At 45.4% G+C, this 264,517-nt stretch overlaps 5 protein-coding genes across 12 annotated transcripts; 2 read left to right on the forward strand and 3 right to left on the reverse strand.

Moving 5' to 3' along the window:
- Window positions 1-7,823: 7,823 nt before the first annotated feature.
- LOC141191541 (posterior protein-like) lies at window positions 7,824-11,251 on the reverse strand. Its single transcript, XM_073661438.1, has one exon. The coding sequence runs from the start codon at window positions 10,198-10,200 to the stop codon at window positions 8,557-8,559; it is 1,644 nt and encodes a 547-aa protein (XP_073517539.1). The 5' UTR covers window positions 10,201-11,251; the 3' UTR covers window positions 7,824-8,556.
- A 10,382-nt stretch (window positions 11,252-21,633) lies between these two features.
- Window positions 21,634-47,366, reverse strand: LOC141191538 (uncharacterized). Its single transcript, XM_073661433.1, has 7 exons — window positions 47,282-47,366; window positions 32,074-32,196; window positions 31,765-31,944; window positions 31,562-31,682; window positions 31,381-31,478; window positions 31,114-31,204; window positions 21,634-25,204 (listed from the first exon to the last, which is right to left on the reverse strand). Exons 2-7 carry the CDS (start codon window positions 32,149-32,151, stop codon window positions 23,970-23,972), a joined length of 1,803 nt encoding a protein of 600 aa, XP_073517534.1. The 5' UTR covers window positions 32,152-32,196; window positions 47,282-47,366; the 3' UTR covers window positions 21,634-23,969.
- Window positions 47,367-107,792: 60,426 nt separating this feature from the next.
- On the forward strand, window positions 107,793-149,205 carry LOC141191547 (uncharacterized). 4 transcript variants are annotated; one of them, XM_073661443.1, is made up of 8 exons: window positions 107,823-107,881; window positions 134,264-134,410; window positions 139,347-139,557; window positions 139,687-139,866; window positions 139,950-140,073; window positions 140,152-140,249; window positions 140,431-140,521; window positions 145,615-149,205. In XM_073661443.1, the coding sequence occupies exons 1-8, from the start codon at window positions 107,856-107,858 to the stop codon at window positions 146,970-146,972; spliced, it is 2,235 nt and encodes a 744-aa protein (XP_073517544.1). In that variant the 5' UTR covers window positions 107,823-107,855; the 3' UTR covers window positions 146,973-149,205. The 4 variants fall into 4 exon arrangements, with proteins under 4 accessions (XP_073517547.1, XP_073517546.1, XP_073517545.1 ...); XM_073661446.1 differs by lacking the exon at window positions 134,264-134,410 and having other exon boundaries at window positions 107,793-107,881; window positions 139,366-139,557; window positions 145,615-149,204; XM_073661445.1 differs by lacking the exon at window positions 134,264-134,410 and having other exon boundaries at window positions 107,809-107,881; window positions 139,434-139,557; window positions 145,615-149,204.
- Window positions 149,206-157,185: 7,980 nt separating this feature from the next.
- LOC141191549 (gastrula zinc finger protein XlCGF66.1-like) lies at window positions 157,186-196,711 on the reverse strand. 5 transcript variants are annotated; one of them, XM_073661449.1, is made up of 7 exons: window positions 194,962-196,711; window positions 193,286-193,462; window positions 169,733-170,190; window positions 169,526-169,649; window positions 169,345-169,442; window positions 162,929-163,019; window positions 157,186-160,852 (listed from the first exon to the last, which is right to left on the reverse strand). In XM_073661449.1, exons 3-7 carry the CDS (start codon window positions 169,997-169,999, stop codon window positions 160,164-160,166), a joined length of 1,269 nt encoding a protein of 422 aa, XP_073517550.1. In that variant the 5' UTR covers window positions 170,000-170,190; window positions 193,286-193,462; window positions 194,962-196,711; the 3' UTR covers window positions 157,186-160,163. The 5 variants fall into 5 exon arrangements, with proteins under 5 accessions (XP_073517550.1, XP_073517553.1, XP_073517551.1 ...); XM_073661452.1 differs by lacking the exons at window positions 193,286-193,462; window positions 194,962-196,711 and adding an exon at window positions 183,624-183,690 and having other exon boundaries at window positions 169,733-169,905; window positions 170,041-170,190; XM_073661450.1 differs by lacking the exon at window positions 193,286-193,462.
- LOC141191593 (uncharacterized) lies at window positions 188,213-228,542 on the forward strand. The gene is made up of 5 exons (XM_073661523.1): window positions 188,213-188,407; window positions 188,840-188,903; window positions 189,592-189,661; window positions 215,995-216,215; window positions 226,190-228,542. The coding sequence occupies exons 1-5, from the start codon at window positions 188,213-188,215 to the stop codon at window positions 227,797-227,799; spliced, it is 2,160 nt and encodes a 719-aa protein (XP_073517624.1). The 3' UTR covers window positions 227,800-228,542.
- Window positions 228,543-264,517: the final 35,975 nt, after the last annotated feature.

The following is a 264,517-nucleotide window of genomic DNA, read 5'->3' on the forward strand; positions in this document are numbered from 1 at the left end:
GGGGTCTCGGTCCTCCACATGCCACACAGATGTCTACTGTCAAGGGGTTCTGCTGTCCACATCTGGGGCAAACCCAACATTTAGGTTCCTGGGAATTCTGATACTGGGGTGGGGGTGACGTCGGGAGCGGACAGGGAGGAAAATCTGTCATTCCGGTTTTTGTCAGTCTGTAACGTCCGTCTCCTAATTCTTCAATCTTTCCTTCAAAATAAGCGCATGCATTCATCCATACATCCACTGTTCCTAACAGACCCTTATCTTTCAGCCATCCATGATAGGAGTTAAAGAAGGATTTCCATTACTCTCCATTCATCTCTCCATTCTCATTCATTCCCGCTTTACACAATATTTTGTCAATTCCAATCAGTGCCTGTTTCCCTTCTCTGCGTACCACTAAGTCTTTGGCTATAATGCCTTCCTTGGCATTTTGGTTCCCCATTTTTTTCGGTTCTCCTCACCTAGAAGAGACTCCTCAGTCACTTAGACAATGGTCACTTAGACAATGGGCCACAAAGGTTTCTGAACCATTCCACTACTAGCCTCTCTAGGACTTATACGCCAGCCAGAAAAACAGACCAAAAACATCAATCCCGGGACACATCCACAACACAATCATTGGATCCATACTTTCATTCTTAAATTCTCCAAAGGATAGAAGGCAGGACTGTCAATTTATCTGAGGGATTTTACTGGTTCAAAGGGACCTGAGCCAGACAACAATCTGTTTAATTTAGCTGGGGAGCCGACTGCTCGGGGGTGAGGGAGTCTCTTCTATGCAGTGATATAATTAGGTAGAATATAACAGTTATTCTTACCTCAGCACTGTATATATCACCAACAGAGAGCTTCACTCGTCCCACGTCTCGGACCGGTCGAGCACCCCTGGGTAGATTAACTCAAGGTCCCTGTTCGAAGCGCCAGCTGTCGTCACTGCATTCTTGGTCTTCTATCCTTTGGATTACGATATCGGAGAGAAGAAGACACAGGACAGGATGTTTGTGTCTAAACATACTCTAAACTTTATTACAAAACACAGGGCTAATATACACCCTTAAGGCAGGAAACGGATTTGCCATATATGGTTCGATTATACAGTTTAGCTGAACAAGCGAAAAAAGCTAGTTTCTGTATGCTTTAAAATATTTAATTAGACTTATCTGGTTAGCAAGGCCATTTTATCTTCTTGCAAGAACACATTATTGCTACAAGATGAAATATCTGGCCAGGGAGTACACTTTATCTTCTTAGCAAGGACACGCTATTGATACAAGAAGGAACATTTCAGCTTGCTGTTGTTTTTACCTAAAATAACTGTCAGACTTATATAGCATAGATGGGGCCTTTAAACTTGAGAGACTCCATCTTCTGCTATAACACCACCATAGTTGATTCTTCTTCTTAGGGCAAGGAGTCTTCTAACACATTCACTCATCATTTGCCAACATTTACTCCAAAAAAAAAAAATATTAACTTTTCAATAGCTTGATTTCTAATAGGACATTGAAGGAGGCATATAAAGAAAATACACATCAAATTATACATATGATCGTCACATCACACAAAAAATCATTTAGATCAACCAACAAACAATAACATAATTTGTGATAGAATATCCATGTTTACTAGGCTTTTTCTATAGGTTTCGCTTTGGAATCAAACAATCTTTCTTACTGTGCCCTCTTCTGCCGCAGTTCTCACATATTACAATTTCTTCTAATTCAATGGGAATTTGTACATTTGTGTCACATGATGCAATTTTGACACTGGCTAGTTCTTTTATAGTTAAACTCTGTACCTTTTTATATAGGTAACGGGTTACACAGCACATGTATACTTGAAAAAGCGATAAAATTACAGAAACAACAAGTAATATGACAATTGGGTGGATTAAATAATTCAGTATGCCATTTGCCGCATTTGAATGACCAAATATTACCTCCCACCAATAACCCTTGGCATTATTTTCTAACAGATGGGTAACTTCCTTTAGTTCATTTTGGTCATGATGCAATAGAATTGTGGCATTTGCCTTTTCTTGATTAAGCTTCATCAATAAATATTCATCCTTATTGAATTTTACCAACCATTCTCCAAGTTCTTTTCCCATTCCTAGGCTTAAGGCTTGCAAATTAACTGGAGTGTGATATTTCAGATCAACTGACAGATTAGCAATAGTAGGAATTGCGTAAACCCAGTTGGGTGTCTTGATTTCTGTAACCCCACTAAGAGTGCACCATGCTCCCCTGGTTACAGATGTCATTACAGAACAATGTTGTGTTGTTATAGATACATTGGTGGTATTTAGGAGGAAGAAACAAACTCTTTTATGCCCTAGATAGAAGATTGGTGCTTTGTCTTTTGAGATTGATTCCTCATCTAGAATACACGTGGATGAATTACTCCAGCATTTGTCTTCAACCAACCTAAACTGTCCTGGCGTACATAGAATATTATGATTCCTTTGTATGCAAAGTGAAATGTCAACCTGTTTCCATCTTCCATTTTTCCTAATCACTTGAGGATGTTCTAATCTCGGGTGTAGTAATGTAGAATCTCCAGTTAAAATACCAATTGAACTAACTCTATGCATGAGCTCTAAAGGTGACTTAGTATATGGAATAAATTAAGCATAGCATTTCTCAAAGTCATAGTTGCTGCACCCAACCCACGTGTTCACCCACCATTTAGAATGTGTAAAGCTCATGAGTTCAGGTAACACAGTAATGGCTTGAGACAACTATTTAAATGGCTATTGTCCATCATAAATGGACTGTACCGCTAACTTGATGTTAGTTGATAAGCCATTTGTCCTTGTGAACAGACTAGAGCCCAAGACATATTTCTACCTCTAGTCAGTGTATCTTCCATTAATTCTTTAAAGTGTTGGATAAAATCTTTCGCTAACCTGATATAAGTGTTTACATGATCTTGTTGTAAATTGTTAATTATATCATTGATTTTTCTTTGTACTTCAAAACCTTTCTTGCTATTGGTTGCTATATCTACAAGTTTTGTCCTTAAACTACTGATATCAGCTTCGTTAATTACACCCATACCTGTTCCTAATCCTCCCAACAGTGTGCTGAAAGTATCCCTTTGCCCTCTGTCATTCCTCGAATTAAATAGTTTATGATGGTGTTTTATCCGATTTTCTGCATTTTTAGTAGTAAACCACCGATATAGTGCACATACATGATTTAGCGTACATCCTGCACAAATTGGATAGTAGGTCTTTATCAACCATAGAGAGATATTAACTCGCCAAGTAACAAATGCATATTGAACGTCACTAGCAATGGTTTTAGTAGAATCTAGGTTGACCTGTAAAGGGTGGCCTTCTTCTAAGTACATTGTCCGTTGATTGCTGTCAGATTCATTGGACACGCATGGTTTGATATGATCTGGAGCGGCATCAATAATGTGCATCTCACCTATTTCTATTTCTGGTGTTCCACATGCCCAATAACCAACCATTTCCCTATAGGATTTATATGGTTTAGATAGGGAACCAATTATATAATTTTGCCCTTGCTGAACTGACATCTCAACCTCTGTGGAATCTCCAATGCACGCCTTACGATATGTTAAGGTGATCCTTTTTGGCCTGAACATTGGGTGTATATTATTATGCCAATATATTCCACATACAAACAAATATTCTCCTTCTTTTAAGTTGTCACTAAAGGACCCATAATCTATCCCCTTTTGCTCATTTTTGTTGGGTAACTTAGACTCCTCCCCCAACCAGTACCCAGTTTCATTTACATATACTGTAGCCATCATAAATGGTTGCAGTGATCTTGGATCTATATTTTGTACACCTTCCATATATGTTAACCTCTGGGTACTAGAACTGTAATTGACTCTCCCAAATGAAAAGACAACACTATACTGATTGCTGGGACCCTGATAATATCTCCCAGTTACCCTTTTACCCTCTGGTATCAGTCTCACTGTCCTACTTTTAACACCATTATTTTTATAGTTAGAATCTGCATCAATGTTTATGTCTGGGTGTGTAAATATTACGTTCCCATATTTCTCGTTAGGTAATATACCCTGATCGATATCTCCAGAGTGATCAATGTGAGTTGATTCCATAGCATTGATGATCCCAATTGACAACAAAACTGCTGCAATTCTAATATCCAGAATCCAGAAATTTCCATTTTTTAATTCACGCTTCATTTAGGATCCTGGAAAACAAGAACAAGAGCGGCATCAAATTCTTATCAGTTATATCCGTTTACACTGATCTGCATGAACCCACTTTTCTATATCCCTTCTCTTCATGCATTTGACGCTTTTCTTCTCTACTCGTTTAACTTTTACCACTTGTTCACTCAGCGTCACAGTTACCACATAAGGTCCTGTCCAATTTGCATCCCATGAAGATTTGGGTACAAAATTCTTTACCATCACCCTGTCACCTAGTTGTAATTTTATTGGTGGCTTGCCTGGTTCTTCCTTTGCCTTTGGAGCCATATTGGCAGCTGCAAAATTTAAATATTTTTGCACTTGGTCCTGTAACTGAATCAGGAATTTTTCCTTCTCTGCACTTTCTCTCATGGGAGTACTAAGTTTGGGATCCGCAGGATGGCAAAGGTTCATTACTCTACCAGTCATTAATTGATATGGGGTGATTGCAGTGCTCTTTGCATCCGTGCCCCGTATTGCCAGTAGAATTGCAGGCAGGTGACTGTCACGCTGTCTCTGTGTACTGGAGGTAGGGGGCCTAAGCTGACCCTAAGCTGGGGCCCTGACTAATCCCTCTACCTGGAGGTACTGTTAAAGGTACAGAGGTCCAGGCCCCCAGCGTAACCCCTACCTCCTGAGGATCCCTGCACCTAAGTAATCTAGTCCTGAGAAGGACCCCGATCACAACAAAAGGGGGCAGGTAATAATATGCCAACACTCAGTACTTAGACGAACGAGACAGTACAAGGGTAAAACCAAAACCACCTTGCATACAAAAACTACACAACAACAACAGAGGGAACACCAACGGGAAAGGAGATAAATGATAAAGCGAGGAAGGGAAAAATCACTCCAAATACACTTAGCTCTGAAACTCCAAATACCACGATAAGCTCTGTTAGTCTGCATGAAATGCTTTCACCGACAACTTCCCTAACAGATCAGCAGACATATGAAGGAATCTCACTACTGCAGCATTGATTGCAGCTGGGCGAGGCTGGACCTTGTCTAGCACAGAGAGAGAGAGTTAACTCCCTCACTGCCGAAAAGCACAAAACACCAAAAACTCAGCTGCGAGAAGTCAGGCTGTGCAATCGTGACGATCTTCGTGGCGACACAACCATGACAGTGACACAGCCAACTATTTCCGGATTGCAACACCATTTTCTTTAATCTCTCTTTTAAAGTCCGATTCATTCTTTCTACCATCCCAGATGATTGCGGATGATATGAGACATGAAACTTCTGTTCTACATTCAACATTTCACACATATTAGTCATGATTTTGCCGGTGAAATGTGTACCTCTGTCTAATTCAATGACTTTTGGGAATCCCCATCTTGAGAAAACTTCCCTCCATAATGCAGTTGCTGTTGCGGTACCAGTGTCCTTCCTTATGGGCAAAGCTTCCACCCATTTGGAAAAAACATCAACTATCACTAGCAGGTACCGATAACCTCCTGGAGCACTTGGCAAGGGACCAACAAAGTCAATTTGTAATCTCTCCCATGGCCCCTCAGCCAAAGGCATCCTGGAAAGCACAGGTTTTTGTCCCCTTGGCCTACGGTTCATTTGGGCACAGATTAAACATTCTTGGATAATTTCTGTAATACTAGTTTTCATGTTCTCCCACCAGTACTTGGTTTGAATAAACTTTAAAGTGTTGTCAACCCCCATGTGTCCTGTCAATCTATGGTTTTCTTTAGCAATATCCTTTTGGTACTGAGATGGCACTACAAATTTAGGGCCTTCTGAAGTCTCTCTCAGCAATAGCTCATCTTGCAGGATATATTTTTGGGGCTTATCTGATGATTTTTCCTTAATTTTGCATTTTATTTGATTTAAAACTGGGTCTTTATCCTGCTCTGCTGCCAAACAAGGTGTAGGTGTTTTAACAACAGGTAAACACTCTAATTCAACCTCATCTTTGTCCTTGTCCTCAAAATCTTGTTCTTCCCAGGCTTGCTTTCCCTCTACATCATAGGAAGTCCACTTTTCTCCTATCATTGCTGCCTCTTTGGCTAATTCATCTACCTTGTTATTACCAACTGTAATTTCGTCACTGCCCTTTTGATGTGCCTTCACCTTTATTATTGCCACTCTTCGTGGTTCTGCACTAGTCCTTTCCCAAATGTTTTTCAAAACTGAACCATGTACTAGTGTCTTACCTGATGCATCACTGAATCCTCTTGTGTGCCATAAAGGCATGTACTCAGTAAGTGATCTTGTGACATATGCACTATCAGAGAAAATTGTGATAGGCCCTGTACTGAAATGCAAAATTGCTTCCCTCACAGCTTCCAGTTCAGCTCTTTGCGCTGAGAATTTCCTTGGGCATTTAATGAGAATTTGTTCATTTGCTTGAGGACACCACAGGGCATAACCTGTGTAAAATTGTCCCTCTTCCCAATACCTTGTTCCATCCACCCAAATTTTTAGATGTTCTTTTCCTGTCATTAACCTAAACACTTCCTGTGTCTTGGTCATGTGTAACTCCCCGCAGTCATGTTTTTCCCCTTTGTATTGCATCAACTGTGGCAGGATGTAGTTAGTATCGTGAGTCACTGTGATGTTCCTAGGTGTTAAATGTACAAGCCATCTTGCTACCCTTTGAGAAGATACACCACTGAGTGTTCGCTCCAAGAGCATTTTGATAGGAGTGTGGGGTGTTTGGAGTATGATTTTAGAAAATCCTACTATGTACTCTGTGGATAGTATTGCCCAATGCACTGCCAACAGATTCCTAACACAATCATCAAATCCTATTTCCACAGGACTTAACAACCTTGATAGGTATCCGACTGGAACCCATTTTCCTTGCCTCTCCTGCAGCAATACAGCCGTAATTGCTATTACAGAGGCATGAACCTGTAATGCAAAAGGTAGATCTGGGTTTGGATTGCTCAGAGCAGGTGCTTGAGTGAGGCTGATTTTCAACCTGACAAAAGCTCCTTCATGCTCTTCCATCCATTCCAGTGGGTCAGCTTCTCCCTGATCACCTTTTAGGAGTTCATAGAGGGGTTTTGCTTTCTCAGCAAATCCCTCTATGAAATCTCTGGAAAATCTGACAAGTCCCAAGAACTGTCTCATTCCTGTTTTTGTGTTTGGCCTAGGCAACTTCCTAATAGTTTCACATTTGTTGGGGTCAGGAATTCTCCCCCCTTTTGAAACTATTACTCCCAAAAATAACACAGAATCTCTCATCAGCTGGGCTTTGTTAGGATTAAGTTTGAGGCCTGCCTTCTCAAGGAGTGTTAACAGCTCATTCAACAATGTGTAGTGCTGATCTTTTGTGTCAGTTTGGAGCAGAACGTCATCTACATACTGTACAATGCAATCAGGTTCTGAGAAAGATGACAAAATTTCAACCATGCACTTATGAAAGTAAGTAGAACTGGACCTGAATCCTTGTGGTAACCGACAAAATGTTAACTGTTTCCCTTGAAATGTGAATGCAAATTTGTATTGACAGTCAGGGTGTAAAGGAATGGAGAAATATCCATTTGAGATGTCTATTGATTAATACACCGTGGAGGAGGGTTTGAGTGCTGTCATCATGTCAGGCATTTTGGCAACCACATTAGTGACAGGAGGGGTACACTTATTTAAAGCTCTGTAGTCCAATGTTGGACGCCAACCATTTGGTTTCTTAACTGGCCATAGGGGTGCATTATTAGTGGATTGGCATTCCCTGATGACATTTTGAATCAGCAAATCATCCAGTATTCTCTTAATGTAGGGGACTGACTCTGGTGGTATTTTATACTGTCTTTGGGGTGGGGGATCAGGACCCTCTACCATTACTACCATGTTGGACACCTTGCCACATTGGGTTTTTGAATTTGCCCACACATTGTTATGTTGCCACAAGATGTCGGCCAATATTTCATCATCTGTTCTCAATATCATGGCTGGATCTAAAGATTGAGCACCTTTGATGGAATCAATACCATAATTGTCAGTTACCATTTTTAAACAGCCTTTATACCGTGATCCTCTCCACAACATCCAGTTGCATAAATCAAGAATAAGTCCATATTCCTTCATAATATCTGACCCAATAATGGTACCTTCATGTGTTGGTGAAAGATATAAGCCATACTCAACACATAGATTTCCCAGGTTTATTGTCACTGGTAAAGATTGTTCTGAAGATACTAACTGTCCTCCAAATCCTCTCAGAAAAATGTGTTTACCACCAGGGTCTTTAATCAAATCCAGATTAGTCAAACTGACAGCAGCCCCTGTATCCAGTAAAATGTTTGTACGATGGCCCCCTACCGTACCCTGAATAAGGGGTCTCCCGCCCTTGTCCCTGCTAAGCTGACTCACTAGGGACAACACTGGGGCGTGACATCCCTATTGTTTTACATAAGGATTTGTTGAAGGTGGGGTCTTTAATTCCTCTGGCTTTTCTGCCATTGCCTTCCCAATCTTCCTCAGTTCATCCAGAAGTGGGCCATATAATGTAACTTCAGGAAGACTATGCTCTCCATTCCTTGCAGTATTTGGTTCTTGTCTTTGCTTCCTATTATTAAAAGGTCTATTATTGATAACTCTTTTACTACTTCTACATTCTTTCATAGTGTGACCTGTGTAACCACATTTATAACATTTTCCAATAAACCTTACTTTGCCTTCATTTTTGACTACCTCTGATATCCTCTTTTGGGGCTTGTTGTCATGACTTGTATCCTGAATCCAATCCTTTAATATATTTACAAAGGCTTGATAGGAATTTGCGTTCCTCAAGGCAACCTTTGTTGGATAATCAACAAAGGTGCAGTTGTTAGCCATTGAATATAGAAAACTGCTATCATCAGGAGACATGTCAGGGCAGTTATAGGTAGAACGATATAATGTCAAACATTCACTGCAAAAAATAATAGGATCATCTCCTCTATTTAATTTTGCATTTTCTAAGGCATTAGTACCTCTCATATCTCGTCCCCCCATAACTCTCTTTAATTCCTCCACTCTGTCACTAGCATTTCCCCAATTACATTCAAGATCTGCAGATAATCCTTTGTGAGCTCCTACAGGGGGCTGCAGTTTTTCACAAAGTTGAGATGGGAGCCATACCCGAAGTAAGGCACATGCAGCTCTATTACCCAGACTGTATTGTGTCACTACTGCCTCTAACTTATTGGAAAGACTAATGGCTGAGGCACTTGTATCAAACTTCCCTAATATCTGGCATAGATTTGTCTTATCCTGTATGGAGAGTGTTGTGGATTGGACTAAATTACTGCTGTTACTAAGCAAATTGTCTCTCCTTTGTCTGCTCCCTCCTGACTCAGGAGTAAAGAGAGAGGAACTATGATCTGGGTTATACTCAGGGTTATCAGCCGTGCACACAGGCTGCTCCTCCCCTCTTTTCCAATCTCTTTCCTCCTGATCAGCAGACTTGCACATTTGATTACAATAACTATGGTTATTCACTCTAGTACATTCTTGTGATTTCAAGGACATAATGCAATGTTCTTTTAGCTCCAATTTTACATTAGCATCATACAACTGGTTCCTAAGTATTGTCATATCATTATACTTCGCTTCTTTTCCTTCTAGCAAAGCAATACGCTGTTCCCTAAGTTTACATCTCTCCTTATACTCCTCCAGCTTATCTTCTAATTCACAATTTTGGTAATTCATATTGTCTACCTCATCCCTTAGATCTTCACACTCACAATTATGATCTTCAGCACTAGCAATAGCCAGACTGACTTCCTGTTCAATTTTGTCCACTTCACCTCTTAATTGAGCTTTCTCTGAATACCAGTGCAATTCCTTTTGTTCTGCAATTCCTTTCATTTTCAACAACATACACAAAACATTTGCTAACTTCTCTTTCTTTGCTTTCTTTTTCGACAATTTACTTTTGTTATCATTCTGCCCTTCACATTGTTTCATAAGGTCATTAAACTGATGTGTCAATGCATCATCTGCACAAGTACTGAACTGAGCAGAGGCATATTTTTCAATAAATTTACTGACTATTTCCATGTTAATTACTTCCAACTATTTTCACAGAAGACAACAAAAATAAACAAATCAGCTTTCCAAACAAAAATTACAAATTAACGAAACACAATACAGAAACCAGTGAATATCACTTCACTAAAACAGGGACACAGATTAAATATAATCTTTTCCCTCAGGAAATCACTGCCACAGTCTTGTGACTTTACCTATATCTGACTGACAGTGTCTCATGCACTTGATCAACTACAGATCCAAGATCCAGGCCAAGAGTGATCTCCTATTGAAGCATAAGGCTACTTCCCCTTAACATGAGATTTAGACTTTTAACCTCTACCTCACTTTCTTCTCAGAGATGTCTGGTTTTACCCTTTAGATCTTATGAGAACTTCAATCAACAGGGTGCTACCCTAACTTTACCGGCAACAATTCAACAAACAATCCACTAAACAAATAAGACAAACAGGCCTGAACCTAGGAGACATTAAAATACATAAGCAGTTACATAAAATAAACAGGATAAAAAAAGATAACTTACTATACGATCGCTGAAACGATTCAATATAGGTGGAGGAGTGGCTCCTCAGTTTGATTTGAGCGTTATCGAACGCGACCCGTTGCTTATAATCCTTATACCCCCCTGGAAATGATTGGTTATGTATTTTCCATGGGTTCTCTTATACCTAAGTGGAGATCTGTCTACACACCCCTTGTGGTGACATTATGTGGGCTGGTCTCCAGCCTGCACATTTTTATTAAAAATGCTAACGTCTGCGATAACTCATTGCTCGTTGATCGCAGAAGCTTGCAAACTATGCCATTTTTTCTGTTATGATTTTACCTGCATTTAGAGACCACACATTGCATAGCTGCAGTCTGTTATTCTGGTGTTTTTGCGCTACAGCTCCATGATCTTGCTTACAACAATGAAAAATTATGTATACGTTCCTCGGCTGTCCCTGCCACTAAAAATATAGGTCCCATTATTGTCGGAAGTATGAAACTTACAATATTTCATACTTCATTTTGGAAGTCGAAGTGTCTATAGATTTCTGTTTGAAGCTCGGGAAACAAGCTTTCCCAGTTACACGCAAATTATGGCAATCCTGCGTTTTAATCACCCCCTGCGTCATCCAGGTACAAGAGGCTCGCATTTAAGTAGCTTGTAACACTTCTTGGCTGACAGCAGTTGGTTTAAGGCCTTACTCATGACTGTGTTAATTGGGGCTTTGCGCTAAGATTTTTATGGAGGCAGCTTGGTACTGACAAAAGGGAGAAATGGTCAATATCCATGTCAGGGAAATATGGAAGAATATTTTCCTGATACCAATATCTCCCTGACAAATAGCAATTGAACTTCTTGTGGCAATAATTAGTAAAACCTCTGAGATTTAAATATGGGACCAAGGAAGAGAAGGCGGCATTGTATGCTTATGATTTACTTTTATTCTTAGGTGATGCTCTGGGGTTTCTAGAGAGCACGATGGTGACTATCAATAGCTGACTTATTCCATCCATAGACCATACTAAGGACTAGGGGGCACTTATTACTGGTGGAAGAATGGCCATTCCGGCAAACAGGAAAGGGTTCTTTACAGTTAGAGCAGTCAGACTGTGGAACGCTCTACCACAAGAGGTAGTAATGGCAAACACTAACAAATTTTAAAAAAGGGCTGGATAATTTCCTCAGTACATATAACATTGTGGGTTATAGATAATTTAGTGACAAAAAATGTATAATTGGTGGAGAAGGGTTGAACTTGATGGACCTAGGTTTTTTTTATCAACCCATGTAACACCCCCATGTTTCTCTTTGGCGTCCTCCACCTCAGTACATTCAGAACTTATCTTAGAAAATTCACCAAAATGGGGATGGAAACCATAATGAAGAAAAAACTTTTCAAGGATCCATCTTAAACCCTTCAGCTGATAAAATGAACCCCATTGTAGCATTGGCGTCTCTGCCTCCTGCCGGGCAGAGACGGCGCTCCCCTCACTGTTGCGGTCCCGGTCCGGCGCCTTCCTGCTGCTGCTGTGGCGCGCACCGCGCGCAGCTTCCCGGGCACAGTGCTTAGGGTGCGCGCGCGCTTCCTTCCTCTTAAAGGGGCCGGGCGCCGTCCTAAAGAGTCCCCGGCCAATGGCCGGAGGACTTCCCCTTTATAAGGCACCTCCTACAAAATGAAGGTGCCTGTGCAAGGTTGTTGTTTTGTGTGCTAACTAGTGTTGAGCGATACCTTCCGATATCGGGAAATATCGGATCGGATTGGATCGGACCGATACCGAAAAAGTATCGGATATCGCCGATTCCGATACCGGAAACCAATGCAAGTCAATGGGACATAAATATCGGAATTAAAATAAACCCTTTCTTTCCTTGTAGGTTATTTCTACATGAAGGAAAACAACTAAGAATAATGTAGAATGTATTGGGGGAGGTGGGGGAGACAATAAAGGCATAGAGGTTTAGCCCAGTCAAATGGAATAGCAGGAATTAATATTTTTTTATTATGTTCTGAGTTACGGAAATATTAACTATGTTAAGTATTTTTATATTTTGTCAGATATTTATGTTTCACTACTTCCATGCTCTTCACCTTCTTTTTTACTTCTCCCACACTTTCTCCTTCATCATCCTCAGCATCTTTTTCATCCACTTCTTCTTCACCTTCTTCTTCTTCACCTTCTTCGTATTATTCTTTTTTTTACATTCTTCATATTCTACTTCTTCATCTTCTTCATATTCTTCTTCTTCATCATATTCTTATTTGTGACAGGCATTCCTGTAGTTGTTATCTATAAAAGGTTGGACATTACACCTTTCGTTCTGCCCGTCACAAAAGATTTACAACAGGATTTGTCCGCGTTCAGTTTGGCCTGCAGCAGCAGGTCTTTTCCAGGGGCACCACGAGGAGGAACGGACTCACCCCCATACACTGCTTAGTCATCTTCTGCTTATAATTTAGATATTATCTTTTGCTCTGATTTTTAGTCTTATGCTTAATGTTCTTCCGCTTTTTGTTCTGCAGCTTCTTGTATTTCTGCTTCTTGGTTTTCTGTCTCTTGTTTTTCTGTATCTTGGTGCTTGTCTTCTCTTCTTTGTCTTCTTGGTCAACTTCTTCAGGGTCATCTTCTTGGTCTTCTTCGGGGTGGTCTTCAGGGTCGTCGTCTTCGGGGGTCCTCGTCTTCGGGGTCCTCGTCTTCTTCGGGTTGGTCTTCTGGGTCCTCGTCTTCGGGGTCCTCGTCTTCTTCGGGGTGGTCTTCAGGGTCCTCGTCTTCTTCGGGGTGGTCTTCAGGGTCCTCGTCTTCTTCGGGGTGGTCTTCAGGGTCCTCGTCTTCAGGGTCATTGTCTTCGGGGTCCTCGTCTTCTTAGGGTTGGTCTTCAGGGTCCTCGTCTTCAGGGTCCTCGTCAGGGAGATCCAGAGTGATTACCAAGAACCATTTCAAAAAGCTTGAACTTGGAAATGTAGCAGAAGGTACAAGAAAGCTGAGGAACTACCGAGGACCAGCTGACGGTACTGGAACCCGGATGGATAGCAGAAGGTACAAGAGCCAATGGAACTACCGAGGACCAGCTGATGTTACTGGAACTCGGTTACTAAGCAGGAGGTACCTGTGCCAGAAAGCACTACCAAGGACCAGCAGACGTTGGTGGAACTTGGATACCGAGAAGGAGGCACCTAATCCAAAGGCACTGCCGAGAACCAGCTGACGGTACTGGAACCCGGATGGGTAGCAGAAGGTACAAGAGCCAATGGAACTACCGAGGACCAGCTGATGTTACTGGAACCCGGATGGGTAGCAGAAGGTACAAGAGCCAATGGAACTACCGAGGACCAGCTGATGTTACTGGAACTCGGTTACTAAGCAGGAGGTACCTGTGCCAGAAAGCACTACCAAGGACCAGCAGACGTTGGTGGAACTTGGATACCGAGAAGGAGGCACCTAATCCAAAGGCACTGCCGAGAACCAGCTGACGGTACTGGAACCCGGATGGGTAGCAGAAGGTACCCATGTAAAAAAAAAGTTCAAGGCCGCGAGCCGGCCGCAGTTACCAAAACCCACAGTCCTACAGAGGGTGCTTGTCCTATTGGCACTATGGAACCAGCCTTCATTGCCAGATCCCGCAGCCCACATAGGAGTCACCTAAACTGCAGGCACCATAGAGTCGGCTAACCCGACCGCAACACGACAGGACAACGCATTGGAGGCAAAGTGACGTTGACACTACCCGGAAACAGCTGGCGTGCTGGAACCAGGCTGGGCAGGAGGGAGTACCCGTGCCAAAGACACTGCCGAGAACCAGCTGACGGTACTGGAACCCGGATGGGTAGCAGAAGGTACAAGAGCCAATGGAACTGCCGAGAACCAGCTGGCGGTGCTGGAGCCCAGGGTAAATACTAAAAACAGAAGAGCCAGAGGTGTATTTGGAGGAGGTTTTAAATCCGTACTACAGTGGATGTGGACAAAGCAGGAGAATTTGCCGGACACACAGCTGGGGATCAGCTGACGTTACTGAATCCCAATAACACTGGAGCAAGCGTTGACTGTGCAGACGGCACTTCTGAGCAGCAACTAGCGGTATTGGAGCCCAGGGTAAATACTAAAAACGGAGGAGCCAGAGGTGTAATTGGAGCAAGTTTTAAATAAGTAGCACAGTGAATATGGACAGAGCAGGAGAAATTGCCGTGAACACAGCAGGGGAACAGCTGACGTTACCGAACCCCAATAACACCGCAGCAAGTGTTGACTGTGCAGACGGCACTTCCGAGCGCCAACTGGCGGTGCTGGAGCCCAGGGATAAGAATGAAAACAGAGGAGCCAGAGGTGTAATTCGAGCATCTTTAAAATGTGTAGTACAGTGGATGTGGACAAAGCAGGAGAAATTGCCGTCCGCACAGCAGGAGAACAGCTGACGTTACTGAACCCCAATAACACGGCAGCAAGTGTTGACTGTGCAGACAGCACTTCCGAGCGCCAACTGGCGGTGTTGGAGCCCAGGGTAAATACTAAAAACGGAGGAGCCAGAGGTGTAATTGGAGCAAGTTTTAAATAAGTAGCACAGTGAATATGGACAGAGCAGGAGAAATTGCCGTGAACACAGCAGGGGAACAGCTGACGTTACCGAACCCCAATAACACCGCAGCAAGTGTTGACTGTGCAGACGGCACTTCCGAGCGCCAACTGGCGGTGCTGGAGCCCAGGGATAAGAATGAAAACAGAGGAGCCAGAGGTGTAATTGGAGCAACTTTAAAATCTGTAGTAGTGAGAATGTGGACAGAGCAGGAGAAATTGCCGTCCGCACAGCAGGGGAACAGCTGACGTTACTGAACCCCAATAACATGGTAGCAAGTGTTGACTGTGCAGACAGCACTTCCGAGCGCCAACTGGCGGTGCTGGAGCCCAGGGATAAGAATGAAAACAGAGGAGCCAGAGGTGTAATTCGAGCAACTTTAAAATCTGTAGTAGTGAGAATGTGGACAGAGCAGGAGAAATTGCCGTCCGCACAGCAGGGGAACAGCTGACGTTACTGAACCCCAATAACACGGCAGCAAGTGTTGACTGTGCAGACAGCACTTCCGAGCGCCAACTGGCGGTGTTGGAGCCCAGGGTAAATACTAAAAACGGAGGAGCCAGAGGTGTAATTGGAGCAAGTTTTAAATAAGTAGCACAGTGAATATGGACAGAGCAGGAGAAATTGCCGTGAACACAGCAGGGGAACAGCTGACGTTACTGAACCCCAATAACATGGTAGCAAGTGTTGACTGTGCAGACGGCACTTCCGAGCGCCAACTGGCGGTGCTGGAGCCCAGGGATAAGAATGAAAACAGAGGAGCCAGAGGTGTAATTCGAGCAACTTTAAAATGTGTAGTACAGTGGATGTGGACAAAGCAGGAGAAATTGCCGTCCGCACAGCAGGAGAACAGCTGACGTTACTGAACCCCAATAACACGGCAGCAAGTGTTGACTGTGCAGACGGCACTTCCGAGCGCCAACTGGCGGTGTTGGAGCTCAGGGATTACAGTTCAGGTGGTAGAAACATGAACAGAACAGGAGACCTGGATACTGTTGCCAACCAATTATTTATTCTGGAAGAGGACTGGCAAATTCATGAGAGATCCAGGCCTTGTTCATTTTGAGAAAAGTAAGCCGGTCAACGTTATCGGAGGATAGTCGCATGCGACGGTCTGTTAGTACACCACCTGCGGCACTAAAGACGCGTTCCGATAATACACTAGCAGCAGGGCAAGCTAGCACCTCCAGTGCATACTGACTAAGCTCTGGCCATGTATCCAGCTTACAGACCCAAAACTTGAAGGGAGAAGAGCCGTCTGGGAGTACACTAAGAGGGCAAGACACGTAGTCTGTCACCATCTGACGGAAACGTTGCCTCCTGCTGACTGGAGCTGTCTGTGATGGTGTAGACATTTGTGGCGGCGGGGACACAAAACTTTGCCACATTTCGGCCATACTGGTCTTGCCTTGTGCTGAGGCGCTGCTTCTGCTCCCTCTTTGTGCAGAGCTTCCTCCACTGCCTCGACGCACTGAGCTGCTTTGTAAAGCACTAGCAGCACTGCTCTCGGTTGGAATGGAGAACATGATGGAATGCACCAGTGCGTCTTGGTACTCCCGCATTTTACGCTCCCGGTTCAATGGTGTTATGAGGCTTTGTAAGTTGTCCCGGTAGCGAGGATCTAGGAGGGTGGACACCCAATAATCAGCCGTGTTGAGAATGTGGGCGATGCGGCGGTCGTTTCTGAGGCACTGCAGCATGAAATCAACCATGTGCTGCAGACTGCCAACTGGCCAAGAAACGCTGTCCCCTGCTTGAGGCGTGATCTCTGCCTGCTCTGCATCACCCCACCCTCGCTCTAGATACTGACTACTAGAGCATTGTGTACCTCCCTCCTCTGGACAGATGTCTTCCTCATCCATTGACTCCTCCTCATCCTCCTCACAAAGTGTCCCCTGCCTAGGCCTTTGTGAGGAACCACGTTGCGCAGACTGTAGAGAAGCAGATGGCATTTGTGACTCCTCATCCTCCACCTCTTCCAAAACCTCGTCCCTTAGTGCTTGCAGTGTTTTTTCAAGCAGGCAGATAAGGGGGATAGTCATGCTGACTAGTGCATCATCTGCACTCGCCATCCGCGTGGAATAATCGAAGGCACGCAAAACGTGGCAAATGTCCTTCATAGAGGCCCACTCAGTGGTGGTGAAGTGTGAACGGCGCGCACTGCGACTTGTTTGCGCCTGCTGCAGCTGGTACTCCATTACTGCTGCCTGCTGCTCACACAACCTCTCCAACATATGTAACGTTGAATTCCACCTGGTGGGTAGGTCACATATGATGCGATGTTCCGGAAGACATAATCGGCGCTGCAGAGCTGCAATGCGTGATCTTGCATTGCTGGAACGCCGCAAGTGAGCGCACTCTATGCGGACCTTGTGAAGCAGTGCATCAAGATCCGGATAGTCCCTCAAAAAACTCTGCACGACCAAGTTGAGCACATGTGCCAGACATGGGATGTGAGTGAGGTTGCCTAGGCCCAGAGCTGCCACCAGATTTCGGCCATTGTCACACACTACCATGCCTGGCTGGAGATTCGCTGGCACAAACCACACGTCACTCTGCTGCTTGATGGCATTCCAGAGCTCCTGCGCTGTGTGGCTTCGATTCCCCAAAGAAATTAATTTTAATACGGCCTGTTGACGTTTGGCCACGGCTGTGCTCATATCGGTCATCATAACAGGTAACCGTTCACGGGTCGATGTGGAGGTAGACCGTGACGGCTCCTGCAGCGCTGATTCAGAGGAACTGGAGTATGAGGAGGAGTCAATGTGTACAGACTGGATTCCTGCAATCCTTGGAGTTGGCAGAACACGTACAGCGCCACTCTCAAGATCTGTACCCGGCTCCACAACATTTACCCAATGGGCAGTGAGGGAAAGGTATCGTCCCTGTCCATGCTTACTGGTCCACGCATCAGTGGTCAGGTGGACCTTGCTACTGACGGCGTTTTGTAGCGCATGTTTAATTTTTCCCTCCACATGATGTTGCAGGGCAGGGACGGCTTGCCTGCTGAAATAAAAGCGGCTGGGCACGTTGTATTGTGGGACTGCCAATGCCATAAAGTTACGGAATGTGTCAGTCTCCACCAGCCTGAATGATAGCATTTCAAGGGCCAGTAGTTTAGCAATGCCAGCATTCAGAGCCTGTGCTCGGGGGTGGTTTGCCGAGTATGGGCGCCTTTTCTCCCATGCCTGTGCTAACGATGGCTGTAGACTGGCCTGGGAGTGTGAGGATGACTGGGAAAGTGGTGCTGTGGGTGGAATTACACTGTGTCTCTGTACAACAGTGCCAGAGATTCTTCCATGGCGATCCTGTGAGGAAGCCGAACCAGCTGTGTGTGAGCTGGAGGAAGAGGCTACAACACGAGCTGAAGAGGTGGTAGGTGGCGCTGTAGGTTGGCCTAGGTCTTCAGTGTGTTTGTGTAACTCCACCACGTGCTTGGTCCGCACATGTTTCCACATATTTGTGGTATTGAGGTTGCTGACACTTTTCCCTCTTTTCACCTTCTGATTACACAGCTTGCATTTGACAAAGCAAATGTCATCTGCAACTGTGTCAAAAAAGGACCAGGCACTGCAAGTCTTGGGAGCGCCCGCTTTGGATTTTGGAAGAGCCATGCTCCTAATGGGTGCCGAAGTGGAGGCTACAGGCAACCAAGTCTGCCCCCTCCCTCTCCCTCCTTTTTGGGCCGTTCGGGGAATCTCTTCCTCAGAGCTGCTCCCACCACCTTCCTGTCCCTCACGCCATGATGGGTCAAGGACCTCATCATCTACACCACCCTCTTCAAACAACTGCTTCTCCTGGGTAGTCTCGACAGCACAGTACGCACCAGAAAGTGGCACCTGAGTCTCATCATCAGATGCGTACTGAGGTGTGCTGCTGACCATAGGCACTGGCCCACCCGCCTCTTCAGATTCAGAGAGACAAAACGGTTGCGCATCACTGCATACTACCTCTTCTTCAAATTCTCGAATTCTGCTTGGCTGGCCCCCTCTTTCCAAGCCAAGAGATTCAGAGAACAGAAGTAGAGATGGCTCCTGTCCAGGGCTCTCTGACTGCCTGGGCAATTTGGCAGGTGGTGAAGAGACAGATGGGTGCTCTTCAGTGCTCAGGACCTGAGAGGATCTGGAACTAATTGAAGTCGATGCGTTAGCTGCCATCCATCCGACAACGGCTTCAATTTGGTCCTCGCGCAGCAGTGGGGTACGGCTAGCTCCTACAAAGCTGCGCATAAAGGACTGTTCCCTGGTAAAACTGGGGGATGCTGAGTCACTGGTGCCCGCAGCAGGCACAGAATCCCCACGTCCTCTCCCTGCAGGCACAGAATCCTCACGTCCTCTCCCTGCAGAAACTCCACGCCCACGCCCACGACCACGACCACATGCCTTACTCCCTGCCTTCTTCATCTTGGTAGACTGATAAAGATAGGCAGAAAAGTACTAAGGGCTTAGTGTGCTTATTCCTGAACAGCTGCTAACAGGTATAAGAAACACTAATTTTATAAAGTGTGGACTAGACTTTAATATGAGCTAATGTGGCCTACACAACTGTAAAGTGGAGTGTTTGGTGAACTTTATTTAGGTTTTTTTTGTCACAAAAAGACACTGGATGTGCCTAAAGATGTAATAACGATAGTATCACAAACTTTTTGTAGCTATTACAATGTAGGAAGGTAACCTACAATGCAATAGATGAGGCTGCAAAAAATAGGCTAATACTAATCTGGCTGGGGCTGCAGGGCCCAATGCTGCAGAAAGGCTCCTCTATCTACTCCTATATAGTGTGTTTGGAATCAATTTAGCTGAATATGGATGGAACCACCACACTAATAGGAGATATCAGGAAAAATTATGAATTGGCAATAAAGGACAATGTATGAGGCAGTGACACACACTGAGTGCACTACAACCAGACGGGGTTGAAGCACACACTACAGGGTGAGCTGCACTCACACACCAGACCTTGCAGACAGCGGTGAACAGTACAGATGCAGAGCACTGTGCACTAGTGCTGCAAGACGGAAAAAAAATTCTCTATCTACTCCTATATAGTGTGTTTGGAACCAATTTAGCTGAATACAGATGGAACCACCACACTAATAGGAGATATCAGGAAAAATTATGAATTGGCAAAAAAGGACAATGTATGAGGCAGTGACACACACTGAGTGCACTACAACCAGACTTGGCTGAAGCACACACTACAGGGTGAGCTGCACTCACACACACAGACCTTGCAGATAGCGGTGAACAGCACAGGGAACTGTGCACTAGCACTGCAAGGCACAGTGATTTAGAAAGTAGCTTGGGTAAAGCAGTATAGAGCAAATAGGTAGCTAAAACTGTCCCTCAGAACAACAGCGTCCTATCCCTAACTGAATTCACAGCAGAGTGAGCTCAAAATGGCGGCGGTGGCTTTTATAGTGCATCATGACATCATTTCAGCAGCCAATCACAGCCATGCCATTAGTTAAGATGCCTACATGCCTAACAGGATGTGCCCACACTTCTTAGGATCCTCATTGGCTGAATAAAATGAAAATGTCTCATTGCATTATGGGAACTTCCGATTCCGGTATACGATATTGCAATAGTATCGGAATTAAGTATCGGAATTCCGATACCGCGAATATCGGCCGATACCCGATATTTCAGTATCGGAATGCTCAACACTAGTGCTAACACTTTCTTCAGCCCTCAGGTCCCGCTGCGTCAGCCTTGCCCGCCAGTCTGTATAACAATCCTGCCTGCCAGTCTATCAGCCGTGCCAGCCAGTCTGCTTATCTGGAGCACCTGCCAGTTACCTGCTGTGCCCGCCAGCCTGCCTACCTGGAGCACCTGCCAGTTACCTGACATGCCCTCCAATCTATCTACCTGGAGCACCTGCCAGTTACCTGCGTTGCCCGCCAGCTTGCCTGCCCCGAGCACCTGTCTGGCTATCTGCTGCACCCGCCTGCTTGCCTACCCGGAGCACCTGTCTGGCTATCAGCCATACCTGCCTGCTTATCTACCCGGATCACCCGCCAGCCTTCCTGCCGTGCTCATCCGCTGTACCGGTCATCTGACCCATGGGAGTCACCTGCTATCACACAAGGTCGGTCCTAGAGTGGCACCTGGTTCACCTGCCCGGTCCCTCCCTGGTTCACGGAGTCGACTAAGCCGCCGTGTGACTTGGGTCGGTCCGAGTAGGCACTTAGTTACGCCCCTCTGGTCCCTCCTTGCACCAAAGCACAGAGGTTCCACCACCCGGACCCGTAACACCCATGAATGAAAGTTCCTGAACAGAAAAAAAAACACATTTCTCAAGTTTAGCAAAAATTTCGCAAAAAATATATATCATAGTATCGTGTTAGCCAGTAGATAGAAAAATATTAAGGTTTGAGAGTCCTCAGGGGTTGATACCCTTTAATGGCTAACTGAAAAGATGGTAACAAATTTCAAGCTTTCGAGACTACTCAGATCTCTTCATCAGGCATACTATAACACAATCTAAAGAGTCACATATTTATACGCAGCAGGGCACAGGAATAATGCAATAGATAAGACAAGTGACGTGAAGAAGAACTATCAGTATGGGAGAGGGAGAAGTCGTTGTGGCTGTAAATATTGGAACAGTTCATAGATAAGGAGTGTGAAAGTTTTACTGTCCTGTGATTGAGGTCTGGTCCATGATTGTAAAACTCCCAAAACGGTCTGAGGAGCACATTCCTTAGTTGATGTAGAAAGACATAAATCCATACGATACATTCATTGCTGCTCTGTGAGTGTGTCAAAGATTGTCATAAGCTTGTACTCGCAAATTTTTTTGGTCTCTCTGAGATTTGAAGTTACATTTTAATACAAGTAATTTCATGTCCATGATGCGGTTATCAAGGATACAAAAATGTTTGGCCATAGGTAGATCTGTTCTTTTTTCTTTTATTGTGTGGCGATGAGAATTCATCCTTGTTCTAAGTTTTTGCCCTGTTTTCCCTACATGCAGACCCCCAATTGAACATTTGGAACATATAATTAAGTACACTACATTAGATATGATGCAGCTGAAAGTACCTGGGATCTTGTGGTTGTCTCCTGATGTGAGTTGTGGATCTTCATCTTGTCTGTGGTTATTATAAATGGACAGGTTTTACATTTTTTCTGGCTGCAGGGAAAGGTACCTGAAGCTGTTGGAGAGGACAGGGAGCTTCTGACAATGAAGCTTCTTAGATTTGGTGGCTACCTAAATCACAGAAGTAGGAGGTCTCAAAATATAGATTGTAATCAGGCATCTTTTTGTAATAATAGTTGTAATTTCCGTGCAGCTCCCATTAACACCTCCAGATTTGGATTGTAAGTGACTACGAGAGGCACCCGGTTGCTCTCTTGTTTAGTTTTGAAATGTAGGACATGATTGATAGTCTGATGGCTTTTGCAATCTGGTTTTCAATTGTTGTTTGATGGTAGCCCTGCTTCAAAAAGGTGTTTCAGAGGCCACCAAGGTATTTGTCTCTGTCCATAGTATTGGAACATATCCGATTTTTTCTAATGGCTTGGCTGTAGACAGTGGAGATTGTGTGTTTTGGATGGAAACTGACCCATTTAAGGTATGTTGGAAGGTCAATTGGCTTCTGGTACACGGACGTCTCTATTTCATTGTTCTGCAACTTAATGATGGTGTCCAAAAAGTTAATTTCAGTACAGGAGTAGTTGAGTGTTAAGTTGACGGTGGGATGAAATTGATTAAATCAGATCAAGGAACATCTTTAGCTGTTGCTCAGACTCTGTCCAGATGATTAAACTATCGTCAATGTAACGGTAGTAGGCCAGAGGCCTGATGTGATGTGAGGACATGAAGTCACTTTCAAGCTTGACCATGAAAATTTGCATACTGTTAAGCCATTTTACTTCCTATATCTGTACCAGTCTCATGTAGATATGTGTGGTTATCAAATTCACAGTAATTGTGGGTGAGGATGAATTTTGTAAGTTTCATCAAAGGTGAAACTATCCTCCCCATCTGTTTGCTTTCCCTCCCAGCAGCTTTTCCTTCTACCAGTTAGGCTTCTGGGAGGTTATACTTGTTCCTTTTATTTTTGATTCTCCTTAGCTTGCCTTCTTTGCCCTATATGAATGTATCTTAGTTTCTCACCCATGGTTTTTGTATCTTACTTCTCACTTTCCTTTCCCCTTGTTGACAATGTGTTGCGACCTCTCCTCTGATTCCTCAGAAGGTACAAGAAACCCCTCAGCGGCCTATTACAGAGTTAGATCCGAGGTGGTGTTTTAAGTTGTGCAGCTAGGGCCTTTTTAGTCTATACAGAGACCAGTTGGGTGTAGTTGCGACGTTTTCCCGTGTGGGTTCTCTGGTGGCTATCAAGATGAACTTTCTGGTTAAAACATTTCCCACATTCTGAACATGAAGAAGGCTTATCCCCTATGTGAGTTCTCTGATGTCTGATAAAATTTGATTTCTCTGTAAAACATTTCCCACATTTTAAACAAGAAAATGGCTTCTCCCCTTTGTGGCTTCTTTAGTGTATAACAACATCTGATTCATGGTAAAAACATTTTCCACATTCTGAACATGAAAAAGGCTTCTCCCTGATGTGAGTTTTCTGATGTCTGATAAGATTTGATTTCTTTGCAAAACATTTCCCACATTCTAAACATGAAAATGGCTTCTCCCTTGTGTAAGTTTTCTGATGTGCGATAAGACTCGTTTTCCTTGTATAAGATTTCCCACATTCTTAACAGGAAAAAGGCTTCTCCCCTGTGTGGGTTCTCTGGTGACTGAGAAGAGATATTTTCTTCACAAAACATTTTCCACATTCTGAACATGAAAATGGCTTCTCCCCAGTGTGAGTTCTCTGGTGACTAACAAGAGTTGATTTATCTACAAAACATTTCCCACATTCTGAACATGAAAAAGGCTTTTCCCCTGTGTGAGTTCTCTGATGTTTGATAAGATTTGACTTCTTTGCAAAATATTTCCCACATTCTGAACATGAAAAAGGCTTCTCCCCTGTGTGAGTTCTCTGATGTCTGATAAGATTTGACTTCTTTGCAAAATATTTCCCACATTCTGAACATGAAAAAGGCTTCTCCCCTGTGTGAGTTATCTGATGTTTGGTAAGACTTGATTTCTCTGTAAAATATTTCCCACATTCTGAACATGAAAAAGGCTTCTCCCCTGTGTGAGTTCTCTGATGTTTGATAAGATTTGACTTTTCAAAATATTTCCCACATTCTGAACATGAAAAAGGCTTCTCCCCTGTATGAGTTCTCTGATGTTTGGTAAGACTTGATTTCTCTGTAAAACATTTTCTACATTCTGAACATGAAAATGGCTTCTCCCCTGTGTGAGTTCTCTGATGTGCTATAAGATTTGATTTCCTTGCAAAACATTTTCCACATTCTGAACAGGAATAAGGCTTCTCCCCTGTGTGAGTCCTCTGATGTTTGGTAAGGCTTGATTTCTCTGTAAAACATTTCCCACATTCTGAACATGAAAATGGCTTCTCCCCTGTGTGAATTCGCTGATGTGAAATAAGAGTGGATTTCTCTGTAAAACATTTCTGACACTCTGAACATGAAAATGGTTTCTCTGCTATGTGACTTCTCTGGTGACTAACAAGATTGGATTTCTGGTTAAAACATTTCCCATGCTTGAAACAAAAAAATCTATTCCCTGCTGTATACATTTTTTGATGACTATTTCCATATTCTGATAATGGCTTCTTTGCTTTAGGAGCAGTTTGGTTCTTAATGCCTCTTTTGTGGCTATGATTTTCCTTAGTAGTCAGTAATAAATCAGAAGACAGGACCTGTTTTAAAGAATCAAATGACAAATCTTTTGTGTGAAAGGATGATGGTATATCTGGAGTAATGGCATTCACTTCAGTTGTATTACGTGGGATCTCAAGATCTTCCGATTTAAAAATTGAAGATGTCAGCTGTCCCTCTGATCTCTGGGTACAGTCATCTGCGAAAAATAAAACAAATTACTATTTTTGAATAAAATATCCTTGAATTTTTGAACATATCTACTTAAAGTGTCTGTAGGAATGGCAAGTTATGTAAAAACATTGAATGATTCACCAAGACAATGACAGTTCACAGTCTAATAGAAAACCTCATAGGATGAACCAGTAGACCGTGGTGTTCAACTGTCTGTTAATTCTGCCTCCCAAATATGGAATATAAAGCCACCAAACAATGTTATGTAGGTGAAAATAATACCAATAGAAACTTCTACTCATCTCACAAAAAACAAGTCCCTACTCAGATCCATCATCTGTCAAAGGAAAAAAAGAAGTTTCCACATTATTAGGGTCTCAGACAGGGCCGTAACTACAGCCGGGGCACTGCCCCGGGGCCCCAACCACCCAAGGGGCCCCAAACTGATGGTAAAAAATTGTATTTTAAAACTTTAATTTCTCATAAAATACCCAGCTCCTATATTCCTGTCAGACAATGTCACCCGGAGGACAGGAGAGACTATCATTTCAATAATTTCCAGGAGCTCTGCCAGCTGTCAATGAATGGAAACCTGCACTGGCCTGGAGAGTCTCATAGCACAAGATTTGTAACAATATGTTAGTCTGGAGATCACAGAGAGTTGGCAAGGCACAGTGCACACTGACTGTAACAAACTCTCAGCATCATTGAGAGGAGACAGTCTCAGCAGACACATATCTCTGTGACAAACTGTGAGAAGCCCTGCTATTTAATAAACATATACAGTTATTTTAAAATTGTGCAATATTTGGAATTATTCACCTTATTAATTTTCCAAACATATTCACTGAATATTTAACTTCTAAAACTTGCATCATAAACAAGAAAATCTATTAAAGGTCTTGCGGAACGTGGTGAAGCCTGTGTGTTGTATACAACAATGCGTAGCAGGCTTCACCACGTTACGCACAACCTCTAGTGATTGAAATATTGAGGGGCCCCACAATGAAGTTTTGCCCCGGGGCCCCGAAGTTTATAGTTACGGCACTGGTCTGAGAGGCTCTTGAAAAGCAACATGGCTTCCATAAACCAATCCAGCAATATCCACTCTCCCAAAGTCAGATCTCCCCCTCGCTTCTGAGCCTTGCAGTGTGTCCAAACCACATTTATCATCCATGTATTTGGCATTACTATAGTGAGAAGAACCCACTTCATTTATGATGTCTGTGTCTCCTGGAGCACAATCTGGTATGTGTTGGGCAATAAAATAGTATATTTTCAATTTTCACGTTCCAACATCCACTGTGTGCTAATTTCCGGAAAGTGGCTGTGGAGTCAAAATAGTCACTACTACTATAGATTATTTCACTGAGGGTTATAAAATCCAAAATGGAGTCACCTTATGGGAATTTCTACTACTCTGGTTTTCTGCCATTTTGTCATATTAGGGCGTGTGTCCCATTTCCTCTGAGATCTACTCCTGCGATGTCTACTTCTTTCACCATGCCTGTCCTCATTCATTCTGCAGAGAATCTAACGTGGTGGTATATGTAATCAAATGTTGTCTACTATACGTAGGGGAAACTACTTAACACATCAGGGACCACATTGCCAGCCATAATTCCACGATTCGTTGCGGCAAAACTTGGTTACCACTACCCTATCATTTCTCCAGCGCCAGGCATACAGTATCACAACTCAGGTTCCAGGTGATTGAAAAAGAACCCAGACGAGATGGTAACCATATCAAACTCCTTAAACAACAGGAGTGGTTCTGGATACACACCCTCCAGACACTGACACAGGGACTCAACTGTGAAATAGATTGGCTAACCTGATTAATCTTTTTTCAAAACACACTAGATCAGCTCTACAACCTACTCCTATTCCTTCTCGCCAGGTGAGTTCCTCAAACCCCCTTCCCCTCTCACCCCCCCCCCCCACTGATTTCCTTCTCCACCCCTTCCCTTCCTCACCCTCTTACACACAACTCCCATGTATTATTCTTGCAAACCTAATTACATACAAAAAAAACATGGCCTCACACTCTATAGTTTAATACAGGACTCCATACATTCCTTACACCCCCCTCCATTACTGCTTTAATCCCGGGCACCATTTGATCCAACCAGCACAAGTCGTTTTATTCTCCCACCCAGATCAACCTCACTTTTGCCCCTCATCGATGCACCGTGATGACAACATAAAATAACTATTGCATATAACCTAGAGCTCATGCGCGGGTTTCATCTGTCGCCATGGTTACGCTACACATGTGACATGGCCCTATGGGGGACGGGCCCGCCCCAAAAGACCCACTCTCCCTGCCACATCACCCGCCCTTGACGCAACTTCTGGGGGGCGGGTTTGAGCACACGCACTTCCGGTCCGGTGGTAATGGCGGAAACATACATAAACCCTTCATTCTCAACCAGAGACAGATGCACGAGCTGTTCACAGCTCCATTAAAGGTACCCACCCAGCATACTTTGTGCAGTCAAGCAAGCCACCAGGCAAGATCATACAACATGCCTCTATACTGATCTGTTTGGGCACCTGTACTCCCTATATGTCTCTAACTGTTACTTAAAAAGCTTTATTACTTATCTAAGTGGGGACCTATATTCCTCATTAGTGTTAAGCGAATTTGTTCGGCATTTCAAATTCGTGTTCGGGGTTGCGAATTATTCTCGCCAAAAAATCGGCTCCGCCCATGAACATCCCTAATTTGCCACGCTGTCACGCAGCTGTCATCTGCGTGACAGCGTGGAAAATCAGGGATGTTCATGGGTGGAGCCGATTTTTTGGCGAGAACAATTCGGAACCCCGCACACGAACACAAATTTGAAATGTCAAACAGATTCTCTCAACACTATTCCTCATATGTCTCTGTCCTATACCTAACATGCCTTTATACTCATCTATTTGGTGACCCATTTTCCTTATGTCACTGCCCTGATACCTAACTTCTTTACCATCTAAGCTCTATCATTCTACTCCTTGGTCCTCCTCCGGCTCCATTGCTCCTCCACTTAATCATTAATCTTTTTGCTTCCATTGTCCCATTTTTTACCAATGACTAACCATGCGCCCAGAATATCAGCAATACTTACCTGCAGGACGGATGTCCTAGAAGCCGCTGAAGATTGTACTTGTAACTGTCGCACATTGATGATGAACATGTGAAAGCCTTATGTATATAACTTCGGTATATAAGTAAATATGTATGCGTGTTTTGACATTTATAGATTTTTTCTCTTTTTTCACAGCGACATTATAAATAAGATTCTGGCAGGGTCAAAACATTAAAAATTATTTGTGTCACATGTCCCTGCACCTTTTTAGGTCAGTGCTTATGTCTGAATCAAGGAAGGAGGGGGGAGGAACGTAATTCAGCATCACCATCCAGGTAAAAATTGATTCTTTATTAGTGCATCATTAAAACCGAGTTAAAATCAAACTTCCTTATGTGTTTCTGGCACCGAGATGGGCCCTTAGTTATAGGATATCCTATGACTAAGGGCACATCTCGCTCCGTGCTTCAGCCAACTGGAAAGCACCACACCCTACTAAAGTTCGGAGTATATTGCCGGAAGCTGCCAGATACAGCCTTGTTCTCCTCTGGTTCTGTCCCCTGTGCTCATCTCCCATCTTGTGTATTTGTTTCCGGTTGTGACCTCGGCCCATTTACTGAATACTCGTGTTTTCTGATTTTTCTCTGCCCTCATGGTTCTGACCCGGCAACCTGACTATTCTTCTTGCCATCTCACAACACAGAATAGCAGGTAATACCGTGGCCCAAGCCTAGGGGTCTCTTTGTAAGTCCAGATCCATGTAAGGGGGTTAAAGAATGTTGAGCCAAGCAATCCCTGGGATCTGAAAAACGGGAGTAGATAGCACCAACCCTGTTCGTGGTAGCCATTTTCTGAGCTGTCAGGTGACCATGAACAGTGTCCCCAATACATTATGTCTGCAATCTATTCCAGCAAGATCTGCATTCAAGCAGCTAAATGGCTCTCCTCCACTTCTTAACCTGCCATGTGCCCAGACAGTAGTGTACGACCGTATATAGGGTATTGTCGGTTTCAAGAGAAGTTGGAAAATAATTTTTAAGGTCCATTTGTTTCCTATTATCCTTTGTAAAGAATTCCAAAGTTATCACCACAAAGTGACACACGTCAGATTTGAAAAATGGAGCCTGATTAGCAACATAAAACTGTCTGCGGGAAGTGGTTAAATCAAATTATTTTGGACACTAACTACTGTAGTCAAAAAATGTGACCATAGATAATGACTAGTGTTGAGCGAGCATCCTCATTTACCCCTTTAAACAAGCACGTGCTCAGATGCTCACCCGTGCTCAGGTGCTCTCTGAGTATTTGCAGCATGCTCGGCATCTATGTTTGAGCTGCATGTGTCACGGCTGTTAGGCAATCCCTGTGTGTGTCACAGCTGTCTAACAAACAGGAAATCCCTGCAAGTGTCACAGCTGTCTAACAGCCTCAAGACATGCAGCCGTGGCGATTCAAACATAGACGCCGAGCACGACGAAAATACTCACCGAGCACCCAAGCGTGCTCGTTTAAAGGGTTAAACAAGCATGCTCGCTTAACACTAATAATGACACGTCAACTGAAATGATCAAACTCAACAGTCTTCATCAGTAAAAATGAGTAACTAGTGGTGAAACCTCTCTGGTAATTAGAGTATGGGGCTCGGCGGCTCTTAGGAATCTAAACTATCGTAAGAGACAATATTTTCTGTCACATGGAGTTTCAAGAAGAAATGTTAGACATTTAAAGAGAACTTGTTATGATAGTGCAGAGATGAGGTGTCTTAAATTCAGAACTCGGGCATTTGGAAGAGGCAATGGAGATCTTTTATGAAAGACTACCAGGGAGTTAAACATTAAGTGAGGCCGGCCGATCCCACTTTAAACTATGAAACAAAAGGAACCAGGGATAAAAAAGACATGAATAAAAAAATGTTACATCCTATGTATGAGGGGAGAACTCCAACACTAAACCGGAGTTGGATTCATTTATGGTGGACCATTGGCGTTACTGGGAGTCCTGACCAGAAGAGTAGAGAAAGTATTAGCGCCCCCATTTCAGGAGAGATTGTGCAGTAATCTGAATTCCTTAGGATGAAAACATAATGTAATTTATGATGTGGAGTGAATCCATGACACCAGGGCTGGAGCCAACACATCTCCTGCAGGCGTGAATAAATGTATATTACAGCCATCAGCCACGCACAGCTTAGAGATATATCATGGCACAGGTGTAATGTTTTTTGTATAGTTTATCACAATCCTGTTTGAAGTTAGTTGGTTTGCAATAGAAATTGTAAACTCAGGATAAAGGGAAACTCTGTTGTTATTGTACAGAAATTCACACTTGGCCCTCACTGCACATTTAATGTTGTCGATCATAAAAGTGAAGTTTGGCCAGAAAGACTGGACCTGGTCTTGTAGGGACCATATGAGCACATTCAGCAGCACAGAAGGGAGAGAAGGTAGATTCATCCAATAAGATATCAGGGTTCTAGGAAGCCAACAGCATCATTACCCTCCGCTTTCTCTTACAGGCCCATCATAATATTTTTCTTCAAGTGATTTTCTCACTTGTCCGCACATTCTACGTACGCTGTCATTTGGCTTTGTAGTTCACAGATCTGGGCAGGTAACGGTCAGCGTCTTCTAAACCCAGGGGGTAGGTGGATCCTTCAGGTTGTAAGATCTATAGAAAAGGGCTTTCACAATTTCACCAAGTAATTAGAACAATTTTTCATTTGGAGGCGAATGTTGTAGTCTAGCGGCAAAATGGTGATCACACGATTGAGATATGATTGGACTATCCGACTGATAAAGCAGCCACAGCCAGTGACTGAGAAGAATCTGTGATTTTTCTGTATTTAGTGGTTACTACTCACCTGGGTAGTCATATGTAGGAATCTCCTCTTTACACTGCTCATCATCCCTCACATATGTCTCTGTAGTATTAATATGGGTCAGATCTTCACCCTGAAACAAATAATGTAAAAGTCACAGACAGATGGAGAAGTCACATCTATGATCAGCTCTAATCCTGCCATCTCCACCGATCTCATTACACAAATATAAAAGATATAATACTGGTGGATAAAACAAGACTGAGCACAAGCATAGGGGAGATCTCATGACACCTTCTCTCCATCTACCTGATGATCCTGTGGAACATTGGGATCTTCTTGCTTACAGTCCTGTGGAAGAAGAGGACGGGGACATCTTTCTGATGTTGTCCTCTTACTGGATAGATCTGGAGGAAACACATACAGGGACTGAATTCATTCTTTACATACAGATAATTATAGGCAGTGTGTATTTAGTCCTGTCTATTACCTGGTGATGTGAGGGGCTGGGGAACCTCCATGATGTCCTTGTACAGATCTTTGTGTCCTTCTAAATGCTCCCACTCCTCCATGGAGAAATAGACAGCAACATCCTGACACCTTATAGGAACCTGACACATACAATGATATCGTCATCCCCCCGATCCCTTCATATAATTACTAATAATGTCCCAGCATTCCCAGAAGTGTCACCTCTCCAGTCAGCAGCTCAATCATCTTGTAGGTGAGATCTAGGATCTTCTGGTCATTGATGTCCTCATGTATCAGGGGGTGAGGTGGAGGTCCCGTGATTGGGCTCAGGGGTCTTCCCCATCCCTCAGACACAGGGGCCTGGCAGCGCTCACTAGAGGTCTTCTTCACTACTGTGTAATCCTGGTTATGGAGAGACACAATAATAAATATCACTACAGACATTTCCAGAGTCCTCACCTCTCCAGTTCTGTCCATATGTTATTCCCATAGATAAGAATGATGTAATGTGACGTCATCAGAATCTCTCACCTCTCCAGTAAGCCGGAAGAGGATCTCTAGGGTGAGGTGTAATATCCTCTCCGCCATCTTGTCTCTGTCAATATCCATCCTTGATAGGTGATTCAGAAAAATTCTCTTAATATAGAAGATGTCCTAAATAGGAAAGTGATGGAACATCATAAAGAATTCTGTGTAATAATACAATTACTGGAGACAATAAGGGGAAATATATCAGGAGATAGAACGTGTAGATGTTATATTCTCTAGTCTTGTATGGATTGGAACATAAGTTGAATTGCAGAAAAGGACATCTCCTCCATGCTCCCAATCATTGGCTAAGTTGGCCACTGCTTTGGCAACTGATTAGCTGTAGGAATCACAAGTACGTTGGGATTGACCAGGAAATGAAGAGACTGGAGGAGGACCCAAGCAACCATGGTATTTTTATTAGTTTACAACATTCTACTTTTTTCCCTGTCATCTACTAATAAAACCTATATATTTTAGGCCACAGACAACAAGCAGTTTCTTCCTTGGAGTCTGCAGCTGAACACTTTTCTCATAGACTCATCTTCCATAACGCTAATTCTTGTCTCATTTACTGGCACTGGAATCGGCATTAGCAATACTTAAGGAGATATTCATTACACGTAGCTACTACCTAATTACCCAAAGGTAAATGATTCAGGGATGTGTTAAAACATGACTTTTATTTTTTCTTCTTAAAATAACTGATCAAAATTTGATAAAAACACATCAGTGTGCCAGTGCCAGTCCTATACAATGTATGATCCACTGAACTATTCAGTAAGCAATGTGCTCAGACCCTACCCTAATGAGTACTGTTTGTCACTCATTAAGTGCATGCCTCAGAGACTGCAAGCTGTTATTAAAGCCAGAGGTGGTGCAACAAAATACTAGTGATGTATTGGAGTGTTCTTTTAGTGTTTCTTAAAGCCCTAAAGTTGCCATTTGAAATGACTTTAGTTTTGTGCCATGTCTGTGATCTGCTTTTTTTTCAACAACATTAGACAACTGAATGAACATCCTCCGAGCCCAGTGATTCCATAATTTTTGCCAGGGGTTGTATATTAATGGAAAGTTGAGTGGAAGAAAAAAGTGTGATAGAAAAAGGTGCACAAGCAACCGGGATAACCGGTTGAAAGAATTGTTAAGAAAAGGCCATTCAAAAATTTGGGGGAGATTCACAAGGAGTGGACTGCTGCTGGATTCATTGCTTCAAGAGCCACCACACAGACGTATCCAGGACATGGGCTACAAGTGTCGCATTTCTTGTCTCAAGCCACTCAAGACCAATAGACAACGCCTGAAGCGTCTTACCTGGGCCAAGGAGAAAAAGACCTGGACTGATGCTCAGTGGTCCAAGGTGTTGTTTTCAGATGAAAGTAAATTTTGCATTTCATTTGCAAATCAAGGCCCCAGAATCTGGAGGAAGAATGGAGAGGCACACAATCCAAGCTGCTTGAGGTCTAGTGTGAAGTTTCCACAATCAGTGATGTTTTGGGAAGCCATGTCATCTGCTGGTGTAGGTCCTTTGTTTTATCAAGACCAAAGTCAGCACGAAATGTTGGCCTACTGAAATGCATGTTCAGTAAATGTACTCAATACTTGGTTGGGGCTCCTTTTGCATCAATTACTGCATCAATGCGGCGTGGCATGGAGGCGATCAGACTGTGGCACTGCTGAGGTGTTATGGAAGCCCAAGTTGCTTTGATAGCAGCGTTCAGCGCATCTGCATTGTTGGGTCTGGTGTCTCTCATCTTTCTCTTCCCAATACCCCATAGATTCTCTATGGGGTTAAGGTCAGGTGAGTTTGCTGGCCAATCAAGCACAGTGATGATGTTGTTTTTAAACCAGGTATTGGTACTTTTGGCAGTGTGGACAGGTGCCAGGTCCTGCTGGAGAATGAAATTTCTTTCTCCAAAAAGCTTCTCGGCAGAGGGAAGCATGAAGTGCTTGAAGTCCACTTGACAGAGAGCGCGAGTACATATCTTGACGAAATTTTAACACCATTTCTTCATGCATTACCCTCATTTATAAGTGACACAAAAGATCTAGTCTCTAAACTAAGTGATATTACTGTATCTGATACCATCATTCTGACTAGTCTGGACGTGGAGGCCCTCTACAGTAATACCAACCATGAGCTGGGCATTGGGACAATTGCGTATTTTTTTAAATATGAAGAGTAGACAATTCTTATCACATAACTCTTGTTTTGTCACTCTTAGGATTCGTACTTACGCATTATTTTTTCACCTTTGATGATATATTTTACTACTATCAAAAGAAAGGGACCGCAATGGGAACATGTGTCCCAACCTTTGCAAATTTATTTTTGGGGTGGTGGGAGGACCAACACGTTTTCAATGAGGATTTCAGTTTTCATACTAGTCACATTTTATTTTGGGGTAAGTTCATTGACGTTTTGATTTTGTGGGATGGTGACAGATTTTTTTGGGATTTTGTATCTATTTTGAATAAGAATCGGATTGGAATGTTCTTTACCCATGAAATCGGTTTTAAGAGGATCAATTTCCTTGACCTGACAAACCAAATTGATGGGATCTGTAATATTCATATGGACATATTTCGTAAGCCGACCCCCACCAACAATCTCCTTCATTGGGATAGCTGGCACCCCAGGGTGTTGAGAGCAGGTATACCGGTAGGTCAATACCTGCGTGCGAGACATAATTGTTTGGATGAGGATACTTTTATCCAAGAGAGTAGGAATCTATTCTCAAGATTTACAGCAAGGGGATATCCGAAACAGGTGCTATACAAAGTCTTTAATAGGGCTAAGACAACTAATAGGGATTCGCTGCTATGCCCCAAGAGGAATGCACCAGAGAATAATAGAGTCTGACATATAGGAAACTATGATGATCAGACAAGCACAGTGTATAACATCATGCGGAAGTAATGGCCTATATTCTCAGCTGATGCCGATTTGAGGGCGATTGTTGGTGGACATCCGGAAATTACCTTCCATATAGGGAAAAATTTGAGGGATTTCCTCAATTACAGAAATTTTAGGAGGAGCAGGCAGTATTCTGAGTTGGCAATCGAAACATCATGGAGGCTCCGATCCTTGTAGGGGCTGCTCCTTTAGTAAATATATGACTCGGGTTACGACTTTTACGAATCCAACTGATGGACATGAGTATTTCGTTAGGGACCAAATTAATTGCAGATCTAAGGGGATAATTTATGTAGTGAAATGTCCCTGCCCTAAATGGTATGTAGGGAAGACCATCCAGGAGGTTAGGAGGAGAATATCTAACCATCTTAGCTCTATTAATACTGGTGCAGATACGGTTCTCTCAAAGCATATGAGAGGTTTACATGCAGAAAAACCCCTGGAACTGCTATTTTGGGGCATTTGTAAAATGACCCTTGGCCCTAGGAAAGGTAACCTTGACCAATTATGTTTGAGGGAAAAAGCTAGATGGATCTATAAGCTTAATTCACGTAGTCCTATGGGGCTTAATGAAGGATTTATTTAGCTATAGTGCTTTCCTATAGGAGCATTTATATGAGTGACATGAATGAATTATGCCTATTTACACTATGAATGTTGAATAACAACATACTAGTAGATGATTAATTTATTGAGTTAATTATATATAAGTTTTTGTGATAACAAGACTTATTAGGATATATGGAAATATGTCTGATGGTTAGTGTTACAACCTTTTGAGAGTAAACCAGCAATTAATTTTTTTATGTAAATAGTAGGATTTAGACAATTTCAACTGATTAATTTATGGCTTATATGAAATTGATCTGAGTAATTAATGAGATTAGCATAGAGAATTTATTCATATTTATATAAATATTGTGTCCCTGCAACTATTCTATATAGTTCACAGACATTCGATTTGAGTAATGAATAACGCTGATAGGGAGAGATGATGATTATTTGTCTATCTCTCCTTTTCTGCATATGTGGATCATGTCTCTTTAAGAGATTTGAGGACATGCGCAGTTTGTTATTGAAACACAATGTGTCCTGAGTTTGGAATTTTGGTGAGTGCGCATGTCTGGTGATGTCACCGCATGGAGAGTGATGTCATCTGACGCGCACCTATCAGGTAGCGAGACGTGGCATGCGATGAGTGGCCGGCTCCATTACCCATGGAGAGCGATGTCATTTGACACTCACCTATCAGAGGGCGAGACATGGCATGCGATGAGTGGCTGGCTCTGTTATCCAATAGGGAAAAAGGTAAATAACCTGACATCAGCGTACACGGGCTATCGACGCTGCAAGTGGACACGGGAACACCTATCAGGTCCTAGGATATAGGTTGGTCCCCCCTTGGCATCTGATGCGGTGGTGAATCATAGGCTCTCTGAGATGAGGCATCTTGGGAAAGTAATACATAACTGTCACGATTGGTCATTGTATCAGTTATGAGATTTGCTAAGCATATGCGATATATACCGTATTTTTAGGACCATAAGACGCACCTAGGTTTTAGAGGAGGAAAATAAAAAAAAATTTATAAGCAAAAAATGTGATCATGATCCACTGTTAAGGGGGAGGGGGTCTGCTGCTGACACTGTTATAGGAGTAATGTCCCCCAATTCTGTTAATATCCCCCATCCTGGTATACATGGCCCCCATCTGCATCCTGATATGCATGGCACCCCAATCCACCATCCTGGTATGCATGGCACCCCTCATCCCTCTTCCTGGTATGTATGTCACCCTTCATCCTGGTATGTATGGTCCCCCTCACACCCATCCTAGTATGTATGGCACCTTCATTCCTCTTCCTGGTATGTATGGCCCCCCTCACACCCATCCTGGTATGTATGGCACCTTCATCCCTCTTCCTGGTATGTATGGCACCCTTCATCCCTGTATGTGTGGCCCCCCTCATCCTGGTCCCTGTATGTATGGCCCCCTTCATCCCTGTATGTATGGCCCCCCTCATCCCTGTATGTATGGCCCCCTTTATCCCGGTATGTATGGCCCCCTTCATCCCGGTATGTATGGCCCCCCTCATTCCGGTATGTACGGCCCCCTTCATCCCGCTTTGTCACGCTACACAAAAAAAACAAAAAAACAATCATACTCACCTCCTCTCTCCTCCAGCACTGCGTCCAGCTCTGTTGCCGACAGGGATCTCACTGTGTGAGCCGCGCATGGCGTAACTGCCATGCGCCCTCAAGCAGCGAGATGCTCTGCCGGAATAGTCACTGCTCCCCACACCAGGACTGTGTGCGTGGGGAGCAGTGATCATTCACTCACCTTAATAGCGCGCACACTGTAGCCGCAGCGCGGCTCCTGATGCGCTCGGTGGTCAGCGTGCCCACTATTAAAGCCCATGGATATTCATGGACTTTAATAGCAGGCACGGTGACCGCCGAGCCCAGCAGGAGCCGCGTTGTGCATACAGTGTACGCGCTATTAGGGAGAATGAATGGTCACTGCTTCCCACGCACACAGTCCCGGCATGGGGAGCAGTGACTATTCCAGCAAAGAGCGGGACACAGCTCTGGACGAGAGAGGAGGGGAGTTTAATTGTTATTTTTTTTCTGTGCAGCGTGAGGGGGATCAGGGGGTGCCAAACATACCAGGATGAGGGGGGCCACACATACAGGGATGAAGGGTGCCATACATACCAGGAAGAGGGATGAAGGTGCCATACATACCAGGAGCCGCACTGCAGGCACAGTGTGACGGCTATGAAGGAAAATGAAATTCACTACTCCCCACTCCGATGAATATTCATTTCCTGTGCCCCGCTCCTCCGCCGCTGTCGCTTCCCCCACCACCCACATCCACAGTATTTATGTATATCGGACTATAACACACACCCCCCACTTTCCTACAAAATTTTGGAGGAAAAGTGCGTCTTATAGTCCGAAAAATACAGAATGTGATTGGCTGATTTGTGCTGGAAAGTCTATTGGTTCTTTGTGGACCTATGGTGCATATCCAAAGGCTTTAAAAAGGTCACAGCATATTTCTGTATTCATTATAGCTCCAGCCACCTGAGGAAGCCCTTGGGGTGGCTATGTGATTGTCTCTTAAACAGCATTGGTGGTGTCAGTGCATTAGCAACATAGGTTCAGTTCAGTTCAATAATAAGCCATGAACTGCAGTCATGATGAACAGATATATATAGCTAGGTATGATCTAAACACGTTGCTTACTGAATAGATCAGTGGATCATACATTGTATAGGACTGGCACTGGCACACCAATGTGTTTTTAAAAAATTTTGATCACAGTTATTTTAAGAAGAAAAACTAAAAGTCATGTTTCAACACATCCCTGAATTAGGGTTCATTTACCTTCGGGGAATTAGGTAGTAGCTATATGTTTTCCCTATAGGGGTGTGAACACCTTTTGTTTTTATTCATTACACATGACCCAAGAAATAACTACTTCATGATTAGGATAACATCTTCATCTTCTACTATGGCTCTAGAAACATATTTGGCCAGAGTCCTTCACTGATTACATCATCACTGGTAATCTATATGAAAGTTTTCTGTCTTACCCAGGCTGTAACCTTTTTATCACATTAGATCTCATTTATAAAAGCTTGTTAATAAGAACACCAATAAAGGAGTGACTTGATGCTAATGTCTCCAGTTACAGTGTTTGTTTTTTTTCTGGATATGTCATAGAAAATAAAAATCTCTGAAGTCAATTGTCCCCCTCCCTCCTTCCCTCTGTCATTTGCAATCTGAGTTGACACTCTTAGATGTAGGATTGAACAAATTACCTATAGTGTGAAGTGAACCAGCCTCATCAACATGCAGGCCGCCCCTTGTGAAGTAAGAGGATTAAAGCAGGCACAAGGTTTTCTAGTAAGACAAACAGCTGACAGTCTCTAAGACTTAGACAAGAAACTAATACCAGTAAAAAATTGAATGTTGCGGAACAGTGAATCAGATTAATTAACATGCAAGAGCTTCTTCTTGTAGGGGAAAGACTATGAGGGTGTGTATTGTGCATAGACAAAGAGTGCAGATTAAACTATTTGTTCAGACAGGAAAAGGTATTTTAAGGATAAAAGGGAATATCTCACACTCTTTAGAAATAGCCAAGGTCACCCAGCATACACATTCCTTTCATCAGCACAGGTTCAGCAGTCAGGATGTCTCCGAAAGAAAATATAGAATATTGGAATTTATATGAATCCAATATTAATGAGACATAATGTGAAGAAGTGGCAACGGGGTGACCCCGCAGAACCTCGCTGTTGCCGCCTCTTGTGATGGATTCACACCCCGCCTCCCACCTGACGTCACAGTTATGTCAGATGGAGCACGTGGTAAGGACCTGCCCTCTGCACCTACGTGACATTCCGCACCCCCCCGAAGGACGCGTAAGGTCAGGTTGGTACATTTTGCGCAGACACTCCCTGTCCACACGGGACAGGAAGGAACCAGGGAGTGGGTAGAGGTGGTCCACTCAGTCACTGATGTGGCACCACACTCGCCCACAACCCTGATAGGCTGAGAGGCTCCGCTCACTAGCTCCAGTGAAGCAGAGCCTAGTCAGCCTGGGAGAGCTACCATCAGTTTCTATTTGATATAATAGACTATATCGGGCTAGAAACCAGTCCAGTAGCTTGTTCGTTGGACCGAACAACAGGCGTAAGTTTCGTGGGTCGAGATAAAAGAACAGCCCAAGATTAAGTTATATATTTAATCGCCATAAGGGCACACTAAACAATACACTATATACATAAGGGTTATACATATACAGTGGTCAGAGTTACAAGCAAAAAAGCATCGGTGCAAAAGGTATAAGGCAGTTATTACAAGTCAGTTACTGGTTTAGATGGATGACCTGTCTTTCTGGGGAAGGGCTGCCACAGGAGAGGTTTGTGGGCCTTCACTTGGTTGATGGACTTGTCCCACATGTCTTGATGGCACGACCTCCCCAGGAACAAAGACGATGATGTCAGGGTTCCAGGAGTACTTAACCCCTCTGGATCACTCCCAATCCGGCCTTGTGGCTGCGCCCAAATTTCCTCCCCTGGTCTCTCTTAGTTAAGAGACTCCCAAAACTAAAATGGGCTATACCTCCTTACTGGATAGTCCCAGGGAACCGGTTCTGGTGTCAATGGACCCAGCTAGGCCTCTGCTATACGTGGAGACCAAACACAGTGGCCCTGGGGGCTTCCGAAAGGCTGTGCTGCATATCTCTCTATCCTTGCTAGCTGGGCGGTGGAGAAAGGGCTGGTGAGATTCTCCCTTCCTTCCAGTTTCCAAAAATCTGGTTTGTTTATCACTGGGACATATCGTTCTCCCATAACTCAACATTAAATTATAGTATCTTACACAAAGAGCCTGCCTCATGGCTTGGGGGATGGGATATCCTGTGTAGCTGTCAGCTGCTGTGGGAGATCTCACTCCTCGCTTCTCAGCCCCCTCCTTTTCAAGCTGCAGTGTATTCAAAAGAGTCAGATTATACTGTGTATGGAGATCTCTGTAATCACCGTCACGTAGTACACAGTGATTGACAGGGGATTACCTTGAATATCTTCACACATACATGCTCAGCACTGGAGATAGCCAGAGAAATGATACATATTTTCTCATTACTGTAGCCCCTGCCAATGAGCCATAAATGCACACTGGCCACATAACTGACAACAGCTATGCCATGTTTGGTCTCTAAGTAAAGATAAAATCCAGATGGAAAATATGGCATCAATCTACAACTTCTGCGATCATCCGGAGTGGAATTATCACATAAGTTGGGGGTTGCATAAAATCATGAAGGACTGAGACAAGCGCACAACCTGGCCCATGTGAGGTCATCACGGGGGAGTGTATGTGTGGGATATGTTCATGTAGAGAGATACATATCGTTCACGCAGGAACCCCCGTTCACGAAACGGCCAAATTAAGTGCTCTCCTTCGGCTAAACTGAATTGTCTCTGTGATTTGGTGTAGTAAGTTTTCTTGTTTTTTTTGTAACTGTATATGCTGTAGGTACTGTGGGAGCATTATATTTAGAAGCTTAATGACCGCAGTCACAGCTACGACTGGGCCTAGACAACGCCAGCCGTTTCAGCTAAATGTGTGTCTTCAGACTCACATTCATAGCAACATAGTAACACAGTAATGTAGGCTGACTAAAGACCTAGGTTCACCAAGTTCAACCTTCCTCCCCCAATTGTACATTTTGTCTAATTTAACTGTAACCCACAATGTTATGTGTATCGAGCAAATCATCCAGCCCTTTTTTTGAAGCTGTTATAGTGTCTGTCATTACTACCTCTTGTGGTAGGGCATTCCACAGTCTGACTGCAAAGAATCCTTTCCTGTTTAGGTGCCAAAATTGCCTTTCTTCCACCCGTAATGAGTGCCCCCTGGTCCTTAGTATGGTCTTTAGAAGGAATAGGTGATGTGGTAGTCCTTTGTACTGACCACACATATATTTATACATGTACATAAGATCCCATCTGAGGCGTTGTTTTTCTGAGCTAAACAAGCTCAACTTTTTCAACCTCTCATCATATGAGAGGCCTCCATCCCTTGTAATCTAGTTGCCCGCCTATTAACTGACTCTAACTTCTGAATATCCTTTTTAAAATGTGGAGCCCAAAACTGAATCCCATACATTGGGATCACGCAATTTTAGTTATATCTTTTATACATCCTAAAATTTTGTTTGCTTTTGCGGCTGCTTCTCGACATTGAGTATTGCTGCTCAGCTTATTTGTAGCCAGAATACCCAAGTCCTTCTCCTGTTCTGTAGTCGTGAGCATACTCCCATTTAGTGTACAGTATATGCAGCAACGGGGTTACTCCGTCCTAGGTGCATTACTCTACATTTATCTACATTAAACCTCATCTGCCAAGTGTTTGCCCTTTTAGTCACCTTATCCGTTTTGCAATATTGTAATGTCAAGATCAGATTTTAATATCCTACATAGCTTGTTGTCGTCAGCAAAGACTGACACTTTACTTACAATCCCATTCCCAAGGTCAATAATAAAGAGGTAAAAAGAATCGGTCCTAGCACAGATCCCTGCATCACACCATTGCTGACTATGTCCCAAAATGTAGTATATTCCTCTATGTTTGTCACCCAGTCATGGCTTTCATCCAGCCAGGTTTCCGTAATGCCCACCACATTGTATTCTGTGACTGATATAAGAGTTTCCAGTTCATTCATTTTGTTTGCAAGACTTCTTGCATTTGCCAGCAGACATTTAATACTATTAGCACATTTATTACTCCTACTCAGCTCCCTACTTTCTTTGCATATCCCAGCCCCCCCAGATCCTCATTAATCCCTAGTATTTCACTCACATCGGGTCCGTGTGCCACAATACACGCTGCTGACCAATCAACACTGACTTTGGCGGGCACTTGACTAGGGGCGAATGGAAGTGACATCATGCGCTCCTGTTGCATGCATGCTGAAGTCAGCTGCCAGCTCTAGAAAAATACGCTGCGCGGCGGAGTGAAGGTAATATAATGTGTTGTTTTTCAAATCAGTGAGTACATGGTACCCTAGGCCATAATACTATATGTATGACTATGGGCTGTGCATTATACTACATGTATGACTATGGGCTGTGCATTATACTACATGGATGACTATGGGCTGTGCATTATACTACATGGATGACTATGGGCTGTGCATTATACTACATGTACGGACTATGGGTTGTGCATTATACTACATGTACGGACTATGGGTTGTGCATTATACTACATGGATGACTATGGGCTGTGCATTATACTATATGTATGATTATGGGATGTGTATTATGTGCATTATAATACATGTATGACTATGGGCTGTGCATTATACTATACGTATGACTATGGGCTGTGCATTATATTACATGCATGACAATGGGCTGTACATTATACTACAGGTATGACAATGGGTTTTGAATTATACATTATGGAGGACTATGGGCTGTGCATTATACTATATGTATGACTATGGGCTGTGAATTATACTATATGGAGGACTATGGGGAGTGCCTTATACTATACGGAGGACTATGGGGAGAAACTTCTACTATATGTAGGAATTTGGGGAGTGCATTATACAACCCCTGGCAAAAATTATGGAATCACCGGGCTCGGAGGATATTCATTCGGTTGTTTAATGTTGTTGAAAAAAAGCAGATCACAGACATGGCACAAAACTAAAGTCATTTCAAATAGCAACTTTAGGGCTTTACGAAACACTAAAAGAAAACAAGATTAAAAATGTGGTACTCAGTAAGGGTAATTTTATGCAAACCAAGCAGAGGGAAAAAAATATAGAATCACTCAATTCTGAGGAAAAAATTATGGAATCACCCTGTAAATTTTCATTTCCAAAACTAACACCTGCATCAAATTAGATCTGCTCGTTAGTCTGCATCTAAAAAGGAGTGATCACACCTTGGAGAGCTGTTGCACCACGTGGACTGACATGAATCATGGCTCCAACACGAGAGATGTCAATTGAAACAAAGGAGAGGATTATCAAACTCTTACAAGAAAGTAAATCATCATTCAATGTTGCAAAAGATGTTGGTTGTTCACAGTCAGCTGTGTCTAAAATCTGGACCAAATACAAACAACATGGGAAGGTTGTTAAAGGCAAACATACTGGTAGACCAAGGAAGACATCAAAGCGTCAAGACCGGAAACTTAAAGCAATATGTCTCCAAAACAGGAAATGCACAACAAAACAAATAAGGAAATGAGTCAATGTCTGTGACCGAACTGTAAGAAACCGCCTAAAGGAAATGGGATTTATATATAGAAAAGCTAAACATAAGCCACCATTAACACCTAAACAGTAAAAAACAAGGTTACAATGGGCTAAGGAAAAGCAATCATGGACTGTGGATGACTGGATGAAAGTCATATTCAGTGATGAATCGCGAATCTGCATTGGGCAAGGTGGTGATGCTGGAACTTTTGTTTGGTGCCGTTCCAATGAGATTTATAAAGATGACTGCATGAAGAGAACATGCAAATTTCCACAGTCATTGATGATATGGGGCTGCATGTCAGGTAAAGGCACAGGGGAGATGGCTGTCATTACATCTTCAATAAATGCCCAAGTTTACATTGATATTTTGGACAGTTTTCTTATCCCATCAATTGAAAGGATGTTTGGGGATGATGACATCATTTTTCAAGATGAAAATGCATCCTGCCATAGAGCAAAAACTGTGAAAACATTCCTTGAAAGAAGACACATAAGGTCAATGTCATGGCCTGCAAATAGTCCGGATCTCAATCCAATTGAAAATCTTTGGTGGAAGTTGAAGAAAATGGTCCATGAGAAGGCTCCAACCTGCAAAGCTGATCTGGCAACAGCAATTAGAGAAAGTTGGAGCCAGATTGATAAAGAGTACTGTTTGTCACTCATTAAGTCCATGCCTCAGAGACTGCAAGCTGTTATTAAAGCCAGAGGTGCTGCAACAAAATACTAGTGATGTATTGGCGTGTTCTTTTGTGTGTTTGTTTTTCATGATTCCATCATTTTTTCCTCAGAATTGAGTGATTCCATCATTTTTTCCCTTTGCTTGGTCTGCAAAAAATTACCCTTACTGAGTACCACATTTTTTATCTTGATTTCTTTTAGTGTTTCTTAAAGCCCTAAAGTTGCCATTTGAAATGACTTTAGTTTTGTGCCATGTCTGTGATCTACTTTTTTTCAACAACATTAAACAACTGAATGAATATCCTCCGGGGTTGTACTATACGGAGGACTATGGGGAGTTCCTTGTACTATATGGAGGACTATGGGGAGTGCCCTATACTATACGGATGACTATGGGGAGTGCCTTACACTATACGGAGGACTATGGGGAGTGCCTTATACTATACGGAGGACTATGGGGAGTGCCTTATACTATACGGAGGACTATGGGGAGTGCCTTATACCACATGGAGGACTATGGGGAGTGCCTTATACCACATGGAGGACTATGGGGAGTGCCTTATACCACATGGAGGACTATGGGGAGTGCCTTATACTATATGGAGGACTATGGGCTGTGCAGTATACTATATGGACTATGGGCTGTGCAGTATACTATATGGACTATGGGCTGTGCAGTATACTATATGGAGGACTATGAGGAGTGCATTATACTATACGGAGGACTATGGGGAGCGCCTTATACTATACGGAGGACTATGGGGAGTTCCTTATACTATCTGGAGGACTATGAGGAGTGCCTTATACCATATGGAGGTCTATGGGGATATGGGGAGTGCCATATACTGTATGGAGGACTATGGGGAGTGCCTTATACTATATGGAGGAATATGGGCTGTGCAGTATACTATATGGAGGACTGTGAGGAGTGCATTATACTATATGGAGGACTATGGGGAGTGCAGTATACCATATGGAGGACTATGGATGGTATAGTATACTACATGGAGGACTATGGACGGTGAGGTATACTATATGGATGACTATAGGTTGTGCATTATACTGTATGGAGGACCTGGAGAGTGCATTATACTTCTGCTATGGGGCCCCATGACTTCTAAGTTCGCATCTGGTGAGTATAATAGTTATTTTTTTTCTATACATTAAAGAACAGCGACAGAATAAGGGGGGCATATACCTGGATAGGGCCCAGGAAAAGGGGCATACATATTTTCAACCAGATAGGGGGCGTCAGTCGAAATTTGCACAGGCGCCCATCAGATCCTAGTTTCGCAACTGATTATACTGTGTGTGGGGGGATGGTGGTACTGTGGGAACATTATACTGTGTGGGAGCATCAAACATACTGCATAAGGGGCATAATGGGGGCATTACACTGTGTGGGGGCATCATACATACTGCATAAGGGGCATAATGGGGCCATTACACTGTGTGGGGGCATCATACATCCTGCATAAGGGGCATAATGGGGGCATTACACTGTGTGGGGCATCATACATACTGCATAAGGGGCATAATGGGGGCATTACACTGTGTGGGGGCATCATACATCCTGCATAAGGGGCATAATGGAGGCATTTCACTGTGTGGGAGCATCAAACATACTGCATAAGGGGCATAATGGGGGCATTACACTGTGTGGGGGCATCATACATCCTGCATAAGGGGCATAATGGGGCCATTACACTGTGTGGGGGCATCATACATCCTGCATAAGGGGCATAATGGGGGCATTACACTGTGTGGGGCATCATACATACTGCATAAGGGGCATAATGGGGGCATTACACTGTGTGGGGGCATCATACATCCTGCATAAGGGGCATAATGGAGGCATTTCACTGTGTGGGGGCATCATACATCCTACATAAGGGGCATAATGGGGGCATTACACTGTGTGGGGGCATCATACATCCTGCATAAGGGGAATAACACTGTGTGGGGGGCATCATACATCCTGCATAAGGGGCATAATGGGGGCATTACACTGTGTGGGGGCATCATACATCCTACATAAGGGGCATAATGGGGGTGTTACACTGTGGGGGGCATCATACATCCTGCATAAGGGGCATAATGGGGCCATTACACTGTGGGGGCATCATACATACTGCATAAGGGGCATAATGGGGGCATTACACTGTGTGAGGCATCATACATACAGCATAAGGGGCATAATGGGGGCATTACACTGTGTGGGGTATCATACATCCTGCATAAGGGGCATAATGGGGGCATTACACTGTATGGGGCATCATACATACTGCATAAGAGGCATAATGGGGGCATTACACTGTGGGGGCATCATACATCCTGCATAAGGGGCATAATGGGGGCATTACACTGTGGGGGCATCATACATCCTGCATAAGGGGCATAATGGGGGCATTACACTGTGTGGGGGCATCATACATCCTGCATAAGGGGCATAATGGGGGCATTACACTGTGTGGGGGCATCATACATCCTGCATAAGGGGCATAATGGGGGCATTACACTGTGTGGGGGCATCATACATACTGCATAAGGGGCATAATGGGGGCATTACACTGTGTGGGGGCATCATACATACTGCATAAGGGGCATAATGGGAGCATTACACTGTGGGGCAGTAAAGGGGTCCTGTACTATGAGAACAATACGTTTCCTCCCTTCCTGTCTCCATAGTTGGGTCGTATGTATCTATTACAGGAAACAGAACATAAACCTTATGATTTTTATAAAGGGGCAACACAAGACCCCAAAAGAGTCTCCGTGCTGAAGGGGTTAATGCCCCCTGCGCCCAGTAATGGGGTCTCCACTTACCTCCACCTGCAGAGCCGCCACCACATATATGGCTGCTCTGTGCGCACATGAGCTGTGATGAGGTCACAGGAGGGGAGGAGTCAGGGGTCACATGATCAGGGGCCTCAGTGGATGCAGGACTCTGCTGTGCTGGTTGTCATGGTGCTGGATGAGCTGAAGTTTATGTGTGGGGTCAGGAGGGGTTTACAGTGTGGATGTAGCAGAGCCATGTGTGTACGAGGTGTACGGAGCGGAGCCGCGTGTGTACGAGGTGTACGGAGCAGAGCCGCGTGTGTACGAGGTGTACGGAGCAGAGCCGCGCGTGTACGAGGTGTACGGAGCGGAGCCGCGCGTGTACGAGGCGTACGGAGCAGAGCCGTGTGTGTACGAGGCGTACGGAGCGGAGCCGTGTGTGTACGAGGTGTACGGAGCGGAGCCGTGTGTGTACGAGGTGTACGGAGCAGAGCCGCGTGTGTACGAGGTGTACGGAGCAGAGTCGCGTGTGTACGAGGTGTACGGAGCAGAGCCGCGTGTGTACGAGGCGTACGGAGCAGAGCCGCGTGTGTACGAGGCGTACGGAGCAGAGCCGCGTGTGTACGAGGCGTACGGAGCAGAGCCGCGTGTGTACAAGGGTACGGAGCAGAGCCGCGCGTGTACGAGGCGTACGGAGCGGAGCCGCGCGTGTACGAGGCGTACGGAGCGGAGCCGCGCGTGTACGAGGCGTACGGAGCGGAGCCGCGCGTGTACGAGGCGTACGGAGCGGAGCCGCGCGTGTACGAGGCGTACGGAGCGGAGCCGCGCGTGTACGAGGTGTAAGGAGCGGAGCCGCGCGTGTACGAGGTGTACGGAGCAGAGCCGCGCGTGTACGAGGTGTACGGAGCAGAGCCGCGCGTGTACGAGGTGTACGGAGCAGAGCCGCGCGTGTACGAGGTGTACGGAGCAGAGCCGCGCGTGTACGAGGTGTACGGAGCAGAGCCGCGCGTGTACGAGGTGTACGGAGCAGAGCCGCGCGTGTACGAGGTGTACGGAGCAGAGCCGCGCGTGTACGAGGTGTACGGAGCAGAGCCGTGCGTGTACGAGGCAGAGCCGCGCGTGTACGAGGTGTACGGAGCGGAGTCGCGCGTGTACGAGGTGTACAGAGCGGAGCCGCGCGTGTACGAGGTGTACGGAGCGGAGCCGCGCGTGTACGAGGTGTACGGAGCGGAGCCGCGCGTGTACGAGGTGTACGGAGCGGAGCTGTGTGTACGAGGTGTACGGAGCAGAGACGCGTGTGTACGAGGCGTATGGAGCGGAGCCGCGCGTGTACGAGGCGTACGGAGCGGAGCCGCGCGTGTACGAGGTGTACGGAGCGGAGCCGCTCGTGTACGAGGTGTACGGAGCGGAGCCGCGCGTGTACGAGGTGTACGGAGCGGAGCCGCGCGTGTACGAGGTGTACGGAGCGGAGCCGTGTGTGTACGAGGTGTACGGAGCAGAGCCGCGCGTGTACGAGGTGTACGGAGCGGAGCCGCGTGTGTAAGAGGTGTACGGAGAGGAGCCGTGTGTGTACGCTGTTTATAGCTGTATACTCCCAGGTTCAGTCGCAGACACCGCGGCTCTTTATCAGACTGTAGAAGAACTGACACTGGACACTCGGTAAAGCTGCGCTCGGACGTCTCCTGTTTCTCGCACAGGTATTGATAACAAGATGGAGTCAGACGAACCCTCCTACAAAACCTGATAACAAAGTCATTACTACAGGACTGGATGAGAAAGGGATTTATTCTACAAGAAACGCTGGGGCCACAAATGAGAGAATCCGGGCCCCGTGGCTGGATACTCCGGGCCCCCGGCGTGTTAGGAGCAGACGGGGTCTTTGTCCCTGGAGCTTCTCTGCTCGGTATAATGAGACTCTGATCTTGTTCTTATAAAGAGGGTTGGAGTAAAATAGAAGCTGCCTGAATATGAGGACCTTGTCTGATCTCTATGTCCTTGTGTACAGAGCTATGGAGATAGTGCTATTCTCTGTATAATAGATGTGATGTCGCTGGAGCCCTAATATTCCTGTACAGGGGTCTCTGTAGAGATAATCTTACCCCAGCATTATGGATTGGGGGAAGGGAAAAGGGATTGGGGACATTTTATTGTAATTTCCCTGTAGTAAAAACTGTAATAAAATATAACGGATTAATAAAAAGTGTTTTGTTTTCCCACCATTTCGTCTGTAGGAGGTAAAGAGCCGAGGCTGAAGATGCTTTGTCTACAAAAGGTCACGGCCCCACTATCGGTATTTGGTCAGTATTCGGTCAGTATCTTTTCTCAAGAGTGGGAGCCAAAACCAGGAGTGGGTGATAAATGTAGAATTGGTGACTTGTTTCTATTATACCTTTTCTCTGATTGTTCCTCACCTGGTTTTGGCTCCCACTCCTGAGAAAAAATACTGACCGATTACTGACCAAACACTGATAGTGGGGCGGTGGCCAAAGAGGGAGGATTGGAAACTCCGAATGTCCTTGTCTATTTGGGGATTGGGAGTTAGGAAAAGGGGAAGGAGAACATTTTGGGTTTTGTTTTGGGGGCAAGAGATGCAATATTTGTCCATATAGTGTAAATATATGAATACAGTTCGGTCCAGAAATATTTGGACAGTGAATCTTCGTGATTTCAGCTCTGCAGGCCGCTAATCTGGATTTAAAATGAAACAACTGAGATGTAATTGAAGTGGAGACTTTCAGGTTTAATTAAAAGGATTAAACAAAAATCTCCTGTGAAACGTTTAGGAATTACAACCATTTTTCTACGAAGCCTCCTCATTCCAGGGGCTGAAAAGTAATTGGAGAAATTAACTTTACCATAAATAAAATGCTCATTAATACTTTGTAGAGAATCCGTTGCAGCAATGACGGCCTGAAGTCTGGAAGCCATTGACATCACCAAACGCCGGGTTTCCTCCTTTGTGAGGCTTTGCCGCCTTTACTGCAGTGACTTCAGTTGTTGGTTGTTTGTGGGTCTTTCTCCCTTATGTTTTGTCTTCAGCCTGTGAAATGCAGCTCGATGGGGTCGAGATCTGGTGACTGACGCGGCCATTGCGCCATTGCAGAATATTTCACTACTTTACAGTAAAAAACTCCAGGGTTGCTTTCGCACTATGTTTTGGGTCATTGTCCATCTGTATTGTGAAGAACTGATCATGTGACTGCCGTCCATGTGATCTTCTCCGCCCAGCCACATGACCGTGACTATAATGATGTGATCGTACATCACTTCCCATTCTGCCACCACATTATTCATTATCATGTGATTTTTTTTATGTGCCGAATCCGTCAGCACCTCCAGTATTGGCGCGTCACCGGTGAGATGACTGCTTCCTCTCACGTGTTGGTCGCATCACATGAAAACAGCACCATCAATCATGCGCACAGGCACCTTGTTTTCAGTGGGCGTGCCATCTGAAGATAGCGTCTGAAGTCACTACCGCTTATTGGATGATGTTCCATTGATTTTGTATGTGCAGGAATCCACATGCGTTACAACTTTTTTGATTGGGTCCTACATTTGATTGGGTTGTTCAGTCCACCATCTCCCCATGACGAAGCCAGGTGCAAAACGTGCGTCGGGTGTGTTTTTCCCTTTTGACTGGTGAGGTTACTTTATGCCACTGTGCATTTCTTACACTTTAATATTAATATAATATAATGATAGTCTGTTTTACTTCCATGAGAGCTCTTTTCCGCGTTATGGGTTCACAGCAACAGTTTCCAAATACAAATGCCACACCTGGAATCAGCTCCAGACCTTTTACCTGCTTAATTGATGATGGATTAATGAGGGAAGAGCCCATGCAGTCAATGAAAGAGCTTTTGAGATAATTGTCCAATTACTTTGGTCCCATGAAAAAGATACTGCTCCATATTAAAGAGCTGTAATTTTAAACCCTTCAATTAGGATGTGAATACCCTCAAATTAAGGCTATGGCCCCACTATCAGTTTTTGTTCAGTATTTTTTCTCAAGAATGGGAGCCAAAACCAGTTCACATGACCGTGAATCGCCAATGGGTTGGCATGACAACCTGGGGTCTGCAGGAGACCCCTGCGGTTGTCATTGCCAAGATGCTATGAACGCCGCCTAGCGGTCAGCGCTCATAGCCAGTGAGCATTTCTGCTACACACAGGTGATCTGATGATCGCAGCTTCTACTCTCCCATAGAGACTATTGAAGGAAGTGAAAAGTAAAAAAAAAATGTTTTTAAAAATATTAAAAAAATATAAAAGTTTAAATCCCCCCCTTTCACCACATTCAAAATAAAACAATAACAAAAAAAATAAAATATACAGATATTTGGTGTCGCTGCATTTAGAATCATCCAATCTATCAATATATGGGCAGCTGACCAGCGCTCAACGGCCAGTGGCGGCTGCCCCATAGTTAGCCCGGCTCCCGAAGTAACAAAGAGGGGTGGAAAGGTAGGGTAGCACGGTGGCTCAGTGGTTAGCACAGCAGCCTTGCAGCGCTGGGGTCCTGGGTTCAAATCCCACCAAGGATAACATCTGCAAGGAGTTTGTATGTTCTCCCCGTGTTTGTGTGGGTTTCTTCCTGGTTCTCCAGTTTCCTCCCACACTCCAAAAACATACTATAAAATAAGTAGAGGGGAGAGAGCGCAGATTGTAAGTGCAGTATCAAGATTCAAATATATATTAAATAAGTGCTGGTTGCACTCACCTTTATGATGTCATAATAAACTTGTCAATAATTCCAAGATAACCATAAGAAAGAAAAATGAGCTGCACTCACCAGTCCTTAAAAGCAGTATCTTTATTCCATGAGGATAAAAAGTCCGGCGAGCAGGGAGAGCAGGGAAGAAAAAAGCCGACAACAGCTGATTCACGTGAAGACGCTTCTACAGGTCTGTGTTACACACAAAACACAACATCACATCCTTTATATGCAAATACGCCGTACGCACCACACACACTGTATACGCCGTACGCACCACACACACTCCATACGCACCACACACACTCTATACGCACCATACGCACCATACGCACCACACACACTCTATACGCACCACACACACTCTATACGCACCACACACACTCTATACGCACCATACGCACCACACACACTCTATACGCACCACACACACACTATACGCACCATACGCACCACACACACTCTATACGCACCACACACACTCTATACGCACCACACACACTCTATACGCACCACACACTCTATACGCACCACACACACACACACACATACTGTATACACCGTACGCATCACACACACACTGAATACACCGTACGCACTTCACACACACACACTAAACGCACCACACACACTCTATACGCACCACACACACTCTATACGCACCACACACACTCTATACGCACCACACACACACACACATACTGTATACACCGTACGCATCACACACACACTGAATACACCGTACGCACCACACACACACTATATACGCCGTATGCCACACACACACTGTATACGCTGTACGCACCACACACACACACTGTATACACTGTAGTTTTACCCCTTAAGGACCCTGGGATTTTCCGTTTTTCATTTTCATTTTTTTGCTCCCCTTGTTCCCAGAGCCATAGCGTTTTTATTTTTTGGTCAATATGGTCGTGTGAGGGCTTATTTTTTGCGGGATGAGTTGTACTTTTGAACAACATTACTGGTTTTACCATATTGTGTACGGAAAACGGGAAAAAAAATCCAAGTACGGTGAAATTGCAAAAAAAGTGCAATACCACAGATGTTTTTTTTTTATTTTTTTTACCACGTTCACTGAAAGCTAAAACTGACCTGCCATTATTATTCTCCAGGTCATTACGAGGTTGTAGATACCAAACATGTATAGGTTCTTTTTTATTTAAGCAGTGAAAAAAAAATCTAAAAGTTTGCTAAAAAAAATAAATAAAATGGCGCCATTTTACAAGACCCGTAGCGTTTCCATTTTTCGGGATCTGGGGCCGGGTTTATTTTTTGCACGCCGAGCTGAAGTTTTCATTGATACCATTTTGGGGTAGATCCGATGTTTTGATCACCCGTTATTGCATTTTATTTCAATGTTGCGGCGACCAAAAAACATAATTCTGGCGTTTAGAATTTTTTTCTCATTACGCTGTTTACCGATCGGTTTAATTCTTTTTTTTATATTGATAGATCGGGCGATTCTGAACATGGCAATACCAAATATGTGTATGTGGGTGGTATTTTTAGAATTTTATTTTGAATGGGGCGAAAGGGGGGTGATTTAACTTTTATATATATATTTTTTCTTTTTTTATATTTTTAAAAACATTTTTTTTTTTACACTTTTTGCTTGCTTCTATAGTCTCATTAGGAGGCTAGAAGCAGCAACTGTCCAATCACCTCTGCTACATAGAGGGAATGAGCAGATCAACTCTATGTATCAGAAATGCTCCTGTGCTATGAGCGCCGACCACTAGGTGGCGCTCATAGCGTCAGTACATGACAATCACTGGGGTCTGCTGCAGACCCAGGGTTTTCATGCCCACCCATCAGTGACCCGCGATTACATGACGGGGTCACCGATGGGCGGGGAAAGTGAAGCGCTTCCGGCGCGGTGCTGTTAAATGCCGCTGTCAGAGATTGACAGCGGCATTTAACATGTTAACAGCCGCGGGTATATTGCGATTCCACCCGCAGCTGTTGGGGGCACATGTCAGCTGTATAAATCAGCTGACATGTGCCCGGTTCAGTGCGGGCTCAGCGCCGGAGCCCTCACTGAACCAGAGGTGATAGCCTAGTGCGTACTATTACGCCCCATGCTTTAAAGGGGTTAAATGGAGTATAATATTTGACAGCTCCCAAAAATTTCAGGATTTTTACGGCAGTGATATGGGATCACATCTGATGACCACGGTTTTAGGCACTGGCCTTGTAGTGTGGTATTGGTCTGCGACCAAGTGTGAATAGGTTCAACAAAACACAGCTGGCAGACTTTAAATGGAGGGGAATATTTCGCACGCTCCACAAAATGTCACGATTATTAGGTAAGGTGTGTATAGGAAAATGTTATTTAAGGAAATAAAATGTACATTTTATTGGGGATTCCACCGCAGTCAGTGATTTTAGTCCAGTGTTTTCCTGTAACTCACATAGCAGTAGAAGACAAAGACAGAAACACAATACACAAATCCCCTGCAGTAAATAAACCGCAATAGTGCATGAAAATAACAAAGGGGACTTAGTTAACAGAATTTTGATCAAAATAATGCGAAAGTCATCCCGCATCATCACGACGACCCTTATGGGACAGTCCTAACTGTAATATTTAAAACCATACCGTTTGTCAAGTGGACAGAGAGACAAGGGGCGCAAGATGCTTTCTGTGAGCTGGAAAGCTTATTCATCTTGCGCCCCATGTCTCCATTTCCACTGTTTTGGTTCAGTCTCTCTTACCTTATCCACATGTACGTCACTTGACAAACGGTAAAGTTTTAAATATTAGAGTTAGGACTGTCCCATAAGGGTCGCCGTGACGTGGCAGGATGGCTTTCGCATTATTTAGATCAAAATTCTGTTAACTAAGTACGCTTTATTATTTTCATGCACTATTGCGATTTATTTATTTACTGCAGGGTGTTTGTGTATTGTATTTCTGTCTTAGTTTTTTTTTCTGGTTAGTGGCCATGTGTGAACATGCTCTTACATGCTGCATGCACGACAATTTAAATTCCAGTTCAGGTCTCAAGGTTTTTTTCATATAGCAGCAGGTTATATGGATTAAAATAAAGGTTCATTTAAATAGCTGTCATGAATTATAACATGGGGCTGGGGGATATTTGCAGTCTGTGACTTTTTTGTTTAGTAATTTATTTCCTGAAGTGTAAACTTGATACATAAAACAGCAGTGTCCGTTATGATGACATCACAAAGCACATGACAGCACTGAGAACATGACATCATAGACCTCACATGAAATCATAACTGCTACAGAATGTACAAAGTTCTATTCCTGAGCCATCTTGTGTCACAGCTTGAAGAGGACCAGTCCAGGTAAGTAGCTCATCACTTAAAGGGGTCACATCGGAAAGGGAGAAGGACTGGCTGCACAGCATTGTGTCACAGCACAAACAGCAGAGCAGGATCAGGAAGAGATCTGCAGTGTGCGCTGTATGGACTGTGTCCTCATCCCCATGATATTTCCACATGATTATTAGCTGCATTGTTTTCTTTCTTCCTGACCTTCCTCAAGGCAGTTCTGAGATCTGTGGAGTAACTATCATACTTCCGGCAATTATCAAGTGAGTAGACTTTTTGGGATTCAGCAAGAAGGTAGGTGTGCGTGCATGTGACTGTGTGTGTAGGCACAGCATTGAAGGTTTATGTGACCCCAGATCTAAAGGGAAGTGTGTCTGTGACCCCAGCACTAAAAAGATGTGTGTGTTAGAACCCTCCTGTTAGGTTTTTTTCTATTTTGCTGGTCACATGACCTTTTTTGCCTATTTAATCCTGCTCTGCCCTTCTGGCCTTGCTGGACTTCATTGTAATTTCTACTCTTTAGCTAGCCAGGTGCTTTGTTACCTTTCTCAGTCAGTTTAGCTTGGTCTTTTGACCTCTATGTTCTATGTTGTTTGTTTGTCTTTTTACTGCTACAATTTCTGCTAGGAGGTGTCCATCTTTCTCCCAGTCCCTAGTTCTTGAAGGGATCCCTCCCTCACATCTATAGGTCTTCGTTCAGACTAGCTGAGGACTTTAGCGGGTCTGATCGCAGGATCAGGTTCCCCGTTACATCGTAGGGATCTAGCGTAGTTCTATTGTAGGGACAGATCTCCTGTCTTTCCGTAGTGCTTGTAGCAGATCATAACAGTAAGTCCAGCCCAAAAATATCTCTAAGGAAAGACCTCTAGTTTCCATCATGGTGTCGGTTCAGGATTTGGCTCAACGCCTGCAGGGACTCTCTCTGGAGGTGGCCGAGCTCCAACAACACGTGAGTAGCTGATCTGGAGCTCATTTTGTGGAGCCAAAGGTACGATTGCCTGATTTATTTTTTGGTGAACAACAAGATTTTTTTTCCTTTAAAAATGCTTGTTTATTGTATTTTCGTTTGAGACCCAGATCCTCTGGTGATGAATCACAGCGCATAGGGTTCATAATGTCACTTTTGCGCAAAGAACCTCAGGGATGGGCCTTTTCTCTCCAACCTAGTGATCTGTGCTTTAGATTAGTGGATAGTTTTTTTTCTGCTTTGGGGATGTTGTATGATGATCCTGATCGTGTCTCATCAGCTGAGACGGAATTGAGACTTTTGAGGCAGGGATCAGGTAATGTGGAAAATTATTGTACTCACTTCCGTCGGTGGTCTGCTCAGGTGGGGTGGAACGATTCAGCTCTGAAAAGTTTGTTTCTTGCTGGGCTAGGTGAAAGGGTTAAGGATCTGCTGATTGCTTATCCTACACCTGGAAACTTGCAGGAGGCAATGCAATTAGCTATACGGGTGGACAGGAGACTGCGTGCAAGGGTTAATGAGAGTAAATCCTTTGCCATGTCAGCTCCGAGTCTTGAGAGGGTCTGTACTGACATTGGAGAGCCGATGGAGATTGGAGCGATGTCACCCCGCTCTCAGGAAAAAGACCGCAGGTTTTCTGAAGGTTTGTGCTTTTATTGCAGAAAATCTGACCATTTCATTAAGAACTGTGTGCTTCGTATGAACAAAGAAAAAAAAAAGGTCAGTTACGCCCGTATAGCCTGTTTAAACACTAAGGGGGTATTTCTTTCTGCTACTACTGCAGCTCAGGAAGAATTAATTGAATTTCGGGTATTTGTGGATTGTGGTTCTACTCTGAATGTGATTGATGGGGGATTCTTGGAAAAACCTAAATTAATACCCAAACCTTTGTCATCCCCTATTGCTGTGGTTTCTGTCGATGGCTCTCCCTTGAAATGTGTTACTCACAAGGTTTATGAATTTCCCCTCACTATTAATGGTATTCACCAAGAAAATTTAGATTTGGTGGTATTAAATAATTTGCCTTCTCTAGTAGTTTTGGGGTTACACTGGTTAAAATTGCACAATCCTGTACTGGATTGGTCAACTAATGAAATTAAGTCCTGGAGCCCTAAGTGTTATGACAAGTGTTGTAACGGGCGCATTGCTGCTGTGGATAAAGGGGAATTACCTGTACCTATTCAGGATTTTTGGAAAGTTTTTTCTGAGGAGGAGTCGCAAATTTTGCCTCCCCATAGAGACTATGATTGTACCATTGAATTTGTCCCTGGAGCGACTCTTCCTAAAAGTCGTTTATTTAATCTTACTATTCCTGAGAGAAAGGCTTTGGAGGAATACATACAGACGAGCTTGGCCGCCGGTCATATCAGACCCTCTAAGTCACCTGTGGCTGTTGGATTTTTTTTTTGTTAAAAAAAAGGACGGCGGTTTACGTCCTTGTCTGGACTTTCGCGAGATTAATAAAATTACTGTACGCAATCCCTACCCACTGCCATTGATTCCTGATTTGTTTAACTAGTTAGTGGGGGCCAAGTGGTTCTCTAAAATTGATCTCCGGGGGGCATACAATTTGTTGCGCATGAAGGAGGGTGATGAATGGAAGACTGCTTTTAACACTCCTGTGGGTCATTTTGAGAATCTGGTTATGCCTTTTGGTCTTACCAATGCACCAGCATTTTTTCAGAATCTTATAAATGACATCCTTAGACCTTTGATCGGCAAAAATGTGGGTGTGTATTTGGATGACATTTTGATTTATTCGCCTGATCTGGAGTCTCATTGGCGGAGCGTGCGTGAGGTATTACAGTTATTAATTGACAATTCGCTTTTTCCTAAGCTAGAGAAATGTGAGTTCGCTGTACAGAGAATTAGTTTTTGGGCTACATTATCTCCAGCGAGGGTTTTGAGATGGACCCGGTTAAAGTTCAAGCTGTGCAGGAATGGCCTAGGCCTATTGGTTTGAAATCGATACAGAGGTTTTTGAGTTTCGCCAATTATTACAGAAAATTCATTAAAAATTTTTCTATTATTGTTAAACCACTGACCGATCTCACCAGGAAAGGTGCTAATACGGTTCAGTGGACTACTGAGGCCATTGAAGCTTTTGTGTTTCTAAAGGAGATGTTCAGCTCTGCCCCCATCCTTATGCAGCCTGATGTGACTAAGCCGTTTTTGATTGAGGTTGATGCTTCTTCTGTGGGGGTCGGTGCGGTGTTGTCTCAGGAAATCAAGGATGGAGTACATCCCTGTGCCTTTTTTTAAAAAAAAATTTCTGAGACTGAACTTAATTACGATATTGGTAATCGGGAATTGCTGGCTATTTAACTCGCATTTGAACACTGGCGTCATCTCTTGGAAGGTGCTGAATTTCCCATTCAGGTTTTCACTGATCATAAAAATCTGATCTATCTTGATGCTGCCAAGCGCTTGAATGCCCGTCAGGCTAGGTGGGCACTTTTTTTTTCGCGGTTTAATTTTTCTGTTATTTACATCCCGGGTACCAAGAATGTTAAAGCTGATGCTTTGTCTCGCAGCTTTTCTCCCATGGTCGGTGCTGAGGAGGAGAGCATTTTACAAGAAGGTGTTGTGATTGCTGCATTGGACTCCGTTTTGGAAGATGAGATTCTTAAAGTACAGGAGAATGCCCCATCTAACACTCCCCATGGGAGGTTGTTTGTGCCTAGGACCTTTAGGAGAGATTTGTTTGTTGAGTGTCATGAGTCTCGGTTGGCAGGTCATCCAGGAGTTTCTGAGACCAAGAGACTTGTGGGTCGCAGTTTTTGGTGGCCTGGATGGCAGAAGGAAGTCATTAAGTGGGTTCGTCAATGTACTGTGTGTGCTAGATCTAAGTCTTCTCATACTCCTGCTGTGGGGTTGCTTTGCCCTCTGGAGGTTCCTAGTGCACCTTGGACACATCTGGCTATGGACTTTATTACTGACCTTCCCTCCTCTGAGGGTTTCACGGTCATCTGGGTGGTCGTGAACCATTTTAGCAAGATGTGTCACTTGGTTCCCTTCATCAAACTGCCCTGCGCTAAGACACTCGCTAAGGCCTTTGTTAAGGAAATTGTCAGACTCCATGGTGTTCCTACTGACATTGTTTCTGATAGGGGACCTCAGTTGGTGGCTCGTTTTTGGCGTGCCTTTCGTGACAGGTTGGGAGTTCATTTGTCGTTTTCTTCTGGATATCATCCTGAGTCTAATGGCCAGACAGAAAGGAAGAATCAGGATGTTGAGCAGTTCTTGCGTTGTTTTGTGGCAGACAATCAAGAGGGGTGGTCTGAGTTTCTGCCGCTTGCTGAATTTGCTCTTAACAACCATACATCCTCTTCTGCTGGGTGTTCGCCTTTTTTGTTGTTCTGGGAGACATCCGTCTTTTGGGTCATTCTCCAAATTGGTATCGGCTGTGCCTGAGGAGGAGAGTTTTTCCGGTGATATGGAGAGAGTTTGGACGGATGTGCGTGTAATCTTCAGGAGGCTAACAAAAAATCTAAAAGGTACAGGAAACGTCAAGAGGTTTTGTTTACGGTTGGTGACATGGTTTGGTTGTACTCTAAGAATCTGTGGTTGAGGATTCCTTCTAAAAAATTGGGTCCCAAGTTTGTAGGGCCCTTTAAGGTGCTTCAGGTAGTTAACCAATCTGCTGTTAGGTTGGAGATTCCCACCTCCTGGAAGATTAATCCGGTGTTTCATGTTTCTCTTTTGAAAAAAGCTGATGTATCAGATAGAGACGCCACTGCCACTGTTCCTCCGGTGGTGGAGCACGGGGAATATGAGATTTCCCGCATCCTTAATTCTAGACGGTATAGGGGGAGTTTGCAGTATCTCGTCGCTTGGAAGGGTTTCGGTCCCGAGGATAACTCATAGGTGAGGGCGGATGATGTTTCTGCTTCCAGACTTGTCAGAGAATTTCACAAGAGGTTTCCTGATAACCCTGGGCCTAGGGGATCTGGAGGATCCTCATAGAAGAGGGGGTACTGTTAGAACCCTCCTGTTAGTTTTTTTTCTATTTTGCTGGTCACATGACCTTTTTTGCCTATTTAATCCTGCTCCGCCCTTCTGGCCTTGCTGGCCTTCATTGTAATTTCTACTCTTTAGCTAGCCAGGTGCTTTGTTACCTTTCTCAGTCAGTTTAGCTTGGTCTTTTGACCTCTATGTTCTATGTTGTTTGTTTGTCTTTTTACTGCTACAATTTCTGCTAGGAGGTGTCCATCTTTCTCCCAGTCCCTAGTTCTTGTAGGGATCCCTCCCTCACATCTATAGGTCTTCGTTCAGACAAGCTGAGGACTTTAGCGGGTCTGATCGCAGGATCAGGTTCCCCGTTACATCGTAGGGATCTAGCATAGTTCTATTGTAGGGACAGATCTCCTTAGTGCTTGTAGCAGATCATAACAGTGTGTCTGTGACCCCACCAATAAAGATGTGTGTCTATATGGCCCCATCAATAACAGGGAGGCTGTGTGATGGTTTGCGTGTCCCTGCACTAATGGGGTGTGGGCTTGTTTCCTCAACACTGCAATACTGATGGGGTGTGTGCACGTGTGTTTGGCACACGTGTACATGTCCCCTGAAATGCAGCACTGAAGGGCTGTGTGTGTGGTTCCAACACTGAAGGTGTGTGTCTGTGTCTGTTTGTGTGACCTCAGCACCAAAGGGATGTGTGTCTGTGACCCCAGCAATAAAGATGTGTGTCTCTATGGCCCCATCAATAAAGGGGTGGCTGTGTGGTGGTTTGTGTGTCCCTGCACTAATGGGGTGTGTGTTTGTGTCCTCAACACTGCAGCACTGAAGGGGTGTGTGCATGTGTGTTTGGCACACATGTACATGTCTCCAGAAATGCAGCACTGAAGGGCTGTGTGTGTGGTCCCAGCACTGAAAGTGTGTGTCTGTGTCTGTTTGTGTGACCTCGGCACCAAAGGGATATGTGTCTGTGACCTCAGAAATGAAGGTGTGTCTCTGTGACCCCATTAATAACGGGGTGGCAGTGTGATGGTTTGCGTGTCCCTGCACTAATGGGGTGTGTGCTTGTTTCCTCAAAACTGCAGCACTGAAGGGATGTGTGCACGTGTTTTTGGCACATGTGTACATGTCTCCAGAAATGCAGCACTGAAGGGCTGTGTGAGTGGCCCCAGCACTGAAAGTGTGTGTCTGTGTCTGTTTGTGTGACCTCAGCACCAAAGGGATGTGTGTCTGTGACCCCAGAAATGAAGGGGTGTCTCTGTGACCCCATCAATAAAGGGGTGGATGTGTGATGGTTTGTGTGTCCCTGCACTAATGGTGTGTGTGTTTGTGTCCTCAACACAGCAGCACTGAAGGGGTGTGTGCACGTGTGTTTGGCACACGTGTACATGTCCCCTGAAATGCAGCACTGAAGGGCTGTGTGTGTGGCCCCAGCACTGAAGGTGTGTGTCTTTCTCTGTTTGTGTGACCTCAGCAACAAAGGGATGTGTGTCTGTGACCCCAGCAATAAAGATGTGTGTCTCTATGGCCCCATCAATAACGGGGAAGCTGTGTGATGGTTTGCGTGTCCCTGCACTAATGGGGTGTGTGCTTGTTTCCTTAACACTGCAACACTGAAGGGGTGTGTGCACGTGTGTTTGGCACACGTGTACATGTCCCCTGAAATGGAGCACTGAAGGGCTGTGTGTGTGGCTCCAGCACTGAAGGTGTGTGTCTGTGTCTGTTTGTGTGACCTCAGCACCAAAGGGATGTGTGTCTGTGACCCCAGCACCAAAGGGCTGTGTCTCTATGGCCCCATCAGTAAAGGGGTGGCTGTGTGATGGTTTGTGTGTCCCTGCACTAATGGGGTGTGTGTTTGTGTCCTCAACACTGCAGCACTGAAGGGGTGTATGCACGTGTGTTTGGCACACGTGTACATGTCCCCTGAAATGCAGCACTGAAGGGCTGTGTGTGTGGTTCCAGCACTGAAGGTGTGTGTCTGTGTCTGTTTGTGTGACCTCAGCACCAAAGGGATGTGTGTCTGTGACCCCAGCACCAAAGGGCTGTGTCTCTATGGCCCCATCAATAAAGGGGTGGCTGTGTGATGGTTTGTGTGTCCCTGCACTAATGGGGTGTGTGTTTGTGTCCTCAACACTGCAGCACTGAAGGGGTGTGTGCACGTGTTTTTGTCACAGGTGTACATGTCCCCTGAAATGCAGCACTGAAGGCTGTGTGTGTGGCCCCAGCACTGAAGGTGTGTGTCTGTGTCTGTTTGTGTGACCTCAGCACCAAAGGGATTTGTGCCTGTGACCCCAGCACTGAAGATGTGTGTTGATATGGCCCCATCAATAATGGGGTTGCTGTGTGATTGTTTGCGTGTCCCTGCACTAATCGGGTGTGTGTTTGTGTCCTCAACATTGTAGCACTGAAGGGGTGTGTGCACATGTGTTTGGCACACGTGTACATGTCCCCTGAAATGCAGCACTGAAGGGCTGTGTGTGTGGCCCCAGCACTGAAGGTGTGTGTCTGTGTCTGTTTGTGTGACCTCAGCACCAAAGGGATGTGTGTCTGTGACCCCAGCAATGAAGGGCAGTGTCTCTATGGCCCCATCAATAAAGGGGTGGCTGTGTGGTTTGTGTGTCCCTGCACTAATGGGGTGTGTGTTTGTGTCCTCAACACTGCAGCACTGATGGGGTGTGTGCACGTGTGTTTGGCACACGTGTACATGTCCCCTGAAGTGCAGCACTGAAGGGCTCTGTGTGTGGCCCCAGCACTGAAGGTGTGTGTCTGTGTCTGTTTGTGTGACCCCAGCACCAAAGGGATGTGTGTCTATGACCCTAGCAATGAAGGGGCGTGTCTCTATGGCCCCATCAATAAAGGGGTGGCTGTGTGATGGTTTGTGTGTCCCTGCTCTAATGGGGTGTGTGTTTGTGTCTTCAACACTGCAGCACTGGAGGGGTGTGTGCACGCGTGTTTGGCACACGTGTACATGTCCCCTGAGATGCAGCACTGAAGGGCTGTGTGTGGCCTCAGCACTGAAGGTGTGTGTCTGTGTCTGTGTGACCTCAGCACCAAAGGGATGTGTGTCTGTGACCCCAGCAATGAAGGGGTGTGTCTCTATGGCCCCATCAATAAATGGGTGGCTGTGTGACGGTTTGCGTGTCCCTGCACTAATGGTGTGTGTGCTTGCTTACTCAACACTGCAGCACTGAAGGGGTGTGTGCACGTGTGTTTGGCACACGTGTACATGTCCCCTGAAATGCAGCACTGAAGCGTTCTGTGTGTGGCCCCAGCACTGAAGGTGTGTGTCGGTGTCTGTTTGTGTGACCCCAGCACCAAAGGGATGTGTGTCTATGACCCCAGCAATGAAGGGGTGTGTCTCTATGGCCCCATCAATAAAGGGGTGGTTGTGTGATGGTTTGTGTGTCCCTGCACTAATGGGGTGTGTGTTTGTGTCTTCAACACTGCAGCACTGAAGGGGTGTGTGCACGTGTGTTTGGCACAAGTGTACAAGTCCCCTGAAATGCAGCACTGAAGGGCTGTGTGTGTAGCCCCATCACTGAAGGTGTGTGTCTGTGTCTGTTTGTGTGACCCCAGCACCAAAGGGTTGTGTGTCTGTGACCCCAGAAATAAAGGGGTGTGTCTCTGTGACCCCTTCAATAAAGGGTGGCTGTGTTATGGTTTGTGTGTCCCTGGACTAACGGTCTGTGTGTTTTTGTACCGAGCACTGCAGCACTGAAGGGGTGTGTGCACGTGTGTTTATTGTGTGTGTATAGAGGTGAGTATTTGAGTCTGTGTGTGTATGTATGTGTGTGTTGAAGTGAGTGTGTATGTGTGTGAATGTTCATGTATGTATTAAAGGTAACCCATCACTTCATTTCAGGCCCCTAAACCACCACCATTGTGAAATACCACTGTGTAATGAGTTTATAAAGATGCCCCTGTATAAATCATTCATTTCTGCATTGTGTAGAAAATGAGCTTATAATGAACCAACAGTTTATACAAGGACATATTTATTATTCTGTTGGTGCCTTGGTGGTGATTTCATTCCCAGTCCCCTTAAAGGGTTATTTGGGACTTAAGAATTGATGACCTATCTGTAAGATCGCTGATCAGTATGAGATCGGAGGGTCTGACACCTGGCACCCCCACGATCAGCTGAAATCTGCTCCGGCAGGTGCCAGACACATGAAAAGCATACTTGATAGGACTCTGCTTCTGGTCTATAGGACGCACCCAATACTGAGCAAGATTTTTTGTTGTTAAAAAGTGCGTCGTATAGTCTAGAAAATACAGTTAATGACGGTCACTCTTTAACTAAGAAATGCATCTTAACTTATGAAGGACTATATCCGTCATAATTCTGCTCTCCGCATTTCTTGCAGGCTCACACGCCGAGTCTGCATCTTTCTCGGCAGATGATGGCTGTGTTATTCAGCAATCATATGCCTCTAACAGTTGCAGGTTGGGCGGAGCTCTGCCCACGACAGTTAGCCTATTAAATCTTGCTATCAGTGTGTGACAGCGGCATTTAATGTGCGCCAGCAGGGGGTGCACCATTCCATCTCTTCATTGGCGCACCCGTGACTTGATCACTGAAGATCCCTGTGTCTGTCATCACTGGATTCCTGTGACAGCCAGCCTGTTGCTAGTGTTCATAGGAGACCGTGATTTCTGCTATATATAGCAATGCTGTATATAGCACAAGCAATCAGATGATTGCAGGTTCAAGCACCCTAAAGAGACGAACAAATACAGTGAAAAGTAAAAAAAAATGAAAAAAGTATAAAAGTTCAAATCATCCCAGTTTTCCCCCCATTAAAAATTAAGAAATATAAAACATTTAAAAAATACACATATTTGGTATCGCTGCGTTTGTAAAAGTCAGATCCATCAAAATATAAAATAAATTAATCCATTTAGTAAACGGCGTAACTAGAACATTAAATAAAATGCCAGAATTACAGATTTTCAGTCGTTGCAACAAGAAAAAAATATATAATAACAGGCAATCAAAACATTGTATATACCCCAAAATGATATCAATATAACCATCAGTTTGTGGTGCAAAAAACTAGCCCTCACGCAGCCCCATTCCCGAAACATGAAAACGCCGCGGCTTTCAGATCTCGGAAAGTGGCGACACAAGCAAATCATTTTTATTATTTTTTTTTACCAATTTCTGAATTTTTTTTCATCACTTAAGTGACGATTTATAGGATTTATATTTAAGTAGAAGAGATGAAGCTTTACTACCTCCTGCTCCAGCTCCAGCACTTCACCGCTGCCGCTGATCTTTAGTCACTGGCTTCAAGGGTGACATCATGACTGCAGCTCTGCAGCCAATCACTTGGCTCAGCGGCCCATGCTGACAGAGCTTCTAAGCTCAGTGATTGGCTGCAGCAGTGATGTGTGCTGAAGTTGAGCCATCACCCCTGCAGCCTGTCACAATAGACCACAGGAAGCGCTGAAGATCCAGAGCTGGAGCAGCAGGAGAAAGTAAAGCTCTGTGTGTTTTCTCTACCACTGGGAACCTCCTATATATTACATAAAAACATTCCTGAAAACCCCTTTAATCTGACTTTATAGAAAAAGTCTATATCCGGCTGCTGTCCTCCCCTCATGAATCACAAAATATGCCAAGTGTGAACAACTCCTGTCCCCAAATGAGGACTTGCAGGCGATCAGTTGATAGTCGGGGGTCCGGCAGTGAACACCCTCTGCAATCAGCTGTGTTTTGCTGGACGTAGTGGCCTCTCCAGGACACATGGGGTATTACATGGTGCTCTTTCAGAATAATATGTAATATGTAATACATGATATCTTGACGTCTTCCAGAAGAAGATATTGGCAGACAGGTAATGACTTATTACCTACCAGCCATTGTCTCCTTTATCACTCGCTAGTTCTTATACACATTTGGATGATGTCACATCTTCGTTGGAAGCCGTATTAGGAACTTCCATCGCAGATTTTATCATACAGGACGAGTTCTCAGCCAACAGCTATTTGGCCATTGTTCACATGACGTAAGCCTATGTTATATACAGCGATATGCAGCAGGATACAAGAGATCCAGGGAAATATCCGATCGCCAGAAATTGGGTCAGGAAGGAATTTTTTTCCCCCCTGAATCAGAATTCTTTTGGGGGGGTTTCTTTGCCTTCTTCTGGATCTTTGGGTCCCAATGACTCTCAGGTGGTCCCCAATGACCGCAGCTCGTTTTGTGGTCTCCACCGGGGCCAATCTGAGAGTGACTGTGACCATAGTTTAATTTCTTAAAGGACCAGTAATATTTTCATTACAATGTTGCTTATTGCTATTTCAATAAAAAAATTAATTATATATATATATATATATATTGTTTTGTGTGTTTTTCTCCTGGATTTCACCTTACTCAGTGAGAATGATAAGAGTAATCACAAAATATGGGGGCTCCAGACACAGAGAGAACTCTGGTACCAAATTCCATGACAATTGTTCTGGGGTTCAGTCTGTGATGGAGCAGTAACATTGTATCCAGGACGTCGTACACACCATGCTACAGAAAGAAGACTGAAGAACGGGACGCAGCCGCAGAATACAGGAGACACAGGGTCTTGTGTAACAGTAAAAAACAGGAAAGATGTTCAACAAGTGGCCGGGGGGCTCCAGGACCAAACCAGGAGGGAGGCCTCAGTCATCAGTGGCCAATATTCCCATGAAGTGGCCACATTTACCAACCGTTCTGCAGCCACTCGTTTACCTTTGTCCAACACCTCCGTCGCTCCTTGCAGTTATTAGGCCACCACTGAAATTCTTTTCTGATTACACACAGACACGTACATAGAAACCGTGCATGCCGCCATCACCGTCCACAACCAGAGTCCTGGTCCAGACCAGTGGCCTTTCCAATTCAAGTCTACTTGGGTTTAAACAAGGGTCCTGTCTCTAAGAGAACCATGTGCTTGCCACTTGGAACAGCAGTAATACAGTAACACCTGGTTAATATTCTTCGGGCACAGAGATGCACAGACAGTGAACCCTCTTAAAAAGAAGAATTGGACTGACATTCCCTAAGCAATAAGTACCCACACAATTGGAGGGACAGATTGCTAGCCCTTGCTGCACCATGGTGTATGCCCAGTGGTGGCCACTCTTAGTCCAAGTTGGCTCTTCAGATTGTATGGTGAAAGAACCTGAGGGCCATATACCTTCAAGAAAAAGATCTCATAAGGACACGTCGCCTTGAATTGTGAAGAACACAATAATGTTTTCCATATAATTATATTGTGTTCTATTCAGGATATATTAAAAAAAAGTCTGGTCCTTAGAAGTTATAAAATGAGGTCAATACAACCTCAGGTGACGAACAACACATCACAAATTACACCAGGTCATCGAATATTTACCAAAAAATAGACTTAAATGCAGAAACAGTGTGTGAAAAATTACAGGGGTTGTCCAATAAAAACAAGCTCCATTCTACAGGAACCTTCACCCCCGTTAGATTGGAACGGTGGTCCGCATGCTAAAATGCTGCTCCATTCATTCTATATGAGGCGGCCATGAAGTGCGCCCGACTTTTTTGGACCGATGAGACAGAGTGGCCTTACAGAGAAGGGTCCTTGGATTGGACGCCAAGTTACGGACCCCAAAGCAGCACTGAATATGATGTACTAGTGGGAGTAACGAGTGCAAGGGTTCAAGGGCGCCAGTAGTGGAAGACATAGTGCGCGAAACCGAAGAACAAGTAAGCAGACCTGCTGATCAGCACTGCAGTGCTGAGGCCGAGTTATGGAGAAATAGGGAGCGACAGTGCGCCTCACCAGTCCTGGAGTATATTACACAGGAAGGATACTGTGTGGAAAATGCTTCATACTGTAAAGGAAACGGCCAGAACACTTTGTGCCCGATATCCCTTGTATGCCGGGACGTTGCTAGGGTCCTAAAAGATCAGGGGCCAAAGCCCCAAAGTAGGTGTTTCCCCATACAACCTCCCCGCCACTTAAAAAAGGACCTATACATATATAATTACAGTACACCATTGTTGCTAACCTAAAATACACAACTGAAAGACCAATATTCCCAAAATTACTTCTATACAAGGCAATAATAATCCCGCTACACAATGCCCTCTACCATCAACACTACACAGTGAGTACATAGTATTATATGACCATTGCCTCTACATAAAAAACACACTGTACAAAGACCATCTGACTTCTCACATTCCCAGCACCGTCCCCATCTATTCCCACCCTGCACAACCTCCCCATGCTGCCTGCTCTTCCGACGTGGAATAGGAACCTCAATACTTCAAAAATTATGTCATTACTATGATTACCCTCCACCAATTAATGCTACAAAGACTGTGTGCCAGATAAAGGAGACCTATAAAAATAATAGCGTCCCATAGAAAGTAGTAAAGACCCCACTGTGCTACCTAGCAAGTAATAATGCCAGATATGAACTTATGAAAGTTTCAATATCTGAAGTGTTCCCTCCAAGCAACAAATACCGTTGAGTATCCCCTTTAACTAATAATGCCCCCTTAAAGCTACAATCAAACTACACCCAACTACAAAGTTCTTCTTCAAGTCTATGGACGATGATTTCGGGGTGGTGAAAGAAGAAATTTCTGATGATGCACCCATTTAAAAGAAATAATGTCCTGAGTGCCCCCATAGCACCCTGTATATTGTATGATAGTCCCACAGCTCACTACACACTGTATGATGGTCCCCACAGCTCCCTATGCACTGTATGATGGTCCCCACTGATCCTTATACACTACATGATGGTCCCCACAGTGCCCTATGCATTGTATGATGATCTCCACAACTCCCTATGCATTGTATGATGGACCTTATAGCTCTCTACGCACTGTATGATGGTCCCCACAGCTCCCTACGCACTATATGATGGTCCCCACAGATCCCTATACACTGTATGATAATCCCCATAGCTCCCTATACCCTGTATGATGGTCCCCACAGCTCCGTATGCACTGCATAATGGTTCCCACAGCTCCCTATGCCCTGTATGATGGTACCCACAGTTCCATATGCACTGTATCATGGTCCCCACAGCTACCTATGCACTGTATGATGGTCCCCACAGCTCCCTATGCAATGTATGATGGTCCCCACAGTTCCATATGCACTGTATCATGGTCCCCACAGCTACCTATGCACTGTATGATGGTCCCCACAGCTATCTACGCTCTGCATGATGGAACCCACAGCTCCCTATGCACTGTATGATGGTCCCCACAGCTATCTACGCTCTGTATAATGGTCCCCACAGCTCACTATGCACTGTATGATGGTCCCCACAGTTCCTTAGATACTGTATGATGGTCCTCATACTTCCCTATACACTGTATGATGGTCCCCACAGCTCCCTACACACTGTATGATGGTCCCCACAGCTCCTTAGATTTTGTATGAGGTCCCCACAGCTCCCTAGACACTGTATGATGGTCCCCACAGCTCCCTAGACACTGTATGATGGTCCCCACAGCTCCCTAGACACTGTATGATGGTCCCCACAGCTCCCTAGACACTCTATGATGGTCCCCACAGCTCCCTATGCTCTGTATGATGGTCCCCACAGCTCCCTATGCACTGTATGATGGTCTTCACAGCTCCCTAAGCATTGTATGATGGTCTCCACAGCTCCCTATGCATTGTATGATGGTCCTCATAGCTCTCTACGCACTGTATGATGGTCCCCGCAGCTCCTTAAGCACTGTATGATGGTACCCACGGCTCCTTATACACTGTATGATGGCACCCACGGCTCCTTATACACTGTATGATGGTCCCCACGGCTCTTTATGTACTGTATGATGGTCCCTGCAGCTCCCTACACTCGGTATGATGGTCCCCACACCTCCCTATGCACTGCATAATGGTCCCCACACCTCCCTATGCCCTGTATGATGGTCCCCACATCTCCCTATGCACTGTATGATGGTCCCCACAGCTCCTTAGGCACTGTATGATGGTCCCCACAGCTATCTATGCACTGCATAATGGTCCCCACAGCTCCCTATGCACTGCATAATGGTCCCCACAGCTCCCTATGCACTGCATAATGGTCCCCACAGCTCCCTATGCCCTGTATGATGGTCCCCACATCTCCCTATGCACTGTATGATGGTCCGCACAGCTCCTTAGGCACTGTATGATGGTCTCCACAGCTCCCTATGCATTGTCTGATGGTCCCCACAGCTCCCTATGCCCAGTATGATGGTCTCCACAGCTCCCTATGCATTGTCTGACGGTCCCCACAGCTCCCTATGCCCTGTATGATGGTCCCCACAGCTCCCTATGCCCTGTATGATGGTCCCCGCAGCTCCTTAAGCACTGTATGATGGTACCCACGGCTCCTTATACACTGTATGATGGCACCCACGGCTCCTTATACACTGTATGATGGTCCCCACGGCTCTTTATGTACTGTATGATGGTCCCTGCAGCTCCCTACACTCGGTATGATGGTCCCCACACCTCCCTATGCACTGCATAATGGTCCCCACACCTCCCTATGCCCTGTATGATGGTCCCCACATCTCCCTATGCACTGTATGATGGTCCCCACAGCTCCTTAGGCACTGTATGATGGTCCCCACAGCTATCTATGCACTGCATAATGGTCCCCACAGCTCCCTATGCACTGCATAATGGTCCCCACAGCTCCCTATGCACTGCATAATGGTCCCCACAGCTCCCTATGCCCTGTATGATGGTCCCCACATCTCCCTATGCACTGTATGATGGTCCGCACAGCTCCTTAGGCACTGTATGATGGTCTCCACAGCTCCCTATGCATTGTCTGATGGTCCCCACAGCTCCCTATGCCCAGTATGATGGTCTCCACAGCTCCCTATGCATTGTCTGACGGTCCCCACAGCTCCCTATGCCCTGTATGATGGTCCCCACAGCTCCCTATGCCCTGTATGATGGTCCCCACAGATCCCTATGCACTGTATGATGGTCCCCACAGCTCCCTATGCATTGTCTGATGGTCCCCACAGCTCCCTATGCACTGTATGGTGGTCTCTACAACTCCTTATAACTGGCATGATGGTCCCTACAACTTCCTATATCCTGTATAATGGCCCTCACAGCCCCATATATACAGTAATGTATAATGGCCCCCGCAGCTCAATATATATTGTATGATGGCCCCCACACCCACTTGTACACTATATTATGACCCCTACAGCTCCCTTTATACTGTATGATGGCCCCACAGCCCCTTATAAACTGTATTCTGGCACCCACTCCCCATTTTATATAATATGATGGTCCCACTGCCCCTCATATATAGCATGATGACTCCCATAGCCCCTTATAGTATGATAGCACTCACACCCCTTATATATACAGGTGCATCTCACTAAATTAGAATATCATCAAAAAGTTTATTTATTTTAGTTCTTCAATGCTGAAAATGAAACTCATATATTATATAAAGTCATTACAATCAAAGTGATCTATTTCAAGTGTTTATTTCTATTAATGTTGATCATTATGGCCAGGGGCGCACATAGAAATCATGAGGCCCCACCAAAAAAATAAAGAAATATTTGTCTGTGTCACAGAAGAGCCGATCTCACAACTTTCCAGCCTTTACTTCGCTTTTCTAATGTTCCTCCTACTGAAGTCCTAGATCCCTCTTTCATTGCCCCCATGAAGTATGATGCCAATAAAAGTGCCCCCCAAACACAGTATGATACCCCCATGGTGCATTCCTCCACATTAGCCTCTACATGAACAGTATAATGACCTTATTGTACCCCACTTCAACTCCCAAGGCAAAGTATGGTGCCCCTAACACAGTATGATTCCCCCAACTGTGACTCCCACACAGCCCTCCATACAGTATAATGGGCCTACATACAGTATAATGGCCCACACTAGCCCTCCAAACAGTATAATGACCCCACACAGCCCTCCAAACAGTATGATGGACCCCACACAAACCTTCACACCGTATAATTGCTTTCATACAGTATAACGGCCCCCCACATAGCCCTCAAAATATCATAATGGCCCCACATAGACTTCCATATAGTATAATATGCCACCCATAATCCTCCATATAGTAAAATGCACCCTCCAAAATCCTCCATATAGTATAATGCACCCCCCATAATCCTCCATATAGTATAATGAACTTCCCATGGTCCTCGATAGAATATAATGCACTCCCCATAGTCCTCCATACAGTATATTTCACACCCCAAAGGGTAAAATGCAGCCCCCATATAGTATAATGCACCACACAGTCCTGCAGTATTATGGGCACCACGTACTCACTGATTTTAAAATACTGTATGTTTTAAATAAGACGACCTGAGTATAAGCCGAGGTCCCTAATTTTACCACAAAAAAAATGGGAAAAAGTATTGAGTTGAGTATAAGCCTAGGGTAGGAAAGGCAGCAGCTACTGGAAAATTTCACCATCCTGGTATGTATGGCACCCCTCATCACCAATCCTGGTATGTATGGCACCCCTCATCCCCCAATCCTGGTACATATGGCACCCCTTATCCCCCAATCCTGGTATGTATGGCCTCCTCATCCCCCAATACTGGTACATATGGCACCCCTCATCCCCCAATCCTGGTATGCGTGGCCCCCTCATCCCCCAATCCTGGTATGTGTGGCCTCCTCATCCCCCAATCCTGGTATGTGTGGCCTCCTCACCCCCCAATCTTGGTATGTGTGGCCTCCTCACCCCCCAATCCCGGTATGTGTGGCCTCCTCATCCCCCAATCCTGAAATGTGTGGCCTCCTCATCCCCCAATCCTGGTATGTGTGGCCTTCTCATCCCCCAATCCCCTGGTGTGTGTGGACCCCTCAACCCCCAATCCTGGTTTGCATGGCCCCCTCATCCCCCAATCCTGGTATGTGTGGCCCCATCACTGCATACTGTCTGTCATCACTGGATTCCTGTGACAGCCAGCCTGTTGCTAGTGTTCATAGGAGACCGTGATCTCTGCTATATATAGCAATGCTGTATATAGCACAAGCAATCAGATGATTGCAGGTTCAAGCCCCCTAAAGAGACTAACAAATACAGTGAAAAGTAAAACAAAAAATCAAAAAAGTATAAAAGTTCAAATCATCCCAGTTTTCCCCCCATTAAAAATTAAGAATTATAAAACATTTTAAAAAATACACATATTTGGTATCGCTGCGTTTGTAAAAGTCAGATCCATCAAAATATAAAATAAATTAATCCATTTAGTAAACGGCGTAACTAGAACATTACATAAAATGCCAGAATTACAGATTTTCAGTCGTTGCAACAAGAAAAAAATAAATAATAACAGACAATCAAAACATTGTATATACCCCAAAATGATATCAATATAACCATCAGTTTGTGGTGCAAAAAAACAGCCCTCACGCAGCCCCATTCCCGAAACATGGAAACGCCGCGGCTTTCGGTTCTCGGAAAGTGGCGACAAAAGCAAATTATTTTTATTTTTTTTTTTACAAATTTCAGAATTTTTTTTCATCACTTAAATATAAATGATATAAATCGTCACTTAAGTAGAACAGATGAAGCTTTACTACCTCCTGCTCCAGTTCCAGCACTTCACCGCTGCCGCTGATCTTTAGTCACTGGCTTCAAGGGTGACATCATGACTGCAGCTCTGCAGCCAATCACTTGGCTCAGTGGGCCATGCTGACAGAGCTTCTAAGCTCAGTGATTGGCTGCAGCAATGATGTGTGCTGAAGTTGAGCCATCACCCCTGCAGCCAGTCACAATAGAGCACAGGAAGCGCTGAAGATCCGGAGCTGGAGCAGCAGGAGAAAGTAAAGCTCTGGGTGTTTTCTCTACCACTGGGAACCTCCTATATATTACATAAAAACATTCCTGAAAACCCCTTTAATCTGACTTTATAGAAAAAGTCTATATCCGGCTACTGTCCTCCCCTCATGAATCACAAAATATGCCAAGTGTGAACAACTCCTGTCCCCAAATGAGGACTTGCAGGCGATCAGTTGATAGTCGGGGGTCCGGCAGTGAACACCCTCAGCAATCAGCTGTGTTTTGCTGGACGTAGCGGCCTCTCCAGGACACATGTGGTATTACATGGTGCTCTTTCAGAATAATATGTAATATGTAATACATGATATCTTGAAGTCTTCCAGAAGAAGATATTGGCAGACAGGTAATGACTTATTACCTACCAGCCATTGTCTCCTTTATCACTCGCTAGTTCTTATACACATTTAGATGATTTCACATCTTCGTTGGAAGCCGTATTAGGAACCTCCATCGCAAATTTTATCATATAGGTTCTCAACCAACAGCTATTTGGCCATTGTTCACATAAAGTAAACCTATGTTATATACAGCAATATGCAGCAGGATACACGAGATCCAGGGAAATATCCAATCGCCAGAAATGGGGTCAGGAATGGTATGTGTGGCCTCCTCATCCCCCCAATCCTGGTATGTGTGGCCCCCTCATCCCCCAATCCTGGTATGCATAGCCCCCTCATCCCCCAATCTTGGTATGTATGGCCTCCTCACTCCCCAATCCTGGTATGTGTGGCCCCATCACTGCACACACAAAAAATAAACACTTATACTCACCTTCCTTCCTCACCTCTGCTCCAGAGCTGCTGTGTTCTGTCTGCCAGCAGCTCATGTTGGTATCTGAGCAGCGCGCGCTCTCAGTTGCCGAGGTGAGCTGCTGCTGCCAGCATATTCACTCCTCTCCACGCCGGGACTATGAGCGTTGACAAGTGTGAATATGCATTCTCTTTAGTAGAGGGCACTGTAAGCAGGAGCCACGGCTCAGCGCTCCTCCGTGCCTGCTACTAAAGAGAATGAATATTCCTTCTTCTCCACGCCCATGGAAGTGGAGAAGAGGGAATATTCATGTCCCTTTAGCAGCGGGCACACGTGGTAGCTACAGCAGCCGCTACTGCGTGTGCCCGCTCCTCCGCCGCCGCAACCTCCCACCCCCCCAATACTCACCTATCCTCCTCGCTCCCCCGAGGCTCACAGGCCCCATAGCAGTGGTGTGGCCTGCCACCATTGGCGGTACGCCACTGATTATGGCTTACAGCCAATGAAATCACAAAAGTCATTATCTCAGTAAATTAGAATACTTTATAACATCAGCTTGAAAAATGTTTTTAAAATCCGAAATGTTGGCCTACTGAAATGTATGTTCAGTAAATGCACTCAATACTTGGTCAGGCTCCTTTTGCATCAATTACTGCATAGTGCGGCGTGGCATGGAGGCGATCAGCCTGTGGCACTGCTGAGGGGTTATGGAAGCCCAGGTGGCTTTGATAGCAGCCTTCAGCTCAACAGCATTGTTGGGTCTGGTGTCTCATCTTCCTCTTGACAATACCCCATAGTTTCTCTATGGGGTTAAGTTCAGGTGAATTTGCTGGCCAATTAAGCAGAGTGATGCTGTTGTCTTTAAACCAGGTATTGGTACTTTTGGCAGTGTGGACAGGGGCCAAGTCCTGCTGGAGAATGAAATTTCCATCTCCAAAAAGCTTGCCGGCAGAGGGAAGCATGAAGTGCTGTAAAATTTCCTGCTAGACGGCTGCGCTGACTTTGGTCTTGATAAAACACAGTGGACCTACACCAGCAGATTACATGGCTCCCCAAACCATCACTGATTGTGGAGACTTCACACTACACCTCAAGCAGCTTGGATTGTGGCCTCTTCACTCTTCCTCCAGACTCTGGGACCTTGATTTCCAAAGGAAAATTGGAACTCTGGGACCTTGTGGATGGTGTCAATGACTGCCTTCTTGGCATTTGTAAAGTCAGCAGTCTTCCCCATGATTGTGGAGCCTACTGAAACAGACTATGGGATATTTTTAAACACTTAGGAAGCCGTTGCAGGTGTTTTTTGTTAATTATTCTAATTTACTGAGATAATGACTTTTGTGTTTTCATTGGCTGTAAGCCATAATCGTCAACATTAACAGAAATAGACACTTGAAATAGATCTCTCTGTGTGTAACGTCTATTTTGGGATATTTTAGTATACCCATGATGATACTATAGACAGCCATTATACCTGGAATGGCCCCTTCCTTGCGTGCCTGGCTTTTTTTTGCTTACACGTCTAACAATCACATATGTGTTGTGTCCCTTCCCCCATCATCCTATTCTTCTATTGCTGAATAAATATGATAGATTTTATACTCCCTGGACTCCTTTGATGGTCTTTTACCCTGCGGGGTTTTCTTTCATATATGGACTCACTGTGTGGTGGTGATGGTAGAGGACATTGTGTAGCAGGATCATTTTGGCCTTGTATAGTAGTAATTTTGGGAATATTGGTCTTTGTATAGTGTATTTTAGATTAGTAACAGTGGTATACTGTAATTATATATGTATAAATCCTCTTTTAAGTGACAGGGAGGTTATATGGGGAAACATGTACTTTGGGGCTGGGGTCCCTGATCTCTTAGGACCCCAGCAACGCTCCTGCACTGGGGAAAAGCAGGGTCTGGAGGCCACTTTAATATCATCATTTTACGGATATGACGCCAAAGAAACTAATGAAGTGCTTTGCAAAGTTCCATAATTAAAAAATAAAATGGAACCATTTTACAAGACCCGTAGCGTCTCCATTTTTCGGGATCTGGGGCCGGTTTTATTTTTTGCACACCGAGCTGAAGTTTTTATTGATACCATTTTGGGGTAGATCCGATGTTTTGATCGCCAGTTATTGCATTTTATTGCAATGTTGCGGCGACCAAAAAACGTAATTCTGGCGTTTAGAATTTTTTTCTCGTTACGCCGTTTACCGATTGGATTAATTATTTTTTTATATTGATAGATCGGGCGATTCTGAGCACGGCAATAGCAAATATGTGTATCTGGGTGGTATTTTTAGAATTTTATTCTGAATGGGGCGAAAGGGGGGTGATTTAAACTTTTATATATTTTTAATTTTTTTTTATATTTTTAAAAACATTTTTTTTTTTTTACACTTTTTGCTTGCTTCTATAGTCTCATTAGGAGGCTAGAAGCAGCAACTGTCCAATCACCTCTGCTACATACAGGGGATGAGCAGATCAGCTCTATGTAGCAGAAATGCTCCTGTGCTATGAGCGCCGACCACTAGATGGCGCTCATAGAGTCAGTACATGACAATCACTGGGGTCTGCTGCAGACCCAGGGTTGTCATGCCCACCCATCAGTGACCCGCGATTACGTGACGGGGTCACAGATGGGTGGGGTAAGTGACGCGCTTCCGGCGCGGCGCTGTTAAATGCCGCTGTCAGAGATTGACAGTGTAACGGGTCTGGGAGGTGGAACCTCAGAGCAACTATACAAAGGGGCAGTCCTTGTAAGGAAGCGGGTGGCTCCCAGGGAAGGCGGGCAGGTAGTCACGGCAAGTGACAGGGACAGTCTCTGGGTAGAAGGGCAGGAGGTCATGGCAAGTGACGGGGACAGTCTCTTGACAGGCGGATGGTCACGGCAAGTGGCAGCAGGGTAAGAGTCTCTAGACAGGCAGGTGGTCACGGCAAGTGACAGCAGGATAAGAGTCTCTAGATAGGCTAGCAGGCAGGTAGCAGGTGAGCGCTCCCAGGTGAGCGGGCAAGAGTCTCTGGACAGGCAGGTGGTCACGGCAAGTGACGGCAGAGCCTCCAGGTTCGCTAGCAGGCAGGTAGCAGGTGAACGCACCCAGGTGAGCGGGCAAGAGTCTCTGGACAGGCAGGTGGTCACGGCAAGTGACGGCAGAGCCTCCAGATAGGCTAGCAGGCAGGTAGCAGGTGAGCGCTCCCAGGTGAGCGGGCAAGAGTCTCTGGACAGGCAGGTGGTCACGGCAAGTGACGGCAGAGCCTCCAGATAGGCTAGCAGGCAGGTAGCAGGTGAGTGCTCCCAGGTGAGCGGGCAGGAGTCTCTGGACAGGCAGGTGGTCACGGCAAGTGAAGGCAGAGCCTCCAGATACGCTAGCAGGCAGGTGGCAGGTGAGCGCTCCCAGGTGAGCGGGCGAGAGTCTCTGGACAGGCAGGTGGTCACGGCAAGTGACGGCAGAGCCTCCAGGTAAGCTAGCAGGCAGGTAGCAGGTGAGCGTTCCCAGGTGAGCGGGCAGGAGTCTCTGGACAGGCAGGTGGTCATGGAAAGTGACGGCAGAGCCTCCAGGTAGGCTAGCAGGCAGGTAGCAGGTGAGCGCTCCCAGGTGAGCGGGAAGGAATCTCTGGACAGGCAGGTGGTCACGGCAAGTGACGGCAGAGCCTCCAGGTAGGCTAGCAGGCAGGTAGCAGGTGAGCGCTCCCAGGTGAGCGGGCGGGCAGATCCATAGACAGACTGACAGGTGTTGGAAGGCAGACTGTCGGACCGCAGGAATGCAAGCAGATAGACAGGAATCAGGTAGGTATCAAGCAGAGATCTGGCAGGTAACTGGCAGGTATCTGGCAACGGGACCTGAGGGTTGAGTTGAAAGGCTTTACAACAACATTGCTCGGGCACCTCCATTTTGGAGGAGGTGCCTTATATATGGTGAGGTCCTCCGGCCATTGGCCGGGGACTCCTTAGGACGGTGCACGCGGCCCCTTTAAGAGAGGGAGAGCTCGCGCGCGCGCGTGCCCTAAGCACAGAGGCCGAGAAGCAGCGCGCGCTGCCAGCAGAGTGGGAGGAAGCTGCCGGGCACGGAGCGGAGAGGTGAGGGGAACGGCGTCCCTGCCTAGCAGGAGGCAGGGACGCCGACGCTACAGACAGCAGCATTTAACATGTTAACAGCCGCAAGTGGATCGCGATTCCACCCGCGGCTGTTGGGGGCACATGTCAGCTGTATAAATCACGGTTTTAGGCATTGGTCTTGTAGTGTGGTATTGGTCTGCGACCAAGTGTGAATAGGTTCAACAAAACACAGCTGGCAGACTTTAAATGGAGGGTAATATTTGGCACGCTCCACAAAATGTCACGATTATTAGGTAAGGTGTATATAGGAAAATGTTATTTAAGGAAATAAAATGTACATTTTATTGGGGAATCCACCGCAGTCAGTGATTTTAGTCCAGTGTTTTCCTGTAACTCACATAGCAGTAGAAGACAAAGACAGAAACACAATACACAAATAACGGTAAAGTTTTAAATATTAGAGTTAGGACTGTCCCATAAGGGTCACCGTTACGAGGCGGGATGGCTTTCGCATTATTTAGACAAAAATTATGTTAACTAAGTACGCTTTATTATTTTCATGCACTATCGCGATTAATTTATTTACTGCAGGGTGTTTGAGTATTGTATTTCTGTCTTAGTTTTTTTCTGGTTAGTGGCCATGTGTGAACATGCTCTTACATTCTGCATGCACGACAATTTAAATTCCAGTTCATGTCTCGAGGTTTTTTTCATATAGCAGAAGGTTATATGGATTAAAATAAAGGTTCATTTAAATAGCTGTCATGAATTATAACATGGGGCTGTGGGATATTTGCAGTCTGTGACTTTTTTGTTTAGTAATTTATTTCCTGAAGTGTAAACTTGATACATAAAACAGCAGTGTCCGTTATGATGACATCACAAAGCACATGACAGCACCGAGAACATGACATCATAGACCTCACATGACATCATAACTGCTACAGAATGTATAAAGTTCTATTCCTGAGCCATCTTGTGTCACAGCTTGAAGAGGACCAGTCCAGGTAAGTAGCTCATCACTGAACGCTGGGGGTCGGGTCACATCGGAAAGGGAGGAGGACTGGCTGCACAGCATTGTGTCACAGCACAAACAGCAGAGCAAGATCAGGAAGAGATCTGCAGTGTGTGCTGTATGGACTGTGTCCTCATCCCCATGATATTTCCAGATGATTATTAGCTGCATTGTTTTCTTTCTTCCTGACCTTCCTCAAGGCTGTTCTGAGATCTGTGGAGTAACTATCATACGTCCGGCAATTATCAACTGAGAAGACTTTTTGGGATTCAGCAAGAAGGTAGGTGTGCGTGCATGTGAGTGTGTGTGTAGGCACAGCATTGAAGGTTTGTGTGACCCCAGATCTAAAGGGAAGTGTGTCTGTGACCCCAGCACTACAAGGATGTGTGTCTGTGACCCCACCAATAAAGGGATGTGTGTCTGTGACCCCACCAATAAAGGGATGTGTGTCTGTGACCCCACCAATAAAGGGATGTGTGCCTGTGACCCCACCAATAAAGGGGTGGCTGTGTGATGGTTTGTGTGTCCCTGCACTAATGGGGTGTGTGTTTGTGTCCTCAACACTGCAGCACTGAAGGGGTGTGTGCACGTGTGTTTGGCACACATGTACATGTCTCCAGAAATGTAGCACTGAAGGGCTGTGTGTGTGGCCCCAGCACTGAAAGTGTGTGTCTGTGTCTATTTGTGTGACCTCAGTACCAAAGGGATGTCTGTCTGTGATCCCAGAAATGAAGGGGTGTCTCTGTGACCCCATCAATAACGGGGTGGCTGTGTAATGGTTTGCGTGTCCCTGCACTAATGGGGTGTGTGCTTGTTTCCTAAACACTGCAGCACTAAAGGGGTGTGTGCACGTGTGTTTGGCACACGTGTACATATCCTCTGAAATGCAGCACTGAAGGGCTGTGTGTGTGGCTCTAGCACTGAAGGTGTGTGTCTGTGTCTGTTTGTGTGACCTCAGCACAAAAGGGATGTGTGTCTGTGACCCCAGCAATAAAGATGTGTGTCTATATGGCCCCATCAATAACGGGGAAGCTGTGTGATGGTTTGCGTGTCCCTGCACTAATGGGGTGTGTGCTTGTTTCCTCATCACTGCAACACTGAAGGGGTGTGTGCACGTGTGTTTGGCACACGTGTACATGTCCCCTGAAATGCAGCACTGAAGGGCTGTGTGTGTGGTTCCAGCACTGAAGGTGTGTGTCTGTGTCTGTTTGTGTGACCTCAGCACCAAAGGGATGTGTGTCTGTGACCCCAGCAATGAAGGGGTGTGTCTCTATGGCCCCATCAATAAAAGGGGTGGTTGTGTGATGGTTTGTGTGTCCCTGCACTAATGGGGTGTGTGTTTCTGTCCTCATCACTGCAACACTGAAGGGGTGTGTGCACGTGTGTTTGGCACACGTCTACATGTCCCCTGAAATGCAGCACTGAAGGGCTGTGTGTGTGGCTCCAGCACTGAAGGTGTGTGTCTGAGTCTGTTTGTGTGACCTCAGCACCAAAGGGATGTATGTCTGTGATCCCAGAAATGAAGGGCTGTGTCTCTATGGCCCCATCAATAAAGGGGTGGCTGTGTGATGGTTTGTGTGTCCCTGCACTAATGGGGTGTGTGTTTGTGTCCTCAACACTGCAGCACTGAAGGGGTGTGTACACGTGTGTTTGGCACACATGTACATGACTCCAGAAATGCAACACTGAAGGGCTGTGTGTGTGGCCCCAGCACTGAAGGTGTGTGTCTGTGTCTGTTTGTGTGACCTCAGCACCAAAGGGATGTGTGTCTGTGACCCCAGCAATGAAGGGGTGTGTCTCTATGGCCCCATCAATAAAACGGATGGTTGTGTGATGGTTTGTGTGTCCCTGCACTAATGGGGTGGGTGTTTGTGTCCTCAACACTGCAGCACTGAAGGGGTGTGTGCACGTGTGTTTGGCACAAGTGTACATGTCTCATGAAATGCAGCGCTGAAGGGCTGTGTGTGTGGCCCCAGCACTGAAGGTGTGTGTCTGTGTCTGTTTGTGTGACCTCAGCACCAAAGGGATGTGTGTCTGTGATCCCAGAAATGAGGGGGTGTCTGTGTGACCCCATCAATAAAGGGGTGGATGTGTGATGGTTTGCGAGTCCCTGCACTAATGGGGTGTGTGCTTGTTTCCTCAACACTGCAGCACAGAAGGGGTGTGTGAACGTGTGTTTGGCACACGTGTACATGTCCCATGAAATGCAGCACTGAAGGGCTGTGTGTGTGGCCCCAGCACTGAAGGTGTGTGTCTGTGTCTGTTTGTGTGACCTCAGCACCAAAGGGATGTGTGTCTGTGACCCCAGCAATGAAGGGGTGTGTCTCTATGGCCCCATCAATAAAAGGGATGGTTGTGTGATGGTTTGTGTGTCCCTGCACTAATGGGGTGGGTGTTTGTGTCCTCAACACTGCAGCACTGAAGGGGTGTGTGCACGTGTGTTTGGCACAAGTGTACATGTCTCATAAAATGCAGCGCTGAAGGGCTGTGTGTGTGGCCCCAGCACTGAAGGTGTGTGTCTGTGTCTGTTTGTGTGACCTCAGCACCAAAGGGATGTGTGTCTGTGACCCCAGCAATAAAGATGTGTGTCTCTATGGCCCCATCAATTACGGGGAGGCTGTGTGATGGTTTGCGTGTCCCTGCACTAATGGGGTGTGTGCTTGTTTCCTCATCACTGCAACACTGAAGGGGTGTGTGCAAGTGTGTTTGGCACACGTCTACATGTCCCCTGAAATGCAGCACTGAAGGGCTGTGTGTGTGGCCCCAGCACTGAAGGTGTGTGTCTGTGTCTGTTTGTGTGACCTCAGCACCAAAGGGATGTGTGTCTGTGACCCCAGCAATGAAGGGGTGTGTCTCTATGGCCCCATCAATAAAAGGGATGGTTGTGTGATGGTTTGTGTGTCCCTGCACTAATGGGGTGGGTGTTTGTGTCCTCAACACTGCAGCAATGAAGGGGTGTGTGCACGTGTGTTTGGCACAAGTGTACATGTCTCATGAAATGCAGCGCTGAAGGGCTGTGTGTGTGGCCCCAGCACTGAAGGTGTGTGTCTGTCTCTGTTTGTGTGACCTCAGCACCAAAGGGATGTGTGTCTGTGATCCCAGAAATGAAGGGGTGTCTCTGTGACCCCATCAATCAAGGGGTGGATGTGTGATGGTTTGCGTGTCCCTGCACTAATGGGGTGTGTGCTTGTTTCCTCAACACTGCACCACAGAAGGGGTGTGTGAACGTGTGTTTGGCACACGTGTACATGTCCCATGAAATGCAGCACTGAAGGGCTGTGTGTGTGGCCCCAGCACTGAAGGTGTGTGTCTGTTTGTGTGACCTCAGCACCAAAGGGATGTGTGTCTGTGACCCCAGCAATGAAGGGGTATGTCTCTATGGCCCCATCAATAAAAGGGATGGTTGTGTGATGGTTTGTGTGTCCCTGCACTAATGGGGTGGGTGTTTGTGTCCTCAACACTGCAGCACTGAAGGGGTGTGTGCACGTGTGTTTGGCACAAGTGTACATGTCTCATGAAATGCAGCGCTGAAGGGCTGTGTGTGTGGCCCCAGCACTGAAGGTGTGTGTCTGTGTGACCTCAGCACCAAAGGGATGTGTGTCTGTGACCCCAGCAATAAAGATGTGTGTCTCTATGGCCCCATTAATTACGGGGAGGCTGTGTGATGGTTTGCGTGTCCCTGCACTAATGGGGTGTGTGCTTGTTTCCTCATCACTGCAACACTGAAGGGGTGTGTGCACGTGTGTTTGGCACACGTCTACATGTCCCCTGAAATGCAGCACTGAAGGGCTGTTTGTGTGGCTCCAGCACTGAAGGTGTGTGTCTGTGTCTGTTTGTGTGACCTCAGCACCAAAGGGATGTGTGTCTGTGACCCCAGCAATGAAGGGGTGTGTCTCTATGGCCCCATCAATAAAAGGGATGGTTGTGTGATGGTTTGTGTGTCCCTGCACTAATGGGGTGGGTGTTTGTGTCCTCAACACTGCAGCACTGAAGGGGTGTGTGCACGTGTGTTTGGCACACATGTACATGTCTCCAGAAATGTAGCACTGAAGGGCTGTGTGTGTGGCCCCAGCACTGAAAGTGTGTGTCTGTGTCTATTTGTGTGACCTCAGTACCAAAGGGATGTCTGTCTGTGATCCCAGAAATGAAGGGGTGTCTCTGTGACCCCATCAATAACGGGGTGGCTGTGTAATGGTTTGCGTGTCCCTGCACTAATGGGGTGTGTGCTTGTTTCCTAAACACTGCAGCACTAAAGGGGTGTGTGCACGTGTGTTTGGCACACGTGTACATATCCTCTGAAATGCAGCACTGAAGGGCTGTGTGTGTGGCTCTAGCACTGAAGGTGTGTGTCTGTGTCTGTTTGTGTGACCTCAGCACAAAAGGGATGTGTGTCTGTGACCCCAGCAATAAAGATGTGTGTCTATATGGCCCCATCAATAACGGGGAAGCTGTGTGATGGTTTGCGTGTCCCTGCACTAATGGGGTGTGTGCTTGTTTCCTCATCACTGCAACACTGAAGGGGTGTGTGCACGTGTGTTTGGCACACGTGTACATGTCCCCTGAAATGCAGCACTGAAGGGCTGTGTGTGTGGTTCCAGCACTGAAGGTGTGTGTCTGTGTCTGTTTGTGTGACCTCAGCACCAAAGGGATGTGTGTCTGTGACCCCAGCAATGAAGGGGTGTGTCTCTATGGCCCCATCAATAAAAGGGGTGGTTGTGTGATGGTTTGTGTGTCCCTGCACTAATGGGGTGTGTGTTTCTGTCCTCATCACTGCAACACTGAAGGGGTGTGTGCACGTGTGTTTGGCACACGTCTACATGTCCCCTGAAATGCAGCACTGAAGGGCTGTGTGTGTGGCTCCAGCACTGAAGGTGTGTGTCTGAGTCTGTTTGTGTGACCTCAGCACCAAAGGGATGTATGTCTGTGATCCCAGAAATGAAGGGCTGTGTCTCTATGGCCCCATCAATAAAGGGGTGGCTGTGTGATGGTTTGTGTGTCCCTGCACTAATGGGGTGTGTGATTGTGTCCTCAACACTGCAGCACTGAAGGGGTGTGTGCACGTGTGTTTGGCACACATGTACATGACTCCAGAAATGCAACACTGAAGGGCTGTGTGTGTGGCCCCAGCACTGAAGGTGTGTGTCTGTGTCTGTTTGTGTGACCTCAGCACCAAAGGGATGTGTGTCTGTGACCCCAGCAATGAAGGGGTGTGTCTCTATGGCCCCATCAATAAAACGGATGGTTGTGTGATGGTTTGTGTGTCCCTGCACTAATGGGGTGGGTGTTTGTGTCCTCAACACTGCAGCACTGAAGGGGTGTGTGCACGTGTGTTTGGCACAAGTGTACATGTCTCATGAAATGCAGCGCTGAAGGGCTGTGTGTGTGGCCCCAGCACTGAAGGTGTGTGTCTGTGTCTGTTTGTGTGACCTCAGCACCAAAGGGATGTGTGTCTGTGATCCCAGAAATGAGGGGGTGTCTGTGTGACCCCATCAATAAAGGGGTGGATGTGTGATGGTTTGCGAGTCCCTGCACTAATGGGGTGTGTGCTTGTTTCCTCAACACTGCAGCACAGAAGGGGTGTGTGAACGTGTGTTTGGCACACGTGTACATGTCCCATGAAATGCAGCACTGAATGGCTGTGTGTGTGGCCCCAGCACTGAAGGTGTGTGTCTGTGTCTGTTTGTGTGACCTCAGCACCAAAGGGATGTGTGTCTGTGACCCCAGCAATGAAGGGGTGTGTCTCTATGGCCCCATCAATAAAAGGGATGGTTGTGTGATGGTTTGTGTGTCCCTGCACTAATGGGGTGTGTGTTTGTGTCCTCAACACTGCAGCACTGAAGTGGTGTGTGCACGTGTGTTTGGCACACATGTACATGACTCCAGAAATGCAACACTGAAGGGCTGTGTGTGTGGCCCCAGCACTGAAGGTGTGTGTCTGTGTCTGTTTGTGTGACCTCTGCACCAAAGGGATGTGTGTCTGTGACCCCAGCAATGAAGGGGTGTGTCTCTATGGCCCCATCAATAAAACGGATGGTTGTGTGATGGTTTGTGTGTCCCTGCACTAATGGGGTGGGTGTTTGTGTCCTCAACACTGCAGCACTGAAGGGGTGTGTGCACGTGTGTTTGGCACAAGTGTACATGTCTCATAAAATGCAGCGCTGAAGGGCTGTGTGTGTGGCCCCAGCACTGAAGGTGTGTGTCTGTGTCTGTTTGTGTGACCTCAGCACCAAAGGGATGTGTGTCTGTGACCCCAGCAATAAAGATGTGTGTCTCTATGGCCCCATCAATTACGGGGAGGCTGTGTGATGGTTTGCGTGTCCCTGCACTAATGGGGTGTGTGCTTGTTTCCTCATCACTGCAACACTGAAGGGGTGTGTGCAAGTGTGTTTGGCACACGTCTACATGTCCCCTGAAATGCAGCACTGAAGGGCTGTGTGTGTGGCCCCAGCACTGAAGGTGTGTGTCTGTGTCTGTTTGTGTGACCTCAGCACCAAAGGGATGTGTGTCTGTGACCCCAGCAATGAAGGGGTGTGTCTCTATGGCCCCATCAATAAAAGGGATGGTTGTGTGATGGTTTGTGTGTCCCTGCACTAATGGGGTGGGTGTTTGTGTCCTCAACACTGCAGCACTGAAGGGGTGTGTGCACGTGTGTTTGGCACAAGTGTACATGTCTCATGAAATGCAGCGCTGAAGGGCTGTGTGTGTGGCCCCAGCACTGAAGGTGTGTGTCTGTGTGACCTCAGCACCAAAGGGATGTGTGTCTGTGACCCCAGCAATAAAGATGTGTGTCTCTATGGCCCCATTAATTACGGGGAGGCTGTGTGATGGTTTGCGTGTCCCTGCACTAATGGGGTGTGTGCTTGTTTCCTCATCACTGCAACACTGAAGGGGTGTGTGCACGTGTGTTTGGCACACGTCTACATGTCCCCTGAAATGCAGCACTGAAGGGCTGTTTGTGTGGCTCCAGCACTGAAGGTGTGTGTCTGTGTCTGTTTGTGTGACCTCAGCACCAAAGGGATGTGTGTCTGTGACCCCAGCAATGAAGGGGTGTGTCTCTATGGCCCCATCAATAAAAGGGATGGTTGTGTGATGGTTTGTGTGTCCCTGCACTAATGGGGTGGGTGTTTGTGTCCTCAACACTGCAGCACTGAAGGGGTGTGTGCACGTGTGTTTGGCACAAGTGTACATGTCTCATGAAATGCAGCGCTGAAGGGCTGTGTGTGTGGCCCCAGCACTGAAGGTGTGTGTCTGTCTCTGTTTGTGTGACCTCAGCACCAAAGGGATGTGTGTCTGTGATCCCAGAAATGAAGGGGTGTCTCTGTGACCCCATCAATAAAGGGGTGGATGTGTGATGGTTTGCGTGTCCCTGCACTAATGGGGTGTGTGCTTGTTTCCTCAACACTGCAGCACAGAAGGGGTGTGTGAACGTGTGTTTGGCACAAGTGTACATGTCTCATGAAATGCAGCGCTGAAGGGCTGTGTGTGTGGCCCCAGCACTGAAGGTGTGTGTATGTGTCTGTTTGTGTGACCTCAGCACCAAAGGGATGTGTGTCTGTGACCCCAGCAATAAAGATGTGTGTCTCTATGGCCCCATCAATTACGGGGAGGCTGTGTGATGGTTTGCGTGTCCCTGCACTAATGGGGTGTGTGCTTGTTTCCTCATCACTGCAACACTGAAGGGGTGTGTGCAAGTGTGTTTGGCACACGTCTACATGTCCCCTGAAATGCAGCACTGAAGGGCTGTGTGTGTGGCCCCAGCACTGAAGGTGTGTGTCTGTGTCTGTTTGTGTGACCTCAGCACCAAAGGGATGTGTGTCTGTGACCCCAGCAATGAAGGGGTGTGTCTCTATGGCCCCATCAATAAAAGGGATGGTTGTGTGATGGTTTGTGTGTCCCTGCACTAATGGGGTGGGTGTTTGTGTCCTCAACACTGCAGCACTAAAGGGGTGTGTGCACGTGTGTTTGGCACAAGTGTACATGTCTCATGAAATGCAGCGCTGAAGGGCTGTGTGTGTGGCCCCAGCACTGAAGGTGTGTGTCTGTGTCTGTTTGTGTGACCTCAGCACCAAAGGGATGTGTGTCTGTGATCCCAGAAATGAAGGAGTGTCTCTGTGACCCCATCAATAAAGGGGTGGATGTGTGATGGTTTGCGTATCCCTGCACTAATGGGGTGTGTGCTTGTTTCCTCAACACTGCAGCACAGAAGGGGTGTGTGAACGTGTGTTTGGCACACGTGTACATGTCCCATGAAATGCAGCACTGAAGGGCTGTGTGTGTGGCCCCAGCACTGAAGGTGTGTGTCTGTGTCTGTTTGTGTGACCTCAGCACCAAAGGGATGTGTGTCTGTGACCCCAGCAATGAAGGGGTGTGTCTCTATGGCCCCATCAATAAAAGGGATGGTTGTGTGATGGTTTGTGTGTCCCTGCACTAATGGGGTGGGTGTTTGTGTCCTCAACACTGCAGCACTGAAGGGGTGTGTGCACGTGTGTTTGGCACAAGTGTACATGTCTCATGAAATGCAGCGCTGAAGGGCTGTGTGTGTGGACCCAGCACTGAAGGTGTGCGTCTGTGTCTGTTTGTGTGACCTCAGCACCAAAGGGATGTGTGTCTGTGACCCCAGCAATAAAGATGTGTGTCTCTATGGCCCCATCAATTACGGGGAGGCTGTGTGATGGTTTGCGTGTCCCTGCACTAATGGGGTGTGTGCTTGTTTCCTCATCACTGCAACACTGAAGGGGTGTGTGCAAGTGTGTTTGGCACACGTCTACATGTCCCCTGAAATGCAGCACTGAAGGGCTGTGTGTGTGGCCCCAGCACTGAAGGTGTGTGTCTGTGTCTGTTTGTGTGACCTCAGCACCAAAGGGATGTGTGTCTGTGACCCCAGCAATAAAGATGTGTGTCTCTATGGCCCCATCAATTACGGGGAGGCTGTGTGATGGTTTGCGTGTCCCTGCACTAATGGGGTGTGTGCTTGTTTCCTCATCACTGCAACACTGAAGAGGTGTGTACCCGTGTGTTTGGTACACATGTACATGTCCCCTGAAATGCAACACTGAAGGGCTGTGTGTGTGGCCTCAGCACTGAAGGTGTGTGTCTGTGTCTGTTTGTGTGACCTCAGCACCAAAGGGATGCGTGTCTGTGACCCCAGCAATGAAGGGCTGTGTCTCTATGGCCCCATCAATAAAGGGGTGGCTGTGTGATGGATGGGGGGCCCTGCACTAATGGGGTGTGTGTTTGTGTCCTCAACACTGCAGCTCTGAAGGGGTGTGTTCACGTGTGTTTGGCACACATGTACATGTCTCCAGAAATGCAGCACTGAAGGGCTGTGTGTGTGGCCCCAGCACTGAAAGTGTGTGTCTGTGTCTGTTTGTGTGACCTCAGCACCAAAGGGATGTGTGTCTGTGACCCCAGAAATGAAAGGGTGTCTCTGTGACCACATCAATAAAGGGGTGGTTGTGTGATGGTTTGTGTGTCCCTGCACTAATGGGGTGTGTGTTTGTGTCCTCAACACTGCAGCACTGAAGGGGTGTGTGCACGTGTGTTTGGCACACGTGTACATTTCCCCTGAAATGCAGCACTGAAGGGCTGTGTGTGTGGCCCCAGCACTGAAGGTGTGTGTCTGTGTCTGTTCATGTGACCTCAGCACCAAAGGGATGTGTGTCTGTGACCCCAGCAGTAAAGATGTGTGTCTCTATGGCCCCATCAATATCGGGGAGGCTGTGTGATGGTTTGCGTGTCCCTGCACTAATGGGGTGTGTGTTTGTGTCCTCAACACTGCAGCACTGAAGGTGTTTGTGCTCTTGTGTTTGGCACACGTGTACATGTCCCCTGAAATGCAGCACTGAAGGGCTGTGTGTGTGGCTCCAGCACTGAAGGTGAGTGTCTGTGTCTGTTTGTGTGACCTCAGCACCAAAGGGATGTGTGTCTGTGACCCCAGCAATGAAGGGCTGTGTCTCTATGGCCCCATCAATAAAGGGGTGGTTGTGTGATGGTTTGTGTGTCCCTGCACTAATGGGGTGTGTGTTTGTGTCCTGAACACTGCAGCACTGAAGGGGTGTGTGCACGTGTGTTTGGCACACGTGTACATGTCCCCTGAAATGCAGCACTGAAGGGCTGTGTGTGTGGCCCCAGCACTGAAAGTGTGTGTCTGTGTCAGTTTGTGTGACCTCAGCACCAAAGGGATGTGTGTCTGTGACCCCAGCAATAAAGATGTGTGTCTCTATGGCCCCATCAATAACGGGGAGGCTGTGTGATGGTTTGCGTGTCCCTGCACTAATGGGGTGTGTGCTTGTTTCCTCATCACTGCAACACTGAAGGGGTGTGTGCACGTGTGTTTGGCACACGTGTACTTGTTCCCTGAAATGCAGCAATGAAAGGCTGTGTGTGTGGCTCCAGCACTGAAGGTGTGTGTCTGTGTCTGTTTGTGTGACCTCAGCACCAAAGGGATGTGTGTCTGTGACCCCAGCAATAAAGATGTGTGTCTCTATGGCCCCATCAATAACGGGGAGGCTGTGTGATGGTTTGCATGTCCCTGCACTAATGGGGTGTGTGCTTGTTTCCTCATCACTGCAACACTGAAGGGGTGTGTGCACGTGTGTTTGGCACACGTGTACATGTCCCCTGAAATGCAGCACTGAAGGGCTGTGTGTGTGGCCCCAGCACTGAAGGTATGTGTCTGTGTCTGTTTGTGTGACCTCAGCACCAAAGGGATGTGTGTCTGTGACCCCAGCAATGAAGATGTGTGTGTCTGTGACCCCATCAATAACGGGGTGGCTGTGTGATGGTTTGTGTGTCCCTGGTCTGTGTGTTTGTGTACCGAGCACTGCAGCACTGAAGGGGTGTGTGCACGTGTGTTTATTGTATGTGTATAGAGGTGAGTGTGTATTTGTGTCTGTGTGTGTATGTATGTGTGTGTTGAAGTGAGTGTGTATGTGTGTGAATGTTCATGCATGTATTAAAGGTAACCCATCACTTCATTTCAGGCCCCTAAACCACCACCATTGTGAAATACCACTGTGTAATGAGTTTATAAAGATGCCCCTGTATAAATCATTCATTTCTGCATTGTGTAGAAAATGAGCTTATAATGAACCAACAGTTTATACAAGGACATATTTATTATTCTGTTGGTGCCTTGGTGGTGATTTCATTCCCAGTCCCCTTAAAGAGTTATTTGGGACTTAAGAATTGATGACCTATCTGTAAGATAGCTGATCAGTATGAGATCGGAGGGTCTGACACCTGGCACCCCCACGATCAGCTGAAATCTGCTCCGGCAGGTGCCAGACACATGATAAGCATACTTGATAGGACGCTGCTTCTGGTCTATAGGACGCACACAATACTGAGGAAGATTTTTTGTTGTTAAAAAGTGCGTCATATAGTCTAGAAAATACAGTTAATGACGGTCACTCTTTAACTAAGAAATGCATCTTAACTTATGAAGGACTATATCCGTCATAATTCTGCTCTCCGCATTTCTTGCAGGCTCACACGCCGAGTCTGCATCTTTCTCGGCAGATGATGGCTGTGTTATTCAGCAATCATATGCCTCTAACAGTCGCAGGTTGAGCGGAGCTCTGCCCACGACAGTTAGCCTATTAAATCTTGCTATCAGTGTGTGACAGCGGCATTTAATGTGCGCCAGCAGGGGGTGCACCATTCCATCTCTTCATTGGCGCACCCGTGACTTGATCACTGAAGATCCCTGTGTCTGTCATCACTGGATTCCTGTGACAGCCAGCCTGTTGCTAGTGTTCATAGGAGACCGTGATTTCTGCTATATATAGCACTGCTGTATATAGCACAAGCAATCAGATGATCGCAGGTTCAAGCCCCCTAAAGAGACGAACAAATACAGTGAAAAGTAAAAAAAAATGAAAAAAGTCTAAAAGTTCAAATCATCCCAGTTTTCCCCCCATTAAAAAATAAGAAATATAAAACATTTAAAAAATACACATATTTGGTATCGCTGCATCTGTAAAAGTCAGATCCATCAAAATATAAAATAAATTAATCCATTTAGTAAACGGCGTAACTAGAACATTAAATAAAATGCCAGAATTACAAATTTACATTTGTTGCAACAAGAAAAAATATATAATAACAGACAATCAAAACATTGTATATACCCCAAAATGATATCAATATAACCATCAGTTTGTGGTGCAAAAAACTATCCCTCACGCAGCCCCATTCCCGAAACATGAAAACGCCGCGGCTTTCGGATCTCGGAAAGTGGCGACACAAGCAAATCATTTTTCATCACTTAAATATAAATCCTATAAATCGTCACTTAAGTAGAACAGATGAAGCTTTACTACCTCCTGCTCCAGCTCCAGCACTTCACCGCTGCCGCTGATCTTTAGTCACTGGCTTCAAGGGTGACATCATGACTGCAGCCCTGCAGCCAATCACTTGGCTCAGTGGGCCACCCTGACAGAGCTTCTAAACTCAGTGATTGGCTGCAGCATTGATGTGTGCTGAAGTTGAGCCATCACCCCTGCAGCCAGTCACAATAGAGCACAGGAAGCGCTGAAGATCCAGATCTGGAGCAGCAGGAGAAAGTAAAGCTCTGTGTGTTTTCTCTACCACTGGGAACCTCCTATATATTACATAAAAACATTCCTGAAAACCCCTTTAATCTGACTTTATAGAAAAAGTCTATATCCGGCTACTGTCCTCCCCTCATGAATCACAAAATATGCCAAGTGTGAACAACTCCTGTCCCCAAATGAGGACTTGCAGGCGATCAGTTGATAGTCGGGGGTCTGGCAGTGACCACCCTCAGCAATCAGCTGTGTTTTGCTGGACGTAGCGGCCTCTCCAGGACACATGTGGTATTACATGGTGCTCTTTCAGAATAATATGTAATATGTAATACATGATATCTTGAAGTCTTCCAGAAGAAGATATTGGCAGACAGGTAATGACTTATTACCTACCAGCCATTGTCTCCTTTATCACTCGCTAGTTCTTATACACATTTGGATGATGTCACATCTTCGTTGGAAGCCGTATTAGGAACCTCCATCGCAGATTTTATCATACAGGACGAGTTCTCAGCCAACAGCTATTTGGCCATTGTTCACATGACGTAAGCCTATGTTATATACAGCGATATGCAGCAGGATACACCAGATCCAGGGAAATATCCGATCGCCAGAAATGGGGTCAGGAAGGAATTTTTTTCCCCCCTGAATCAGAATTCTTTTGGGGGGGTTTCTTTGCCTTCTTCTGGATCTTTGGGTCCCAATGACTCTCAGGTGGTCCCCAATGACCGCAGCTCGTTTTGTGGTCTCCACCGGGGCCAATCTGAGAGTGACTGTGACCATAGTTTAATTTCTTAAAGGACCAGTAATATTTTCATTACAATGTTGCTTATTGCTATTTCAATAAAAAAAATAATTATATATATATATATTGTTTTGTGTGTTTTTCTCCTGGATTTCACCTTACACAGTGAGAATGATAAGAGTAATCACAAAATATGGGGGCTCCATACACAGAGAGAACTCTGGTACCAAATTCCATGACAATTGTTCTGGGGTTCAGTCTGTGATGGAGCAGTAACATTGTATCCAGGACGTCGTACACACCATGCTACAGAAAGAAGACTGAAGAACGGGACGCAGCCGCAGAATACAGGAGACACAGGGTCTTGTGTAACAGTAAAAAACAGGAAAGATGTTCAACAAGTGGCCGGGGGGCTCCAGGACCAAACCAGGAGGAAGGCCTCAGTCATCAGTGGCCCATATTCCCATGAAGTGGCCACATTTACCAACCGTTCTGCAGCCACTCGTTCACCTTTGTCCAACACCTCCGTCGCTCCTTGCAGTTATTAGGCCACCACTGAAATTCTTTTCTGACTACACACAGACACGTCCATAGAAACCGTGCATGCCGCCATCACCGTCCACAACCAGAGTCCTGGTCCAGACCAGTGGCCTTTCCAATTCAAGTCTACTTGGGTTTAAACAAGGGTCCTGTCTCTAAGAGAACCATGTGCTTGCCACTTGGAACAGCAGTAATACAGTAACACCAGGTTAATATTCTTCAGGCACAGAGATGCACAGACAGTGAACCCTCTTAAAAAGAAGAATTGGACTGACATTCCCTAAGCAATAAGTACCCACACAATTGGAGGGACAGATTGCTAGCCCTTGCTGCACCATGGTGTATGCCCAGTGGTGGCCACTCTTAGTCCAAGTTGGCTCTTCAGATTGTATGGTGAAAGAACCTGAGGGCCATATACCTTCAAGAAAAAGATCTCATAAGGACACGTTGCCTTGAATTGTGAAGAACACAATAATGTTTTCCATACAATTCTATTGTGTTCTATTCAGGATATATTAAAAAAAAGTCTGGTCCTTAGAAGTTATAAAATGAAGTCAATACAACCTCAGGTGAAGAACAACACATCACAAATTACACCAGGTCATCGAATATTTACCAAAAAATAGACTTAAATGCAGAAACAGTTTTTGAAAAATTAAAGGGGTTGTCCAATGAAAACAAGCTCCAATCTACAGGAACCGTCATCCCCTTTAGATTGGAACGGTGGTCCGCATGCTAAAATGCTGCTCCATTCATTCTATATGAGGCGGCCATGAAGTGCGCCCGACTTTTTTGGACCGATGAGACAGAGTGTCCTTACAGAGAAGGGTCCTTGGATTGGACGCCGAGTTAATGACCCCAAAGCAGCACTGAATATGATGTACTAGTGGGAGTCACGAGTGCAAGGGTTCAAGGGCGCCAGTAGTGGAAGACATAGTGCGCGAAACCGAAGAACAAGTAAGCAGACCTGCTGATCAGCACTGCAGTGCCGAGGCCGAGTTATGGAGAAATAGGGAGCGACAGTGCGCCTCACCAGTCCTGGAGTATATTACAGAGGAAGGATACTGTGTGGAAAATGCTTTATACTGTAAAGGAAACCTCCAGAACACTTTGTGCCCCCCGATATCCCTTGTATGCCGGGACGTTGCTAGGGTCCTAAAAGATCAGGGGCCAAAGCCCCAAAGTAGGTGTTTCCCCATACAACCTCCCCGCCACTTAAAAGAGGACCTATACATATATAATTACAGTACACCATTGTTGCTAACCTAAAATACACAACTGAAATACCAATATTCCCAAAATTACTTCTATACAAGGCAATAATAATGCCCTCTACCATCAACACTACACAGTGAGTACATAGTATTATGATATGACCATTGCCTCTACATAAAAAAACACCCTGTACAAAGACCATCTGACTTCTCACATTTCCAGCACCGTCCCCATCTATTCCCACCCTGCACAACCTCCCCATGCTGCCTGCTCTTCCGACGTGGAATAGGAACCTCAATACTTCAAAAATTATGTCATTACTATGATTACCCTCCACCAATTAATGCTACAAAGACTGTGTGCCAGATAGAGGGGACCTATCAAAATAATAGCGTCCCATAGAAAGTAGTAAAGACCCCACTGTGCTACCTAGCAAGTAATAATGCCAGATATGCTCTTATGAAAGTTTCAATATCTGAAGTGTTCCCTCCAAGCAACAAATACCGTTGAGAATCCCCTTTAAGTAATAATGCCCCCTTAAAGCCACAATCAAACTACACCCAACTACAAAGTTCTTCTTCACGTCTATGGAAGATGATTTCGGGGTAGTGAAAGAAGAAATTACTGATGATGCACCCATTTAAAAGAAATAATGTCCTGATTGCCCCCATAGCACCCTGTATATGGTATGATAGTCCCACAGCTCACTACACACTGTATGATGGTCCCCACAGCTCCCTATACACTGCATGATGGTCCCCACAGCTCCCTAGACACTGTATGATGGTCCCCACAGCTCCCTACGCACTGTATGATGATCCCCATAGCTCCGTATACCCTGTATGATGGTCCCCACAGCTCCGTATGCACTGCATAATGGTCCCCACAGCTCCCTATGCCCTGTATGATGGTCCCCACAGCTCCCTACGCACTGTATGATGATCCCCATAGCTCCCTATACCCTGTATGATGGTCCCCACAGCTCCCTATGCACTGTATGATGGTCTCCACAGCTCCCTATGCACTGTATCATGGTCCCCACATCTCCCTACGCTCTGTGTGATGGTCCCCACAGCTCCCTATGCACTGTATGATGGTCCCCACAGCTCCCTATGCACTGTATGATGGTACCCACAGCTCCATATACACTGGTAACATGGTCCCCACAGCTCCCTACGCTCTGCATGATGGTCCCCACAGCTCCCTATACACTGTATGATGGTCCCCACAGCTCCCTACACACTGTATGATGGTCCCCACAGCTCCTTAGATACTGTACGATGGTCCCCACAGCTCCCTAGACACTATATGATGGTCCCCACAGCTTCATACACACTGTATGATTGTCCCCACAGCTCCTTAGATACTGGATGAGGGTCCCCACAGCTCCCTAGACACTGTATGATGATCCCCACAGCTCCCCCATGCACTGTATGATGGTCCCCACAGCTCACTATGCATTGCATAATGGTCCCCACAGCTCTCTATGCTCTGTATGATGGTCCCCACAGCTCCCTATGCCATGTATGATGGAACCCACAGCTCCCTATGCACTGTATGATGGTCCCCACAGCTATCTACGCTCTGTATGATGGAACCCACAGCTCTCTACGCTCCGTATGATGGAACCCACAGCTCACTATGCACTGTATGATGGTCCCCACAGCTCCCTACACACTGTATGATGGTCCCCACAGCTCCCTACACACTGTATGAGGGTCCCCACAGCTCCCTAGACACTGTATGATGGTCCCCACAGCTCCCTATGCTCTGTATGATGGTCCCCACAGCTCCCTATGCTCTGTATGATGGTCCCCACAGCTCCCTACGCTCTGTATGATGGTCCCCACAGCTCCCTACGCTCTGTATGATGGTCCCCACAGTGCCCTATGCACTGTATGATGGTCTTCACAGCTCCCTATGCATTGTATGATGGTCTCCACAGCTCCCTATGCATTGTATGATGGTCCTCATAGCTCTCTACGCACTGTATGAAGGTCCCCGCAGCTCCTTATGCACTGAATGATGGTCCCCACGGCTCCTTATACACTGTATGACGGTCCCCACGGCTCCTTATGTACTGTATGATGGTCCCCGCAGCTCCCTACGCTCGGTATGATGGTCTCCACAGCTCCCTATACACTGCATAATGGTCCCCACAGCTCCCTATGCCCTGTATGATGGTCCCCACATCTCCCTATGCACTGTATGATGGTCCCCACAGCTCTCTACGCTCTGTGTGATAGTCCCCACGGCTCCTTATACACTATATGATGGTCCCCTCAGCTCCTTATACATGGTATGATGGTCCCCACAGCTCCTTATGTACTGTATGATAGTCCCCACAACTCCCTATGCACTGTATGATGGTCCCCACAACTCCCTATGCACTGCATAATGGTCCCCACAGCTCCCTACGCACTGCATAATGGTCCCCACAGCTCCCTACGCACTGCATAATGGTCCCCACAGCTCCCTATGAATTGTCTGATGGTCCCCACATATCCCTATGCACTGTATGATGGTCCCCACAACTACCTATGCACGGCATAATGGTCCCCACAGCTCCCTATGCATTGCATAATGGTCCCCACAGCTCCCTATGAACTGTATGATGGTCTCCACAGCTCCCTATGCATTGTCTGATGGTCCCCACAGCTCCTTATGCACTGTATGATGGTCTCTACAACTCCTTATAACTGGCATGATGGTCCCTACAACTCCCTATATCCCGTATAATGGCCCTCACAGCCCCATATATACAGTACTGTATGATGGCCCCCGCAGCCCAATATATACTGCATGTTGGCCCCCACACCCACTTGTACACTATATTATGGCCCCTACAGCTCCCTTTATACTGTATGATGGCCCCACAGCCCCTTATAAACTGTATTCTGGCACCCACTCCCCATTTTATATAATATGATGGCCCCACTGCCCCTTATATATAGCATGATGAATCCCATAGCCCCTTATAGTATGATGGCACCCACACCCCTTATATATACAGGTGCATCTCACTAAATTAGAATATCATCAAAAAGTTTATTTATTTTAGTTCTTCAATGCTGAAAATGAAACTCATATATTATATAAAGTCATTACAATCAAAGTGATCTATTTCAAGTGTTTATTTCTGTTAATGTTGATGATTATGGCCAGGGGCGCACATAGAAATCATGAGGCCCCATAGCAGAAGCTCTAATTGGACCCCCCCACCAAAAAAATAAAGAAATATTTGTCTGTGTCACAGAAGAGCCGATCTCACAACTTTCCAGCCTTTACTTCATTTTTCTACTTTTCCTCCTACTGAAGTCCTAGATCCCTCTTTCATTGCCCCCATGAAGTATGATGCCAATAAAAGTGCCCCCCAAACACAGTACGATACCCCCATGGTGCATTCCTCCACATTAGCCTCTACATGAACAGTATAATGACCTCATTGTACCCCACTTCAACTCCCAAGGCAAAGTATGGTGACCTTAACACAGTATGATTCCCCCAACTGTGACTCCCACACAGCCCTCCATACAGTATAATGGGCCTACATACAGTATAATGGCCCACACTAGCCCTCCAAACAGTATAATGGCCCCACACAGCCCTCCAAACAGTATGATGGACCCCACACAAACCTTCACACCGTATAATTGCTTTCATACAGTATAACGGCCCCCCACATAGCCCTCAAAATATCATAATGGCCCCACATAGACTTTCATATAGTATAATATGCCACCCATAATCCTCCATATAGTATAATGCACCCTCCAAAATCCTCCATATAGTATAATGCACCCCCCATAATCCTCCATATAGTATAATGAACTTCCCATGGTCCTCAATAGAATATAATGCACTCCCCATAGTCCTCCATACAGTATATTTCACACCCCAAAGGGTAAAATGCAGCCCCCATATAGTATAATGCACCACACAGTCCGGCAGTATTATGGGCACCACGTACTCACTGATTTTAAAATACCGTATGTTTTAAATAAGACGACCCGAGTATAAGCCGAGGCCCCTAATTTTACCACAAAAAAACTGAGAAAACGTATTGAGTTGAGTATAAGTCTATGGTGGGAAATGCAGCAGCTACTGGAAAATTTCACCATCCTGGTGTGTATGGCTCCCTCATCACCAATCCTGGTATGTATAGCACCCATCATCCCCCAATCCTGGTATGCATGGCCCCCTCATCCCCCAATCCTGGTACGTGGGTCCTCCTCACCCCCCAATCCTGGTATGTGTGGCCTCCTCATCCCCCAATCCTGGTATGCATGGCCCCCTCATCCCCCAATCCTGGTACGTGGGGCCTCCTCACCCCCCAATCCTGGTATATGTGGCCCCATCACTGCACACTGTCTGTCATTACTGTATTCCTGCGACAGCCAGCCTGGTGCTAGTGTTCATAGGAGACCGTGATTTCTGCTATATATAGCAATGCTGTATATAGCACAAGCAATCAGATGATTGCAGGTTCAAGCCCCCTAAAGAGACGAACAAATACAGTGAAAAGTAAAAAAAAAATGAAAAAAGTATAAAAGTTCAAATCATCCCAGTTTTCCCATTAAAAATTAAGAAATATAAAACATTTAAACAATACACATATTTGGTATCGCTGCGTTTGTAAAAGTCAGATCCATCAAAATATAAAATAAATGAATCCATTTAGTAAACGGCGTAACTAGAACATTACATAAAATGCCAGAATTACAGATTTTCAGTCGTTGCAACAAGAAAAAAAATAATAATAACAGGCAATCAAAACATTGTATATACCCCAAAATGATATCAATATAACCATCAGTTTGTGGTGCAAAAAAACAGCCCTCACGCAGCCCCATTCCCGAAACATGAAAACGCCACGGCTTTCGGAAAGTGGCGACACAAGCAAATTATTTTTACAAATTTCTGATTTTATTTTCATCACTTAAATATAAATCCTATAAATCGTCACTTAAGTAGAACAGATGAAGCTTTACTACCTCCTGCTCCAGCTCCAGCACTTCACCGCTGCCGCTGATCTTTAGTCACTGGCTTCAAGGGTGACATCATGACTGCAGCTCTGCATATGCATGACCCCCCCCCTCATCCCCCAATCCTGGTATGCATGGCCACCCCTCATCCACCAATCCTGGTATGCATAGCACCCCTCATCCCCCAATCCTGGCATGCATGGCCCCCCCTCATCCCACAATCCTGGTATGCATGGTCTCCTCATCCCCCAATCCTAATATTTATGGCCTCTTCATCCCCCAATCCTGGTATGCATGGCCTCTTCATCCCCCATTCCTGGTATATATGGCCCCCCTCCTCCCCAATCCTGTTATGCATGGCACCCCTCATCCCTCAATCCTGGTATGCGTTCCCCCCCTCATCCCCCAATCCAGATATGCGTGGCCCCCTCATCCCCCAATCTTGGTATGCGTAGCCCCCTCATGCCCCAATCCTGGTATGTGTGGCCTCCTCATCCCCCAATCCTGATATGTGTGGCCTCCTCATCCCCCTATCCTGGTATGTATGGCCTCCTCATCCCCCAATCTTGGTATCTGTGGCCTCCTCATCCCCAAATCTTGGTATGTGTGGCCTCCTCATCCCCCAATCCTGGTATGTGTGGCCTCCTCATCCCCCAATCCTGGTATGTGTGGCCTCCTCATCCCCCAATCCTGGTATGTGTGGCCTCCTCATCCCCCAATCCTGGTATGTGTGGCCTCCTCATCCCCCAATCCTGGTAAGTGTGGCCTTCTCATCCCCCAATCGTGGTATGTGTGGCCTTCTCATCCCCCAATCCTAGTATGTGTGGCCCCCTCAACCCCCAATCCTGGTATGCATGGCCCCCTCATCCCCCAATCCTGGTATGTGGGGCCTCCTCACCCCCCAATCTTGGTATGTGTGGCCTCCTCATCCCCCTATCCTGGTATGTATGGCCTCCTCATCCCCCAATCGTGGTATCTGTGGCATCCTCAAACCCTAATCTTGGTATGTGTGGCCTCCTCATCCCCCAATCCTGGTATGTGTGGCCTCCTCATCCCCCAATCCTGGTATGTGTGGCCTCCTCATCCCCCAATCCTGGTATGTGTGCCCTCCTCATCCCCCAATCCTGGTATGTGTGGCCTTCTCATCCCCCAATCCTGGTATGTGTGGCCTCCTCATCCCCCAATCCTGGTATGTGTGGCCCCCTCAACCCCCAATCCTGGTATGCATGGCCCCCTCATCCCGCAATCCTGGTATGTGGGGCCTCATCACCCCCCAATCCTGGTATGTGTGGCCCCATCACTGCACACTGTCTGTCATCACTGTATTCCTGTGACAGCCAGCCTGTTGCTAGTGTTCATAGGAGACCGTGATTTCTGCTATATATAGCAATGCTGTATATAGCACAAGCAATCAGATGATTGCAGGTTCAAGCCCCCTAAAGAGACGAACAAATACAGTGAAAAGTAAAAAAAAAAATGAAAAAAGTATAAAAGTTCAAATCATCCCAGTTTTCACCCCATTAAAAATTAAGAAATATAAAACATTTAAAAAATACACATATTTGGTATCGCTGCATTTGTAAAAGTCAGATCCATCAAAATATAAAATAAATTAATCTATTTAGTAAACGGCGTAACTAGAACATTAAATAAAGTGCCAGAATTACAGATTTTCATTTGTTGCAACAAGAAAAAAATATATAATAACAGACAATCAAAACATTGTATATACCCCAAAATGATATCAATAAAACCATCAGTCTGTGGTGCAAAAAAACAGCCCTCACGCAGCCCCATTCCCGAAACATGAAAGCGCCGCGGCTTTCGGTTCTCGGAAAGTGGTGACACAAGCAAATTATTTTTATTATTTTTTTTACAAATTTCTGAATTTTTTTCATCACTTAAATATAAATCCTATAAATCGTCACTTAAGTAGAAGAGATGAAGCTTTACTACCTCCTGCTCCAGCTCCAGCACTTCACCGCTGCCGCTGATCTTTAGTCACTGGCTTCAAGGGTGACATCATGACTGCAGCTCTGCAGCCAATCACTTGGCTCAGTGGGCCACGCTGACAGAGCTTCTAAGCTCAGTGATTGGCTGCAGCAGTGATGTGTGCTGAAGTTGAGCCATCACCCCTGCAGCCGGTCACAATAGACCACAGGAAGCGCTGAAGATCCAGAGCTGGAGCAGCAGGAGAAAGTAAAGCTCTGTGTGTTTTCTCTACCACTGGGAACCTCCTATATATTACATAAAAACATTCCTGAAAACCCCTTTAATCTGACTTTATAGAAAAAGTATATATCCGGCTACTGTCCTCCCCTCATGAATCACAAAATATGCCAAGTGTGAACAACTCCTGTTCCCAAATGAGGACTTGCAGGCGATCAGTTGATAGTCGGGGGTCTGGCAGTGAACACCCTCAGCAATCAGCTGTGTTTTGCTGGATGTAGTGGCCTCTCCAGGACACATGTGGTATTACATGGTTCGCTTTCAGAATAATATGTAATATGTAATATATGATATCTTGAAGTCTTCCAGAAGAAGATATTGGCAGACAGGTAATGACTTATTACCTACCAGCCATTGTCTCCTTTATCACTCGCTAGTTCTTATACACATTTGGATGATGTCACATCTTCGTTGAAAGCCGTATTAGGAACCTCCATCGCAGATTTTATCATACAGGACGAGTTCTCAGCCAACAGCTATTTGGCCATTGTTCACATGACGTAAGCCTATGTTATATACAGCAAAATGCAGCAGGATACACGGGATCCAGGGAAATATCCGATCGCCAGAAATGGGGTCAGGAATGGTATGTGTGGCCTTCTCATCCCCCAATCCTGGTATGCATAGCCCCCTCATCCCCCAATCCTGGTATGTGTAGCCCCATCATCTCCCAATCCTGTAAAGTGCTGCGGAATATGTTGGCGCTATATAAATAAAAATTATTATTATTATTATTATCCTGGTATGCATGGCCACCTCATGCCCCAATCCTGGTATGTATGGCCTCCTCACCCCCCAATCCTGGTATGTGTGGCCCCCTCATCTCCCAATCCTGGTATGCATGGCCCCCTCATCCCTCAATCCTGGTATGTATGGCCTCCTCACCCCCCAATCCTGGTATGTGTGGCCCCATCACTGCGCACACAAAATATAAACACTTATACTCACCTTCCTTCCTCACCTCTGTTCCAGAGCTGCTGTGTTCTGTCTGCCAGCAGCTCATGTTGGTATCTGAGCAGCGCGCGCTCTCAGTTGCTGAGGTGAGCTTCTGCCGGCATATTCACTCCTCTCCACGCCGTGACTATGAGCGTTGACAAGCGTCAATATGCATTCTCTTTAGTAGCGGGCACTGTAAGCAGGAGCCACGGCTCAGCGCTCCTCCGTGCCCGCTACTAAAGAGAATGAATATTCCCTCTTCTCCACGCCCATGGAAGTTGAGAAGAGGGAATATTCATGTCCCTTTAGCAGCGGGCACACGTGGTAGCTACAGCAGCCGCTACTGCATGTGCCGGCTCCTCCCCAGCCGCAACCTCCCACCCCCCAATACTCACCTATCCTCCTCGCTCCCCTGAGGCTCACGGGCCCCATAGCAGTGGTGTGGCCTGCCACTATTGGCAGTACGCCACTGATTATGGCTTACAGACAATGAAATCACAAAAGTCATTATCTCAGTAAATTAAAATACTTTATAACATCAGCTTGAAAAATGTTTTTAAAATCCGAAATGTTGTCCTACTGAAATGTATGTTTAGTAAATGCCCTCAGTACTTGGTCAGGGCTCCTTTTGCATCAATTACTACATCAATGCGGCGTGGCATGGAGGCGATCAGCCTGTGGCACTGCTGAGGTATTATGGAAGCCCAGGTGGCTTTGATAGCAGCCTTCAGCTCGTCTGCTTTGTTGGGTTTGGTGTCTCTTATCTTCCACTTGACAATACCCCATAGATTCTCTATAATAGATTCTCTATGGGGTTAAGGTCATGTGAGATTGTTGCCAATCAAGCACAGTTATACTGTTGTCTTTAAACCAGGTACTGGTACTTTTGGCAGTGTGGACAGGTGCCAAGTCCTGCTGGAGAATGAAATTTCCATCTCCAAAAACTTGTCGGCAGAGGGAAGCATGAAGTGCTGTAAAATTTCTGGGTAGACGGCGGCGCTGACTTTGGTGTTGATAAAACACAGTGGACCTCCACCAGCAGATGACATGGCTCCCCAAACCATCACTGATTGTGGAGACTTCACACTAGACCTCAAGCAGCTTGGATTGTGGCCTCTCCACTCTTCCTCCAGACTCTGGGACCTTGATTTCCAAAGGAAAATTGGAACTCTGGGACCTTGTGGATGGTGTCAATGACTGCCTTCTTGGCATTTGTCAAGTCAGCAGTCTTCCCCATGATTGTGGAGCCTACTGAAACAGACTATGGGACATTTTTAAACACTTAGGAAGCCGTTGCAGGTGTTTTTTGTTAATTATTCTAATTTACTGTGATAATGACCTTTAGTGTTTTCATTGGCTGTAAGCCATAATCGTCAACATTAACAGAAATAAACACTTGAAATAGATCACTCTGTCTGTAATGACTCTATATAATAAAGGAGTTTCACTTTGAAGAACTCAAATAAATTAACTTTTTGAGGATATTCTAATTTAGTGAGATGCACCTGCATATGATGACTGTTGCCCCCAGTGGAATATATGCGGTGTCTATTTTGGGATATTTTAGTATACCCATGATGATACTATAGACAGCCATTATACCTGGAATGGCCTCTTCCTTGCGTGCCGTGCTTTTTTTCGCTTACATGTCTAACAATCACTTATGTGTTGTGTCCCTTCCCCCATCATCCTATTTTTCTATTGCTGAATAAATATGATAGATTTTAAACTCCTGGACTCCTTTGATGGTCTTTTACCCTGCGGGGTTTTCTCTCATATATGGACTCACTGTGTGGTGGTGATGGTAGAGGACATTGTGTAGCAGGATCATTTTGGCCTTGTATAGTAGTAATTTTGGGAATATTGGTCTTTGTATAGTGTATTTTAGATTAGTAACAGTGGTATACTGTAATTATATATGTATAAATCCTCTTTTAAGTGGCAGGGAGGTTATATGGGGAAATATGTACTTTGGGGCTGGGGTCCCTGATCTCTTAGGACCCCAGCAACGCTCCTGCACTGGGGAAAAGCAGGGTCTGGAGGCCACTTTAATATCATCATTTTATGGCTATGACGTCAAAGAAACTAATGAAGTGCTTTGCAAAGTGCCATAATTTTCACAATTCTGAAAAAAAATTGTAAGTTTAGTTCCACTATAAGTGATGTTAATTCTGTTATGAGAGCTAACCTTCTGAGACAGTTTATCAATGCGGTGTGTGAATTGTCACATGAAGCTTTGCTACATCTATACATAGTGAAGCTCAGGATCAAAATGCTGCAGGTCCCATCTCTTCTACAGAACAATCCCATGGAAATAAAGCTGATCATTTTATCAGATGGGATCATTAGAACTTACCTGGTTGGATCCTTTGTTTCTGGTGGTTTCTTTCCCAGGTCGTCATTAAGGCCCTTTACAATAAGCTCCAAAAACTCATCGGACTTTCAGAATCTTTCAAGCGTTTTCTCCATCACAGAAAGGACAGAAAGGAGGCGCTTATCCTGGTAGAAGAGAATCAGAGATATATTGTTCTACATCTTCCAGATGTTTGGATTTATCTACAGACTAATGATTAATCTCGCATGAAGAATGATAATATTATAACAGATCACAATTTTGGGCTAAAATTATCAATTTAAAAAAAATATATATAGCAATTACATTATTCTGACAAGACCAATTTTTTGTTTTTTTCCTCCCCTTTTTCCCCAAAAATATAACTTTGTTTTTTCATTCACATAGACGGAGGGCTTGTGTTTTGTGGGACTAGTTGTTGTTTGGAATGACAATATTCAATTTAGCACATAAAGTATTGAAAAATGGGGAAAAATCAAAGTAAGGTTATTATTTTTGTTTGGGTTTTTTTTATGAACATTTAAAAAAAATGTGGTTTGTGAGACCATTTTCATCTTGTGAAGACCTAATTTTATAAAATGATTCCATTGATGGAGTTGTCGGCTTTTTCTTGTGGAGAGATCAGTAGTTACAAGTTTCTGATTGCATTTTTGGGAGGGAAGTAGAGAGACCCAAAAACCACAACCACAACCCTGGCACTTTACTGTCCTTTACAGCATTGACCCGACGTGTAATAGATTTATATATAATGAAAGATTGTACTTATGTCAATGCAGCAGAAACAAATATTGTTTTCCGCTTTTTCTTTTTTATAGTTGGCCAGAAAACCGCAGAACCTTAAGCAGAAAATGACAGGAATGAGAACATCTGCCCGGCTTGTACCGGATCCGGGGGTGTTACGTACAAGGCGAAGGTCCCAGAATAAGGATTTGTTTCATTTTGGTGCAGAGTTTCTAGTAGTTTCTGGTTACTACTGTTACAGGCAGATGCCGTCTGCATAATACAGCCAGCACCGCCTCAACCCCCTCCATGCATGTGGACCCCGGCACAAACACTCAGGTACATCCTTTTATGCTGAGACATTAATAATTCTACAATTATCACACACAACTTATATACAGAAACCTCCCAACCGTCCCCGATCCAATGGGACTGTCCGGCTGTCGCTGGAGGTCGGGGCTATGTCCTGACGAGCTGTGTTCTGTCAGGACAGTCAGTGTAGTACAAGAACGTCTCATGCCGTGCATGCTGCTGTGATCGCTCCTGGAGAGGGGCAGCATCCGCTCCGTACACACCGTACACGTCCGGCTCCGCTCCGTAAGCCTCGTACACACACGGCTCCGCTCCCTACGCCTCGCACACACGCGGCTCCGCTCCCTACACCTCGTACACGCGCGGCTCTGCTCCGCACGCCTAGTACACGCCCGGCTCCGCTCCGTAAGCCTCGTACACACACGGCTCCGCTCCCTACGCCTCGCACACACGCGGCTCCGCTCCCTACACCTCGTACACGCGCGGCTCTGCTCCGCACGCCTAGTACACGCGCGGCTCCGCTCCGCACGCCTCGTACACGCCCGGCTCCGCTCCGCACGCCTCGTACACGCCCGGCTCCGCTCCGTACACCTCGTACACGCCCGGCTTCGCTCCATACACACACGGCTCCGCTCCGTAACCTCGTACACGCGCAGCTCCGCTCCGTACACCTCGTACACGCGCGGCTCCGCTCCGTACACCTCGTACACGCGCGGCTCCGCTCCGTACACCTCGTACACGCGCGGCTCCGCTCCGTACACCTCGTACACACGCGGCTCCGCTCCGTACACCTCGTACACACGCGGCTCCGCTCCGTACGCCTCGTACACACGCGGCTCCGCTCCGTACGCCTCGTACACACGCGGCTCCGCTCCGCACGCCTCGTACACACGCGGCTCGGCTCCGTACACCTCGTACACACGCGGCTCGGCTCCGTACACCTCGTACACACGCGGCTCTGCTCCGTACACCTTGTACACACGCGGCTCTGCTCCGTACACCTCGTACACACGCGGCTCTGCTCCGTACACCTCGTACACGTGCGGCTCCGCTCCGTACACCTCGTACACACACGGCTCCGCTCCGTACACCTCGTACACACGCGGCTCTGCTCCGTACACCTCGTACACACACGGCTCTGCTCCGTACACCTCGTACACACGCGGCTCCGCTCCGCACGCCTCGTACACACGCGGCTCTGCTCCGTACACCTCGTACACACGCGGCTCCGCTCCGTACACCTCGTACACACGCGGCTCTGCTACATCCACACTGTAAACCCCTCCTGACCCCACACATAAACTTCAGCTCATCCAGCACCATGACAACCAGCACAGCAGAGTCCTGCATCCACTGAGGCCCCTGATCATGTGACCCCTGACTCCTCCCCTCCTGTGACCTCATCACAGCTCCTGTGCGCACAGAGCAGCCATATATGTGGTGGCGGCTCTGCAGGTGGAGGTATGTGGAGACCCCATTACTGGGCACAGGGGGCATTAACCCCTTCAGCATGGAGACTCTTTTGGGGTCTTGTGTTGCCCCTTTATAAGAATCATAAGGTTTTTGTTCTGTTTCCTGTAATAGATACATACGACCCAACTATGGAGACAGGAAGGGAGGAAACGTATTGTTCTCATAGTACAGGACCCCTTTACTGCCCCCACAGTGTAATGCCCCCATTATGCCCCTTATGCAGGATGTATGATGCCCCCACACAGTGTAATGCCCCCATTATGCCCCTTATGCAGTATGTATGATGCCCCCACACAGTGTAATGGCCCCATTATGCCCCTTATGCAGTATGTATGATGCCCCCCACAGTGTAATGCCCCCATTATGCCCCTTATACAGTATGTATGATGCCCCCACACAGTGTAATGCCTCCATTATGCCCCTTATACAGGATGTATGATGCCCCCACACAGTGTAATGCCCCCATTATGCCCCTTATGCAAGATGTATGATGCCCCCACACAGTGTAATGCCCCCATTATGCCCCTTATGCAGGATGTATGATGCCCCACACAGTGTAATGCCCCCATTATGCCCCTTATGCAGTATGTATGATGCCCCCACACAGTGTAATGCATCCATTATGCCCCTTATGCAGGATGCATGATGTCCCACACAGTGTAATGCCCCTTATGCAGGATGTATGATGCCCCCACACAGTGTAATGCCTCCATTATGCCCCTTATGCAGTATGTATGATGCCCCACACAGTGTAATGCCCCCATTATGCCCCTTATGCAGGATGTATGATGCCCCCACACAGTGTAATGCTCCCATTTTCCCCCTATGCAGGATGTATGATGCCCCCACACAGTGTAATGCCCCCATAATTCCCCTTATGCAGGATGTATGATGCCCCCACACAGTGTAATGCCCCCATTATGCCCCTTATGCAGTATGTATGATGCCCCCACACAGTGTAATGCATCCATTATGCCCCTTATGCAGGATGTATGATGCCCCCACACAGTGTAATGCCCCCATTATGCCCCTTATGCAGGATGTATGATGTCCCACACAGTGTAATGCCCCCATTATGCCCCTTATGCAGTATGTATGATGCCTCCACACAGTGTAATGCCCCCATTATGCCGCTTATGCAGTATGTATGATGCCCCCACACAGTGTAATGCCCCCATTATGCCCCCACACAGTGTAATGCCGCCCTTATGCAGGATGTATGATGCCCCCATTATGCTTCTTATGCAGTATAAAAAAAAATGTAAAAAAACGTGACGTGGCGGGATGACTTTTACATTATTTTGATCAAAATTATGTTAACTAAATACCCTTTATTATTTATCATTATTTTTATGCACTTGCGATTTATCCATTTACTTCCAGTTATTTGGGTATTTTTCTTGTCTTTGGTTTTTCTCTGTCTAGTGGCCTTATGTGAACATGCATTTACATTTTGCATGCACATCAATTTATGTTTTAGTTCAGACTCCCAGGTTTTTTCTTTGTAGTTTAGTGTGCTTCAGTGCATATAAGGGTGTGGCCGCCCTTTGTCTGAGCTGAAAGGTTCATTCTGCCTCTCAGGTCTATGCTTCTACTAGGGTTCAGTCTCTCTGCCCTTATCCATATGTATATCACTTGACAAATGGTAAGATTTTAATATTAGAGTTAGGACTGTCCCATATGGGTTGCCGTGACGTGGCAGGATGGCTTTTACATTATTTTGATCAAAATTATGTTAGCTAAATATCCTTTATTATTTATCCTTATTTTTATGCACTTGCGATTTATCCATTTACTTCCAGTTATTTGGGTATTTTACTTGTCTTAGGTTTTTCCCTTATGCAGTATGTATGATGCCCCCACACAGTGTAATGCCCCCCATTATGTCCCTTATGCAGTATGTATGATGCCCCCACACAGTGTAATGCCCCCATTATGCCCCTTATGCAGGATGTATGATGCCCCCACACAGTGTAATGCCCCCATTATGCCCCTTATGCAGTATGTATGATGCCCCCACACAGTGTAATGCCCCCATTATGCCCCTTATGCAGTATGTATGATGCCCCCACACAGTGCAATGCCCCCATTATGCCCTTTATGCAGGATGTATGATGTGTAATGTTCCCGTAGTATCGCCTGAGGTCTTGCAGTTGGAATAATTCCTCTGGAAATGGTTTTCCTTTCCCTGCTCCCTTACATGTGGACCCTCGAGCATGTATACATGCATGTAGGGGAGCAGGCCTTACTAGATATCAAGGCTTTGTACAGTAATATTCTGCATGAGGATGGTATCAGAGGAGTAAGACCTTTCTTGAAATCGAGATCAATAGAGTGTAGCAGACATAATGACTTCATGGAGGATCTTCTAAAATTCACGCTTACTCAAAACTTCTTTATTTTTGACAGGAAGTACTTCCATCAGGTCAGGGGTACTGCGATGGGGAGCCTCTGTGCCCCCTCGTCTGCTAACCTATCCCTGGACTGGTGGGAGGAAAACATAATATTCATAGATTATCATAAGTGGTGGCAACCATATATTGGGGTATGGTACAAATATATTAATGACATTTTTATCATCTGGTCAGGGACGAGTGAACAATTTCTTGAATTTGTCAGGGAACTCAATATCCATAGAGTGGGCCTTAGATTTACATCGGAGTTTAATTATAACCAGTTGCCTTTCTTGGATGTACCAATCAAGAAAGTACGGCATGTGACTCTAGGGACACTCATCTACCATAAACCTACCAGCACTAATAAACTATTGAAGTGGGATAGTCACTACCCCATCCTTAAAAAAAAAAAAAAAAAAAGCAATATCTAAGGGCCAATTTTTACAGTTGAGAAGAAACTGCTCTAATGTCACAGATATTAATATACAGTTTATAAACATGAACACCAGATTCAAGGAAAAAGGGTACCCACAGTACATTTTGGATTCCACACAATTGTTTGCAGAAAAACGGGAGAGACAGATGACGCGCCCCCTGGGCCTGTGTTGTGCAGGGGAACCCGGAACCGGGCCTGTTGTAGAATGCTGGGGGTTGTAGTCTCCGTGTGGCGGTGACCCGGTCCGTGCCCAGGGTGGTCAAACCAGTGGCAGTCTTAATGTATAGCAAATGTCCGACTACGCCACCCGTGGATTGCGGTCAGTGGGGACCGCCGCTGCGCTGCCGACCGCTGAGGCTGATGTTGTTTGCGCAGCCGAGTATGGGATAACTCCCCACGGGAGAAGTATTGCCTCAGGGCAGCTAATGGGAGAGATGATGGGAGTGATGGTGTGAGGGTCCCAGTGCTAATGGTGCTGGTGCAGCAAGGAATCACAGAGACGTGAGGTGCAGTTCAGGGTCTTTACTGATGGTACAAGGCAGACCCTCCCGGGAGTACTGGCTAGTATAAGGGGCCTGGTCAGTCTGCGAGCAAGCAGGAGTTCCCCTGGCCAGGTGGAGTTGTAGGCCTCCCCGTTTATCTGCAATCTTCCTGGCTACTTTGCTGTCAGCGGTTACAAGTAGCCCACGTCCCTGAGTATACCGTGTGGTGCTCACCCGTATGGCTGGTGACTTGGGGCCTTCTGTTAGCCTCCGCTCCTGGATGGCGGCGCTGGTCCCTTCTTTGTGACTGAGCCTCCGGGCTTCTATGGCCAGAGGACCTGGAATCCCCTGCCGGTTGGTTTCTGCTGCTGGGTATATATCAGTCCCCACAGCCTCGGACTCCTGTGTCCGGTTTTAGTAACTTCAGCCAGGGCGAGCTATATCTCTGCTCATAGCCCCTGGCCTTCTGCCTCTGCTCCTACATAGCTCCTAGTTCTTCCTTTCCCTGTGTCTGGAACTTCACTCCAGGCTCTGACTGCTCTGCTTGTTCTGCAGGCTCTGTCTCTGTCTGCAGCTTCACTCACTAATCCCGCCCCAGACCCAGTTTATAAGGGCAGATTCCTCCCCTCCCAGGTCTGGGTGGGCCGTGTTGCATGCTTAGGGCTCCTGACCAGAGAAACCTCCCACTTGCTCTCAGACATAATATCTCTATTACTGTGGCAACCAGACCCCTGGGGTGTCACACAGACACTCCTCCATACCTAACCAAGAGACCAAGAAAAGATGGGATAACACGAGTAATAGGAACTTACGATAATCAGAGTGACCATATCTTTAATATCCTCAGAAAACCCTGGCCAACTGGGACCTGAGAGTGCTGTGGCATCTACTCCCACAATAACTTTCAGAAAGGGTTAGTCAATTAGGGACCGTTTATTGCATAGAGTCTATACAAACCTGCACCGAAAGGGTCTTGGCTAGATAGAAGAGTCTGCGGTTTCTTTAGATGTGGAGAAAGTTGTACATGTAATTGGATGAGACCATGTAAATCTTTCCCGAGTTCCTCTATAGGTAAAATCTTTTTCCAGAGGGATTATTCCAACTGTAAAACCTCAGGATTTGTGTATATATGGCCACATGCACCCGCCCCCTAGATTATGTAGCCATGACCAAGAGGCAGTCTAGGAGGAGGGTGGGGGAGCATTTGGGTGATATACGCCATGGTCGGGACACCTCATTATTGAGACACATGAACAGTGTACACTGAGGTGAAACTGGAGACATCTCCTTTTGCATCATTGAGGTGGTTAATCCCAATGTGAGAGGAGGTGATCACAATAGATGTATCCTCAAAAAGGAAAGTGAGTAGATTTTTAGATTGGATTCACGAGCCCCTAAGGGACTCAATGAGCAAAATTCATGTGCCTGTTTTGTGTGAATAGAGCCCCATCCTGGATTACATTTTGGATTTTATACTCTACCCCATTGCTACTCAGTTCCCTGTGAATGGGGTTCACATATTGTTTTACTTCATTGAGAGATCTGAGCTTCTTTATCAGAATTATTTCTTATCAGTTATATCCCATATGTACTATTTAGTAGCTAACAAGTGTGGTGTTCCTTGTGTATCTCTAATTGTGCAATAGGGGTCAAATTTGACCATTTAGGAATATAATGTGCGCCATCATCCCATATTTTATGTAGTGATAAATTAGATCTTCATGCCTGTTGCATGATGGGAGGATGTGCAATACTTGCTTTAGTCTCCCATGACTCTGATCTCAGAGACAGGACTTTTCTATATTGGTGGATTAGATTCAGTATGCGCTCCGGCGTGGAACGTATGCTTCCGGACATGCGCAGTCTCAGACAATGATCCTAGATGTGCTGCGACATGGAACACATATCTACGGGCATGCGCAGTCACGGGTACGAGTGGCGCGGTGGAAATCAGTTTATCTGGTGTTTAAGTTTAAAGCACGTCACTTCCGGAGATGCACAGTAGGGGATGGACATTATCGGACCTCTAGCTCATGAGAAGTAGCGTAGGCGCAGTACATTATTGTAGACAGACTCCATTCTATATGTCTTATGACAATTCACCTTTAGGAATCGGAATGGGTTTCCTAGTTTGGGGAGGGGTTTTGGATGAAGTGGGATATTTATACATGGACATCTGGCTATTAGGCACACTATGCTGAACATCATGAATTATCGCTGTATCAAGCCTCCTGATGAAGCTGTTGGGGAAACTCGTTGAGGTGGATTATTGAAACATTCTCTGATGAGTACCATACCCTTTCCTTTACATATACCTTGAGACATATCTGGTCCTATTTAATGTATCAGGCTAGGCAGTGTCCGCTTTGTTTAGGTACAAGATAGGGTAAGGTAGTGACTATATTAATTATTCAGCAACATCATTGTTTATATACATTTAGAACAAGCCATTCAGCTTGTAATTTTTCTACCATTAAGTATATATATGTTGTTAGTCCTGTTTTTAATGCATATATTTAATAAAGGTGTAACATTTTACTTTAGGGGTGTTTTCCCACAGTATTGCCCCCTACACACACAATTTGGTATCATCTACCCCACCCACTACCCCACCGCTAATTAATAAATATTCACTTACCCCATTCTTGGTGCAGATATTTATGAACCCAGGACCTATGAGATATTTACCACACAATAGTTGGATAGGCAGAAGCTTATCATCCATAACAGCAGCCCACATGGCCACTATTTAATTGAGACAGCTCGGAATGGCTTGGCAGCGGTCACCCACTCCATCCCCATCATCACAATTTCAGTGATATCCATATTCCCATGACAGTGAAATCATTGAATAGAATAGAGAATCAAAGAGTCGAAAGCTCCCTGATCCACCATTCAGCCTTCGCCTGTGAGTCTGAGTGCCACAGGATATATCAATGAAGAAGAAAGAGAATCCAGCGTGCGGATCATCAATAAAAAATATTCCATTTATTGAAATTCAATTGTTATCCACACAAAAAGTCTCAACCCCTACAGTGGGATTATAGGCGTGGGCAAACACATTTTGGATTAGAATCCTTAATCATTGTGTGCTTGTTTTTTTAAAATATCAGGAATTGTGGTGGCATCATATTAAGTGAAGGGCTGGTGGGTGCCTTTATACTGAGTGGTGGACTGTGGTGGACTGCAAGGGCCTCCATACTGAGTGGGGGTCCTTACTTTGTGTAGCAGGCTGTTGTAGCCATAATACTGTGTGAGGGGCTGTGAGGGCCATCATACTCTGAGGGAGCCCTCATTCTGAGTTACATGGGCACACATGAGTACAATTTCCTGGTGATGGGTTAGAAAGGGACAAGTAAGTGAGAAATACAGACATTTAGTCCATCTGGTTGCAGACTTGAATTGATATGGTGTTGTGTGCCAGGAGGGAGACATTAGTACAATGGGAAGGAAAGTAAAGATATAATTGCTGTGGAAATCTGTATTCCAGGCAGGGAGCAGAGTGGAGACAAAAAGCAGCGTGAGGTCCTTAGCTCAGGCCAGGAGGCCTAGTTAAACGGTACAGATCTTTATCCAGGGGCCGAAGAAGGTCTGAAGACCTAATTAAAGGGATAAAACTTTGCAAAGGTGAGCAGCAGGATAAGGTACTTGGTTCAGACCAGGAGGCCTACTTAACCCCTTTCTGACGTGGGGCGTAATAATACATACCTGCCCCCTAGACTTTAATGACGTACTATTACGCCTCGGCGATCACGCCCGCACAGAAGTTGTGCAGGCTTGATCACCGCTGGGTGTCAGCGGATTCCGCTCCCGGCACCGATCCCGGCACATTAACCCCCGGAATTCTGCGATCGAAGTCGATCTCAGCATTTCCGGGGCAGGCAGAGGTAAGAGCGCCCCTCTTACCTTGGATCGGAGACCCCGCACTGTGTGCGGGTGGTCCCGATTGTTGCTGTGGTGACCTCATGTCGTCATGGTCACCATGCATCAGGAAGTTAGATAGATCGTGCGCAGTGCACAATCTATCTAACTTGTGCCAGTGCAGAGCTGACAGCCTGCATAGCACAGGGATGCTGCTGTATCCCTATGCTTGGCAAGCGATCAGCCTGCAAAAAAATGAAAGTCCCATAGTGAGACAAAGTGTAAAAGTGAAAGAAATTGTCAGAAAGTTAAAAAAAATTGTAAAAATATTTTTTAAAAAAATGAAAAAATAACCCCCCAAAAAATAAAAATATACTGTACCCTTTGTGACAAAGTCACTGGTAAAGTGCTGGAGGGGAGATATGTTTCCCTGAGGCTGTTGGTGTCAGTGAACTAAAACCATTAAATTTTCTCCAGCATGTTATTTGTTGAAAGGGATTAAGTATATAGTAAAAGGGAGTGTTTTTTGTGAATGGCCATTGTGAAGGGTGGGAGGCCATTCACCATATCTCTCCACCTCAAGGTGTGGTCTGGGGGAGTTTAAATACTCGGCCAGCTGAGGCATTCAGAGTTCAATGTCTGGGGAAGTAAGCTCCAGAAGGGAGCTTGTGTTTGTTCCTGAACCATGGGAAGTTGCTGAACTCCCAGCAGGCGAAGCCATGCTACTACAAGGACTGTGTTCTTTCTGTTACCATTTTAGATATTGTTTTCCTGTTTTGTCCAGCGGGCTGTGTTTATTTTCATGGACTAAAGTTTGTTTTATGCTGTTATAATAAGCCAACCAAAGATTTAAAGAGATGGTGTATCTGTATCTACCTCCATTTGCAGCCGAGTGAGCGATCTACCACAGGTAGTGGAGAATGCGGGCAAGATCCCCAGGAGGCACCTGTAACGGCTGAGGACAAACCGCATGCCCTGTGTAAAGGCGGCCATAAGCCAGGAAACGAAGACTGACAGTATGGAGGACCTGGTCAAGCATCTTTTGTGTTACGCACACGCCCGGACTGACTGGCGTGAGCGTGATTAGTGATCCCACTAGACCATGAACCGAGGAGTGCTTGGAGGGGCGTGACTAAGTATCAACTCGGACCGACCAAGGTCGCACGGCGGCTCAATTGACTCAGTGAACCAGGGAGCAACCGAGCAGAGGGACCAGGTGCTACTCCAGGTCAGACTCAGGTCACAGCTGTTGACCGACACCGGGGAATGCAGGAACAGGCAGGTTAGGCTGGCGTACGGACAGGTGGGTACTGGCAGGCACGGCTGGTATGCAGACAGGTGGGTACTGGCAGGCACGGCTGGTATGCAGACAGGTAGGTACTGGCAGGCACTGCTGGTATGCAGACAGGTGGATACTGGCAGACACGGCTGGTATACAGACAGGTGGGTACTGGCAGGTAGGAACGCAGGCAGAATAGGGACCAGTACAGACTGGGATACAGGAACAGAGCCACAAGTGCGTCAGACAAGCAGAGGAGAGCAAAACCCGCAGGTGCGGTAGACAAGCAGAGGAGAGCAAAACCCGTAGGTTCGGTAGACAAGCAGAGCAGAGCAAAACCTACAGATGCGGTAGACGAGCAGAGCAGATACACACAAGGTACTTACAGTAAAGCAGCGAGTGGACACTAAACTCACAAACAGAAGTGCAGAGACAACGAGTTGGAATTAGGTGCAGGCTCAGACACTGCAGGAAAAGGAAAGATACGAACATAGAGACAAACAAGTAACAGGCTAGGACACTGTTCAGACAGGAACTGAACCAGGAACAAGATACAGGAACGAGCCTGGGAACTCAGCCCCCAGGGTGGCGGAACAGACTAGAAGTCACAGATACAGGTAACAGGCCTGGGTACTCGGCCCCCAGGGTGGCGGAAACAGACAAGATACAGAACAGGACCTGGCAACTCAGTTGCACAGAACACACTGAAAGAAAGAGTTGCTCAGGCACCTCCCACTGGGTGGAGGGGGTCTAAGTATCCAGTGACTCACAACAATAGGCTGGGGACGCATTAGAAGTGTGCACACAGCAACTACAAGAATCAGGCAGTAACCACGCCACTGCCCTAAGCAATCAGACAAGAGACATGCACACAGAAGGTACTGGAGCAAAGTGTGCAGCCTGGACTGATAGGTAAGATGGCGGTCTTGCATGGTGGGAGGTGGTAAACCATGCCAGCACGCCGCCAGGGATGTTACATTTTGCTAGCACAGCAGGAGCCAAGCAAGCTACTAGTCCAGCAGATCCACCAACAGCAGCAGCACCAACAGGACCAGCTCTGACAGCAGCAGCAGTAGATGGAATTGCTCGCAGAGGCGGTTCGTGGAAGGCCGACAGCCCCTCCCCCAACTCCAGGTGATTACTCGAGTGTCCCGAAAGCGGTAAGGCGAGCCATGCAAAAAATGATCCCAGGCGATGATGTGGAGGCATTTTTGACTGTGTTTGAACGGGTTTCAGAGCGGGAGAAGCTCTAGCTGGAGCAGTGGTCGGAGGTGCTGGCCCCCTATCTGACTGGTAAGCCCCAAAAGGCTTATTACGACCTGGCCTTGCAGGATGCTCAGGAGTATATTAAACTTAAAACTGAGATACTGGGATGTGCTGGAGTGACTGTCATTGAGAGCCCAAAGGGTCTACCACTGGGCATATTGCAGTGATAAACCCCCTCGCTCCCAAATGTTCGATCTCCTCCATCTTGTACAAAAGTGGTTGCAACCAGAGTCCTCCATCCCAGCCCAGATGGTAGAACAGGTCATGATGGATAGGATTATTCACTCCCTGCCTAGGCCGGTGCAGACCTGGGTTGCCCAGGGAGACCCCCGGAATGCGGAGGACCTGGTCGACCTCATAGAAAGATACCAGGTGGTCGAGATGTCCCTAATGAAACGAGGTGATACTGCATCTCCATACTGAGGTACTCAGGGGGAGCCAGAGTCCCAAAAGAGGGGAGTAGAGCCACGACTGGGGGGAGGCCAAGGTCCCAAGGGGTTGCTGAGTGGCTGCCAAAGGCCACTGGGAAAGGCATGATCTGCTGGAGGTGTCGCGGTTCTGGCTGCCAGGTGTCCTATGAGCAGATGGACTGCAGCGTAGGAAGACGCTGCTCATACTATGCTTATACCACCTGCAGTGTGGACTATCAGCCTGGTGAGGGACCACAGTCATGTCCCGTGACCGTAAATGGGGTACTGGTGTCGGGACTTTTGGAGTTTGGTGAGTCTGGTAAGGGCCACACTTCCCCACCAGTTGGTCCCTGGGAAACACATGGGCGTCCGCTGTATCCACGGAGACGCCAAGAACTACCCCGTCGCCCAAGAGTCTATAAAAACGAGCCGTGGTACTGAGGCCCTTGAGGTCGGAGTAGTCAGAGACTTGTTACACCCGGTTATAATCGGGCGGGACTTCCGGCTGTTCTGGGACTTGTGGGGAAAGGCGGCATTGCCCGCTTGCTCAGACCAGAGCTGGTTCGTCCACGAAGAATCCCCATTACAGCCAGAGGCGGTTGAGTTCCCCCTGTGTGTCCTTGCTGGAGACGAGGACGAGACAGGGACCCAAGAGGCTGAGATTTCTGAGTTGGGAGTTTCTGGGGGAAATTTTGGGGCTGCTCAAATGGAGGACCTTACGCTAAAAGGGGCATGGAACAATGTGACTGTGATAAATGGAGTTGTCCAAGAGCCGGCAGCTGACACCAGGTTTCCTTATTTTTCAGTGAATGAGGATTTGCTATATCGGGTCACTAAACAGAGAGGGGAAATGTTAGAACAGCTGGTGGTACCTGGTCCTTATAGGCGTAGGGTACTAGACCTAGCCCATTCTCATGTCTTGGGGGGGCATCTGGGCATAGACAAAACCCAGGAGCGGTCCTTCAAAGATTTTGCTGGCCTGGATGTCACCGGGAGGTTGTCAGCTATTGTCCGTCCTGTCCGACGTGTCAGTTAACTGCTCCCGTGTCCCACTTCCGTAGTTCCCTGGTCCCCTTACCCATTATAGAGGTCTGATTTGACCAAATTGCTATGGACCTTGTAGGGCCCTTAGTTAAGTCTGCCAGGGGACACCAATACATCCTAGTGGTGCTGGACTATGCGACACAGTACCCCAAGGCAGTACCACTGGGAAACTCCTCTGCCCGGAGTATTGTGCGAGAACTGGTCCATATCTTCTCTCAGACGGGCTTGCCAAAGGAGATCCTGACAGACCAGGGAACTCCGTTCATGTCGAAGGTGATGAGCGAGTTGTGGAGATGAGGTTCAATAAGACCCTAAAGTCCATGCTTAAAAAGGTCGTGGAGAAGGAGGCCAAGACTGGGATTGCCTACTCTCCTACCTGCTATTCTCCATTAGAGAAGTCCCACAGACCTCTACGGGGTTCTCACCCTTCGAGTTCCTTCACGGACGGCATCCTCAGGGACTTTTGGACATTGCGAAAGAGACCTGGGAAGCCGATGCAACACCTCACTGGAGCGTCATCGAGCATGTGGTCCAAATGCAAGGCCGGATCACGAGGGTGATGCCAATTGTAAGGGAAAGCCTCTTACAATCACAAGAGGCCCAGGCAAGGGTCTACAATCGATCGGCGAGACTGAGACAGTTCAGCCCTGAAGACCGGGTGTTGGTGTTGATCCCAACGGTGGAGAGTAAATTCCTGGCCAAATGGCAAGAGACATATGAGGTGGGGGGTAAAGTCGAATGATGTCAATAAGGTCCACCAACCAGGAAGAAGGAAGCCGTATCAGGTATATCACGTTAACCTGCTCAAACCTTGGCGAGACAGGGAGCTGGTGGAAGCTACGTGTCTGGGGGCCCATCCTGAAGCCCGAGTCGAGGATGTCACAGTGGCGGAGACACTGTCACCGTCCCAGAAGCAACAGTGCCGAGAGCTGTTTCACTGTTTTCAGAGCTGCCAGGTTGTATGCAGGTGGTCGAACATGAAATCCTGACAGAGCCACATGTGAGGGTGAATCAAAGGCCATAACGGACTCCTGAAGCCCGCCGCGAGGTAATCTCCAAACAGGTGAGGATAATGTTGAGCCTGGGCGTCATCGAGGAGTCAAAGAGCGGTTGATCCAGCCCCATTGTCCTGGTGCTGAAGCCAGACAGAGAATAGCGGTTCTATAATGACTACAGGAATCTGAATAAGGTGTCAAAGTTCGACGCATATCCAATGCCCCGCGTCGATGAGCTTATTGAGAGGCTAGGGACAGCCAGATGTATCACCACCCTGGACCTAACGAAAGGGTACTGGCAGATTCTCTCGTCCCCAAGTGCCAAGGAGAAAACGGCCTTCTCTACTCATTACGGGTGCTTTCAGTACACCAGGATGCCGTTTGGTCTGCAGGGAGCCCCAGCTACCTTCTAGAGGGCCATGGACCTCATCCTAGTCTCTCATAAGAAGTACGCTGCAGCTTACCTGGATGACATCGTAATCTTCAGCCTGGATTGGGGAAGTTAATTAGAGAAGGTCCAGACGGTACTGGATGCGCTAAGGAAAGCAGGGTTTACGATAAACCCAAAGAAGTGCGCCATCGGGAAGAAGCGAAATACTTGGGCTACGTTGTCGGAAGGGACGAAATAAAGCCGCAAGTAAAGAAGGTGGAGGCTATCCAAAACTGCCCGCAACTGAACTCCAAGAAGCACGTTTGTGCGTTTCTGGGAATTGTGGGATATTATCGGTGATTTATCCCAAATTTCACCATGATAGCCGCCCCCATGACTGATCTTCTTAAGGGCATGAAGACATCAATGGCCAAGTGGTCCCCTTAAGCGGAGATGGCTCCTATGTAAGCAGCCTGTCTTAGTAGCACCTGACTTCAATAAGGAGTTTGTCGTTCAGACTGTCTTCTCCGAGGTCAGTTTGGGAGCCATGTTTTCCCAGGAAATAGATGGGGATGAACATCCAGTCATATTCCTGAGTAGGAAACTCTCCTCCTGTAAAAAGAACTATGCCATTGTAGAGAAGGAATGCCTGGCCATCAAATGGGCCATTGAGACCCTAAGATACTATCTGTTAGGCCTAAAATTCAGGCTAGTTTCAGACCATGCACCCCTGAGATGGATGAGGGAAAGGAAGAAGACCAATGCCTGGGTAACTAGGTGGTTCCTAGCACTCCCAAGATTTTAATTTTCATGTAGAGCACAGGCCTGGGAAACTACATGGAAACGCAGATGCCCTGTCCAGATTTCCCTGTTTAGCAAATGAAGGTGCCAAAACCCCTGGCTTTGGGCAGGGGAAGGGGATATGTGAAAAAGTCACTGGTAAAAAAAAAAAATAAAAACGAAGCAAAAAACGATGCTTTATCATCATATCGCCAAACAAAAAATGGAATAAAACGTGATCAAAAAGACGAATGTAAATAAAAATAGTACTGCTGAAAACGTCATCTTGTCCCCCAAAAAACAAGCCACCATACAACTCCATCAGCCAAAAAATAAAAAAGTTTTAGCTATCAGAATAAAACTATGCAAAAAAATGATTTTTTCTATAAAATAGTTTTTATTGTGTAAAAGCGCCAAACCATAAAAAATATATAAATATGGTACCATTGTAAACGTACTGACCCAAAGAATAATGCTGCCTTATCAATTTTACGACATTTAAAAAAAAAAAAAATTCCTGAATTGTTGGTTTTTGTTTATTCTGTCTTCCACAATTCGGAATAGAAAGCGACCAAAAAATGTCACGTGTCCGAAAATGGTACCAATAAAAACGTCAACTTGTCCCGCAAACAACAAGTCCTTACATGACCGTTGACCGAAATATGTAAAAATGATTGCAAAAAATAGTCTTTGCAAAAAAAACGTCTTTTAGTGTGTGACAGCTGCCAAACATAAAAACCCGATCTGAATCTGGTATCGCTGTAATCGCACCGACCCAAAGAATAAAGTCGTATAATCACTTATACGTCACAGCTTAAAAAATAAACTCTAGGATTAGATTTAGGCAGGGCCGGCGTCAGCACCTGGGCAAGTGCCGGGGCCCTGAGCAGGCGGAGGGGCCCACTCACCGTCAGTTACCACGCCGCGCTATGGGACCCGTGAGCGGAGGAGAGCAGTGTCAGCGCCCGCTCCCCCCGCTTGCTCAGGGCCCGGCAGCCGGCACAATACTCACCTCTCCCTGTGTCTCCGTAGCATCTTCCATGTCCTCTGACTGTGACGTCTTTCCACCACGCTCTCTCCTGAGCAGTTACAGCGCAGAGCGGGAAGACGCCGGCGACGCTGGAGTCCGTAGCAGAAGCAGGCAGGTGAGACCTGAGGTGAGTATTTTTTTTTTTTTAATGAATGGGGGCAGGGGGCATTATATGGGGGGGCTGACATCCTGCATGGGGCATTATAAGGGAGGGGGGGGGAGTGACATCCCTCATGGCACATTACAAGGGAGGGGGGGGAGTGACATCCCGCCTGGGGCATTATAAGGGAGGGCATTAAAAGGGGGGGGTGTGACATCCTGCATGGGGCATTATAAGGAGGGGGTGTGTGTGACATCCTGCATGGGGCATTATAAGAGGGGGTGGTCTGACCTTATGCATGGGGCATTGAAAGGGGGGGGGAAGTGACATCCTGCAAGGGGCATTATATAGGGGGGGAGAGGTGACATCCTCCATGGGGCATTATATGGGGGGGAGAGGTGACATCCTGCATGGGGCATTATAAGGGGGGTGACATCCTGCATGGGGCATTATAAGGGGGGAACAGCCTTCATGGAGCGTTTTATGGGGGCCAGTATTCTGTATGGAGCGTTATATGGGAGCTAGTATCCTGTATGGAGCATTTTATGGGGGCCAGTATTCTGTATGGAGCGTTATAAGGGGGTCAGTATCCTGTATGGAACGTTATATGGGGGCCAGTATCCTGTATGGAGCATTTTATGGGGGCCAGTATTCTGTATGGAGCGATTCGCTGGTTTCTGAGCTATTGTAGAATTTACAATAGATATCGCTCATGTAATGTAAGAAGTGAAATCTTTGGCCTTGTACTATATATATATTTCTCTGTGGTATCTGTGCATCATGAATCGTGGTATGTGTCAAAGGGGCCCACTGAGACTCTTTCGCCCGGGGCCCACAAAAACCTGGAGCCAGCCCTGGATTTAGGGGTAGGGTTAGGATTGGGTTAGTGTTATGTTACGGTTAGGGTTGTGTTAGTGTTAGGGTTGTGGTTAGGGTTGTGTTAGGGTTGTGTTGGGGTTGGGATTTTTTAAAAAGTAAAGATAAAAAATAATGACGAAATGGCGACTAGTGTTGAGCACAAGTGCTCTCTATTTCAGTTTGCATCGGGTGCTCGAGTATGCACCAAGTATCGCGGGTGCCCGGGTGAAATGTTCGAGTCTCCGCCCCATATGTTTCGCAGCTGTTATACAGCTAAAAAAACCACGCGGGGATTGCCTGCCATGCACGGGCCATCCCCGCATGGTTTTTTTGGGTGTCTAACAACCATGAAACATGCGGGTTGGGGAATCGAGCATGTCACTTGAGCACCTGTGATGCTTGGTGCATACCCGAATACCCGATGCAAACTCAAGTAGTGAGCACTTGCCCTCAAGACTAATGACAAGTTATTCAATATGATGACCTAATGTTATCAAATTCTGTGTCGTACCTCTGGGTTCAAAATTTTCACCCCTTGATAAAATCCTTGAGGAGTCTAGTTTTCAAAATGGTGTCACTTGTGGGGGGTTTCCACTGTTTAGGCGCATCAGGGGTTCTCCAAACGTGACATGGCATTCATTCTTGGTTCTAGTTTTACCCCACATATGGGATATCTGCGTAATCAAAAGAAATTGCACAACAAATTTGGGGGTTTATTTTTCCTGTTACCCTTGTAAAAATAAAAAAAATAATAAAAATAAAATTTTAGTGACAAAAAGTAAAATGTTAATTTTTTCCAGAAGCACCAGAAGGGTTAATACACTTCTTGAATGTGACTTTGAGGGGTGCAGTTTTAAGAATGGTGTCACTTTTGGGTATTTTCTGTCATACAGGCCCCTCAAAGTCAATTCAAATGTGATGTGGTGCCTAAAAAATTATTTTGTAAATTTTGTTGGAGAAATTAAAAATCGCTGGTCAACTTTTATCCTTTATAACTTCCTAACAAAAAAAAAAGTTTTAAAAATGATGCAGATGTAAAGTAGACATGTAGGAAATATTATTTATTAAAGGAGTTGTCCACTACTTTTTAAGAGACCCCCAATGTATTAATCCAGTGATTTTAAGATGTTTTGGAAATACCTTGCTGTGTCCTTCTTGCCTGTGAGCAGCGCTATCACTAGCCGCTCACAGGCATCACGTGACCCCCCCCCACCTGCAGCCGACTTTGACATCCGCTGATGTCACGTCAAGTGCCGGCTGCAGCTGGGGGTTACTCACTTCTGCGATCCACGGTGAGTGATGGGCTGTGGGCGGGGTTACCCCGCACGTCACACTGGGCATCCACCACGCACCTCTCCTCATTCATTGGGAAAGCGCGCCCACAGCCCAGCATCCACCTTGGGGACCGCGTCACTGATGTCACGCCTCACTTGATGTGACATCAGTGGGGGGTCACATGAAGCCTGTGAGCGTCCAGCGATAGCGCCGCTCCCAAGCAAGAAGGACACAGCAAGGTATTTACAAAACGTCTTATAATCACTGGGTTAATACATTGGGGGTCTCTTAAAAAGTAGTGGACAACTTCTTTAACTATTTTGTGTGACATAACTCTCTGGTTTATAGGCATATGAATTAAAAGTTTGAAAGATATTTTCAAAAATAAACGCAAGTGATATCGAAGAAATTTTACCACTATTATGAGGCACAATATGTCACGAAAAAAACAATCTCAGAGTCAGTGGGATCTGTTGTTCCAGAGTTATTACCACATAAAGTGACACTGGTCAGAATTGTAAAATTTGGCTTGGTCATTAAGGACATAATTGGTACATTGTGTGTGATATGTGTGTTACGTGTGGCGAGCACCTTGAACCCCCAGGTGCTTCACAGAAGTTTATAATGTAGAGCCGTGACAATAAAAAAATCAAATTTTTTCCACAAAAATGTACTTTTAGCCCCAATTTTTTTATTTTCACAAGGGTAAAAGGAGAAAATGGACCCCAAAATTTGTTGTGCAATTTCTCCTGAGTACTCCGATATCTCATATGTGGGGTACATGGCAGGGTTGGGAATGGAAGGAGCACCGTTTGACTTTTTGAATGCAAAAATGTCTGAAATCGAGAGCAAACGCCTTGTCGCTTTTGGTGAGCCCCCAATATACATAAACCGTGGAAACCCCACAAGTTACCCCATTTTGGAAACTACACCCCTTAAAGGGAACCTGTCACGTCCTAGTTGCTATGTACACTGCCCCCATTGCTTTGTTAGTGATGCAATGTGCTTCACTAACAAGCTTTTTTCATTAAAATTTGTGGTAGTATAATTATTTTATAACTTTATATATACTTTGTCCTGCCTGCTCATTCAGTCATAGGGGTGTGATTCTCATATTCAGTCATGGGCGGCACCACATTCTGTCACTGCTGACGCCGCCCATGTATTTGAATACTGCTCCAGGCAAGGTTGCGTCTAGATCGGAGTTGTTTTTTGAGGCCCTCACTTTAGCCACACCGATGTAGACGCTTCACTGCTGAGGAGACTAAATCGGAGTTGCTGGAGTGAGGGTCTCAGTAATCCCCTCCAATGTAGACAGTTCAGTACTGACACCACTAGATCGGCGTTGATTCCAGGATCCTCGTACTCGCTGTCTAGTCGCCTCTTCTGGCTTTTTAATGTTTTTCTTGTTTTTCTTATGCATTTTTATGCAATTGCTCATGTTTTTAATGGAGCAAACATCACAAGTCAAAAATATTTTTTTTACACTGTTCTATAATTTACGTATTTTTACACTGTTATATATTTTATGGAATTGGGCATAAAAAATTTTTTCCTGATTAATGAAACTTACATTTTTATTGTCGCTTTATATAATATAAAAAAAATCCCCTGATTGTTCAGTTTTGCCACAATGTGACTCTTCCCATTAGTCCACAGTCCCATCCTCAGCACCGACATTGTGAAGCGTGTGCGGAGCTCTGCGGGGAGAGGCGTAAAAGAGCGCCCCCAACAGTCACCATAATGTACAACACATAAGTTACAAATTATTACAGGAATGTCTAAGGGCACTGGAGAACACTGCTGTTATAATTTATGCCACTTTTGTGATGTCAATTATGATGATTCTGTCGGCTGCTCCGTTACTGTCACCACCCTCCCTGCAAATCTCCACCCAATCTTAGTTTGAAGTTGATTTTTTGAGGACCTCACTCCAGCAACTCCACTGTAGTCACCTTGGTAGTGAACCATCTAGAGTGGAGGCTACGGTCAGGTCCTCAAAAAATCACCTCCGCTCTACTCAACTCACTAGTGAGCCGCCTACAGTAGAGACTAAAATAAGGTACTCAAATAATCATCTCCAACCTAGATGGTTCCTTATAGAAGTGGCTAGAATGCAGTTACTGCAGTGTGGAGTGTAACATCCCTGGCGGCGTGCTGACATGGCTTACCACCTCCCACCATGCAACACCGCCATCTTACCTATCAGTCCAGGCTTTCATTAATCAGGAAAAAAAAATTTTTGTCCAAATCCATAAAATATACAGTACAGACCAAAAGTTTGGACACACCTTCTCAATTAAAGGTTTTTCTGTATTTTCATGACTTTGAAAATTGTACATTCACACTGAAGGCATCAAAACTATGAATTAACACATGTGGAATGATATACTTAACAAAAAAGTGTGAAACAACTGAAAATATGTCTTATATTCTAGGTTCTTCAAAGTAGCCACCTTTTGCTTTGATGACTGCTTTGCACACTCTTGACATTCTCTTGATGAGCTTCAATCTAGAATATACGACATATTTTCAGTTGTTTCACACTTTTTTGTTAAGTATATAATTCCACATGTGTTAATTCATAGTTTTGATGCCTTCAGTGTGAATGTACAATTTTCAGAGTCATGAAAATTCAGAAAAATCTTTAAATGAGAAGGCGTGTCCAAACTTTTGGTCTGTACTGTATAACAGTGTAAAAATACATAAATTCTATAACAGTGTAAAAAAATCATTTTTGACTTGTGATGTTTGATCCATTAAAAATATGAGCAATTGCATAAAAAAGCATAAGAAAAACATTAAAAGGCCAGAAGAGGCGACTAGACAGCAGTGAGTATGAGGATCCTGGACTCAGCGCCATCTAGTGGTGTCAGTGCTGAACTGTCTACATCAGAGGGGATTTTTTGAGGCCCTCATTCCAGCAACTCCAATCTAGTCTCCTCAGCAGTGAAGCGTTTAGATCGGAGTGGGTAAAGTAAGGAGCACAAAAAATCAACTCCGATCTAGACGCTTCACTGCTGAGGAGACTAGATCGTAGTTGCTGGAGTGAGGGCCTTAAAAAATCAACTCCGATCTAGACTCAACCTTGCCGGGAGCAGTATTCAAATACATGGGCGGTGCCAGCAGTGAGTGAATGAGAGAATCACACCCTTATGACTGAATATGAGCAGGTAGGACTAGGTGTATATAAAGTTATAAAATCATTATACTACCACCGATTTTAATGAAAAAAGCTTGTTAGTGATACACATTGCATCACTAACAAAGCAATGGGGGCAGTGTACATAGCAACTAGGATGTGACAGGTTCCCTTTAAGGATTTTATCCAGGGGTGTAGTGAGGTTTTTGAACCCACAGGTAATACACAGACTTTGATAACATTAGGTTGTCATATTGAAAATATTCATTTTGAAACACGAAAATTTACTTTTAGCCCCAAATTTGTCATTTTCACAATGGATAATAGGAGAAAACAGAAACCATAATTTGTTATGCAATTTTTCCCGAATGCGATGATACCCCATATGTGGTCGAAAACTTCTGTTTGGGCACATGGCAGGGCTAGGAAAGGAAAGAGTGCTATTTGACTGGAACATATTGTGAATGCCATGTCACATGTGGAGAGCCCCTGACATGCGAAAACAGCATAAACCCCCCACAAGTGACCCCATTTTGGAAACTAGTTCCCTCAAGGAACTCACCTAGGAGTGTACTGAGCATTTTTAACCTACGGGTGATTCACAAAACTTTATAAGTTCCAGATGTGAGAACAAAGAATTATTTTTTTTCCACTAAAATACTGTTTTAGCACCAATTTTATAATTTACAGTGGGTACGGAAAGTATCCAGACCCCTTTAAATTTTTCACTCTTTGTTTCATTGCAGCCATTTGGTAAATTCTAAAAAGTTCATTTTTTTTCTCATTAAAGTAGACTCTGCACCTCATCTTGACTGAAAAAAAGAGAAATGTAGAAATTTTTGTAAATTTATTAAAAAAGAAAAACTGAAATATTACATGGTCATAAGTATTCAGACCCTTTGCTCAGACACTCATATTTAAGTCACATGCTGTCTATTTCCTGGGGTGATTCACCTTGAGATGGTTCTACTCCTTCATTGGAGTCCAGCTGTGTTTAACTAAACTGATAGGACTTGATTTGGAAAGGCACACACCTGTCTATATAAGACCTCACAGCTCACAGTGCAAGTCAGACCAAATGAGAATCATGAGCTCAAAGGAACTGCCCAAGGAGCTCAGTGACAGAATTGTGGCAAGGCACAGATCTGGCTAAGGTTACAAAATAATTTCTGCATTACTTAAGGTTCCTAAAAGCACAGTGGCCTCCATAATCCTTAAATGGAATAAGCTTGGGACCACCAGAAGTCTTCCTAGACCTGGCCATCCAGCCAAACTGAGCAATCGTGGGAGAAGAGCCTTGGTGAGAGAGGTAAAGAAGAACCCCAAGATCACTGTGGCTGAGCTCCAGAGATGCAGTAGGAAGATGGGAGAAAGTTCCACAAAGTCAACTATCACTGCAGCCCTCCACCAGTTGGGCCTTTATGGCAGAGTGGCCTGACGGAAGCCTCTCCTCAGTGCAAGACATATGAAAGCCTGCATAGAGTTTGCTCAAAAACACATGAAGGACTCCCAGACTATGAGAAATAAGATTCTCTGGTCTGATGAGATGAAGATAGAACTTTTTGGTGATAATTCTAAGCGGTATGTGTGGAGAAAACCAGGCACTGCTCATCACCTGCCCAATACAATCCCAACAGTGAAACGTGGTGGTGGCAGCATCATGCTATGGGGGTGTTTTTCAGCTGCAGGGACAGGATGATTGGTTGAAGGAAACATGGATGCGGCCAAGTACAGAGATATCTTGGATGAAAACCTCTTCCAGAGTGCTCTGGACCTCAGACTTGGCCGAAGGTTCACCTTCCAACAAGACAATGACCCTAAGTATACAGCTAAAATAACAAAGGAGTGGCTTCAGAACAACTCTGTGACCATTCTTGACTGGCCCAGCCAGAACCCTGACCTAAACCCAATTGAGCATCTCTGGAGAGACCTGAAAATGGCTGTCCACCAACGTTCACCATCCAACCTGACGGAACTGGAGAGGATCTGCAAGGAAGAATGGCAGAGGATGCCCAAATCCAGGTATGAAAAACTTGTTGCATCATTCCCAAGAAGACTCATGGCTGTACTAGCTCAAAAGGGTGCTTCTACTCAATACTGAGCAAAGGGTCTGAATACTTATGACCATGTGATATTTCAGTTTTTCTTTTTTAATAAATTTGCGAAAATTTCTACATTTGTTTTTTTTCAGTCAAGATGGGGTGCAGAGTGTACATGAATGAGAAATAAAAGAACTTTTTAGAATTTACTAAATGGCTGCAATGAAACAGAGTGAAAAATTTAAAGGGGTCTGAATACTTTCCGTACCCACTGTACATATGAGGGGTAATAGGAGAAGATGGACCCCATAATTTGTTATGCAATTTTTACCGAACACCGTGATACCCCATATGTGGTTGTACACTACTGTTTGAGCACACAGTAGGGGTCGGATGGGAAGGAGCACTACTTGGCTTTTAGAGCGCAGATTTCGTTTGAATAGATTGTGGGCTCCATTAGCCGAGCCCCTTAGGTGCCAGAACAGCAAAACCCCTCTAACCCGGGTGACACCAAATTGGAAACTCCACTGCCAAAGGAATTCATCTAGGGGTGTAGTGAGTATTCTGAACTCATAGGTGCCTCATTGAATTTTATAACATTGGGACGTGGAAATGTAACATTTTTGTGGTAAAAATGTAATTTTTGTATTTGCTGCTAACTTGACAGGTACACAAGGGTTAATAGGTGAAACTGGACCCCATAATTTATTGTGCATTTGCTCCCGAACGAGGTGATGCCCCATATGTCGTCAGAGATTACTGTTAGGCCACACATCAGGGCTGAGAAGGAAGGAGCTCTATTTGGCTTTTTGAGCACAGATTTTGGTAGAATACTTTGCGGGTGACATTTGCGGAGCCCCGAAGGTGCCAGAACAGCAGGAAAATCTCAAAAGTGACCCCCATTGTAGAAATTACACCTCTCAATGAATTAATCTATTGCTGCAGTGACTATTTTCTAACATCCACGCCAGGGTTTTTTTCTGGAGAATTGCAAATATGGCAGTTTAGTCACATACATTGTGCTGCCATATATTGTAGCGCCCCCATACATTTTGCCCAGCTTGTGCTTCTGGAGACACGCACCCTGTAAATTGTTAAGTGCGCACTCCTGATTACAATAATGGCAATGTGGCCGCTTACTCTGGTTTAGGCACAGTGGGGGCCAGAAGCAAAGGGGCGTTTGGATTTGGGAGCACAGAATTCACTGGATTTTATTTGATGGGGTAAAAGCTGTCGCTTTTCTAGAGTCTTTGTAATTATTATTATTATTTATTATTATAGTGCCATTTATTCCATGGCTCTTTACGTGTGAAAAGGGATATACATAGCAAATACACTTACAATAATCTTGAACAAAACGAGTCAGCGACTGGTACAGGAGGAGAGAGGACACTGCCCGCGAGGGCTCACAATCTACAAGGGATGGGTGAGGATACAGTAAGTGAGGGTAGAGCTGGTCATGCAGCGGTATGGTGGAACATTGGTTATGCAGTTTGTACACTTGTAGGAAGAGGTTGGTTTTCAAGTTCCTTTTGAAAGTTTCCGCCAGGGCTGTGCAGTCGGTAAGCCAAACCTGCGACTCCGACTCCTCAATTTCCCTTACACCGACTCCACCTCCCACATATATTGCTTATATTTAAGTGAAAAATTTATTTAGTACAATGTGAACATCAGACATTTTAATCATTTTTATGATACAATAATCAAGATATTTAGATAGAACATGATATATATTTATTGGAATACAACTTTATGACACAAAAAACTAATAAATTATAAATATGTAATACACTATGTAATATCGATTATTTATTTATATATATATATATATATTACAGACCAAAAGTTTGGACACACCTTCTCATTTAAAGATTTTTCTGTATTTTCATGACTGTGAAAATTGTACATTCACACTGAAGGCATCAAAACTATGAATTAACATATGTGGAATTATATACTTAACAAAAAAAGTGTGAAACAACTGAAAATATGTTTTATATTCTAGGTTCTTCAAAGTAGCCACCTTTTGCTTTGATGACTGCTTTGCACACTCTTGGCATTCTCTTGATGAGCTTCAAGAGGTAGTCACCGGAAATGGTCTTCCAACAATCTTGAAGGAGTTCCCAGAGATGCTTAGCACTTGTTGGCCCTTTTGCCTTCACTCTGCGATCCAGCTCACCCCAAACCATCTCGATTGGGTTCAGGTCTGGTGACTGTGGAGGCCAGGTCATCTGGCGTAGCACCCCATCACTCTCCTTCTTGGTCAAATAGCCCTTACACAGCCTGGAGGTGTGTTTGGGGTCATTGTCCTGTTGAAAAATAAATGATGGTCCAGCTAAACGCAAACTGGATGGAATAGCATGCCGCTGCAAGATGCTGTGGTAGCCATGCTGGTTCAGTATGCCTTCAATTTTAAATAAATCCCCAACAGTGTCACCAGCAAAGCACCCCCACACCATCACACCTCCTCCTCCATGCTTCACGGTGGGAACCAGGCATGTAGAGTCCATCCGCTCACCTTTTCTGCGTCACACAAAGACACGGTGGTTGGAACCAAAGATCTCAAATTTGGACTCATTAGACCAAAGCACAGATTTCCACTGGTCTAATGTCCATTCCTTGTGTTCTTTAGCCCAAACAAGTCTCTTCTGCTTGTTGCCTGTCCTTAGCAGTGGTTTCCTAGCAGCTATTTTACCATGAAGGCCTGCTGCACAAAGTCTCCTCTTAACAGTTGTTGAAGAGATGTGTCTGCTGCTAGAACTCTGTGTGGCATTGACCTGGTCTCTAATCTGAGCTGCTGTTAACATGTGATTTCTGAGGCTGGTGACTCAGATAAACTTATCCTCAGAAGCAGAGGTGACTCTTGGTCTTCCTTTCCTGGGTTGGTCCTCATGTGAGCCAGTTTCTTTGTAGCGCTTGATGGTTTTTTGCAACTGCACTTGGGGACACTTTCAAAGTTTTCCCAATTTTTCGCACTGACTGACCTTCATTTCTTAAAGTAATGATGGCCACTCGTTTTTCTTTACTTAGCTGCTTTTTTCTTGCCATAATACAAATTCTAACAGTCTATTCAGTAGGACTATCAGCTGTGTATCCACCAGACTTCTGCACAACACAACTGATGTTCCCAACCCCATTTATAAGGCAAGAAATCCCACTTATTAAACCTGACAGGGCACACCTGTGAAGTGAATACCATTTCCGGCGACTACCTCTTGAAGCTCATCAAGAGAATGCCAAGAGTGTGCAAAGCAGTTATCAAAGCAAAAGGTGGCTACTTTGAAGAACCTAGAATATAAGACATATTTTCAGTTGTTTCACACTTTTTTGTTAAGTATATAATTTCACATGTGTTAATTCATAGTTTTGATGCCTTCAGTGTGAACGTACAATTTTCATAGTCATGAAAATACAGAAAAATCTTTAAATGAGAATGTGTGTCCAAACTTTTGGTCTGTACTGTATATAACACTACGTAATTAACTATGTAAGTGGCAAAAAACAGTTTTCAACAAAAACATACTAAATAACATTTGTGCAGTTTATGAATTTATTCTAAGAAATAGAATTGCCTCCATCAGATCCTCCTTCATAGATGACCTCAAATCTGACCTAATAATTTTAAGGCTAGAGAACAACCTCTCTACACTAACTTGGGTTGGAGGCAAAGCCGTAACCACATGGGCAACATCTCTAACAATTTCCGGGTATAAAGGAATTGCCTCATGCACAGTCAGTTTTGATGAAGGGTTAAATTTTTCTATTTCTTTGAGAGCAAGTGAAACATTTTGCTGAAATATGGTCAATCTGCTTGCTATAGGAGATGGAGTGAAATCTTTTTCCTTGCGGCAACACTTTGCCTGCTCCATGTCGTCCAAATACTTGTCAAAGTCAAACTCCTCATCTGATGAGGATGAAGATATGGCAGCAGTAGCACTGTCAGGACCCAAGTCCTATTGCGCCTGACAGTCCTCCTGTAGGCCACTCATCCTAACTGCTACCTCAGTCAGAGTTTCATTCTTTTTGGTACAGATAAGATATGGATAGACAGATATGGATAAATGGATGCATAGATAGATAGATAAAGTCATAGAGGGATAGATAGATAGATAGATAGATAGATGGAGGGATGATAGATAGTGGGATAGAGGGATGGATAGGTAAATAGAGGGATGGATAGATGGAGAGATAGATAGATAGATAGATAGATACAGGGATGGATGAATAGATTGATACAGGGATATATGGATGGATGGATAAATATATAGCCATACGGATGGATAGCTGGAGGGATAGATGAAAGGATGGATAGATGGATAGATAGATAGACAGAGGGATGGATAGACAGAGGGATAAATGAAAGGATAGATGGAGGGATAGAGAAATGGATAGATAGAGGGATGGATAGATAGATGAATACATGGAGGGATAGATAGAGTGTGATAGACAGATGACAGCTACAGACAGCAAATAGTACATTGCACATATCGCACATATAGTTCACACATTGTACTGAGAGCACATAATAATCACCTACAATATTAGCACTAGTTACCTTCCTGTGACAGAGATGAGCAGTAGTACTTTCACTTTCTCACTTTCTCCAGCTCGGGGCTCAGGAATCGGATCCTGTGCAGGGCAGGCACCCCTCCCCCTCCTCTCTCTGGTGAAGACGGCAGAAGACAGGACAGAGGAGGGGAGATTGCCCCCTGCAGTCTGGAGCCGGTGCAGGACGGGAGCACTGCAGCATACAAGTGAGTTTTGATAGGCGTGTGCCCCTGCTTCTGGGCTGCCCCCCTGCCCCTCTCTGGCTATGGCCATGATTCACACACAGCGTTTTTGCGGATCCGTTTTTTGCAGTAAAATGCAGTGACTCTGGGCATCCCAGCAAAGTCAATGGGTTTCAAGATATGACATTCAGACACATTGTTTTGTGAGGATCAAAAACGGATCCTCACAAAGAATGAGCATGTCAGTTTGTGCGGCGTTTTTCTAATCTGCTTTTGCTATTGAAAACAGTATCTGTGAGCTCAAAAACTTTCAGGTGATGCGGTTTTTTAAAAAGCTGATCTGCTTTTGCAGCTTAAAAACGTATCCTCAAAAAACACAGCAAAAACGCTGTGTGAGAATGTAGCCTTAGATAAGGAATAGAACAGCCATTTATAGGACATTTCATAACTTTCCCAAATTCCTATGAAAAAATATTCAGCACATTCTGCATTGAACTACTGTACCCAATTTATTATATATTTTAGGAGTCGGAGTTGGTCCATTTTATACCGACTCCGACTCCACCAAAATGAGCACCGACTCACACTCCACAGCCCTGGTTTCCGCAGTAGGCGAGAGTCTGATATGTTGGTGTAGAGAGTTCCAGAGTAGAGGGGATGCAAAGGAGAAGTCTTGTATGCGATTGTGGGAAGAGGAGATAAGAGGGGAGTAGAGAAGGAGATCTTGTGAGAATCAGAGGTTGAGTACAGGTAAGTACCGGCAGACTAGGTCACAGATGTATGAAGGAGACAGGTTGTGGATGGCTTTGTATGCCAAGGTTAGGGTCTTGAACTTGAGTCTGCACAATGGGGAGCCAGTGAAGGGATTGACAGAGTGGAGAGGCCAGGGAATAATGGGGGGGACAGGTGGATTAGTCGGGCAGCAGAGTTTAGGATAGATTGGAGGGGTGCGAGAGTGTTAGGGGTGTGAGAGCAGAAGGTTGCAGTTGTCGAGGCTGGAGATGATGAGGGCTTGCACTAGTGTTTTTGCAGAGTCTTTGCTGAGGAATGTTTAGATCCGGGAGATATTTCTGAGTTTGAGTCGGCTGGAAGTGGAGAGGGCTTGGATATGTGGTTTGAAGGAGAGATCAGTGTCCAGGGTTACACCGAGGCAGAGAGCTTGTGTTACTGGAGAGAGTGGGCAGTCATTAACTTTGGATAGGTCAGTTGAGGGGTTTGTTCTGCCAGTAACGTAGGAAACCCCTATATTTCCAGTGACAGATGACGGACCTGGGGGGGGGGCGGGTTTTGTGTGGGATAAATTAGGGTTTTATTGATAACATTTTGGGGTACATAATATTTTTAGATTGCTTCCAGAATAAAGTTGGGATCACATTCTTTTGTTTTACGCTGAGCACTTACCTTGGGGTTTCTGTGTAAATCCCCCAAAAATGCAATTCAGACGACACCCCCGACGGAACCACCCACCATAATGAGGCAGATGGAGACACTTTGGAGTCCGTTTGGCATCTACTCCGGTGGTATCCATCTTTTTAGGTGTGCACAGATCTGTAGTCATCCACACTTGTGCTCTAAAAAGACGCCTAAAATGGTGGGACACCGCCGGAACACAGACCAGTCTAAAGTGACTCCATCTGCCTCATAAGTGAGTGGTTCCGTCAGTGTTTTTATCTGAATCGCGGTTTTGGGGAATTTACAAGGAAACCCTGACTTAAGTGCTCAGCGGAGAGAGCAGGATAGATGTGAGCAGAGCCTTATTCCAATTTTTGGGAGGTAGAATGAACAGTACAAGAATAGTTCTTATTTTTATTTTTGCACGGTTCACTGTGAGGTATATGTGATTAGGTGGATTTATTCTTCGGGTCGGTGCGATTACAGCGATACCAGATTTATAGTGTACTTTGTTAGGTTTTGCTGCTATCACATGGTAAAAATGTTTTGTTTTTTTTACAAAAAGTAGGTTTTTTATATGAATATAATAAGCACTGTAACTTTTTTATTTTTTGGCAAACAGCGCTGTATGAGGGCTTATTGTTTGCGGGACGAGTTGCAGATTTTTTTCGGATTATTTTGAGGCACAAAGTAATTTTTGCAAATTGTATTTGCTTGAGTTCATGTCTTTTTTCTTTTTTTAATAGTGGGACTTTGTGGTGACTTCTTGCTAAGAGATTAGCTTCACACAGGCGTCTTCTAACTGTCGCAGTACTCACAGGAAACTTGAGACAGTCTTTGATCATCCTGGAGCTGGAGCTGATCATTGGCTGAGCCTTTGCCATTCTGGCTATTGTTCGATCCATTCGAATGGTAGTCTGCCGTTTTCTTCCACGTCTCTCTGGTTTTACTTTCCATTTTAAAGCATTAAAGATCATTATAGCTGAACAGCCTATCATTATCTGCACTTCTTTATAAGTTTTACCCTCTCCAATCAACTTTTTAATAAAAGTACGCAAGACACAGATACAGGCTTTCCTGACTTTGTCTGTTCCATGTGAACAGAGCACTGTCTTGCCTGGCTGCGCTCTGCCGCATTCCCGCCTGCCCTGCTCTGCTTCCCCTTCGTACCTGCGGCTCTGCTCCGCTTCCCATCCGCACCTGCGGCTCTGCTCTGCTCCGCTTCCTATCCGCACCTGCAGCTCTGCTCTGCTCTGCATACCGTCCGCACCTGCGGCTCTGCTCTGCCCTGCTCTGCTTCCCGTCCGCACCTGCAGCTCTGCTCCTGTATCCCAGTCAGTACTGGTCCTTATCCGCCTGTCTGTATACCAGCCGTGCCCGCCAGTACCGGCCTGTCTGTATACCAGTCGTGTCTGTCAGTACCTGCATGTCTGTATACCAGCTGAACCTGCCCCTTCCTGCATACCCCGGTGTGGGTCAGCAGCTCTGTGACCGAGGTCTGCCCTGGTGTGGCACCTGGGTCACCTCCCTAGTCCCTCCTCGAATCGGGGAGTTGTTTGAGCCGCCGTGCGTCCAGGGTCGGAGTGGCCAGACCCTTAGTTACGCCCTTCCAGGCACTCCTCGGTTCATTGCCAGTGGGACCACAAACCACGCTCACGTCAATCAGTCTGGGCGTGAGCGAAACACAGACACTGCTATTTTTTTAGAACAGCCCAATGTTATTTTTTTGTTATTTTCTGTAAAGTAGTTAAAACTTATATACATTTCTCTTCATGTTTTGAATTAGAAAACAGTGTGCAATGCTCCCAATGCATGGAAGTAAAAGCTAGTAGAAAGATTTTGTGCTTAAGGCTGATTTCACACGATGCGTATTTCATGCGTTTCCGCGGCGTTTTTGCAGTTGCGTAAACGCCGCGGAAACGCATGAAAAACGCATGGTAGAAGGGAAGCAATGTTCCCCAATTGAAATCCGCATGTGCTGTGCCCATGATGCGGATTTTTCCGCAGCGTAAACGCTGCGCTCAAAAATCCGCAGCATGTCATTTAATTTTGCGGAAACGCGGCGTTTTCGCCGCCATTGACTTGCATTAGAACGCGCCAATTCCGCAAGACTGCATCTGTACTTGCGTTATTGGCGCGTTCTAATGTGCGGATGGTACCCGGGTGTGGAGGAGAGGAGAGTCTCATCCACACCCAGGTACCATTAAAAAAGCTGTAAAAACAAGAATAAAATAAAAAATATATATATACTCACCATATGTCGGCCCGCGCAGCGCTCGTGCTTGGTTCCCGGCACTTTGCAGTGAGTTGTAGGACCTGCGGTGACGTCAGAGTCATGTGACGGGTCACGTGACGCTGACGTCGGCAGGTCTTTCAATTCAAAGTTGCCGGCAGCCGGGAGAACGGAGTGAGCGGGACAGCGCGGGCCATCGGAGGTAAGTATATACACTCTCTCGGGTCACACTATATAAATCCATGCTGTTTGCATGGATTTATATAGTGTGACCTAGTTGTCAAGCACTTTCCAGGTGATGCTAAAAGCGCCTGGAATGCGCTTGTCAATCTGCATGCGGAAACGCATGTGGATCCGCATGTATTCTGCAGGAAAAACGCATGCACAATCTGCATGCGTTTTTTCTGCCAGGGAGATGCAGAAATGATGCAGAAATTTTCTGCTTCATTTCTGCATTGTGTGCACATACCCTAACTCATGTTTTTGAAAACACTGCTACTATTTTGAACACTACTGTATAAGTATCATAGAAAATAGGCAGCCCCATACTATCGTGTACTTGGGGGAGGAGGGGCATTCAGTCGAACTCTGTCAAACATTCTTAGATGCCATGTTTGCTTTTGACAGTAGCAAGCAGTTAAACTTCAAGGGTTTTTGTTGCAACCGCACCTGTGCCATCCCTGCGGTGTACATCTGTGTTCTGGTGCCCAAAAGAGTTTTTTTTTTTTTTTTAAACAAATGTTTAATGTGTTAAAAAATAATAAAACTTGTATTGTGCTTTTTGCATGATTTTTTCTTATTACAATAATTGTTGGTGCCAGTTTATTTTTTTTTCTGGTGTTTTCTTGTAATATAGGAAAGCCTAAGGCCAGATATAAACCCCATAAAACACTATACATGGAGACTTTGGTATCAAATTATTTTTGTCCGCGGTGTTTGTGCAAACAAAAAAGCCTCAAACTTCTGTGTGTGAATCAGACGTGAGATCTAACGTGATAGAAGATTACAGTCTGGAGAAGACCGGAAACATTCATATAGACGGCCAGTGGTGATGTAGTCAGTGATGGACTCTGGCCAAATATGTTTCTAGAGCCGTAGTAGAAGATGAAGATGTCGTCCTCATCATGATACTGATTCCAGTGTCGGTAAATTAGACAAGAATTAGTGTTATGGAAGATGAGTCTTTGAGAAACGTATTCAGCTGCAGACTCTTGAGGAAGAAACTGCTTGTTGTCTGTGGCCTAAAATATATAGGTTTTATTAGTAGATGTAAAGAAGAAAACTAAATACTATAAAATAATAAATCACCTCATATGTTTCCCTTATTATCTCCAGTAATTGTATTATTACACAGGATTTTTATGATGTTACATCGGCTCATCTTCTTCCCATTCATATCCCTACAATATCGGATCCTCTCAGTGAAGATCTTTTATGTAAGAGAATTTTCCTGATTTACCCATCAAGGATGGATATGGACAGAGACAAAATGGCAGAAAAAATATTGCACCTCACCCTAGAGATTCTCTTCCGGCTTACTGGAGAGGTGAGATATTCTAATTATGTCACATTACATCATTCTTATCTATGGGAATAACAGATGGACAGAACTGGAGAGGTGAGGACTCTGGAAATGTCTGTAGTGAGATTTATTAATGTGTCTCTCCATAACCAGGATTACACAGTAGTGAAGAAGACCTCTAGTGAGCGCTGTTGGGACCCTGTGTCTGAGGGATGGGGAAGACCCCTGAGCCCAATCACAGGGCCTCCACCTCACCCGATGATACATAAGGCCATCAATGACCAGAAGATCCTAGAACTCACCTACAAGATGATTGAGCTGCTGACTGGAGAGGTGACACTGCTGGGAATGCTAGGACATTATTAAGTAACGCTGTGAAGGAATCAGTGGGATGATGGTATCATTGTTTATGTCAGGTTCCTATAAGGTGTCAGGATGTTGCTGTCTATTTCTCCATGGAGGAGTGGGAGTATTTAGAAGGACACAAAGATCTGTACAAGGACGTCATGATGGAGGTTCTCCAGCCCCTCACATTACCAGGTAATACAAATAATTTTAGGCCATGTATATTTAGTGTATGTAAAACATGAATTCAGTCCCTGTATGTGTCTCCTACAGGTCTATCCATTAAGTCGACAACACCAGAGAGATGTTCCCGTCCTCTTCTTCCACAGGACTATAAACAAGAAGATCCCAATGTTCCTCAGGATCATCAGGTAGATGGAGAAAATGTGTCATGAGATCTCTCCTATGATATTTAGACAACTGTGTTCAGTTTTGTTTTATCCTCCAATATTATATGTTTTATACTTGTGTAATGAGAACGGTGGAGACGGCAGGATTAGAGCTGATCATAGATGTGACTTCTCCTTATTTCTGTGACCATATTTCTTTCAGGGTGAAGATCTGACCCATATTAATACTACAGAGACATATGTGAGGGGTGATGAGCGGTGTAAAGAGGAGATTCCCACATATGACTACCCAGGTGAGTAGTAACCACTAAATGCAGAGAAGTCACAGATTCGTCTGAGTCACCTGCTGTGGCTGCTTTATATGTTGTGTAGTCCGGCCATATCACAATCATGTGTGCACCATTTTGCTGCTAGACCACAACATTCTCCTCCACCCAAAACTGTTCAAATGACTTTGGGCATTGAAGGTCCTTTTCTGTAGAACTTAGAACCTTACAAACTACAAAACCAAATGACAGCGTACAAACAATGTGCTGACACACTGAAGAAAAATATTATGATGGATCTGTAAGAGAAAGCGGAGGGTAATGATGCTGTTGGCTTCCTAGAATCATGATATCTTATTGGATGAATCTACCTTCTCTCCCCTCTGTGCTGATAAATGTGCTCATATGGTCCCTTCAAGACCAGGTACAGTCTTTCTGACCAAACTTAGCTGTAATATACATTTATTCACGCCTGCAGGAGATGTGTTGGCATGGCTTGAGTCCTGGTTTCATGGATTCCCTCCACGTCATAGATTGCATTATGTGTTCAATCCTAAGGAATTCAGATTACTGCACAATCTCTCCTGAAATGGGGGCGCTAATACTTTCTCTACTCTCCTGGTCAGGACTCATAGTAGCTCCAATGGTCCACCATAAATGAGTGCAACTCCAGTTTAATGTTGTAGTTCTCTGCCAATACATACAGTGGGTACGGAAAGTATTCAGACCCCTTTATATTTTTCACTATTTGTTTCATTGCAGCCATTTGGTAAATTCTAAAAATCATTTTTTTCTCATTAAAGTACACTCTGTACCTCATCTTGACTTAAAAAAAAAAGAAATGTAGAAATTTTTGCAAATTTATTAAAAAAGAAAAACTGAAATATCACATGGTCATAAGTATTCAGACCCTTTGCTGAGACACTCATATTTAAGTTACATGCTGTCCATTTCCTTGTGATGGTGCTACTCCTTCATTGGAGTCCAGCTGTGTTTAATTAAACTGATAGGACTTGATTTGGAAAGGCACATACCAGTCTATATAATACCTCACAGCTCACAGTGCATGTCAGACCAAATGAGAATCATGAGCTCAATGGAACTGCCCAAGGAGCTCAGATACAGAATTGTGGCAAGGCACAGATCTGACCAAGGTTACAAAAGAATTTCTGCATTACTCAAGGTTCCTAAGAGCACAGTGGCCTCCATAATCCTTAATTGGAAGAAGCTTGGGACCACCAGAAGTCTTCCTAGACCTGGCCGTCCAACCAAACTGAGCAATCGTAGGAGAAGACCCTTGGTGAGCGAGGTAAAGAAGAACCCCAAGATCACTGTGGCTGAGCTCCAGAGATGCAGTAGGGAGATGGGAGAAAGTTCCACAAAGTCAACTATCACTGCAGCCCTCTACCAGTCGGGCCTTTATGGCAGAGTGGCCCGACGGAAGCCTCTCCTCAGTGCAAGACATATGAAAGCCCGCATAGCGTTTGCTCAAAAACACATGAAGGACTCCCAGACTATGAGAAATAAGATTCTCTGGTCTGATGAGACGAAAATAGAACTTTTTGGTGATAATTCTAAGCAGTATGTGTGGAGAAAACCAGGCACTGCTCATCACCTGCCCAATACAATCCCAACAGTGACGGTGGCAGCATCATGTTATGGGGGTGTTTTTCAGCTGCAGGGACAGGACAACTGGTTGCAATTGAAGGAAACATGAATGCGGCCAAGTACAGAGATGTCCTGGATGAAAACCTCTTCCAGAGTGCTCTGGACCTCAGACTTGGCCGAAGGTTCACCTTCCAACAAGACAATGACCCTAAGCACACAGCTAAAATAGCAAAGGAGTGGCTTCAGAACAACTCATTGTGACCATTCTTGACTGGCCCAGACAAAACCCTGACCTAAACCCAATTGAGCATCTCTGGAGAGACCTGAAAATGGCTGTCCACCAACGTTCACCATCCAACCTGACGGAACTGGAGAGGATCTGCAAGGAAGAATGGCAGAGGATCCCCAAATCCAGGTGTGAAAAACTTGTTGCGTCATTCCCAAGACTCATGGCTGTACTAGCACAAAAGGGAGCTTCTACTCAATACTGAGCAAAGGGTCTGAATACTTATGACCGCGTGATATTTCAATTTTTCTTTTTTAATAAATTTGCAAAAATTTCTACATTTCTGTTTTTTTTCAGTCAAGATGGAGTGCAGAGTCTACTTTAGTGAGAAAAAAATTAACTTTTTAGAATTTACCAAATGGCTGCAATGAAACAAAGAGTGAAAAATTTAAAGGGGTCTGAATACTTTCCGTACCCAGCGTACATTCTTGTTGGAGATGTAACATGTTTTTTTATTCTATGTCTATTTGTTTACAGTTTTTAATTTTTTATGACTTGTGGTGGGATTGGCCTGCCTCACTAGTCTGCAAGTCCCTGGTAGTGTTTAAAAAAAGGTCTTCATTGTCTCTTCCAAATGCCCGAGATCTAAATTTAAGACACCTCAGATCTGCACTATTGTAAAAAGTTCTATTTAGATGTCTAATATTCTTTCTTGAAACTCTTCTTATAGAAAATATTGGCCTTTACAATATTTTAGATTACCAAGAGCCAGCAAGCCCCATACTCCAATTACCTCAGAGAGGTTTCACCACTAGTTACTCATCTCATTTTTTTTTGCTGATGAAGACTGTTGAGTTTGATAATTTCATTAAATGTGTCATTGTCTATAGTCATAGTTTTGACCATCACCCTTTAACCTCTCTACATAGATCTTGACTTACACAGAAACCCCTATGCTTGGGCCACAATGTTACTGGCTGTTCTGTGGTGTGAGATGGCAAGAAGAATGGTCAGATAGCCGGGTCAGAATAAGGAGGGCAGAGAAAATACACCAGGAAACAAATACACAAGCCGTGAGCTGAGCACAGAGGACTGAACCAGAAAAGAACAAGACTATCTGGCAGCTTCCAGCTATTTGCTTCAAGCTTTAGTAGGGTGTGGTGCATTCCAGTTGGCTGATGTAGGGAGTAGATTACTCCAGCTGGACAGCACACACACCTATATTGCCAGACTGAATGGTACAACAGGCCCAAGGCACTCCAATCTTAGTGGCTAGGCTCTGTCCAGAGCGCCGCCCAAAGCTTCTGGTTCTGACGTCTCCTCCATTACCAGCGCCGCCTGCAGAATGAATAAGGCCACACATGGTGAAAGAAGCAGACATTACAGGAGCAGATCCCAGAGGAGATTGGACACACCATTAGCAGAAGCCCTAATATGACAAAATGGCAGAAAACCAGAGAAGTATAAATCCCCATAAAGTGACTCCATTTTGGAGATTATAGCCCTCAATGAATAGAAGTGACTATTTTGACTTCACAGCCACTTACCTGAAATTAGCATGCACTGGATGTTGGAGAGTGAAAATTGCAAATATGCCATTTTATTACCCAACACATAGTGCCCAGATTGTGCTCCAGGAGGTTTTTCTCACTATAGTAATGCCAAATACATGGATGCTGAATGTGGTTTGGGCACACTGCAAGGCTCAGAAGTGAGGGGGAGATATGACTTTGGGAGATCGGATATTGCTGGACTGGTTTCTGGAAGCCATGTTGCTTTTCAAGAGCCTTTGGGCCACTAATAATGATAGCTAGCAATATTATGATTTATATTCAAATATGTATGTCATACCCAGTCATCAGGAGAGTATAGCAAGGGCATTTCAGACTATAAAATATAACTTTTAATAGATACATTTAAAATATTTAGTATAAGACAATTATGACAGAGACAAAGTGCACATACTCCCCAGGTCGGAGTAACAACTAAATAAGAGAGTAAAGCACGTCACCTGAGTGGCGTACCGGACCATGGTCAGAAAGGGTCATTTTAATAAAGCCTAAATGACACAGGGTCTCTGTGAAGCGTCCAACAAGTAAGTGGACAAAATTAGATGTTTCTCAAAAAATCAAATAGTATCAATGTGATGATCCTGCTATTAACACGGGATAAACGTCTTAGGATGATTGAAAGAACATTTCTCATATGCATTCAAAATAGATGAGGTAAGATTATGGCAATGACATCATCAATAGAAAACATTTATCATCAATACAGAATAACATTTAGAAAATTGAATAAGAGTAATGGAACGTCCTCACCCAATATGTGGAGTAGTTCACGTCACAGTGAGTAAAAAGGACGAGATGTTTACTGAAGGGGAAGCAGGTAGACAGGCAATAGTCCAGGGGAGGCGTATTTTTCTGCCGCTATTAACACCCTATATGGACTGCACTATCCCTGTACCCCTTTACTCCTGCCCTAACAAGGACAGTCCACATCTAGACTGCTCTAGTAGCCCTGTGCTTGCCCTATAGTCCGGACGCGTTTCTTCCTTTCGGAGTCATCAAGGGACCCCACTGTGTAGCACCATGAAGGCTAAGCTGTCTCAACATGAAAAAGCATAACTGTCTTCACTAATCTCAGGTGAAAATTTTTATTTGATTTTTTGAGAAACATCTAATTTTGTCCACTTACTTGTTGGACGCTTCACAGAGACCCTGTGTCATTTAGGCTTTATTAAATTGCCCTTTCTGACCAGGGTCCGGTACGCCACTCAGGTGACGTGCTTTACTCTCTTATTTAGTTGTTACTCTGACCTGGGGAGTATGTGTACTTTGTCTCCGTCATAATTGTCTTATACTAAATATTTTACATTTATCTATTAAAAGTTATATTTTATAGTCTGAAATGCCCTTGCTATACTCCACTAATAATGAGGAAACTTCTGTTTTTCCATTGATAGATGATGGACCTGAGTGGGGACTTGTTTTTTTGTGAGATGATTATAAGTTTTTATTGGTATTATTTTGGCCTACATAATATTGTTTGGTGGCTTTTTGTTCCATGTTTGGGAGGCAGAATGAACAAACAAATTGAACACCATGTTCCACTGGTTCATGCTATGAGGTTTTCTATTAGACATTGAACTGTCATCAACTTGGTGAATAATTCAATATTTTTACATAACTTGCCATTTCTACAGCTGGTTCAAGTACAAATGTTAAAAAATATAAAATTCAAGGATACTTTATTTAAAAATAATAATTGGTTTTATTCTTGGCAGATGACTGTACCAGGAGACCAGAGGAACAGCTGACGTCTTCAATTTTTAAATTAGATGAGCTTGAGATACCACAGAATACAATTGAAGTGAATGCCATTACTCCAGATACACCATCATCCCTTCACAGCAAAGATCAATCATCTGATACTTTGAAACAGGTCTTGTCTTCTGATTCATTACCGAACACTAAGGAAAATCCAAGTCACGAAATAAGCATTAAAAATCGAGCTGCTCCTAAAGCAAAGAAACCATTTTCACAAACCGAATATGGAAATAGTTTTCTCCTCGAAAACTCTGTTCTTAAACATCCAAAAATTCACACAGCGAAGAAAAGATTTTCTTGCTCCATGTGTGGAAAATGTTTTAACCAGAAATCAGGTCTTGCTAGACACCAGAGAAGTCACACAGGGGAGAAGCCATTTTCATGTTCAGAATGTGGGAAATATTTTACATGGAAATCAAATTTGGTTCAGCACCAGAGAAGTCACACAATGGAGAAACCTTTTTCCTGTTCAGAATGTGGGAAATGTTTTAATCAGAAATGGGATCTTGCTATACACCAAAGAACTCACACAGGGGAGAAGCCTTTTTCATGTTCAGAATGTGGGAAATGTTTTAACCAGAAATCAACTTTGGTTGACCACCAGAGAACTCACACAGGGGAAAAGCCTTTTTCATGTTCAGAATGTGGGAAATGTTTTAACCGTATATCAGCTTTGGTTAAGCACCAGAGAACTCACACAGAGGAGACTCCTTTTTGCTGTTCAGAATGTAGGAAATGTTTTAACCAGAAATCAGCTTTGGTTATGCACCAGAGAACTCACACAGGGGAAAAGCCTTTTTTCTGTTCAGAATGTGGAAAATATTTTAAACAGAAACGGACTCTTGCTATACACCAGAGATCTCACACAGGGAAAAAGCCTTTTTCATGTTCAGAATGTGGGAAATGTTTTAACCAGAAATCAGCTTTGGGTGACCACCAGAGAACCCACACAGGGGAGAAGCCTTTTTCCTGTTCACAGTGTGAAAAATGTTTTAACTGTAAAGGGCATCTTGATCGCCACAAGAGAACCCACACAGGAGAGAAACCTTTTTCCTGTTCGAACTGTGGAAAATGTTTTACCCGGAAAGCACATCTTGATATCCACCGAAGAACCCACAAAGGAGATAAGCCTTTTTCCTGTTCAGAATGTGGAAAATGTTTTAACTTTAAATCGCTTATTGATAGACACCAGAGAACCCACACAGGGAAGAAGCCTTTTTTCTGTTCAGAATGTGGAAAATGTTTTGTAGATAAATCGACTCTTGTTACACATCAGAGAACTCACACAGGGGAGAAGTCATTTTCATGGTCTTAATGCAGGATATGTTTTACATGGAATACAACTCTTAATAAACTTTAGAGAAGTCACACAGGGAAGAAGCCTTTTTCATGTTCAGAATGTTGGAAATGTTTTAACTGAAAATTGTATTGTCTTGTATTGCCCACTTATAGGGCAATCCCTTGTCATTCCTCATGTTTGGCCTAGTTAAATTAAAAACATTCATACTCCCCTTCCGTGGCGGCACCGTTCCAGTGGTATCTGCACTCGTGTTTCCAGGACTCATGTGAAGTTGTTACATGACATGTGTGTTCCTTCACAATCAGCTTCAATCGGCTTCACTGTCCCCGCCTTCAGATGAATTAAACATCAACAGAAAGCCAGAGCTGCTGCTTTCTGACTTCCTTTAATTGTTCGATGTGTCCGAAAGTGGGGACAGTGACGCCAATGCTGACTGGCCGCAGGGCTCACATGACGTAACAACATCACATGAGCCTCAGAAACGCAAGTGCTCACATCACTGGAACAGCACAAGCATGGGAAGTTTGTATAATTGTCTTTCTTTTAACAGGACCAAGCATGAGGAATGAGAAGAGATTGTTCAAGTACTGGAAAACCCCTTTAGAAATCAAAAATTCCACACAGAGAGAAGCCATTATCATACCAAGTGTGAAAAAGAATTACTGGAAAATTGTATTTTGTTGACCATCAAAAATAACTCAGTCGGCGGAGAAACTATATATGTTGTTGACAAATTGTACAAAAACATATAACAGACAATCATAATTAAATGAGAAAGGGAAAAATGTTTGGTTTTTTTGGACTATAAGACACACTTTTAAACAAGAAAAAAATCTTGCTAATAAGTGAGTGCATCTTATAGACAGTGTCGTTCCTGATCACTGAGAGAACTGCTTACTCTCCTCCAGCCCCACACTTATCTGATTGGTGCAGGAAAGGAAGGTACTAGTACCTGCACAGAGGCTGCACATCCTGAGTGAGCAGCTAAAGAACCATCTACCCGACTAGCTCAAGCACCTTTCAGATCATATAATCAATCACATGACCTGGATGGAACTGAAAAATGGGAAAATGTATATAAAGTGTATGTGTATGCAACTGTGCATATGTAGCAGAGCTGTGTGTGTATATAAATGTGCATATATAGCAAAGCTGGGTATGCATGCACTATCCATGCTGCAGTGCTGTGTGTATGTCCATGCAGCAGTGTTATGTGCTCACCCTGCTGTCTTTAACAACACCGCACGGGCCGGAGCTCATCCTATTGATTGCCGTTCACGTTTCCTGTGGACATAACAATACTCAGACAATGCAGGGTGAGGGTACCACACTCTGGTAAGACTTTATTGTTCACCGACTGTTAACAGCATATATAACATACCCACTGGCTTGCTGGGAATTAGAACCTCTGCGACTTTGGGACATTCAGGGCCAACTACCCCAAACAGCAGTGCCTAGATTTGGACAGGCACCCGCAGAAAGGAGATAGCAGCTAGCATAGGAAGCTGACCGAGCACAGTGAAATATGTAGCCAGGTGACCGAATTGTCACAACCTGGGTTATCAAAACAAATTTGTGGGCTCAGTGTTGAGCAGTTCTGAAATCCACTGGCTGAAGTCCTGTGGAATCACACTGGTCACAGGAGCAGACCCCTTTTTATAACCCTCAACTCCTATTTTTGATTATTCAATTAGATTGCCTAATTATCCTTCAGATGTTGCAGACTAGTACACCACAGGAGACTAATGCAATAAGTAATCAGCAGACATTCCACAAATTAGCATACAAAAATGGGCACAGGACAGTTTCACATGAAACAATGGCTCATGTTCCTTGACTTACTGAACACAGGAATAGTAAGTCTAGCATAATTAAGAATAGTTCACCCCCCTTCCGCCACACAAGTGGCACTGAGTCGTTGCACACATCTCCACTTTACACTAGCAAGGCAGATTTAATTAGTATGAAAAATGTTTTTCCTTTTTTCTGCTGTTTAAACATTGGATACAGTATATTAGAATTAAAATTATATTCAGACACTAATCTTTAATCCAAAAAACAATATCCAAATGAGTATTGAACACTTCACCAATTTTCTAAGTAAGTATATTTCTAAGGGCTCGCTCTCACTTGCAATTAAATCAGACTACTGCAATGGGATAAAAAATTGGATTGCACTCGTATTAATTTATTCCTATGATAGTGTGATCAGTGGCGTTTCTTTTCCAGCCCTGATCGGATCGCGATCGGACTGAACAAAAAAAGCATTCTGGATTCGGATCGCATGCCCCCATATAAGCCTATGTGTGCGTGTGAAACATTGCACGGCACATAAGTCCACCAAAGAGATAGCAAAAATGTTAGGAGTGACCAAATCAACAGATACGTTCTGCAAAAAAAAGTTCACTGGTGAGCTTGGGAACTCAAAAAGTTGTCAAACAGAAGACAGTGGTGGATGATCACAGAATCCTTTCCATGGTGAAGAAAAGCCTGTTTATAATATCAACCTAAATGAAGAACACTCCAGGAAGTAGGTGTTTTTCAGTGTATAGGTCTAACATAAAAGAGAAGACTTCATGAGAGAAAATACAGAGAGTGTTCAATACAAGGTGCAAACCATTAGTGAGCCTTAGAAATACAAAGGCTAGATTAGACAATATGAAGCGGATGTATTATACCCTGTCGCGGCACTACCAGAAGACCGCTAGCTCCGCAAGTGAGTACTTCTGGCCAACAACGATAACAGCTGATGGGCAGGGGGCCGGGTGTCTGACCCCGACCCATCAGACATCAATGACCTATCCTAAGGATGGGTTATCAGTGAAAACGTAGTGGGCAACCTCTTTAATTTGTCCAATTACTTTTGAGCCCCTGAAATAAGGAGGCTTTATAGATAAATGGTTGCAATTCCAAAACGTTTCACAGGATATTTTTGTTCAGCCCCTTTAATTAAACCTGAAAGTCTCCACTTCAATTGCATCTCAGTTGTTTCATTTTAAATCAAGATTAGTGGCCTGCAGAGCTGCAATCACAAAGATTCAGTCACTGTCCAAATACTTCTGGACCTAACTGTATTCATATATTTACTAATGATGAGCAAGCATGCTTGCCACTGCTCGATACTTAATAGATCATCGTGGTGCTCGGGTTTTCAATCAAATATTTCAGGTGCTCGAGTCCCCGCCCCACATTTTGCGGGTGTTAGATAGCCAATAAACACGCAGGGATGGCCTGTCATACACAGTAATGTCGTAGCCATGTTTTCTACTGCCATTACTCTGATTGGCCTGCCGTATTGCATCATCAGGTTTTATACTCGAACGAGTAACAAGCACACCCGAGTACCCCGATGCTTGATCAAGTATCGAGCAGTGGCGAGTACGCTTGCTCATCACTAATATTTACAATACATGGACAGATATTGCATCTCTTTCCCCCACCCTCCCAAAACAAAACCCAAAATGTCCACCTGCCCCTTTTCCTACCACCTAATCCCAAAATAGACAAGGACATTCGGAGTTGCCAATCCTCCCTCTTTGGCCACTGCCCTGCTATCAGTATTTGGTCAGTATTCGGTCAGTATTTTTTCTCGAGTGAGAGCCAAAACCAGGTGAGGAGCAATCAGGGAAAAGGTATAATAGAAACAAGTCACCAATTCTACATTTATCACCCACTCCTGAGAAAAAATACTGAGCCAAAATCAGGAGTGGGTGATAAATTCAGAATTTGTGCACTTGTTTCTATTATACCTTTTCTCTGATTGTTCCTCGTCTTGTTTTGGCCCCCACTCCTGAGAAAAAATACTAACCGAATACTGACCAAATACTGATAGTGGGACTGTGGCCTATGAACAAGATCAGAGTCTCATTATACCAAGTAGAGAAGCTCCAGGAACAAAGATCCCGTGTGGTCCTAACACGCTGGGGGTCTGGAGTATCCAGCCACGGGGCCCGGATTCTCTCATTTGTGGCCCCAGCGTTTCTTGTAGAATAAATCCCTTTCTCATCCAGTCCTGTAGTAATGACTTTGTTATCAGGTTTTGTAGGAGGGTTCGTCTGACTCCATCTTATGTTATCAATACCTGTGCAAGAAACGTCCGAGCGCAGTTTTACCGAGTGTCCAGTGTCAGTTCTTCTACACTTCGCACACTTCCTAAACATGCAGCTCCGCGCCGTACATGTCGTAGACTCACGGCTCTGCTCCGTACACATGCGGCTGTCCTCCGTATACATCATACACACACGGCTCCGTACACACACGGCTCCACTCCGTATACTCATGGCTCCACTCCGTACATCTCATACACGCGGCTCCGCTCACCTCTTACACACAATGCTCCGCTCCGTAAAAGGCTCTGCTCCGTAAACCTTATACACACGTGGCTCCGCTCCGTCCACTTCTTACACACACTGCTCTGCTCCGTACAAGGCTCTGCTCACCTCATACACATGAGAACACTGTCAATATATACAAATTTGTAATGTTCACATGTCCACCATTTAAACTATGCTCCTATAGACATGACATGAGAACTATAGTATTTAAGACGTAGCATTTATTATTAGAATAAATTAAAATCACAAAAAAGGGAAGAGGACCACATAGCAGAGAAGATCAGACTAGGGGGTATAGATAAATAAATACAATTGATAAAACATCCCAAAGGCACCATTCATGTATTAACCTCTAACAGGCACTGTTCATGACAATATACCACTGCCCCACAGATATATCATTAAATGCCTCTTAGAGAGAAGTGTGGAGAGGGTATATATATATATATATATATATAAGTGCTTAGTGCATACAGCCCCACTCTCCACCTTTCTCCATAACCCTCCAACACAGAGGACTATGGCATATATAAAGTGCTTGATGCAAATAACGGCAAAATTGTCATCAGTTAACAGGTCACATTAGATATTACTATCATAATAACATATTGAGAAGGTGAAATGAAGATGCATGGTATAAAGTGGTATAAAGTGTTACTAACCCCTGAGTGCTGATCGGATCCAACGCGCGTTTCACCACTGGCTTTAACGTGGATAATCACCTCATACACATGTGGCTCTGCTCCGTACATACGCGACTCCTCGTCGTACACCTTGTACACGCACGGCTCCACTTCATACACCTCGTACCCACACGGCTCTCGTCCGTACACCTCGTACATGCACGGATCTGGTTTGCACGCCTCGTACACACATGGCTCTGCTCCGTACGCCTCGTACACACGCGGCTCTGCTACATCTGTAATGCCAGTGATGCACTACTCTGCCATAGATCACACATGTGTAGGTATTACCACTTCACTAAGGCAGGAATAAAAGTAAAAGAAAATGTAGTCTGTGGCGCCAGGGTGCACTGTATTAACTTCTGTTTCCTGGTGTGATGATATGTTGTGCACCCGATAGTCCAGAAATCAGAGACAGATAATAGGCTGCTGGTAAACTCTACTTCTTGCAAACAACTACAGATAAATCCAGACAGATGATTCAGCAGAGTTTCTCTTTCAATGCAGCAAGCTCAGTTACTTTCCAGTATGATAATGCAGATACACAAACGGTGCAGTGACTCCTGGGTCCTAGCTTCTGCTTATCTGTACAGTCCTATCACACAGCTGATTGCAGCTGTGACTGTGGTCTCTCATACAGCAGATATCTGGGCTTCCATACCTGCTCCTTCAGCTTATCACAGGCAAGACCAGACACCACACAATGTCTCCTCCTCTCTCCTTCTCTTTCTGAGCACTCACTGCACTAAGCTCAGGACCTTGTCATATGGTCTAACCACCTTATTGCCATATATGGAAACCAGGGCTAATTCATTAACGCTTAGTAATCTGAGAGCAGAACTGAATAATCACTCTCTACATATATAAACCATTCTGTATACTGGATCCTCATGTACATTATCTGCAAAGGGAAATATAAACATTGTGCAGACATAATGAGGTAGCTGCTGGCTCTGCTACATCTTAAAGGGACATACACATCTAACTTTGGGGCACTACACGTATAAAATAGAAATTGTCGTTTTATTAATCACAAGATACTCCTTTAGTTCCCCTAAAGTCTATAACTTGCAACCAAAAAGGGTTTAATTTCCATGTGGGTATATACTGCATTGGGAGACTAAGCTTAGGGAGACACAGGGAGGAGAAAGAAAGAACTCTGGGCAGGAACTGATGCAGGACTATAAGACTCAGTATCATACCATGTCCAAGAGCCAAGTCCATGCTCGACAAAGAGGAGAATGTGGATGAAAAACAGGAGTATTGGTATACATTAGGATGACGGCCTCTCCAAAGAGCAATTAAAGCTGTCTCCTTAAGTGACCAAAATGGGTACAATTGCTTCTACCCTCTTAGCTTCATGTGTTCCTCTATCCCAGTGAGAGTCCGGTATATTATTAAAGTACCATTTTATAATATAGGGGATTTGCGAGAAGTCGGCAATAATAGTTAGAATTTTGTGTATGATTCTCCTGGAATATGGTGGTGATATGTAGATAGATTATTAATAGAGATTTAGTAATAACTTACAGAACAAACATACGTACTGACCCTCTATATCTATTATCACTGTAAGACGCTCACATTGTGACTGACTCCCCGAGAGTATGGAGAGCGCGTGGAGTGATAGTCGGCTGTAACCACTTCATGTTTAGTAGATGAAGTTTCTCAGAGGTAAGATGTGTTTCTTGCAGACAAATCAGAGCAAGTTTTTTCATTTGAAGATACTGAAAGATCACCTGTCTTTGAACACTAGAAGAATGACCCCTTACATTCCAGCTATTTTCATTGACTCCACCATATTTAATGTAATAGATACAGTGGGTACGGAAAGTATTCAGACCCCTTTAAATTTTTCACTCTTTGCTTCATTGCAGCCATTTGGTAAATTCTAAAATGTTCATTTTTTTTTCATTAAAGTACACTCTGCACCCCGTCTTGACTGAAAATAAATAGAAATGTAGAAATTTTTGAAAATTTATTAAAAAAGAAAAACTGAAATATCACATGGTCATAAGTATTTAGACCCTTTGCTCAGTATTGAGTAGAAGCACCCTTTTGAGCTAGTAAAACCATAAGTCTTCTTGGGAATGATGCAACACGTTTTTCACACCTGGACTTGGGGATCCTCTGCCATTCTTCCTTGCAGATCCTCTCCAGTTCCGTCAGGTTGGATGGTGAACGTTGGTGGACAGCCATTTTCTGTTCTCTCCAGAGATGCACAATTGGGATTAGGTCAGGGCTCTGGCTGTGACCATTCTTGACTGGCCCAGAGTTGTTCTGAAGCCACTCCTTTGTTATTTTAGCTGTGTGCTTATTGTCATTGTCTTGTTGGAAGGTGAACCTTCAGCCAAGTCTGAGGTTCAGAGCACTCTAGAAGGGGTTTTCATCCAGGATATCTCTGTACTTGGCCGCATTCAAGTTTCCTTCAATTGCAACCAATCGTCCTGTCCCTGCAGCTGAAAAAACACCCCCATAGCATGATGCTGCCACCACCATGTTTCACTGTTGGGATTGTATTGGGCAGGTGATGAGCAGAGCCTGTTTTTCTCCACACATACCGCTTAGAATTATCGCCAAAAAGTTCTATTTTTGTCTCATCAGACCAGGGAATCTTATCTCATAGTCTGGGGTCCTTCATGTGTTTTTGAGCAAACTCTACGCAGGCTTTCATGTCTTGCACTGAGGAGAGGCTTCCGTCAGGCCACTCTGCCATAAAGGCCCGACTGGTGGAGGGCTGCAGTGACAGTTGACTTTGTGGAACTTTCTCCCATCTCCCTACTGCATCTCTGGAGCTCAGCCACAGTGATCTTGGGGTTCTGCTTTACCGCTCTCACCAAGGCTCATCTCCCACGATTGCTCAGTTTGCCTGGATGGCCAGGTCTAGGAAGACTTCTATTGGTCCAAACTTCCATTAAAGGATTATGGAGGCCACTGTGCTCTTAGGAACCTTGAGTAATGCAGAAATTCTTTTGTAACCTTGGCCAGATCTGTGCCTTGCCACAATTCTGTCTCGGAGCTCCTTGGGCAGTTCCTTTGAGCTCATGATTCTCATTTGGTCTGACATGCACTGTGAGCTGTGAGGTCTTATATAGACAGGCGTGTGCCTTTCCAAATCAAGTCCTATCAGTTTAATTAAATACAGCTGGACTCCCTAGAAGGAATAGAACCATCTCAAGGATGATCACAAGGAAATGGATAGAATGTGACTTAAATATGAGCGTCTGAGGAAAGGGTCTAAATACTTATGACCATGTGATATTTTAGTTTTTCTTTTTTAATAAATTTGCAAAAACTTCATTTCTGTTTTTTTCCAGTCAAGTTGGGGTGCAGAGTGTACTTTAATGAGAAAAAAATGAACTTTTTAGAATTTACCAAATGGCTGCAATGAAACAAAATGAAAAATTTAAAGGGGTCTGAATACTTTCCGTACCCACTGTATACAGGTGCAGCTCACTAAATTAGAATATCATCAAAAAGTTTAATTATTTCAGTTCTTCAATACAAAAAGTGAAACTCATAAATTATATAGAGTCATTACAAACAGAGTGATCTATTTCAAATTTCTATTAATGTTGATGATTATGGCTTACAGCCAATGAAAACACAAAAGTCATTATCTCAGTAAATTTGAATAATTAGCAAAAAATACCTGTAAAGGCTTCCTAAGTGTTTACAAAGGTCCCTTAGTCTATTTCAGTAGGCTCCACAATCATGGGGAATACTGCTGACTTGATAGATGTCCAGAAGGCAGACACACTCCACAACGTCCCAGAGTCTGGAGGAAGAGTGGAGAGGCCACAATCCAAGTTGCTTGAGGTTTAGTGTGAAGTTTCCATAATCAGTGATGGTTTGGGGAGCCATGTCATCTGCTGGTGTAGGTCCACTGTGTTTTATCAAGACCAAAGTCAGGACAGCCGTCTACCAGGAAATTTTAGAGCACTCCATGCTTCCCTCTGCTGATAAGCTTTTTGGAGATGGAAATTTCATTCTCCAGCAGGACTTGGCACCTGTCCACACTGCCTAAAGTACCAATACCTGGTTTAAAAACAACAGTATCACTGTGCTTGATTGGCCAGCAAACTCGCCTGACCTTAACCCCATAGAGAATCTATGGGGTATTGTCAAGAGGAAGAGGAGAGACACCAGACCCAACATTGCAGACGAGCTGAAGGCTGCTATCAAAGCCACCTGGGCTTCCATAACACCTCAGCAGTGCCACAGGCCGATAGCCTCCATGCCACGCCACATTGATGCAGTAATTGATCCAAAAGAGCCCCAACCAAGTATTGAGTGCATTTACTGAACATACATTTCAGTAGGCCAACAGTTCGGATTGTAAAAACATTTTTCAAGCTGTTATAAAGTGTTATACTTTACTGAGATAAATGACTTTTGTGTTTTCATTGGCTTTAAGCCATAATCATCAAAATTAACAGAAATAAACACTTGAAATAGATCCCTCTGTGTGTAATGACTATATAATATATGAGTTTCACTTTTTGTATAGAAGAACAGAAATAAATTAACTTTTTGATGATATTCTAATTTAGTGAGATGCACCTGTATGTAGTTTCCAATATCCTATCAGCAGAGCATTTCTGTTTTACATAGCTAGTTAAGCGCATATTACAAGATTGTCAACAATATAAAACATACCCCAATAAACAAAAAAGACCCCCCCCTCCCCATAAAAGGCAGATATAAAACACCTTTCTCCGGGTGAGAGACTGGGCGAAGTATTTCCATAGCTGTCGCTTTTAAAGTAGAAAAAATGGCGGCTCAGTCAGTGTTGAACATATGGGAGAATTCCACCTAGAACCTAAGCCTTCTTGGGGGATAATTCAACCCCAATTAGGCAAGAAAAATGTGATATAATCATAATAGAACCTGAAGAAAAAACAACATTTGTAAAGAACTGTCCAACAAGCAAGGACGCACTTCTTCCCATATACTTGCGAATCACTGTGTTTTTGAAGAATTAGGGTTTGTACCACAGGATCTTCAACTTTTAACATCCCGAATTTGATCCCGGCGTATTTACCTCTCATTCATATCGAGCCAGTGAAGGGTTTATGAATCCTGAATAAAGTGCACAGTACCTCGGGCTACCACCCTTAACTTGGCAGGGTATATCATTGAATATCAGGATCTGGAGATATTTGTGGATACTTCCCACGCTGCTGGTTTATTGAAAACAATTCAGAAAGGTTTATTAAATTGCTGTTTTTATTAAATGCGTGTAAAAGTGACAAGCACTTCTTCTTCAGGAAACAACCACATACAGACAAAATCCTGCAAGGCAGTTTAAAGGCTTGAGTTTTGAATTAAGGCTCCAAATCAACACATAACTGACTTGTGTCAAAGTTCACTGGATTGGCACATGATTACATCGGAAAATAACAAAATTGCGTGCATTTCAGTTATATAAAGAAATACCTCCTAAAAAAATGTATCACGATTCATATACTATAAACCTATTCGACATTATTTAAAATTGTATATATATATATATATATATAAGTTCAAATGTTCGCTAAAATAAATGTATTTATTCACTTATTCTAAAAGCAGGAGTTGGGCTACAACCTATATCTCTATAGGGAAAACCACTGTGTCCTGTGTTCTTTACTCATTAAGCCACTATGTGTATTTAGGAATTAACAAAAGATTAAAAAGAAAAGCAAATCCAAGGGTAGGAGAAAAGTTTGTAAAAAACTTGTAGTTCATTGTATGTCAAAAAAATTCTTGTTTTATTTATTTAATATGTCTTTTGATGAGCTAAAATGCTCTTATAAGAATTCCTCTAAATGTTATTTTAGTTTATTATATTTATTACAGTCCATTTGTCGTGTTTCATATGTCAGAATATTATTTTGTGTCATTATACTGATAGTGTGTTTTATCAATTCCTGTATAATTTTATTAGAAGGAAAATAAATATCATTATAAATTAATTCCACGCTTCCTTTTTTAATTAATTTGTTAAATGAGCACATTATGAGATCGTTCTACAGCTTATAGAAGGGTTAAGGTTTCAAGCCTCATTATTAATTTCAGCCAGTTTTCAAAGAATTCAGTAGGAAAGGAGCCTTCTATTTTTTTTCAGGCACACCAATAACTGGTATATCTTTGAGCCTTGACCTATTTTCAAGATCATCTGTTTCCGCCAGCAGTGCTGATATTTGCTGTTCTGCAAGCCTGTTCTCATTGCTTTTATCGGCTATCTGGTCCTCAATGGCACTGACTTAGCCTTCCACTGCCCCTACTCTATTTTCTGCAGTTTGTGTAATATACCTGTTGTCTCATCTTTAAGACCACCAAAATGTACATTGAAAGCAGAGAGAGAATTTACAATGTATCACTGCAATGAAAACATCTTTTAAAGTAGGTTCCTCAGGTACCTGTATGTCCCATTGGTGCAGGTTAGGCCGTGGGGCAGGGAGTATTGTGCCACATGCAATTTTGTGGTCTTTTCATCCCCTTCAAAGCGGCTGCCTCTCCCATCTCCTGCACACCCAACTCCTCCACTTGGAGCCCGTGCACAGGTGTGGGGTAGCTGTTATAAGGCCACTGTCACGTGCTGAGACCTGTGTTTCTGTGCAGGCAAACTGCTACAGCCAGGCCACCACTTCCCTCCTTTTTTGTCTCCCCTGCTCAATCTGTCTCCAGCGTGACAACCGTGGTGTCATCTTAGAGCTGAGAACCTGCTTCTCCCGCAGTCTTTATGTGGCTTTTCCTGGTCATTTTTTTCCCCTGGAGCAAACTACTTCCACACTCAGACAATTAACCGGTAGATGTATGCCGATTTTCAAGATGGTCGTCAGGTCCTATATCGCATAAATAGCTAGATGCTCGGCCGGAGCTCCTACATCTGCTTGTTCACATATGTCATCAAGGTTGTTGCACACAAGTACTGCTGCTTTCTGTGTGAGTGGGATAGTTGTGCAAGAGAATATGGCTACAATAAAAGGGACTAGCCTCTCCAACATTCACTTCAGCAAGGGAGTAAACTGTCCTGCATCCAGAAGTTGAGGATCCACCTAGGCAATGGTGGTAACAAAATCTTATCAAGTTGGGCCTAATGAAGAACTTAGCAAACGCTATGGATAAAAATGTAAAAGCATTCATGCATCTGATTGCTAACTTTCCAAGGTTAAGTGAAGCAAATATAAAAGGAGTCTTTATTGGACTTCAGATTCGTAAGCTTCTTCAAGATGAGCAGTTTCTTCATTTGTTCCAGGGCAAGGAAAAGTCTGCATGGTTTACATTTGCATTTGTGGTAACTAACTCTGGGAAACTCAAGAGCACATACAGTAACTATGAAGAGTTGGTGTTATTTCTACTCAAAACATGTAAGGATCTTGGCTGTAACATGTCCTTAATGATTAATTTCTTATATGCTAGACTTTTCTTCTTCCAAACTGTGGAGTAGTGAGAGACGAGGATGGTGAGAAATGTAACCAAGATATTGCAACTATGGAGAAAAGATATCAAGGAAGATGAAATCCATCAATGCTTGCAGATTAATGTTGTATAGTTTTAAGAGATGATCCGATACAGGAGTACAAGAAACAAGCAAAAAAACAGTTGTCACTGAATGAGGACTAATTTTGTAGTGCAATTTCTGCAACTGTTTAAATTCGCAATAGGGTTTAGACAGGTTTTAGTTATTTGAATTGTTTCTAAGTTTTCTCTAAATAAATATCAGAAAATTGGCATAACAAAATATTCTGCATCTGTATATTTACAGAAATAATAATGTTTCAAAGTACTGGAACTTTTATCATTAAATTATATGTAGCAGTAAAATGAAAAACTCATTGTCCAATTTGAATTCAGGAGGTCAAATTCATTAAGAAATGGCTCAGTTCATAATGGAACCTGACAACTTTTACAAATATGTAAAACAGTGTTACATGATCTGAAAGGTTCATGAGCTAGATTCTTCAGCGGCTCAGTCAAGACGTGCAGCCTCTGTACAGGTCCCAGTACCTTCCTCTCCTCTTCTGCACCAATCAGAAAAGTGTGGGGCTTGAGGAGAGATCAGTTCTCTCACTGATCAGGAAGGACACTGTCTCATTGTTCTCGGCCACAGGAAGCTACCTTCAGTCTATAGGACGCACTCACTTATTAGCACGATTTTTTCTTGCTAAAAGTGTGTCTTTTCAAGTAAAACATTTTCCACATTAAGGATATAAAAAAGGCTTCTCCCCTCTGTGACTTCTCTGATGTCTAACAAGAGCTGATTTCTGGTTAAAACATTTCCCACATTCTGAACAGAAAAAAAGCTTCTCTCCTGTGTGAGTTCTCTGGTGCTTAAGGAGATTTGATTTCACTGTAAAACATTTCCCACATTCTGAACATGAAAAAGGCTTATCCCCTGTGTGAGTTCTCTGATGTGTAACAAGATCTGATTTCTGGTTAAAACATTTCCCACATTCTGAACATGAAAAAGGCTTCTTCCCTGTGTGAGCTCTTTGGAGACTAAGAAGACTTGATTTCTTGTTAAAACATTTCATACACTTGAAACATGAAAATATATTCTTTGCTGTGTGAATTTTTTGATGTTTAAGAAAAAACTTTTTGAGGGGAAAACTATTTCCATATTCTGACCGTGCAAATGGCTTCTTAGCTTTAGAAGCAGTTAGTTTTTTAATGCTTATTTTGTGACTTTGATTTTCCTTAGTAGTTGGTAATGAATCAGAAGACAGGACGTGTTTCAAAGGATCAAATGACACATCTTTGCTGTAAAGGGATGATGGTATATTTGGAGTAATAGCATTCCCTTCAATTGTATCCTGTGAGATCTCCAGCTCATCTGTTTTGAAAATTGAAGAGGTCAGCTGTCCCTCTGATCTCCTAGTACAGTCATCTGCTAAGTAAAAAAAAATATATTTGAATAAAAAATTCTTGAAATTCATATTTTTGAACATTTCTACTTAAACTGTTGGTACAAATGGCAAGTTATGTAAAAATATTGATTTATTCACCAAGACAATGACAGTTCACAGTCTAATAGAAAACCGCATATCATGAACCAGTAGAGTTTGGTGTTCAACTGTTTGTTCATTCTGCCTCCCAAATATGAAATATGTGAAAATTATACCAATAAAAATTTCTATTCATATCATAAAAAGCAAGCCTCCGCTCAGGTCCATAATCTGTCAACGGAAAAACAGAGGTTTCGACATCATTAGTGGCTCAAAAACGCTTGAAAAGCAACATGGCTTCCATAAACCAATCCAGCAAAATCCGCTCTTCCAAAATCAAATATGCTCCCTACTTAACTCAAATGGAAAGCACCACACCCTACTAAAACTCACGCATAATGCCGGAAGCAAACTGATGCAGCCTTGTTCTTCGCTGGTTAAGTCTTCTGTGTTCAGCTCCCGTGTTGTGTATTTTCTTCTTAGTATCTTCTTGTGATCCCAGCACGTTTACTGACTACTATTGTGTCTTCTGATTTTGTATTAACTCTGCCCTCCTGGTTCTGATCCGGCAACCTGACTATTCTTCTTGTCATGTCACACCACAGAACAGCAGGCAACACTAAGTCCAATCCTAAGTGTCTTTGTGTAAGTACAGATCCATGTAGAGGGGTTAAAGGGTGTAGGGCAAAACTTTGACTGTAAACAATAACACATGTAATGAAAAGATCAAAAAAAAAAAAAGAGAGAGAGAGTAACTAGTGGTGAAACCTCTCTGGGATAATTAGAGTATGCTTCTTGGTAGCTCCTGGCAATTTAACCTATAGTAAGGGCCAATATTTTCTGGCAAATGAGTCTCAAGAAAAAATATACATTTAATGAGAACTTTTTATAATAGTGCAGAGCTGAGGTGTCTTAAATTTAGAACGCGGGTATTTGGAAGAGACAATGGAGATCTTTTTTTGAAAGACTACCAGGGAATTACAGAGTTAAGTGAGGCAGGCCAATCCCACCACAATCAAACTATCATACAGAATGAACCTGTAAAAAAAAAAAGACAATAAAAAAAAACACATTACATCCCCAACAAGAATGTATGTTTGGGGGGGGGGGGGCAGAGAAATCAAACACTAAACCAGAGTTGCACTTATTTATGGTAGACCATTGGAGCTACTATGAATCCTGACCAGAAGAGTAGAGAAAGTATTAGTGCTCCCCATTTTAGGATAAATGGTATCTAAAATTCTTTAGGATTGATAATATTATTTATGACGTGAAGTGAATCCATGAAACCAGGGCTCGAGTCATGCCAACATATCTCCTGCAGGCATGAATGAATTTTTTTACAGCCATCAGCCACTCACAGCTTAGAGATATGTCATGGCACAGGTGTAATGTTTTTTGTATACTTCATCTATTTGAAGTAATTTGGTTTAAAAAGAAATTGAAAAGTCAGGGTAAAGGGAAATTCTGTTATCATACAGAAATTCATACTTGGCCCTCTCTGCACGTTTAATATTGCCGATCATAAAAGCGAGGTTTGGTCAGAAAGACAGGACGTGGTCTTATAGGGACCATATGAGCACATTCAGCGCCACAGAAGGGAGAGAAGGTATATTCATCTAATAAGATATCAGGGTTCTAGGAAGCCAACACGATCATTACCCTCCACTTTCTCTTACAGGCTCATCATAATATTTTTTTTCAAGTGATTTTCTAACTTGTCAGCACATTCTACGTACGCTGTCATTTGGCTTGGTAGTTTACAGACCTGAGCAGGTAAGAGTCAGGATCTTCTAATTTCAGTTGGTAGTTGGATTTTCCAGGTTGTAAGTTCTATAGAAAAGGAGTTTCAATGTCCAAAGTCATTTGAACAGTTTTTGGTGGAGGAGAATGTTTTGGTATAGATGCAAAATGGTGATCACATGATTGTGATACAGCTGGACTACATGACCGTTAAAGCAGCCACAGCCTGTGACTGAGAAGAATATATGACTTCTCTGCATTTAGTGGTCACTACTCACCTGGATAGTTATCTGTAGGAATCTCCTCTTTACAAAGCTCATCACCCCTCACATATGTCTCTGTAGTATTAATATGTGTCAGATCTTCACCCTGAAAGAAATATTGTACAAGTCACAGACAGATGGAGAAGTCACATCTATGATCAGTAGTGATGAACGAGTACTGTAATATTCGTAATCGCTATACTCGTAACGAGTATTTTGTAATAATCGCATATTGTACTCGCTATTCGGAGCGAATACAAGTCAATGGGAAATGCGAGTAATTTTCTGCTAGACCCTACACAAAGGGGCCTGGGGGCCTGAAGAAAAGGCTGAAATGGATGGGAAAGTGATGAAACAGAATGAGAAGAGCCTGTAGAATGAGCCTGCATGCATTTCTGACTCACATATGGTTTCTGGGAATAAGTTTGTCGCAGTATTACGCCACTTTTACAGACACACAAAAACAACTACCAAACCTAACCTAAATTGCATTTACAGGCCAAAAAGGTTAAGAAACAGTTTTTCCTGCACAATCACTTGTATATAAGGCTAAATAAACCATAGAAGCCCCAAAAATATCCATTTTAGCCTTTGTTCACACATACTGCTGTGGCTTTTATTCGCTTTTTACAATTGGGAGAGCCCTAACTTATATATTTTGTAGGTCCCTCTGTCATGAATCATTTTTTCAGTTCGCTATTCCTCAGCACTTTACAAGCACAGCTAGAAAGCATCAGTAGGTATGTAGATCTTTGACCTGAGAGGCCTCAGGTGGCTCTGTAACATACGATTTGGAGGGACAGCTGTTACTTAGACATTTGGGTGGTCCCTCCATCATTGACACTCAGATAGTGGAATACACATTCAATAGCAGTTTACTGCTTGACCCTCCTCCTCCTCCTCCTCCACCACCACAACCACCACAACCACCATGTGATACTGCGGCCCTAAATTCAAATGTTCAGAGGCCTTGTAGTAGGCAGGAAAGCTGAGTTTTGTGAGAGCCCTCGTGTGGCCCTGTAACATACATTTTGAAGTGCCCTACTCTAGAGATTTTGGAGGTTGCTCGTGTACATCTGAGAGTGCCCTCACTTGCTCATATTGTAGGGCCCTCACTGTATTATTTAACTCATTTAGGGGCAGAGACTACAGAGAAAAAAAGCCAAGAGACATGGAGTACTAGAAGGTAGCAGTGAGTACGGCCTGCGATCTTCAGGTATGGCTGAATTTAGTGAACCGGAAAAATAAAGCTGCACTAGTTAACTGGATGACGAGCTCAAATATATCACTTGTGCAAATCAATGGACAAAGGATATATGGTGCTCCTCTCCAGGATGGGTTGGTGAAGCTTCTCCAAATGGCTCCGAAATTTTGATTGTCAATATTCCCCAGATTATATAGGAAGAGAAGACTTCTTGATATTGTACTACTTGGTCCAGTGCACAATGAGCATCATAGTTCCAAAAATTACTCCTGGGGGCTGTATCATACTGCAGGGAGATTCCTTGACAAGGGCCTCCCTTGTCAAACATTATCTACGATGGAGTACTGTAGTAGTTGTGGGCCTTCACATTTTCAGAGGGCCATGAGTCGGTCATCAACAGTCAGTGTAAATTTCTATTGAATATGTATCCCCTATCTCAGTCACAATGTGGCACAAGCCAGGCATGTTTTCTGCCAAATAGGTTGACTGACAGGGAATACATATTCAATAGAAATGTACTCTCTCAGTCACAATGTGGCACAACCTGTGAGAAGGGCCTCCAACCTCCAATGACAAATATTAGTTTGGTAGGACCAATATACATTCCAGATTTGTCCACTGCACAATGCGCATAAGGTTTGTAAAAATTAGCCCTATGGGCTGAGTCATGGTTGATGCAGGAAGCCACCATCCCAAGGGTCTCCAATCACAAATAGTAGTTAGGCTGGAGTAGGAATACTGTCCTGGTTTATCCACTGCACAATGTGCAAAGTTTGTAAAAATTAGCCCTATGGGCTGAGTCATGGTTGACGAAGCAAGGAATCTGTTTTTTATGAGAAGGGGGTGACGTTAACAGCAGTAGCATGAATCTTCATTTTTGGGGAATTTAGGTTGGCTTGCTGTTATCTGGAGGGATTACAAACTGTGGAGATATCCAGTCCTTGTTGAATTTAATCAGAGTAAGTCTGTCTGCATTTTCCGTGGAGAGGCGTGTGAGTCTATCAGTGATTTCCCCAGCAGAACTGAAAACATGCTCAGACACCACACTAGCAGCCGGGCAGGCCAGCACCTCCAAGGCATATAAAGAGAGGTCGGGCCAAGTGTTCAGCTTAGACACCCGATAATTAAAGGGAACTGAAGCGTCAGAAAGGACACACGTATGGTCACTTAAAGTAACCCTTAACCATGTTCTGCAACTTATCCCTCCTTAGCATTTTTATAGGCACAGATAGCCCTTGCTGGTTTGTTGAAAATTGCCCAATTTGGGCACATTTTCCCTCGACCTCCGTTGGAGCTGGTGTTCGTTTCTCTCCCCATTATCCCTTGGTGTTGAAAAGAGCTGGTACCTCTGCCACCAGCATTATCTGAGGGTGATGTTTTCAGCAACTGATCTACAACGGCCCTCTTATACGATTCCATTGTACAATCCCGGGCAAAAATTATGGAATCACCGGGCTTGGAGGATGTTTATTCAGTTGTTTAATGTTGTTGAAAAAAAGAAGATCACAGACATGGCACAACACTAAAGTCAAATGGCAACTTTAGGGCTTTAAGAAACAGTAAAAGAAATCAAGATTAAAAATGTGGTACTCAGTAAGGGTAATTTTTTTCAGACCAAGCAGAGGGAAAAAATTATGGAATCACCCTGTAAATTTTCATTTCCAAAACTAACACCTACATCAAAGTAGATATGCTCGGGTGTCTGCATCTAAAAAGGAGTGATCACACCTTGGAGAGCTGTTGCACCAAGTGGACTGACCTGAATCATGGCTCCAACACAAGAGAGGTCAATAGAAACAAATGGGTGGATTGGACAACCTTTCAGGGTAGGATCTGGTGTCCGTCAGGGCTGTGCTCTTAGCCCTTTGCTTTACGCCTTTGCAATTGATCCCTTCCTCAGAAGGATCGATTGTGGATCATTGGAAGGGGTTCGGATGGGCAGGGCAGCGCCGGAGGCTATCTTGAGGGTAGTGGCCTACGTGGACGATGTCACCGTATTTGTTTCTTCGCAAGAGGAGGCAATGGTGGTGATGTCAGAAGTGGAGCGCTACTCGGAGGCATCCGGGTCCAAGGTCAACCAGAATAAGTGTGAAAATCTCTGGCTGGGAGGCAGAGATCCCAGGTTTGATCTTCTGGACACTCTCCCCGAACCCCAAGAACACGCCAAAGTCCTGGGCACTGAATTCGTCCAGGGTGATTACCCCATGAAAAACTGGGAAGGCAGAATCAAAGGTATCGCCCAAAGAGTGGACCAATGAAAGGGTTGGTCTTTGAGACTGAGGGAAAGGGTTGGCTTGTGCAAAGCTTTCCTGCTCCCCTTGCTAATCTACCTGGGCGCGTCTGTGTCTTGCCAAAGCCTCTCTGGACACAGGTCTACAGTCTGTTCTTCCAGATGCTATGGGGGGAATAGACTGAACCTAGTCAAGAGGGAGGTCACTTACCGAACGAGGAGACTAGGGTGGTTGTATATGGTGAACCCGGTGGTGTTCCTAGTGAACACCTTCTTGAAAGTTAACGTGGCAAACCTCTGGAAGGAGAGGGCTCCTCCATGGGTATTATCCTGCAAGGGATGGTTTCAGCCATCAATCTTCAGAGGGAAGATTGAAAGATCCTCGCACACTGCATGGGCATCTCCCGGCTTATGTTACCCCGGTTCTAAAAATGATCCACCAGTGGGGTCTGGGAATATGGGAGGTGAGGTCCCTCCCGAGGAAACTCCTCGATAGGAGGGTCTTGCTTTCTCATTTTCAGAGTCCATTGGTCCTCAAGAACTGCCCAAGTCGGGATCTGGAGTTTGGGTTGAGTTTGTTAAATTCTAGCAGGATCCCCAAGAAGTACTGGGACTTGACTTGGCGCTGCTTCCAAGGTAAGCTGTGTGTAAGGGGCAATTTGAAGTACAGGCGCTCCGAGGACAGGAATTGCCCCCCGTGAGGCTTGTGCCAACATGCTGGAAAGCATGGAGCACTTTCTGCTTCATTGTCCCTTTAATACAGAGGTGTACAACAGGGTGGGAGCTTCCATTGGTTGGCCACGGCTGGCTACTCTGTCCTATGTCGGGTGGGCCTATGGAGCGTTCGGAGACCTTGGGAGAAGGGACCGAACCACTTTATTCATACTAAGTGTGGTCAGGTATTTCACGTGGAACGTACATGTTTTAGTTTCGACGCAGAGTAAAATGCTAAGTGCAGATGAAGTTTGTAGGAACATCCTAGTGACCTGGTGAAGGTACGTTCTCTGGAGTATGAAAGACTGGCTTCCCGGAGGGCGGCCCCTCTCTGGAGGGGCTTTTCCTTCAGGGTGCCTTAGTCCGGTAGTACTCCTATATCCAGGTGGTGGGCTGATGTCTTTTGTTTTGTATTTAAGTCTCCTGAATAGGTTTCCAAGCATTGAGCCTTGGATGGTGAGCATGTAGGTTGCCTTTGCCCCGTCCTCTGCTCAACTTGGTATGGCAGATGCTACAGCCTATAATGTTTTTCTCTGAAGGACTTTCAGAAAAAAAAATTCCACACAGCAGCTGAACGCCCCATTGCCCTGACTTAGCGCACAGCGGGGGTGCTCTTGGGAACAGATGACCCAGTTCTCACTCTGGGCAAACCACGACCCGTTGGTGCTACATATTCATCTTCCTCTGTGTTGCTGCCATGGCTATGCATGCCAACAGTCCAGCTCGGATCAGTGGACTCATCATCGACTACCTCATCTTCCATCTCATCCTCCTTCCCAGTTGACATTGTAGGCTGACCTGATAGCAACTGTGTCTCATCATCATCAGCCTCCACCTCTGGAGACAAAAAATGATGTTCCGCCAAGTGTCTTTCTTCTGGCCATAGGTCCTCAAATACATAAGCATCAATGCACGCCACCTCCTCTTGTCCCTGCACAGAGCCAACCAAAGGATACGTACCAAACAGATCCTCGGAGTGGCCAAGCTTGGGGTCATATGTGTCCCGTGACTGTGTCCTGGAGGAAGGAGAACCAGCTTCAGGATTGGATGGGCCAGCCTTCTGTATCCACAGTAGACTGTGTGGTCGTGGAAGATTTGTTGCTGCTTGACAAATGCGTAGAGGCCTTGTCTGCTATCCAAGACAGAATCTGCTCTCACGCTTGTGGCTTCCACACACGTTTACGTTCCAGACCGGGAAATTTTTCCAGGAACATAGTGGCATCAAGCTTCTTCTGACTTGACACAGACTGAGTGCCTTCTTGCGCACCACTGACACATCCCTTAACAACAGTCTTTTTTGGCATTTTGGGTTTTGTTGACAGAATTTCAGATGTTGATGGCACAAGCCAAGCTAGCTGTCACAGCCAAAATAGTGGTTAAAATGGCCTGGTGCGTGCTTTGTAGCAGGCAGTAGGAAATGTTTGGACTACTGCTTTGTGTATGGCACTCAATGATTGTTTAAGTGGACTAATATGGACAGAAGGTAGGCTCTGACCCCTAAAACAGCAGGGAAAATAGACCGGTGCTAAAAAAAAAAAAGGCAGCACAAAATGCTACTTCTGTGTGTGATGGCAAAATATTGCTTTGCCTCTGACAAGAGCTGTTTTAATATGGACACTGGAAGAACACTACCTAATACACAATCTCTCCCTCCTTGTACTCTGACTTTGTTGTGTGTCCTTAGCTCTGAAAAGAGCTATTTTTTGATGGTATTATGGAGCTAGTGAGCGGCTCCTTTAAACACAGAACTAGTATACACTGCAGGTAGCCCTTAAAAGGGCTTTTGTTTTATCAAGAGGCCTAAACACTCTCCCTAGCAGCTCAGCAATCTCTCCCTAAGAATGCAGGCTCCAGACGCAATGTGCACAAAATGGCGACGACAGGGCTAAATAGACCCTATGACGCTGGGTGGCCAGCCAATCACAGTGAGGCCAAAACCAAGGTGTCTGAAGAATTACTGTGATTGGTTATGAAGCCCAGCATGTTTAGTGGCTGCAAAGGAGGTGCCAAAACTGCAGGGCGGGACATTCGAATATAGCGAGGCGAGTACACAAATACGTACTCGCAATATAACAAGTACCTGAATACCGTACTATCTGTGCGAATAGTAACGAATACACTCACTCATCACTAATGATCAGCTCTAATCCAGCCATCTCCCCCATTCTCATTATACAAGTATAAATCATATAATTCTGGTGAATAAAACAAGACTGAACACAAGACCTTCACAGCCGTATACACATCACAGGAGAGATCTCATGACACCTTCTCTCCATGTACCTGATGATCCTGAGGAATATTGGGATCTTCTTGTTTACAGTCCTGTGGAAGAAGAGGACGTGGACATCTCTCTGATGTTGTCCTCTTACTGGATAGATCTAGAGGAAGCACATACAGGGACTGAATTCATTCTTTACATATAGACAATTATAGGTCGTGTGTATTTAGTCCTGTCTATTACCTGGTGATGTGAGGGGCTGGGGAACCTCCATCATGACATCCTGGTACAGATCTTTGTGTCCTTCTAAATTCTCCCACTCCTCCATGGAGAAATAGACAGCGACATCCAGACATCTTATAGGAACCTGACACACACAATGATAGAGTTATACCCCCAATCCCTTCATAGCTTTACTATAAAATGTTCCAGCATTCCCAGCAGTGTCACCTCTCCAGTCAGCAGCTCAATCATCTTGTAGGTGAGATCTAGGATCTTCTGGTCATTGATGTCCTCATGTATCAGGTGGTGAGGTGGAAGCTCCGTGATTGGGCTCAGGGTTCTTCCCCACCATCCGTCAGACAAAGGGTCCTGACAGCGCTCACTAGAGGTCTTCTTCACTACTGTGTAATCCGGATTATGGAGAGACACATTCATAAATCTCACTACAGATATTTCCAGAGTCCTCACCTCTCCAGTTCTGTCCGTTATTCCCATAGATAAGAATGATGTAATGTGATGTCATCAGAATCTCTCACCTCTCCAGTAAGCTGGAAGAGGATCTCTAGGGTGAGGTGTAATATTTTCTCAGCCATCTTGTCTGTGTCCATATTCATCTTTAAAGCGTAATTCAGGAAAATTCTCAAATATAGAAGATATTCACTGAGAGGATCCGATATTGTAGAGACCTGAATGAGAAGTTGAGCAGATGAAACATCATAAAAACCCTGTGTAATAATACAATTACTGGAGATAATAAGGGGAAATATATGAGGAGATTTATGTTTTACAGTATCTAGTTTTCTTTACATCTACTAATAAAACCTATATATTTTAGGCCACAGACAACAAGCAGTTTCTTTCTCATAGACTCATCTTCCTTATTGCTAATTCTCATCTCATTTACCAACACTGCAATCGGCATTAGCAATAAAGCAGGAGATATTGATTACACGTCACATGAGAAATAACTACTTCATGATGAAGATGAAATCTTCATCTTCCACTATGGCTCTATAAACGTATTTGGCCAGAGTCCGTCACTAACTACATCACCACCGGCCGTCTATGTTTCCCGTCTTCACCGGACTGTCATCTTCTATCACGTTAGATCGCAGGTCTGATTCATACTTAGAAGTTTGAGGCATTTATAAAAGCTTGTTTGTAAGACCACAAAGACAGGAGTTATTTGATACCAAAATTTCCATGTACAGTGTTTTATGGGGTTTCAAAACAAAGTGTGAATCTCAAATTGAAATCATTGTTGTTGAGATTTTGCGTAAATTTCAACACCTCCTCCTGTGTGCCTCCCCACATCAGGAGGAGGTTGTCGATAAATCGACCGTACCATATGATTTTTTTGGGCTATAAATTTTGCTCTCAAGGTAAATGTGTTGCTCCTCCCATTTGGACATTAATCCAATGACGATGAAAATTTGCAGCCCATACTTACTACCCTCTTTTGTAAAAAATAAATTGATTGCCAAAGCAGAAATAATTATGATTTAGAAGAAATTTAACTGACATGATAATGAAATCTTTTATTTCTACTGTATACGTGCTATAGGTATCCAAGTGATAGCTCAGGCTAGTTAACGCTACACTGTGTGGTATGGATGAATATAGAGCCACACGTGGTCAAAATTGTTAGTACTCCTCGTTTAACCCCTTAGTGGCCTGGGGCATATTAGTACGCCCCAGGCCATCATCCCAGGTTCATCATGGGCTCCGGCGCTGAGCCCGCACTGAACCGGGCACATGTCAGCTGATTCTTACAGCTGACATGTGCCCGCAACAACCTCGGGTGGAATCTCGATCCACCCGCGGCAGTTAACCAGTTAAATGCCGCTGTCAATCTCTGACAGTTGCATTTAACAGGGCCGCGCCGGAAGTGTGTCACTTACCCCGCCCACTGGTGACCCCGTCATGTGATCGCAGGTCACTGATGGGTGGGCATGGCAACCCGTGGTCTGCAGCAGACCCCAGTGGTTGTCATGAAAAGATTGCTATGAGCGCCACCTAGTGGTCGGCACTAATAGCACAGGAGCATTTATGCTACATAGAGGTGCTCATCGCCTCTATGTAGCAGAGGCAATCAGACAGTTGCTGCTTCTATAGTCTCCTATGGAGACTATAGAAGCAAGCAAAAAGTGTAAAAAAAATGTTTTTAAAAATATAAAAAAAATGTAAAAAATATAAAAAGTTCCAACAATCTTGAAGGAGTTCCCAGAGATGCTTAGCACTTGTTGGCCCTTTTGCCTTCACTCTGCGATCCAGCTCACCCCAAACCATCTTGATTGGATTCAGGTCTGGTGACTGTGGAGGCCAGGTCATCTGGCGTAGCACCCCATCACTCTCCTTGGTCAAATAGCCCTTACACAGCCTGGAGGTGTGTTTGGGGTCATTGTCCTGTTGAAAAATGATGGTCCAACTGAACGCAAACCGGATGGAATAGCATGCCGCTGCAAGATGCTGTGGTAGCCATGCTGGTTCAGTATGCCTTCAATTTTGAATAAATCCCTAACAGTGTCACCAGCAAAGCACCTCCACACCATCACACTTCCTCCTTCATGCTTCACGGTGGGAACCAGGCATGAAGAGTCCATCTGTTCACCTTTTCCGCGTCGCACAAAGACATCGTGGTTGGAACCAAAGATTTCAAATTTGGACTCATCAGAGCAAAGCACAGATTTCCACTGGTCTAATGTCCATTCCTTGTGTTCTTTAGCCCAAACAAGTCTCTTCTGCTTGTTGCCTGTCCTTAGCAGTGGTTTCCTAGCAGCTATTTTACCATGAAGGACTGCTGCACAAAGTCTCCTCTTAATAGTTGTTGTAGAGATTTTGTCTGCTGCTAGAACTCTGTATGGAATTGACCTGGTCTCTAATCTGAGCTGCTGTTAACCTGCGATTTCTGAGGCTGGTGACTCGGATAAACTTATCCTCAGAAGCAGAGGTGACTCTTGGTCTTCCTTTCCTGGGGCGGTCCTCATGTGAGCCAGTTTCTTTGTAGTGCTTGATGGTTTTTGCAACTGCACTTGGGGACACTTTCAAAGTTTGCCCAATTTTTCGGACTGACTGACCTTTATTTCTTAAAGTAATGATGGCCACTTGTTTTTCTTTACTTAGCTGATTTTTTCTTGCCATAATACAAATTCTAACAGTGTATTCAGTAGGACTATCAGCTGTGTATCCACCAGACTTCTGCACAACACAAATAATAGTCCCAACCCCATTTAAAAGGCAAGAAATCCCACTTATTAAACCTGACAGGGCACACCTGTGAAGTGAAAACCATTTCCGGTGACTACCTCTTGAAGCTCATCAAGAGAATGCCAAGAGTGTGCAAAGCATTCATCAAAGCAAAAGGTGGCTACTTTGAAGAACCTAGAATATAAGACATATTTTCAGTTGTTTCACACTTTTTTGTTAAGTATATAATTCCACATGTCTTAATTCATAGTTTTGATGCCTTCAGTGTGAATGTACAATTTTCAAAGTCATAAAAATACAGAAAAATCTTTAAATGAGGTGTGTCCAAACTTTTGGTCTGTACTGTATATACATACATACTCATATATACAATGCTCAAAAAAATAAAGGGACCACTCAAATAACACATCCTAGATCTGAATGAATGAAATATTCTCATTGAATACTTTGTTCTGTACAAAGTTGAATGTGCTGACAACAAAATCACACAAAAGTCATCAATGGATATCAAATTTATTAACCAATGGAGGCCTGGATTTGGAGTCACCCCCAAAATTAAAGTGGAAAAACACACTACAGGCTGATCCAACTTTGATGTAATGTCCTTAAAACAAGTCAAAATGAGGCTCAGTATTGTGTGTAGCTTTCACGAGCCTGCATGACCTCCCTACAACGCCTGGGCATGCTCCTGATGAGGTTGTGGATGGTCTCCTGTGGGATCTCCTCCCAGACCTGGACTAAAGCATCCGCCAACTCCTGGACAGTGTGTGGTGCAACAGACTGTCCATGATGGATGGAGCAAGACATGATGTCCCAGGTGTGCTCAATCGGATTCAGGTTTGGGGATGGGCGGGCCAGTCCATAGCTTCAATGCCTTCATCTTGCAGGAACTGCTGACGCACCTCCAGCCACATGAGGTCTGGCATTGTCCTGCATTAGGAGGAACCCAGGGCCATCTGAGGATCTCATCTCGGTACCTAATGGCAGTCAGGCTACCTCTGGCGAACACATGGAGGGCTGTGCAGTCCTCCAAAGAAATGCCACCCCACACCATTACTGACCCACTGCCAAGCCGGTCATGCTGAAGGATGTTGCAGGCAGCAGATCGCTCTCCACGCCGCCTCCAGACTCTGTCACGTCTGTCATATGTGCGCAGTGTGAACCTGCTTTCATCTGTGAAGAGCACAGGGCGCCAGTGGCGACTTTGCCAATCCTGGTGTTCTGTGGCAAATGCCAAGTGTCCTGCACGGTGTTGGGCTGTGAGCACAACCGCCATCTGTGGACGTCGGGCCCTCATACCACCCTCATTGAGTCGGAGTCTAACCATTTGTACAGACACATGCACATTTGTGGCCTGCTGGAGGTCATTTTGCAGGGCTCTGGCAGTGCTCTTCCTGTTCCTCCTTGCAGGCGGAGGTAGCGGTCCTGCTGCTGGGTTGTTGCCCTCCTACAGCCCCCTCCACGTCTCCTGGTGTACTGGCCTGTCTCCTGGTAGCGCCTCCAGCTTCTGGCTCGCATTGATGTGCCATCCTGGATGAGCTGCACTACCTGAACAACTTCTGTGAGTTGTAGAGTCCGTCTCATGCTAGCACGAGTGTAAAAGCACAACCAACATTCAAAAGTGATCAAAACATCAGTCAGAAAGTATTGGTACTGAGATGTGGTCTGTGGACCCCACCTGCAGAACCACTCCTTTATTGAGGTGTCTTAATAATTGCCAATAATTTCCATCTATTGTCTATTCACATTCACACAACAGCATGTGAAGTTGATTGTCAATCAGTGTTGCTTCCTAAGTGGACAGTTTGATTTCACAGAAGTTTGATTTACTTGGAGTTATATTCTGTTGTTTAAGTGTGGCCTTTATTTTTTTGAGCAGTGTGTGTGTGTGTGTGTGTGTGTGTGTGTGTGTATATATGTATATATATATATATATATATATATACACACACACAGTACAGACCAAAAGTTTGGACACACCTTCTCAATGCCAAGAATGTGCAAAGCAGTCATCAAAGCAAAAGGTGGCTACGTTGAAGAACCTGAAATATAAGACATTTTCAGTTGTTTCACATTTTTTTTTGTTAAGTATATAATTCCACATGTGTTAATTCATAGTTTTGATGCCTTCAGTGGGAATGTACAAAAAAAATTTTTAAATGAGAAGGTGTGTCCAAACTTTTGGTCGGTACTGTATGTATGTGTGTGTGTGTGTGTGTGTGTATGTGTATGTATATATATATATATATATATATATATATATTTTACACTCACACGCATATATATTTGGCAGTGTCATATCGCCCAAATCTGCAGACCGCATGCTGCTTTTGTACTTGGCAGGTCCACATCAGATGTTAAGGAGATGAATGAGAGAGACAAAAGTCCAAAACTAAACTTTTCAATACTTTACGAATGCTTCTTCTGCATTATGCAGAGTCAGGAACTTTCCGGTTACATGTAAAAGTATATAACTTTTGTTACAAGCCACAACAGACCAGTAAACTATTATGGGAAGGCCCATCATCACCTGTGGGGATCATACGGGTTGAGATGTGTCGCTACGGCCCCTCAGAGCTACTCTCAGCTCCCAGTTGATTTGTGAGGACCTCGCTGGCAGAGGTGCATAGGTACGACTCCTCACTAGTACTGTCAAAGTCTATTTGATGAGGGCCACATACTCCTTCTATGGCACTGCATCTTCAGTTCTCCAGAGGTGTTTGGCGACACTGTGGCTTCCTCGCTAGTAGATACAATTTTTGCTTAAGATAAGGAATCCTTCTTTAACTTAATCTCCTTTAAATTAGGCCTACTGTCTACTCAGGGCAAAGTTCTGTACTATCTAAGTAGACCTCCTGGCCTGAGCTTAGGACCTTATCCTGCTCTTTGTCTCCACTATGCTCCCTGCCTGGAATCCAGATTCCCACTGCCATTATATATTTGCTTTCTTTTAGAACATACTATTTGATGTCTCCCTCCTGGCACACAACACCCTGCAACCAGATGGACTGAAGGTCTGTATTTCTCATGTACTTATCCCTATCTGACTCATCACCAGGAAATTGTTCTCCTGTGTACCCATCTAGCTCAGAATGAGGGCTCCCAGACAGTATGATTTCCCCCACAATTTCTGATATTAAAACACACACTACTCATCCAACCCTGTTCCTGAGATGCGCTGCTCCGGTCTGTCCATTGTGAGTACTGAGTCTCCATACTACAGGTGTGATGTAGTGATGCCATTGTGCTTGCAGTGAATGGAGTCTTAGACTCACAGGCGAAAGATGAATGGTGGATCAGTGAGCTTTCAACACCCTGATTCACTATTTATCCAATGGTATCACTGTCATGGGAATGTGGAGATCACTGAAATTGTGATGATGGGTAAAGAGAGCGTCCTCGGTGGCGAGCCCTCTCAATTCGTGGGCACCAGAGTGGTCGCATGGGCTGCCGCTATTGATGAAACGGTCCTGCTAACTATTTAATTTTCCTCACTTATATAGCGCCATTAATTCCACAGCACTTTACAGACATTATGGGCGCTCACAATCTAAATTCCCTATCAGTGTGTCTTTGGAGTGTGGGAGGAAACCGGAGAACCCGGAGGAAACCCATGCAAACAAGGGGAGAACATACAAACTCCTTGCACTGTTGTGTGGTAAATATCTCATAGGTCCTGAGTTCATTAGTATCTGCACCAAGAATGGGGCTAAGGCCACGGCCCCACTATCAGTATTTGGTCAGTATTTTTTCTCAGGAGTGGGAGCCAAAACCAGGAGTGGGTGATAAATGTAGAATTGGTGCACTTGTTTCTATTATACCTTTTATCTGTTTCTCACCTGGTTTTGGCTTCCACTCCTGAGAAAATATGATAATTGCTTACCGGTAATTTGATTTTCCAAAACCATGACAGCACCGTACAGAGAGAGAGTGTCGGCCCCCAGGAACAGGAAACCTACCAAAATAAAAAGGGGCGGCACCACTCTTCCTCCCCAATGTGTTTAAAGAGAATAAGAGGTAAACGCCTTGTTAAGACATATATACATACAACAATAGTTATCAATATTCACCTTATAGTGTTTGCACAAACCAGTGGATTTTTTTTTCCCGAAAACAGGAAGTTTTTGCAGCACCAAAGTAAAAGAGAAGGGAGGTAAGTAGGACGTATACCCTGAGGGGGATCAGGGTCAGAGGCAGAGTAGGCTAAAATTATGGTCATTCTAACCCATCTGGCCATCGTGCACTTAGTAACTGCTTTACCCTTGTTTGCCCCCTGAAAAGAAACAAACATGGCTGAGGATTTCCTCCACTGATTCGTTACCTCAAGGTATTTAAGGATACACCTTCTCACATCTAGGGAGTGAAATTTAATTTCCCCTTGGGTCTTTAGTTCATCACAAAAAGACTTCCTGACTATTTCCTGACTTCTGTGAAATCTAGAGCTTACTTTTGGGAGGAAAGCTGGATCTGGCCTCAATATCACCCTATCTTGTAAGATGTTTGTAAAAGGGGGATTGAGTGAGAGAGCCTGTAACTCACTCATCCGCCTAGCAGAGGTTAGTGCCACCAGTAGTACTATTTTTTAGTGTAAGCACTTTAATAGCAGCGGATGAGATGGGTTCAAAGGGAGCCTTGTAAGGGCATTCAGGACTAAATTAAAGGTCCCAGGGAGCTACCATAGGACTGTCTATAGGTCTGGACGAAAAAGATGCCTTTATAAACCTATATATCCATGGATGATCAGTTATTTTATGATCAAATAGCGCCCCTAGGGCTGATACCTGCACCTTTAAAGGAGCTAGTGGAGAGACCCCTCTCTAGACCTCTTTGAAGGAATTCTAGTATTTCCGAAATGGGAACTAGCTGACTTTAGGGAGTCATGACCCGACCGGAAAATTTAAGAAATTTATTCCAAATCTTTTCATATTTAAGGGAGGTGACTTTTTCTGTTCAACAGGAGAGTTGAAATTAAATTTTCTGAAAAACCCCTGTCCGATAACAATCACCTCTCAAGTTCCAGGCAGTTAGGTGTAATCTGGGAACCTGAGGATGGGTCACCGGACCTTGGGATAGTAGATCTGGATTGTCGGGTGGGATCCAGGGGTCCGAGACCGATATGACTCTTAGCCAAGAAAACCAGGCCCTTTTCGGCCAGAAGGGGGCAATCAGTATTATTCTGGATTTTTCCTCGCGTATCTTCTTTAATACTATGGGAATCAAGGGAAAGGCCGAGAAGGCATTTGCCATACGAAACCCCCATTCCTGCAGAAGGGCGTCCACCCCGTCTGGTGACTCTCTTGGATTTAGAGAATAGAATTTTTCTACCTGATGGTTTTCTCTGGTGGCAAATAAATCTATTTCCGGAAGACCCCAGGCCGGACAAATCTGATTGAAGACTCTTCTGTTTAGAACCCATTCTCCTTGATTGAGTGAATGGCGAATTAAAAAAATAAATAAAATAAATAAATAAAAATCTGTGATATTTTCTGAACCCCTTAAGAGGCGGCTTGAAAGTGATAGAAGATTTTGCCCCGCCATGGAGAATATTTTCTCTACTTCTAACATTAATGGGTCTGACCTGGTCCCCCTTGGCGATTTAAATAAGCCACTGCTGTGCTGTTGTCCGATAGGATTGCTACATCCTTCCCCATACAATATTTTAAGGTTGACTGTAATGCTTTCCTGACTGCAGTCAGTTCTTTTAGGTTTGAAGAACCGCTTTTTAATTTGAAATCCCATAGACCCTGAAACCAACCCCCCTCTAGGTGGGCACCCCAACCTGTTGGGCTTGCGTCCGTGGTGATTACGACTGGATTTTGTACTGTCCATGGGACATTCAAGAGATTTTTTGAATTTAGTGTTTTTGCAGACTGCTGAAATTTGTAGTCCAGCCGATCTCCTACCGAGGTCTGTATTTCCAGGATCTCTCAGTGTAGCCTTCTTGTGTGGAAATGAGCCCACATGTACCGCTGGAATTGTTGCTGTCAGGGATCCTAGCAAGGACATGGCTTCTCTTACCGAGATATGTCTTTCTTGAATATTTGCGATTTTTTGTTTGATTTTTTGAACCTTCTCTTATGGGAGGAAGCAACGCTGATGAATAGCATCCAGGTTGATGCCCAGAAAACTTTGAAGTTGGATGGACTTGGGTCTTGAATTTTCTTCGTTTACTATCCAACCCAACCTTGTTATGATGGATAGAACTTGTTTGCCTGCTACAGTACAGGCTTTTTGTGAGTCCCCGACTATTAAAAAATCGTCTAGGTATGGCATTATTAATGTCTTTTTTCCATACATAGGATGTCATTTCTGCCAATACCTTGGCAAAAATTCTGGGCGCTAGTGACACCCCAAATGGCAGGCACGGATATTGCAGATGCAAGAGGTCGCCTTGGAATTCTACGGCCACCCTGAGATATTGTTGGTGGTCTGGGTGGATTGGGATGTGATAGTATGTATCCTTTAAGTTTATCACTGCCAGGAAACAGAAGGGGTACAAAAGCTTTACTGTCGATCTCAAAGTCTCCATCTTGAATTTTTATACATACGTTCAAGGCTTTTAGATTTATCATTGTACTGTAGGAACCATCAGGCTTTTTTTTATTAGAAATAGATTGCTGTAAAATCCTCTTCCTTTTTCTAGCTCTGGCACACTGACTAACATGAGTTTGTCTGGTAACTTTATGATTTCGGCTTCTAATGCGATCTGTTTTTTCTTGCCTACCCGGGTCTCTATCATCCAAAGTGGGGGAATGGAAGAAAAAATTATTTTTAAGCCTCTGGAAAGGGTATCCGCTACCCATTGAGTAGCGGGCAGCGAGGCCCACTGAAGAAAAAACTGCTTTAATCTTTCCCCCATTGGTAAACTGGCATCATTGGTGTTTGGGCCCCCCTTTGAAGGTGGTATCCTTATTAAACAGGAATGCCTTGGACTGACTCCTGTCTCTTCTCCAGGCTCGACCCCCTCTTCCACTATCCTGTCTCTGGCTTCTTCCTCTTCCCCCCTAGTAGTTGACCCTTGAAAGTTTTTTTTATATTTTTGAGAGGGAAGGGGAAAATTTTGCTTTTTATCGGCCGCCTTCTCTAATATGTCGTCCAGGACAGTCCCAAATAAATAGTCACCTTGGCAGGGAATGGCACAATTTCATTTTGGATTGGAAATTGGCTGACCAATTCTTAAGCCAAAGGGCTCTCCGTGCCGAGTTTGAGAGACCACAGGCCCGGGACGCAAACCTCACCCTGTCTACTGAGGCGTCAGTCAAGAAGTAAGCTGCTTTCTGGATAGTGGGGAGTGCTTCCAGGAGTTGTTCCCTAGGACATTTATTACTTATCTGGGACTCCAGTTCTTGTAGCCACTTTACTAGAGACCTGGCAGTACATGTGGCTGCGATGCTGGGCTTAAAGGAACCTGCTGCTGCATCCCATGTGCCTCTCAGGAAAGTGTCAGCCTTTTTATCTAAAGGATCTTTTAAAGAACCTAGATTCTCAAAAGGAAGGGCTACCTCCTTAGAAACTCTGGCAATAGGCACGTCAATCTTTGGGGATCTTTCCCAAACACTAGTCAACTAATCTTCAAAAGGATACTTCCGTTTAAGTGTGTTTGGGACTGACACCTTTTTAACTGTTTTTTCCACTCTTTTTTTTATCAAGGAAAGTAAGTTTTTGTGGACTGGGAACACCTGATGTTTGTGCTCCTCCAGGTTACTGAACATGGAATCCTGCACAGATCTATGCTCTCTCGGGGTCTCTACCCCCATAGTAGACCTAATGATTTTTAGTAGTTTTGTAATTTCTTCCACCGGGAAGCAAGGCTGGCCATATTCCCCATCAGTTGAAGATGGTTCTGAACTATCAGAGTCAACTAATTCCCCTGAGCTAATGTCTGAGCGTGTATGCTGTATGCCTGAGGAGGTGGACGGACCCAGAGTATGTCGTATTTCCTTTTTTACAGTGTTTTTAACTTCGCCTTGATTAAGGTTTTTATCTCCTGAAAAAGAGACAGGGATTCCTCCATTACTGTTTTCTCTATACCAGCCCGGCAAAGCTTTTTAGTGTATGACTAAAGCTTCCTTGCATAAGGCATATTCTTTATTTTTTGTCTTGGTCACTGTTTTCCTGGGTCTATCCTAAAATAGATAATGACGTGTGTGTGTGTGTGTGTGTGTGTGTGTGTGTGTGTGTGGTCATATCCGGCATCACTATGCCCCCGTAAGTGACCCCGCACCGCGCATGCGCCGTTCTGCAAACCGGCGCTATCTTTCTTATGCGCTTCTGATTCTCTGCGGTCCTCTCAGCACCAACCTCTGAATCCAGAGGTGGCCCGTGGAAGTCCAGCGCTCCGGTTGGAGCGATTTCTCCAAGAAAAGTGCCCCCACCTCTTGGAACAGCCCTCCGGCCGCCAGGTTTACCGGGTCAGAACGGCACCAGGAGAAATCTCCCCAGGTATACTGTTCCACCGTAGGCATCCTCTTCCAGGAACAGGAAACCACACTGGGGAGGAAGAGAGGTGCCGCCCCTTTTATTTTAGTAGGTTTCCTGTGCCTGGCGGCGGATACTCTCTCCGTACGGTGCTGTCATGATGAAGGGTAAAACTAGTGACTGACTACTGACCAGATACTGATAGTGGGCCGTGGCCTAAGTGAGTATTTATTCATTAGCCACGGGGTAGTCGGTGGGGTGGATGGTACCATATTGTGTGTATAAGGGGCAATACTGTGGGAAAACTCCCCTAAAATAAAATCTTAAACTTTTCTTTTTAAATATATGCATTGAAAACTGGACTAACAACACACATATATGCATATTTAAAACTAGCAAAGTTACAAGCTGAATGGCTTGTTGTGGTGTATATAAACAGATGTAAACAATGATGCTGCTGAATAATTGATACAGTCACTACCTTACCCTATCCTGCCTAAACACGGAGGTTGGCACCCTAAGGAACGACAATGGCGCCCCACTCACCTGTGGCTCTCCCTCAGAAGCCGTAGTTAACCCTGATATATATCAAAAAAGTACACTGATGCATTAAATAGAACCAGATATGTCTCAAGGTATATATAAAGGAAAAGGTATGATAGTCATCAGAGAATGGGTTCAATAATCGGTCTCAACGCGTTTCCCCAACACGTTCATCAGGAGGCTTCATACAGCGATGATAATTCATGATGTTCAGTATAGTGTGCCTAATAGCCAGGTGTCCATGTATAAATATCCCACTTCATCCAAAACCTCTCCCCAGAATAGGAGACCCATTCCCATTCCTAGAGGTGAATTGTCATAAGACATATAGAATGGAGTCGGTCTACAATATTGTACTGCACCTGCGCTAATTCTCATGAGCTAGAGGTCAGATAATGTTCATCCCCTAGTGTGCATGTCCGGAAGTGACGCGCTTTACACTGAAACGCCAGGTAAACTGATTGCTGCCGCGCCACTCGTAGTAATGTGTTCCACGCCTAAGAGCATAATGGCCTATATGTGTCCGGACCATCATCCTTGTCAGTAAAGTAACATACGATTAGAGGGTTTGTCTGTGCGTTACATCAGGTCATCTGATCACAGGAGCATAATGGGGGCATCATACATACTTGCATAAGGGGCATAATGGGGGCATTATACATACTTGCATAAGGGGCATAATGGGGGCATTACACTGTGTGGGGGCATCATACATACTGCATAAGGGGCATAATGGGGGCATTACACTGTGTGGGGGCATCATACATACTGCATAAGGGGCATAATGGGGGCATTACACTGTGTGGGGGCATCATACATACTGCATAAGGGGCATCATGGGGGCATTACACTGTGTGGGGCCCTCATATATACTGCATAAGGGGCATAATGGGGGCATTACACTGTGTGGGGGGCATCATACATCCAGTATAAGGGGCATAATAGGGGCATTACACTGCGAGGGGGCATCATACATACTGCATAAGGGGCATAATGGGGGCATTACACTTTGTGGGGGCATCATACATACTGCATAAGGGGCATAATGGGGGCATCATACATACTTGCATAAGGGGCATAATGGGGGCATTACACTGTGTGGGGCATCATACATACTGCATAAGGGGCATAATGGGGGCATTACACTGTGTGGGGGGCATCATACATCCTGCATAAGGGGCATAATGGGGGCATTACACTGTGTGGGGGGCATCATACATCCTGCATAAGGGGCATAATGGGGGCATTACACTGTGTGGGGGGCATCATACATCCAGTATAAGGGGCATAATAGGGGCATTACACTGCGAGGGGGCATCATACATACTGCATAAGGGGCATAATGGGGGCATCATACATACTTGCATAAGGGGCATAATGGGGGCATTACACTGTGTGGGGCATCATACATACTGCATAAGGGGCATAATGGGGGCATTACACTGTGTGGGAGGCATCATACATACTGCATAAGGGGCATAATGGGGGCATTACACTGTGTGGGGGGCATCATACATCCTGCATAATGGGGGCATTACACTGTGTGAGGGCATCATACATTCTGCATAAGGGGCATAATGGGGGCATTACACTGTGTGGGGGCATCATACATCCTGCATAAGGGGCATAATGGGGGCATTACACTGTGTGGGACATCATACATCCTGCATAAGGGGCATAATGGGGGCATTACACTGTGTGGGGGCATCATACATCCTGCATAAGGGGCATAATGGGGGCATTACACTGTGGGGCAGTAAAGGGGTCCTGTACTATGAGAACAATACGTTTCCTCCCTTCCTGTCTCCATAGTTGGGTCGTATGTATCTATTACAGGAAACAGAACAAAAACCTTATGATTCTTATAAAGGGGCAACACAAGACCCCAAAAGAGTCTCCGTGCTGAAGGGGTTAATGCCCCCTGCGCCCAGTAATGGGGGTCTCCACATACCTCCACCTGCAGAGCCGCCACCACATATATGGCTGCTCTGTGCGCACAGGAGCTGTGATGAGGTCACAGGAGGGGAGGAGTCAGGGGTCACATGATCAGGGGCCTCAGTGGATGCAGGACTCTGCTGTGCTGGTTGTCATGGTGATGGATGAGCTGAAGTTTATGTGTGGGGTCAGGAGGGGTTTACAGTGTGGATGTAGCAGAGCCGTGTGTGTACGAGGTGTACGGAGCGGAGCCGCGTGTGTACGAGGTGTACGGAGCGGAGCCGCGCGTGTACGAGGTGTACGGAGCGGAGCCGCGCGTGTACGAGGTGTACGGAGCGGAGCCGCGCGTGTACGAGGTGTACGGAGCGGAGCCGCGCGTGTACGAGGTGTACGGAGCGGAGCCGCGCGTGTACGAGGTGTACGGAGCGGAGCCGCGCGTGTACGAGGTGTACGGAGCGGAGCCGCGCGTGTACGAGGTGTACGGAGCGGAGCCGCGCGTGTACGAGGTGTACGGAGCGGAGCCGCGCGTGTACGAGGTGTACGGAGCGGAGCCGCGTGTGTACGAGGCTTACGGAGCGGAGCCGCGCGTGTATGAGGTGTACGGAGCGGAGCCGTGCGTGTACGAGGCGTACGGAGCGGAGCCGCGCGTGTACGAGGCGTACGGAGCGGAGCCTCGCGTGTACGAGGCGTACGGAGCGGAGCCGCAGGTGTACGAGGCGTACGGAGCGGAGCCGCAGGTGTACGGAGCCGAGCTGTGTGTACGAGGTTTAAGGAGCGGAGCCGGGTGTGTGCGAGGCGTGCGGAGCCGCGTGTGTACGAGGCTTACGGAGCGGAGCCGTGCGTGTACGAGGTGTACGGAGCGGAGCTGTGTGTACGAGGTGTACGGAGCGGAGCCGCCTGTGTACGAGGTGTATGGAGCGGAGCCGCCTGTGTAGGAGGTGTATGGAGCGGAGCCACGCGTGTACGAGGCGTACGGAGCGGAGCCACACGTGTACGAGGCGTACGGAGCGGAGCCACGCGTGTACGAGGCGTACGGAGCGAAGCCACGCGTGTACGAGGCGTACGGAGCGGAGCCACGCGTGTACGAGTTGTACGGAACCGAGCTGTGTGTACGAGGTTTACGGAGCAGAGCCGTGCGTGTACGAGAGGTGCGGAGCCGGGTGTGTACGAGGCGTACAGAGCGGAGCCGCGTGTTTACGAGGCGTACGGAGCGGAGCTGTGTGTACGAGGTGTACGGAGCGGAGCCGTGCGTGTACGAGGTGTATGGAGCGGAGCCGTGTGTACGAGGTGTACGGAGCGGAGCTGTGTGTACGAGGTGTATGGAGCGGAGCCGTGTGTGTACGAGGCGTATGGAGCGGGCCGCGTGTACGAGGTGTACGGAGCGGAGCAGTGTGTGTATGAGGTATACGGAGAGGAGATGTGTGTGTATGAGGTGTACGTAGCGGAGCCGCGTGTGTACGAGGTGTACGTAGCGGAACCGCGTGTACGTAGCGGAGCCGCGTGTGTACGAGGCGTACGGAGCGGAGCCGCGTGTGTACGAGGCGTACGGAGCGGAGCCGCGTGTGTACGAGGCGTACCATGAGGTATACGGAGCGGAGCTGTGTGTGTATGAGGTATACGGAGAGGAGATGTGTGTGTATGAGGTGTACGGAGCAGAGCCGTGTTAGTACGAGGTGTACGGAGCGGAGCCGCGTGTGTACGAGGTGTACGGAGCGGAGCCGCGCGTGTACGAGGTGTACGGAGCGGAGCCGCGCGTGTACGAGGTGTACGGAGCGGAGCCGCGCGTGTACGAGGTGTACGGAGCGGAGCCGCGCGTGTACGAGGTGTACGGAGCGGAGCCGCGCGTGTACGAGGTGTACGGAGCGGAGCCGCGCGTGTACGAGGTGTACGGAGCGGAGCCGCGCGTGTACGAGGTGTACGGAGCGGAGCCGCGCGTGTACGAGGTGTACGGAGCGGAGCCGCGTGTGTACGAGGCTTACGGAGCGGAGCCGCGCGTGTATGAGGTGTACGGAGCGGAGCCGTGCGTGTACGAGGCGTACGGAGCGGAGCCGCGCGTGTACGAGGCGTACGGAGCGGAGCCTCGCGTGTACGAGGCGTACGGAGCGGAGCCGCAGGTGTACGAGGCGTACGGAGCGGAGCCGCAGGTGTACGGAGCCGAGCTGTGTGTACGAGGTTTAAGGAGCGGAGCCGGGTGTGTGCGAGGCGTGCGGAGCCGCGTGTGTACGAGGCTTACGGAGCGGAGCCGTGCGTGTACGAGGTGTACGGAGCGGAGCTGTGTGTACGAGGTGTACGGAGCGGAGCCGCCTGTGTACGAGGTGTATGGAGCGGAGCCGCCTGTGTAGGAGGTGTATGGAGCGGAGCCACGCGTGTACGAGGCGTACGGAGCGGAGCCACACGTGTACGAGGCGTACGGAGCGGAGCCACGCGTGTACGAGGCGTACGGAGCGAAGCCACGCGTGTACGAGGCGTACGGAGCGGAGCCACGCGTGTACGAGGTGTACGGAACCGAGCTGTGTGTACGAGGTTTACGGAGCAGAGCCGTGCGTGTACGAGAGGTGCGGAGCCGGGTGTGTACGAGGCGTACAGAGCGGAGCCGCGTGTTTACGAGGCGTACGGAGCGGAGCTGTGTGTACGAGGTGTACGGAGCGGAGCCGTGCGTGTACGAGGTGTATGGAGCGGAGCCGTGTGTACGAGGTGTACGGAGCGGAGCTGTGTGTACGAGGTGTATGGAGCGGAGCCGTGTGTGTACGAGGCGTATGGAGCGGGCCGCGTGTACGAGGTGTACGGAGCGGAGCAGTGTGTGTATGAGGTATACGGAGAGGAGATGTGTGTGTATGAGGTGTACGTAGCGGAGCCGCGTGTGTACGAGGTGTACGTAGCGGAACCGCGTGTACGTAGCGGAGCCGCGTGTGTACGAGGCGTACGGAGCGGAGCCGCGTGTGTACGAGGCGTACGGAGCGGAGCCGCGTGTGTACGAGGCGTACCATGAGGTATACGGAGCGGAGCTGTGTGTGTATGAGGTATACGGAGAGGAGATGTGTGTGTATGAGGTGTACGGAGCAGAGCCGTGTTAGTACGAGGTGTACGGAGCGGAGCCGTGTGTGTACGAGGTGTACGGAGCGGAGCCGTGTTAGTACTTGGTGTAAGGAGCGGAGCCGTGTGTGTACGATGTATACGGAGTGGAGCCGCGCGGGTACGAGGTCTACCGAGCGGATACGTGTATGTACGAGGTGTACGGAGCCATGTATGTACGGAGCCGTGTGTGTACAGAACCATGTATGTACGGAGCCATGTGTGTACGAGGTGTACAGAGCAGAGCCATGTGTGTACGGATTGGAGCTGTATGTATGCAAGGTGTACGGAGCGGAGCCGTGTGTCCCGGATTTCTCCTTTAGTTATTATTATTTTCTTATTTTTTTATGGAAATTACAGTAAAATGTCCCCAATCCCTTTTTCTCCTTTCTCCCAATCCATAATGCTGGGGTAAGATTATCTCTACAGAGACCCTTGTACAGGAGTATTAGGGCTCCAGCGACATCACATCTATTATACAGAGAATAGCGCTATCTCCACAGCTCTGTACACAAGGACATAGTGATCAGACAAAGTCCTCATATTCAGGCAGCTTCTATTTTACTCCAACCCTCTTTATAAGAACAAGATCATTATACCGAGCAGAGAAGCTCCAGGGACAAAGACCCCGGCTGGTCCTAATATTAGGGTGAACACTTTGGTATGTTCACTAGTTGCCTGCTCCTGGCCTAATGGATATGATCAAGTGCATGCAAGAAAGAATAACATCAGACACACACAGTCGGATGTAAGCCCTCCTTGATCAGCTATGGCACAGCTCCAAGTGTCCTTTATTCAACTCCAACATAGATTTATATAAACTCTGTATATGGGCTCGGTTAGCCCCAGAATGTGAGTAACCAGATGTATTGATTGGTTAGTCCACGGGGAGTGGTCCTTAAGGTCATCAAGGGGCGTGATCCATGAGGTCATCAGGGGGCATGGTCAAGGAGCCCATCGGGGGCGTAGTCCATTAGGTCATCAGGGTGGGTTGGTCCATGAGGTCATCAAGGGGCGTGATCCATGAGGTCATCAGGGGGCATGGTCAATGAGCCCATCGGGGGCGTAGTCCATTAGGTCATCAGGGTGGGTTGGTCCATGAGGTCATCAAGGGGCGTGATCCATGAGGTCATCAGGGGGTGTGGTCAATGAAGTCATCAGGGGGCGTAGTTCATGAGGTCATCATGGTGGGTTGGTCCATGAGGTCATCAGGGAGCATGATCCATGCGATGTGTCGCTCTGTGGTTGGTTAGTCCTTCTATAGAATGCTGCTTCCTCCCAGAACAGAGCATGGTGTGATGAAACAGGAGATGGCAGCCATCTTTTGATCTAAACAAGCTTATGTAAGGTGAAATAATACACTTTGTGGGTCTTTTCTCTCAATCTCCTGTGTCTTGAGGTTAATTAAGTATTTGAGTCTATTGCTCTCCTCAACAGTCCCCCCTAAATACTTTATTAATCTTATGTACCCACTGTGGTTCCCTCACCCATCAGTGTTAAGTGTCACTATGACATCAGAGGCTTCATGGCAATATGGATGCTATGGACATCAGAGAATGTGTGACCAATTATGAGTATTTCAGTATGTATATAGGAGCTCGCTACCCGCGTCCTTGGGACTTTCCTACCTGCTTCACCTCAGTTCCCTACCTGGATACCCACAATTTTATCACAACACTAATGAACCTTCTTGTCTCTGGTCCATATTATACCACCAGGGATTCTTTGGTAATATTTCCCTTTATAGATGAACCTAATCACCTTGATAATAGCATAATGGTTTGTGCATCGCTGGTCAACATTTCATGCCATACCAGAAGTATATCCAAAGGAAATTAACACAACAAACACAAACTCGCATACACCTACTATGACTGCCTACTTGGGGACTGTAAAAGACTGAAGGGGGCCTAGCTTTTCTATATCTGCAGAATAACTAACCTCTTGAGCTAGTAAAGTGGGCACTGATGTTTCTACTCCTTTCTCGATCATCTTCCTTACACAAGGAAGAACACAACAAACAATAATAGCTGCAATAATTAAGACGACAAGGATAACAACACCTATCTGAGCTAGCCAGCTCTGCCATCCATTCATCCACGAAAAATATTGGTCCCAAGGATCTTCTACACCTGAATTCCTTTTTAATTCTTTTTGTAGAGAATTCAGCTTTTTTATGGCTACTGTAACCTTCCCGGTGGGACCTGTATTATCTGGAATATAGGTACAACATGCAGATTTCACCATTTTGCAAAAATCTCCTTTTTCTGCTAATATGTAAAAGGCCATTCTGTTTTGAAACGCCAATATCGATGTAGGGCCTAGTTGGTCTGCTAAACCTTGAAGAGCTTCTCTAGTGTAATTGACAAATCTCTATTGATTATAATAGATGTAATTGATCCAGTCTACATTTTTATTTATGGTCACTAGGGGTAAGATACAGTAAATGATTTGAAACCTGCTTTGACTTGATCTCTGGCTTTAAATTCATCCGGTACCCCCCTTGGAACACCTATGGCATCAATATAAATGTGGGGGTCGAAACTGCCTTTTGGTTCTGAAATGGTTTCCCTTTTTGTTCTGTGGAGATCTTCTGAAGTTAGGGCTTCCCTACCTTCTGCTGCTATGTAGAAGGGCATTATGGCTTTGGCTAGTGTACATTCTCCTATCCATTCTCCTTCTAAATAAGTTCTGATCTTCATGTCTCCACATATCCAGAAAACATCAGAAATAGACTGGATTTGGTTGATCAGGTCTCCTCTGGTTGCATTACTATATCTTCTGCAATATCCCTTTGTGAAATTACCCAAAAATGTGCTCCCTTTGGTACTGGTATAATAGGTGTATTTTCCCGGGTATATGGTAATGCCAGGTTAGGTGTTTCTGTGACTATGGGGTACTTCTTTTTCCAGTTTTCGCAATTCATTCCGTCAAGGGATTTGTTAGTGAACAGACTCAGAAAACATTTTTCCACATCTGGCGGTAAGTCTAGAGGGACAGATCCCAAGTGGGGTATCGCTCCCTCACAGACAAAGCAATTGGATATATTATATTGATTGGCTGTATATTTCATCCACTTCAACCATAAGTTGGTCTCAGTGTACCCCGTTTCAACGGCAAGAACATCTTCAAATGTGGGTTTTGCAACGGCTATCATTTTGTTAAATTTTTGAATATGGAACATTATGGAGTTTGAGTGTGTATTTGTAGCGTCGGCATCCCTGCCTCCTGCTAGGCAGGGACGCCGTTCCCCTCACCTCTCCGCTCCGTGCCCGGCGGCTTCCTCCCGCTCTGCTGGCACCGCGCGCTGCTTCCCGGCTTCTGTGCTTAGGGCGCGCGCGCGCCCGCTCCCCTCTCTTAAAGGGGCCGCGCGCGCCGTTCTAAGGAGTCCCTGGCCAATGGCCGGAGTACCTCACCATATATAAGGCACCTCCTCCAAAATGGAGGTGCCCGAGCAATGTTGTTGCAAAGCCTTTCAACTCTGCTTCAGCCCTCAGGTCCCGTTACCAGATACCTGCCAGATTCCTGCTCGATACCTGCCTGATACTTGTCTATCGACTTGCATTCCTGCAGTCCGACAGTCTGCCTACCAGCCCTGCCAGTCTGTCTATGGATCAGTCTGCCCGCTCACCTGGGAGCGCTCACCTGCTACCTGCCTGCTAGCCTACCTGGAGGCTCTGCCGTCACGTGCCGTGACCACCTGCCTGTCCAGAGACTCTTGCCCGCTCACCTGGGAGCGCTCACCTGCTACTTGCCTGCTAGCCTACCTGGAGGCTCTGCCGTCACGTGCTGTGACCATCTGCCTGTCCAGAGACTCTTGCCTGCTCACCTGGGAGCGCTCACCTGCTACCTGCCTGCTAGCCTACCTGGAGGCTCTGCCGTCACGTGCCGTGACCACCTGCCTGTCCAGAGACTTACCTGCTCACCTGGGAGCGCTCATCTGCTACCTGCCTGCTAGCCTACCTGGAGGCTTAGCCGTCTCTTGCTGTGACCACCGGCCTGTCCCGAAACTCTCCCCCGCTCACCTGGGAGCGTCCACCTGCTGCCTGCCTGCTAGCCTACCTGGAGGCTCTGCCGTCACTTGCCGTGACCACCCGCCTGTCAAGAGACTGTCCCCGTCACTTACCGTGACCTCCTGCCCTTCTACCCAGAGACTGTCCCCGTCACTTGCCGTGACCTCCTGCCCTTCTACCCAGAGACTGTCCCCGTCACTTGCCATGACCTCCTGCTCTTCTACCCAGAGACTGTCCCCGTCACTAGCCGTGACTACCTGCCCGCCTTCCCTGGGAGCCACCCGCTTCCTTACAAGGACTGCCCCCTTGTATAGTTGCTCAGAGGTTCCACCTCCCAGACCCGTTACAGTATTATTATCTTTCGTTGACATTTCTTTTACGTCCCCTAATTTGAACATACCCAGCTGGGCACAACTGGCACACACACCATATACAGTACAGACCAAAAGTTTGGACACACCGTCTCATTTAAAGATTTTTCTGTATTTTAATGACTATGAAAATTGTACATTTACGCTGAAGGCATCAAAACTATGAATTAACACATGTGGAATTATATACTTAACAAAAAAGTGTGAAACCACTGAAAATATGTCTTATATTCTAGGTTCTTCAAAGTAGCCACCTTTTGCTTTGATGACTGCTTTGCACACTTTTGGCATTCTCTTGATGAGCTTCAAGAGGTAGTCACCGGAAATGGTCTTCCAACAATCTTGAAGGAGTTCCCAGAGATGCTTAGCACTTGTTGGCCCTTTTGCCTTCACTCTGCGGTCCAGCTCACCCCAAACCATCTCGATTGGGTTCAGGTCTGGTGACTGTGGAGGCCAAGGCATCTGGCTTAGCACTCCATCACTCTCCTCCTTGGTCAAATAGCCCTTACACAGCCTGGAGATGTGTTTGGGGTCATTGTCCTGTTGAAAAATAAATGATGGTCCAACTAAACGCAAACCGGATGGAATAGCATGCCGCTGCAAGATGCTGTGGTAGTCATGCTGGTTCTGTATGCCTTCAATTTTGAATAAATCCCCAACAGTGTAACCAGCAAAGCACCCCTACACCATCACACCTCCTCCTCCATGCTTCACTATGGGAACCAGGCATGTAGAGTCCATCTGTTCACCTTTTCTGCGTTGCACAAAGACACGGTGGTTGGAACCAAAGATTTCAAATTTGGACTCATCAGACCAAAGCACAGATTTCCTCTGGTCTAATGTCCATTCCTTGTGTTCTTTAGCCCAAACAAGTCTCTTCTGCTTGTTGCCTGTCCTTAGCAGTGGTTTCCTAGCAGCTGCTTTACCATGAAGGCCTGCTGCACAAAGTCTCCTCTTAACAGTTGTTGTAGAGATGTGTCTGCTGCTAGAATTCTGTGTGGCATTGACCTGGTCTCTAATCTGAGCTTCTGTTAACCTGCGATTTCTGAGGCTGGTGATTTGGATAAACTTATCCTCAGAAGCAGAGGTGACTCTTGGTCTTCCTTTCCTGGGGCGGACCTCATGTGAGCCAGTTTCTTTGTAGCGCTTGATGGTTTTTGCAACTGCACTTGGGGACACTTTCAAAGTTTGCCCAATTTTTCGGACTGACAGACCTTCATTTCTTAAAGTAATGATGGCCACTCGTTTTTCTTTACTTAGCTGCTTTTTTCTTGCCATAATACAAATTCTAACAGTCTATTCAGTAGGACTATCAGCTGTGTATCCACCTGACTTCTGCACAACACAACTGATGGTCCCAACCCCATTTATAAGGCAAGAAATCCCACTTATTAAACCTGACAGGGGACACCTGTGAAGTGAAAACCATTTCCGGTGACTACCTCTTGAAGTTCATCAAGAGAATGCCAAGAGGGTGCAAAGCAATCATCAAAGCAAAAGGTGGCTACTTTGAAGAACCTAGAATATAAGACATTTTCAGTTGTTTCACACTTTTTTGTTAAGTATATAATTCCACATATGTTAATTCATAGTTTTGATGCCTTCAGTGTTAATGTACAATTTTCAAAGTCATGAAAATACAGAAAAATCTTTAAATGAGGTGTGTCCAAACTTTTGGTCTGTACTGTACATGTGTACCCAACAGATAGGTGCCCTTATCGCCAGGTTGATGGTTCTCCAGGTTGAGGATTAAAGGATTACATTGGCTGATGGTATCACAAGGCTTAAGAACTTTTGTATGAAAAAGTGTCATCCTAGTAAGTAGGAATTTATCCTGTGGATCTTGTTTATTTAAGGCTGTGTTTGGTCTATACCCCCAATCTTCACCAGTGTTCCACCCTACCGCCCTCCATGAACTACAAGTTTGTCCCCATCCATCTCCTGTAACACATATATATTGTTGCCCTGATCTCAGCTGTGCCGGTTGACTCATTGCGGAGGGTGAGGAAACCCATTGATTATCACACTGTACTACATCGCAATAATCAAATTTGAAAGAAGCAACGTGTGCTGTGGTGTTGTAGCAGAACGTGATCACCCCCCTTGCTTGGGTGATTGCGACCTGTTGTGCTCCTACATATGAGTATAGAATGGCACAACACACAAAGTAAAGGATATGCAACATTATGTAGAAGGTTCTGATGGAGGCATGAACTTCTTACAGTGGGAGGCATGTATCCACGTCGGTCTTCCTTCAAGTTTGACTGAAGTAGGAGTGGTCAGGAGCACTTGATAGGGACCCTCAAATCTCAACTCAAGGGATGTCCTTCTGGTGAACTTCTTTACCAGCACGTAGTCACCAGGCTGGAAAGTGTGAGTACCTTCACTGAAATCTGGATCTGGAATCGATGACAAAACTCGTGCATGTGTTACTGACAATTCTTTAGTGAGGGCAATGACATAATTTACAAGAGTATCACTTCCTAAGGCTAGCTGTTGTAGCGGAAGTGTTGCGAGGAGAGGTCGCTGCTTGAAGTAACTCGTGTGGACGTGCGGCTGAGTTGCCAGTGGAAGTGACAGTGGAAAGGGTCGGTGCTGGGGATGATCCAGGTGGGAGAATAGCTGGGCTCACGATGGGAGTGTTAGGTGAAAGGGTTGGTGGCCCACTGGACACCGTTGTGACAGGGAACACGGGTAAAGCCTGTTCACTTCCCAAAGGAGTATAGTACTGGCCAATAGTGATCATTACTGGGTAAAAAGGATCTGGTCTTGTGGTGTGTAGCATTGGCCTAGTATGTTCAGCACCAAAAGTCGTGTTTATATTCCTGGATTGTGCCTCACTCGATTTAGCCAGATCTACTATACATCAGTTACATGATGATATGGCTCAGTTTGTATAATCTGGGGCAACATTCCAAGATGGCCGCCGCCACATAACTCAAAACTCTGTCCTTCTTTTTCCTTTCCTCTTCTACCCAATTTTCTCTATACAAACTTTCAGAGACTCTTTCCCATGCCCTAGCAGTAGATTATCTTCTAGAGTACCTTTTCTTTCTTTTAATACACTCTTCCACTCCAGGGGTTGTAACCCCCCCACCCTTCAGGCATTCCACACAACTTCATAAGCTTTTTACATTGTTTTACATGACTTTTCCCTTCACGAGTCGCTACTAATGCACATGGGTCCAACTTGCCATCTGAATTTGGCTTAGTACCAATACGACAAAACTGCATTAATTTCTCCATCTTCTCTATATAGACCAAGATAAACACAAAACAAACAATAAGACGGGGGAGAATGACTCAAACCTAAGATTCTAAAGGAAAACTGAGTCTGCAGCACACACTTTCTGTCTCCGTCCAGCCTGTCTGATTTCCATATAAAAAAATAAAACACCTCGTATTAATCCAATTACCCGGCCCGAGGCCAGTCACTCACACTAGGCTATGTGCCGAAACTCAATTTACTAATCCAATTACCAGGCCCCTTACCGAGTCACTCACTCTAGGCTACGTGCCGAAACTCAATTTACTAGGCTCCGGGCCGAGTCACTCACTCCAGGCTAAGTACCCCTACTTTCTCCACCAGAACTGAAGATCATATCACAGGCGACAAACGTGAACTGTACGATAGCCAATATCCTTTACTTCTCCAGACACCACTCAAAGACTCACTTGCTCCCTTTAAATACCAGTCAATCTCCCCTCAACACGACACATAACAGGCAGCAGGCAACTGAGCACGTGACGGTTCTTCCGCAGTTAAATGGCCAGCAGCGGAGAGACCCTTCTGCCGTGTTACAGATACCTCGAAAACCGGACACAGTCAGGCAATCTGCACAGGATACCCAGAGGAACATGGGAAACTACTACAGATTATAAAAATCAGCAGACTTACCGTGTTTGGTTATGGAGGTGATCAGTCTCCTGGCTCGGAGTATTCAGTGCGTCCTGCCGTTCCACTCGCCGGTCCTAAAGGTATAGGGCTTTCCCTCTGCTGGCCCCACGTTGGGCACCAAAAATGTTAGGGTGAACACTTTGGTATATTCACTAGTTGCCTGCTCCTGGCCTAATGGATATGATCAAGTGCATGCAAGAAAGAATAACATCAGACACACACACAGTCGGATGTAAGCCCTCCTTGATCAGCTATGGCACAGCTCCAAGTGTCCTTTATTCAACTCCAACATAGATTTATATAAACTCTGTATATGGGCTCGGTTAGCCCCAGAATGTGAGTAACTAGATGTATTGATTGGTTAGTCCAGGGGACGTGGTCTATGAGGTCATCAGGAGGCGTGATCCATTAGGTCATCAGGGGGTGTGGTCAATGAGGTAATCAGGGGGCGTAGTCCATAAGGTTATCAGGGTGGGTTGGTCTATGTGGTCATCAGGGGGCGTGATCCATGCGATGTGTCGCTCTGTGGTTGGTTAGTCCTATAGAATGCAGCTTCCTCCCAGAACAGAGCATGATGTGATGAAACAGGAGATGGCAGCCATCTTTAGATCTAAACAAGCTTATGTAAGGTGAAATAATACACTTTGTGGGTCTTTTCTCTCAATCTCCTATGTCTTGAGGTTAATTAAGTATTTGAGCCTATGGCTCTCCTCAACACTAACACGCTGGGGGCCCGAATTCTCTCATTTGTGGCCCCAGCGTTTCTTGTAGAATAAATCTCTTTCTCATCCAGTCCTGTAGTAATGACTTTGTTATCAGGTTTTGTAGGAGGGTTCGTCTGACTCCATCTTATGTTATCAATATCTGTGCGAGAAACAAGAAATGTCCGAGCGCAGCTTTACCAAGTGTCCAGTGTCAGTTCTTCTACAGTCTGATAAAGAGCCGCGGTGTCTCCGACCGAACCTAGGGAGTATACAGCTGTATACAGCGTACACACGGCTCCGTACACACATGGCTCCGTACACACGCAGCTCCGCTCCATACACCTCGTATATATACGGCTCCACTCCATACACACGGCTCCGCTCTGTACACATCGTACACACATGGCTCCGTACATACATGGCTCTGTACACACACGGCTCTGTACACACACGGCTCCATACACCTCGTACACACTCCTCTCTGCTCCGTACACTTCGTACACATGCGGCTCCGCTCCCTACACACGCGGCTCCGCTCCGTACACCTCGTACACACGCGGCTCTGCTCCGTACACCTCGTACACACGTGTCGCCACACCGTACACCTCGTACACACAAGACTCCGCTCCGTAAATCCTCGTACACACACTTGTTCCGCTCCCTACACCTCGTACACACACGTCTCTGCTCCGTACACCTCGTACACACGCGGCTCCGCTCCGTACACCTCGTACACACGCGGCTCTGCTCCGTACACCTCCTACACACGCGGCTCCGCTCCGTACGCCTGGTACACACACAGCTCCGCTCCGTACACCTCGTACACACGCGGCTCCGCTCCGTACACCTCGTACACACGCGGCTCCGCTCCGTACACCTCGTACACACACGGCTCCGCTCCGTAAATCCTCGTACACACACTTGTTCCGCTCCGTACACCTAGTACACACACGGCTCTGCTCCGTACACCTCGTACACACGCGGCTCCGCTCCGTACACCTCGTACACACGCGGCTCCGCTCCGTACACCTCGTACACACACGGCTCCGCTCCGTACACCTAGTACACACACGGCTCTGCTCCGTACACCTCGTACACACGCGGCTCCGCTCTGTACACCTCGTACACACGCGGCTCCGCTCCGTACACCTCGTACACATGCGGCTCTGCTCCGTACACCTAGTACACACGCGGCTCCGCTCCGTACACCTTGTACACACGCGGCTCTGCTCCGTACACCTCGTACACACACAGCTCTGCTCCGTAAACCTCGTACACAGGCGGCTCCGCTCCGTACACCTCGTACACGCAGCTCCGTACACCTCGTACACGCGGCTCTGCTCCGTACACCTCGTACACGCGGCTCTGCTCTGTACACCTCGTACACACACACGACTCTGCTCCGTACATCTCGTATACACGCGGCTCTGCTCCGTACACCTCGTACACACGCGGCTCCGCTCCGTACACCTCGTACACGCGCGGCTCTGCTCCGTACACCTCGTACACACGCGGCTCCGCTCCGTACACCTCGTACACACGCGGCTCTGCTCCGTACACCTCGTACACACGCAGCTCTGCTACATCCACACTGTAAACCCTTCCTGTCCCCACACATAAACTTCAGCTCATCCAGCACCATGACAACCCGCACAGCAGAGTCCTGCATCCACTGAGGCCCCTGATCATGTGACCCCTGACTCCTCCCCTCCTGTGACCTCATCACAGCTCCTGTGCGCACAGAGCAGCCATATATGTGGTGGCGGCTCTGCAGGTGGAGGTATGTGGAGACCCCCATTATTGAGCGCAGGGGGCATTAACCCCTTCAGCTCGGAGACTCTTTTGGGGTCTTGTGTTGCCCCTTTATAAGAATCATAAGGTTTTTGTTCTGTTTCCTGTAATAGGTACATACGACCCAACTATGGAGACAGGAAGGGAGGAAACGTATTGTTCTCATAGTACAGGGCCCCTTTACTGCCCCACAGTGTAATGCCCCCATTATGCCCCTTATGCAGGATGTATGATGCCCCCACACAGTGTAATGCCCCCATTATGCCCCTTATGCAGTATGTGTGATGCCCCCAAACAGTGTAATCCCCCATTATGCCCCTTATGCAGGATGTATGATGCCCGCACACGGTGTAATGCCCCATTATACCCCTTATGCAGTACGTATGATGCCCCCACACAGTGCAATGCTCCTATTATGCCCCTTATGCAGTATGTATAATGCGCCCACAGTACCGCCTGAGGTTTTACAGTTGGAATAATCCCTCGGGAAAATGGTTTTCCCTTTGGCTGCTCCCCTACATGTAGACCCTCGAGCATGTATACATGCATGTAGGGGAGCAGGCCTTACTAGATATCGAGGCTTTGTACAGTAATATACCGCATGAGGATGATATCAGAGGAGTAAGACATTTCTTGAAATCGAGATCAGTAGAGTATAGCAGACATAATGACTTCATGGAGGATCTTCTAAAATTCACTCACTCTTACTCATAACTTCTTTCTTTTTGACAGGAAGTACTTCCACCAGCTCAGGGGTACTGCGATGGGGATCCCCTGTGCCCCCTCATATGCTAATCTATTCCTGGGCTGGTGGGAGGAATCCACAATATTCAGGGATGATCATAAGTGGTGGCATCCACATATTGGGGTATGGTATAGATATATAGACAACACTTTTATCAACTGGTCAGGGACGAGTGAACAATTTTTTGAATTTGTCAGGGAACTCAACATCAATAGAGTGGGCCTGAGTTTAGTTATAACCAGTTGCCTTTCCTGGATGTACCAATCAAGAAAGAACGGGATGGGACCCTAGGGACTTTCATATACTATAAACATTCAAGCATTAATAAACTATTGAAGTGGGATAGCCACCACCCCATCCCCCTAAAAAAGGAATACCCAAAGGCCAATTTTTACGGTTGAGAAGGAACTGTTCAAGTGTCACAGATTTTAATATACAGGCAATAGACATGAACACCAGATTCAGCGAAGAAGGTACCTACAGTACATTTTGTATTCCACACAATCAATTGCTGAAAATCGGGAAAGACAGACACTCCTCCATACCTAACCAAGAGACCAAGAAAAGATGGGATAACACGAGTATTAGGAATTTATGACAATCAGAGCGACTGTATCTTTAATATCCTCAGAAAACATTGGGGTATGCTTGGGGCTGACCCAGATCTGAGGGTGTTCTGGGATCGTCTCCCACAATAACTTTTAGAAAGTGTCGGTCAATTAGAGACTGTTTAGTGCATAGAGTCTATAAAAAACCGGCTTCCTAGGGGACTTGGCTAGATAGAAGAGTCTGTGGTTTCTTTAGATGTGGAGAAAGTTGTACATGTAATTGGATGAGACCATGTAAATCTTTCTCAAGTTCCTCCACGGACTTTTATTTATGGCTACATGCACCTGCCCCCTAGACTATATAGGCAAGACCAAGAGATAGTCTAGGAAGAGAGTGGGGGAGCATTTGGGCAATATATACCATGACTGTGACATCCCATTAGTGAGACACATGAACAGTGTACATTGAGGTGAAACCTGAGACTTTATGTCTCCTTATTCTGAGACATTATTCACCCTGACCAGGCGGGCTTTATGCCCAAAAGAGAAGCAAGGGACAACACCACCAAGGCCTTGAATCTTATTTATAGGGCCAAATTGGATGGCACCCCTTTGATGCTCTTATCCACAGATGCCGAAAGGGTCTTTGACCGGGTCAACTGGTTGTTCATGTAGGAGGTGTTGAAATCTATCGGGTTGCAGATCTCCCTTCAGCCCCCTAATCTTTATCCTCACTTCCTTTGGTGTATCCGGTCTAACCCAGACATTATGGGTCTAAAGATTCAAAATATCTCTTACAAAATTGCAGCCTATGCGGATGACCTGTGATTCTTCATAACTAACCTGATTGTATCTCTCTCTAGCTTGATGTTGGAATTTAAAAATATGCATTTTTGTCTAATTTTAAAATCAACTTAACTAAGTCAGAGGCTTTTGAATATAAATCTCCCTTTGAAATTAGTTTCCTCATTAAAGAATTCAATCAAATTTTGTTGGTCATCTCAGTCCCTGAAGTATTTAGACATTCTCCTCTCTGCTGATATTAATTCCATCTTCAAACTTAATTTCTTACCATTGCTCCAGAACACTAAAGTTAATTGTTCAAAATGATCTTAACTTTACTTTACTTTGTTTGGCAGATGTGAAATTCTTAAAATGAATATCCTCCCTCACATATTATATCTCTTTCAAACTCTTCCCATTAAAATCCCTAGCTCTTTTTTAAATCTATCGTGTCCTTGCAAATAGGTTTCATATGGGCTAACAAACCAGCTAGACTCCAGCGATCCCTTCTATGTAAACCAAAAAGTCGGGGAAGCTTGGGCCTTCCGGATGTAAAAACATACTATTTATCTGCTCTTATGTCTAGAGTTATAGATTGGTGTAAGCATGCCTCGGCGAAGCCATGGGTACAAATAGAACAAAGCTTTTCAGAGGCCACTTTAGCTTCTCTCCCCTGGGTACCTTTCTTTTCACAATCTTCACTGAAATCTCATCCCACAATTATTGCTACACTCTACTGCTGCTCCAGACCAGAGATACGCAAACTTCTCCTTCCCATTCCATCTCCTTTATCGCCTACTATCGGCTCTCCGGACTTCTCCACTGGTTTGTCAGATCCTGTTTTTAGACTTTGGATTTCTCAGGGAAGGTTTAGGGCTTTCCAGATTGGCGTAGATAATGATTGGCCTTCTTTAGAGGCACTTCAAGCGATTACTGATCCCTTACAACTGGGCACATGGCATTCTCTCCAACTGCGTCACTTTGTTCACTCCCTTCCAAATTACGCTCAATATACACGAACCCCTTCCGCGTTTGTTAATCTTTGCATGGGTAAGGGGGTGATTCGTCATGCACTTTTCTCCATACACTCAATGCTAACTAACGCAATGGATCAGCTTCCTCCCAGATTTTTAACACAATGGGAAGAGGACTTGGGTATCACTCTCTCCATGGAACAAAGGGAAAAGGTGCTGTCCTTAGCGCATAAATCTTCCATAAGTTCTCGGCTTCCGGAAGCAAATTTCAAACTCCTTTGAAGGTGGTACAGGGTCCCGGATAAGTTGAACAAAATGTTCCCCTCTATTGACCCTAAGTGTTGGAGATGTGGATCAGACGAGAGAGATTTCCTTCATATCTTTTGGTCTTGTCCGGTTTTACAACTGTTCTGGACTAAAGTGAAAAGCATTATCAGGTCGATTACAGGCATTTCATCTGAAATGGGTCCTGAATAGGGTTGAGCGAGTATGTTCTGTCCGAGTATGCTCGGGCCGAGCTCCGAGTATTTATATCTGCTCGGTGATGAGGTTAAATCGCTCCCGTGTGCATGATTTGCAACTGTTTGACAGCTTTATTACATGTGAGGAATGTGTAAGAAATAGACATTCCTTGTGGTGCCCTGCTGCCCACGGGTGCCACAGAACCCAGTAGGGTGCATGGATGGACTTCTCCACAAGAGGCCCTCACACATTAACACACCTCCACCCTACCACCTCACACCACCAGAGGGAGCCTGTTAGGGATATATATATGGAGGGTGGAGCCAGGCAGTTGAGTGCAGTGTTTAGTCTGAGAGTGTGCTGACGCTAGGAGATCAGTGAAGAGGCAGCACGCAGGCTGCTGTGCTTAGGCGAGCCAAGGCCTACAGCACGAGTTGAAGCCTAGTGAGGGCCCTGAGGGTGGCCGACGGTAAGGAGGAAAGGAGAGAAGAGTCGAGGGGGCAGAGGAGTGTACCAGGCTCATCCCAAACTATACACCGGACACTGGGTCCGTGCCTACGGGGCCCCTTTATACCCAGTAGGGACCACCGGATACCTGGAGGACTACAAGTCCCAGGTCGACCAACGCTGACTATTGTACCAGGGCTAGGAATCACGGCGGCCCCAGCGTCCAGGGAGAGTGATCTCCAAGAGAAGGCCCTACCACCAGGTCAGCAGGTGCAAGAGAGAGAGACAGTAATTAAGCCAGGCCTAGCTCCAGGCAGGTCAGAAGCTTAGCAAGTGGAAGTAATGGATCAGGGGGCCCTGTACCCACTCACTGGTGAGAGTCCAGAAGTGCACCCTGCCTACCGAGTACCCTGGACCATACCTGCATCTACACCAGTAAAGGTACTGAAGCGAACCCCCGTGTGAGTGTCCGTCATTTCTTCCTGAACCGCCCTGGCCGTCTCTCCCCTGTACCACCATCCATTACCCCATGCTGCCCTGAGGCCCGCTCCACCTGTGGGGAGCCGTTCCATCACAAGCTGCCCTACCATCTGCCTCAGAGGACTGCTCCGCAGCGGCGGCTCCCTTTAGCCGCATTCCACAGGTGGCGTCACGAACACTTTACAAATCCCCTATAAATAATTCCCCTTTTGGGTGACCGCCCTGGGCCACTGACCGGGCCAGCCACCGTGATATCCAACCCCACCGGCATCCATAGAGGCCCGGCTGCCGAGTACCCCACGGCCCTGGGGGCGCATCATCCTCACATGTAATAAAGCTGTCAAACAGTAGCAAATCATGCACACGGGAGCGATTTAACCTTATCACTGAGCAGCTATAAATACTCGGAGCTCGGCCAGAGCATACTCGGCGAAAGGGTTAATAGAACATACTCGCTCAACACTAGTCCTGAACTATTCCTTCTACAGCTCGGTGAGACTTCTATTTCCTCCTACAAACGTTCCCTATTAAGATTTTTGGTGAAGGCTGCCAGAGCTTGTATTCCGTTGTTATGGAAGAAAGTTAATCCACCTAGCCCGTCCCTCTGGATTTCTAAGGTCAATGATTTAATGTACATGGAGGATTTGACGGCTTCTCTCTACAATAGATATGAGGTCTTCTATAAAACGTGGTTCTATTGGATTTAATTGAAGCAATCTAATGAATATGGAAGCCTTGTGCAGCTCGACTCTCAGACATGATCGCCATTGGGGGATTTTTGTTCAAACGGTTGTCCTAGACTGGGGTGTGATTTTTTCCTCTTTTTTTTTTTTTTTTTCCCTTCTCCCCACTCCCCTTCCCAATCCCCCTCCCCCCTGTCTACTTTTCTCTTTTAGTCCCTTCCTTTTTTGCCTGAATTTCTTCTTTTCTCTCTGCTCTTCTTCTCCTTCCTGTATTAATATGAAAAATTTGGACGAAACTAAAGTCACAATGTGGATTCTTGATTACATTACAGATGTTTATTATGTTATATATACAGTACAGACCAAAAGTTTGGACACACCTTCTCATTTAAAGATTTTTCTGTATTTTCATGACTATGAAAATTGAACATTCACACTGAAGGCATCAAAACTATGAATTAACACATGTGGAATTATATACTTGACAAAAAAGTGTGAAACAACTGAAAATATGTCTTATATTCTAGTTTCTTCAAAGTAGCCACCTTTTGCTTTGATAACTGCTTTGCATACTCTTAGCATTCTCTTGATGAGCTTCAAGAGGTAGTCACCGGAAATGGTCTTTCAACGATCTTGAAGGAGCTCCCAGAGATGCTTAGCACTTGTTGGCCCTTTTGCCTTCACTCTGCGGTCCAGTTCACCCCAAACCATCTCGATTGGGTTCAGGTCTGGTGACTGTGGAGGCCAGGTCATCTAGCGCAGCACCCCATCACTCCCTTCTTGGTCAAATAGCCCTTACACAGCCTGGAGGTGTGTTTGGGGTCATTGTCCTGTTGAAAAATAAATGATGGTCCAACTAAACGCAAACCGGATGGAATAGCATGCCGCTGCAAGATGCTGTGGTAGCCATGCTGGTTCAGTATGCCTTCAATTTTGAATAAATCCCCAACAGTGTCACCAGCAAAGCACCCCCACACCATCACACCTCCTCCTCCATGCTTCACGGTGGGAACCAGGCATGTAGAGTCCATCCGTTCACCTTTTCTGCGTCGCACAAAGACACGGTGGTTGGAACCAAAGATCTCAAATTTGGACTTATCAGACCAAAGCACAGATGTCCACTGGTCAAATGTCCATTCCTTGTGTGCTTTAGCCCAAACAAGTCTCTTCTGCTTGTTGCCTGTCCTTAGCAGTGGTTTCCTAGCAGCTATTTTACCATGAAGGCCTGCTGCACAAAGTCTCCTCTTAACAGTTGTTGTAGAGATGTGTTTGCTGCTAGAACTCTGTGTGGCATTGACCTGGTCTCTAATCTGAGCTGCTGTTAACCTGCGATTTCTGAGGCTGGTGACTCGGATAAACTTATCCTCAGAAGCAGAGGTGACTCTTGGTCTTCCTTTCCTGGGGCGGTCCTCATGTGAGACAGTTTATTTGTAGCGCTTGATGGTTTTTGCAACTGCACTTGGGGACACTTTCAAAGTTTTACCAATTTTTTGCACTGACTGACCTTCATTTCTTAAAGTAATGATGGCCACTCGTTTTTCTTTACTTAGCTGCTTTTTTCTTGCCATAATACAAATTTTAACAGTCTATTCAGTAGGACTATCAGCTGTGTATCTACCTGACTTCTGCACAACACAACTGATGGTCCCAACCCCATTTATAAGGTAAGAAATCCCACTTATTAAACCTGACAGGGCACACCTGTGAAGTGAAAACCATTTCCGGTGACTACCTCTTGAAGCTCATCAAGAGAATGCCAAGAGTGTGCAAAGCAGTCATCAAAGCAAAAGGTGGCTACTTTGAAGAACCTAGAATATAAGACATATTTTCAGTTGTTTCACACTTTTTTGTTAAGTATATAATTCCACATGTGTTAATTCATAGTTTTGATGCCTTCAGTGTGAATGTGCAATTTTCATAGTCATGAAAATACAGAAAAATCTTTAAATGAGAAGGTGTGTCCAAACTTTTGGTCTGTACTGTATATATATTATACTCCTTTTTAAGGTTGGTGGGGCCCAATTAGAGATGTTGCTGTAGGACTTGTGATGTCTATCTACGTCACCGTGTATAGGATAATAGAGTATAATAAAGTTGTTATGGACGTGACTTAACATTGTGTAGTGAGTCTGTTTTGCCAACAGTGATGGATATTTCTTGTTGCCAAAACTGTGATATCTTTATTCACGTTAAACCTTTGTTAACCAACTCTCATTAGTGTGATCATACAAAAACAAGCCTCTGATTGCTCAGGTGATGCTCTGTACTACTGTATTATCCCTGTCAGTGTAATACTAACGGCCCTATACACATGATAGATATTGGCCGAACGGTCATTTGGCAGATGGCTATCTCTCCCTACTCCCCCATACACACAAATATTCCAACTTTCCTGTGGTCTGTATGAGAGAGTCGCCTTCAGACTCCTCTAGTGGAGGATTATCTACAGGAGAACAAACAGATTAGCTTGTGAAATTCAGGCCCCCAAATACATTATATAGTCAACCAAATTCCCCGAAATCAGTGCTTTCATGCAACTTTAGTCTAATGTGTATGAGGGTGTTAAAAGGTAACTTATTGGACATTCCCTTTGGCCCGACCTAATAGACTTTCGTACATTGCAGGCCCCATACTATCGAGTACTTGAGGGAGAAGGGGCATTGAGCCGAACTCTGTCAAACCTTCTGAGATGCCATGTTTGCTTTTGACAGCAGTAAGTGGTTAAACTGCCAGGGTTTTTGTTACAGCCGCATCTGTGCCACCCCTGCAGTGTACATCTCTGTTTTGATGCCCAAAAGAGTTAATTTAAAAAAAAAAAATATTTCATGTTTTTTTTTTCTTTTTACAAGAATTGTTGGTGCCAATTTTCTGTTGCAACATTTTAATATCTGCCTTTTTTCTGGTGTCTTTTCTTGTCATATAGGAAAGCTGAAGGCCAGAAATAAATCCCATAAAACACTGTACAAAGAGACTTTGGTTTCAAAAAATTTCTGTCCTCGGTATTTGTGCAAACAAATAAGCTTTTATAAGTGCCTCAAACTTCTGTGTGTGAATCAGACATGAGATGTCATGTGATAGAAGATTACAGTCCGGGGAAGACGGGAAACATTTATATAGACGGCCGGGGGTGATGTAGTCAGTGACAGGACTCTGGCCAAATATGTTCCCGAGCCAAAGTAGAAGATGAAGATGTCGTCTTCTTCATGAAGTAGCTATTTCTCATGTCACGTGTAATGAATATCTCCTGCAGTATTGCTAATGCCGATTCCAGTGTCAATAAATGATTAGAGAATTCACTTTATGGAAGATGAGTCTATGAGAAACGTCTTCAGCTGCAGACTCAAAGGAAGGAACTGCTTGTTGTCTGTGGCCTAAAATATATAGGTTTTATTACTAGATGTAAGGAAGAAAACTAAATACTGTATAATAATAAATCTCCTCATATGTTTTCCTTATTCTCTCCAGTAATTGTATTATTACCCAGGATTTTTATGATGTTACATCGGCTCATCTTCTTCTCATTCAGATCTCTACAATATCAGATCCTCTCAGTGAAGATCTTCTATATAAGAGAATTTTCCTGATTTACCCATCAAGGATGGATATGGACAGAGAGAAGATGGCGGAGAGGATATTACACCTCACCCTAGAGATCCTCTTCCGGCTTACTGGAGAGGTGAGAGATTCTGATGACGTCACATTACATCATTCTTATCTATGGGAGTAACAGATGGACAGAACTGGAGAGGTGAGGACTCTGGAAATGTCTGGAGTGAGATTTATTAATGTGTCTCTCCATAACCAGGATTACACAGTAGTGAAGAAGACCTCTAGTGGGCGCTGTCAGGCCCCTGTGTCTGAGGGATGGGGAAGACCCCTGAGCCCAATCACGGAGCCTCCACCTCACCCCCTGATACATGAGGACATCAATGACCAGAAGATCCTAGAACTCACCTACAAGATGATTGAGCTGCTGACTGGAGAGGTGACACTGCTGGGAATGCTGGGACATTATACAGTAACACTATTAAGGATTGGGGGATGACTGTATCATTGTATGTGTCACAGGGGCGGAACTACCGACCGTGCAGCCGGTTCATTGAACGGGGGCCCCGAGGGAGAGGGGGCCCCTCCAGCCTCCAGCAGGGCCGCCATCAGGGCATGACTGCCCTGACTCCAGTATGGGGCCCGGCCGGTAGGGGCCCCCTCGGAGCCCCCCCTCTTGTGCGTCTCTCTCCTCATGGGGCCCCCGGCCCCATGCTAAGCGCCGGGTCCGGGACATCAGCGCTGCGCTGCTCTGCTGCGGCAGCGCCTTTATGATTCCCCTGACTTCCGGTCATGTGACCGCGCCGTCACATGACCGGAAGTCAGGAGAACCTGGTGTCAGCGATTTGGACGAGCGCCAGGATTCTGCAGGGATCGCATGGGGGTAAGTATAACAAGTTTTATTTTTTTTTTTTAAATACAATTAACTAGGAGTGGGGGGAAATGGGAGATGCACATGGGGGGGAAGGGGAATGGGAGATGCACATATGGGGGGGGGGGATGGGAGATGCACATGGGGGGGAAGGGGAATGGGAGATGCACATATGGGGGGGGAAATGGGAGATGCACATATGGGGGGGGAAATGGGAGATGCACATATGGGGGGGGGAAATGGGAGATGCACATATGGGGGGGTGAAATGGGAGATGCACATATGGAGGGGGGGGGAAATGGGAGATGCACATATGGGGGGGGAATGGGAGATGAACATGGGGGGGGAATGGGAGATGCACATGGGGGTAGGGGGATGAGAGAGGTGCACATGGGGGGGGAATGGGAGATGCACATGGGGGGAGGGGGATGAGAGGTGCACATGTGGGGGAGGGGGATGAGAGAGGTGCACATGTGGGGGAGGGGGATGAGAGAGGTGCACATGTGGGGGATGAGAGAGCTGCACATGGGGGGGGTGGTGAGAGCTGCACATGTGGGGGGATGAGAGATGCACATGGGGAGGGGGATGAGAGATGTGCACATGGGGGGGATGAGAGCTGCACATGGGGGAATTGGGAGAAAATGAGCTGCACATGGGGGAATTGGGAGTAGGGGGATAATGAGCTGCACATAATGAATGTGGGGTGGGGGAGAGTAAATGATGATGGGGTGGGGAGAGCACGGACATGATATAATGAATTGGGGCAGGGGGTGCATGTAAATAATGAATGCGGGGAGCAGGAAGTATAGAGTAAGGGGCGTTGCGGATGCAGGAGTGTAACTGGTAACAAATTGGTGGAAAGAGTAGAGGTTCTAATTAAATTATATATTAAGTGCCTATTTACAGTTAATGGGGGCACCGTGGTGGATTACAATTTATATTTGGAATGGTGGGTGGCATAATAACTATATATTAATGGTGGGTGCACGTCTGTATTCAGCTGCGTAATGTAGAAGTTGGGGAATGTGCTCTAGATAACTGTGTTATTTTATGCAGAGACGAGTCCTGGCTGGAAGACGTGATGGCGGTCTGTGCTGGATGAAGGAGAAAAGCGTAGCTGAAGGACTTCACCTAGAGACGTCACCAGTGAGTCAGTGTATTACATGTACACTTACACTATATACTATGTACCGGGCTCCTGTGTATAATGTCACTGGTGATCACTGTATTACCTGTACACTGACACTATATACAGAGCTCCTGTGTATAATGTCACTGGTGATCACTGTATTACCTGTACACTGACACTATATACAGAGCTCCTGTGTATAATGTCACTGGTGATCACTAGATTACCTGGACACTTAAATTATACATACCATGTATAGAGCTCCCGTGTATAATGACACTTATGGTAATATTAGTAATGTGGTGGTAATATGTGGTCTGGTCATGGTGTGGCAGTTTTTCTTCCTTCTGTGTGGTATTATTCGGTCACTATGTTGTGGTAATATGTGGTCTGGTCATGGTGTGGCGGTATTCCCTGTATGTGGTATTATTGGTCATTTAAAAAAAAATGTATATGACACATTCCCTTAAAGAAAACGAAATAAAAATATATCTAAAAAGAGTATTGGATGTTTTAAGAAAATTTTAATAGGTTAGAGTAGGGCCCGGCCAGAAGAGTCTACCTTATCGTGGTGGCGGCTTTAAAAATCTTTTGGCCAAAACAAAAGCTGCTGGCTATGTATGTGCCGCCGTCACATGGCCGAACGTCAGGAGAACCTGGTGGCAGCGACGTGGACGAGCGCCAGGATTCTGCAGGGATCGCATGGGGGTAAGTATAACAAGTTTTATTTTTTTTAAATACAATTAATTAACTAGGAACGGGGGGGATGAGATGCACGGGGGGGATGAGAGATGCACATGGGGGGGGGTGAGAGATGCACATGGGGGGGGTGAGAGATGCACATGGGGGGGGATGAGAGATGCACATGGGGGGGATGAGAGATGCACATGGGGGGCGATGAAAGATGCACATGGGGGGCGATGAAAGATGCACATGGGGGGGGATGAGAGATGCACATGGGGGGGTTATGTTTACATAACTTTGTTGCCTTATGAAGGGCAGGGGGGGGCCCCAAAAATTTCTTGCACAGGGGCCCACTACAGTCTGTGTCCGCCCCTGATGTGTCAGGTTCCTATAAGGTGTCAGGATGTCGCTGTCTATTTCTCCATGGAGGAGTGGGAGTATTTAGAAGGACGCAAAGATCTGTACAAGGACATCATGATGGAGGTTCCCCAGCCCCTCACATCACCAGGTAATAGACAGGACTAAATACACACGGCCTATAATTATCTGTATGTAAAGAATGAATTCAGTCCCCTGTATGTGTTTCCTCCAGATCTATCCAGTAAGAGGACAACACCAGAGAGATGTCCCCATCCTCTTCTTCCACAGGACTGTAAACAAGAAGATCCCAATGTTTCTCAGGATCATCAGGTAGATGGAGAGAAGGTGTCATGAGATCTCCCCTATGATGTGTAGATGGCTGTGAAGGTCTTGTGTTCAGTCTTGTTTTATCCACCAGTATTATATGTTTTATACTTGTGTAATGAGAACGGTGGAGATGGCCGGATTAGAGTTCTCCATCTGTCTGTGACTTTTACAATATTTGTTTCAGGGTGAAGATCTGACCCATATTAATACTACAGAGTGTAACGGGTCCGGGAGGCGGAACCTCTGAGCTACTATACAAGGGGGCGGCCCTTGTAAGGGAGCGGGTGGCAGTCTCTGGGTGAACGGACAGGGAGTTACGGCAAGTGATCAGGGCAGTCTCTGGGTAAGGGGTAGGTACGACCTGTGATGGCGGAGCCTCCGGGTAGGCTAGCAGGCAGATGGTAGATGTGTGCTCCCAGGTGAGCAAGCGAGAGTCTCTGGAATAGCAGGTGGTCACGGCACGTGACGGCGGAACCTCCGGGCTGGCAGGCAGGTAGGTAACGGAGAAGCGCTCCCAGGTGAGCGGGCAAGAGTCTCTGGAATAGCTGGTGGTCACCGCACGTGACAACGGGACCTCCGGGCTGGCAAGCAGGCAGGTAACGGAGATGCGCTCCCAGGTGAGCGGGCAAGAGTCTCTGAGATAGCTGGTGGTCACAGCACGTGACAACGGAGCCTCCGGGCTGGCAAGCAGGCAGGTAACGGAGAAGCGCTCCCAGGTGAGCGGGCAAGCTGGTCCATAGACAGACTGACCGGAGTTGTAAGGCAGACCGTCGGACCTCAGGCAAGCAGGCAGGTAGCTGATGTGCGCTCCCAGGTGAGCGGACAAGTTGGTCCTTAGACAGACTGACCGGAGTTGTAAGGCAGACCGTCGGACCTCAGGCAGGCAGGCAGGTAACAAGTATTCAGGCAGGAATCAGGCAGGTAACTAGCAGGAAACTGGCAGGAAACTGGCAGGTAACTGGCAGGTAACTGGCAGGTAACTGGCAACGGGACCTGAGGGCTGAAGCACAGGTGAGACACAGGTGCAAACAACATTGCTCGGGCACCTCCATTTTGGAGGAGGTGCCTTATATATGATGAAGTCCTCCGGCCATTGGCCGGGGACTCCTTAGGACGGCGCGCGCGGCCCCTTTAAGAGGAGGGGAGCGCGCGCGCGCGCGCCCTAAGCACAGGGGCCGGGAAGGAGCGCGCGCTGAGAGCAGAGCGGGAGGAGGACGCCGGGAAGGAGCGCGCGCTGACAGCAGAGCGGGGAGAGGACGCCGGGCACGGAGCAGAGCGGTGAGGGGAGCAGCGTCCCTGCCTAGCAGAGGGCAGGGACGCCAGCGCTACAGTACCCCCCCCTTTAGGCCCCCCCTTTTTTAGGCCAGATAGAAATTTAGCTAGGATGAGAGGGGCATGGATGTTCTCCCGGGGCTCCCACGTTCTCTCCTCAGGACCAAACCCCTTCCAATCTACCAGAAAAAAGGTCTTTCCTCTTACCCTTTTGGTGGCAAGAATGTTCTCTACCTCAAACTCGTCCTCAGCAGAAACCGGAGCAGGAGGCGTACCTGTAGACTTGGAAAAAGAGTTAAGCACCACAGGTTTGAGGAGAGACACATGGAAGGAGTTAGGGATCCGTAAGTTGGCCGGGAGTTTCAATTTATAGGCCACCGGGTTGATCTGACTGATGACCTCCAGTGGGCCGATGAACCGAGGCCCTAACTTATAGGAAGGGATCTTGAGCCGGACATATTTGGACGAGAGCCAGACTTTATCCCCAGGGCGGAATTGAGGAGGGTCCAGACGTTTTTTGTCAGCGTGTCTTTTCATACGCTCGGATGACAGAAGGAGTGCGGACCGGGTACTCTCCCATATGGAGGAAAATTTGTTAACAAGAGATTCCGCAGCCGGATTGTCCGCCGAGGTGGAGACGGGAAACGGGATCCGAGGATGCTGACCGTAGACTACAAAAAACGGGGATTTGGAGGAAGACTCGCTCTCGTGATTGTTGTACGAGAATTCGGCCCATGGCAGGAGATCCACCCAGTCAGAATGGTGGGCATTAACGAAGTGCCGAAGGTAACTGGTCAGGTTCTGATTGATCCGCTCCACTTGACCATTAGACTGTGAGTGGTAAGCGGAGGAGAAGTCCAGGGTGACGTCCAGCAATTTACAAGTGGCTCTCCAGAAATGGGAAGTGAACTGTACCCCACGATCCGACACGATGTGACGGGGCAGGCCATGAAGACGGAAGATGTGGCGGATAAAGTCTTTAGCCAGCTCGGGTGCAGACGGAAGACCTGGCAGTGGAATGAAGTGAGCCATCTTGGAGAAGCGGTCAGCGACCACCCAAATGGCCGTACAACCGGCAGAGACGGGTAGATCAGTAATGAAGTCCATCGCTATATGCTGCCAGGGGGCAGCAGGTACTGGCAGAGGTAGGAGACGGCCGGCCGGCAGGTGTCTCGGAACTTTGTTGCGGGCGCAGGACACACAGGCAGAAACAAAGTCTATTACATCCTTGTGCAGGTTAGGCCACCAGTAGTGCCGGGTAATAAGCTGGAGGGTCTTTTTCTGACCGGCGTGGCCAGCTAGTTTAGACGAATGACCCCAGTGTAGGATCTTCTCCCGATCAGGTACTGGTACGAACGTCTTACCAGGAGGAAGACGATTTAGACTCACGGGAGCCACCTGCATTACTCTGGCGGGATCGATGATATGTTTCGGATCCTCCTCGAGATCAGACACCAGAAAGGACCGAGACAAGGCGTCCGCCTTGACGTTTTTGTCAGCCGGGCGAAAATGAAGGACAAAATCAAAACGAGCAAAAAACAAGGACCACCGGGCTTGGCGCGGGTTAAGTCTCTGGGCATGCTGGAGGTAAGCCAAGTTCTTGTGGTCAGTGTAAATTATTACTGGGTGAAGAGCCCCCTCGAGCAGGTAACGCCACTCCTCCAATGCCAGTTTGATGGCCAATAACTCTCGGTCTCCTATGGAATAGTTGCGCTCAGAGGAGGAGAAGAGTTTAGAGAAGAAGCCACAAGTTACCATCCTCCCGGAAGATGATTTTTGAGTAAGTACCGCTCCGGCTCCAGAGGAGGAGGCGTCAACTTCCAGGAAGAACTGTTTGTTGCCATCTGGGCGATGCAGCACCGGGGCGGAAGAGAAGGCCTGTTTAAGGGAAAGAAAGGCCTCCTCTGCTTCGGGTGGCCACTCTTTGGGATTAGTACCTTTACGGGTGAGCGCAGAAATTGGGGCCGTCCGGGAAGAGAAGTGTGGTATGAAGAGGCGGTAGTAGTTGGCGAAGCCCAGGAATCGCTGAATGGCCTTCAACCCCTCCGGTCGGGGCCATTTCTCGATGGCAGACAGTTTCTCAGGATCCATTTGTAGGCCGGTCTGAGAGATAATGTAGCCCAGAAACGGAAGCGAGGTCTGCTCAAAGAGGCACTTCTCAAATTTAGCGTAGAGATGGTTCTGCCTTAGCCTGAGCAGGACCTGACGAACGTCCCTCCGGTGAGTCTGGAGATCCGGAGAGAAGACCAAGATGTCGTCCAGGTACACCACTACGCAGGAGTAGAGAAGGTCCCGGAAGATGTCATTGACCAACTCTTGAAAGACGGCAGGAGCGTTACAGAGACCAAAGGGCATTACCAGGTATTCATAGTGGCCGTCCCGGGTGTTGAATGCCGTCTTCCATTCATCCCCCTGACGAATACGAACCAGGTTGTACGCCCCACGAAGGTCCAGTTTGGTGAAGATCCTAGCCCCCCTCAGGCGATCAAATAATTCTGGAATGAGCGGAAGGGGGTACTTATTCTTCACCGTGATCAGGTTTAGGCCTCTATAGTCTATACAGGGACGGAGAGAGCCGTCCTTCTTTTTGACGAAAAAGAAGCCTGCTCCCGCCGGGGAGGTAGATTTCCGGATGAATCCTCTGGCCAGATTCTCCTCAATATATTCGGACATAGACCGGGTTTCAGCAGCGGATAAAGGATAGATACGCCCACGGGGAGGAGTAGTACCGGGTAGCAGATCGATGGGACAGTCGTATGGTCTATGTGGTGGTAATGTCTCTGCCTCCTTTTTATTAAAGACATCTGCATAAGACCAATAAGGAATCGGAAGTCCAGGTAGATTAGCTGGGGTAGGAGAGGGACGGACGGGATGGACGGGAACCAAGCAGGTTTTATGACAGTCTTGTCCCCAGCGAAGGACCTCTCCGGTTTGCCAGTCTAGCACGGGTGCATGTCTCTGGAGCCAGGGCAGACCTAGCAAGAGGGCGTGAGAGAGTCCAGGCAGAACATGAAAGGAGATACTTTCAGAATGCAGCATTCCCACCTGCAGGGTAATGGATTCGGTGATGAGTTGAATGGGGCGAGGTAAGAGGCCCCCATCCACGGCAGCGACAGACAAGGGTACAGCCAGAGGTTTGGTGGGGATGCGGTATTTTTCAACCAGGGACTGTGAAATAAGGTTCCCGGCTGCTCCAGAGTCAAGTTGGGCTAGTTCGAAATAACGGTTCTCCCCGTAGATGATCGAAACTGACAACAGCAGGGATGGAGAGGATTTATTCTTGTCTAGGTGGACCTCTCTGAGCGAACCTAGACACAGGCGTTTCCCGACCTCTCCGGGCAGGCACGGATCCGGTGCTCCTTACTGCCACAGTAGAAGCAGCTCCCCTCGGCACGGCGTGAGTCCTGACGGGTTTTGACCATCTTGGTCTGGTCGACCTGCATAGGCTCAGGAGAGTGTACCTGGGGAGAGATGGAGGGAATGACGGGTCTCTGGAAAGTAGGAGCTAAACGTGGAATCCTTCTCTCACGGGTGACCTCTTTGGCACGCTCCTGGAACCGTAGGTCAATCCGGGTGGCAAGGGTTATTAGATCATCGAGAGAGGTAGGAATGTCCCGACCAGCAAGTTCATCTTTAATACGACCGGACAGACCCTCCCAGAAGACGGATACCAGAGCGTCGTTATCCCAGGCCAGCTCCGAGGCAAGGGTGCGGAACCGTATGGCATATTGGCCCACGGTGAGACCCTCCTGACGGAGGCGTAGCAGAGAGGATGCGGATGAGGTCTTCCGTCCGGGTTCGTCGAAGACTTTCCGGAAAGCCGAGAGAAAAGCAGGCAAGTTGGACACCAGGGGGTCTCCTCTCTCCCATAGAGGATTTAGCCAGGCCAGGGCCTCCCCGGTGAGATGGGACATGATAAAGGCAATTTTGGCCCGGTCGGAATTAAACTGATGGGACAAAAGTTCAAAGTGCAGGGTGCACTGATTTATGAAGCCCCGAGCCTGGACGGGGTCGCCTCCGAAGCGAGGAGGTGCAGAGAGCCGGGGTCCGGGGTAGGATACCATAGTATTAGTGGGCAGCGGAGCTGCCGGATTGCAAGATATGGCACTGGCGGAGGTTGTTGGCGGATCAGACAGAGTGTTCAGGCGAGTATTAACATTCCGCAGGTGACCCAGGATGGCCTCCTGTTGGGACCTCTGACGGGACAGTTCAAGACAGAGGTCCGAGAGCGAGGGAGCTTGGGTGCCACCGGGTTCCATGGCCCGAGCAAACTGTAACGGGTCCGGGAGGCGGAACCTCTGAGCTACTATACAAGGGGGCGGCCCTTGTAAGGGAGCGGGTGGCAGTCTCTGGGTGAACGGACAGGGAGTTACGGCAAGTGATCAGGGCAGTCTCTGGGTAAGGGGTAGGTACGACCTGTGATGGCGGAGCCTCCGGGTAGGCTAGCAGGCAGATGGTAGATGTGTGCTCCCAGGTGAGCAAGCGAGAGTCTCTGGAATAGCAGGTGGTTACGGCACGTGACGGCGGAACCTCCGGGCTGGCAGGCAGGTAGGTAACGGAGAAGCGCTCCCAGGTGAGCGGGCAAGAGTCTCTGGAATAGCTGGTGGTCACCGCACGTGACAACGGGACCTCCGGGCTGGCAAGCAGGCAGGTAACGGAGATGCGCTCCCAGGTGAGCGGGCAAGAGTCTCTGAGATAGCTGGTGGTCACAGCACGTGACAACGGAGCCTCCGGGCTGGCAAGCAGGCAGGTAACGGAGAAGCGCTCCCAGGTGAGCGGGCAAGCTGGTCCATAGACAGACTGACCGGAGTTGTAAGGCAGACCGTCGGACCTCAGGCAAGCAGGCAGGTAGCTGATGTGCGCTCCCAGGTGAGCGGACAAGTTGGTCCTTAGACAGACTGACCGGAGTTGTAAGGCAGACCGTCGGACCTCAGGCAGGCAGGCAGGTAACAAGTATTCAGGCAGGAATCAGGCAGGTAACTAGCAGGAAACTGGCAGGAAACTGGCAGGTAACTGGCAGGTAACTGGCAGGTAACTGGCAACGGGACCTGAGGGCTGAAGCACAGGTGAGACACAGGTGCAAACAACATTGCTCGGGCACCTCCATTTTGGAGGAGGTGCCTTATATATGATGAAGTCCTCCGGCCATTGGCCGGGGACTCCTTAGGACGGCGCGCGCGGCCCCTTTAAGAGGAGGGGAGCGCGCGCACGCGCGCCCTAAGCACAGGGGCCGGGAAGGAGCGCGCACTGAGAGCAGAGCGGGAGGAGGACGCCGGGAAGGAGCGCGCGCTGACAGCAGAGCGGGGAGAGGACGCCGGGCACGGAGCAGAGCGGTGAGGGGAGCAGCGTCCCTGCCTAGCAGAGGGCAGGGACGCCAGCGCTACACAGAGACATATGGAAGGGGTGATGAGCGGTGTAAAGAGGGGATTCCTACATATGACTACCCAGGTGAGTAGTAACCACTAAATGCAGAGAAGTCACAGATTCTTCTCAGTCACTGTCTGCATCTGTTTTATCAGTTGTGTAGTCCGGCTGTATTACAATCATGTGATCACCATTTTGCCTCTAGACCACAACATTCTGCTCCACCAAAAACTGTTCAAATGATTTTGGGCATTAACCCCTTAACGACATGTCACGTATTAGTACGCGCATGTCGTTATCCCTCGGTTCAGTGAGGGCTCCGGCGCTGAGCCCGCACTGAACCGAGCACATGTCAGCTGATTATTACAGCTAACATGTGCCTGCAACAGGCGCGGGTGGAATTGCGATCCACCCGCGGCTGTTAACATATTAAATGCCGCTGTCAATCTCCGACAGCGGCATTTAACGCGCGCTTCCTGGAAGAGCATCACTTACCCCACCCATCGGCGACCCCGTCACATGATCGCGGGTCACCGATGGGTGGTCATGACAACCCTGGGTCTGCAGCAGACACCAGTGGTTGTAATGATCCTGTCGCTATGAGCGCCACCTAGTGGTCGGCGCTCATAGCACAGGACCATTTCTGCTGCATACAGGGGATCTGCTGGTCCCCTGTATGTAGCAGAGGCGATCGCACAGTTGCTGCTTCTAGTTTAAATCACCCCCCTTTCGCCCCATTCAAAATAAAATCATAAAAAAAAAAAAACCACATACACATATTTGGTATCGCCGCGTTCAGAATCGCCCGATCTATCAATATAAAAAAAGAATTAATCCGATCGGTAAATGGCGTAATGAGAAAAAAATTCTAAACGCCATAATTACGTTTTTTGGTCGCCGTAAAATTGCAATAAAATGCAATAACGGGCGATCAAAACACCGGATCTACCCCAAAATAGCATCTATAAAAACTTCAGCTCGGTGCACAAAAAATAAGCCCTCACCTGGCCCCAGATCCCAAAAAATGGAGACGCTACGGGTCTCGGAAAATGGCACCATTTTTTTTTTTTTTTGGAATTTTTCACCACTTAAATAAAAAAGAACCTCTACGTGTTTGGTGTCTACAAACTCGTAATGACCTGGAGAATAATAATGGCAGGTCAGTTGTAGCATTCAGTGAACGTGGTAAAAAACAAACAAAAAAAACCTCAGTGGTATTGCACTTTTTTTGCAATTTCACGGCGCTTGGAATTTTTTTCCCGTTTTCCCGTACACGACATGGTAAAACTAGTAATGGCGTTGAAAAGTACAACTCGTCCCACAAAAAATAAGCCCTCACATGGCCATATTGACCAAAAAATAAAAACGCTATGGCTCTGGGAACAAGGGGAGCAAAAAACCAAAATGCAAAAACGGAAAATGCTCCGGGGCTTAAGGGGTTAAAAGCCATTTTCTCTAGAACTTACAACCTGGAGGATCTACCTACCCCCTGGGATTAGTAGATGCTGACCGTTACCTGCCCAGATCTGTAAACTGCAAAGCCAAATGGCAGAGTATGTAATATGTGCTGACAAGTGAGAAAATCAAAATTATGATGGACCTGTAAGAGAAAACGAACGGTAATGATGCTGTTGGCTTTCTAGATCCCTGATATCTTATTGCATGAATCTACCTTCTCTCCCTTCTGTGCTGCTGAATGTCCTCATATGGTCCCTACAAGACCAGGTCCAGTCTTTCTGGCCAAACTTCACATTTATGATCAACAACATTAAATGTGCAGTGAGGGCCAAGTGTGAATTTCTGTATAATAACAGAGTTTCCCTTTTTCTAAACTTTAAAATTTATTTTAACCCCTTTACAACCTATGACGTACTAATACGCGTCTGTGCACTGGGCTTTAAGAGCCTGTGCCATATTAGTACGTCATGGCGATCGCGCCCGCACACAGCCTGTGCGGGCGCGATCGCCGCCGGGTGTCAGCTGATTGTCACAGCTGACACCCGGTACTATGTGCAGGGAGCGGTCCCGCACTGCTCCCGGCGTATTAACCCCCGCAATGCTGCGATCGAAGTCGATCGCAGCATTGCGGTGGCTAAGGGGAGGTGATCGGTATACTCACCTCCTCTTCCGGCCTCCAGCGCTGGTCTGCCGCGGCTTTCAGGATGTTGCCATGACGACCCGATGTCGTCATGACAACATCCGGGTCACCAGACAGCAGGAAGATTTTTTGGACATGCGCAGTGCATCTCCAAATTATCTTCTCCCTGTCCAGCTCTGACAGCCTGCACGGCACCGGGATGGTACTCCATTCCTATGCCATGCAGGCAATCAGAGAAAAAAAAGTGAAAGTCCCATAGTGGGACAAAGTAAAAAAGTAAAAAAACTGTCAGAAAGTGAAAAAAAAAAATAAAATAATCCACCAAAAATAAAAATATAATGTACCCATCAATAAATATTATGAAAAAACAAACCAAAAAAAAAACAATAAAAGTACACATATTTGGTATCGCCGCATCCGGAACGACCTGACCTATAAAACTGTCCCACTAGTTAACCCCTTCAGTGAACACGGTAAAAAAAATAAAAAACGAAGCAAAAAACAATGCTTTATCATCATACCGCCAAACAAAAAATGGAATAACACGCGATCAAAAAGACGAATATAAATAAAAATAGTACTGCTGAAAATGTCATCTCGTCCCGCAAAAAACAAGCCGCCATACAGCTCCATCAGCCCCAAAATAAAAAAGTTATAGCTCTCAGACTAAAGCGATGCTAAAAAATAATTTTTTCTATAAAATAGCTTTTATTGTGTAAACGCGCCAAAACATAGAAAAACTATATAAATGTGGTACCGCTGTAAACGTACTGACCCGAAGAATAAAGCTGCCTTATCAATTTTACCACACGCGGAACAGAATAAAAAAATAAAAAAAGAACAATTCCTGAATTGTTGTTTTTTGTTCATTCTGCCTCCCAAAAATCGGAATAAAAAGCGATCAAAAACTGTCATGTGCCTGAAAATGGCACAAATAAAAACATCAACTCATCCCGCAAAAAACAAGCCATCACATGACTCTGTCAGCCGAAATATAGAAAAATTATAGCTCTCAAAATATGGCGAAACGCGACATGGTGTCCGCTAACAAATTGGAACCATGTCGAGTTTGGAGAGCCCCTGTGTGTCTAAACTTAGGAGCTCCCCCACAAGTGACCCCATTTTTGAAACTAGAACCCCCAAGGAACCTATCTAGATGCATAGTGAGCACTTGGAACCCCCAGGTGATTCATAAATTGATTCGTAAAAATGAAAAAGTGGAAAAAAAATTTTTTTTTCATTTTTACGAATCAATTTGTGAAGCACCTGGGGGTTCCAAGTGCTTACTATGCATCTAGATAGGTGCCTTGGGGGGGTCTAGTTTCCAAAATGGGGTAACTTGTGGGGGAGCTCCAATGTTTAGGCACACAGGGGCTCTCCAAAAGCAACATGGCGTCCGCTAATTATTCAAGCAAATTGTTTTTTCCCCACATATGGGGTATCTGCGTGCCCAGGGGAAATTGCATAACAAATTTTGGGGTCCATTTTTTCTTGTTACCCCTGCGAAAATAAAAAAAATTGAGTCTAAGGTAACATTTTTGTGAAAAAAGTTAAATGTTCATTTTTTTCTTCCACATTCCAAAAATTCCTGTGAAGCACCTGAAGGGTTAATAAATTTCTTGAATGTGGTTTTGAGCACCTTGAGGGGTGCAGTTTTTAGAATGGTGTCACTTTTGGGTATTTTCTGTCATAAAGACCTCTAAAAGTCACTTCAAATGTGATGTGGTCCCTAAAAAAATGGTTTTGTAAATTTTGTTGGAAAAATGAGAAATCGCTGGTCAACTTTTAACCCTTATAGCTCCCTAGCAAAAAAAATTTTGGTTCCAAAATTGTGCTGATGTAAAGTAGACATGTGGGAAATGTTATTTATTAACTCTTTTGTGTGACATATCTCTCTGATTTAAAGGCATTAAAATTCAAATTTTGAAAATTGCAAAATTTTCAAAATTTTCGCCAAATTTCCGTTTTTTTCACACATAAACGAAAGTGATATCGAAGAAATTTTACCACAATCATGAAGTACAATATGTCACGAAAAAACATTCTCAGAATCAGGGGGATCCGTTGAAGCGTTCCAGAGTAATTACCTCATAAAGTGACAGTGGTCAGAATTGTAAAAATTGGCCTGGTCATTAACGCGCAAACCACCCTCGGGGGTTAAGGGGTTAAATCTAACTTCAAACAGGATTGTGATAAACTAAACAAAAAAAAACATTACACCTGTGCCATGATATATCTCTAAGTTGAGCGTGGCTGATGGTTGTAATATACACTGCTCAAAAAAATAAAGGGAACACTCAAATAACACATCCTAGATCTGAATGAATGAAATATTCTCATTGAATACTTTGTTCTGTACAAAGCTGAATGTGCTGACAACAAAATCACACAAAAATCATCAATGGAAATCAAATTTATTAACCAATGGAGGCCTGGATTTGGAGTCACCCCCAAAATTAAAGTGAAAAAACACACTACAGGCTGATCCAACTTTGATGTAATGTCCTTAAAACAAGTCAAAATGAGGCTGAGTATTGTGTGTGGCCTCCACGTGCCTGTATGACCTCCCTACAACTTCTGGGCATGCTCCTGATGAGGTTGCTGATGGTCTCCTGTGGGATCTCCACCCAGACCTGGACTAAAGCATTCGCCAACTCCTGGACAGTCTGTGGTGCAACGTGACGTTGGTGGATGGAGCGAGACATGATGTCCCAGATGTGCTCAATCGGATTCAGGTCTGGGGAACGGGCGGGCCAGTCCATAGCTTCAATGCCTTCATCTTGCAGGACCTGCTGACACACTCCTGCCACATGAGGTCTGACATTGTCCTGCGTTAGGAGGAACCTAGGGTCAACTGCACCAGCATATGGTCTCACAAGGGGTCTGAAGATCTCATCTCGTAACCTAATGGCAGTCAGGCTACCTCTGGCCAGCACATGGAGGGCTGTGTGGCCCTCCAAAGAAATGCCACCCCACACCATTACTGACCCACTGCCAAACCGGTCATGCTGAAGGATGTTGCAGGCAGCAGATCGCTCTCCATGGCGTCTCCAGACTCTGTCACATGTGCTCAGTGTGAACCTGCTTTCATCTGTGAAGAGCACAGGGTGCCAGTGGCGACTTTGCCAATCCTGGTGCTCTGTGGCAAATGCCAAGTGTCCTGCACAGTGTTGGGCTGTGAGCACAACACCCCTTCTGTGGACGTCGGGGCCTCATACCACCCTCATGGAGTCAGTTTCTAACCGTTTGTGCAGACACATGCACATTTGTGGCCTGCTGGAGGTCATTTTGCAGGGCTCTTGCAGTGTTCCTCCAGTTCCTCCTTGCACAAAGGCGGAGGTAGCGGTCCTGCTGCTGGGTTGTTGCCCTCCTACGGCCCCCTTCACTTCTCCTGGTGTACTGGCCTGTCTCCTAGTAGCGCCTCCAGCCACTGGACACTACGCTGACAGACACAGCAAACCTTCTTGCCACAGCTCGCATTAATGTACCATCCTGGATGAACTGAACTACCTGAGCAACTTCAGTGGGTTGTAGAGTCCGTCTCATGCTACCACGAGTGTGAAAGCACAACCAACATTCAAAAGTGACCAAAACATCAGCCAGAAAGCATTAGTACTGAGATATGGTCTGTGGTCCCCACCTGCAGAACCACTCCTTTATTGAGGGTGTCTTGATAATTGCCAATAATTTCCATCTATTGTCTATTCCATTTGCACAACAGCATGTGAAATTGATTGTCAATCAGTGTTGCTTCCTAAGTGGACAGTTTGATTTCACAGAAGTTTTACTTGGAGTTGCAGTTATATGAAAAAGTTTGGGCACCCCTATTAATCTTAAGCTTAATGTTTTTTAAAAATTGGTGTTTTTTCAACAGCTATTTCAGTTTGATATATGTAATAACTGTTGGACACAGTAATGTTTCTGCCTTGAAATGAGGTTTATTGTACTAAAAGAAAATGTGCAATCTGCATTCTAAATTTTTTTACAGGTGCATAAGTATGGACACCTCACCAGAAAAGTGACATTAATATTTAGTAGATCCTCCTTTTGCAAAAATAACAGCCTCTAGTCACTTCCTGTAGCTTTTAATGAGTTCCTGGATCCTGGATGAAGGTATTTTTGACCATTCCTCTTTACAAAATAATTCCAGTTCAGTTAAGTTTGATGGTCGCCGAGCATGGACAGCCCTCTTCAAATGATCCCACAGATGTCCAATGATATTCAGGTCTGGGGACTGGGATGGCCATTCCAGAACATTGTAATTGTTCCTCTGCATGAATGCCTGAGTAGATTTGGAGCGGTGTTTTGGATCATTGTCTTGCTGAAAGATCCATCCCCTGCATAACTTCAACTTTATCACTGATTCTTGAACATTATTGTCAAGAATCTGCTGATACTGAGTGGAATCCATGCGTCCCTCAACGTTAACAAGATTCCCGGTGCCGGCATTGGCCTCACAGCCCCAAAGCATGATGGAAACTCCACCAAATTTTACTGTGGGTAGCAAGTGTTTTTCTTGGAATGCTGTGTTTTTTTGCCGCCATGCATAACGCCTTTTTGTATGACCAAACAACTCAATCTTGGTTTCATCAGTCCACAGGACCTTCTTCCAAAAAGAAATTGGCTTCTCCAAATGTGCTTTTGCATTCCTCAGCCGACTCTGTTTGTGGCGTGCTTGCAGAAACGGCTTCTTTCGCATCACTCTCCCATACAGCTTCTCCTTGTGCAAAGTGCGTTGTATAGTTGACCGATGCACAGTGACACCATCTGCAGCAAGTTGATGCTGCAGCTCTCTGGAGGTGGTCTGAGGATTGTCCTTGACTGATCTCACCATTCTTCTTCTCTGCCTTTCTGATATTTTTCTTGGCCTGCCACTTCTGGCCTTAACAAGAACTGTCCCTGTGTTCTTCCATTTCCTTACTATGTTCCTCACAGTGGAAACTGACAAGTGAAATCTCTGAGACAGCTTTTTGTATCCTTCCCCTTAACAACTATGTTGAATAATCTTTGTTTTCAGATCATTTGACAGTTGTTTTGAGAAGCCCATGATGCCACTCTTCAGAGGAGATTCAAACAGGAGAACAACTTGCAAGTGGCCACTTTAAGTAGCTTTTCTCATGATTGCATACACCTGGCTATGAAGTACAAAGCTCAATGAGGTTACAAAACCAAAAAAGTGCTTTAGTACGTCAGTAAAAAGTAGGTAGGCGTATTTAAAACAAGAAAATGATAAGGGTGCCCATACTTATGCACCTGTCAAATTTTGTTTGAATGCAGATTGCACATTTTCTGTTAGTACAATAAACCTCATTTAAAGGCAGAAACATTACTGTGTCCAACAGTTATTACATATATCAAACTGAAATAGCAGTTGCAAAAACACCAATTTTTAAAAATCATTAAGCTTAAGATTAATAGGGATGCCCAAACTTTTTCATATAACTATATATTCTGTTGTTTAAGAGTTCCCTTTATTTTTTTTGAGCAGTGTACATTTATTCACGCCTGCAGGAGATGTGTTGGCATGGCTTGAGTCCTGGTTTCATGGATTCACTCCACTTCATAAATTCCATTATGTTTTCGGTCCTAATGAATTCAGATTACTGCACAATCTCTCCTGAAATGGGGGCGCTAATACTTTCTCTACTGTTCTGGCCAGGACTCATAGTAGCTCCAGTGGTCCACCATAAATTAATGCAACTCCGGTTTAGTGTCGGAGTTCTCCCCCCATACATATGTTGTTGTTGGGGATGTAACATTTTCTTTTATTTTATGTCTATTTTTTACAGGTTTGTTCTGTGTGATGGTTTGATTGTGGTGGGATCTGCCTCACTTATTTGACTCTGTAACTCCCTGGTAGTCTTTTAAAAAGATCTCCATTGCCTCTTCCAAATGCCTTAGATCTAAATTTAAGACACCTCATCCCTGCACTATTATAAAAAGTTCTCCTTGAATGTCTAATATTTCTTCTTGAAACTCATCTGATAGAAAATATTGTCCCTTACGATAGTTTAGATTGCCCAGAGCCACCAAGCCCCAGACTCTAATTACCCCAGAGAGGTTTCACCAGTAGTTACTCATCTTTTATTGATGAAGACTGTTGAGTTTGGTCATTTTAGTAGATGTGTTATTGTCTATGCTCACAGTTTTTGACTAGGCAAAAAATGGAAGCTGGCACGTTTAGGCAGGCTGCGCTGCAGGAATGAAGAGGCTATTTTTATTAATACCAACTCGTTTCTGCGCGGGATCAGCGCCTTTCTCAAGGTATAAAAACCAAATGCCACAATTTTTGACTACAGTAGTTAATGTCCAAAATACTCTGATTTAACCTCTTCCTGCAGCCAGTTTTGTGTTCCTAATTAGGCCCCAATTTTCACATCTGACGTGTGTCACTTTATGTGGTGATAACTTTGGAAATCTTCACAAAGGATAATAGAAAACAAATGGACTTTTGCTAATTATTTTCCAACTTCTCTTGAATCCGACAATCCCCTATATACAGTTGTACACTTCTGTCTGGGCACATGGCAGGTTAAGAAAGAAAGGTTTTAGCTATTTGAATGCAGATCTTGCTGGAATAATTTGCAGACACAATGTATTGGGGCCCTGTTCATGGGCACCTGGCAGCTGAAAAGATGGCTCCTACGAACAGGCTTGGCACTATCCACCCCGTTTTCCAGATCTCAGGAATTTTCTTGTTCATCACCCTTTAAGCATTAAAGGGTGATGAACAAGGACTTACACAGAGACCCCTAAGCTTGGGCCTCGGTGTTACCTGCTATTCTGTGGTGTGACTTGGCAAGAAGAATAGTCGGGTAGCCGAGTCAGAACCAGGAGGGCAGAGAAAATACAAAATCAGAAGACACAAGAGTAGTCAGTAAGTGGGCCGGGGTCACAACTGGAATCAAATAAACAAGCTGTGAGATGAGTACAGAGGACTGAACCAGAGGATACCAAGCCTGTATCTGGCAGCTTCCAGCAATATGCTCTGAGCTTTACTAGGGTGCGGTGCTTTCCAGTTGGCTAAAGCAGGAAGCTGATCACTCAAGCTGGACAGCACACACACCAATACTGCCAGACTGGATGGTACTATAGGTCCCAGGCACCCTAATCTTAGTGGCTGGGCTGAGCCTGGGCCGCCTAGAGCTTCTTGCTCCGACACCTCCATTACTAGTACCACCTGCAGAATGAATAAGACATCGCCTGGTGACAGAGCAGGACACAAAGGAGATGGGACACCTCTTTTGAAGAAGCCCTAATATGACAAAATGGCAGAAAACCAGAGCAGTAGAAATCCCCTAGGAGTAGTGACTATTTTGACTCTACAGGCACTTTCTAGAAATTAGCACGTAGTGGATGTTGGAGAGTGAAAATTCCAAAATACTATTTTAATTCCCAACACATAGTGCCCAGATTGTGCTCCAGGAGACACACACCGTAAATTAAGTGGGTTCTTCTCACTATAGTAATGTCAAATACATGGATGCTAAATGTGGTTTGGGCGCACTGCAAGGCTCAGAAGTGAGGGGGAGATTTGACTTTGGGAGAAGCGGATATTGGTGGATTGGTTTATGGAAGCCATGTTGCTTTTTAAGAGCCTTTTAGTCACTAATAATGTGGAAACCTCTGTTTTTCCATTGACAGGTGATGGACCTGAGTGGGGGCTGGATTTTTTTGAGATCAGTAGAAGTTGTTATTGCTATAATTTTCACCTACATAACATTGTTTGGTGGCTTTTTATTCCGTATTTTGGAAGCAGAATGAATAAACAGTTGAACACCGCACTCCACTGGTTCATCCTATGAGGTTTTCTATTAGACTGTGAACTGTCATTGTCTTAGTGAATAATTCTATATTTTTATATAACTTGCAATTTTTACAGACAGTTTAAGTAGAAATGTTGAACAATATAAAATTCAAGTATATTTTATTCAAAAATAATTGTTTTTCTTCTTGGCAGATGACTTCACCAGGAGATCAGAGGGACAACTGACATCTTCAATTTTTAAATCAAATGATCTCGATATCCCAGATGATACAATTGAAGTGAATGCCATTACTCCAGATTTACCATCATCCCTTCACAGCAAAGTTCTGTCATCTGATGCTTTGAAACAGGTCTCGTCTTCTGATTCATTACCGACTGCTAAGGAAAATGAAAGTAAAAAAATAAGAATTAAAAAACAAATTGCTCCTAAAGCAAAGAAGCCATTTTCACATTCAGAATCTGGAAATAATTTTCACTTCGAAAAGCCTTTTTTTAAACATCAAAAAATTCACACAGTGGAGAAAAGATTTTCTTGTTCCAAGTGTGGGAAATATTTTAACCAGAAATCACATCTTGCTATACACCAGAGAAGTCACACAGGTGAGAAGCCATACTCCTGTTCAGAATGTGAGAAATATTTTAACCGGAAATCAAATTTGGTTAAGCACCAGAAAACTCACACAGGGGAGAAGCCTTTTTGCTGTTCAGAATGTGGAAAATGTTTTAACCAGAAATCAGATTTGGTTAAGCACCAGAGAACACACACAGGGGAGAAGCAATTTTCCTGTTCAGAATGTGGGAAACATTTTATGCAGAAATGGAATCTTGTTATACACCAGAGAACTCACACAGGGGAGAAGCCTTTTTCCTGTTCAGAATGTGGGAAATATTTTATCCAGAAATGGAATCTTGTTATACACCAGAGAAGTCACACAGGGGAGAAGCCTTTTTCCTGTTCAGAATGTGGGAAATGTTTTAACTATAAATCACTTTTTGTTAACCACCAGAGAACCCACACAGGTGAGAAGCCTTTTTCATGTTTAGAATGTGGGAAATGTTTTGGGAATAAATCATGTCTTCTTCGTCACCAAAGAGCTCACACAGGGGAGAAGCCTTTTTCATGTTCAAAATGTGGAAAATGTTTTGTGACAAAATCAATTCTTCTTGGTCACCAGAGAATTCACTCAGGGGAGAAGCCTTATTCCTGTTCAGAATGTGGGAAATATTTTAACCGGAAATCATATCTTTATAGCCACAAGAGAATCCACACAGGGGAGAAGCCGTTTTCATGTTCAGAATGTGGGAAATATTTTAACCGGAAATCATATCTTTATAGCCACAAGAGAATCCACACAGGGGAAAAGCCTTTTTCATGTTCAGAATGTGGGAAATATTTTAACCGGAAATCACATCTTTATAGCCACAAGAGAATCCACACAGGGGAGAAGCCTTTTTCGTGTTCAGAATGTGGGAAATATTTTAACCGTAAATCAGCTTTGATTAAGCACCAGAGAACCCACACAGGGGAGAAGCCTTTTTCATGTTCAGAATGTGGGAAATATTTTAACCAGAAATCGCATCTTGATAGGCAGCAGAGAATCCACACAGGGGAAAAGCCTTTTTCATGTTCAGAATGTGGGAAATGTTTTAACCAGAAAGCAGGTTTAGTTGTGCACCAGAGAACCCACACAGGGGAGACACCTTTTTCATGCTCAGAATGTGGGAAATATTTTGTGAAGAAATCATCTCTTCTTAGTCACCAAAGAGTTCACACAGGGGAGAAGCCTTTTTCATGTTTTTAATGTGGGAAATGTTTTACACGGAAATCAACTATTAAAAAACATCAGAGAAGGCACACAGGGGAGAAGCCTTTTTCATGTTCAGAATGTTGGAAATGTTTTAAGCGAAAATTGTACTTTCTTAAAGGGGTTGTCCACGATTAGGGCAATTCCTTGTCATTCCTCATATTTGGCTTGTTAAAATAAAAAGACTCGTATTTACCATTCCAGCGGTGTCGGCAATCGCATTCCCGGGGCTCATGTGAGGTTGTTACATCACATGAGTCCTGTGTCTAATCAGGGACGGCTTCACTATCCCCGCCTTCAGATGCATTGAACATCAACAGGAAGCCAGGACTGCGGCTGCTCTCTGACTTGATGTTCAATTTGTTTGAAGATGGGGACAATCACGCCAGCACTAATTGGCTGAAGAGCTCACGTGACGTAACAACCTCACATGAGCCCCGGGAACGCAAGTGCTGACACCGCTTGAACGACGCCTCCATGGGAGGTTTGTATCAGTGCTTTTATTTTAACAGGACCAAACATGAGGATTGAGAAGGTGTTGTCCATGTAGTGGACAACACTTAAAAAGTAAAAAATCCCACACAGAGAAGCCATTGTCATACCTAGAGTGTGAAAAATGAATTACTGGAAAATTGTATTTTGTTGATCATCAAAAATAACTCAGACTTAGATAAACTATGTGTTATTGACACATTGTACAAAGAGATATAACAGACGTATTAATAAATGAGAAAGGGAAATCATTTTAGAACGTATCATATTTCTTGGCCTATAAGACATATTTTTAGTATGAAAATATCTTGTTAATAAGTAAGTGTGTCTTATAAACTGGAGGCAGCATCCTGTGACAGAGGAGAATGCTGAGACAGTGTCCTTCCTGATCACTGAGAGAACTGCTCTCTCTCCTCCAGCCCCACCTGTATCTAACTGATTGGTGCAGAGCAGGAGGGGAAGGTACCAGGACCTGTACAGAGGCTGCATGTCCTGAGTGAGCAGCTGAAAAACCTTCCACCTGACTAGCTCAAGGACCTTTCCGATCATGTAAACATTCATATGACCTGGAAGGAACTGCAAAATGAGGAAATGTGTACACAGTGTTTGTGTATGCAAATTTGCATATAATAATAATCTTTATTTTTATATAACGCTAACATATTCCACAGCACTTTACAGACATTATATGTAGCAGAGCTGTGTATGTATGTAAATGTGCATATGTAGCAGAGCTGTGTGTATGTAAATGTGCATATGTAGTAGAGCTGTGTGTATGTAAATTTGTCTCACAAAGAAAAATCTCCATTAAAATGTATATACTTTATTTATACCTTATTAAAAAAGAACTATTACATATGTTCCCGATCAAATTTTACAAATTGGCACTATAGAAATAAAGAAAATGTATGTAATTCCTAGGCCATATAAATTAAATCAGGGGTTAAAGGCAGGTAGGGGAGGTGGGGATGGAGCCTCAATCCTTTCCCTATTTGTTATCCCTCATTATTTACCCTTCCTTTCCGCTGAGGTTTACACCCTAAAAGAGCGCAAGTTGTGGCACCCCCACTTTCTGTCTTATCACCCTAATTATCCCTAGATGATCCTAGGTACTACAACCACTCACAGGAGGAAAAAATTAAACCAAACATAGTTTTGGCAAATAGTTATCAGCCAAGATATCCATAAATAAAGTCACAATGCGTGAACCAACAGTATAGCTTATATTACATTAAGAGGCTCCTTCAATATCTGCAGAGGTATACCGGATTTTTCGGACTATAAGACGCACTTTTTTCCTCTAAAATTTTTGGAGGAAAGTGGGTGGTGCGTCTTAAAGTCCAAACATATGTTCTGTGGCTGGTGGGGGGCTGGGGGTGAGCGACAGCGGGGGAAGAGCGGGGCACAGGAGGTAGCAGCCGCCTGCTGCAGCCTACGCTGTGCCTGCTGCTAAAGAAAATGAATATTCCCTGCTCCCCACGCCCATGGGCGTGGGGAGCAGGGAATATTCATTCTCCTTAATAGCGTGCCCACTGTAACCATAGCTCGGCTCCTGCTGCAGCCGGCGGTCTGTGTGCCCACTATTAAAGCTCATGAATATTCGCTACAACCCACTCCCATGGGTTGTAGTGAATATTCATGGTCTTTAATAGCGTGCACACTGACCACCGAGCGCAGCAGGAGCAGCACTGCAGCTACAGTGTGCACGCTGTGTAAGGGTGCATGGCAAGGACGCCATGCAAACCCTGCTATGCGCGGCTCACAGTGAGTGTCAGCAGCAGAGCGGAACGCAGCACTGAAGGAGAGAGGAGGGGAGTATGATTCTTTATTTTTTTTTGTGGGCAGAGTGATGGGGGCTCAAGGGGTGCCATGCATACCAGGATTAAGGGGTGCCATGCATACCAGGATGGAGGAATCAAGGGGTGCTATAAATACCAGGATGGGGGATCAAGGGGTGCCATACATACCAGGATAGGAGATCAATTGGCGCCATGCATACCAGGATGGGGGATCAAGGGGTGCCATACATACCAGGATGGGGGAACAAGGGGTGTCATGCATACCAGGTTGGGGGAATCGGGGTGCCATGCATACCAGGATCAAGGTGTGCCATGCATACCAGGAAGAGGGGTGCCATGCATACAAGGATGGGTGATCAAGGGGTGCCATGCATACCAGGATGGGGGATCAAGGGGTGCCATGCATGCCAGGATGGGGGGATCAAGGGGTGCCATGCATACCAGGATAGGGATGAGGGCCATGTATACCAGGATGGGGATGAGGGCCACGTATACCAGGAAGGAGGGACCATACATACAAGGATGGAGGATATTAACAGAATTGGGGGACATTATCCCAATACCAGTGTCAGCAGCAGACCCCCTCCCCCATAAAAATTACCACATTTTTTGCTTACATTTTTTTTTCTATTTTCCTCCTCTAAAACCTAGGTGCGTCTTATGGTCCCATGTGTCTTATAGTCCGAAAAATACGGTAATTCAAATGTGAAGACATGAGACTAAATAATAGTGTCCATGCCTCTAAAAAGATGCCAATAGTGCTACAGTGTTGTCACAGGCAAATAAAATGACCATGCATGAAATTCACACATAGCTTATATTACACACAAAGCTCCTTCTATGTTTACAGAGGTAGAATTCAAATGTTCATGAAACAAATTGATACATTTTCCATGCCTCTAATAAAGTGCCAATAGTGCTACAATTTTGTCACAGACAAAATACCTCTACATGTTGTAAATAGCGAGTCCATTCAAAATGTAGTAGATCCCAGCTTGTCACAGAACTATTTATATAGAAACCCCACATAGCTACCATTGTAATGTGACCCCAACACGTTTCCCCATTCCTGTTCAATGTTCATCAGGAGGCTTTTTAGACGTAACCTTTTTGGGAAGTGTAGGATCACTTGTGGTTTCAAAAATTCATGTCATTCGTCTCTCAGCATGTCATAATCCCATGTACAGCGCTCTTAAATATGAACTGAGTGTATGGAAATGTGCGCATGTAGCACAGCTGTGTGTGTGTATGTATAAATCTGTACATATAGCAGAGCTGAGTGTGTGTGCACTGTCCACATAGGAGTGTTGTGTGTCTATATGTGCACTGTAAACTGTTTCATTAATGTTCGTACTGGAAGAGGAAAAAATTGCTTGCACCAACTACCTTGGTGTTCTTATATCATATCAAATACTGGACTTCAGCAATCAAGCCTGATCGTACCGGTTGCTCACATAAATAAGTACATAAATGTGAAAAAAAGTGGCACTCACCGATCCTGTAAAATCCAATGTCTTTATTTAACAAAATATTAAAACTGGAACAGAGCACATGGAAAGGATGACTGCCGTTTTTTGCTAGTCTGCGCTTCAACGGGTCCTTGGGAAACATTTAATTTCCAGAACCCGTTGAAGCGCAGGCTAGCGCAAAATGGCCGTCATCCTTTCCATGTGCTTTGTCCCTCTCAGCAGCCAGTTTTAATGTTGTGTTAAATAAATACATTGGATTTTACAGGACCAGTGAGTGCCACTATTATTATTATTTATTATTATAGCGCCATTCATTCCATGGCGCTTTACATAGGGATATACATAGCACAAACAATTACAATAAATTTTGAACAATACAAGTCGGCGGCTGGTACAGGAGAAAAGAGGGGAGTAGAGAAGGAGATCTTGTGAGGATTGGAGGTTGCGTGTAGGTAAGTACCTGGGGACCAGGTCACAGATATATGGAGGAGACACGTTGTAGATGGCTTTATATGCCATGGTTAGGGTTTTGAACTTGAGTGTCTGGGCAATGGGAAGCCAGTAAAGGGATTGACAGAGAGGAGAGGCCGGGGAATAGCGGGGGGACAGGTGGATTACTCAGGCAGCATAGTTTAGGGTAGATTGGAGGGGAGTGAGAGTGGTAGAAGGGAGGCCACAGAGCAAGAGGTTGCAGTAGTTGAGGCGGGAGATGATGAAGGCGTGCACTAGTGTTTTTGCAGATTCGTGGTTGAGGAATGTGTGGATTCGGGAGATATTTTTGAGTTGGAGTCGGCAGGGAGTGGAAAGGGCTTGGATATGTGGTTTAAAGGAGAGGTTAGAGTCCAGGGTTACCTGGAGGCAGCGGGCTTGCGGGACTGGGGAGAGTGGGCAGCCATTGACTTTGATGGATAGGTCAGTTGGGGAGGTTGAGTGAGACGGTGGAAAGATGATGAATTCTGTTTTATCCATGTTAAGTTTTAGAAATCTGTCAGAGAAGAAGGATGACTTAGCGGACAGACATTGTGGGATTTTGGTTAGTAGGGAGTAGTGTTGAGCAAATTTGTTCGGCATTTCAAATTCGGGTTCGTGGTTCCGGCCTGTTCGCGCCAAAAAACGGCTCCGCCCATGAACATCCCTGATTTGCCATGCTGTCAGGCAAATAACATATGCATGACAGCTTGGCAAATCAGGGATGTTCATGGGCGGAGCTGATTTTTTTGGAGCAAACAAGCCAGAACCTTGAGCACGAACCCGAATTTCAAATGCCAAACAAATTTGCTCAATGCTAGTAGGGAGGAGATATCGGGTCCAGAGAGGGTAGATCTGTGTGTCATCAGCATAGAAGTGATACTGAAATCATTGGGACTCTATGAGCTGTCCCAGGCCGAAGGTGTAGATGGAAAAGAGCAGAGGTCCTAGGACTGAACCTTGGGAAACACCGACAGATAGGGGGCGAGATGAGGAGGTGGTGTGTGAGTGAGAGACACTGAATGTCCTGTCTGTTAAGTATGAGGAGATTCAAGATAGGACCAAGTCTTTGATGCCAAAAGAAGAGAGAGTCTGTAGTAAGAGGGAATGGTCCACTGTGTCAAAGGCAGATGACAGGTCCAGGAGGAGGAGGACAGAGTAGTTTCACTTGGATTTGGCAGTTAGTAAGTCGTTGGTGACTTTAGTCAGGGCAGTTTCAGTGCAGTGGCGAGGTGGGAAGCCAGATTGGAGGCGGTCAAAGAGGGAGCAGGAGGAGAGGTGGAGGACAGTTGAGAATGGACGTGTTGTTCCAGTATTTTTGAGGCGTAAGGAAGAAGTGATATGAGGCGGTAGCTAGTCAGAGAGGATGGGTCAAGGGAGGGCTTTTTGAGGATGGGTGTGATCAAGGCATGTTTGAAGTGTGAGGGGAAGACACCAGTTGTTAGTGACAGGTTGAAAAGGTGAGTTAGGTTTGGGATGAAGACTATGGTGAGGTTGGGGATGAAGTGGAACGAGATTGGGTCAAGTTCGCAGGTTGTGAGGTGTGATTTGGAGAGTAAAGAGGAGAGTTGATCGTCTGTAATGGTGGAGAAGCTGGTTTTGGAGGAGGATGGTTGAGTAGGTGTGAGGAGGGGCTGTGGGGACTTTAGGCAAAAGCTTTGTCTGATGTTATCAATCTTCTGCTTGAAGAATAAGGCAAAGTCTTCAGCTGAGATGAGAGGAGAGGGAGGAGGCGCTGGGGGACAGGAGAGAATTGAAAGTTTTGAATAGCTGTTCAGGGTTGTGTGACGGAGGATATGAGAGATGAGAAGCATGTTTGTTTTGCTGCAGTAAGTGTGAACTTGAAGGTAGTGAGGGACTGTTTGAATGCGATGAAGTGCTCATTGGGAGTGGGACCTTTTCCATTTCTGCTCCGCAACCCTGGAGGCCCTTCGCAATTCTTTAGTCAGGTTGGTGTGCCAAGGTTGCCGATGGAGTGGATGAGCTGTTGTATGTGTGAGGGGGGCGACTGAATTGATAGCTGCAGCTGTTGTGGTGTGTGGTAGGACGACTCGCTCGGCCACTTCCGGAAGTAGACTCAGGAACCTGAAGAGCAGAGGGAAGAGAATGTGAGTAGGTTGTGGTCAGAAAGAGGGAGAGGTGAGCGGAGAGGTTGGATAGGGAACAGAGGCGGGTGAAGATGCGGTCCAGTGTGTGGTCATCTTTGTGAGTGGGGGCTGAAGACCATTGAGCTAGACTGAAGGAGGAAGTGAGGGATAGCAGCTTGGAGACAGATGGTGGGATGTGTCAATGGGGATGTCGAAGTCACCCATGATGATAGTGGGGATGTCTGCGGAAAGAAAATGAAGCAGCCAGTTGGTGTAGTGGTCAAAGAAGATAGTGGCTGGTCCTGGGGGGTGGTAAATGACGGCCAATTGGAGGTTGGAGGGGGAGTAGATGCGCACACAGTGCACTTCAACGAACGGGAGAGTAATGGAGGGTGGCAGTGGGAAATGGGTGAAGGAGCAGTTGCCTGACAGGAGAAAACCTACTCCTCCACTATCCTTGCCATTGGAGCGAGGGGTGTGAGAAAGATGAAATCCACCATACGAAAGTGCTGCTGGGGAGGCCGTGTCAGAGGGGGTTATCCAGGTTTCGGTGACGCAGAGGAAGGAGTTTATTAGTAATGGAAAGATCATGGATGTAGGAAAGTTTGTTGCATATGGAGCGAGCGTTCCATAGAGCTCATGTTAGTGGGGCTGGGGAGGCGGTGGCTGGGCGGATGGTTATAAGGTTAGAAAGGTTGCGAGAGTTTGTGGAAGATCGTGGATAGGAGGTGGAAGTGACTGTGGGGATGTGGTGAGGAGGACCAGGATTTGCAGAGATATCTCCAGCAGACATAAGGAGCAGGGAAAGTGGGAGCAGGAGAGGGCATGAGGTGGCTGTCTGTGTTTGGAGACACAGGAGTGAATATTGAGGAATAGTTCCAAGGAGGAGGTGAGATGAATGGGGAGAATGGAGGGAGAAATGAAGAGTTCCTTTCTAGGTGTAGAGATTAAGGGGGTTAGTAGAAAGTGAAATACTATAGGGGGAGAGTAAACACAAATAGAAACATTGTTTACTTTGCCTGGGTATCCAGTTCCCTTCTGTTCTTTTCAGGTTCAATTCAGGAATAATTCAAATGCCACACTTGTAGATCCACACAATTTTTTCTTCTTTTTTTCTCAATAATGTTCGTGCTGTGAATTTATATGTAAATAAAACACATGGTTCAGAGAAAGACTAACAAAAGATTTAGTACATCGCTATTCTACACTAGTGTATTCAAATTTGTAATTTTCATCCTGTGTAGACATGATGGTCAGTGGGTGCTCTTGTCCACTGGCCTGGCTCTCTTTAGAAAGAACACACGGCCTGGGTCGGATCCCACTGAACACTCTTACTCTTTCTCCGTGGTCAGAACACTACTCAAACACCATAGGGTGAGGGTAGCACACTCTGGGAAGACTTTATTGGGTCACCAACAGTTAACAGCATATATTACATTCCCTGCAAGGACACAAGATTGTCACTGTCACGGAGTCTCACCCTTTGCTGGCTTGTCGAGGATTAGAACCTCTGCGTCTTTGGGGCATCCAGGGCCAACTACCCCATCTAACAGCGTCCTGCTTTTGGCGGGCAACCACAGAGAGGAGGTAGCGGCTAGCTTAGAAGGCTGACCGAGAACAGCAAGGTATGTGGCCATGTGACCATATTGTCCCAACCTCCAAATGCATTAGTGGGCTCATTGTTGGGCAGTGGAGCCGTTCTTTAATACACCAGCTGGAGCTATGATCCCCATGCTGAAGTCCCGTGGAATCACACCGGTGATAGGAGCAGTCATCTTTTTATAACCCTCAACTCCCATTTCAGGGCATTGTCACACAGGATTAAGGGTAGATAGGCTGTTCTATCATTGTTCGATTATTCAATTAGACTGCCCAATTATCCTCCAGATTTTGCAGACTAGTACACTGCAGGAGGCTGATGCATCATAATGAGCAGACAGTCTACAAATTGGGATACAAAAAGGGGAGCCAGATAGTCTTGTATGAAACAATGGCTAATGTCCCTTGACTTACTGAACAAAGGAATAGTACGTCTGGCATAATTAAGAATAGTTCAATGCTCCCCACACTAGTGGCCATATTTTCCTGTGACGCTGAGTCATCACACATCCCTCCAGTTTACACCATCAAGGAACGTTTAATTAGAAAAAAATGTTTTTCCTTTTTCGTCTGTCTAAGCCTTGGATGTGTCTTATGGTTAGGTGTGTTTTATAGTTCGAAAAATACAGCATACTAGAATTAAAAAATATATGCAGTTAGTAATGTCTTTATTCCAAAAAGCAATAAAAAGCTATATTCAATGTACAGTCAATATTTCTCATTGTTATACAGCAAGTGAAATAAGTATTGAACACTTCATCAATTTTCTAAGTAGCTAAAGATGTAATTGACGTGAAATTCTCACCAGAATGCCACACAAGAAACATCTCATGAAGGGTAAAACCAGTGACCTGTCTCAAGACCTTTGCAACCTCATTGTTGCAAAATATACTGATGGCATTGATTACAGAACAATTTCTAAACTACTGAAGGTTCCAGTGAGTACTGTTGTGGCAATAATCCGGTAGTTGAAAGAACATAATTTCACCATAAACTGGCCACCACTAGATTTCAGACAGAGGAGTGGAAAGAATTATCCAAAAATTCCAATGGCTGGGAGACACTATTTAAGTCACCTCGACCTGCAGGTAGGTGCCTGTGCAATGTTATCACTCTCTTTCCGAACATGCTTGCTAGTTCTCAGGTCCCCAGTGCTTGTTTCTCAGTATACCTGTCCTGTATATCCACCTGTGATGCCTGTGTTACAGTTATATCTTCCAACTCAACTGCCTGCCTGTGTATCAACCGTGCATGTCCACACTTGCCTGTCTGAGGACCACCCGTGCTTTCCAGCGCCAGTCTGCCTGTATTCCAGCAGTGCCCACCAGCACCTGCCTGCCTGTATTCCAGCAGTGCCCACCAGCACCTGCCTGCCTGTATTCCAGCAGTGCCCGCCAGCACCTGCCAGCCTGTATTCCAGCAGTGCCCACCAGCACCTGCCTGCCTGTATTCCAGCAGTGCCCGCCAGCACCTGCCTGCCTGTATTCCAGCCGTGCCCACCAGCATCTGCCTGCCTGTATTCCAGCAGTGCCCACCAGCACCTGCCTGCCTGTATTCCAGCAGTGCCCGCCAGCACCTGCCTGCCTGTATTCCAGCAGTGCCCACCAGCACCTGCCTGCCTGTATTCCAGCAGTGCCCACCAGCACCTGCCTGCCTGTATTCCAGCAGTGCCCACCAGCACCTGCCTGCCTGTATTCCAGCAGTGCCCCCCACAACCTGCCTGCCAGTATACGAGCTGTGTTAATATTAAGCGAGCTGCTATAATTTTGCAATGGCATATGGTGTGTATAATCATAATCATGATATATAAAATCTGCATGGGATGTACAATTGGATTTGGCATATGGGTCTAATGATATAGAATATTTATATTATTGTATAGTTTTTGAATATTTGAAAAATCAATTTATTGACTATTGTTATTTATGTTGCTGTGATATACTTACCTGACACCAGATATGTATTGTTAGGAGGTATAATCGGACTTGGCATATATGGAGTATCGAGTAAGTATATCACAGCGTCATAGATAGCAGTAATCAATTTCAGATGTTCAGAGACTACAACCCCTGGCAAAAATTATGGAATCACCGGGCTTGGAGGATGTTCATTCAGTTATTTAATGTTGTTGAAAAAAAGCAGATCACAGACATGGCACAAAACTAAAGTCATTTCAAATGGCAACTATAGTGCTTTAAGAAACACAAAGAAATCAAAATAAAAAATGTGGTACTCAATAAGGGTAATTTTTTTCAGACCAAGCAGAGGGAAAAATTATGGAATCACTCAATTCTGAGGAAAAAATTATGGAATCATGAAAAACAAACACACAAAAGAACTCTCCAATACATCACTAGTATTTTTTTGCACCACCTCTGGCTTCAATAACTGCTTGCAGTCTCTGAGGCATGGACTTAATGAGTGACAAACAGTACTCTTCATCAGTCTGGCTCCAACTTTCTCTGATTGCTGTTGCCAGATCAGCTTTGCAGGTTGGAGCCTTGACATGGACCATTTTCTTCAACTTCCACCAAAGATTTTCAATTGGATTGAGATCTGGACTATTTGCAGGCCATGACATTGACCTTATGTGTCTTCTTTCAAGGAATGTTTTCACAGTTTTGCTCTATGGCAGGATGCATTATCATCTTGAAAAATGATGTCATCATCCCCAAACATCCTTTCAATTGATGGGATAAGAAAACTGTCCAAAATATCAATGTAAGCTTGGGCATTTATTGAAGATGTAATGACAGCCATCTCCCTAGTCCCTTTACCTGACATGCAGCCCCATATCATCAATGACTGGAAATATGCATGTTCTCTTCACGCAGTCATCTTTATAAATCTCATTGGAACGGCACCAAACAAAAGTTCCAGCATCATCACCTTGCCCAATTTCAGGTTCCCGATTCATCACTGAATATGACTTTCATCCAGTCATCCACAGTCCACGATTGCTTTTCCTTAGCCCATTGTAACCTTGTTTTTATCTGTTTAGGTGTTAATGATGGCTTATGTTTAGCTTTTCTGTATGTAAATCCCATTTCCTTTAGGCGGTTTCTTACAGTTAGGTCATAGACATTGACTACAGTTTCCTCCCATTTGTTCCTCGATTGTTTTGTCGTGCATTTCCTGTTTTGGAGACATATTGCTTTAATTTTACTGTCTTGACACTTTGATGTCTTCCTTGGTCTACCAGTATGTTTGCCTTTAACAACCTTCCCATGTTGTTTATATTTGGTCTAGATTTTAGACACAGCTGACTGTGAACAACCAACATCTTTTGCAACATTGTGTGATGATTTACCTTCTCTTAAGAGTTTGATAATCCTCTCCTTTGTTTCAATTGACATCTCTCATGTTGAAGCCATGATTCATGTCAGTCCACTTGGTGCAACAGCTCTCCAAGGTGTGATCACTCCTTTTTAGATGCAGACTAACGAGCAGATCTAATTTGATGCAGGTGTTAGTTTTGGAAATGAAAATTTACAGGGTGATTCCATAATTTTTTCCTCAGAATTGAGTGATTCCATAATTTTTCCCTCTGCTTGGTCTGAAAAAAATTACCCTTATTGAGTACCACATTTTTAATCTTGATTTCTTTTAGTGTTTCTTAAAGCCCTAAAGCTACCATTTGAAATGACTTTGTTTTTTTGCCATGTCTGTGATCTGCTTTTTTTCAACAACATTAAACAACTGAATGAACATCCTCCGAGCTCGGTGATTCCATAATTTTTGTCAGGGGTTGTAGTCTCTGAACATCTGAAATTGATTACTGCTATCTATGCCGCTGTGATATACTTACTCGATACTCCATATATATATTGTTTATTTACAACTGCATCTGCACTTTACTATTGATTATATACCTCTTTGGTATCATATAAGAATCAAGTATTTAACTATATGAGCCCCATATGTGATATTTATGTATGATTAGTTTTTACTCTATATATCATGTACACCATCTCTATGAACAGCTTGCCCTATTTCTGTGTGTTTTAATAGTGTTTTAAAGGGTTTTTTTATGGGAATTTATCTGTAGGTGGTATAATTTTGTGTAATAATTATTTCACTAATAAAATTTTGCTGATTATACTTCATAAAATTATGAGTTTATGAATTATTGTTTGCCTGATGGTAATTAATATTAAAATTGCTTTTGTGGGTACTCTCAGGAATTAAATAATTGATTATATAATATGGGTCAGAATGTCCTGTTTATGATATTAACAGTACATCATGGAATAAATGGCGCTATAATAATAAATAATAATAAAAATATCAGCTGTGCCCACCAGCACCTGCCTGCTTGTGTGTCAGCCATATCAGTCACTATACCTGCCATGCTTGCCAAGTCTACCCATTCCTGGCAGTTAGAGCCTCCTGTCCCTTTGGAGTCAGCTGCCGTGCATCCAAGGTCAGTCCTGTTGTAGCACTTGTTTCCGCCTCCCCTTGGATCATGGTATCATCAGCTGCCGTGCATTTGAGGTCAGACTTGGTGTGGCACCTAGTCACGCCCCTCCAGGCTCTCCTCCGGCCATGGCACAGTGGTTCCACCACCCATCCTAACAGTTTGCACAGGCCGTGGGGTTTGCTGGCTCTCAGGCTTCCTCCATCTCTGACCTGTATCAGGAGGTCTCCCGCCAGAAAGATCAATAGAATAAAGTCCGATTCTACCTGCGTACAGTAAACAGCTGACTAGATACGCTGATAACTCTGTCCGCATTCGCACCTACCCAAGCTGCAACAACTTCAGATGTGACATCAGTCTGCCAGCTATGTACCCAGCTCCTGACCCTGTCTGTCAGCTCCTCCACGTTATGGCAGTGAACTTGCTCTATGTCAGGGATTCATTAATCAGTGCATGCTACACTTCGAACTCTTGGCTCATGAGTTCCTTTCAGGTCAGTCCTGGTGTAGCACCTGGTTCTACTCTCCTCGGATCGCGGTGCCATCAGCTGCAGTGCATCTATGGTCAGACTTAGTCAATGTCACAGGTTCATTAATCAGTGCACGCTACACTTCGAATTCTTGATTCATCAGTTCATTTCAGATAGGGCCAAAGTGGCCTTCATCATGTTCCATCTCATTGGAGTGGCTGAACCCCCTATGGGAGAGAGGGGATCCTCTTATGTCGAACCTCCAGCCCTTTCTAGAACCCTTCCATAAGGTCTTCGATGAACCCGGCCGTGCTTCCTCAACAGCATCTTCTCTCCTCAGACTGCACTACGGAAATCTCACAGTGGGCCAGTAGGATGTGCGTTTTCGCACCCTGTTGTCTGAACTCTCCTGTCATAATGAGGCTCTGGTAGCCACTTTCTGAGCGAATCAAGGACAGGTTGGCCGGTCGCAATATACCCACCTCACTGGATGACCTGGTGTCTCTGGCAACATGGATAGACAACAGGTATCAGGAGCGTTCCAAAGAGGTGACCTGAGAGAGAAGACCTGTATGCCTGGCTCCTACCTTTCTAAGACTGGTCATGCAGCAAGCATCAGCTCCGGCACCACCTCCAGAGTCCATGTAAGTTGACCAAACATCGTCAGGAGGTCCGTTGTGTTGAAGGAAGGTGCTTTTATTGTGGTAGTCCTGAGCATGTAATCCGTTCCTGCCCAGAGAAACCTGGAAACTCCATAGCCTGCGGTCTGTTGGAGAGGTCACCCTGGGCGAGAATAGTTCCTCTCCATCACAGACTCTGTCAGTGTATGTGTCCGTGTCTTGTGGCGGCATCCGTTTTGTCGAGTCAGCCTACCTGGAATCCGGATCTGCAGGTAATCTCATTCAACAGGCCATTGTGGAGTGGTATCAAATCCTGATCCAACGTCTTCAGGATCCGTTGGTGCTTTCTTTGGTGGATGGAAAACCTCTTTCTGAATCCTGTTCATGACCAAGCCTATGGAACTTCGAGTAGCAATGCTACACTCACAGAAGATTAATCTTTATGTGCTGCCAGGTCTGTCTCACCGTCTGCTTCTAGGTCTGCCATAGCTGCGAAAACATGAGTCTGTCTTGGATTGGAAATCTGGAGAACTACTTCGTTGGGGACAGGAGTGCCACGAGAGATGTCTAGTTCCCATTCATCCTACTCAACCTCCGGCTTCTCCATCTAATTTACCTGGCTTGTCTGCTGCATTTTGAACGTACGTTGACGTCTTTGATAACAGGGGGACTCGGCCGTATGACTGCTCTATTGACCGGCTACCATGCGCATCCCCTCCATGAGGCTGAATCTACCCAATCCATGTCCGAGTATATTAAAGAGAACCTTGGGGCAGCACGGTGGCTCATTGGTTAGCAATGCCGCCTTGAAGCGCTTGGGTCGTGGGTTCAAATTCCACCAAGGACAACATCTGCAAGTAGTTTGTATGTTCTCCCCGTGTTTGCGTGGGTTTCCTCCTGTTTCCTCCCACACTCCAAAGACATACTGATAGGGAATTTACATTGTGAGCCCCAATGGGGACAGCGATGATAATGTATGTAAAGCGCTGTGGAATATGTTATAAAAATAAAGATTATTATTATTATTATTAACCTTGCCAGGGGAGTTATCTGGAAGGACTGTTCACTTTGACCCTGCATCGATTATAGAGGTCTCAACCAAATTACGATAAATAATAAATATCCCATGCCTCTCATTGCCTAGTTGTTTGATTGACTTAAAGATTCCAGGGTCTCCATGAAGCTCGACCCTCAGGGGGCATATAACCTGATCTGAATACGCCAAGGAAATGAATGACAGATGGTCTTTAATACCTGCCATTTGGACTCTATAATGCCCCTGCAGTCTTTCAAGAACTGGTGAAAGACATCTTCTGGGACCTTCTCTACACGTGTGTGGTAGTTTACTTAGATGATATCTTGGTGTCCTTTTCCAAGCTGCCTTCACACCGAAGGGTTGTTTGCCAGGTCTTGCAGAGATTAAGAAAGAACCGTCTGTTGGTCAAATATGAAAAGTGCGTCTTCGAGCAGACCTCTTTTCCATTCCTTGGGTACATCATCTCCGAGATCGGTCTGAAAATGGATCCTGAGAAGGTATCCACTGTCTTGAAGTGGCCCCGTCCAGATGGTCTGAAAGCTATCCAGCAGTTTCTAGGATTCGCAAATTACTACCGCCAGTTTATTCCGCATTTCTCATCTGGGACTGCTCCTATTTCTGCTCTGACCCGCATGGGGTCAATTCTAAGATATGGACTCGAAAGGCAGAGAATGCCTTTTTGTCTTTAAAACAGGCCTTCTCTTCAGCTCCCATGCTGCATCATCCAGACAACAACAAGCAGTTGTTTCTGGAGGTAGGCGCTTCTTCCTCAGGGGACATAGCTATTCTTACCCAGAAGTCTTCTTCCGGTCGCTTGGTGACCTGCGGCTTCTTTTCCAAAATCTTCTCAGCCCCAGAAGGCAACAGCTCAATAAGCTATCAAGCGAACTGTTAGCAATAAAATGTCTATGGAGGAGTGGTGATTCTTGCTTGAAGGAGCATTTCACCCGATGGTTATCACAAGAATCTAGCCTTTCGGCAGTTCGCACAGTGACTTAATCCACGACAAGCCAGGTGGTCTCTATTCTTCTTGTGCTTCATCTTTACTCTCCATTTCTGGCTGGCTGATAAGTACGTCAAGGCAGACGCACTCTCTATATCTCTCTAGATCTTCCCCTTCTTCCAACCAGGAGGAGAAATCACAACACATCATTGAGCCCTCCAAAATTATTAGGGTCGCTCCGTTGGATTTGTCTCGGCTTTCTGCCAGAAAGACTTACATTGCTGAACCAGATAGGAAGCGGGTCCTACTGTGCGGTCACTCATCTAAGTTGGCTGGCCATGCCAGACAGAAGAAAACGGCTCTCCTCATTTCCCGACATTATTTGGGGCCGACCCTGTGAAAGGATATTGCGGATTTCGTCTCTGCCTGTCCCTCTTGTGCCAATTTCAAGACTCTATAGCAGCTTCCAGCCGGTCGACTCCTTCCCTTGCCCATACTATCTGCTCCCGGGCAGCATATTGCAATGGATTTCATCACTGACCTTCCAGTAACGGCTGGTTGTACAGTCATCTGGGTGGTTGTGGATCGCTTTTCCAAGATGGCTCATTTCACTACTCTGCCTGGCCTCCCATCTGCTCCAGTGCTAGCAGAGAAGTTTATTCTACATATTTTCTGTCTCCATGGTCTACCACTCCATATTGTCTCAGATAGAGGCATCCAGTTTACCTCTTGCTTCCTCAATCCAATGATCAGGTAGAGCAGGTCAATCAGATCCTGACCAACTTCCTGCAGCACTTCATCAATGCCCACCACAATGACTAGGCCAAACTCTTCCCTGGGGACGAATTCTCATACAACAACCTTGTGAGTGAATCCTCTGCCAAATCTCATTTTTTTGTGGTCTATGGTCAACATCATAATATTCTGTTCCCTGTTTCCACTACCTCCGATATTCCTGCTGCCAAATCTCTTGTCAAGGGTTTTTCTAAAAACTGGGAGTACACCAAGTCCACCTTATTGAATTGCTCTGAATACATGAAAAGGTACCCTTCTATAAACTTCATCAGTTCGTTCGAGGTGCTAAAACAGATTTACCCAGTAGCCTACAAGCTCAGACACCCGGCCTCTTTACAGATCCCCAATTCTTTTCATGTGTCTCTCCTTAAGCCTGTGGTTCTCAGTCCTTTTTTCAAAGATTTTGGTACCACTCCTGCTCCAGTCAGCACTGAAGATGTTTTCAAGGTAGAGAACATTCCGGTCACCAAGAGGGTAAGAGGAAAAACTTTTTTTCTTGTGGATTGGAATGGGTTTGGTCCTGAGGAGACCTTCTGGAGAGATTCCTTGCAGGCTTGAAAAAGAGGGGGGCATAAAGGGGGGGTTCTGTAGTACCAGTATCCCTGCACGCTGGCCCACTCCCCCAGCAGGGAAGCCAACTTACTTACCACCATGGCTCCCGTCCCGCGCTCCCTCTTCCTTCCTCATTGACTGTTGCCCGGGATACACAGATCCTTAGGCACTGTGCTTAGAGCGAGCACACTCCTTTCTTAAAGGGGCACGTGCGTCATCCTAAAATGTTCTCAGCCAATGGCTAGGAGACACTATTTAAGGCACCTCCACCTACATGGAGGTGCCTGTACAACGTTGTTATTCTGTTTCCAAAAATGGTTGCTAGTTCTTAGGTCCCCACTGCTCGTATCTCAGTACAGTGATACGTGATATCTTGATAAACGAGTGCATCTACTTATGAATTTTCTGAGATGCGAGCCACCGCTCAGTTGATTTATTGTTATATGATGCGATCCGAGATCTGAGTTACGAGGGACGTGATTATCCTGCCGTGTAAGCATCTCTGTCTTTGCTGCTGCGCTTTTGACCTTTTCTTGTGAATCATTTTCCTGGGCTAGACTCTATCTTTAGCACTCCTTCCGGCATGCATATGACATGGGGCTGTTGTACATAGGATAATGGTTATTTTTTTGTAGTGTATGTTATTTCACATGTGCAGCAAGGTACACTATTATGTGCACTCTCTGACTCTGGAGTGTTGGCTTTAGGATTCAAAATTTGCTATATTTATATGTGAAGATGATTAGGTGAAGTTAAACTGTACTTATTTTTATTTTTATTACACTTAATAGTTTTTCATACTGTACATTACTGTATTTGTTATTAATAAAGTTAATTTTTGTTAATTAAAAATGCCTAACAAAAAAAATTGGGGTGTTTTTTTGGAGGACTCGAACAGATTAATAGCATTTCAATTCATTTTAATAGGGAAATTTAATTTGATATGAGTAAATTGAGTTAAGAGCTCGGTCACAAAACTAATTAAACTTGTCATAAGACAAGGTTTTACTGTACACCTGTCCTGTATACAGGACAGGTATACCAGGGTTGGACTGGGACTTAAATTCAGCCCTGGCATTTGAGAGCACACAGGCCAATTTGCTATGAAGTGAATGTGATATATGTTCGTCTATTTTTGTGGATCGCTCGAGATATATATCACATTTACAGAATGCAAACTGCTGTGGAGCCAGAATAACACGATGTGAAATTTAAAGGGAACCTGTCAGGTCAGATAACTATTTACTTGCAGATGAAGGGTTAATTTTCAGGTTAATTGCATTATGAAGGTGCCCTGCCGCTGTACTAAAAAGTGTGGCACCTGGGACAAAATACATTTTATCTCTCCCAGGAGCCACTGGCTTTCAGTCATGCAGGCGTGTCCAGAATAATTACAGTCACAGCACACAGCAGTGAGAGCAGCAGCTGTAAGCATGCCCTGGCACTATGACTGACAGTCGGCTGCACACTGATGCACAGCTGGCTGTCAGTCAAGGTAAGATTGCAGCAAACAGGGACCAGGCCCACCCACAAAAGTGACTTCACTATCAGGGGCAGGGCTGGTCTCTGCTCTCCCAGTTTCCTGCTTACAATGCGCTATTACAGTGCTCTCTCTTTCCGGCACATCACTTCTCATTAGAGCTGGCAAGGTTGTGCACTGTCACTGTGCTCTGAGAAAAATATTGCATAGTGACAAGGGAAGTCCTACTGAGCATACATCGGAATTGACAAATGACACATGCTCAGTAGAGCAGGGACTAGCCCAGCCCCTGAAATGTATGTCACTGATGATGCCATTGGCAGACACAAACAGAAAAGGGCCCCTGTGCAAGAGCAGTATATGGGCCCTTTGCAGTCCAATAGCTCATCATAATGCACAATTCCACCTGTTTTGGAGGTGGAAATGGGCCCCCAGACCGCTTAGGCTACTGTGCGGCACTACAGGTTACATCAATGATATGTCCACCCCCTGAATGACACTTCGTTTCAGGGTGCAGAGGCTGTGAACTGACTGCAGCCTCTGCCTCCTGATGACAACTCGTTTGAGCATCCCAGCATGCAATGGGGATTTTCAAACATAACATCATCAAAGAGGAAATAGATAAAAAAAAATATCTAAAGCAGTTAGATTAGAGAGGCAATAATAAGGGGTTTCTAATTAAAGTATACTAGAAATGCTATTCAATTATAAAAAAAAATAGTAATTTAGGATGAAAATCATTATTAGCTTCATTGACTGCACCAAAATATACCATTAAAGGGAACATGTCAGCTGCCCTAACTCCCTAAACCGCCATCATGACTGTATTAGCCCCTTTTTGTTGCTTACTGATTGATGATAAATGTAAAATTAAAGGGGTTGTCCACTACTTGGACAATCCCTTCTAAATCACTATTGCTCTATTCCTCCCAGTAAAAAATATAACACTTTTACTCACCTCCGGTGCCGATGACGTTCCAGGTGATCCCTGTAGCAATTCAGCAGCTTCTTCCTCCCTTCCTTTGGACGTAACTTGCATCCAAAGAAGGTGAGAAACCAGACCCAGCTCTCACTTTCTCTGCATGTCTGGATGTGTCCAAAAGCAAGAAAGAGAGGAGAGTCTTCAATTTAGACCCCTTTAAGCTGACTGGCAGCAATGGCGTCATGCCCTCCTTCCTCCTTTATTTACTGAATGCGGCTAGGAAGAATCAGAGGTCAGATCACCACTGAATTAAATCCCTGCACAGTGTAGAATCTTTATAGAACAATTGGGGCATCAGGGGGAAGGTTTGCCCTTCCCTGGGAAGAAGGAGAGGCCTACAGCTGACACCAACCCCTCTAGCATTTGCCAGAATTGCCAGATGGCCAGTCCTGTCCTGATATCCATGCCTGCTGTGCCAGCCAGTGTATCATTCGTGCCTGTCCGCACTTGCCTGCCTGTATACCAGCTGTGACTGCCAGCACCTGCCTGCTTGTATACCAGCTGTGCCCACAGCACCTTCCTGCCTGTATACCAGCCGTGCCTGCCTGCCTGCCAGCATATCAGCCGTGCCTGCCAGCACCTGCCTGCCTGTTTGTCAGTTGTCCCAGTCACTATACCTGCCGTGCTTGCATGTACTTGCCAGTCCACGCATTCCTGGCCGATCTAGCCTCCTGTCCCTTTGGGGTCAGCTGCTGTGCATCCGAGGTCAGTCATGGTGTACACATGGTTCCGCATCCTTGGATCATGGTATCATTAGCTGCCGTGCATCCGAGGCCAGGCTTGGTGTGGCACCTAGTTACCCTCCTCCAGGTTCTCCTCAGGCCATGGCACAATAGTTCCAGTTCATAACAATAGTCTTGTTAGATGAGACCAAAATAGAACTCTTTGGATGCCATAATACACACCATGTTTGGAGATCGAAAGGCACTGCATATCACTCCACCATATCAAAAGTGAAGTTTGGAGGTGGGAACATCATGGTGTGGGGCTGTTTTTCAACGTATGGCACTGGCAAACTTCATGTAATTGAGGGAAGGATGAATGGACAAATGTACCTAGACATTCTTGATAAAAACCTGCTGCCATCTACCAGGATGATGAAGATAAAATGAGGGTTTACATTTCGACAAGACAGTGATTCCAAACACACAACCTAAGAAACTCTCATTAGGTTTCAGATTAAAAAAAAATAAAGCTGCTAGAATAACTCAGCCGATTACCTGACATGAACTGAAGAGAACATTTATGGAAAGAACTAAAGCTCAGAGTTCATAAAAGGAGCCCACGGGATCTTTAGGATTTGAAGAGGGTTTGTGTGGAAGAATGTGACAAAATAACACCTGAGCAATGCATGCAAGTTATGGCATTATTATAGCTGTTTACCAAAACATATTCAAGATACAATTATATAATCAATCTGGGCTTAAAGTGTTGAGTCTCAGCTTAAGGCCACAGCCCCACTATCAGTATTTGGTCAGTATTTTTTCCCAGGAGTGGGAGCCAAAACCAGGAGTGGGTGATCAAAGCAGAATTGGTGACTTGTTTCTATTATACTTTTTCTCTGATTGTTCCTCACCTGGTTTTGGCTCCCACTCCTGAGAGAAAATACTGACCGATTACTGACCAAATACTGATAGTGGGGCCATGGCCTTAATTTGAGGGTATTCACATCCTATATGAAGTAAAGGTTTAGCAATTACAGCTTTTTAGTGTGGATCTGACTTTTTCAAGGGACCAAAAGTAACTGGACAATTATCTTAAAACCTCCTTCATTGGCTGTATGTGCTCTTCCCTCATTAATCTACTATCAATTAAGCAGGTAAATGGTCTGGAGCTGGCCAATTCAACAATTTGGTACATTATGAAAAAAAAGTGTACTGGTGAGTTTGGGAACACAAAAAGGCATTGACGTCTGTAGAACAGGCAAGAAAGCTTGTAAAAGGACTTCAACATGACGTTTCAAGGATGGAGCGAGACTGCCATCTACTGGCCAGATACAGTTAAGCGGAACCAAAATATGCAAGGGAAGTTGCAGGGAGAACAGGTTCAGACGCTGGACCCGATCAGGTGACTTCCAGGAAGGAGTTCCAGGAGATAAGAGGCCAGCGCGCCAAACCTGAGGGGTCTTTGGCGCCAAGCAGCAGAAAGGAGCAGACGTGCTCCCTGCGTCCTGAGAAACCCCGCGTGACAGGCCAAATCCAGAGGTCTGAGAGGTGCTCCAGCCGGTCACCGGTAAAAGAGCTCCGGATCCCTCACAGTTGTGACCCAAGTGCTGTGCCTGCTGAGGATACTAGGAACATGATCGCGGTGCTGAGTGAGTTCGCGGAACCTGACGTCGCCCGCCGACAGACGAGGCCTGGACCCCCCTACCTAAGGCTCGAGAGACTGCCTCCAACGGCCAAGCAGAGAGGAGTTGAGAGACGGTTGCCCCAGGAAAGTCACGCCAGCGGAAGCAGAGCAGCTGCATACGTGAGTAGGGCCATCACTTCCACTGTTCACCCACGGTACCGGGGACAATTGGGTTTATGTACTCAGGTTGGGAGGGGAACGGTTGGGGCTAAAGTAGCACAACGTGATCTAATTGAATTTATCCGGAAGAGACTCACAGCCTAGCGGGAATAACCGGTGACCCCCGCTAGGGCCAAATGCACAGTTAAAGAACTTGTGTGGTGTCTCCCATGATTGAGGGCATCACCTTACTTTAAGAGACTGCGCCTTACTTTGAGAAATTTCGTATTTTGCTGATATTTCAAACCACTGTTCATTACCCTTGTTGCTAATCCCTTGTTTCAGTATACCTGTTGTATAAAACTGTTTACAAACATCTCTGACTGTTCTCGCCTTGTGTCTCTGTGCGTTGCATTCCGGCACCTGCATTACACGTCCACGGAAGAAAACAGTGGTAGATGATCGCAGAATCCTTTCCATGGTGAAGAAAAGCCCCTTCACAATATCAACCTAAGTGAAGAACACTTTCCAGGAAGTAGGTTTTTCAGCGTTTATGTCCACCATAAAAGAGAAAACTTCATGAGAGCAAATCAGAGGGTTCACCACAAGGTGGAAACCATTAATCAGACTTAAAAATACAAAGGCCAGATTAGACTTTGCAAAAAACATCTAAAGAAGGCAGAGAAACCCCCTGAGCCTTAAGCAGAGGGGGCATGACTTTGGGAGGGGTGGACCTTTAATGCCAGCAGCTTTGTTTGTAGAGCTGTCTAGATTTTAAAGGAGTGATTCTGCTCTAGGAGGAAGGATCACAGTAGGCGTGGGGCTTATTGGCCTGTGGGCTTATTGTAAGGAGGGTGGGGCTGACAGGGGGGAGGGAGGTAATTCTTTCTTCTCTCTGTGTGATATCTCTTTCTCTCTGTGGATGAGATGGAGGATGGACAGGAGCAGTATCAGGAGAGTATAATACTGGGGCTATCAGATGATATTATACATTTCACATTTTGGGTATTCGCATAACACTGGGGGTTATTATCACCTCTCATTACAGATGATATGACCACATTCACCTCAGACACCATGTATTAGTGTAGTATCAGCTCCTACACCATATATCTGATCAATATTACCTCAGAAATTCATGTAGCCGCCATTTTCCTCATGTGACTGCTGCAACTTGCCTCGGATGCTGCTCCTGTGTGACCTCCTTGCAGACATGGCTGATATAGCAAATATTACTCATCACGGATTACATACTGCTGTCATCTATATACTGATTGTACACTGCTGTCATCTATATACTGATTGTACACTGCTGTCATCTATACACGGATTATACACTGCTGTCATCTATACACGGATTATACACTGCTGTCATCTATACACGGATTATACACTGCTGTCATCTATATACTGATTGTACACTGCTGTCATCTATACACGGATTATACACTGCTGTCATCTATATACTGATTGTACACTGCTACCTTCTAGGAAAGCCGAGCGATGGCCATCACAGTGTAATAGTACAGGACAGATCATGGACACATACAGTGTCTGCCATTACAATGCTCTCTATAGTGGAGCTGGACAGACACATTTACTAGAGACTGGTGAGAGGGGGTCGGGGGGATGGTATGTAAGAGGAGATGCTACACACAGTGTCAGCACAAGGTATACTCATCCTGCTGTGGGCTGTTTTAGCCCCCTTCCCCACCTTCAAATGTATGGAGTCTGGTCACTGGTATGTCACCTGGTGTGATACTGATAATGCTGTAGGGGTCATCTGTTATATACTAATCATGTTGTGTGTACGGATCCTGTGTATGAAGGTTATCATTCCTCATTATATATGGGTAATCTACCAGTGCAATATTCTTATCTATACAGATCCAGTATATCCAGTGTATTATCCCCAGTATATACACTGCTCAAAAAAATAAAGGGAACACTCAAATAACACATCCTAGATCTGAATGAATGAAATATTCTCATTGAATACTTTGTTCTGTACAAAGCTGAAGGTGCTGACAACAAAATCACACAAAAATCATCAATGGAAATCACATTTATTAACCAATGGAGGCCTGGATTTGGAGTCACCCCCAAAATTAAAGTGGAAAAACACACTACAGGCTGATCCAACTTTGATGTAATGTCCTTAAAACAAGTCAAAATGAGGCTGAGTATTGTGTGTGGTCTCCACGTGCCTGTATGACCTCCCTACAACGCCTGGGCATGCTCCTGATGAGGCTGAGTATTGTGTGTGGCCTCCACGTGCCTGTATGACCTCCCTACAACGCCTGGGCATGCTCCTGATGAGGCTGAGTATTGTGTGTGGCCTCCACGTGCCTGTATGACCTCCCTACAACGCCTGGGCATGCTCCTGATGAGGCTGAGTATTGTGTGTGGCCCGAACGTGCCTGTATGACCTCCCTACAATGCCTGGGCATGCTCCTGATGAGGTTGTGGATGGTCTCCTGTGGGATCTCCTCCCAGACCTGGACTAAAGCATCCGCCAACTCCTGGACAGTCTGTGGTGCGTTGGTGGATGGAGCGAGACATGATGTCCCAGATGTGCTCAATTGGATTCTGGTCTGGGGAATGGGTGGGCCAGTCCATAGCTTCAATGCCTTCATCTTGCAGGAACTGCTAACACACTCCAGCCACATGAGGTCTGGCATTGTCCTGCATTAGGATGAACCCAGGGCCAACCGCATCAGCATATGGTCTCACAAGGGGTCTGAGGATCTCATCCCGGTACCTAATGGCAGTCAGGCTACCTTTGGCGAGCACATGGAGGGCTGCGCGGCCCTCCAAAGAAATGCCACCCCACACCATTACTGACCCACTGCCAAACCGGTCATGCTGAAGGATGTTGCAGGCAGCAGATCATTCTCCACGGCATCGTCAGACTCTGTCACGTCTGTCACATGTGCTCAGTGTGAACCTGCTTTCATCTGTGAAGAGCACAGGGCGCCAGTGGCGACTTTGCCAATCCTGGTGTTCTATGGCAAATGCCAAGCATCCTGCACAGTGTTGGGCTGTGAGCACAACCCCCATCTGTGGACGTCGGGCCCTCATACCACCCTCATGGAGTCAGTTTCTAACCGTTTGTGCAGACACATGCACATTTGTGGCCTGCTTGAGGTCATTTTACAGGGCTCTGGCAGTGCTCCTCCTTTTCCTCCTTGCACAAAGGCGGAGGTAACATTCCTGCTGCTGAGTTGTTGCCCTCCTACGGCCACCTCCACGTCTCCTGGTGTACTGGACTGTCTCCTGGTAGCGCCTCCAGCCTCTGGACACTACGCTGACAGACACAGCAAACCTTCTTGCCACAGCTTGCATTGATGTGCCATCCTGGATGAGCTGCACTAACTGAGCAACTTGTGTGGGTTGTAGAGTCCGTCTCATGCTACCACGAGTGTGAGAGCACAACCAACATTCAAAAGTGACCAAAACATCAGCCAGAAAGCATTGGTACTGAGATGTGGTCTGTGGTCCCCACCTGCAGAACCAATCCTTTATTGAGGGTGTCTTGATAATTGCCGATAATTTCCATCTATTGTCTATTCCATTTGCACAACAGCCTGTGAAATTGATTGTCAATCAGTGTCGTTTCCTAAGTGGACAGTTTGATCTACTTGGAGTTATATTCTGTCGTTTAAGTGTTCCCTTTATTTTTTTGAGCAGTGTATGTATTTTCTCACTATATATGTATGATCTGGGTACTCTGACTATATACTCCATCCCTAATCTGTATACTTATGTTTACAGATGCAGTATTCTCAATATATACTTTATGGGTAAATATGGGTCCAGGTGCCATCCTTGTGTGGTATAATTATGGATACAGAGGAAGTATATCAAGGGTATATATACTCTCACTATATACTATATGTGTTATATGGGTCCAGCCTTGATCCCTGGGTGGTATGCTTATGTATACAGAACCAGTATATCAAGGGTATATATACTCTCACTATATGCTATTATTGTAATATGGGTCTATGCTTCATCCCTGTTCAGTATACTTATGTATACAGAGCCAGTATATCACTATACTATATACAGAGCCAGTATATCCCAGTATATCAAGGGTATTCTCAGTATACTATACTGTATGTACACTGTATACTGTATGTGTAATATGGGTACAGGCTCCAACCCTGTGTGGTATACGTATCATGTAGGCAGAGCCAGTATATCAAGGGTATTCACACTATATACTGTGTGTGTAATATGTGTACAGGTGCCATCCCTGTGTGGCATATGTATCATGTATACAGATACTGTGAATCCAGTTTGTCACTCCTCACTATATAGTTTGCATGTTTATGTGACCTCCATCTATGCTATATACGGATCATGTTGTACAGTGGTGGCCAAAAGTATTGGCACCCCTGCAATTCTGTCAGATAATACTCAGTTTCTACCTGAAAATGATTGCAATCACAAATTCTTTGGTATTATTCTCTTCATTTAATTTGTCTTCAATGAAAAAGCACAAAAAGAATTGTCCTAAAGCCAAATTGGATATAATTTCACACCAAACCTAAAAAAGGGGGTGGACAAAAGTATTGGCACCCTTTGAAAAATCATGTGATGCTTGTCTAATTCATGTAATTAACAGCACCTGTAACTTACCTGTGGCACCTAACAGGTGTTGGCAATAACTAAATCACACTTGCAGCCAGTTAACATGGATTAAAGTTGACTCAACCTCTGTCCTGTGTCCTTGTGTGTACCACATTGAGCATGGAGAAAAGAAAGAAGACCAAAGAACTGTCTGAGGACTTGAGAAACCAAATTGTGAGGAAGCATGAGCAATCTCAAGGCTATAAGTCCATCTCCAAAGACCTGAATGTTCCTGTGTCTTCCGTGCGCAGTGTCATCAAGAAGTTTAAAGCCCATGGCACTGTGGCTAGCCTCCCTAGATGTGGACGGAAAAGAGAAATTGACGAGAGATTTCAACGCAAGATTGTGCGTGTATATATATACAGGGCTGCCACCAGGAATTTCAGGGCCCCATACTGGCAAAATTTTCGGGCCCCCTTGAGACTCCGCCCAAGCTCCACCCAAACTCCGCATCCACCTCAGCTCCGCCTCCACATCTCAAAACTTCCAAAATCCCACCCCTCACTCTTGGAAAAAGTCTATTTCTGCACCACGTCCTCACCAGTCACATATTAACAGTTCCCATCGAACACCAGATCACATACATAGCCAGCAGCTTTTGTTTTGGCCAAAAGATTTTTGAAGCCACCACCACAACAAGGTAGGCTCTTCTGGCTGGGTCCTTCTCTACTCTAACCTATTAAACATTTGTTAAAATATCCACTACTCTTTTTAGGTATATTTGTATTTATTTTTCTTTAAGAGAATGTGTCACGTACATTTTTTAAAATGACCAATACTACCACATACAAGGAACAAATACCGCCACACCATGACTAGACCACATATTACCACCACATAGTAACCAAATAATAGGACATACAAGGAACAAATACCTCCACACCATGACCAGACCACATATTACCGCAACATAGTAACCAAAGGAGGGAAAAAAGAAAATAATCACACAGGTGGAGTATAAAAGCAGGGGGGAGAAAAATGTAACAATCAAATCATGGGGACTCATACATACAGTACATAATTACATATATCCTTACTGATTCACTGCTACCAACATGATTTCAGACCAGCCATGTAGGGCTAATAAAGTGTCAAAATTCATTGCTGGTAAATATAAGAATAAATATAGAATATATGATGTTAAAAAATACAATAGCAAAATCACGACAGCTATAAAAGTACAACCGAGATGGAAAGTTAATATGGTTCAAATCTGCAACCAAGAGCAAATAAAGTGACAGTGCACACAAGATTCACAAATACCAGATATATTAAGATCATATGAAAGCTCGGACATGGCAGAAAACATAATACAAAGCAACATGTGTCGCCATGAAAAAACTAGCAGCAGGTTGGAAGTGAAGGGAAGTACATACCATAGCGGTAGAGGAATGCCCCCATGGACGTCTCCAGCCGGGGGGGGGGGGCATTTCTCTACCATGGAGGTCTCCAGCCGGGGGGGCATTTCTCTACCACTACGGTATGTACTTCTCTTCACTTCCAAGCTGCTGCTAGTTTTTTCATAGCGACATATGTTGCTTTGTATTATGTTCTCTGCCATATCTGAGCTAGGCATGAGCGAATATTTCAATGTTCGGTTCAAAACAGTTTGCCGAACAAATTGATATTCGCCGAATTTATTTGCCAAATGTTTGTCGCACATTTCTGTATCCCATAGGAGTCAATGGGGGACCAAAAAAATGCATACACAACACCTAGAAACGGAACCAAAAGCTGCCAAAACAAATCAAATTAGGTGTAGACACCAGGGAAGTGCCATCAATTGACCCAGAGTACAAGTACTATAATTATCATTACTGTGACAGCGACATTTATTCAGTTGCGCTTTACATGTCAAAAGGGGTCACCGACTGGTACAACAGGAGAGAGGACCCTGCCTGCGAGGTCGCACTGTCACGGACGTGGTTTGTGGAACCACAGTGCCACGGACCCCGGAGAGCCTGGAGGGGCGTGACTAAGCGAGCGCCAGACTGTTCACTAGAGCATCTGATGGTGAGGTTAGACTTGGCTCCCGATGAATGCCAGGTGCCACTCCAAGACAGACCAACGGAAACGCAGCAGCTGGACCCAATAGGACAGACTAGATGGTGCAGCAGGCAGAGTCTGTATCAGCAGTGCAGCAGGCAGAGTCTGTATCAGGAGTGCAGCAGGCAGAGTCTGTATCAGGAGTGCAGCAGGCAGAGTCAGTATCAGGAGTGCAGCAGGCAGAGTCAGTATCAGGAGTGCAGCAGGCAGAGTCATTATCAGGAGTGCAGCAGGTAGAGTCAGCATCAGGAGTGCAGCAGGCAGAGTCTGTATCAGGAGTGCAGCAGGCAGAGTCTGTATCAGGAGTGCAGCAAGCAGAGTCTGTATCAGGAGTGCAGCAGGCAGAGTCTGTATCTGGAGTGCAGCAGGCAGAGTCTGAATCAGGAGTGCAGCAGGCAGAGTCTGAATCAGGAGTGCAGCAGGCAGAGTCTGTATCAGGAGTGCAGCAGGCAGAGTCTGTATCAGGAGTGCAGCAGGCAGAGTCTGTATCAGGAGTGCAGCAGGCAGAGTCTGTATGAGGAGTGCAGCAGGCAGAGTCTGTATGAGGAGTGCAGCAGGCAGAGTCTGTATGAGGAGTGCAGCAGGCAGAGTCTGTATGAGGAGTGCAGCAGGCAGAGTCTGTATCAGGAGTGCAGCAGGCAGAGTCTGTATCAGGAGTGCAGCAAGGACTGGTACGCGACCTTACACAACTTAGACTGCAGAACAGGAAGGTTCCACTACAGCCAACCCAATAGATGGAGACCCAATCAGGATTCCTCACATTTAAAAAAAATTAGTGGCAGATGCCAGCAAAGTGGCATCAATTTCACTACTGTAGAAATAGTGTAAATAAGACCCACGCCTTTTCCAGTACAGACAACCCAGGAGATGGAGACCTAATCAGGAGTGTTCACATTGCCCTAAATGAGGGCCTAACACCACCGAAGTGGCATCAATGTCATCAGACTACAAGTAGTTTAACGCAGACCCATACCTGTACCACTACAGCCAATCCAGGAGATGCAGACTCAATCGGAAGTGTTTACATTTAAAAAAAATAGGGCCTAAGACCAACATTTCCGTGGCCAACAGATTGGAGATGGTGGAGTTCAACCTCTTAGCTTTGTCATGTGTAGGATGAAACAATCTTTTACGTGACCACAACAGCAGGATTGAGGGCTGGCTGCAGTGCTGAGAAAGGGCAGAGTACGGTGAAACGGACAAACCGATAGACCGTGAGTGAGGTGCGGGTGGAGATGTTACAGTGGATTGAGAAGCGTGTGGTTTGCTCAGAGAAACACAGCAGGCATGGCTGCTTCACTTACAGCTGACGGGTTGTCACTCAGCCTAACTGCAGCGGGTATACAGCTGGTTCTGTCAGACACCTGCGTGACACAAACTGGTCACGGTAACAAAGGAGGAGGAAGAAGCAGCGGGGGTGTTTGATGGGGCGGCTGATGGTTGTTTATTGAAAATCAATTTAGAGTTTATCACGTTTGCGTACCCGTTTGGGGAGAATAATATCGGCACCAAATGCTCAATTTCACTACAGTATAACTATAGAAATGCATGGAGACCAAAACCTCTTCCACTACAGTCAACCCAATGGATGGAGACCCATTCAGGATTCCCCACATTTCCAAAAATTTGCGGCAGATGCCAGCAAAGTGTAATCAATTTCACTACAGTAGAAATAGTGTAAATGAGACCCACATCTGTTCCAGTACAGACAACCCAAGAGATGGAGACTTAACCAGGAGTGTTCACATTGCCCTAAATGAGGGCCTAAGAAACACCACCGAAGTGGCATCAATGTCATCAGACTACAAGCAGTTTAATGCAGACCCAAACATGTCCCACTACAGCCAACCCAGTGGATGAAGACACAATCAGAATTCTCCACATTTCCCAAAATTAGGGCCTAAAACCTGCAGCAGCAGCAAGAGCAGGCTCAGAAGCCATATCACAAACAGTTGCAAATCATGCACACGGGAGCGATTCAACCATATCACCGAGCAGCTGTAAATACTCGGAGCTCAGCCCGAGCATACTCGGCGAAAGGGTTAACAGAACATACTCACTCATCACTAGTCAAGACACTACGAGCAGCACTGAAGACAGGTTCAGAGAGAACGCTGGCTGCCAGGCATAATAAAACCTCTAAAACGTGAGAGGCGAGCTCAGGCCATTCATCCATTTTTGAACACCAAAATGTAAAAGGGTCAAAATCCTCCCTGATGGTATTCATATTAAGCTTTAGATACTCCTCCACCATCCTCTCCAGTCCTTCACCACGTGTCAGACTTGTACTGGTGCAAAAAATGTGTGAAAGGATTCTGTCAGAATCTCATTACTTGCACAAGAACACCAAAAATGTGCCGCACCAGGTACACAGGCCAGGAATTATCTACACTATCTGACTACGATACAAGCGCCCATCTATCTAGCTAATGTCTCCCATTACACAGGAGAACACTGAGCTGCGTCTGTCTCCAGCAGTGACATGGATATAATGGCGCTGAGGGAACATGGCCGCTTTTTATATTGAGAGGACATGTGATTTCTGCAGTCAATTGCAGAAGCCCTTATGTCTGGACAGTGTAGATGCTTCCTGCGCTATGATTGGCTGGCTGCGTTTTCCTCAGTTAAAGTTACCACCCACAGGAAAAAAGAAAAAAAAAGTGCGCCGCTGATCTGATCTGTTCTAAGCTCTCCACAGCCCCCACACTCACCTGGCACATATCACGGCCCATCATACACTTGCACTATGCTAACAAAACTGTTCAAAACGCCGTGGTTGCACTGTATTCGCGGTCCCACTCAAATTCTTAAACTTTTCAGATTTTAAGAAAATTTTCTTGCCTTTGTGATCATGAATCCGAATGTGCCATATTCGTGCCGAATTTGAAACTTTCGAACATTCGCCGAACAAATTCGCTCAACACTAGTGACGACCACAGTTTTAGGCTGTGGCCTTTTAGTATAGTATTGTTCAGCGACCAAGTGTGAATAAGTTCAACAACGCACAGCTGGCTGACTTTAAATCGAGTCTATTTCGTATGCTCCACAAAATGTCTGTATTATTATGGCAGTAATATGGGATCAGGTGTGACGATCACGGTTTTAGGCTGGGGCCTTTCAGTATAGTATTGTTCAACCACCAAGTGTGAATAAGTTCAACAACACACAGCTGGCTGACTTTAAATCGAGTATATTTGGCATGCTCGACAAAATGTCTATTATTACGGCAGTAATATGGGATCAGGTGTGATGATGGAAAATTGTCTCTGCTTTACAATACAGCAATATGAATAAAATAAAAAAAATGCCTGTATTCTGCTAACAAGCATATGGAGCAGCAAAATGGTGTACTGTATTGCTTTTTAAGCTACTAATCAGGATTAAGATAAAAAAAAAAAATTAGCCCTGGCCCCTGATATCTGGGGTCATGTTTACAGATATCTGTAACAGCAGGAGCAGACAGAACATGCAATGGGCCCTATTGTGCTGTATACAGTGTCATACTTTACATGGAACTTTCTCATACTAACTTTTTCTCACAAGAACATTTCAGGATGTCAGACACCTTGCTCCTGTTATCTAACTAGTCTAGGCCCGGATTGACCTTGTAAATCGTGCTTCGAACTAACGATGATAATATGACCATATATGTGTTTCCGTAACAATTGCACTAACATTGACTCAAGCCTGTAGTACTGTAGTATGGCTGAAGGGGATTGGCTATTGATTTACTCAAAACAATATAAAATGCTAAGCAAAATAAACGGGATCAGAGATTCTTTTGAATCCTCCCATACAGATCACTGTCTCCGTCTGGTTCCCTGTTGGATTGCGCAATCAACATAATAATTTGACACTCACTTAGTCAACCGTGAAGGGCCATTGCCCTCCCTCAACAGCCTCACAGATGTGTTATGTATAAAGTCCCTGTATGTAGCAATGTGTGGGTAATTTGTTTTAGCTTTATTAGACACGGCAACAGCAGACTCAGGAAAATTACTGGTAAATAGTGATGTTTGCTTATCTCAGCACAATTCAGATGCAGTTGAAGTTCAGGCTTTCAGCTTTCATTCGAGGGTATCCACATTAAAATTGGATGAAGGGTTTAGGAGTTTCAGCTCCTTAACATGTGCCACCCTGTTTTTAAAGGGACCAAAAGTAATTGGACAGATTAAATAATTGTAAATAAAATGTTCATTTCTAGTACTTGGTTGAAAGCCCTTTGTTGGCAATGACTGCCTGAAGTCTTGAACTCATGGACATCACCAGACGCTGTGTTTCCTCCTTTTTGATGCTCTGCCAGGCCTTCACTGTGGTGGTTTTCAGTTGTTGTTTGTTTGTGGGCCTTTCTGTCTGAAGTTTAGTCTTTAACAAGTGAAATCCATGCTCAATTGGGTTGAGATCAGGTGACTGACTTGGCCATTCAAGAATATTCCACTTCTTTGCTTTAATAAACTCCTGGGTTGCTTTGACTTTATGTTTTGGGTCATTGTCCATCTGTAGTATAAAACGACGAGCAATCAGTTTGGCTGCATATGGCTGGATCTGAGCACACAGTATGGCTCTGAATACATCAGAATTCATTCAGCTGCTTCTGTCCTGTGTCACATCATCAATAAACACTAGTGACCCAGTGACACTGGCAGCCATGCATGCCCACGCCATCACACTGCCTCCGCTGTGTTTTACAGATGATGTGGTATGCTTTGGATCATGAGCTGTACCGCGCCTTCGCCATACTTTTCTCTTTCCATCATTCTGGTAGAGGTTGATCTTGGTTTCATCTGTGCAAAGAATGTTTTTCCAGAACTGTGCTGGCTTTTTTAGATGTTTTTTTAGCAAAGTCCAGTCTAGCCTTTTCATTCTTGATGCTTATGAGTGGCTTGCACCATGCAGTGAACCCTCTGTATTTACTTTCATGCAGTCTTCTCTTTACGGTAGATTTGGATATTGATATGTTCACTTGGTTGGCTGTTGTGAAGGGGTTTCTCTTCACCATGGAGATTATTCTGCGACTATCCACCACTGTTGTCTTCCGTGGGCGCCCAGGTCTTTTTGCATTGATGAGTTCACCAGTGCTTTTTTTCTTTCTCAGGATGTACTAAACTGTAGATTTTGCCACGCCTAATGTTGTAGCAATTTCTCGGATGTTTTTTTTTCTGTTTTTGCAGCTTAAGGATGGCTTGTTTCACCCGCATGGAGAGCTCCTTTGACTGCATGTTTACTTCACAGCAAAACCTTGCAAATGCAAGCACCACACCTCAGATCAACTCCAGGCCTTTTATCTGCTTAATTGAGAATGACATAACGAAGGGATTGCCCAAAACTGTCCATGAAATAGCCTTGGACTCAATTGTCCAATTACTTTTGGTCCCTTTAAAAACAGGGTGGCACATGTTAAGGAGCTGAAACTCCTAAACCCTTCATCCAATTTTAATGTGGATACCCTCAAATGAAAGCTGAAAGTCTGAACTTCAACTGCATCTGAATTGTTTTGTTTAAAATTCAAAGTGGTAATGTCTAGAACCAAAATTAGAAAAATGTTGTCTCTGTCCAATTATATATGGACCTAACTGTATATGCTAGTACTGAGGAATATTAATTTGCTCTAAAAAGAGCTGTTTTGTATATTATGGTACTGGATATGAAACCCTGCCTCTCTCTGTACTCCCATATTCTGTTCCTACATTAAACACAATGCACAATGTACAAAAAGAGTGGAGTGACAGAGCCCAAAAAAGAGTCAGGTCAACATCATAATTATTCCAGATAAAAAATCTGTTTTATTGTGTATTAAAAATATAAAAAAGGAGGTCCCACGAACACTCCTAAATAGAGCACAACCAATAAAATAGTTGGTCATAGGTGAAAACTACACAAAGGACAGAGACAACCATGTGAGTCCACATATATGGGTTCATGAAAAGAAGTGACAATATTATCAATCCAAGTAACAATAAATCGAGTAACCAAGTAATTGGACAACGTAACTTACAAGCACAGTATACAATCATGCATATGTGTTATCCTGGCATCATAACAGTAAAGGTGCCCATAAGACATGTGTAACCTTCTATGATGTCCAGAAATATACTGACATTGCCTGGGAAGAGAAATTGACAATGACATAAAGATGAGTCATAAAATACCCATAGTGCTGTATAGACCGGTGTCTCGCTGGGGCCCCGACGCGCATTTCGCGTGAGGCTCTTCGGGGGGCGTTGTGCACAGCGTTGTGCCAGGATAACACATACGCTTGATTGAATACTGTGCTTGTAAGTTACGTTAAACAACCAAAATATCCAGATCAATATATACTAAACGTCTGGACAAAGAAGAGATACCAGCTGCATATAAAAGGTAGGTAGTGACAGATACAAGGTAATTAATTTATCTACCCATACCTTATCCACAACTCAACTAACACTCTTAGAGAAGGGCCCTACCTATTCTCCCGTTCATCACCTTGACCCGTTCACGGCGGTGAAAGATACACATCTATTTGCAAGGAAACTCATTTACAAAAAATTACATTACAAAACAGCGTTACATGACCTATTTCCTACCAGAGAAGAAAGGGAAGCATTGGAAACCTTGGAATCTCTGGAGGCAGAAAGTAATTCAGAGGTTAGTGACTTTCCCCGTAATCTATGTAACAAATCTAAGAAATTTCCAGCCCTCAGCCTATGGCCTGCCATTGAGGTATTCACTAAGTTGGTCACTTTGGACATTGAGAATCTTTCCCAATGTATGCCTTGGAAATCTAACCTAAGTAAAATGGAAAAAATGGCGCTAAAATATTTACAAAAATTGAAAGATGTTATTTTTAAACCTGCGGACAAAGGGGGAAACCTTGTTGTCTGGCCAGTCAGCCTTTACAAAAAGCAAGCATATAAACTTCTGAATACCCCCCATTGTTATAAAAAACTTTCTAATAACCCCCTATCCTCTTTCCAGGATGAATTGGTGTCTATTAGTGATGAGCGAGCATGCTCGCCACTGCTCGGTGCTCGCCCGAGCATCTCAGTACTCGAGATGCTCGGAGCTCGCCGAGTACTTTCGAGATGCTCTGGCGGGAGCTCGGGTCCCTGTCCTACATGTTTGGCGCTATTTAGAGCACCAATCATTCAGGGATTGTCTGCCACTCACTGTAATGTCACAGCCATGGTGGTTGCGGCATTACAGTGATTGCCCAAATTGATGGGAACAGTGCTCACAGTGAAACATGAAAAGCCGGCAATTCATCAGCGGCGTACACCGGTACCCGACAATTTAGAACAGAAAGAATAGAGCATCACACATAGATTAGATAGATAAAAACATGTCAGTCACATATATAATAAGTACAGTGACAGAGTTGGTTACTGTACTTGTCATTTAGTATTAAAATAAAGGATTTATTTAAAAAAAAAATTGGCGTGGGGTTTCCCGTAATTTTAGTCTCTAGCGGAGGTTAAGCAGACGGCTGGGGCAGATGTTTGAAGCCTGGGAAGGGGGTAATACCCACGGAGCTTCCCAGGCTACTAATATCAGCCCCCAGCTGAATACCTAGCCTTTACTAGCTATTAAAATGGGAGACCCAAAAAAAACAACGTGGGGTCCCCCCTATTTTAATAGCTAGCAAAGGCTAGGCAGACACTTGGGGGCTGATATTAATAGCCCAGGAAGGGTGCCATGAATATTGGCCCCCTCTCAGGCTAGAAACACCAGCCCTCAGCCGCCCCAGAAATGGCGCATTCACAGGATGCGCCAATTCTGGCACTTAGCCTCGCTCTTCCCACTGCCCTGTAGTGGTGGCAGTGGGGTAATAGGGTTGGGGTTGATGTCAGCTTATAATGCCAGCTGACACCAAGCCCAGGTTAGTAATGGAGAGGCGTCTATAAGACACCCCCATTACTAACCCCATAGTGTAAGTGAAATGTAAAATAAGGACACCCACACCCAGAATAAAATCCTTTAATTGAAATAAAGACACAATACTTTAATGTTCTAAATTAAACCATACTTACCATCACGCCCATTCCAGCTGAAGCCAACGATCTCCTGCAATAAAAGTAAAATAATAAAGCAACCTCATCCTTACCTTTCTATGGTTCCCAGAACAGCTTCAGCTCTGCTACATTGAAATGAAAGGCTGGATTGAAGCAGAACGCTGCCATCCAGCTTGCCATGCCGCAGACACTGAAAATCTCCTCAGTGAAGCTCCTCAGTGTCTGGCTGTGACGGCATCCAGATGAGCCGAGTCCAATGAACTTAGCTCACCTCATACACGTCGCTAACAGCGTGGGAGAATTCTCCTGCACTTGCAGAGCCGGCAAATGACGTCACCGCACGCGCAGGAGAATTTTCCCACGCTGTCAGTGACGTGCATGAGGTGA

This window comes from Phyllobates terribilis, unplaced genomic scaffold (genome assembly GCF_046119375.1).
Source record: "Phyllobates terribilis strain yellow unplaced genomic scaffold, ASM4611937v1 Scaffold_47__1_contigs__length_9908305, whole genome shotgun sequence".
In the NCBI taxonomy this organism is placed as follows: Eukaryota; Metazoa; Chordata; class Amphibia; order Anura; family Dendrobatidae; genus Phyllobates; species Phyllobates terribilis.

Bases quoted from the DNA above. Each gene is read 5' to 3' on its own strand.
- LOC141191541 (XM_073661438.1), bottom strand. From the start codon at position 10,200: ATGGAAATAGTCAGTAAATTTATTGAAAAATATGCCTCTGCTCAGTTC.
- LOC141191538 (XM_073661433.1), bottom strand. From the start codon at position 32,151: ATGGATATTGACAGAGACAAGATGGCGGAGAGGATATTACACCTCACC. The intron at 31,683-31,764 runs GTGACACTTCTG...TGTATGTGTCAG, and splicing joins TTGAGCTGCTGACTGGAGAG to GTTCCTATAAGGTGTCAGGA. The intron at 31,205-31,380 runs GTAGATGGAGAG...TATTTGTTTCAG, and splicing joins ATGTTCCACAGGATCATCAG to GGTGAAGATCTGACCCATAT.
- LOC141191547 (XM_073661443.1), top strand. From the start codon at position 107,856: ATGTGGTGGCGGCTCTGCAGGTGGAG. The intron at 139,558-139,686 runs GTGAGATATTCT...CTCCATAACCAG, and splicing joins TCTTCCGGCTTACTGGAGAG to GATTACACAGTAGTGAAGAA. The intron at 139,867-139,949 runs GTGACACTGCTG...TGTTTATGTCAG, and splicing joins TTGAGCTGCTGACTGGAGAG to GTTCCTATAAGGTGTCAGGA.
- LOC141191549 (XM_073661450.1), bottom strand. From the start codon at position 169,999: ATGGGAATAACGGACAGAACTGGAGAGGTGAGGACTCTGGAAATATCT. The intron at 163,020-169,344 runs GTACATGGAGAG...TATTTCTTTCAG, and splicing joins ATATTCCTCAGGATCATCAG to GGTGAAGATCTGACACATAT. The intron at 160,853-162,928 runs GTGAGTAGTGAC...TTTTTTACTTAG, and splicing joins TCCTACAGATAACTATCCAG to CAGATGACTGTACTAGGAGA.
- LOC141191593 (XM_073661523.1), top strand. From the start codon at position 188,213: ATGGATGCTATGGACATCAGAGAATGTGTGACCAATTATGAGTATTTC. The intron at 188,408-188,839 runs GTAATATTTCCC...TTCTTTTTGTAG, and splicing joins ATACCACCAGGGATTCTTTG to AGAATTCAGCTTTTTTATGG. The intron at 216,216-226,189 runs GTGAGTAGTAAC...TCTTCTTGGCAG, and splicing joins TCCTACATATGACTACCCAG to ATGACTTCACCAGGAGATCA.